This window comes from Canis lupus, chromosome 1 (assembly GCF_011100685.1).
Source record: "Canis lupus familiaris isolate Mischka breed German Shepherd chromosome 1, alternate assembly UU_Cfam_GSD_1.0, whole genome shotgun sequence".
Lineage (NCBI taxonomy): Eukaryota > Metazoa > Chordata > Mammalia > Carnivora > Canidae > Canis > Canis lupus.
In genome coordinates, this window is record NC_049222.1 from 89,817,974 (window position 1) to 90,075,104 (window position 257,131).

The following is a 257,131-nucleotide window of genomic DNA, read 5'->3' on the forward strand; positions in this document are numbered from 1 at the left end:
GATTGGGAATGACTCTGTCCCTTACTAGCTTCTGATCTTGGGCAAATCGCTTAACCTCTCTGAGCCTCAGTTTTTCTGGTCACAACATAGGCATAATGTTGTTACTTAATGTTTGTAACTAACTAATTAATTAATATTTGTAAAGGGCTCAGAACAGGCCCTAGTACAAGGTGTCATTGTTTGTTAAATAAAATACACACGATGCAATATAAAGAAAGAGTTTGGCTTTTTGGAGAGGTAAGAAGACACAGGGAAAGCCTAGAGGAGAATTTGCCATGATGATATTACATCTGTTATAGAAATCAAGCAAGGTGGGACGCCTAGGTGGCTCACTGGTTCAGCCAGTTAAGAATCCGACTCTTGATTTCAGCGTAGGTCATGATCTCAGGGTCATGAGATCAAGCCCCACATTGTCTCTGTGCTGGGTGGGGAGCCTGCTTAAGATTCTCTCTCTCCTTCTCCTTCCACTCCTCACTCCACTTCCCCCACCCCAAACTCTCTACAGAAAAAAAAAAAAAGTCAATGGAGGAATTTTATGAAAGTGAAAAAAAAAAATTGAGTGACAAAGAGATGCAGAAAAAGAGGAAGGCCAAGAGAGGTCATAGGTGTGGAAAGAAGGAAGCTTTTTAGAGTGCCTTTTAGTCAGAAGGGGAGAGTTGGGGAGAGACATCCAACTACATGGAATTAAAGTAGCGAGAAGCCAGGCATTCATCTAGTGATCTGTGATCTGTGAATGCATCTCAGAGCAGATACATTTTAAAAATTGGCATCTGACTAAATTAGTGAATAACATATTCACAGTGAATTGTTAAAAGGCTGTTGAGGAAATTTGGAGTCATTTCTAACCATCTGAGAATGGATGGCATGGGGCATAATGCTGGCCTAACCTTTATAATTAGATACCAAATACTAAGTTAAATGCAGCATGACCTGCTGTAAGGTGGGAGGTTTTATGATTCCATTCCCCCCAACCCCCCAAGAAGGTTTCCTTGATTGCAATTCTGAAAATTTGATATACTCTCATTATATTTCATTTGCGTTTATGTGAAAATCAGAATATTTTTGCTCTAAAGGAAAGTGTGTGTCACAGACATTTAGAACTCAGAGGATCCAAATGAAAGGCTGGTACGCAGCAGACTCAAGATTCTGGTGTTAAAAAATTGTCTACAAATCACCCATTTACTCCCAGTTTGAAAGGAGTCACAGAATTGTTCTCTTAGCACTTCTTGATCTAAATGTTTGCTTATGGATCCCAGTGCAGTAAATAAACTTAGAATTTTGAAAGTCAAAAACCGCATATTACAAAAAACTTTCTTCTCTTTGGATCTTTTTTCATAGCCTATATAATAACGTCGCACTGAAGAACTTCATCTTATATGCTTAAAGGCATTGATATTTTCAGGGAAAAGTCACCTAACCAGCTCTGAAAAATCACTAAGCTAACAGAGGCAGCCAAAACCAGAAAAAGGAAAACTATCAGGAAGAGACTGAATTCAGTCCTTAGATGTTTTACTATTAAGTTGCAAACTGCAAACCAGCAGTGTTCCATAGGAACATATGTGACCCTCACATGTGAGCCATATGTGTAATTTAAATTTTCTTTAACGCAAGGCACATTGTAAGGAGGGAAAACTAAACAGGTGAAATTAATTGTAATATATCTTTGCCTAATATCAAAACTATCATTTTACCATGTAATATAACAATCACTAACAGGATATTTTGCATTATTTTTCTCCACACTGTCTACACCCGATGTGCATTTTGCACACTCAGTGCATCTCAGTTCAGACTAACCATCACTTCCAACAGTTAATAGCCACATTAGACAGCAGTGTAGCTCTGAACCAAAAATATCTCGCTTTCCTATTTTTAAAGGGCAAGTTGCCAGACAGAGGCAGTATTCAGAGAGTGCTCCGTGAGAGCAAAACTTGGAGCAAACCAGTAACTTGAAAGAAACACGTACTTTCCCACTCTAGTGAACATTGGGACTTTTCTGGTTTTTCTGGAGCTGGAGCTGGGGCTGGGCCCGGTAGCGGACTGCCCGGTCTGAAACTGAAATGGACAGGGTTGCAGTCTTGAATCACAGGAAAGAGGCGTGCAGTGTTTTCCCAGAGAAAAGCATGTATCCTCTAGCTGCAAACAGACAAAATTGAAGGGGCGTCGGGGGTGGGGGGTGGGGGATAACTTATAATGCTTTTCCTGGGCTGGTTCATGATATTTGCCTGAGGTGCCCCAGGAAGGATGAGGGACACAGCTTTTGCACAAGTGGGTCTGTATCCACTTTTTGGTTTGTTTGGTTTTCAAATCTGCCTTCCCCCCGGCGCGGTGTGGACCGCCGTTAAGGCCCAAGCGCGGAGAAGGCAGGGCTGGTGTCCGCCCCCGCGCCCGCCCGCGCCCCGCGCCCCGCGCCCCGCACCCCGCGCGCGGACCCCGCTCCTGCCCGCAGGCGCCCCTGCCCGCAGGCACCGGCCGCCTCGCTGGGCTCCGCGCAGACGGGGTTTCCGGCCTGGCTCAGGGGTCGCGGGGCCGCCCGCCCGCGCTCGCGGTGGGGGCGGGGGGGCGCCGGAGGTCAGGGCCGGGCCGCAGCGCGCCGTCCGTCGGGGCATCCGGAGGCCAGTTCCGCGGCGTGTCCACACCCTCGCGGGCCCGCCGCTGCCTGGGGCCGGGCCGGCCGCCGCTCCGGGGCTGCGCCCTCCCCCGCGGGGACTGCGGCGCCCAAGGTGGAAATGCGGAAGTTTGCAGCGCCGCCTGACAGATGAGGCTCGCGTCCCGCCAGGCGAGCGCTGCAGCGGCCCCGCGGCGCCCCGCGCCCCCGCCGCCCGCGCCCCGCGCCCCCGGAGGCCGCCGAGCCGCGCGCGGGCCATGGCCACGCTCCCGGGCGCAGAGCGGCGCGCCTTCGCGCTCAAGCTCAACAGGTAAGACGCGCCCCGCGGCGCCGCAGCAGCGGGCCCCCCCCCCCCCCCGCCCCGGGACGGCGCTGCAGGGGCGCACCCGAGGACCCCCGCCCCCGCCCCCGCCCCCGAGCTGCCGCGCGCCGGCCTCCGCCCGCTGCGCCTCCCCGGCACCGTCCCAGCCGCCAGCCCCGCCGGGTGTCCCGGGCCACCAGCGTCCCCGCCCCGCGCACGCCCCGGGGTCTGACAGGTGCAGGGCGCAGGGCGCAGGGCGCACGGGGGCCGCGCGGGGCTCGCCGCGGGCTTGCGTATAGCCCGCGCCTTCCCTGGAGACGCTGCTGGGACCTGGGGCCGGTGGAGAAGTGGTGGAAAGGAGACTTTGTGCTTCCAGGCAGCCGCTTCAGGACTTGGGCTGTTCCCAGCAGGGCGCTTTCTTTTCTCCCTGTCGTTTTATTTTTATTTCTCCCTCCCCCCTACCAGAAGAAGTTTGGCTCCTGTGGACATCGCTATTTTTATTCCCTGGTCCAAAGGAGCCGTGAAGTGGAAAAAGTGATTTTTTTTAAGACTCTCCGTTTAAATAAACAAAAAAAGGAAAAACAAAACAAAACAAAACAAGGAATGGCCTGTGGCTGGCATTTTTACATTTATAGCGCTCAGGCCGGGGACCAGGAGAGTCCACTTCGCCATCCAGTTCCTAATCAAAATCGCACACACTAAACGTAGGTGCGTTTGCTGCTCAAAGTTCTCACCGGAGGTGCTTTAGCTGCAGTTTTTCCTCCGCTGGAAACTGCTGACAAGTATTGGGGGGGCGGGGGGGGGGGGCATTCTTGTCCTGCCCTGAGAAATCTAGACTGGTTAAAAGATAATATGAAACTGGCCCTGAAGGATCAACTTAGTATCCTAACTGCCCTCACTGCTCTAGGACTTGTGATTTTTCTTTTAGCTGAGCCTGCGAAAGGGTAGTTGCACAGTATGTTTTGCAGGTGGATAGCGTGTGGAGAGGTCTGAGCCATAAGGAGCTGGGAATAATCAGGCGGTAAGGACTTCCAGAAGGCCCACTGGGCCTTCTTGCTGTCTAATGTTCACCTGCTGTGTAGTTGTGGACAAACAATTTCTCTTACCTTACTATTTCTTCACCCTTAAAATGAATTTGTTAATGTGTACTGTGTATTAATGTTGGAGTACCAGAAGTACTATAGTTAAAAGGTATGAAGTCTGTCAGGAATCTCCCTAGGGGAATTTCTCTCTCTTTTTTTTTTTTTTTTTCTGGTGCAAGCCAGAAGGGGCAATTAATTCATTTGGGGAGCATGGGAATCAAACGGACGTTAGCAATGGGTGTACCACGTACCATTGCTGTAGCTCCTTGGTCCCTGTGAATTTTAGGTCAGGAAGTGTGGCTGGGGCACAAAGATGTGGGAGACTGTGGGGTTTGGCAGAGTTCACCTGGGAGGAGCAGCAGGCCCTGTGCTAATCCTACAGGCACTCTTGAAAGCAGTGGTGGGGTCGGTGTGGCCTGGCAGTTAAGAATAAAGGCCCTGGCTGGACTCAGACCTGCTTGCAGATTGGCCACCTCTGCTACAAACTGTGTGACACTGGGCCTGTTATTTAACCTTTCTAGACTTTGGTTTCTTTGCTTGTCAAGTGGGATAATCATAGGACCTACTTCTTAGGACCTTTGGGAAGAGTGAGTGAAATTACGTGTACACAGTGCTTGTCGTGCCTGGCTCAGAGTAAATGTTAAACGTTAGCTGCCATCAGCTTCATCACTGTCTTTATTATCATTTTTCAGAGGCCAAGGCAGAAGGGTAGGAGAGGAAGCGGAAGTTGCAGAGCACTTTGGGCTGGGTATGACGATGCCAGTGGCAGGTTGGAGCTGCTTGGGGTGGACGGTCACCCTCCTATGTCTTCCATCCCTGTACTGAAATCACCAGACACACCCAGGGGAACTGAATGTGTGATACAATCTGAACAAAAAGAGCCCCATTCAAGCTAAGTATAAACGGTTCCCTAATCCTCAGGCAAGAATAAGGATTGGATGTTCCTATTTGGGGGGTTCTCTTTTCCCCTTTGAACCATTTGTGTCTTAGGTGGAAGAGTTATACTAAGGAGCTTAGCAGAAATTGTTCAAAGGAGTGGATTAGTAAGGATATACCTCGTATTTTTTTAAGATTTTATTTATTTATTTGAGAGAAAGTGAGAGTGAAAGCGAGAGAGATCTCAGAGGGAGAGGGAGAAGCAGCCTCCCCACTGAGCAGGGAGCCAGACGTGGGTCTCACATCTGGGATCATAACCTGAGCTGAAGGCAGGCGCTTAACCGACTGAGCCACCCAGGCACCCCAGGACATACTTAGTATTAATATCATATTAAAGCTTACCATTTATTGATCACCTACTGTGTCCCAGACACTGTGATACGTTTAATAGATTATACCACTGAATCCTTACAAAAATTCTAGAAGACTCACATGAAATCTCATATAGAAGGAAAATGAAGCTTAGAGATGTAGTTTGCACACAGACGTGCAATTTGTTCAAGGCCCCACAGGCAGTGGTGGCAGAGATTACAAACCATTCCAAAGACTCTGCTCTTAATTGGGTGTGTGCTATGTTGATGCATGAACCTTAATAAATTTCTTTAAAAGCAAGCAGAGAATTACCTTTTTAAAAAAACATTGTCATCTCAGTAGCAGCACTGGCAAACTTTTCTGCGTTCTGATTGGTGTTTAAACCACCAGTGTGACGTTTTGCAATTTGGCAGTTGGAAAAGAAAATGTTTTCCCTTGCCAGCCTACCCACTGTTGAAATATGGCCATCAGGACATTTAGCATGGGTTCCTAAGTCTTCTTATTCTTCCGCCTATCTACTCAGAATGATACGAACTACCCCTTGAAGATGTTTGTGGGGGTAAAATCAATGGGCTTCTTCCAGCAGAAATGTTCAAACCTGATATATTAAATTTTTTATTTGTAAAGAGGTCAGTTCCGCCCACACCAACCTCAAGAAGGAGTGAGCAGAGGAACTCATAGTGGGAAAAGAATGTCCCCCACTGTTCCCAAATTCTGTGGCTTCCTGCAAGCAACATTGCTCAGTTTAGGGGCAGGGCCAAAGCAGAACAGAAACCTGGGAATACCCACCAGGGCCCATCCCCCTCGACTGCACTGGCTCTCCCATGCTCTGATGAAACCTAAATTCTTATAAGTTGGAAATCCATATGTTGGAAGAGTCCCATCCTGCAGGACTTTTGTTTGTTTTGTTTTGAACACAAAGTATAATTGTATGATGTAATCGTATGATTTAGGGTTAAATGTTTCTCTGGAACCCACCTCTCAGGGAGATACAGGAGGAAAGATCCACCACTGAGGTTTTCTGAGCTGGAGAAGTAAAATTTCATTTTGTGTCACGTACATACACCTTCGTTTCAGTGTAATTGTCTCTGACTTCCTGTGCACCAAAGAAGCATGAGACTGAGTTAGGAAATTCATGATAATGTTTGCTTTTGGGATTTCAGACATCGCTGCTTTACATGTCATAATACAGCCCTTGTACGAGCACCAAATCTTGTCAACTGCCTTTCTTACTGGCATTTAGTGCTTTTATACATTATAAAAATTATTACTAATATTTGGAAAATTCATTTAGTGAAATCTTGGTTTCTTTCAAACACAGAAAAGATAGAGAATTTGGCCCAATAGATAGAGAATTTGGTACATATAAATGTAAAATAAGGAGTCTGGGTAAAGAGAGCAAAAGTCAGAAGGCAGAAAAGACATAAATAATCTTTATATATCTACATTGCTTTGTTGCAGAAAAGGGACAAAATGTTAAGCAAAATAATCATCATTACAGAGTGATTTTATGGAAGATAAAAACAAGGAGCTAACAAAACAGATTATATCCAAGAATCCCAATAATTTTGGGCAGAAGCACAGAACCAGATGAAGGTACAGAGATTTTCCTGAGAAGTATATGCTGTTTTGTCTATGAAGATGATGCAGGCATAGAAATTTATGTGTAAATGTGTGTCTGCCATGAAACAGTGCTGTTCTTTAGTGGTGATGACAGAGAGGGATGTTGGTGCTTTCTGGAATTGCTTCATTTGTAGGACATGTTTTAGACCAAGGGCCAATAGATGGGGCTTTAGGAGACTCAGGAGTTTGTTCTTTCACATTCTAAATAATTTTCTTCCAAATTCTTGGGACAGCTCCACTTGAACTTTGGGCATTAAGTGCAATTGAAAGAACCTTCTGGGGGCACCTGGGTGGCTCAGTGGTTGAGCATCTGCCTTTGGCTCAGGGCGTGATACCGGGGTCCTGGGATTGAGTCCTGCATCGGGCTCCCCGTAGGGAGCCTGCTTCTCCTTCTGCCTGTGTCTCTGCCTCTCTCTGTGTGTCTCTCATGAATAAATAAATAAAATCTTCAAAAAAAAAAAAAAAGAAAGAAAGAAAGAAAGAAATAAGAAAGAAAGACGCCTCCACCAGGGTGAAATTTTCTTCATTTGGTGTTCTCTGAGCTCTGATAGGTCACAGGTATGTGTGGACCTAACGCTCACTTCTATATGGAAGATAGATGCGTGATTGCATCATGTGGTTACCGTGGAAAGAAAATATAATTGCATCATGTGGTTACCTGGGGAGAGAAGTAGAGCTTAAGGGACTGGGTCTCCCATCTCAGCTCCCCAGACGGAGCTAGTGATGGAATGGGGTGATGTTTCAAGCACCCCATCTTTCCATCCTCTTTAATAGGGACCTGGAAGAGGCAGGGATGCGATGCTCAGACTTTTTGCTGAAGAAGACAAAGAAACAGGAGCACTTAGTTCTTTTCAGTGGCAGATGATCAGGTGCTTATTCATGTTTTGGTCAATTGAAAAGAGTTAAAGCAACAAACTGTACTATCCTGGTTCCCATAAGGGTCTAGTCTAATTTATTAGCGATCAGCAGCCACAAAGGTTCTCTAGGGTCTAGGGAAATGCAAGAAGTTATTTGGTTGAGGTAAGTGTAGTCCCTCTGCTTCTGGAGTTCGCACTGTAGTGCAACAACTGTTGACAACTGGCTATATGGACAACTTGGGGACAGAGAATAAAAGCAGCCTGTTATCTCTGAAAGTATATATGAAGGCATCTGCATGCAGGGGTTTGGTGAGATCAAGCCAATTGGTAAAGTTGGCACAGAGTGTTGTGTCCCACTGCATTCAGATCAAATGCAGGACTAGAAAGGCAGAATTGGTGGTAGCAGAAACAGTTTCCCCTGCCCTCTCTTCCTTTCATCCATGTTCAACATGAGAAATAGGAAACAAGCAAAAACGTCGACCACACAAAAATTACAGCTGTTCACATTTGTGTGTATATCCTTCCATTTTTACAGAAATAAGATTGTGTTGGGCATGCTACTTTAGGATTTGTTTATTTCATTTATTATTTTTAAGATTTTCTTTATTTATTCATGAGAGAGAGAGAGAAGCAGAGACATTGAGGGAGAAGCAGGCTCCCTGTGGGGAGCCCGATGCAGGACTCGATGTCAGGACCCTGGGATCACACCCTGAGCTGAAAGCAGACACTCAACCACTGAGCCATCCAGGTACCCCTAGGATTTGTTTTCATTTTAAAATATCATGAACAGGGCAGCCCTGGTGGCTCAGCGGTTTAGCGCCGCCTGCAGCCTGGGGCGTGATCCTGGAGACCCTGGATCAAGTCCCACGTCAGGCTCCCTGCATGGAGCCTGCTTCTCCCTCTGCCTGTGTCTCTGCCCCGCCCCCCCGTCTCTATGAATAAATAAATAAAATCTTTAAAAAATAAAATAAAATATCGCGAACAACTCTCCATGTCAATCAACGTAGATCTATATTATAACTCACATAAGACTGTAAAATTGCACTGATTGCATAGACAATGATTTACTGAATCCATTTTCTATTATTGTGCCTCAAGATAGTGTCCAGTTTTTCACAGTAATGTACAGAGGTTGATGGGGGTCTTATACGTACATCTTGACTAATTAGTGCAAATGCTGCCTTAAAAATTTCTAGGGTGGTGTTGCCTGGTCAATGGAAAGAAACATGTTGCAAGCTTTTGATACATGTGGCCAAATTGCTCGCAGAAAAGTTACACCTATTTATGCTTCCACCAACTACCCTAAGAGTGGTCATTTCCTCACATTGACACCCCCGCTGGGCTTTATCATTCTTTTAAATCTTTATTTGCAAGCTTGACCCCTGCTCTTAAATGTCTCTTACCTCTTCCTGTTTAGCTTCTCTGCCAGGTCCCTGCATGACCTCTGAAGTCATGCTTCAGAGATTAAAACAGTCATAGATTTCTCTTTTTTTCCTTTGCCTAACATCTAACTAAAGATGGTGGTAAACTCTGTCTTAGGCAAATGCTCTCTGCCTTTGTTCATTGAATAGGTGGGTTAATGATAAAAGTAGATTGTTCTGGCAACTGAGTTCTTTCTTGATTCTCTTTTAGACTCCAGTTGTCACACTTTCACTCCCTTTTTTCTTTAACAATCTAATATATCTGTCCTTTGCATAAACTCTTGCTCTTTTAAGTGAAATGGCATGGAGGGAATCAGAATCTCTCTATCACAAAACAAGACCCAGATGATGCAATTTCCTGCGTTTTTCCCTTGGACCCAGATATAGATAGACTGGACTTCTTTCACACTTTTTTGGGTTCCTCATGTTCTAGGATTGGCTTTATGTTTACACACCATGTTAGTGTCACTTTGCTCAGAAACATCCAGGGCTTCACAAGTGCCTCTCCTTATCATTCAGAGGATAAAATGTGTTGTTCTATATAAAAGGCCAAAAATAAAAATAGCAAACAGGTTACCTGATGGTATTTCTTGGAAGTAGATTAAGAAATGCAGAACTGGGACACCTGGGTAGTTCAGTTGTTGAATGTCTGCCTTCAGCTCTGGTCATGATCCCAGGGTTCTGGGATAGAGTCCTGTATCGGGTTCCCTGCTCCATGGGGAGTTTGCTTTTCCCTCTCCCTCTGCCTGCCATTTCCCCTGCTTGTGTGCTTTCTCTCTCTTTGTGAAATAAATAAATAAAATCTTTAAAAAAAAAAGAAAGAAAAAAGAAATGCAGTACTGTAATCAATTTCTTTCTCCCAACTCTTAACTTTCTGGTGTGTGGATGAGTTAGGAAGCTGGCAAATCCTAGGCTCATAAGTTTGAGAGTGTATTCCTGCATGCACTCCAGCTAATGAGGGTGCCTCTGTTCTAAGCACTGCACCAGGTCCTGGAAATACAAAGACAAGAAGTCGTGGCGTTGCCTGCAAGGAGCAAGGACATGAACCCAAAATTATGGACTGGGAAAGAAGGGACCCTTCCTTTGCCTCCTAGCCCTGCCTTTTGGGGCATTGTGCCTTTAAAGTGGTCATTTTGACACTGTGCTCCTTATTCTAAGGATCACAACAGTATCTAGAACATTCTTAGAGATCTTTTAGGATTGTTCTCAGAGTTGGAGTATATTTAAAAAAAATAAGCTCAGTGGCATGAAATCTTTTTCCCTTGAGGGAGAATCTGCTTTTTCTCTTACTTGGAAAGTTTCAAAAATATAATAAATACAGATAGGTAGTAACGTGGCAGGTCCCTGAGGGTCTAAAACAGAATGAACAAATGTGAACATTGGGTCACTTTCTTTTTTTTAAAGTAGGCTCCACAGGGGCCTTTATCTCACAACCCTGAGATCATGACCTGAGCTGAGACCAGGAGTCGATGCTTAACCAACTGAGTCACCCAGGCATCCCAACATTTGCTCACTTTTGTGTTAGATATTTCTAAATGAAAAAAAAAATTACAGATAAATTTGAAGTCCCCATATTCTGCTCTCCCATCCTTTTCTTTCTCTTCCTCTTTCAGAGGCCAGCACTACCACCAAGTTGTACTTTTAATGTATGTGTGTACATATCCATAAATGATATATTGTATGGTTTCTGGAATGAGACAAAGTCATTAGCATTTAATCAAGCCTCTTAAATGCATGGCATTTCTTTTGTGAAATTACGAAAAAAACAACAACAGGTATTTAAATGTGCACAATCTGGTCATGCTTTTTAAATCATTCCTTATATTATGGTCACATTACTCATTTCCTGGAAAAGCCAGGAAATTTTTTAAAAAATTCTTTTTTTGTCTCTATCAAATGAATGTACCCATGATTTGCATTTGACCTGAGATAAGAAGTTGATAACATGTTTATTTTTAAATAATGTGTTTTAAAAAATTTTTTTAATTTTTTAAAACTTATTTGAGGGAGAGAGAGAGCAAGCATGCATGGGATTAAGGGCAGAGGGAGAAGAAGAGGGAGAAGGAGACTCCCCACTGGTCAGGGAGCCTGACATGGGGCTCCATCCCAGAACCCCGAGATCATGACCTGAGCTGAAGGCAGACACTTCATCAACTGAGCCACCTAGGTGCCCCAGTAATATGATTTTTAAAGCATAGAATAAAGATTCTGTCTTTTGCCTGGACATTTGATTAGAGAAAGTATGTAGATTAACCAAAGAGGGTATAGTGTTTGCTAAAAAGTATGTGGTTCTTCTGGCATTGGTGTAACTGAGTGGTCAGGCTGCATTATCCCCTGTTTGAACAGGGAGATGTAATCCTCTGATGCACCATACCTCATGTGAGAAAAAGTGAGAGGAATGGCCACAGATAGCAGGGCTGTCTTCCAGGTCTCTGCTTTGCCTTGCTGGGACACAGGGCAGCGCTCCGCAGACAGCAAACGCCTTCGGTGGTGGAAGTGTTTGAGTTGTCTGGATTCGGTTCTTGGTTCTGTACTTGAGCTCTCACCAAGAAGATAACCCCTGGGGTTCTGGGTCACTTGGGAATCCAGAGCTGCGTCAGGGGCCCACTAAAAATGTACCTCATCCTGCCGTTTCACATAAATGTTGTTTCAAGACAGTGGTGGCCATCTGTTCTCTGTGGGAACAAGGTTGTCACCTCCCTGTTGATATTCTCACTGGCTTGCTTCACCTACTGGTATTGTACTCTTTCGTTCCAAAACACTGCCCGTTCTCACGAGATCCCTTTAGAAGGGATATCCAACTTACCTGCTGTATACTGCTCCCTATTTAATAACTTTATTCAACTCACAAGAGGTGTTTTTTTTTTAATATCCTATAACTTTCTGTGGGCATTATGAGAGGAGAAAAAATAACAACCAGTATTTGCCCCCCGGAATTCAACTGGAGTGGGGAGGTTGACATAAGAGAACACAGGAGATGGAGTTTGTGTGGCTGGGTGACGGTCAGGACAGGAATGTTGACAGAACTTGGGGTGGGGTAGGGGGAGTTCCACAAGCCCTGGAGGGGTTTAGCCAGACCCTGAGGGACAAGGAGGTTAGTGACAGGTGAAACTGGTATAATAGGAAGAATAACTAGCAGTGTGGAGAATGGGTGGGGTGGGGGAGTTCTGTGAGATGGATAAGGAGGGGGCTGCAGTCATCCTCATTGTGCAGTGATAAGAGCTGGGATTAGGCTGGGGTCATGAGAAGAGAATGAAAGAGGACTGTGTCCACAGATACTTCAAAGAGAATCAACAGGACTTGAGAAGCACATAAATATTCATTTGCTTGTATCAGGAACATTGGTTGTAGCCTACTGTGCACCTGGCGGTGTTCTAAATGTCAAGGATAGAGCCGTGAGCAAGACAGACAAAGTTGTTGTTTTAAAAAAGTCATTTTTCGGGGTGCCTGGGTGGTACAGTTGGTTAAGTGACTGACTCTTGATTTTGGCTTGGGTTGTGATCTCAGGGTCATGAGATCGATCCTTGAGTCCAGCTCCATGCTCAGCTCAGAGTCTGCTTGAGATTCTGTTTCCCTCTCCTTCTGCCTTTCCCTCTGCTCATGGGCTTGTGCTCTCTACATAAAATAAATAAAATCTTTTTTTTTAAATATATTTTTTAAATTTTTATTTATTTATGATAGTCACACACACAGAGAGAGAGAGAGGCAGAGACACAGGCAGAGGGAGAAGCAGGCTCCATGCACTGGGAGCCTGATGTGGGATTCGATCCCGGGTCTCCAGGATCGCGCCCTGGGCCAAAGGCAGGCGCCAAACTGCTGCGCCACCCAGGGATCCCTAAATAAAATCTTTAATTAAAAAAAAAAAGAAGTCATTTTCCAGTGGAAAGATAACAGAGTAAACCAGGAAATAAACAAGGAAATGTCAGGTAAAATAAGTGCTATGTAGAAAATGTAAAAAGGTCATATAGAGAGTGTGGATACTTGGAAAGAATGGTCAGGAAGGCATCCCTGAGTGGGTGAATACCTGAGGCCGGGACCAGACAGGGGAGGAAGTGGACGAGGAACAGCCTGTTAAGGTGAATCACAAGTTTAGTTGGGGGCATATTAAGTCGAAGATGCATATTAGAAATTCCTACATAGTAGGAAATTGAGTAGTAGTAGGAATTTCCTACTATGTTGTTTTATTTAGGAATCTGAGACTCAGGAGAGAGGTCAAAGTTGGATCTATTTAAATTTGCGAGTCATTATCATGATATTTTTCAAAATGGAAGAAAATACTAAAATTACCTTGATAAGATTTTGACAGCCACAAAGCTGTATGTCTGGTATGAAATCACTCTTACTGAAAAATGCGTATGTATATATCTCCCTGTTGAGATAATAGATCAATACACATAATAAGGAGGGGACCAGAAGGACCTATGCCAACCTATTATCAGCGTCATACCTGGTAGTTGTATTCCTGATGATTTTTGTTTACTTACATGTGAAGCGTGTGCATGTATGCATGTATATTTTCCAAATTTTCTTCGAATTTTTATAAAGGGGAAAGGTGAGATTTATAAAAGAGATAATACCAAGATTTATATTCTGGGGAAATTGGGTAAAGATGGTGCCAATGAGTGATTATGAAAACTTGGAATTAGAGTAAGTTTTGAAAGAATGATTTGGTACTTCTCTTGGAGAGCGTTTAAGAGAACATAGTAGACTGCACCATGATGTAGAGCTAGCTCTTCCCTGTGAGAGGATTTTCTTTTTCACCTTATTGAAGGTGATGTGGTCACTTTGAGGTGAAGCTTTAAAGTATTAATGAGACACACACACACAGAGAGAGAGAGAGAGAGAGAGAGAGGCAGAGAAACAGGCAGAGGGAGAAGCAGGCTTCCTGCAGGGAGCCTGATGCAGGACTTGATCCCAGGATCACGACCCGAGCCAAAGGCAGATGCTCAACCACTGAACCACCCAGGTGCCCCCGAGGTGAAGCTTTAATGGCCAGCCTGGCCTTTGCCATGCCACCTTTCCCCTATTCTGCACAATCAGCAATGTTCTAGACTGGTCTGTTCTCCTGCGTCCTGGAGCAGAAGCAATTAGGGCAAGGCCAAACTTGCTCTCTGGAGGTCTTTATTTTTATAAGCCACTAAGATATTTGGATTATTTGTTATCACGGCATCACCAAGCCTACTCTGATTGATACAGATAAGCATGAACTATACAACATTTCTATTGGGTAGCTTGAGGTATGGCCTTGGAGCTTGAATGATAGGTCAGGATGAAACATATTAATTAGGAAGTCATCAGTGAAAGTGGTAAAGTATGGTGGGAAGAGGAAAATAATGGGACTGGGGCATGAGCCACTTGCCCTCTGGTAGAAGAGGGAAAAGCTACAAAAAGAGAGGAAGAAGAATTTGGCCCAGAGATGGCAGATAGGCTAGTGCTAGAAAAGCGAGCTAACCGGGCAATTAAAAAGGTCAGAGGACAAAGAAAGAGCCATTGGATTTTTTCCTTGCTGGTGGTCAGTGTAAACGTCTGAAACAGCAGTTTTAGCAGAGCTGTGGGGAAGGAAGTCAGATTTCATAGGGTTAGAGGGGGAGTCAGTGCAGAGGAAATGGAGGAAGCTGGTAGAGACCACTCCTTTAAAAAGTTTGGATGCGGCAGAAGAGAAAGTGGGACAATGGTAACCAGAAGATTCTAACGAAGCTTTGACTTTTACATAGGCTCAACACGCAATGCCGGGCAGAGCATGCTCTCACCTGAGAGGGAAAGGGCATATAGGTTTTGTTCCCATAAAATAAGTCTTACATGTGGAGAAAAATGCTCAGAAGACATGATACTGTCTGATATATAACCAATTTTTGCTTGGTGCCAGCATTGAGACCCTTAACAATAAATAAAATATTCTGTTTGTGTATTTTCCTCCTGGGAAATTCTGAAACTCTCTCTGGATGCTGTTGTGCATGGTCTTTCAGAACCGATCATCCTTTCTATTTTATTATCTTTATGTTTATCTTTAGGTGTTTGAAGTGCAGAAATTATAGGAAGGAGAACCAGCATCAGTTCTATTTTGCTACTCAACAAAAACCATTCTGTTGTGGGTAGAATTGTGTCTCTCCGCAAAGATTCCTAATCCCTGGTACCTACAGATGTCATCTTATTTTGGAAAGAGCGTCTTTGCAGATGTAAATTAAGATGAGGTCGTGTTGGATTAAAGTGGGCCCTAAATCTAATTAGCGGCATTCTTATAAGAAGAGCCACGGAAGCCATAGACACACACCGAGAAGAGGCCACATGAAGACAGAGGCAGAGATTGTGGAGTTATGCCACCACAAGCCAGGGAACACGGTCTGCCAGCAACCACCAAAGGTAAAAAGGCAAGGAAGAGTTCTTCCCTAGAGTCGTCTGAGCTGGAGCGTGGTCCTGCTGACACCTTGATCTTGGACTTCTGGCTTCCAGAACAGTGAGAGAATAAATATCACTGGGTCTATGGTAATGCTTATGGCAGCCTAGGAAACTAATACACTATCCCAAAGTTTACTGACTTAAAGCAACAGCAGTTTATTATTTCTTGTGATTCTGTGGGTTGCTAATTCGAGTTGGGCTCAGTGGGGCAACTCTTCTGGTCTTGCTGTGGTCATTCATGTGGCTGCCATCATCTGATGGCTTGACTGAAACAGAATGTCTACAGTAGCCTCACTCACAAGTTCAGGGCCTTGGAGCTGCCATCCCTCTTCACATGGCCCCTTATCCTACAGGAGTCTAGCTCAGTATTCCTTCTGTGGGCAAGGGAACTTTCAAAGAGGAAGAAGGGGAAATCCACAAGGCTCCTTGAGGCTTAATTTAGAACATATACATCATTCCCTCACCACATTTGTTGGTTAAAACAAGTCAGAAGGCAACTGAGCTTTAATGGGTAAGAAAGTAGACTCAATCTCTTGATGAGAGGAGCTGCAGAACATGTGGCCATGTTAATCTCATATAGAACCGAAGAAAGAAGTAATCATTTTCCATTTTAAGCTTCATGGATTTAAGCAAAAGGCCTGGTCATTCCATGCTCAGATCACAATACCCATTTTACTGGCAGGGAAACTGAGAACAAATTAAATCAACTCCTTCAAAGTTACCAATGAGTCATGCTTTGTGAGACGCTTTTTTGGCCCATGGAAGTCAGCTTTATATGTCTGGAAGAACTAATCACAGTCCTGCCTGGAGGCAGGTGAATGAACTTAATAACTTCTTGGGTTTCTCTTAAATCCCATAATTGCATTGATGGAGCTGAGATTGCAGAGCTCTCTGGTCCAGAGATGAAGCATCAGTGTGAGGATATCATGGAGACAAGATGCTTGGAAATTCTTATGTGTCATTCAAAGAGCAGGAGTTGAGGCTAAATCAAATGACCAGAAAAAGGGTCAGCAAGCTCTTTATTCTCAAGAGTTCCCATATGGGCTTAGAGATTTGGTCCAGTGTTACATCCTGGGCTGGGAAGAATTAAAGTGAGTAGGAGAAGAGAATACAGCAAGGAGGCGGGAAGACCAGCCTGCCAGGAAAATTCGTGACATGGGCTGTGTCAGGAGGATCACCCTTCTATCAGCTGGGATTGCTTTTAGCTGCTGCAGAGAACAGACAACCATGATAAACAGTGGCTTAAACAGATGAGGAATTTATTTTTCTTACATAACAAGAATTGCAGTGGTTGGCAATCCAGATGTGGTGGGACAGCACAAGATGCCACTGGAGACCCAGGTTCCTTATGTCTTTGTGTTCCATCATCCTTAGTGTGTGGCTCTCATTCTCATGGTCAGAAGATGGCTCCTGAAACTTTATGCACTGGAAGAACATTAAAGACAGAAATAAGAGGGAAGGCAAAAGAGGCATTTTGGCTAACTTGCTTCCCTTTAAGGAACTTTCCCGGAAACTAGAACTGAACATGTGTTATATATCATATTTGGTCAGATTACTTACAAGGGAGATTGGGTAAATATGGTTTTTACTAGCACAGTGCATTGACACTTCCAACAAAACCTGGATTGAGTGAGAAGGAGGGGGCTAATGGCTATTGAAGGACAACTAGTGGTCTCTGCCATAGCCCCCCCCAAATTGCTGTGGGCATGAATTAGTGACAGAACTTGCACTGTAGCATCCTGCCACCTCTAACCCATTAATACTTGTATCAGATTCAGGCTTATCGAATTCCAGGATCCTAATGAGGAGGGATGGTCCAGGCCTAATGATCCAGGCCTAAAGTGGAGGGTTATCTGGGTTTATAGGAATCAGGGTAAAAGAGCTGTCATAACAAATAATCCCAAAATCTCAGTGGAATAACCCAACAGAAATCCATTTTATGTTCATGCCACAGACTGGTACAGGTCAGATGGCTGTCCTCTAAGCACTGGCTCTGGGACCCAGGCAGCTTCGGCCCTATGGCTTTGCCACCTTGTGACTTTTAGGCTACTCTGGCATCATTGTGCCAGTGGCCAAGAAGAAGAGACTGAAAGATATTGTAACCAGTCATTAAATACCTCAACTCAAGGGATCCCTGGGTGGCGCAGCGGTTTGGCGCCTGCCTTTGGCCCAGGGCGCGATCCTGGAGACCCGGGATCGAATCCCACGTCGGGCTCCCGGTGCATGGAACCTGCTTCTCCCTCTGCCTGTGTCTCTGCCTCTCTCTCTCTCTCTCTCTGTGACTATCATGAATGGATAAAAATTAAAAAAAAATTATAAAAAAAAAAATACCTCAACTCAAAAGTGGTACACATCACTTCTGCTCACATTACGTGGTGAGAACTATTTACAAGGTCCACTAATAGGCAAGGAGGACTGGTGAATCTGGTTCTTGTTTGGCAGTCACTTTCTAGCAACATCTCCTCCCTGTGAAAGGGGAGCATGAATCTTTGGGGGTCAGTTAGCCATCTGTCTCACAGGGTCCCAGTCACAACAGAGGGACCATTAACCAAATGTCAATGAACAAATGGGTAGGCCTTGTTTGCTCTGCTGTTGGTAAAACCATGTGGTCTAAGTCACAGAGATGTGAATGTGGAGACTACCAGGGAAGCAATATCCAAATGTGTATGGTGGAAGCACATTCTAGATTCTAGATGGAGATACAAAGAATGCAAGGCGTATATATCCTTTAAGGCAGGGTGGCTGATAGTAGAAAAAAACCAATTTAAAATCTCATTGAAATCAAGGACTAGAAATACCATGTGCAAGTGAATCTTTTCTAGAAGCCTCACAGATGGATAAGAAGCCATGTTGCTCAGCCATTTTTTCCCCCTAAGCATTTAAAAAGCATTTGAGGAAAAACCAGAAGATTAAGATATTTTTAAACAGCTTTTGAGTGATGAGATGAGAAAATTTTATTTGACAGGAAACAAGAGGTTATCTATGAGAGAGAAGCATTCTAAAACATTCACTCCCACTTGAGGGGGTAACTGTGTGCTGGTCCCACCTCCCCTCTGTGATAGAATTTTTTTTAAAGGATTTTATTTATTCATGGGGGGGGAGAGAGAGAGAGAGAGAGAGAGAGAGAGAGAGAGAGAGAGAGAGGCAGAGGGAGGAACAGACCCCATGTAGGGAGCCTGACGTGGGACTCGATCCCGGGTCTCCGGGATCAGGCCCTGGGCTGAAGGCGGTGCTAAACCGCTGAGCCACCTGGGCTGCCCTGTGACAGAATTTTGATGAGAGGCTGAGTCACCTGGCTTTTTGTGACTGGTTTACTTTAAGTCTGAGGAATCATTTGTTCTATTTGCCTTTTAATCATTTTAATAATCTGTGAGATCAGTCTTGTCATTCGAGTTATCATTTGTAGTAATAAACAACTCATAAAGCCCTCACTGCAGGGAGAAGAGAGCATAGACCTTATAGTCAGAATTTTGGAGAGGCAAACAAGTCCGATTCCTGTCCCACTCCACTGACTCTCGGTGGGAGCATCTTTTTCAAGTTCTTTAATTCTCGTGTCTTAATTTTTTCCATCTGTAAAACAGTTTAATACCAATGTCACTAGATCAAATATGATGTAGTATCTATGAAAATTCTACGTAAATCAAAGAGCAGTACATATATATTAATGAAACATTTGTAAAACGGGAATGAATGCCACATTTCTGTGACTAGTCAAAGTGTCATATGTAATTCACCTGGCACCAAGTCTCCCACTAGGAAGGTTCTCAGAAAAGAAAACCAAAAGTAAGTACAGACAAAGTATAAAACACTGAACATGAGGGATAGAGATATATTAAAAACAGCCACAAGAGCAAAATAAAGTAAGGTTTCAACCCATTTACAAAACCTGTGCCCCAGAACACAGACACACAGACACATACACATTGTACACACTTCACCCAAAAGGAAAGAGATGAAAAGGCCAAGGGGAAATTTGGATCTTAAATTTCCCCCATGACCTCGCATTTTCTGAATACTGAAAGAGGTGATAGACACACACTGTTGCCTTTTCCAAAAAGTAACTTCTATGGAAAATCGTGGTAGTTCTGCAAGTCTGTAAAGGGAACTTGGTAGAGCCACTTAGGTAATGCATGTCATGTGATCACCAGGAATGTTTATACGAGAGATGGGGAAGAAATGTGGGAAAGCTCAGCCATTCAGAAGAAGTGGTTCGTCCTGAAGACTAGAAGCTATAGTTGTAGATTGGAGACTACAGACCTGTTTCCTAGACTTTCCTTAGGTGAAAAATGGCTTCTTATTGCAAAGCTATGTGTGTAAATTATAGATAAAGCAGACATGCATGTGAAGGAAATATTTTTATTTTTATTTTTTTAAAAGATTTTATTTATTTATTCATAGAGCCAGAGAGAGAGAGAGAGAGGCAGAGACACAGGCAGAGGGAGAAGCAGGCTCCATGCAGGGAGCCTGACGTGGGACTTGATCCAGGGTCTCCAGGGCAGTCCCAGTGGCACAATGGTTTAGCGCCGCCTGCAGCCCAGGGCGTGATCCTGGAGACCTGGGATTGAGTCCCGCATCGGGCTCCCTGCATGGAGCCTGCTTCTCCCTCTGCCTGTGTTTCTGCCTCTCTCTCTCTGTCTCTATGAATAAATAAATAAAATCTTTAAAAAGGAAATATTTTTAAAATAAAAATTATTTCTAGGGGAGCCTGGGTGGTTCAGTTGGTTAAGCGTCTTACTCTTAATTTTGGCTCAGGTCATGATCTCAGGGTGGTGAGATGGAGCCCAGTGTTGGGCTCCATGGTGGGTGTGGAACCTGCTTAAAAATTCTCTCTTTCCTTCTCCCTCTCCCTCTGTCCCCTCCTCACTTGCTCTCTCTCTCTCAAAAAAATAAAAATAAAAATAAATAAAAATAATAATTTCTACTTCTTTGACCAACAAAAGTTTATCACTTTTAACAGCTTGATATATATGTATTTTTCAGACACATGCACTACATGCATGTTTTCTACAAAATTGAAAGCAGGTTTATAGACTGTTTTGTAACCTGCTTTTTAATTTAAAAATAAATCATGGACAACTTTTCCTGTCAATAAATATTCTTGCATGACATTTCTAAATGAATGCATAACATTTCATTGTGAGGATGGATTGTAATTTTTTTGTTTTCATCTTGAATGATCCTTCAGGATGAATGCTGGAAATTGAACCACAGACTCAAAGGTTATCCACTGATTTTTGTAGCTGCCCAATTGTCTTTCTGGAAGGTTTTGTGTAACATCTGTCTCTAGAATGAAATTTTAAAATACTTGAAAAATATGGCATCTCTGAACTTTGCCTTAATTCTTGGGGGATGGGGGGTGGGGTGAAGTATGAAAAGATGGTTTGTGTTCAAATAGGTACAAGCAGATAAGGTCAGTCTCTTATAGATATCTTCAAGAAAAAAATCAACCTCAAAAGATTGAACTGAAATCATTATGGTGATTGAGCTGATGAATCCAAAGATAAATTTGGTTTGGACAAATAATATTAATTCATGAAGTTTCCTTATGGCCATAGGTTTAAAGTGCTTTTCCAGATAATCTCTTTTTTGAGGCTATCCTCATATTAATTATGAACACTTCCAGCTGTACCAAGTATCTATAAACTAGCCCTCTTAAGGCAGTTAAATGTATATTTTCTTGAAGAGAGTCAAATTATACAGAAGTATGAGATCACCTAAGAAAAGCAATTATGTACAACTTCTTTTTTATTGCCAGAGTTATATACTATTTACATTTAAATCTGACATTTAGGGGTGCCTGGGTGGCTTGTTCAGTTAAGCAGTATCTGCCTTCAGCTCAGGTCTTGATCTCAGGGTCCTGGGATCAAGCCCCATATTGGGTTCCCTGCAGGGAGCCTGCTTCTCCCTCTCCCCCTTTGCCCCTCCCCCTGCTTGTGCTCTTTCCCATTCTCAAATAAATAAAATCTTTTAAAAAAAATCTGACATTTAATTCTCTATTATATCTCCTTATTAATTCATTAACTCACTAATTCGTTAATTAATTTATCCATTCATTCATATGACAAACTTAAGAAATAGATAACAAATAACATAGATCAATATATACTATAATGTCGAGTGGTATATAATGTTGAGTGGTATTGAGTGCTGTGAAGAAAATAACGCAGGGTGAGGGCTATGAAGATGCCAAGTCATTTTTGGAGTGAACATAAATATTTGAATTATAACAGGGCTCCCAGTATCCATTTTACCACTTCCTAACCAGCTTTCAGCAAGTCACTTAGCTTCCCTGGGTCTCAATTTCTTTATCTATTAAAAGATAATACTCTATTTCCTAGGGTTGTTATGGGGATTAAATGAGATGTGGAAGTTGCTGTTATCATATAGGTGTTTGAGAAATATTATTCCTTATTTCTCCTGTCTTTTGGGGAAGTGAAAATGATTTGGTATAAATAACCAAATTCTCACGTGAGATAAAGAAGCTAGCAACTACTTTATTCCATATTTAAGGAAGGAGTGGGTAGAAATTTTTTAAAAAGTGTTTTGTTTTCTCTGAGCAAAATCAAATTCCAGCCTCTTCTCAGTAGAGAAGGGCAATGTGAACCTTCACATCATTAGATCTCTAAAATCCCTTTCAGGGCTAACAGCATTTTATTCTTTGATAAATTCTTCCCCTACTCCAACCACTTAAAAGGATGAGTGCTGGTCACCAACCTCTCCTTGAGAAGAATTTGGGTCCCAAGCCTATCAAAAACGATTGCAAAATAAAAAAAAAAAATGATTGCAACACAACTATGACTTTTTAAAAAAAATTCTGTTTTACTGATGAGTAGAAAGATCAACTGTATAATTTGTCTTCATTGACAGGGGAAACCTAATTTAAACTGGGAGAAACGGAAACCAGTGGTATGTTTCTTCTTGTCCTGCCAGAAGGAAAGAGAGACACCCTAATAATTAGTTTAAAACATTAATTCTTGCACTTATTGACACCTGCTATGTCCTTCACATGCATATAATTATATATTATTATATGTTGATATGTATATAATTCACATACATATATCTTATATTATTAAGTTATAGTGTTATAATTATATGATGCTCATAATAGCGTAAAAGGTGAAGGGTGTTCTTTTTATCCCAAGGTGTGGATTTGGAAATTGAGTCTGGGTTAGGTTATGCAGTTGTGAGTGGTAAAGCAGTGGTGGAAACCTAGGTGTAGCTAAGGCCAAAGCTGTGCTGTGAAGCGCTTGCTGCTTATTACCAGCCAACTCGCTGGCCGAAATGAATTTTCACCATGGCCTTGCTGTGGAATTTGTTGAGATTGTTTTTCCATATGCCGTAATATGTTTAGTTTTGTCTCAGATGGGCAAGCAGATTAACTTTTAAGAGAGATGGACCATCTCCACTCTAAACACAACTAGATGTAGCCTTCCAGCAGCTGAAAATCCTGTAGTGGTATCCCTTCATCAGAGTGCAAATACCCTTTTATGGGGTTGGTTTTTAATCTATTAGCGTGGGCCAACACTGACTCGATTTTTCTCTGGAATTAGCTATGAACAAGGATGCATTTTCTTTTTTTTCTTCAAAGATTTTATGTATTTATTTGACAGAGAAAGAGAGTAAGCAGAGTGGCAGGCAGAGGGAGAGGGAGAAGCAGATTCCCCGATGAGCAGGGAGCCCAATGTGGGACTTGATCCCAGCACCCTGAGATCATGACCTCAGCTGAAGGCAGATGCTTAACCAACTGAGCCACCCAGGTGCCCCAAAGATGCATTTTCAAACTCAAAAATCTAACTTCTTTTGCCCTCACCACATACATTATCAAAACTAGAAACAATCTGCTAAAAACACAGCCTAGCCTTCAGGGACTTAATCAACTCAGTGATATAATGTGTGAAACTTGACTGTCAGAGGAAGAGGAAAGAATGTTTGAGATGTTGGAAGGTGACCTCTCTGTGTTTGGTGTAACAAGTGCATTTCTATTCACATCTGGCTCCTTCAAACCAATGCATGCTCCCACCCCTGAGTGCTGCTGACTCGGTCCTGCAAACCCACCATGGGGTCACTGCTATGTTCCTTCTTTGGGAAGACATCATAGTGTGGAGACAGAGATGCTGCTCTGGTAGTCAGTCTTGGGTTCTAGTCTCTGCTACCAAAGAGATTTGAATTTTATTTTTATTTTTTAAAAATATCTATTTATTTATTTATGATAGACATAGAGAGAGAGAGAGAGAGAGAGAGAGAGAGAGAGAGAGAGAGAGAGGCAGAGACACAGGAGAAGGGAGGAGCAGGCTCCATGCCGGGAGCCTGACGTGGTACTTGATCCTGGGACTCCAGGATCACGCCCTGGGCCAAAGGCAGGCGCTAAACTGCTGAGACACCCAGGGATCCTCTGAATTTTAGATACAAAAAAGAAAGATCCGACTGGCCCCCAGACAGTTTGGTATCTACTGGCTGACATGTTTTGTTTAATGTCAGGATTTTCAGGGAGCCCCAGTTTGGACAACTGCTGTGTTTCCAACTGAACAGCTATGTTCTTCCTTCTTCCCTGCCCTCCCCCTGAGGCCTCAGGTGGCTCCAGATGAAATGGAGTGTGCATGTGTTAGCGGGGATGGAGTTACTCTCTCTATCTCATTGCCCAAATCCACTGACTCAGACACCCACTGTGTTTCCCACTCCACCCTGTGGAAGAATATGTCAATGAAAGGGACCCTTCAACTCACAATCCCTGTTTCTCACAATGCCATCATCCATCCTCAACGACAATCTGGAGTACCCACTACAAAATCTTGTCAACTTGGTCTTTAATAATGGCTTTCACAGTTTTCTCACCACAGCCCATGAAAGGAAATAAACTTTAGAGGCACCTGGGTGGCTCAGTGATTGAGAATCTGCCTTTGGCTCAGTGAGTGATCCCAGGGTCCTGGGATCGAGTTCTAAATCAGGCTCCCTGCAGGGAGCCTGCTTCTCCCTCTGCCTGTGTCTCTGCCTCTCTCTGTGTCTCTCATGAATGGATAAATAATATCTTAAAAAAAAAGGAAATAAACTTTACGTTACAATCTAGTGTTCTCTCTCACACATACACAGATACACACGCACACAAACAGGCTTGAAGAAACCATGTTTAACTTGTGCTACACGTTTTCTATTCTTTTCTGTTATGTTGTATTTTTTTCAAATGCTGAGCCTGACCCACTAACTTGATCTCAGATCAAACTTTGGTTAAGTCAGACTCTGCCTTTTATACGCACAGAGTGCTCTACTCCTTCTTCCTAGCATTTATCATAGTCTATAACCCTAAATTTGTGTGATTGTTTATTGTCCTCCCGCCCCTAGTAGACTGGAAGCTTCAAGAGAGTAGGTTTTGCCCACCTTGGAATCTTTAGAGTCTAGCACAACAACTAGCATGTAGTAAGATGTTTAATAAATATTCATCAGAGAATTATTAAACTAATTAATGTGGCTAGCCTTCCCCAGGTCTGCATGGTTATTTTCTAGAATTCCATCACAATTCTGAAGTCTAACAAATATTTGTACCCAGCTGTGGGAGTTTGCAGCTCAGAATTGTTGCAGGCACTCCCCCACTGTGTTTTCTTTCCAGGCTGCCTACAGCTGATCATGACAGGTGAGCCAGTGCCTTTTGAAGGAGGCAGGCCACTGCCTCACCAGGTTGTTGAGGGCAGGTCCCTCCCTCCATGGGAGCTAAAGAAAGGACTCTCCCCGGGAAAAGGCAGACCTCTGGAAGTTATGGGACACCTGGATTTTCTGTTTGTTGGCCACTTGTTTTGCCCTTGTCAGGTGAATTTATCATTCTGGCTCACTGCCTTGCGGCTACTTTGCTGGTTGTCCCTGACCCCTGAGGCATCACTCAGACAGCTATAGACTGTCTTCAGCTAACAGCATGGGTTATTTAGCCTTGCAGAATATTTCCTTTTTTTTTTTTTTTTTTTTTTTTTTAATAAGCAGCTCTTAAAGAATTCACAATACATCTCCAATGTTGAAATCATTAGGCATCTTGAAAAACTGAAGACACTGAAGGGTTCTCTCAGAGCACTCCAATGAGGCTGACTCCTACCCTTCTCCCTGCCATAGACTGGCTCCCTTTGCTGTATGGCTGAGAATAAAGGAAGAAGTTAAGAGTGTGAAGCATCTGGGGCACCTGGGTGGCTCAGTGGTTGAGCGTCTGCCTTTGGCTCAGGGTGTGATCCTGGGGTCCCAGGATCAAGTCCCACATTGGGTTCCCACAGAGAGCCTGCTTCTCCTCTGCCTGTGTCTCTGCCTCTCTCTCTCTGTGTCTCATAAATAAATAAATAAAATATTTTAAAAAAAGAATGTAAGGAAGCATCTACTCTGTGTGAGGTATCAGATATTTTCCCAAATATCTATTATCCTCACACAATTCTAGGTCATCGGCAGAATAGGGATGCCATCCAAGATCTGTTGGGCCGGTTGCAAGACATCAAGATGTAGATGCTAAAATTTTAAACTCATTAGACCAAATAATATGGGACTTTGAGATAATTGTTCAGACAATATAGGCAAACCAGCAGTGGAAAAGGACAACCCCCAAATAATCCCGAATGATCTACTTTTTGTCTGACAGAGGTGGGAGAGGCACAAGAAATAGTTGTCAGGTGTCCAACATAGGGCTGATTTCTTTGTGGTAGAAGGATTGACAAATCCATGTTTGGAACCTTTAGAATATACCTATAAAATGATCCCATTTTATAAGTGGCCTTGCTGTTGAATCCAGAGATTGAGGGCATGTAATTCACAGGTTATTTACCAGTTTTAAAGTAAGACTTTCAACGAATCCAAGGAAGTTGGATAAAAGCAGGTGGCACAGAAAAAAATGAAATTTTTGAGATTTTTCTCTTTGAGTGTTGAATTTAGCCTGGCTGGCTGGCTGGCTGGCTTGCTTGCTTGCTTTTTTCTTCTTTCTTTCTTGTTCTTTAGAGAGGGAGAAGGGGCAAAGGCAGACAGGGAGAGAGGGAGAATCCCAAACAGGCTCCATGCCTAGCAGGTAGTCTGAAACGGGGCTCATATTTCCAGTTTAAGTTCTCTTGATAGTATTATCATTTATAAGTAAACCAAATATTTCTAATTCCATTTATAAGTAAACCAAAATATTTCTAATTCCTCTCCATTGTCTCTATATAAATTATAATAAAAGTTCTTTTCTAGTCTTTAAATTAAAAAAAAAAAGGAAGTGAAGTTAAGTAAATCAGCTGTACAGACTTTGTGTTAAAACCTCAATGTCTTCAACAAAGGAAGTTTGTATTTGGTACAGTGCAGATTCTGGTAATCTGGTGGGGGGTGAAGCACCTCGTCTGAGGCGCCTCTTTTGTGGAACGCCAACACTGAGGTGTTACGTGCATCCGTGCTCAGGCTCTAACTTGGGCTTGTGTCCCTGGGGCCTCAGAGGGACAGTTGTTTGGTTATATTTCCCCAAACTCTCCTTGGTATGCGTATTTTCTTATTATTTATTAAGATATTATTTTATCTTATTTTATTTTAAGATTTTATTCATTTGTTGGCGGGGGGGGTGGGGTGGTGGTGGTTGGAGGGAGAGAGAGAGAGAGGAGGGATAAGCATGCTGAGTACGGAGCCCAATACAGAGCTTGGTCTCACAACCAGAGCCAAAATCAGCAATCAGGCATTTAACCTACTGAGCCACTCAGGCGCCTCTGTACGCACCTTTTAAATAAAACATTAGCGGGATCCCTGTGTGGCGCAGCGGTTTAGCGCCTGCCTTTGGCCCAGGGCGCGATCCTGGAGACCCAGGATCGAATCCCACGTCAGGCTCCCGGTGTATGGAGCCTGCTTCTCCCTCTGCCTGTGTCTCTGCCTCTCTCTCTCTCACTGTTTGCCTATCATAAATAAAAAAAAAAAAAAAAAAAAATTAAAAAAAAAATAAATAAAACATTAGCATTGCCCTGTTCTTTGGTCTCTAGCATTGAACTTTCTATCATCATAAGGCTTGGCTCATTACCAGATGGATTTGGTCAATGTCACATTTCTTCCTTTTAAAGAAACACCATTCACCTAGATAAAGACTTCTCTCTCTCTCTTCTTCTTTTTTTTTTTTAAGATTTTATTTATTCATGAGAGACACAGAGACAGAGAGAGAGGCAGAGACACAGGCAGAGGGAGAAGCAGGCTCCATGCAGGGAGCCCAATGTGGGACTCGATCCCAGGTCTCCAGGATCAGGCCCTGGGCTGAAGGCGGCACTAAACTGCTGAGCCACCCGGGCTGCCCTCTCTCTCTCTTCTTTTAAATGATTCAATTATCAGGGCCTGAAAAAAATTGGGACTGAAGTGATGTTGCCTTTAGACCCCTTCCACCTTCCTATTCCCCTCCCTTCTTGGCTCTATTCATGTCCAGCATGTTCTGGGGTTGTCATCCAGACATGGTCTCCAAGGATTATACCTGTACCAGATCCATCCTTCTACATGAATTGGTTTGGGCTGGTCAGGACTCAGTGTGTCAGTACTCATAGTACTGAGAGTCAGTACACATTTTTACTGAGATAATGTTACTAAATGCAGGGTTGCTTTCCAAGGAAGCGGAACTAGTGCTGGAAAAGAGGGACTTTCCACAAATACACAAATATAATAACCTTCACAGATGAACGTTTGTGGCCTAACATCGCTACCTGATTCTGGGTGCCAGGGTTAGGTGCGGGAAACACCAAATGCAGACTGGGGAGAAAGATTATACGTAGCAGAGAGGTTACACTCTCTTGGGTTGAACTCTATGCCCCATCTTCTCACTTCTCTCTTTATGCCTGGTTGTCTTTGTAACTGCTGTTTCTGCTGTAAACACTTCTCTTTACCTGAGAGCTCACAGGATAGGGTGAGGGTAGTATGGGCAAAGGACCACTGGGAAGTTGCCCAGGGTCTTGGGCCAATGCCAAGGGAAGGCAAGCTTCCAAGTCCAGGGATACCCCAACAGCATGACTTTTAGGGGACAGAACTTCCTTCACCAGAGTGTTCACATCATCCCCAATTTGCCCTGGTGAATTCTCCTCTCTGACAGTGGACTCTCTAGGGTCTCCACCCAGCACTTGGCCGGCCTCTGACCACAGCTTGTTCTTTCCAAAGGTAAATGAAAGAGAAAAGTCAGTGATGTTTTATACACTGTCAGCTCCAATCTGACAGCCTCAATAAATTTTCCTTAAAAATGTTTCATGTCTAATATCAGACCTTTCCTTTCTGTTTCCGGTTGCTCAGAGTATGTCTCACGTCTGCCACGCTAATTCTGGCCTTTCAGAGAATATGCTTTTACTTTTAACTACAGCATCAAGACAATTCGTAGCCCCCTGAAGACTCTATAAATTTGCCCTTGGCCCAAGTCCCTCTCCCTTATTTCAGATCATAGGAATAATAAGGAGGAGCCACATCTTGGGACTGTCGGAACTTCTGACAGGATTCTGCACACTTAAGGATCTTTTAAGTTGTCGTATGTCCCGGACAAGCATTTGCCATATCTTGAGGAGCATGTGGGACTTGAGATGTGAGGGCAAGAGAGGGCTGAGTTGTTTATTATTAAACTGACAGGAAACAGGCCAGGCTCATTTGCTGCTGCTTTCAGCCGGGCAAAAGAGGATAAATTAATTGCTTTATAGAAATTCCTTTCTGCATTCTTTAGGAAAAAAAATTTTCCATGTAAGCTAAATGATCAAACTGAGCAGTTTTGGGCTTGACAGCTTTGACAATGTTCCTTGGAGGAATGAAACAATTAAAGCAACTTATTTCCTCTGAGAAAAGGCCATTTATAATCATCTATTTACTCCGCACAGAATATTCACAGTAGACTCATCTCAAGACCCTCAAATCCCATATAATACTGGGTTTTTCATCACTGGGATTCTCCCCGCCACCCCCCTCCGCCTTTTTTTTTTTTTCCTTTAATGCTTCCTCATGTATTAGGCAGAAGATGTATTCACCTGGAGCCAGTCCTGATCTCTTTCCCCTCAATCCCAAAGTTATCGCAGTGCTACCATTTGGGAATAAACAACATTTAAAGGGCCCAAAGGGGGAAGAAAACCAATTAAAAAAAAACTAACTGAGGATAGTTGGCTACAAGATTTGGCAGGATGTGTATAATTCCAGGGAGGAGTTTCACGAAGGATGGAGAAGGTCAGCAGTGTCTGATGCAAAGAAAGGTCAAGTTAGAACAGGACAGGAAAGAAGTCAGTGGCTGCCCAGCAAAAGGTCATGAGTGGCTGTTTCAAGGACAGCTTCTGCAGAGGGGCGAGGTGGGAGCCTGAGGCCATTGGGTTAGGCCATGTGAGGGAGCAGAGAAGAAGTAGAGACTGGATGGTCAGGGGAAGGGGAGAGAGGAGCTTGAGAATGAAGGTTTTCTTTTCAGATGGATCTGAATGGAGCAAGTTTCTAGGAAGAAGCAAGGTGTCAGGGAATGGAGGGTGCTAGCTGGTCATTTCAGGTGGAAAGAGCTGGAATACAAACTTGAATGAAATTTCTGTCCTGGGGACCTTTCCTGCCTTTCCCATTACACATCCTGGAAAAAAAAATTGGTGCATTAACAGATTTTGGATTTCGAAGGGCTTCACTTTTATCATGCTTGAGATTTGCTCCTCTGTGAAACGTGAAGAGGCAAAACTGTACACCAAAAAAAGAAAATGATATTTGATGAAAAACTCACTCTTCAGTAAATGGCTCTTAAATCTTTGGTCCGGTGCTCATATGAGTATTTGAATGGCATTTGGAATACGTTCCAAGGTACTTACCCCTGGAAGGATTCGTGGTATTGGAGCTGAGTTCAAAGTCTCAAAAACGAGCCAAAACCTGTTCCTTTCAGTAGTCAGGGTTAAGTTTAATATCCTTCTTCGAGAAGCTTTCACACACTAAACTTGCCATGGCTAAGCTGCTGGAAAAAAAGGAAATGCCAGAGGTTTAACTCCTATAGCAACTTTTATGCAAGTTACATAACCTTTCTTGCCCTCAGTTTCTTAATTTGTAAAGCAGAGGTAATAATACCTACTCCATGGGGTTGTGACGATTCAATGGGCCAATTAAAACAGCCCCTTTCTGACAGTAAGCTGTTAGTAAGCTTACTAGTAAGTGTGAGCTTACATGCTTACTTGTAGTAATAGTAGTTATAGCAGTGGGCTTTCCCAGCTTCTACCTCTGTTAACAGTGGATTCTTTTAAGGATGCACCACAAGGTACGGAGGACGGGAGCCTGCATAGCCAGCACAATGAGTTTGCAGATCCAAGGGCAATTCTTTTCTCTTTCTCTCTCTCTCTTTCCCTTGCCAACATTTACACACTGCAGATTTCACATAAAAATCCACATTTCCAGTAGCACTAGGCATGTATAGCTGCATGGCAGTGATGGTCTGTCTGGAGCTAAATAGGCCCTCACGTCGGCACAAGGGTCTGGGATCCCAGGTTTGCCAAGGTTGCTGCCAATCCCTGCTACTGGTAGACGTGGGCCCAGGACCTCAATGTAAGGCTGTGCAGGTTGCTCACTGTACAAGGCACCGAGCTAATGGGGCCATATGGGGGCAATTCTGACAGCCTGATAGATTTGGGATTCAGGCTCTTCTTTTCTTCTTTTCTCTCTCTGCTCCCCGTTCCTCATCTCCTATCCCTGTTGACATCTTTCCATCTCATGGTTTCTTCTCACTAGTAGCTTCTACTGCTTTGCAACGTCTGTCCACTGCCTCCTGTCTGTGTGTTTCCACACCTCTGTCCACTCCACCATGCTTGACAGGATCAGCTAATTTGCCTAAGGTCATACAGTTAGCAGGTGATGAAGATGGATTTGAACCAAGCTTATCCTTTGCTGGAAAATGATTACTGTGTAAGTGAGCAGAAGGACATTGAAGATAATTTATTAGATTGGCTTATTTAAAAAAATCCTAGATTTCCTTGCTTAAAATAGGACAGGTTTGGGATGCTAGGGTGACTCAGTGGTGGAGGAGGTGCCTTTGGCTCAGGGCATGATCCTGGGGTCCTGGGACCGAGTCCTACATCAGGTCTGCTTCTCCCTCTGCCTGTGTCTCTGCCTCTCTATGTCTCTCATGAATAAATTAATAAGATCTTTTTAAAAAATGAGGACAGGCTTTATTGTTAACTTTTATTCAGACCCAACATGCATTTAGACTAACTTGTTATTTCCTGGTCTAAGGAAAATAACAAGAAATGGGCTCAGTTGAGCTAAGTTGATCCTAGGGTGTCCGAAGGCACGAAGTGCTTTTTACTATGCTTGGGACTAGAGTGTGATTCCAAAATGCATTTGTCTGAGACTAGCCCTGAAAACCCTACTTTACCTTCCTTACTTTCCATCCCTCCTGGGAAAGGACTCAACCCCCATTCCCACCACTACTTTTTAGGATTCACTATCTTCCTCAGTCCCCTAGACCCCCGTGGGATGGTCTGGGCTTCACTTCCTCAGTGTTCCCGTACGAGGTCAGCGGAAACAGGTTAAACTGAATAGTGACCTGACACCATGGCAGATTTGGTGTATATATTATTCTCTCAAGTGACTCATCATTCAGCCCACTGAAGCACTTCCTTTATGCTTTAGGGTGGTGGGAATTACAAGCACAGGTCAGAGATTTTTGCCACCTTTAAATCATAACATGTACATTTCTGCCAATTGTGCTTACTTAATGCAACTTTCAGTAAGAACAAAGATCGCAGTGTCCTTTCTTGGGCATTGAGGGAACTGGGTTCTCATCTCCTCTTTGCCACTTGCAAGGCTTGGTAGTTTTAGGCAGTGGTTCAGCCTTACAGGGTGCTGTTGACTTGTGTTGCCCACTGCTTAGGCAGGGAGGCTCTGGACAGGGAAGGTGAGCCTTCATAAGGTTCTAAAATTAAGTGGAAATGAAGTACTCGCATACCTGGGGACGTGTTCACTGCCTTCTTGTGGGGAGGATCTCATGCTTGACCCAAAGAGATTTTGTGGAAGAGCCGTGTGTGTGTGTTGGCTTTCCGGCCTGGATGTGTGACTGCTGTATTTCAGAAATCAGCTTTAGACTTTTTGTTTCCAAAGTCTCATTCATGTTAATGACCACGTATCAATTTCACCATAGCATGTGTTGCGCATGGTCCCCTGGTTCAAAAGCACTTGAACACCCTCAGGGATCTTAACTCCACACTCCTGCATTGAGAAAAGAGGGTGCAGCCAACATTTGAATTGGGGTCAAATGCAGGTTTTTATAAAAGACAAAATACTCAAGAACAGGAGAAAGTTAGAGCTATATGTCATTCCCTTGTTGAGGGTGAGAAGTAAAGCTATTTTCCTCGTGTATTTAATATTTGGGGACTGCATAGGAGAGTTTAATAGGAACTACAATTTCATCAGTAAGATATTCTTTTTTTTTTTTAAAGATTTTGTTTATTTATTTGAGAGACACAGAGAGAGTGAGAGAAAGAGAGAGAGAGAGAACACAAGCGGGGCAAGGGGCAGAGGGAGAAGCAGACTCCCCACTGAGCAGGGAGCCCGATGTGGGACTCGATCCTGGAACTCCCAGATCAAGACCTAAGCCGAAGGCAGACGTTCAACTGACTGAGCCACCCAGGCGTCCAGTAAGACACGTTCTTAACAGAACAGCCAGACTCAGGGCAGAATCCACAAACCCTCAGTAGCCATACGGGTGGCTGGAGAAGAATGTCATCAGCAAGATCTCACTGGGAGATATAATCCCATTCCACAATTTGTTATGGATTAAGATTTCTGAACAAAACCATCCTTCTAACCCCGTATGGACTCTGCAGAAAATATGAGGCCAGAAAATGAATAATTCCTAACTCTATTTGGTTACTGGCTAGTATGCTGGTTTAGCTGAGTGCCTGCCTTCTGCAACAGAGCCTGCAATTACTCCGCCTTGACATCACAGTTCATCCTACTTATGAGAGCAATATTGCCTTTTTTTTTTCCTATAAAATATCCTTCTCTTCCATCTTTCCGCCTTTCTCTTTTCTCTTTGCTTTTGTAATATGAAGTGCCTTGAACTTGTATATGTGGTGTTGAGGAAGAGAAGATTTACGTAGGGAATGGGGGAACCTTGACCATACTGCCTTACAGATAAAGCATTCCTCTGCTGGGGCAAATGGGAAATTACCAACAGAACCACTTACACATTCTTTTCCTAGTTCCATCCCAGTAAGTACCAAGTACATATTATCACCTGAGATTCTGAGGTTGGTTTCATGGTGAGCTGGGATTCTCAGTCACATTTCCCATTGGCTTTGAGTTCCTAAGGCAGCTGTTGCTTCTTCTCAGTGTGTGTATTGGTGGATTGCACTTGAACCCCTGGGGTTTAAAAATGCAGATTCTGGCCACATCCAGATCAATGGAACAGAATCTCTGGAGGTGGGGCCCAGAGGTCTCCACTGCTGACCAGCTCCCAAACTCACTTTTATGTGTGCTGAAGTCTGAGGTTCGCTACTGGAAGGAAAAGGATTTTAAGACAGAGATTGCAAAGGAGGTGTTCAGAGGTTGGTAAAGTTACTATTATTGTTATGGAATTAACTTGGATATTAGGAGGTTTCATATCAAAGTCTTCTAAAACAGAGGAAAAGAAAGGAACACCACCTCAATGCATAAAAGGAAAGACTGTCATGTATGTGCCCAATTATAAGCATTTCACATGGGGCCACCTGGGTGGCTCAGTGGTTGAGTGTCTGCCTTTGGCTCAGGTCGTGATCCTGGGGTCCTGGGATCAAGTCTTGCATTGGGCTCCCCTCAGGGAGCCTGCTTCTCTCTCTGCCTGTGTTTCTGCCTCTCTATGTGTCTCTCATGAATAAATAAATAAAATCTTAAAAAAAAAAGGATTTTGCATAATTTCCTAGGAATCTAAAAAGAATGTCTTCAGGTCATCCTTATTGTTATTTTGACACTCTTTGGACTGTTTCAATTTTAAGAAGGGTAATAAGGAAGAAATAATAAATTAATAGAGAAATAAATTTCTTTGTATACAATCTTCACATTTTCCATGACTCTTGAAATGTTATATGATGTTACCCTTCATGTGCTTTACTCTTATCATTTTTCAGTAATAGGAATAATTTATATCCTTTAGTATAAATTTTGCTATACTTTATATACAATACATTTTTATTCTAATACTGCACATGAGGGAAAATCCTGCATAAGATACCTCTTCACATACACACAAACACTCCACCAATTGAATGAGCTGTTGTTTTTAGCCAGTATTCTGGACTTTAAATAACTTTTTGGTTATAACTCATGTTTCAATTTCACCAAAGCAGATACCATAATATCCATCATCTTGAATAACTTCTTAGTGCACAGAGTATATTCTAATTTATTAGGAAGGGATTTAAGGGATTTTTATTTCTGCATATATCACACTAACTTGATAAACACTTTATTTATTTATTTATTTAGAGAGAGAGAGCACCAGTGGGGGGTGGAGCATAGGGGGAGGGAGAGAGAATCTTAAGCAGGCTCCATGCTCAGCATGGAGCCCCATGCAGGGCTTGATCCCAGAACACTGAGATCATGATCTGAGCCAAAATCAAGAGCCAGCAGCTTAACCAACCTACCCACCCAGGCACCCCAACATGACGAACACATTAGTAAGGGATGAGCAAAGGAACTTATTTTATTAGTGGATAGAAATGTTATTAAGGATACAGCATCAGGATTTTTATGGCAAGTAGTGGATGGAAAGCAAGAATGAGGCTCTCTCTGAGGTCAGCAGGAAAGACTATTTACAAAAGAGATAAAGGACATGGTCGCTTCCTGACAAATGTTGGCAGACGACTGGGCATCGCTTCTGGAACAGGTTGAGAGCTGCAGCTGAGCGAGTGTGAATGTGCCGCACCCCCGCCCCCCTTACCCCAGGCAAGGAAGACATCTGGGAGGAGAGCCGGGGCCCATTACCTAGGTCAGACTCTCTAGTTCAGAACTAGTTCACTCAGTTCTTCTCTGCTTCAATTCCCTTTTCTGGAAAATGGGGATATTACTTATCCCGTAGGAGAGCTGTAGGAGGATGAGTTTGGCTTTACAAAATGTATATAATACTTGGAACTTACAAAGACATAAATTTCAGAAACCTTGGGGAGATCTCCTTTGCTCTGTGAGTGGCTAAATGCATTTGCGGTGGTGGGGTCTGGTCACATTTTCCTTTTGAACAGTTTTCTCGGATTTTGGCCATCTCCTGCCCTCCTAGGAAGGCACAAAAAGATTCTCTTGCCTCAGATACCCATAGTCATGAAACAGCAGGACCAGGAGCTGAAAGATCACTGGATAGTGCAATGCTTGGTGCAGAATAAGGAAGCTTGAGACAAAATACAAGAGCTCAAGCATCTGCACATTTGCATATAAGCTTCTCTTATGGGCAGGGACCTTTGCTTTCTTCACTGTAGAACCTTGAAAAGGTGGGTCCTCAATAATTGTTGAAAGAATAAATCAAGGTCAGATTTCTGGGCTAATGTCTCTTCTTGCCTCTGCAGTGAGCTAACATCTCCTTCTATTCTTCCTAAGAGATCCTCTTCATTGTACAACTTGCCTAATTTGCTCTTTCTCCAAAACATTCCCCCTTGAAGTCTCCAGTCCTCCCCCTCTCTCACTAAAGAGCTCTTTCCTAAAGTAAACAACAGTTAGCCATTAATAGCTTCATAACTTAAGAACAATGCGGTTTCTCTGGTTTAACAAGCATTGTTCTCATCCTTCAATCTAAAATAAATTTGAGGGGCACCTGGTGGCTTAGTGGGTTATGTGTCCAACTCTTGGTTCTGGCTCAGGTCATGATCTCAGGGTCATGGGATTGAGTCCCTCGTTGAGCTCTGCCTTCAGCCCAGAGTCTGCTTGAGATTCTCTCTCTCCCTCTGCACCCCCTCCATGCATGCACTCTCTTTCCTTCTCTCAAATAAATAAATAATAAAAATCTTAAAAATATACGTAAAATTAAATCAATTTTGAGAAAAAAATGGAGATAGTCTGGGACTGGGGGACTTGGTTGTCTGGGGGGTGCATTTATTTGTATAAAGTGGCATATTTTGGTTAAATCTGACTAATAAGTATAAACACTGGTAAATGAATGTCTGTTAGAATCTTGGTTTTTAAATTAACTGGGGAGGCAGGGTTAGTTAGGCTAAGGGAGGGTGGTCAGATGGCCAAATCCGAAGTCCGAGGGGTGGATGAGTGCAAAGCAAGGTGGAGCTGGAAATTTTTCAGCTCACAACGGACGCGTGGAACTCACAACAGACGTGTGGTTCTCAGGCTTGAGAGTCCATCAGAATCACTTGGAGGGCTTGTTAAAACACAGATGGCTGGTCCCTACCAGTTCAGGATTCAGTGAATCTGGAGTAGGGCCCAAGTTTTTGCTTTTCTAACAAATTCCCAGAGGATATTGATGTCACTGGTCTGGGGACCACACTTTGAGAACAGCTGCAATAATTGGGAAGATACAGCCAAACTTACTGGCCTCTACTTGGTACATTTGTTCACTACCAGCTGAGACTGGGTTCAAGAGCACACAAAAACTTTCTCAGTCACCTCAGTAAATTCCACAATTTAAGGAAGGAAACTGGCAAGAAAGAAGAGTTAAAATTATCCCATTTCACATTATAGTAACAGGCTTTTTTGTACTTCACAGCTGCAGTCACCTTGGGCAGTAGAGGCCACAAGTCTCTCGGAGTCTTACTGAAGGCACTTCACTAAGACACAGACATTCTGGTAATTCACAGCCTCGGCCAGCATATATGAGAACAGATAGCCCCATTGCATATGGCTTTGGATGAAAAAAAAAAAAAAAAAAAAAAAAAAGCATGTGGGCTCTAAATGGCCAAGGAACTGGCCAAACCCAGGACAAATAATTTAAAGAAATCACAACCAGATTGGAGAAATGAGATGCTTTTAATTTTTTTTTAATTTATTTTTTATTGGTGTTCAATTTACTAACATACAGAATAACACCCAGTGCCCGTCACCCATTCACTCCCACCCCCCGCCCTCCTCCCCTTCCACCACCCCCAGTTCGTTTCCCAGAGTTAGCAGTCTCCACGTTCTGTCTCCCTTTCTGATATTTCCCACACATCTCTTTTAATTAATAGCACCCAACAATGTTTGTTGAATTCAGTGGAATCTAGGTGGATCAGGAGGTGGGTACAAGGGCTCATATAGTATGCTGAGAACACAGTTTTATTTAGAAATTCCAGATGAAGAAACAAATAATAAAAGAGCCCTCAAGAGACTCTCAAGATGTTCAAGCTTGTTCCTGTGTCTCAAGAAGAATTTGTGTTATTTAGAACATCGTAGGTTAAGAATGTGTGTGTGTGTGTGTGTGTGTGCATGTACATACACAATTTCTGTCACAAAATTATGGCAACCACTGCACAAATTATATGGAAACAGAAAAGGGAATAGAAAGAAAAGACCATTTTTATCTCTCTAACATAATCATGAATAGCAGTGGTTTTCCTTCTATGCTTTTTTAAACTGTGTACTTGGATTTAAATACATTTTTTTAAGCTTATATAATCATAGTAACTAAGAGCATGGATGGTCTCTGGAGTCAGATAGCCTTGGTTTCAAATCCTGACTACAGATGATACCTGCCTTGAGTTTTTCATTTGTTGAATGGGGGAAGACAAAGTCCATTGGTAGTGTTGCTGTGGGAATTCAGTGAAATGGTCCATGTCCAGTGCTCAGCACAGAACCAGGCCTAATGCAAGCACTTGATACAAGTTGGTATAATTTTCTGTTCTCACCAAAAAGCTGTGTCAGCCTTCCACCATCCTAATAATTGGGAACATTATCAATGTCTAGAGGCATGGCTATTTTTATTTACTGAGTCTGGTAGGATTTCATTCCACGAATTCTTCCATGGTTCAGACTTGGCTTTGAAGATCTTTGACCAGCTTGTTGAGAGCCCTTATTACTTGGGTTTTCCTCAGAAATTAGAGTCATCAAAGAGCAGTCCAAGCCAAAACATACCGATGACCATTGGGCTTGGAGAGTTGGGTTCATTTGCTCTTTAGCAAGGCTCTGTGGCTTTCCAAGATGCAGACACTGACTACACCATTGCAGGCATTGCTTACAGCCATGTAGATGATAGGTTGCTAGGGAGACAGGTGAGAAACCATGGGTGGAGAGAAGCAGATCTCTTAGCCCTATTGGAAAAACAATCCTAGGGCACTTGGGTGGCTCAGTTGGTTAAGCATCTGCCTTCTGATTAGTTTGTGATCTTGGGATCCTGGGATGTAGCTCTGCCTTGGACTTGTGCCCAATGGGGATTCTGCTTCTCCCTCTCCCTCTGTCCCTCCCCTTACTCATGTTCTCTACCCACCCCCTGAATGAGTAAATAAAATCTTTTAAAAAAAAAAAAAAGAAGAAGAAAGTAGAACAACCCTAAATGAAAGCTTAGCCAAACTTACATCTGCAACCTGGACCTCTTATTTCTGCCCCAGACCTGCTTATCCCATTGCCAGCTTGACTTCCATGGGAATCCTCTTGAGACCACAAACCCAGAATTTCTAAACCAAATCTTCAGGCTGACAGAAGGTAACCACACTGTTCTGAGTTTTACAGTTGCCTTGTAAATGAAGGGATTAATTTTGTTAGATAGCAGCTTCCTGCCCACAAAAGCAGGAAAAGAACTTATCAATGAAGGCCTTGGTTTTGTTTATCAGATAAACAGATCTTGACTTTATTATGATAGGTATAGGTACAATAAGCAGAATAGCCAGTTCATTAACTCTCTTAAATTTGATGCAACCATGTTGTACATTGTCTTATGTTGCTAAAGTGCTAATTGATAAAATACTACAAAGAACAAATACACAAATCCTTTGGACCAGAAATTCTACTTCTTGGACTTTATTCTACAGGTATATTTATAAATGTATGAATTAGTATATGTGCAATTTACTGAACATTATTTGTGCTGGCAAAAAGTTGGAAGCCGAATGTATATTGGTGCAGCCACTATGGAAAACAGTGTAGAGATTCCTCAAAAAACATTTTGAATTTTTTTCCATTTGCAATATAATAGATGGATCTTGAGGGTATTTTATGAAGTGAAATAAGTCAGAGAAAGACAAAGATTGTATCATCTCACTTATATGTGGAATCGAAGACAGAACAAAAAAACTGAGCTCATAGATGTGGAGAATAGATCGGGATTGCCAGAGGTGGTAGGTGGGGATGGGCAAAATGGTTAAATGGGGTCAATAGGTACAAATTTTCAGTTAAACAATAAACAAGTCACAGGGATGTAATGTATAATATGGTGAGTTTAGTTAACAATGCTGTATTGCATATTTGAAAGTTGCTGAGAGAATAGATCTTAAAAGTGCTTTTTTTTTTTTTTAAGATTTTTATTTATTTATTCATGAGAGACACAGAGAGAGAGTGAGAGAGAAGGGCAGAGACACAGGCAGAGGGAGAAGCAGATTCCATTCAGGGAACCCGAAGTGGGACTCGATCCCGGGACTCCAAGATCAGGCCCTGGGCTGAAGGCAGCGCTAAACCACTGAGCCACCCGGGATGCCCTTAAAAAGGCTCATTATAAAAGTCTGTAACTATGTATGGTGGCGGATATTAATTAGGTGTATTGTAGTGGTCATTTTGCAATATTTACAAATATTTATGTTTTGTACCTGAAACTAACATAATTTTATATGTCAATTATACTTCAATAAAAAGTTGGAAATAATAAAAATATGTAGAAGAAAAATATGTAAAAGAAAAAACATTTTCTTACATAAAAAAGACTGAAAGAATTCTTATATACTTATCTATTAGGTGAAAAGAGCAAAATGCAGATCACTAGTGAATGAATAAGCAGATTGCAGTATATTCATACAATGTAATACTCTTTCATTTAAAGAAAAAGAACAACTATTGGTACACATTACTGTACAGATGAATCTCAAATATTATGTTCCCACTTGGGTACACTATTGGAGGACAGGATATAAATATGCATTTGCATCTATACTGTATAGGTACAGTAATATACAGAGGAAACTATTATGTGGATTGTCTATGGGGAGAGAACTTGCATAACTGGAAGACAAAACTAAGAGGGAGACATTTTGTAATGTTCTTTTTTATACTTTTTATATTTAAAAGTACAAAAAATAGGGAGCCCCAGTGGCTCAGCGGTTTAGTGCTGCCTTCAGCCCGGGGTGTGATCCTGGAGACCCAGGATCGAGTTCCATGTTGGGCTCCCTGCATGGAGCCTGCTTCTCCCACTGCCTGTGTCTCTGCCTCTCTCTCTCTGTGTCTCTCTTGAATAAATAAATAAAATCTTAAAAAAAAGTATAAAAAATATTGCATACTTAAAAACAGAATAGTTTATAACTATGTCTTGATATTATATATAATTTGTCCCTCTTTTTTCCTTTTTGGTTTGTAACTAGTTTTTTAGAATTCATTTGTTTAGCCTATGTGTATAAACATAAAGATGTTTAATATTAGTCCATCTGCAAAAATAAGCAAATATTTAGAAGGCTACTATGTTTCTGTTGACTCCTAGTATAATTCTACTGTGGTGTGAGACTACCTGTTCTATCTGATTTCTGAACTTTGAAATTTGTTGAGATTTGCTTTGTGGTCCAGTATATGGTCACTTTTGGTAAATGGCACAAGGAGAATGTGTATTCTGTCATGAGGTGTAGATTTTTTATATAAGTCAATTAGATCAAGTTTGTTTATCATCTTCAAATCTTATATATCTCTGATTTTTTAATTTACACATTCTATCACTTACTAAAAGAAGTATGCTAAAGTCTTTCACTATACTTGTGAATTTGATTTCTCCTCTTCTGCAGTTCTTGCTTTATATGTTTTAAACCTTTATTACTTGGTGCATACACATTTAAGATTACTATCTCTTTCTGATAAATTGACCTTTGATCTTTTAGAAAATGTCGTCTTTACCTTTTGTCATGATTGATTGATTATTTATTTATTTATTTATTTGATCAATTTTTAAAAAAGATTTTATTTATTCATGAGAGACACACAGAGAGAGGCAGAAACATAGGCAGAGGGAGAAACACGCTCCCTATGGGGAGCGTGACATGGGACTCAATCCCAGGACCCAGGGATCACCACCCGAGCTGAAAGCAGATGCTTAACTACTGAGCCACCCAGGCACCCATACTTCTTGCTTTAAAGTTCCTTTTGCCATATTACTATAGCCATGCCAGCTCTTTGGCTATTTTTGCCTAACTTTTTCCATCACTTTGTATGCAGTTTATCTAGGCATTTACCCAAGACAAATAAAAGAATATGTCCATAAAAAGGCTTGCACATGAATGTTAATAGCAGCTTTATTTGTAATAGCCAAAAACTGGAGAAAACTCAAATGTCCATTAATAGGTGAATGGATAAGCAAATGATGGTATTTCCGTGTAAGTAAATAGTCCTCTGTAATTAAAGGAAATGAACTATTGATACATGCTACAACATAGACAGATCTCAAAATAATTTTGCTTGTGAAAGAAGCCAGAAAAAAGAGAACTATTGCAAATTAGTGGTTACCAGGGAACAAGGGTTGAGGGAAAGAGAGTAAGAAGTGGCATGGGGAAGCTTTGCGATTGCAGAGATGGTTTCATGGGTGTACACTTGTGTCAAACTTATAAATCATCCACTTTGAATATGTGCAGTATATTGCACATCAGCTATACCTCAATAAATCTGTTTTTAAAAAAGTAAAGTATATGATGTCTCTTGTAAGTAAGTAGCATATAGTTTTTTATGTAATCTGATGATCTTTGTCTTGTAATTGGTGAGTTTACTCTAAGTATATTTAATGTGATCACTGACATAGTTGAGTTTGTTTTTTTCCTTGCATTCTTTCCTTCCTAAGACTCAGATAACTTACCTCGAACATGATGATAAAAACCATTCTACCTATTGCCCTAGTCATTTTGAGGAATGAGATCATTATATGTAAAAGTCTCAGTAAGTTATAAGTCATTACAGTTTTCAGGGTTTTTTTCCCCTGGTTTTCATAAATGAGCAAGCTGAATCCTAGATAAAATTCTAAAGTAGAAGCCCCTTTTCAACAGACAGGTTTATACTTAGGCAGATTGCCTGACATTTTTTTTTCCTTTTGAACCCCTTCACTCATTTCTCCCATGCCTCTTGGCAATCACTAATCTGTTGCCTGTATCTGTGAGCTTGTTTCTGCTTTTGTTGTAGATTCTATAATAAGAGATACCAATATTTGTCTTTCTCTGTCAGACTTATTTCACTTAGCATAATGCCCTCCAGGTCCATACATGTTGTTGCAAATGAAAAAGATTTCATCCTTTTTTTTTCTTTTTAATATTTTATTTATTTATTTGAGGGGGGTGGTAGGGACAGAGGGAAAGGAAGAGAGAGAATCCTAATCAGACTCTCTGCTTAGCATGGAGCCCAAGATGGGGCTCAATCCCATGGCCCCAAGATCACAACCTGAGCCAAAATCAAGAGTCAGATGCCCAACTGACTGAGCTACCCAGGTGCCTCAGGATTTTATTCTTTTTTAAACCCAAGTAATACTCCATAGTATATGTATATACAATTTATTTATCCATTCATGCATTTATGGACACAGGCTATTTCCATGTCTTGGCTATTGTAAATAATGCTGCAGTGAACACAAGGATCCCTATATCTTTTTGAGTTAGTGTTTTTGTTTTCTTTGGATAAAACCCAGATGTGGACTTGCTAGATCATATGGTAGTTTTATTTTTAATGTTTTTTGAGGAACTTCCATCCTATTTTCCATAGTGGCTGTACCAATTTACATTCCCACCAACAGTGCATGAGGGTTGCCTCTTCCCACATCCTCACTGACCCTTATTATTTCTTGCTTTTTGATGCTAGCCATTCTGACAGGTGTAAGGTGATAGCTCCTTGTGGTTTTGATTTATATTTCCCTGATGATTAATGATGTTGAGCATTTTTTTCATGTACCCTCTTTGGAGAGGACATCTCCTTTGGAAAGATGTATATCTTCTTTGGAAAACTGTCATTTCAGGTCTTCTGCCCATTTTTTAATCAGATTGGCTTTTTGCTGTTGAGTTGTATGAATTTTTAAATATATTTTCAATATTAGTGCCTTGTCAGATATTGATTTGCAAATATTTTCTTCTATTCAATAGATTGCCTTTTCATTTTCTTGATGGTTTCCTTTGCCGTACAGAAAATTTCTATTTTATTTATTTATTTATTTATTTATTTATTTATTTATTTATTTATTTATGTATGTATGTATGTATGTGAGAGATTTTATTTTATTTTTATTTTTTAAAAGATTTTATTTATTTATTCATGAGAATACACAGAGAGGAGAGAGAGAGGCAGAGACACAGACAGAGAGAGAAGCAGGCACCATGCAGAGAGCCTGACGTGGGACTCGATCCCGGATCTCTAGGATCACACCCTGAGCTATAGGCGGCGCTAAACCACTGAGCTACCCGGGCTGCCTGAAAATTTTTATTTTAATGTAGTCCCATGTATTTGGTTTTTGATTTTGTTGCCTTGCTTTTGATGCTAGATTAGGAAAAACATTGCTAAGACCTATTTCAAGGAGCTTACTGACTATATTTTCTTCTAAAAGTTTTATGGCTTCAGGTCTTACATTCATGTTTTTATTTGAGTTTAAATACATATTTCTACTGTGGTTCCCTTCCCCCCCTATTTTTCAACTTGTCTCTTATTTCCAGAGAGATTACAACAATACATAATTAATAGAACTCTAATATTAATTAGTACTTTTACCATTTCACAGACAATGCAGGACCTTTAGAATATATGAACTCCATTTATCCTTTCTACTTTTTGTGTTATCATTGACATAGATTTTAATGCTATGTTTATTTTAGTTTTTAATTTTTTAAAGATTTAAAATTTCTTTTTAAAGTGATCTCTACACCCAACATGGGTCTTGAACTTATAACCCTGAGGTCAAGAATTGCATGCTCCACCAACTGAGCCAGCTGGGTGCCCCAATGCTATGTATATTTTAAATCCACATTATTATCATTATTTTGTACTATCATTGTCACTTAGATTTGCTCAAATATTTATCCTTTTGATGTACTTCTTTGCTTTCAGTACTTCTGTGCTTCCATCTGGGCTTGCTTTCCTTCAGTCTGAAGAGTTCTCTTTACTCTTTCTTTTAGTCTAGCTCTGCTGGTAATAAATTCTCTCAGTTTTTGTTTATCTGTGAGGTCTTTATTTATCCTTTATTAAGAAGGATATTTTCACCAGGTAGAATATTCTAGACTGGTAGTTGTTTTCTTCCAGCACTTTAAAGATATCACTGCGTTGATTTTGGGATTTCACTTTTTCCGTTCAGAAGTCAATGAATGATCAGTCCTACTATTACACGTTGAAGGCAATTTGTCTTTTCCCCTGATTGTTTCAAGAACATTTAGAATTTCTCCTTGATTCTCAGCAGTTTTATTATGATGTGGTTAGGTTCAATTTTCTCTGTATTGATTTTGTGGTGCCTTATGAATCTGTCTTTGGTGCTGCTTTCAACAATTCTTTTTTTTAAAGATTTATTTATTTATTTATTCATGAGAGATACAGAGAGAGAGAAAGAGAGAGGCAGAGACACAGGCAGAGGGAGAAGCAGGCTCCATGCAGAGAGCCCGATGCAGAACTCGATCCCAGGATTCCAAGACCTCAATCTCAGTGGCTGAGCATCTACCTTTGGCCCAGGTCATGATCTCAGGGTCCTGGATTGGAACCCTACATCGGGCTCCCTGGTCCGTGGGGAGTCTTCCTCTCCCTCTGTTCCTCCCCCTGCTCCTACTCTCTCTTTTTCAGGTAAATAATAATAATAATAATAAAATCTTGGGCAGCCTGAGTGGGTCAGCAGTTTAGTGCCTGCCTTCGGCTCAGGGAATAATCCTGGAGACCTTGGATCGAGTCCCACATCGGGCTCCCTGCATGGAGCTTGCTTCTCCCTCTGCCTGTGTCTCTGCCCTCTCTCTCTGTGTCTCTCATGAATAAATAAATAAAATCTTAAAAAAAAATCTTTAAAAAATTACTCAGTACTTCTAGGTGTTCTTTTAGGTGATTATGCTGCCTCATCAGTAGGAGATGATCATGTCAGGAGAGAAACTCACTTATATGGTGTTTATCTGATGATATTTACAGGCTGGGGGACTGTGACACCTTAGTGAGACCCTAAAGGCATTGGCTAGTTCTCCTCTAGGTTCCTTGTGGGGACCCTCAAACACTTTACTCATCGAATAAATATTTTTCCTATTCAGAGCAATTTTCCAAGTGAAAGGAATTTGGGACTCCCCTGGGAGGAAGAAACATAAGTTCCACAGCTTGTTAGTAAGTGGCAAACTTCTCTTTGTAGTCATGTTTCCACCTGTTGAATCATCTTTATAAAAATTGTATGTTTAGGGCATGTCCTTTTACGAGAAGAGATGGAAAATATGAGAAATTTTGAAACCTGAAATATCTATTATGAAGCCCCAGGTGATGAACTCTGAGGAATTTACTCCAAACTGCATGGCTCAAAATGTGGATGTATATGTTGGCATGGAGTTATATACACATATGATAATAATATTATATATATTGCATTATACACATAATGTATATATAACATTTGCTTTGGCTATTGATTTTTACAGTCTTTTTTTTTTTAATTTTTATTTATTTATGATAGTCACAGAGAGAGAGAGAGAGAGAGGCAGAGACACAGGCAGAGGGAGAAGCAGGCTCCATGCACCAGGAGCCTGATGTGGGATTCGATCCCGGGTCTCCAGGATCGCGCCCTGGGCCAAAGGTAGGCGCCAAACCGCTGCGCCACCCAGGGATCCCTTTACAGTCTTTTAAATTTAAAAGTGCTCTTTTTAAAAGATAATTTATTTATTCATGAGAGGCACAGACATAGGCAGAGGGAGAAGCAGGCTACCTACAGAGAGCCTGATGCGGGACTCAATCCCAGGACCTGGGATCATGACCTGAGCTGAAGGCAGACACTCAGCCACTGAGCCACCCAGGTGCTTCTATCATGTTCATGTCACCAGAGCATGCATCTCTTGATCTTGTGGTCATTCATGACTTCCAGCCCCACACTGGGTATAGAGATTACTCAAAAAAACCCCAAAAAACAAACAAAAAATAAAAATATAAAGGTGCACTTTACTAAAAGTATCTGAGGATACATCTCAGGAAAAGCCTTAGATTCTTTTTTTTTTTTTAAGATTTTATTTATTTATCTGAGAGAGAGAGAGAGAGAAAGCAGAGAGGAGAAGAGGGAGAAGGACTAGCAGACTCCAAGGCCAGCGGAGCATGGAACCCAACATGGGGCTTGATCCCATGACCCCGAGATCATGACCTGAGATGAAACCAGGAGTCAGAGGCCAAGTCAACTGATCTACCCAGGCGCTCCACCTTAGATCGTTTTAATGTGGTCAACTCCAGGAACTACTCACTCTTGAGCCAGCTGTGTTTCCAGACTTTATCCTTGCCATGCACTGTGATCCAACCCTGGCTTATTTACATCATTCAGAGATGGTTTTTCTAAATACAGTAAATTTAAAAATCTTTATTATTGCTGTTATACTGCACTGCCCTAACCTTATACTTCAGGAAGTTTGGGGAATAACACTCATTGCTTACTTGGTGCAAATCATTTCTGGTCCTGAACAATTGTTATTTTGCAAGGTTTGATTACACCATGTGCCTATGGCCATATATGTGTATGTGCCATCCATGAATGTCTATAATTAGTATTTATTACTAGCCACGTACTTTACACTCATATTTGTTGAGTGGTCTGTTAGTTACTAAGTCAGTTGTTAGTTACTAAGAGTACATTACATGTTTGCTTTTCTTTATCCCACCAATAGTGAACGATTTCACGATTGTTTAAAACGTGTCACATTCAGGAAAGCCCTAAGCCCTTTTAAATACTTATTAACATGGTTTTTTCTTGAATCAGTTTTAAAATTCTTCCAACCATTTTGGCTGCTGGCCATCCAGCATATAGTGAAAGAATTTTCTTTTAGGGATGAAAGCCAGAAAGAAGCCTTCTGGGGCTATGTAGTTTCCTGGCACAGCTGCTGGTGTAGATCATGGTGCTAACAGTTCCACTTGGAGATTCTTGAGCATCTTTGCCAGTTCCAGCTGGAAAGGTATCCAAGGAATCAGATAGTCCAGCCCTTTCATTTCACACGTAATGAAACTAAGACTCAGCCTGGTTAACTAATATACTTGAACTCAAACAGCTGGCAAATGGCTACATTTATTGTAAAGAAATGGGGCAGCCTGATAGTTAAAATACTTGAAGTAGGAGCACAGAAACCTAATGTTTAGATGTCATGAGATGGTGAAATCAAACAAACAAAATGCTGTTTTCCATCAGGTCTGTTCCGTCTTCTTCTTTTTTTTTCTTTTTTTCCCAAAGTGTGGTTAGAAAGTCCTCTTTTATAGGAGGGGAGGGGCAGAGGTGGGGGGAGAGAGAGAGAGAGAGAGAGAGAGAGAGGGACAGAGGGAATTTTAAGCAGGCTCCATGCGCAGTGCAGAGCCCAATACGGGGCTCAATCTCATGACCCTGAGATCATGACCTGGGCCGAAATCAGAAGTTGGATGTTTAACCAACTTAGCCACCCAGGCACCCTGGTTCAACAGTCCTTTTGTTTCAGAAGCCTCCTAAGCATTCCTAAGCTCAATTACCAACTCCCTCCTCTTTGCTCACAAGGCATGATCACATTTTTTATTATAATATTTATCATGTTGTATTAAAATCATTTATTCCATTATCCATCTGTCTTCCTCTCCCTCACCCACTGGCCTTTGCCTCCAGAAGGGGCAACAATATTGCCTTGGACTTTAATCTCTAGCACTTGCCAGAGAGTCTGGCACTTCTGTGCCCTTGATGTTTTATAAATGAATGAATGAACTAATACTCTCTCATAGTCTTGCACTATTAGCAAATCTTTACTGACATAAAAATCCCCTGGAGTTTCTGGCTAAACATGCAGTTTTCCAGGCCATGTCATAAGAGATGCTGTTTCAGGATGGGGGTAGGGTCTAGGAATCTAGATTTTATTAAGCAGTTGATAATTTGATGTATATGATCCATAGGCCACACTTATTAGCAGCATAAGCTGCATCATTAGTTCCACTGGTACTTAGTCCCAACTGTATCACAATTATCTGTCCATCTGAATAAAAAAAGAGCTTTGCTACCTATCCCCTTGTATTCTGACTCCTGAGTAGGAGTACCAACACTTTATTTTTTAAGATCTATTCATTCATTCATGAGAGACGGAGAGAGAGAGAGAGAAAGAGGCAGGCAGACAGAGAAGCAGACTCCAACCAGGAGCCCGATGCAGGACTCGATCCCGGTCCTGGGATCATGACCTGAGCCAAAGGCAACCACCCAACTGCCGAGCCACCCAGGCATCCCAAGTACCAATGCTTTAAACAAATCCCAGGGCTCCCTCCCAGTTTGATTTGTAGAAATAAAGAAAATAATATTTTAGGGGCACTTGAGTGGCTCAGTGATTGAATGTCTGCCTTTTTGGCTCACATAGTGATCCCGGGGTCCTGGGATCCAGTCCCGCATCAGGCTCCCCACAGGGAGCCTGCTTCTCCCTCTACCTATGTCTCTGCCTCTCTCTCTCTGTCTCTCTCTCTCTCTCTCTCTGTCTCTCATGAATAAATAAGTAAAATCTTAAAAAAAAAGAAAATATTTTAAAACATTTTGAGTTACTAGAAGAGTGGCTTAGCTCATCAAGGAAATATCATCATAATATAAATCTAGCATCATGAAAGTTATCTTAGACATGTTGAATTTGGTCTGAGACTCAAATACAGAGGAAATAAGAGCCATATGCAATCACTACCTGTGTGGACACCAAGTCTGTATGACCCCTTCCCTGGGCTGAATTCTCCCATCTGTGTAGACAGGCTTTCCCCTTCACTATGGTCAATGTAGAGATGAAGAGGGTTGATTTTGACTCTGGGGTGCTAGGTGCTCTTGAGAATGAAGTTCCCTATCACTAACTTAATAGCTGAAATTCACAGAATTTAAATTATTCTCAAGAAGTGCACCTGTGCCTGCGTGCTACTTTATATGTATACACTTTTTTTTTGAATGATGAACTTAGGCAACTTTACATCAGAAAGAGCTGAATGAGGTAGTTATTAAGCTACTTTATATAACTACTGAGAGGATTTCTGATCCTTGTGGTGTATTTACACATATACTGTTAGTCATTTCTATTCAGCTCCTTACATTACTTTTCACTTGTAACTTTTTGGTATGTACCTTTCCATGGGTGAACCTAATTCATATATTTATTTTAAGTGGGAAAATCCTATTTCACCTATTTGCTGTTATTTACTGGGGGCTCTCCCTCACATTAAGTGCTATGGTTATTTTCAATTATTCACCACCATACACAGAGTTCTTATACTCATTTCTGCTCAAATTATATGTTTGTATGAATCCCATAGGGCATATTCTCCAAAGCTAAATGATTACATTACAAAGTAATGATAGTTTTATAGTTCTTGTTGTGTATTACAGTGTTGCTTTCCAGAGGCACTGAACCAATATACCACCCTGTGGGGTCCCACCGGGGTGTGGGGCATGCCGATTTTCTCACAGTTTGACCAACATGTGATTTTGTCATTCTAGCTTATTTTTGCTGGTTTAATATGTGTGTAGGACATCTCCAGAGAGACTTAATTTTGACTTTCTTTAAACAATATAAGTTCTTTTCCTTATGGGACAGTTCGCTATTTTCGTTTTAGGGACAAAGAATTCATCTCCATATTTGACGGTTTTGAAAGGATGTGTTTAATTGCATTCCATAGAAGTGATCCTGTAGGCATAGGAAATAGGATCAGGCTCGACTGTCAGGGAAGAGGATCAGTTGTATGGCTCCGAATTAGGAAACTGATGTGGAGAATTGCAACAGAAATCCCGCCTGACCCCATTTAAGGAAAGATTGAAGAGCAGGAACATTCTGATTGCATGCTGAAAAAAATATTGGGGTTTTGGCACAGGACAACAGATTTTGCTTCAAAATGAAAGCAAGCATCTGTCCCTGCTTCCTTTCTTTGACTCTCTTACTATACCACTCCTTTCTTGAACCTTTTTAGGTATTCCCATTTCAGGTAGATGCCTCTGGTCTATGGCAGGAAGAGCTTCAGAATGACCAGGAGACTAAATCATGTGGAGAAGACCTGAGGGCAGAAGTCTCAGGAGCAGTGAGTCATATCTGTCAGAAGGCATCCAGGTCATAGCGAAGGATCTTTGCTTGGTTGTCTTTTCCCTCCATGTCTATGGTCATCTCCCTAAGTAAGCAGATAAGTGATGACCATGCTGTGTTGGGTTCCTTTGGTGCCAAACACAAGATACAGTGTGTTCATGCAAGATGGGCCTTTGGATATGGACAGTGGTCTAATCTGTTGGTTTTTAAAAATTGATGATTGTTCAACTTGTAATGAAAATCAGCCTATTGAGTACTTGAAAGCAAATTCTGAAACTTTTTCTCCATTCCTGGCTGTTCCATTAAATTAAGTAATTTTTGCCTTCACTCTTGTGTCTTTAGGATACTTATACACATCTGTATTTATATCTGTATCTATATCAGCTTTATTTAGAAATAATTCACATACCACACAGTTAACCCATTTTTAACATGTGCAGGTCGCTAATTCTTAATATATTCATAGAATTGTGCTTCCATCATCACAATCAATTTTAAAACATTTTCATCACCCCCCCCAAAAAAAAACCCTCCTCCCATTAGCAGTCACTCCTCATTTGCCTCCAAGGCCCAGTGCTAGGCAACTACTCATCTACATTCTGTCTCTATAAATTTTCTTATTCTGGAAATTTCATATAAGGACTAATAAAATATGTGGTCTTTGGGTTTAACTCCTTTCAATTCACATGATGTTTTTGAGGTGCATCCATGTTGTCATTTATAGCATTACTTCTTTTTTATTGCTCAATAATATTCCATTGCATGATGGGCCACATTTTGCTTATCCATGCAGCAGTTGATAGACATTTGGGTTGTTTCCACTTTTCTATTATGAATAATGCTGCTATAAACATTCATGTATAAATTTTTATATGAAGGTATGTTTTCATCTCTCTCAGATATACACCTAGGAGTGGAATTGCTGGGATATATATGGGAACACCATGTTTAACTTTTTGAGGAATTACCAGACTATTTTTCATTTTTTTTCTTTTTTCTTTAATTTTTTTTAAATTTATTTATGATAATAACATCACAGAGAGAGAGAGAGAGAGAGAGGCAGAGACAGAGGCAGAGGGAGAAGCAGGCTCCATGCACCGGGAGCCCGACATGGGATTCGATCCCAGGTCTCCAGGATCGCGCCCTGGGTCAAAGGCAGGCGCTAAACCACTGCGCCACCCAGGGATCCCACTAGACTATTTTTCAAAGCGCTTGCACAATTTTACATTCTGGCTAATAATGCGTGATGCTCCAGTTTCTCTATCCTCACCAATACCTGTTATTGCCCATCCTTTCTGCTATAGCCATCCTAGTCATTGTGCAGTGGCAGCTCATGCAGTTGCATTTCCCCAGTGGATAATAGAATACTTCTTATCCTGGTATGTTCTTAGACTTAAAAAAATTAAACAAGGACAATATCTCAGGAAATTCAGGAATACAGGTAGTATGGCCTGCTTTCACTTCCTGGGGTGTTTCACACTCCACTGCATTGTCATGTAGGGGCAGTATCCCTGGCATAAATGTGCTCCAGCCATTTTCTTCCATCCTTTTATCCATTCATCATTCAGAATCATGGGAAGGAGAGATCATTGTCCTGTGTTGGGTTATGTGCCCGCCCCCTTTACTTTGTAATTATGCCTAGACAATGTACAGCATGAGTGTATGACTCTTGGAAGAACATTAGGGTGCTCTCAGATTGGGAGGACCTGAGCAGACTTTCTGCTTCTCTAGAAGTGCCACATTGCCACATTTGGGAGCCAAGCAGACCATGTCAGAAACCTTATCATGAAGGTAATGAATAATTATGCCTTAGTACACATTATAATGGAGAAAATATAATGAGCTTTATTTATAATACTCAAATATTATACTTTAAAATTATAATTAAAAATTTATATAGCCCTTTGTTGGATGCACAGCATGTTTCAAATATATTATCTCATTTGATCTTCAATAAATGTCTGTTAGTGTCTAGTTATACTATATAGCGGTCTCACTGTGCTTTAAATACATTTTTGTGAATTAGCCTAAGAATCTTCCCACCAACAAATGAGATCAAAAGAGAAATGTGACATGAGAAAATGTATTCTGAGCTTCAAACAAATGACTAACACATGAGTACCTCAAAGTCAATCTGCTTGTAAGCCAGGGTTTCCCTGTTCAACAGCTCATGACAGTAGGTGTGAGTAGACAATGGAGAACAACTTTCACGTAACTGGTTTCCAGCTACCAATGATGTTGGCTGAGGGGACAATGGCTCTGTGATACGGATGACTCGAAGGCTCACTCTATCGGGAGCAGTTTGGAAAAAGTACAGTCCTTGGAATTTTAAGTAGCATCTAAGGTGCCTGCAAGGAGGTGGAAGTGTTCATAGAATAGTTCTCTAGAGTGTTTTATCATAGCGGGCAGCTGGCCAGAAGAGTTCAACTGCTTAAAATGAGAATGGCTGGATCAAAATGGCAGCATGGAGGATATCTGGATCAAAGAACAGATCTCCTCATGCAGAAACAATGTCTCTGAATGGCTTGGGAAGAAGGATCCAAGTGCCCTGACTCTTTCCTTGGGCCTCAAACTCTTCCTCTGCGTCATACATTTACCCTTCCAGCAGGCATGGTTGGTTGTAGGTGTCTGGGCCTTTACGAGCTTTTCAAGAGTATATACTATCAGACAAAAGCTACAATGTTCATTCATAGGCCACGGAGGACATATTTGTTCTGCCAATTACCCAGCCAGGGCATGAGTTTTATAACATGATACCAAAGATTGTATCTATAATTGTGATGATTTGTTAAAAATAACCACTTCATTTAGATGTTTGTGTTTTACCCAAGGTATTCTTCAGCGGAAATAAGGAAACAGTTCACTCTCCCGCCAAACCTTGGCCAGTACCATCGACAGAGCATAAGTACCTCTGGCTTCCCCTCTCTTCAACTAGTAAGTATGAGTTACAGGTCTGCTTAGAGAATGGTCAAGGGCAGAAATGCACAGCATACGCTTTTGCTTCCCAATTTTCCTTAGCTTTTCCACTGCCACCTTACACCTCCAACCACCACTTCCTAATGCCATGCCTGCCTGTGACACCAGACTATTTCTTCTCTTCCTCCTTCAATGTGATCTTAGAATGAAGTGTGGCCCCCTCCAGGGCTGTGGTTCTAAAGTCTCAGGCTTTAGTGGGCAAACAGGCTACTTGATTTTACCCAAATTAGGATTCATATTTTGGGGGAGGGAGAGTGGCCTGGAACCTTACTATCGTTTGTAATAGGCTTTTACTGGGAAAAATATATCCCCAATCTGAAAAGCCAAGTTAGAAACCTTCATTTTTAAAAAATTGTTTTCTTGGAAGTATAATTCAGATACAATAAATTCACTCATTTTACATGTACAGTTTGGTGAATTTGGCCAATTTCTAGTCATTTAACTTCTGCTCAATCAAGGTATGGAACAATCTCTTCATCCAGCCTACAATCCAAGGCAATCACTGCTCCACTTCTGTCACAATTTTGCCTTACCTGGAACTTCATATAATTGGAATCACAGGGCAGACCTTCATTTTTGAAACACACTCCCCTTTGAAGTGGAACATAGTTTATATTTTTATATTAACACCGGCCATTGGGTGCACATTATGTGTTATAGTATTTGAGGACTGAATGCCAGACATATGTCAGGTGGAATAAACCTGACTTAAATGAGATGATTTGTAAAACCAGAAGTGAGTATTCACTTCCTTTGTGGAGCCTGCAGCCCTTGCTGTACTCACTTCCTCACACAAAGCACAGCGGTGCTTTCTTGCTTGTTCTAGTGGTTATCTTGGGGAGGTTAGGTTATTTTTTTTTTTTTCATTTCTCACTTATTACTTCAAAACCACTTCTGCTCTTCGAAGTTTGGTAACCTTCCACTTGGCTTCCTGTTGCCGCCATCTTGCCTCCTGTAACAATTTACACGCCGCGTAACTGTGTATCTTTTCAAGGTATGTTTACTGGAGTGATGTGTGGTTGTTTCAGTAGGATAATTTTGTGTGTTGGGTCATTGATAAAATAGTAGTAGTAAAAAATGTGTAGCACCTTTTACTGCACAAGGTAATGACATTTCTTAAACAAAACAAAATAAAACCCATTTATGACTTCAGTGGCTTGCTAGACTGCCCTTTTTGTTTGTACTTTTACTGTCTCAAAATTGCAGATTATATATAAAAGCACATTAAATGCCTAATATCTGTGCTTTCAGATACACTAGATAACCTTTAGACTAAGAGATATTAGCTATGTTTTTTTTGTTTAATTTGGTGCTGATCTATATTTCATTGAAAACCAAGGGGGGAAAAAACTTAAAAAAAAATTCCTGACTCAAATTGTATTCCAAACGATGCAAAATTCAGTTAAAAAGTGAGCAGATATATATTCATATTTCAAAAAAGTTAAGGAGGTGGGGTTTGGTGTCTTGCTTGTTGGTAAATTAAGACTGTAGCTTCCTGCAGTTGCTGTCTTGAGAAACAGTGTGGACATCATTTAATTAAGAGGCTTTAAGGAAGTTTAGCGAGCAAACTTTAACCCTTCTCTACACACCAGCTTTGACTTTTATGCTGCAGCTGTAAATTTTTTAAAGTCACAAAGAAAAAAAAAATTGCTTACTATCTACAGCTGTTCTTTTGGCTGTTTTGCCACCTCATCGGTAGGTTTTCACAAAAGTGATCATTTTGATGCATTTCTTCATTTGCTAGGTAGTCAAGTTAACATGGGGCTTAACTACCCATCTTGTAACAGAAGGTATCAGAGAAGTAGCAAAAATAAGCAACTGCGTTTAGCTCTTAAAGAATCATGTGTTCCTACGTGTCATAATTTATTCCTGGTTCTATTTGCCAATGAATAGCCTTTAAAATATATGACTCTTAGTATTCTGGGTTAGCTCCTGAATCTCTCTTCCCAGATCCCGAGTCCAATTTCAGCACATCCTGCTGCCCCTGTTCCTTCTTGTTAACTGCATGAGGAACAGGAGGCATGAGGGAGGCGTGAGGGAGCCAGGATGCCTGATTTTAATTCCCCCTTTGAAAACACACAGCCTGCCTAGGAAACCACGCTAACGTTTACTTGGTACTGGGCGGTAATGTCACAGTGAAGTAGCTGTTCTTTCCTCTGAGTCATCAACCTGAATAAAGGTTCCTCCAACAGACATCATCAACTTAATGGTGATTCCCCTTTACCTTAAAAAAAAAAAAAAAAAAGAAGTTCATTTCATAGGAAGATAATGGGACATTTCAGCAAGATTCATTCCCGCCAAGGCAGAGAAGCAGCTTATCATCTAAAGATCTTCAAGCTAAAGTAGCTTTAAAAAAAAACAACAACAAAAAAACACAACTTCTCTTAAATGCTCTAAGCTCTTAAATGCTTAAAGCTCTAGGCTGTTCATTGTATTATTTTGGACAATTGAAAAGTAAGACCAAGTGCATTTTGACCTTTGTTTCCCTTACCTTTATACGCTGTCTTTATATGCTATCCATTGCAACAACCCCACATGCTGATACAAATGGCTGTTTAATTTTTACAAGTATTTAATGGTGCCAAGTTATTTAAAATCCCATCAGTAGGGCGCTTGGGTGGCTCAGTTGGTTGAGCACCTGACTTTTGGTTTTGGTTTAGGGAATGATCTCAGGGTTGTGAGATTGAGTCCCTCATTGAGTTCCAGGCTCAGCTCTGGGTCTGTTTAAGATTCTCTCCCTTTGCCCCTCCCCCTACTCACACGTGCACTCTCTCCCTCTCTCTCAAATAAATAAATAAAAATCTAAAAAAACAAAACAAAACAAAATAATCAATTATGTTTGCTGTTTTGCAAGAGGTAAGAAGTTGACCACAATGGGGATCCCTGGGTGGCGCAGCGGTTTAGCGCCTGCCTTTGGCCCAGGGCGCGATCCTGGAGACCCGGGATCGAATCCCATGTCGGGCTCCCGGTGCATGGAGCCTGCTTCTCCCTCTGCCTATGTCTCTGCCTCTCTCTCTCTCTCTGTGACTATCATAAATAAATAAAAATTTAAAAAAAAAAAAAAAAAAAAAAAAAAGAAGTTGACCACAAGCCTAAGTGGACCTCATTTTGCTTGAAGTTAACATGCCTGCTTCATGAATTTGTGTATATGAATAGAATTTTTGTGTTGCAAAAAGTTGCACTGTATCATAAAATTTACTTTTCGTTTATAATAAATCATTAAAAATAATCACATATTTTTTTTACATATTTTTTTCTACAAAAACTCATCAGAAGGATCTGGGGTGAAGCATTACTGCCACTGATTAGGTATATAACCTGGAGCAAGTTAACCTCTGTGAAGGCTTCAGCTTTTTCATTTGCAATGTTGGTGTAACAGTGCTCCCCTCACTAGGGTTTAATAGAATGGTATCATAGATGTTGTGTAATCAGTGGCAAGTGGCACAGTCCACATGTTTGGCACTGTTGTCCATGTACTGGAGACACTGTGGGAGTTTAAAGGGTGGCCAGAGTGGTTTCAGCAATGAAAGGCCTTGTGGTCTACTTGAGGGGACAGATGATACAGTGGGTCTATATCATCTTTAAGCATGGTTGGTGTTCAAGAGGTGGTAAAAGCTTTCTGGGGGGAGGCTGAGAAGACTTAAAGGACGGTTCTTAGCCCTGGCTGCACATTAGAATCATCCAGGACCTTTAGAAATATCTGTGGCTAGGCTAACCAGAGAACAATTAAATCAGAATCTCTAAGGGTTGGAGCCTAGGTATCAGTGTGTTATAGTTCCCTGGGATTCTAGCATGTGATCCAGATTGAGGATTGTTTAGAGACCCTAGAAGTATTCCAAATAGAGAGAAAAAACATGAAAAAAGGTAGTTTCTTTTATTGTCTTGGTTGCTCTGAATTTCAGAAAATGTGGTAGGCAAGGACCACTTGTTAACCCTATGGATATATCCTTATGTAAATATAGTGGCTTCTGTTGTAAATCTGATCAATCAAATGAGAGGAAGGGTGTGTTTGGGGTGTGTGTGTGTGGTTTTATTGGATTTTTGTTTTTTAACTCTACTTGTAAATGTTAGCTGTGATGTATGTATGTTTTCAAAGAGGTAAAATAATTTTAGGTGTTGCATTCTTGAATATGAAGAGGACTGACCATTTTGAGTTGGCTTTTTTAGACCTGGTGATATGATGGTAGACTTGCTCTGGGTCTCTTTGACACTCCTGTCAGAGTCTTTTGTGACAAGCGCCAAAGAGCATGGCCTTGTGTGTAGACTAACCTGTTTGTAGCATTGCCCATTGGCTTTGGCATCCTCCATTGTCACAGCCACATGGACAGGTTGATCAGACACCCTCTAATGCCAACCATCTAAACAGGCAAATGACTGTATATTTGATGTCTTCATTAAAATGAAAGAGTAAAATACTAAAACTATTTTCTGATTATTCAAAGTTGAAGGGAGAGTGAAATACAAGAGAAGAAAAGGTTGGGATTTCTATCCTAGGGTAGAAAGGAGAATTTGAGACACCATATGTGGTTAATAACCTTAACCTACATTTTCATAGAGGGAAAAATTCTGTTTTTAAAAATGAGAATAGAAAAGTTTTGAAGTGGAATGGAATGGATCAGCTGGAATGTAACAGTTCTTGCTGAAGCAAAGGTTGTAAAAGGCCACATCCTAAACACCATGGTTACATGACATGTTTGTGTGTAACATTTATGTAAAAAATAAAAAGTCTCATGCCTTAGAAGGTGTTTTTTTAATAATATGTTTAAGCTTCTGTGCAATAAAGCAGCCTTTTTATTTTACTACCAAGGATGACCTAAATGTTAGATAACTTGATCAATATGGTTCTTTAAAATTTTTCTGATGCTGTTCATCTTTTGTGCTTCATCTTTCAAGGAGTTGGGCTGTCCTTCGGTTTTATTGATTTCCCTTGAGGGGATATGATGGAAATGAAGATCTCAATATAGTTTTCATGCAGATTCACAGTGGAACATAAAATGACAGGGTGGCAGCCTGTGTGCAGAGCAGGAGTTTCATTACTACCATTGAAAAGCAGGGAAATTAGAGTATCTTGGTAAAAATAGATTGATGCCCATAATGGCATGTCAACATCTTCTACTCATTGGTACCAGTAGAAGATTGCCATTGGTAGAAGCAGGGAAGCATCGTTTAATCTAAGCCATGAATTACTTTTAAATCACTGAAGCAGAACCTTACTGTCTTCAGTTCTGTTTACTTAAATATAGTAGAGGGCTGAGAGGATTGTCTTGAGTATTCCCTCCTTCCTTCCATCCTTCCTTTCTTTCATCTTTCCAGAAATATGTATTGGGCTTCACTCTGTGCCAGGCATTGCTTTAAGAGGTGAGGATATGATAATGAATACAACGAAGGGTCTAGCCTCATGGAACCTACATCTATAAGGGGAGACATAGACAAATAAGTGAATGTAGACTGTATCAAGGGGAATTAAGCACCTTGAAGAATAGAGGAGAAAAAGAGGATAGAGGGTGACATAGAAGATGAGCTATTTGGGTGTCTATTGGAAAGGAGACACTTGGGGAAGAATTCTGCATGAACTTGACAGGTATCTGAAGGAAGAGTATTCTAGGAGGAAGGAGCAGCAAGTGCAAAGTCCCCAAGATAAGAGTATGTGGTATGCTCCAGCGACAGCAAGGAAGTGGAGTATGAGCTGAGCAGAGGGTGCAGTTGCAGAGGAGATGATCAAAGGAAAGCACGGCTGGGTCCTAGGCCTCAGAGACCACAGAAGAACTTTGGCTCTTACTCTGATTAAGATGGGAAGTCTCAGGAAGCATTGAGCCAGAAGCCAGGCATGATCTGACTTTTTTTATAAAGGTGGCTTACAGAGTTATTTTTATAAGGATCACTCTGGTTGCTATGTGGAGAGTAGACTGGGGTGGGGAGGGCATTACAAAGTTGTCACAATAACTCTGGAATAGAGTTACAAATGTGTCTTCAGGTATAGAGTGATGCCAGTAGAGAAGGTGAGAAGGTTGGATGCTGAATATATTTCAGAAGTAAAGTGGGTAAGATTTTCCGATGAACAATATGTAAGGCATAAGAGAAAGAGGGAAAGCAACATTAACTCTGAAGTTTTTGCCCTGGGCAGCTGGCAGAATGGAATTGCCACTCCCGAGATGCCAAGACTTAGGGGATATGGAGAGAAAGATTGGCAGGAAAAGTAAGAATTCGTTTTGAATTTGTTGGGTCTGAGAGTCCTATTAGAGCACCAGATGGTGATGTTTGGGTGTACTTGGAAAAGTCAACCTGGATTTCGGGGTAAAGATATACATTTGTAATTTTTAAAAATGGTATTTAAAGCCCTGGGAGTGGATGAGCTCATATGAGAGTGAATGCAGATTGAGAAGTAAAGACATTTTAGGACTGAATCCTGGTGCACTGTATCCAGCGTAGGAGGAAAACCTAGAAAAAGTGATGTTCCAAAGGTAGAATGACCAACCATTCCAATTTGTTCTGTATGGAGGGGTTTCCTGGTACATGGACTTTCAGAGACTGGGTCTCCCTCCATCTGAATGAAGTGTTGCAAGAAAGAGGGAGTGATTAACTGTATCCAGTACTGTAGCTAAACCAGGACTGAGCAGTGACCATTGAATATGGCAACAAGGAGGTGTTGGGTGACTGACAAGACATTTCTCACAAACAGCCAAGTAGATTCCATAAGGGTGAACACACGTGAGGTTACAAGGCCAGTACACCTGGAGATGTCATTCCTCTCCCCAAGCCTCACATAGAGCAGAGTGAAGCATACTACACCCCCCACCCCATGCTATATAACGAAGGACCCTTGGGATTGCCTGTGTGATTTGGATCAAGTCAACCTCTCTGTTTTTCAGCATCCTTATTTTTTTTTGAAGATTTTATTTATTCATGAGAGACACAGAGAGAGACACACAGAGAGAGGCAGAGACACAGGCAGAGGGAGAAGCAGACTCCCTGCAGGGAGCCTAATATGGGGCTCGATCCCAGTACCCTGGGATCATGACCCGAGCCAAAGGCAGACGCTCAACCACTGAGCCAACCAGGTGTCCTTCAGCATCCTTATTTGTGAAATATCCAGATTTGCTATTTGAATCTGCTATCAGTCAGTGTGCTCTCTGAATACTACACTGTGCTAGGAGTGACATAGATTCATTTTAATCAGATATGGTTCTGGTGCTGTAGGAACTGTCAGTTTCAGAACAAATTGCATCCAATTCATGTCAGCAGAACTAGCCTTTGATGTGCGTTAGGGGACAAGGAAAAGCTCAAACTCCCTTAATTAAAAAATGGATATCTGGCTGTGAATAATTGAAGCACTTAGGGTGTTTATAATCTTTTTGTGTAATTTCTAGTCTTCTGTTGATGAGGCCTCTGGAAAAAGTAGCCAAAAAGGAAGACTGTGCAAGTGTTCACTAAGGAAGTGTTGGAAGTTGCTTTGGGGCAGTGACTGTGTCTCCCACCTAGTGCTAGTCCACCGTAGGAACTCAGGGGGTATTTGTTGAATGAATGGAAGTAGATGGATTAGTCCAGGTTTGGTCAGAGCAGTGGAACCAGGAAGAGATGCATTTGCACAGATATTTAGGAGCTGATTGTAGAGAAATGGCTTACCCATTGATGGTGGCCAGCTAAGTAGGTCCACAGAACAATCAGGAAGGCAAGATCCCAAGCAAGCCAGAACTCCATAGACAGGAGTTCAAGCCTGGAGTCCTTCAACTGATTAAGACAGCATCCACCTGAGTAAGTCAGGCCACTTAGGGGAGTCTCCTTTAGCGTGACTTAAAGTCAACTGATTAGGTAGGGGACTTTAATTATATTAGTAATATCCCTTCAACAGCAGCACCTAAGTGTTTGATTGTGTCAGTAGAAGGTGTATGTATGCTTCAAAATGACTGTAGGAAGAGAAAAATCATGTAGCCCACTCAGACTAGAAACATACTAGGAAGTAAATATGGGGAATATAGTTCAGCCTAGGTGACTTGACAATCAGGATAGATAAAACCTAATTTAGGATCATTTGTAGTCTTAAGTGTTTTTGTTGTCTTTTAAGTTTTTTTCTGTTCATTTGTTTCTATTTTGGTTATTTGGAGTTTTTTCTTCTATTACTTTAACAAGTGATGGTGGCAGTGTGGTAATTCATGGGATAAGGGCACCTTCTTGGAATTACTTTGGATTATACCATTTAATCTAGTCTTGGGTCTTCACCGATTAGTAGGCCATATGTACAGCTCAACAGCAGAGAAAACAAAATAGTTAATTTTTGTGTTTGGCTTTTGAGTTACCGAGAGCTCCAGTCCTGCCTTAAGGATGGATATTAGACCATCCCCCTCAACCCTGTGCTCAGACTTCAGCCCCCAACAAAATAAAATACCGCGGCAATTCTCTTCAATAATTATTTCTTCCCTTTGCTTATCAGTAGATCAGTATAGTGTATGTGTTTGTGGGTATGTGTTGATTACCTCATAATAAAACCTCTTCTTGAGATTAAGACTTGAGAGAGTTTAGAAAAGAGATATCTCTTTTGGTTCCTAGTTATTATCTGAATTTGCAAGAGGAACAACCTCCTCGGAGGCCCTGGTAACAGTCCTTGGGGTCTCCACCCACTTGCCAAAAGCAAGCCTAGTTTACATCACTTTAGGAATGGACAGTTTCCTCTGATTCAGCCTAGAGAGAGTAGGGGACACTAGCCAAATGCCAGCCTTGTCTGTCGTGCTGGAACCACACTCAATAGTTCTATCATATGGTTGGTGTTTAGAGTCTACTCAGTCCTGAAATATATGCTGACCTCGAGAGTTTGACTTTATGATCAATCTTGGGTATCGATTGTACTTGACACATTGCCCCACGATTAGTGCACAGTGAGGATACTGTGTCCTATATCATGGCTCCCCTCCTCAAAGATAGCATTATTTACTTATGAGAGTGTGGCAAGCTTCACCATCTCATGGATGACTAGAGATCTGGGGAGAGATGCTTGAAAGGAGATACCTGTACTCTTCTGTATCCCTGCCCCCTCAGCTCAGTGACTGGCATTCAGCAGACACTCAGCACATCGTTGCCAGAGGAGGGAGTCATCTATCCTCATCACCCAGGTCCTTGGACCAGCTTTTCCTGTAGGTGACAGGTGGTGCTGTCAGCTAGGTTTGTCATCATTTGTAGCTTTGGATTTCAGGGTCATGACAAGTAGAATACATTGGCTGGACTTACTAGAGATCCATGCTAGTGTCGCAATGCTTCAAGCTGTGTTTCAACATAATTTTTAAGTATTTATTGAAAGTGCCTTGGCATGAGGAATTGATATTCTTTATAATAAATGTACAGTTGTTATTACTTTGATAAATTAATTACTTTATGTTATTACTGTGAGCAACTGGCCTCATGAGAAACACAGAGTGGAACTTGTGGGTAGTGGTCATTGCAGTTTTCACTCACTTCCAAACACACTGCCTTGTGTTTTAATTATTTCTGGAAGTACAGATTCCCTAAAATACCTGCAAGAGAAAGCACAACTATTGTGGTTAAGAACATGAGCCTGCCTAGGTGTGAATTCCAGAGGGCTTACTTCATGTGGGCAAATGATCAAATCTCTAGCCTTCAGTGTCCTCATCTATAAAATGAGGATAATGAGAGTGTGGATCTTATAGGCTCTAGTGAGGATTACATGACATAATGTATATAATGACCTAACCAGTTTCTTGGCACAAAGTAAGTGCTCAATAATTATTAGCTTAATGGGTATTGACTTGTCAATAATAAGATTGGGTAGGCAAAATATGCAGTTTCCTTTCCTTTTTTTTTTTGTTTGAAGTTGCTATTTATTTATTCATGAGAGACACACAGAGAGAGGCAGAGACATAGGCAGAGGGAGAAGCAGGCTTCCTGTGGGGAGCCCGATGCAGAACTCGATCCCAGGGCTCTGGATCACGCCCTGAGTCAAAGGCAGATGCTCAACCACTCAGCCACCCAGGCACCCCAAAAATGTAGTTTTCTATTTCAGTTCTTGACTCTGAACTCTCTGTACTGGGTTATGGTAAGAGATGGGAAAATCCACTTTCTCCTTTGAAGTTAGTTGGTCTTATGCAGGTCTGCATAGATAGTGCCTGTCATTTACTCTGGCAGAGGCCAGTGAGGTCCTTTTGCAAACTCTGTCCCCGCTCTGGATGCTGCACAGGCTGGTATCCGGCTGGTCCACCCCTTCATTTTGAGAGGCACCCTATAAGGACAAGACATTATGTCAGCTAGCCACCTTCAAGAATCTCGGAGAAGAAGGAGGGCCCATGTTGACTCGGTTCTTGGCTTTTTGGCTTTGTCCTTGGGCCCCAGGGCATCACTCCCATCTCCACCACTAGCAGGGATGGCGAGGGTGGGAGGAGGCAGGGCAAGCCACACCTACCTTCTCTGATTTTGTGTCCTTTGCCTCATAAGCAGCGGCACTTTGCTCCTGTCCAGCCAGGAGCCCTCACATCTAGTCTGGTGTATGGTTTCAGGGCGGTGAAAAACCGGTTTTGTTAGCATTTCCCTTGGGTCTGGCCTTGTTTCACATGAGGCGGTACAAGTCAGGAATCTGAAGTGCTTGTTTTATTGGTCCATGGTCAGGGGAGGGAGAGGGAGCAGAGAACAGTACCTCCTTGGGCTGCTGATTCCAAATAGCCTGCCCTAAATGAGCCCCACAGAGCTGCTGGTATTCTCATTATTCTACAACTCCACTCGATCTGAATCTTTTGCTTCCTAAAGGCGACGGTTCCTGTTTTGGGATTTCACAGACAAGAAAAGAATATTTGCTTAATTGCCAACCTTTTATTTTATCCACCATAGAAAATTCTATTTCAAATTATCATCAACTTCTGTTATTTCATTTGTTCTCCCCCTTCCCCACTGTGTATAGTTGAAAAGCAAAACAAAACAATCCTTTAAAAGGGGAGTATAGGGGCATCTGGGTGGTTCAGTTGGTTTTTAAGCATCTGCCTTCAGCTCAGGTCATGATCCCAGGATTCTGGGATGGAGCCCCACATTGGACTCCCTGCTCATCAGGGAGTCTGCTTCTCCCTCTGCCCTCCCCCTTCTTCTGCTCTCTTTCTTACATAAATAAATAAATCTAAAAAAAATATAAAAGGGCATATGTAAACTCAGCCAATTGCCCTTAGTTTACTCATTTAACTACAGTCCAGTGAAAATGTCTTCCTGACCAGCACGGGTGAGTCCAGAAGCATCTGGAAGTCAGTGACATCAAGTCTGGCTCACTGGGGGCTGTGACTATGAAGTGCTTTCAAGAACCAACATATAGGGTAAGTCAGGCCAAAGGAAACCTGGTGCCTGAATGCTTAAACCGAAGGAGCGCTGAGTTTGCCTGGATTTCTGGAATGTTGCCTCCATGCGCCGCTTCGCTGTATTTGGGTAAACAGGGCCTCAGAGAGCTTTTACAGGAGAAATGATCAAATTCAGTGAAGCCTCGTGATCTCATTTTGGATCTCCTCAGGATTCCTCATCAAGATGCAATTAAGCAGCGAAAAAATTCTGCCTTGGGGTGTGATTTGGGTGCCTGACCGTGTTCCGACTTGCCGCGCTGTCTCTTCCCCTTTCCGGATCGCTGCTTCTGGGGTTGACAGGCCCTCCGACACAGCTCCCCGGGCTGGGCCCTGGAGCCCAGGGCTGGCCGAGGGGAAGGGCGGGCCGGGGACACGCCGACCGCCCGCCGCCTTGGCGCTTTCCCTGGAAACCTTGTGGGGACCTCCTCCTCTCCCTTCTCTTTCTCTCTCCAGCCTCAGTTTTATGACCCGGTGGAGCCAGTAGACTTTGAAGGGCTTCTGATGACACACCTGAACAGCCTGGACGTGGAGCTCGCCCAGGAGCTGGGAGACTTCACCGAGGACGACTTAGATGTGGTGTTCACGCCAAAGGAATGTCGCACCTTGCAGCCCTCCTTGCCGGAGGAAGGGTAAATGGTTTTCCTAACACGTAGACGTGAGTGTGACGTCATGGCTGTTATTGGCAAGGAGGGGGGGTTCCTGAATTTTGGACTTCTTTTGAAACTGAAGGTACTCGGATTGGTGAAGGTGGGCAGGGTGATCCCATGGTCCTGTCGCCTGTGGGAGTTTCTAAAATGGTCTGACCAGTGGCTTTGAAGAGGCATGTGGGATTAAGCCAGTTAAAGGGATGAGGTGGGACGATATGGAATCCTCAAGGAGAGGTGCCCATGGAGGCCCGAGAGCCTGGACTCCCTGCGTGTCAGCTCAGTGCCCACAGGTGACTCCTGTGAGCTCACAGGCCTCAGTTTCTCCATTTGTAAAAATGTCAAGTTTTTCACTAATAACCCATGAAATGATTCAGAAACCTTTTAACTGTTTCCACGTAAGACTGGATCAGGTCACAAACAAGTCCAACCCACATTTATTGAGTGTCTACTATGTGCTGGGAACTGCCATGAATAGAGCAGTAGGGCAAAGTTCCTTCCTCTGAAGAATATTTTGCCAAGTGAGGAAACAGCGGGAAAGCTCTGTGGAGTGAATATGTGAATAGCTGTTTAGAGCTTGAGTTTCTACGGTGGGTTAGTCTATGTGTTTCTAGTCTATGTGTTAGCTCTTGGTAGCAAACAATGGAATTACTTCTTGATGAAACTCTTGTTACTTCCATGGCATAAAAAGCAATGCCTCTTTAGAAGTTGAGGATGAACTTTTATTTGTATTTATTTATTTATTTATTTATTTATTTATTTATTTATTTATTTAAAGTTTTTGTTTGTTTGTTTTTGTTTTTAGATTTTATATATTTATTCATGAGAGACACAGAGAGAGAGGCAGAGACACAGGCAGAGGGAGAAGCATGCTCCATGCAGGGAGCCTGATGTGGGACTCGATCCTGGAACACCAGCATCACACCCTGGGCCAAAGGCAGGCGCTAAACCGCTGAGCCACCCAGGGATCCCTTGCATTTATTTTAAAAACAAAATTAAGATTCACATCTCTCCTGGATATTTTCAACCTTGTCATCTTCCCCCAAAAAAGTCCCCAGTAGGAGATCATGAAACAGCCCCTGTCCCACTACTGTGGGATATATTCTAGTCTGGATTTGGATATTCATCCGTCATGATTTAAGAATGTTGGGTGACAGTGATATGGTAGTATCATGAGTCTTGGCTCTCCTGTTTTGATAGTTCTTATTCACATAGGAGAGCTTGTCATGGGCTCAGCTCAGACGTTTCAGAAATACTCACTCCTCAGAAAACACACAGTGGGAAATATTCCTCCCATTGTCAGCCTATTTATTCAAGCATACCTTTAATATAGACAAGGTCTCTTTTTTTCACCTTTGACAAAGAATCATTTCATATTATTTCTTTGTCTGAAATTAATGGTTACTCATTTAATTATTTTCAAATGAGGTCAGACTCTTGGAAGATCCTGTTTAAAATACTTAAATTTAGAGATAGGATTTTTTGAACTTTGATTAAAGAGGCAGGTTTTTTTTTTTTCTTAGCATCAGTAATGTAGTATAATATTACCTTGTGATCAGAATTGCTAGCTCAGACTGTCTGATGACTTTAAAACAAGCTCTGCTATTTCAATCACTGCCAAAAAGTCTGCCATTTTAATCAAAACCCAGGAAGGCATCATCGTCCTCACCAGAGTAAACAACAGGTGATTCCCATTGACCCAGAACTTTATGCTGAGCTCTGATAGTGTGGTAAATGAAAGCCTGCATTCCACAGGTGAAAGGCCTGGGTTTAAGTCCCTGCTTTTCCATGTGCTGGGTGACTTTGAGCAAGATCCTTCTCATCTTGTTCTTCTGCAAAATGAGAATCATAGTGTATGCCCACGCCCTTGGGGGCTGATTGAAAATTAACTGAATTTTTTTTTTTAAAGGGAGGGTTAACTGAATTAATATGCATAAAGTGGTTACATCAGTAACTCGTGCATAATAAGTGGATTGGAAGTATGAACTAGCCTACATGGGTCTTACTATGTGCCAGACACTCTTCTAAATACTTCCATGATGACTAGTTAATCCTTTCTGAAGGAGGCACTCCTCTATTAGTAGAACTCTAAGATGAGGACCCTGAGGCATAGAAAGGTAGCCTGAGGCCACGTAGCTAATAAGGGATGGGGCTAGGATTTGGGCAGTCATATTTAGTATGTAGTATTTAGACCCATCCGTCTCTAATACCAAAAAATTTGGAAAACCAGAAAATAGCTTTGCTACTATGTGGCATTATTTCTGATTTAAGACTCTGAAACATTTGGAGAGTATCTCCCATGGCACACTTTTATGCAGGTATGACAAGGACTGCCCGATTTGATAATCACTGACCAAACCCGGTGTCAACTTCCCAAAGCCTAAGACAATGGTTCTTCTTCATGGCTTTCCAAAAGGGAAACATGCATGTCCTAACAAGGTTACACAGGAGCAAAAAATATGCCCAAATTATCCCTGTGAGAAATCGGTATTTATACTTATTTTTCTTATTACGTATATGATTACAGCTAGTTCTACCTGTCTGGTGTTGGAATGCCCTGAAGGGATAGGTATAGTTTAACGTGATTCTCTATAATAAAGAAAACCCACAAAGCATCAAATGCCAACATGCTTGTCTCTTCAAAGTAAAAATGCTATTGCCTGAGGAATACTTCAGACACTTGATGAATGGGTAGGAATGCCCCTGGCGTTCCCACCTGATATGGATTTGAAATCATGCTGCTCTCCTTGGTTATGATAAGGGAGTGTTGTGTTGTTTTTATCCAGTAATAACATGATTTTATCTCATTTTCCACCTCATTAGGGTTGAACTGGACCCTCATGTCAGGGACTGTGTTCAGACCTATATTCGGGAATGGCTAATCGTGAACCAAAAGTAAGTTCACTTTTCTTTTCTCTTTACCTGTATACTTATATTGTTAACTTTTACAATTGTTTCTTCATTAAATTTTTCAAGTGCAGTTTTAGGTAGGTTTACAGGAAAATTGAATAGAAAATACTGGGGGTTCTCGTATGCTGCCCCTCAACGGTTCCCCTTATTGTTAACATGTTGGGACTTGGGGAATTTTTGGTTTGGTTTGGTTTGGTTTGGCTTGGCTTGGCTTGGGTTTTGGTTTGTTTGTCGCACATGTGCCCACATGACTGTTAGCAATAAATTTTAGCAAGGAGGTGAATTTGCAAATACGGAATTCATGAATAATGAATGTGAGTTGACTTGATCTTGCCTCCTATTCAAACCCCTGCTAAGGCTCTGTACCACCTACTGTATCAAAGGTAAACTCTGTCTGCTTGTCTTTGAAGGACTTTAATAACCTGCCCCCACTGTATGTATTAAAGCGTATTTTACTTACCTCCCAGATCCACTTCTTTTCTGCCAGGTCTGGCACCTCTTCCTCACCATTTCCTCCACCTAAACCAGCTTAGTCCTACCTCACACCTTGGCCCTGGCTGTTGTCCTCTGGGTATGCCCTCCCCTCCTTCACCTGTCTGTCAAATCCTGCCTATGGATCCAAGGCCAGGACAAATTTCCTTTTTTCTTTAGGCAGTCTTCTCTGACTGATTCATTCTTTCTTGGGTAGATCTTACGTAAGTGTGATATATTTGTTAGAATTGATGAGACTACCTTGTTATTAACTAAAGTCCATAGGTTACATTAGGGCTTATCTTTTGTGTCTTATGTCCTACAACTTTGACAAATGTATAATGCCATGTATCTGCCATTGCAGAATCATATAGAATAGTTTCACTGCCCTAAAAATCTCCTATGCTCCCCACATTCATTGCTCCCTGGCAACCAATTACCTTCCCACTGACTCCATAGTTTTGCCTTGTTTCTTCATGTCTTTTTGCAGCTTGAGAGCTCATTTCTTTTTTCCCCTGATATTTCCCCTCTGTGGATTTACCAAAGTTCATTTATTCATGGAGAAAGTTACATTTTAAGTATAAAGAATAGGGCCTTTTTGGTTTATTTCCACTCAGATGAATTCTTTGGGAGTTGAGGGGGACAATAAATGAATTGAAACTTGGCCTCAGATTCATACACACACAAAAATCCTCAACCTGTATATGTGTATGTGTTGGGGAGCATGGTGGGGAGTGTCTGCACTGGGGACATATCCTCATTAGAAAAAACATCAGAAAGCCTTTACCAAGACAGAAACAGTTTGAAATTCTGCTCTCCTCACCTCTCTTATACTCCAGTAAGAATTACTGTTCCGTGGGATAAACAGTGGAAGATTTAGGGGGTTGAGTTTTATCCAGTTCCTGGAAGTGTGCCAATGAATTTGTGCTGATGTTTTTTGGAGGAATGTCAGTAGGCATACTATTTTCAATAGCTGAGCAGGAGAAAGCACGCTTGCAAAAAGTAATTAAGGGAAAGTTAGATGTTAATCCATCATGTGTTCTAATTTCCAACATGAATGGAAAATGAAGCTTGCCAGGCAGTCAAGGAAGATTATGCTATGCTGGTAATAAATAAAAAAATTCTGAACAAGTTGTTCTCAAGCTTTTAAATGTTATAATAAGAGATACTTTCTGGATATTAAGATTCTAAAAAAGTCTGAGAAGGAACAATAAATAGAAAGGTCCATTTTACTGCATTTGGTTTTTATTTGCTACTTGGGACACTGTATTTTTTCATTCCTCATGGCAATTCCCACTGGAACATTCTTTTTTCCATTTTGCACAAACTTAAAAGAAACAAGGACTCTTTCAGAATACTCATTTTAGAAATTTTAGAGGTTATAGAGAAATAACAGGAGAAAAAAATCACTCAATTTCACTATAGACAGATAAGTGCCATTAACATTTGATACATAGCCTTCAAATCATATTCATTTGTATATGTATTTGTATAAAAACTAGATAATATTATAATACTATTTTGTAGTGTGATGCTCTTTTGGTCTCTACAGTAAGTAGTGATTATCTCTATTTGCTATTACATATTCTTCCTCAACCCAATTTTTAAAGGTTGCATGATATATTTACATCAGAGTTCATTTAACCAATTTTAATATTTACATGATTCCCTGTTTTTCAGTGTTATATACCCCAATACAGTGATACCCTGTGTACATCTATGGGTTTTTTTTCCTTCAGAATAAATCCTCAGAAGAGGAATTTCTCTGTCTAGGAGAAATGCACAAATGTAAGGATTTAGGAATAATATATCAGAAAGATTATCAACAATATGTGTATGAATCCTCAAGAATATTAGATGTTATCTTTTAATAAATTTCCAATTTCACTTGTAAAGAGACTTTTATTTGCATTTTTAAATTATGACGTTGGGCATGCTTTTCCATTTATTAGTTGGCCCACTTGTCATTTTTCCTTCAAGTTCTGCTTATTCATGAAACTTGTGCACCTCTATTAATATATTGGGCTTGTTTATCTCTAGGACTATCTTTATTTGGTAGAGATATTGATGCTTTGTCTAGCATTTATTACAAATTCCTAACACAGGATGTTCCTTGTCTTTCAAAATCACTTATAATTTTTTAACATTCAGAATTATTTATGTAATCAAATCTGTATTCATAATTTTCTATTATGATTTCTATTTTGCTGCCATGCTTAAAATGTAATTCACAAACCTGATATTATTTACTGGGGATTTTGGACTAAATGTTAATCCAGACCATTAGCCACTTGATTGTTGTTCTGTTTCCTTATGTGTCCCTCTTTGTTTTTATCTCTTCTGTAGGAACAGTGATTGTCCATATATTTATTTTATGCAAATGTTTGTGTCATCCCCTCTTTCCCCAATAAAACAAAGTGATACCTGCTTTAATTTTATCTTTGGCAGCATACTGGGGATGGAAATTGCCATTTGTCCTGTTCTCCACACACTTGAATAATGGGCCAGTTCCTTTCCCAGAAATTAGGTGGAAGAATTCAACTCTGATACTGATCATCAGTTTCTGGAAGCTTTGACTAGTGTTTTAGAGAGGAAGCGCCTTTTTCTAACCTGCTCTTTGATTCTTTGGTACTCTGAATCTGAAACTCTGAACATGAAAATACATTCCTAGCACACACTCCTCCCAGAGATCATTCTGCCCCCTTATGCACCTGTAATATTTCGTTTGTGGGGAGAATCCAGTACCAGACCCCTTTATCTCAAAGCCTGCATACATTTTCAGCTCAGTTGTTTTATCTGAGTTGTTTCTTAATCATTGCTGGATGATGGTAGAAAGAGAAAGGCAAGGGAGGTGGGATTTCTGCTGGTGTGAAGCAGTGCAACCAGGTGGAACCTGGCAGTGGCTCCATTCATAAGCCACTACAATGAGGAAAGAGCATTCAGGATTCTGGCTTATGGAGACCTTGACTGCTCAGGTCCTGGCAGGGGGGAAAGTACAAAGTGTCTGCCTTCCTTTGAGTTCCCCTTTGGGGAGATAAAGCATGGCATGTCATTTTGCCAACTCCATCTGATCCACAGAGATTCTGTCCAGATTCAGGTATTAAGTTGTCTGCTCATTTTTTGGACTTTCCATTATTTTCTGCATCTTCATGAGCAGTGTAGTGGGAAGGTGGAGGAGAACACTTATAGGCATTGCTGACCAGTTGTTGCTTAGTGATTAATTAGCTCTCCTTTGAATTTGTTATTTTATGTGACAAATAATACACACTTATTTTGAAAGAAATCAAGTAATGTAGAAGTGTATTAAATAAGAGGCAGTCTCTTGCCTCACTCCTTACTTGCTCCCTGCCCTTCTCTTCAACCCACTCTTAGTCACGGAGGTCATCACTATGTAGACTTCCAGAGCTTCCTTTCATACCCTCACAAATATATATACATATAGATATGTATATACATTTGCATTTTACAGAAATAGTATGTAATTATACCTGTGTAAATATGTATATGTCTTGCATACACACACACACACACACACACACACACACACAAAATATACTTTTTTCAGTAATATCTTTGACATTTTTCCATGTCAGAGATCACCCTCCCTGCCTGGTATTCCAGGGGCAAAGGAATGTATCATTAAGTTACCAAATTTTTCTCTATTGATGGACATTGAAATTGTCTCCATTTTTCACTATTATAAATAATACCACAATAGACATCTGTGCACACTTGTCCTGACACGTGTGTGTGAGGATTTCTGAGGGTAGCAATAGAGTCAGTGCATATGACACATCCTCATAAGTACTACCAAATTTTTCTTCAGGAAAGCTGTATTGATTGATTCCATTACCAACTGGGTATGAGACTGCCCTGTCCTCCACCCACCCTCACCCCCCCGCCACATATCCTTGGCAGTGCTGGATATAATATAATTAAATATATATATATTTATATATATAATTAAATATATATTTATAAATAAATATAATTAAAATAAAATAGAAATGCCTGAAATTGTATTTTTGTTATTGTAAACTGGAAGCTATTTTATCTACTTTCTTAATATTGTTTCCACCACTGAGTTCTTCTTCCCTTATCTATCCTAAAATCCCAGTTAACTATATCCTTATCGTACCACCTGACTTCCTTCTCCTGAATATTAACCCAAGTGAAATGAAAACCTATATTCACATAAACATCTATATGCAAATATTTATAGCAGTTTTGTTTGTGATTGTCAAAAATTAGGAACAACCAGATTGTATGCAATGGGGCAATGGATAACCAGACTGTGGTACGTCCATACAATGGAATGCTATTCAGCGGTAAAATAGAACAAATTACTCATGCATAGAGCAATATAGATGACTCTCCATTGCATATGCAATGTGAAAGAAGCCAGACAAAAAAGATGATGCATGATTCCATTTGCATGTTATTCTGGAAAAGACAGAGCCATAGGGACAGAAAAAAGATTATTGGTTGCCGGGATCTGAGGGTAGGGAAAGGAATTGACTGCAGAAAGTCATCAGAGAAACTTCTGAGGGTGCTGGAACTGTTCTAAGTCCTGATTGTAGTGGTGGTTACACAACTGTACCCATCTGCCACAACTCACTGAACTGTCATCTAAAAAGGGTGAATTGTAATTGTGACCTAAAATTCATGGATAGAAATCTGAGATAGTTTCTGGCATTCATTAATTACTCATTAATTGAAAATCTGTTGCTTTGCTATGGTTTTTATGTTATTTCACAGAATGGTGATTTCTCTGGAGCTGGAGTAAATGGATTCAAGTCTTGGGTCTACCACTTAGGTGCTGTGTGACCTAAGGCAAACTGCTTTTTTGTGCCTCAATGTCCTAATCAGGAAAACAGGAATTAGAATAGTGTCTACCTCATAAATTATGTTATGTGCAATGAATAAGTTAACATATGTAAAGTACCATGATTTCTTGGCATATGATAATAGGTTATTGATATTGATGTATTACAGATTTTGGCTCAGTTGTCCCTACCCACTTGACAAATAATTTCAATAAGACCCATTAGTAAGATAATATATGCAAAGGGAAAAAAACAAGGGATAACTCTGTTGTTGAAGATTTCATTTAATGATCCAGGGTAGATTTCACCTCATAAGCACTATAATTTCTATATTCTTGAAATAAAGATAAGATTTGGAAAATCAGGAGGTTTACTCCTTTAGGGCTTATCTAGTTCCAATTAAACCTGTCCAAAATACTCCTTTCAAGTGAAATAAAATCTGAAGACTTCAGGAAAAGTGCTTATATTAGCATGTCAAAGGAGTGAACCCCAAACTCTATCCCATATATTTTAATGCACTGTTGGTGGGGGAAACTACTTTCCTCTGGAAGACCATACTTAATGAAGCCATTTCACCTTCTATGGACATGTCTGTCATCCATAACCATGCAGTCAAACACTGATTTAGTTGGCTCTTTTATTCCTCAATTATCTCCTTGCTGATATTACATTTCTCTGTAATATCTAAGGATAGACTTTTATGTCCTTGCTATCTGTGATAATGGCTTTGAATCCCACTTAGGGGGCAGGGGAGTAGATAAATGGCCACTTGTGTTCCCTCCCACGCTCATAATTCTATAGAGCATTTGCCACTCAAGTTCTATAATTGAGGCTTTTAAATCAGACAAAGAATGCTGTCTGTGAAGGATAGAGGAAAGTTCTAGAATTTCTTTTTCACTTAATAAGAAAAATTCAACTACACAGAAACACAAAGTACTTGATCTCCTTTTGGGGGAAATACATTTTCCTACTGGAAATGTTTGTGATACTTAGACTGGAAGATGTCTTGAATGGATGCCATTCTATCTTTCATGTCTATACCATAAAATATGGTGTCATAGCTCTAAAAATAACAGCACTTTTCTCTCCATGACTTTTGGAAATGACCCTTGATCTAATGCTATGTTGGTGCCACGGCTGCATGTTCATCACCTCTCATTTCCAAATATTTGGTAATCTTGTATGGATTGATGTTTGCGGGCATCTTTTGGGTCACATTAAATACTTAAGCATTATTTCCTCTGCCATTTTCTCTAAATGAACTAAGAGTGATTCACTTAAGTTGTGTTTGGTGTCTTGGTGGGAAGTCAAACTCTTAAGTAATTAAACTTGTTTATATGCTATTTATTCTTGGTGTATTATCCGCAGTGACAGTGAAACATTTCATGAGTGTTATGAGCAACATCATAAAAGCCCTTAGACTTTGTCTTTCACCCTGGGTGATTAAGGTAATTCTGAAGGAAGGTCGTGCTCAAGGAGAGCTAGGACATCAAGGAATGGGGTATCATCTGTTTTATTACTCCATATTTTACTCCCAGTGAACTGGTAAACAATTAAAATTCAAACACATCGGTGCATATAATTCAGTTACTCCCAAAACACCATAAAAATGTCTCCCTGATCAATAATTGCTTATTATGACATGCATTTGTCGTGCTGGCTGTCAAGATGTTTAGCTATTTGCTTTCTAAAAGTACAGAAAGCAAGCAAGGCTCATCAGCCTGTGCAGTTACAGAGAGCAATCCAGGTGTGGAAATCCCTGAGCTACACCTGAGCGGTTACACACACACTCCCATCCCCACACATCCACACCCCTGAAGCCCAAAGGCCAGGGCTTTCACGAAGCCTTCCCTGACCTGGCCAGAGGAAACTGCTCCCTTCCGTGGATTTTCAAATCATGCTGTTTGTATTTCTCTTAGAAGCTCTTGTCATACTCTACACTGCTTTATATATATTTTTAAAGATTTTATTTATTTATTTGAGGGAGAGAGAGAGAGCACAAGAGAGAGCAAGAGCAGGGGGAAGGGCAGGTGGAGAGGGAGAAGTAGATTTCCTGCTGAGCGGGGAGCCTGACATGGGGCTCGATCCCAGGACCACGAGATCCTGACCTGAGCCAAAGGCAGATGCTTAAATGACTGAACCACCCAGGCGCCCCTCAACATTGCATTCTGATTATGTGTCTGAATGTTTATCTCCCCTGCTAAATAGGTGATATTTTTCACTAGACTATGACTTCACTGAGGACAGGGACTCCTTTAAAGCTAGGATTTTTGTATATTCCTTTTTGCATTCTCTTTGGTGCCTATTCTCAGGAGATCCTTTACAAACGTGTTGAATAGGAGAATGAACAAAACTTTAACACCAAATATCCACATCATGTTCCTTTAAGAAAAGCGTTCTCAGATCTATCAGACTCCACAGCGTATTTCTGTGTAATGAATATTTTGTAATGCCACCTTTGTCACCCATGAACTTTCTCATTTTTAGAAGTCCATAAAATGTCCCAACTGTTATATAAAGGAGAAATAAACATAATACATAAAAGAGCATATATGTAAAGATGCAAATACTTGGATATAACTCCGCCAAAGAACATAATGAAATAGCTGTTTGCAGCTGCCAGAATAATGCTATGAGTCTCACACCTACAAAAGCAGACTGCAACAGGTGTGTTGTGTGGGTGACTGGGATAACACAAGTAGCATTGCTTTTAGTAATGTGATTTTCCAAAATGGGGAAAAACTCTTGGTAGAGGTCTAATCAGCACAGAGTTTAATTTCCCCTACATTTATATAGTTGCTGTTTTGCTGGAAAATTCAGTGCAAAAATACTTTGCACTTATTTGTAAGATGGCATGGGGCTTAGCTCACGTATTTACAGACTGGTTTTTTACCTCCAGGAATGTTTGGCAGGACATTTGATAGGTATGTTGAATGGTTTTTTTGTTTTTGTTTTTGTTTGTTTTTTTGGTAAAGATTTTGTTTATTCATGAGAGACACAAAGAGAGAAGCAAAGACATAGACAGAAGACTCTCTCCTTGTGGGGAGTCTGATGCGGGACTTGATCCTAGGACCCCGGGATCATGACCTGAGCTGAAGGCAGATGTTCAACCACTGAGCCACTCAGGTGCCCCATGTATTGGATGTTCTAATAGATGTCTTAGGATGGTTCTTCATTGCTGGGATGCCCCATGCATTTCAGGATGTGAAATATAATAGCACATCCCAGTCATTGAGACACTCAAAAATGACAGCATTAATTACCATCATTGAGAGCCACTGGTAGTAAGTCATCAGAAAATAGGATTCCCAAAATCCAGTCCAAACTACGGTTTTAGCAGCACAACTGGGAAATGAAACCCACTAAGAATTCCTGAAAGGGATGGAATGGAATGGAACAAGTTTAATGAGGACAACAAACTCACTAGGGTGTTTATTGGCCTTTTGGGAGAATTCTACAAGTGAAATCCTAAAGTGAGCACTTTTCTAAGCTTTACTTTTGCTTTTGGTAAGAAAGTAAATTACCTATGTGAAAATTATATAGTTCAGAAATAAAGATGTTAGGAGACTTTAAATTCAGCATATCTACAAAATATGGTTATCTAGATTATAACACTTGCATTGGTGTTGCATCTAATGGTATTGTCATTGACACTCATAATAATAACTATTATTTATTGAGCTGGTATGTGGTTATCTTGTTTGAGATGGTCTAGAAGCTGAGCCTGAGATAGGGATTCGGGTCCACATGATTTTTGAGGGTGTTCTCTTTAGGAAAAGCCCATAAGAAAATGAGAGAAGCAAAAGGAGTCAACTCAGGATAAGGGCACAGAGAAATTCCTGGCCAATATACAGGGTACTCTGGAGGGATCACACTACAAAGCTTTCCCATCATCCAACTTCGAGGCAAGCGGTGCCCTATACCAGTCAGGCATTGGTTACAATCATCAAGCCCAAGTGGGAAGTTAGAGGGCTGGCAAGTAGAGCAAATCACTCAGATGTCTCTGGACATGACAGCTCCTGTGCACATAGCAGCTACAGAATGGATGCTGTAATAGGGCCCACTAACAGACTTTATTACGATGCCAGACACCCCATATACTATTTTCCTTTTATTTGGAAACAATCTCAAATATACAGAAAACTTGCAAGTAAAACACAAAGATCTTTTTCCCCTCCCCCAAACCACTTGAGAGTAAGTTGCCAACCTAAATCTCCATTACCCCTGAACACTTCGGTGTGTAATTTCTACAAACAAGGACATTCTCCGTCGTAATTAGCATACAGCCATCACATTAAGGAAATTCACATTGATACATTATTACCATCTAATCCTCAGACCCTATTCAGCTTTCACCAAATGTCCCAAGAATGCCCTTTAGAGGAAAAGGATCTAGTTGAAAGGCATGCATTGCGTTTAGATGTCACTAAAGATGGCTTTCGTGTAATTTACTCTGGAACAGTTCCTGGGTGTTTCCTTGACTTTCATGACTGACCTTGAGATTACAGGGCAGTTTTTTTTTAGACATAATAATCCCTCCATTTGGATTAGGTGATTGTAAAATGCCCAATTCCTCTTTATTTTTTTTAAAGATTTATTTATTTATTTATTCATGAGAGAGAGAGAGAGAGAGAGAGAGAGAGAGAGGCAGAGACGCAGGCAGGGGGAGAAGCAGGCTCCATGCCGGGAGCCTGACGTAGGACTCGATCCCAGGACTCCAGGATCACGCCCTGGGCCAAAGGCAGGCACTAAACCGCTGAGCCACCCAGGGGTCCCCCCCAATTTCTCTTTAAACTTTCAGTTTATTTGTATCAATATTGAATCAGAGGTTCCTATTTTATTCAGTAAGTTTGAATCCAGTTCTGTGGTTCATTTTGATGCTCAGATTGTCCTCACTTTGACTAGTGTGAACCCTTTGAATTGGCCCTCGTATCTTTTTTACATACCCCTAAGCAGCCTCTGATCACATCCTTGCTATTTGCCACAAGATATTACAAGCTGATCTTACAGCTTTCTTTTCCTCATCCCTGGAATCAGACATTTCTCCAAGCAGCTCTGACCCTTTTTAAGTGGAAAGTGGTACTTAAAAGCCAAGCTGTAGGTGTTGGGTGTGCTTACTGCTATTAAGGTGTCACTCCTCCTGTGTCTTCACATCACAGTGGTAGGGAGTGTGTGCGTGTGTGTGTGTGTGTGTGTGTGTGTGGTGTGCACTGAAAACCACGAGTTGATGTTGATACCTGCAATTGCAACATGACATCAGAGTATTCATTCTTGTTTTCTTCCTTTCCATATTTTTCTCAGTGAAAAACCTGATTCTTATTGTCCTATTACATTTACTTACGTGATTAATCCTCTGATGTGTACCTACTGCCAGCACCACCCCCCTTCCCCACACAGTCGCCTTCTTCCTCATATTCTGGCTCTGACACCCGGCAACAGGCTTGCCCCTCCTGGGTAGATGCCCTCTTAGGCCTGCACCTATACTGAGTGCCAGGCCACTCCTGCACAGAGACACCTTAGCAGGCTGCTCCTCCCAGTGCCTTCCTTGTTCGACCCAGAATGTCTCATCCATTGTCACATGCCAGGCTATGGTCACCCTCCTCACACCCTCTGGATTCTGATTCTCCATGCCAAGCCACCCTTTCATATGTACTCCCTCCTCACCCTTTTTGGCCTTCAACTTCCCATTCTGGGTTTCCTCACTTACTCCCCACCCTGAGGCATGGAAGATTACCTTGTTCTGATGTTTTTAGTGCCAAATTGTATGGGAGGGATAGGAAGGAAAGGGAAGTGGAGAAAGGAGAAGAAGACGTATTATGTGCTGTTTTCCAGTCATCACACAGACCTTCAAAATGAGCAGTGTTCCTCCCCATTTCACATCTGAGGAAACCGTAGCTCTGAGAGATTAGGTCACTTGCCTAGGGTCTCACAGCCAGTATGTAAGAAGACAGCATCTGGACAGAACCCAGGTCCCAAACTCTAGAGCCAAATTCTATCTACTCCACACTGCTTCTGAAGACTTTGGTCTTTAAAATATGTTTGGTCTTAGGGCACCTGGGTTGATCAGTCAGTTGAGCATCTGACTGTTGATTTCAGCTCAGGTCATGATCTCAGGGTTCTGGGATCGAGCCCTGAGTCAGAGTTCCCGTTCAGTGGGAAGTCAACTTGTCTTCCTCTTCCTCTGACCCTCCCCCAGCTTGCTCACACACACACTCTCTCTCTCAAATAAATCAACCTTTTTTTTTTTTTTTTTTTTTAAATATGTTGGTCTTTGGATGGTTCCCAAATATATAATAATAGTGCTTGGAGAAAAGGAATGCAGTTCCCTTAAGAAGCAATAGGTTGAGTTCATTTTAAGAATAGTTCTTCTACTACTTGGCCCACTTCCCTATCTCTTGTCTGTGAAGAGGCTCAACAGGAGCATGGCTTTGTTCAACTCAGTTGCCTGGGTGGAGTAATGAGGCTGGGGTTTCTGGTGGCCAGTGGCACTCTGCCAGCAGTCTCACTACCTACCCGGTGGTGGTTTCTGCCTTCCGTGGCTGGCACTTCTAAAATGAGTCATCTTTACATACTTGCCAGCCCTTGTGGTCTCCCTCGGCCAGCTCTGCCCCTGCTACCACAAGGGAGCTTTGTGACTTTCCGAGACTTCAAGATGGGGAAGTAGATGCTAAATTGAGAATGAGGAAGGGGAGAAAAGTTTGCTCTGGTTTCAAACACACAACCATGGAATACGTCAGTCTTAATGTTTTCCATCCCCCAAATTCTGAGGGCTGGTGCATATACGGAGTTAGAATATAATATATTGCGAAATGAACTTTTAACACTATTCCGTGACTCATTTTTTAAATGCCTGTTTGTCAGTGTCTTTGGAGTTAAATAACTCCAGAAAGCATTCTAGCAAAATGGAGGACAAAAAAGAAAGCATCTATTTGCCTAAAATAGCAAAAGAGCAATAGCCAAGCATATTTGACTTTTCCCAGATTTAAGTATCTTCGGAAGAAAGTTGATTTGAAGGTTTCCAGATGCAGTGTATGACCTTTTTATCATAAAATCTTAAAGTTGGGCAAATATCCCAGAATTCACCTATTGTTTATGTCTCACCAACGAAGAAACAGAGGGACTGAGAGAAGTGATTAAGGATGATGGGGGCAGGTACATAGCTGTAATTGTGTGTGCGTGTGTGTGTGTTGTTCACTTATCAGGGAACACTTGGAAGTAAGTGCACTTTATGAAACAAAAAAATAAAACCAAGGCAGATATAGTTCTGGTTGCCAGGGCACACAAGGGCTTAAGTTAGGCTGCTTCCAGATTTTTATTTCTGTGGCCTGAGCAGGTGGCTTTGTGGGGAGACATGTGACATTGAACCTTTGGCATCAGTACCCTTTGGAGTGTATAAGTCCCAAGAAAGGCAAAGGGCAGATACCAAAGTGTGAAATTTGTGTCTTAATTCACTGTTTGCATTTGATTTCAGATAATTTATTAATTTTTAAAGTGGGGGAGGGGTAAAGGAGTGGGGGAAGATAATCTTAAGCAGGCTCCATGCCTAGCATAGAACCTGACTCAGGGCATGATTTCACGACCCTGAGATCATGACCTGAGCCAAAATCAAGAGTTGGATGCTTAAACAACTGAGCCACCCAGGCACCCTTAGAATTAATTTTTATTAGTTAATTCATTTGGGAACTTTTCCCTTTAAAATTGGATTCTTCAGGAAAAACAGCCACAGATTCAGTGTGTTGTAATTATGAGAGTAATCTTAGGACACAACTCACTATTTATTACTATTTTGAGTTGGGTACTTTTTCCTAAGAATATTATATCACATATAGCTTTTTCTTTGAACCCTTAGATAAAGTCCAAAAAAGCCATTTTATGCACTTGCAAAGCTTCTCATCCAGCACACACATGCATGTTGCTGGGTAAGTTTATAATGATGAGAATCACTTTTAAATAGCTAACAGGTTGATGAAATCCTGTGTGAGGTTCTCAAAAATCTCTTTTCATAGAAAATAAATATTCTAATATAAAATAAACTTTGCTCACACATGTATCTGCTCTTCTTAGCACTGCACACTTAGAGCAACTGGAACCAAAATAATTTTCTTAAATATTTTAAGTAGTTATTAATTACTTTTGGGAAATTATTTGAAGGAGTCCCCCAAAATACTTTTTGCTAATTGATGTTTATGAACAATATGATATTTTAAATTTCATTTGTTTTGTTGGTGTTTAGGAATTCCAAGCCAGAATCATTCTGCATATTTCTCTTGAAATCTTTTCTAAATGTTTACTCTTATTTCCTTATTTCAGAGTATACTATACTCATTTACTTATTTTCTTTCAGTTCCCCAATTTGGCCTGCTGTTCACCCAGCCCTGTCAATACAGGTTTGGGTCAGGGCAGTACAGATGGCCAAGAGACACTGAAGATGACCATTTATAGTAGACATTGACTTGAATTAGTCACCAAGCCCATCTTGCCCCTCTCCTAGGGCTATTTCTTATCTCCTTTTACTCAAATTGCTTCTCTTTAGAGCACAATAAAATCTAAGAACAGAGCCTGTTCTCCCTGGGTCATCTCCTTTTTTTCTTTAATTAACTTAATCAACTAAAATTTATTGAATACCAGCTCTGTGCATAACCCAACACTTCACCCCTCCCAAAGAGTTATAAACTCTGTATTTGGATCATTGCTAGTTGCTCTCCCACATTTCCTGCTTTATCTGTCTGCCATTTGATCTGCCTAATAAATCCTAACTCATTTCATATCCTTTTACCTACTTGCTCAGGGGTTTTTCTAATAGTGTGAGAAATCAAACCAAATGAGCGCATGCTTGTGCAGTTGACTTTGCAGCCTGTTTTCCAAGAAGACTTTGAGTCATAAAAACAGGGAATAGGCACATTGGTTTCTACAGTTATTATCTGAGAGCTTCTATCTGTTGCCTTTTTTCACGATGGTCTAATTTCCTTCTCCGGGGACAGTGCTGGCCATTATATTTTAAACCCTTTTCATAGCTACACATTTCTGAAACCCCATTTTAATGGTGTGCGCAGAGTGGAGATTGAGACCATTAGCAGAGATTTTCGGCATGCCCATCATTTATTTCTATTTTTTCTTAACCGTGTCCTGCCTTTTTAATTCATTGTTAAGAACACTGATGGGGACATTCAATGTTTTCCTCTATTTTTATCTTCAAACGATCTTTATTTGCTGCTCTGCACATTGCTAGATTTATTCCAGCCTCTTAACACTAGGGTCATAGTTTAGCGTCAGCTTGGAGCCAAATGCCCCGCAGCTGAAATGACCACACCTCCGAAGTGGCATTTTCCCAGACCGTTCCTACCTTTGATAATGAGCCAGCAAGGAGGCAAGTCTGTATCTCATTACAGCAGAGCCTTGTATTAGGCCTGGTGCATAATTAGATGGGAGGAATTACAATCGGTTCTCTCTTTGCGAGATCTTTCAGCACCATGTCTACTCTCAAACATTACTTTTATTTTTAATCTAATGCGCTTGTACCTCTCTTCTCTCTTTCTCTTGCTCCAAATGATGTAATAACAACCAAAAAAGAAACCAAGGAAGTTCGGAGATTTGCGGCTTTAAAAAGACTGGATCCCGAAGAGATTTTCACAAGACACTTCAGAAACAGACGTTTGAGTCAGAGTCCTTGGAGGGCCATGAACCAAGCACACAGGTATTTTCTATCAACAAACATGGTTACCAGGTTACTGGGCTGCTCTGCCCAGGGCATGCTGTCGGTGTTTTAACTAGAGAAAGGGCTAGACTCAGAGAATGTCAGAGTAGCAGGAGCTCTACCATTTGAGTCAGTGGTGCTTTTTCTTTTTTCTCCTCAAACCTGTTTGTAGCTACAGAAATTGGTGTTCAAATGAAAACCCACAAGTTCAATAATGAAAATAGGTAGAAGTAGAAGGGGGTTGCTCATTGGGCCCATCCACGTAACAATTCCTGAGACCCGGTGGTGTCTCTAAGGGCAGTTGCAGAGTGGGGGAAAGTCCACACTGAGGCCAGACTGCCCAGGTTTTCTTCCTTATTTTGCTCTATACTGACTCTGTGGCCCCCGGCAGGATAATTAACCTTTCTGGGCTTGTTTCAGTTTCCTCCATTGGAAAACAAGGAGGATAATAAAGACATCTCATCTTATTATAATTTTTTTCTTTTATTCTCTCATTCCATTAAATTCTTTTGAGTTCGTTTAAAAAATGTGTATGTGTAAGTTTTATCATCTGTACATGGCATGTCAGGATGGGAAAGGAAAAATTAGGAAATATTTACATTAAAAAGGAGTGTTGGGTATGGAGACTCACTGGTGTAAAGGAAGTAGTGCCTTAGGGGGTCTCCTCTCCTGCCATCTTGGTCAACTGTTCTGTGGTCTTGGAGAAGCCAATTTTTAAGGTTTATTTATTTTAGAGAGAGAAAGCATGTGCACATGAGTGAGGGACGAGCAGATAGAGAGGGAGGGGAAGAGAATCTCAAGCAGACTCCCCACTGAGTGCAGAGATGGATGTGGGGCTTGATCTCATGACCCTGAGATCATGACTGGAGCTGAAACCAAAAGTTGGATGCTTAACCAACTGAGCCACCCAGGCGCCTGAAGGGAAGCTGTCTTAGTCAGTTCAGGCTGAACAATAGAGTACAATAGATTGGGGTCGTTAAAACACTAGACATTTATTTCTCACAGTTCAGAGGTGGGGAAGTCCAAGATCAAGGTGTCAGCTCATTTGGTTCCTGGTAAGCATCTTCTTCCTGGTTTTGCAGACACTTTCTTGCTGTGTACCACCACACAGGGGAGACTGAGGGAGAACAAAGGCTCTCATGTCTCTCATAAGGGCACTAATTCTACTTGTGAAGGCCTCATCTTCATGACCTGATCACCTCCCAAAAGCCCTACCTCCCAATAGCCCATTGGGCATTAGGATGTCAACATAGGAATTTTTCAAACATTCAAGTCCATAAAACTAATAACGATGACAACAAATAGGAACTACCACATGGGGTTGTTAGAGCATTAAATGAGTTAATCTTGTGTAAAGCATTTAGGTCAATGCCAGCTCTCAGTGTCCATAGGTGCTAAGTAAAATCAGTCACAAAAGAACAAAAATTGTATAATTCCATGTATGTGAGCTACCTGGAGTAGTCCGATTCCTAGAGACAGAATGTAGAATATGGTTGCCAGGGGCTTCAGGGAGTGGGAGGAATGGAAATGATCTTTTAACAGGTACAGAGTTACAGTATAGATAAGTTCAGATTCAAAGAGTTGTGGGTAGTAGTGTGCACAACAGTGTGAATGTACTTCACACTGCTGCATTGTACTCTAAAAAAATGATTACGATGGTAAACTTTATGTTAATGTATATTTTATCACAATTGCAAAATCTTTTAGAAAGCCAGTGCTCTGTTCCAACTTGTCCATTTTGTAGTTGGGAAAAATAAAACAAAGGGGAAGAGACTTGTCTAAGTTTTATAGGGCATCTTCTGACCTGGTAGCATTTTCAGCTTTCAGGTGCTTTCATTCTAATCATCTCTCCATGCTGAATGGTGAATGAGTAGAGACTTTTAATATAATACCTATTTTTCAAACCACATGGTCTCTAGAGCCATGTTGACTACTTAATATGAGCTTAATGTAGGAATCAGCCATCAGTTCTGATGCTGAATATGGTGGGCTTCCTGTAGCATGGGGTATCTACTTTGTGGGAGATGTTTAAGAGATTTCTCATTGGTAATTTTGACTAAATTCAGTTTTTATTTTATATCTTTCCTTATCTTGGTCAGACAGAAGCCACAGCAGTTATCTCAACAAAAGAAATTTTTTTAAAATTATTTTTTAAAGATTTTATTTATTTATTTATTCATGAGAGAGAGAGAGAGAGAGAGAGAGAGAGAGGCAGAGACACAGGCAGAGGGAGAAGCAGGCTCCATGCAGGGAGCCTGACTTGGGACCCGATCCTGGGCCTCCAGGATCAGGCCCTGGGCTGAAGGTGGCGCTAAACCGCTGAGCCACCCAGGTTGCCCAACAAAAGAAATTTAATGTAGAGATTGGTTAAACAATTTTGGAGGACTCAGAGAATGAAATGGGAAAATTGAAGTCCTATAGAAATTGTACGAGCAGGAACCCGCACACCATCCTGGGGCAGCGGCTCTAAAACTAGAGCTTCACTGCAATCGCCTGGAGGGCTTGTTCCAACTCAGATTGCTAGGTACCACCCAGAGTCTCTGATTCATTAGGCTGGAGTGGCACTTGATAATTTGCATTTATAATTAGCATTTCCCAGGAGATGCTGATGCTACTGGTCCCGAGACCATATTCAAGAACCATGGGTCTGGTTGGAAGAGTATTAGAGTTATCAGAACCTAGAAGCTCTAAAGAGTGGCCTTGGAGCTGGGACTCAAATCTCTGGGGATCTCAGAGGAAAGATCCTACAGGATCTGAGAGTCTGGATTCTGACCTCTTAGGAGGTGGGACTGTCTGGCTGGTGCTGGTACCTCCAAGGAGGTAAGATAAGGATGGTTCTGGAAGCGCCCAAAGAAGCTGGGCTCTAGAACCAATTGCCACTACCAAGGTAGGAGGAGCTTCAACAAAGAGGGAGGAGCCAGTCCCCTTTCCCTTCTCCAGCTACCCAATCTCTTTAGAGCACCCATTACTGGCAGAACCCAAAAGAAGGAGGTGGCAAAGCAGAAATGTGACTTGCTAAATGCCAGGCCCAGCATCACAGAGTATAAAATTTGGAGCTGAGAGACAGTAGGTCAATGACCATCACCTCCATAAAGCACACCCATTTCAGCATACTCAGTGCTCAGTTAAGTCATCGGCTGTGTTGTGGAGCCAAGTTACACAAAAGTTGTATGTTTTTAAGTGTTAGACTAATACTCATGCAGGGATGCTCAGACAGTGAGACAATCGGCAACATCTTCCCATGTCACTCCCATTCTTGGCACCTTCTGTGTGGAATGGAAAGGCCAAGTGCCTGAATTTACATAAGTTCAATACATATATATGATGCAACTCCATGGTACACACATATATATTCCATAAAAATTAGATCACATTATACATAATACTGGATGCCTTCTTTTTTCATATTAATAATACACTGTGAGGTGATCACCTTTCTCTTCCAGTGAATACATGTTTACTTGGGTTTTCTTTAAATGGCTGCATAACATTCCATTGGATGGACGTTCCAAGATCTTTTAGTGCTGTCTCTTTGGGGAGACATTTAGAGGGCAGCCCCGGTGGCTCAGTGGTTTAGCGCCTGCCTTCAGTCCAAGGTGTGATCCCAGAGACCCGGGATCAAGTCCCACATTAGGCTCCCTGCATAGAGCCTGCTTCTCCCTCTGCCTGTGTCTCTGCCTCTCTCTGTCTGTCTCTCTCTCTGTGTGTCTCTATGAATAAATAAATAAAAATCTTTATTAAAAAAAAAGACATTTAGATAGTTTCTATTATTTTGTTACTACAATGTTCCAGAGATGCTCTTGTCTTCACAATCCTTGCTCACTTGTCCGGTTATACCCTTAGGATAAATTCTGGAGATTATATATATATTTACATACACATATATATGTGTATATCTTGACATCCTTTCAAAGTAACTTGGTAAATTCGTTCTCCCAAGGCTTTCATAATTTCTAAGCTAAAAAAGTATCAATAATTAAAGTGCTTGGGATGCCTGGGTGGCTCAGCAGTTGAGTGCCTGCCTTCGGCTGGGGGTGTGATCCTGGAGACCCAGGATCGAGTCCCACATTGGGCTCCCTTCATGGAGCCTACTTTTCCCTCTGCCTGTGTCTCTGTCTCTCATGAACAAATAAATAAAATCTTTAAAAAAATTAAAGTGCTAATTTAAATTATTGTTAGCACATTCAGTCAGGTAAAGTTTATGATCTAGCAGAGTACCTTTTATAAGGTAGATGAATGTCACAGAAAATATATATTATAGAGAAATTGTATAATAGCATGTCCATTTGCTAGAACTTTAGGATAACATTTTACCATTAATTTTGTAGATGTTTATAATAGTTCATCTATATTCTTATGACATATTGATAGTGATTGTATAGTCTTTACCAAGTCTTTGGTTGGGTTTGCCATTCCCCATTACTGACACATTGCTAATGAAATAAAGCATCTGCTTTATTGAAAAAACTCTTTTTTTTCAAACACACTGCAGCTAACAGTGGACACTACTTGAATAGCAAATGCTTTTCTGCTTTTTGTTCTGGTGGTTATTCCTATAACTGTTACTAAAGTCCCATAGAAGTGTATTCCCACTCCCACATTGCTGTCTTTGGAAGGATAAGATGCAGCTGGGAACTTATATGAGGTTTAATTTGGAAGGCTCCTTTCAGATCATCTTATTTTCCAGTTTCAAAAACTAGCTTCTGAAATTGAGATCAGGATGAGGTCCCTAAATAGTCCAGTCCAGACTCCTCTCTGTTACACTTATTCCAGTTCTGTTCTCATGAGTATGAGACATGAGCGAGGTTCACAAGAGACTTGACTTCTAATCTCCAGAAAAGAACATGCCCCAAACTAATAGAAACACAGTACTCTTTTCTTTTCTTTTCCTTCCTTCCTTTCTTTCTTTTTCGGATTTTATTTATTTATTCAACAGAGAGAGAGAGAGCACACAAGCAGGGGGAATAGCAGAGGGAGAGGGAGAAGCAGGCTCTCTGCTGAGCAGGGAGCCCAATGCAGGGCTCGATCCCAGGACCCCAGGATCATGACCTGAGCCAAAGGCAAACACTTTACCAACTGAGGCACCCAGGTGCCCCCACAGCACTGTTTTTAAACCTTTCCTAAGGACCAGTTTATCTACATCTGATGAGCAATTACCTGCTTCCAGGTGGGAAGGAGATATTTAATTTTAGGATACTCAGGGCCAGGAAGCCAAAGATGTGGTTTTTGTCAAACCCGTAGCTTGCTCAGAAGCAGCTTGAGGCCTGATTCTGTAATCCCACTTGGGAGCAGGGCAGATACACCCCAGATTCTTTTGTTCTTATTTTAGAGCCACGATCCCTCTCACAACATGGGTGTCTTCTTGCAGGTGCGCCCCCGCCACTTAAACGTGCTCTGTGACGTGTCTGGGAAAGGCCCCCTCACTGCCTGTGGCTTCGACCTCCGCAGCCTGCAGCCTGATCAGCGGCTGGAAAACCTCCTGCAGCAAGTGAGTGCTGAGGACTTCGAGAAGCAGAATGAAGAGGCCCGGAGGACCAATCGGCAGGCCGAGCTCTTTGCCCTGTACCCATCAGTGGATGAGGTGGGTGCAACCATCTCCATGCTGGAGAATCTCAGTGAGGAAAACAAAGAGTCTCCAGGAAAATATTATTGTTTGTCATTCCTGTATAGCACTATCAGGATGCTTAATGGTATGATTTCTGGGCCATTCTTTTCCCTAAGATAAGCCTATGGAATCACAATGCAAGTTATTGATCAGTCCTCCAAAAGAGATTCCAACAATAACCAGGATTTTCACTGCTCTTTACAAAACACTTTCACTGTTTTTGTCTCATTCAATCCTCAGAACATTTCAAGGGTCTACGTGTAGTGATCTTAGTGAGTCAAACCATTCAGTTCTTTGGGGGTATATTTGCAGTTAATCTACCAAGACATGTGTTCCTTAAACTTTGATATTCTCAAGTGCTAAGATCTTTTTTGGAGATAATCTCTGTGAACAACCTGAGGAGAAACGTTCTTTGAAAACGTTCTAGTCTAAAATGATCATAGCAGGGCACCTGGGTGGCTCAGTGGTTGAGTGTCTGCCTTTAGTTCAGGTTGTGGTCCCAGGGTCCTGGGATCAAGTCCCACATAAAGCTCCCTGCAGGAGCCTGCTTCTTCCTCTGCCTGTGTCTCTGCCTCTCTCTCTGTGTGTCTCTCATGAATAAATAAATAAAATCTTTAAAAATAATAATCAATCAATAGAATGATCATAGCTATGGTCTTAATGCATAAACTTTAGGATCCTGATCGTTCACGTCATTATATATCGGAGCTAACAAAGATCAATTTGATAATTTTGGTTTGCCTTGTATTTACTCCTTGGGGCACTTCAGATGGGATGAATAGTGATCATTATTCCAGCCCCTGTAGGCTCCTCATACTTGATATGAGGCTCTGTGTCTTTCCTCTGTATGTCAGAATGTTTCTGCTTCTGGTTCTTGCCAGAACTGGCTATGGCAATATCTCTGCTGTCCAAATTTTATCAAAAGTTCAGTTGTAAGATGCACAATTTGGGGGGCATTTTTGCATAAAACATAAGCCATCCATCCATGCCTCTAAATGTTTGACATTTAATTTTTGGATCAAGCAAGAAGACCGCTAGGGAGCCTGCTTCTTAAACCTGGTGGAGCCCCCTGGACATTGTTTTTGCTGACTCGGCCCTTAGATGAGGACAAAAAGTACAGTATGGAAGCTGCAGTCATGAGATGTGACGTCATGTCCAGTCTGCAAATATTATCAAGGACACAGACCTACTCCTCATCCAGCACCTGCCTCAGTGAGGATCCAGAGGGAAATTGTCTCTCAAGTCTTAGGATAGAGAAGAATTTGATTCACTGGGGAAATGGAAACTCTTAGGAGACTGTGCGCATCTTGTAATCAGCTCTCCTAAAGTCTTTACTTAGGGTCAAATTCCCATTTGCTGCTTTTTTTTTTCTTTCTATTTTCTGCTTCTAAATCTAGTGGCTAACTTATTGGGATTTACTTCAGCTTTCTTTCTTTCTTATCTTTATATTCCAACTACGTTGGTTTCCTCATCTATTTATTTCATTTGTAGTGGCCTCAAATCCTTTTCTGAATGAGGCAGATTAAAAATAACTACGAATAATGTGGGCAGCGTTGTATCACCTCCATTCTTCAGATTGCAGAGTAAGAGTCAGGGAGGTTAAGTAACCTCTCAGGCAAATTAAAGTACAGAATGGGGATCCTAACCCATTAACCCCAAACTTTATGTTTGCCCCTACTTAGGTATCTACATATGACTACCTGGTATAAGAGCACACATAATTGAAATCCAAAGATGATATGAATGAACTATCACACTAAATATCATAACTCTTCAGTTTCCATATAAAACTTTAAGGGTTTTTTTTTTTTTTTACCATCTTTGTCAAGAAATATTATATCTGCCAGATTTGACTTCTGCTTGTATTCCTTTTCCTCTCAGCTCCGTAGTGGAGGTGCCAGTATGTAAGAAAGTGTCCCAAAGTGGACACCAGGAGAGACCAAACAATGAAAGGATGAGAAGGGTATGTCTAGTGAGATATCAGCCTTCATGGGATTAAGTGGGAGGGTGTCCAGTCTCCCACTGATTGCAAGAATGAATCACAGATTCTGTAGAAGAACTTTTTTTTATGGTCTCTGAAACAATGCAGAAACTTGCTTAGGATTGAAAGTTATAATCTAGCAGAGGTCCTAAGAGGCCCTCTTTATTGGGTGAAGAGGAGTGCTTTGTATTTAGTGTACCAATTATTTGTAAATTAGTATGTCGAAAATTCTGGGAGGCCCCCATACCAGCCTTTAATATTTTGAAGTTCATACACACAGAGATTGCATTTGTCCTTGTAATTTGAACTTTCTCCAAAGATAGTCCTGTGGAAGAGGGGTAAATTTCTGGCTACCATGAACTAATCACACACACTGATTTTTTTTTTTTTTTTTTTTTGTGAAACACCTTAACAAAACTATTTCTTATTACCATGACTTTATTTCCTGGTGAAGAGGATGAGAAAAGAGGTGAACTATTATATTTAAATTATGACTAATAATTTGACTATCTACAAGAGAGATAAAAGTAGAACACAACCCCCAGGCCTTTAGGAGGGGAGTTCTTGACTTGTCCTGATTCACTCTTGGTTCTGCAAAAGGCATCCTATGGGTTGGTCCCTAAGAAGGTGCCACTATCCTCTGAATCGCAGAAGAGTTTGCATTCAGACTGCCTAGGCTGCAAGTAACATAACTCAACTAAAAACCAATTAAGAAAAAAAAGTAGTATGGGTGTGGGGGATATTTATCAGCTCACATAATGCAATCACAGGTAGACAGATGTAGAGTTGGCCTCAGTGTGTTGGGTCAACTGATAGAAGACATCTCTCATACTGTCCTCCTCTTTCGCTTACTCTCTCCCTCCCTTTCTGTCTCTGTCCCTCTTTAAATATCTATATGTATATTTAGAGATATATACAAAAATATATATACATATCTGTATATGCACACATTTATGTATGCACATATATATTATATACAGAAATGTAAATATATACATACATATACATAATATATTTATATGTACATAATATATATGTATTTATAATATTTATTTTTATATATACATACATACACACACACTCAGGAAGATAAAACAACGGACATCTACTTCAGGCAAGATAGGCCATGTTCAGGGTGGTATGGCCACAGACTAGATATCCACTTCGAACTTCGTATTTGCTCTTCTCCTTCTCTGGGAACTAGTTCCAATTTCAGATAACTATAAAGGCTTAAAAAATGCATATAGATTAGAAGAGACTTAGTAAATGCATCAATATCTAAACCTCATTTGGATCATGATTTAACAAACTAACTGCAAAAAAGAATTGAGATAGTTGGGGAAATTTGGAATGAACTAAATATTTAGTGACAATAAGAAATTGCTGCTAATTAAAAAAAAATCAATGGCATTACAGCTGTGCAGTTTTATTTTTATTTTATTTATTTATGTTTTAAATATTTTATTTATTTATTTGAGAGAGGAGGAGAGAATAAATGAGGAAGGGGCAGAGGGAGAAGCAGACTCCCCCCTGAGCAGGGAGCCCGATATGGGACTCAATCCCAGGACACCAGGATCATGACCTGAGCCAAAGGCAGACACTCAACCGACTAAGCCACCCAGGTGCCCCGACAGCTGTGCGTTTTTGGAAGTCTTTATCTTATAGAGATCTGTACTGAAATATGTACAGATGAAGTTCTATGATGTCTGAGGCTTTGCTGCCAAGTAATCCACTATTGAGTAGGGGGAGGTAGTAAGTGGGAGTATGGGTGAAGCCAGATTGCCCATGAGTTAAACATATTGAAACTTACATGATGGGTAAAGATGGTTCATTCCATTATTCTCTCTACTTTTGAGTGTGTTTCCATTTTCTAAATGAAAAGCTTTTAACAAAGAACCTTGAAAGTTCGAATCTAGACCAGAGAGGTAGCCTTAGAAACCCATGAATGTATGTTGGGGCTCTTCTCCAATGAGGGAGGGTGCTTCCCTTCTCCATGCACCTGCTCTGATCACCCTGCAAGTGCCAGTTTGCTCGAGTTGAGCTCAGTGTGGGCATCAAGCAGTGCCTCCTCTGAAACAAGCTCAGCGGCCAGGATGGCCCGCTGATAAACACAGGATTGGACCTTAAAGAATAGAGTTTTGAGTAGAAGTGAGTTCACCACTTTGTTTCATGAATCTGGGTGCAGATTTACTGAGGAGGTGATTCTACTGCTATTTCAAAAGATGTTACTTTGCTATGGGAGGCTCCCATCACTTATGGCCCAGGAAAATACAATTAGACATGACTCTATTCTTTGGACTCTTGTGAGCTGTAGATAGTCAACTGCAAGAGCAGAGATTAAAGTTTTCAGGGCTTTGCATTATTATCTTTGCATACATAAATATAATGAAGATACTTTGATAATTCAGATTTGAATGTTAAAAGTTACCTTAGGGCCTTGGTATATTTCTCTTTAAGTCTTGAGTTCCAATGTGGTAAAATAGAGTCCCAAATGTGGTCAAACAAACAAACCAACCAACCAAAAAACTGTATAATTGCATTTGTCATTACTAATTTGTCATTACTAAGTTTCCTGTATTTAGAACTTCAGCAAGCTCTAGCTGGATATGTGTGTGTAGAACCTATACATCAACCTCAAATCTCTATCACCTGTTTAAGAACACAGTGACCTGAGAAAGATACTATATTTTAAATATTGATGGTTTACATACAGCCTGATGCGAGCCATTCTGAATCAGACTCCAAGTCTGAAACTCACCATTTACTAGTAAAACCTTGGCAGGAGAAGTATTCTGAATATGTACTTAGAGCAGGCCAAAAAAAAAAAAAAAAAAAAAGCCAACAATACCAACAATAGGTATAAGATTTTGCAATGCCATCTGGTGGATGTTACTCAGCCATATTCATGTTCACATTTCCTTCCTTCCTCCCTCTGTCTCTTTGTCTTAAATGCCTAGCATTTGGAAAGGAGAAATTGTTTGCCGTCAATGTTGACTTCAAAACTTGGGGTTGAATAATAAACTCTCTTATAAAAGTCTTTAAAAGTGTTATCCCACTATTGGAAATGAATGCAGGGTGAGTGCTGGACAGCAGCCTTCCCTTCCCTGGACTCTCTCCAACTGGAACCCCTCCTGGAAGTTCACTCATGATTTCTTTACCGATCATAGGAGGATGCGGTGGAAATACGTCCGGTACCAGAATGTCCTAAGGAACATCTGGGCAACAGAATACTGGTCAAGGTGCTGACTCTGAAGTAAGTACCGGCGAATGTACTAACCACTACACAGAGGTTTATCTCGCCTTTTACGTATAAGCTGCATCTCCGTGGACAGAGCTTGAACGGGGAGGGTCCTCCAGTGCTCTTGCAACAGTGTGAGGCTGTGACGTAGTGGGAAGAACGGAGTTTGGAGTCAGCTAGACCCAGATTCTATTCCTGCCCAGCCTTTGACAGTCGCTCCTCTGTCCCAGGGAAGGCACACCCCGAAGTGAGTCATGTAAGGTAACCGAGTGAAACAGCCTACAGTAACCAAAGGAACAGGGAAAGCTGGGCAGCAAAAAAACCCCTGAAAACCAGTGAATGGTATACTGGAGTCCTCTCTAATTCCTCAGAGCTGAACCTAGCAGAGATGAACCAGCTCTGTGTTCAGTGACCTCACGTCCGTATCTTGAGACTGGCCGTGGTGGAATATTTACAACATAGAATTCAGACGATGCTACAAATTAGAGCTGCTGCTTCTTTTTTTTTTTTTTTTTTTCCTAGAGACTTGTTTGTTATTTATTGAAGCACAACATTAAATGCAACTAAAACCCAGTCTCAGTGCTGGGGGACAGCAGAGGACCAGAGAGCAGTGTGGACTGTAGCAAGATATTTTACCCACTGCTGGCGAGGGCAGTTCTTGCCATCCAAGGACACAGGCCCATTTTTGCCAACTGTCTATTTTGGTTTTGTTTTTGCTTTTTCAAGAGGAGCTGTAAATTCAGATTTCTTTCTTTCTTTCTTTCTTTCTTTCTTTCTTTCTTTCTTTCTTTCTTTCTTTCTTTCTTTCTTTCTTTCTTTCTTTCCTTCCTTCCTTCCTTCCTTCCTTCCTTCCTTCCTTCCTTCCTTCCTTCCTCCTTTCTTTTTAAATTCAGACTTCTGAATAATCTCCTGACTTCTTAAATACCTTCTCATTTCCTTTTTACAAATTATACAACAGCTTATCATCTGCAGTCTGGATTCATCTTGTGGGCCAACTGTTTGCCCCATGTTCTTTAAAGCAGTTATCTCCAAATCTTTTTGATTGTTTACATTCAGAGTAGAAGTCCCATGTCCACTGTATATGTGTATTAGTTTTGTACATGCATATTAATATATACATTATTGAATGTACATAAATAAGAAATTTAAAAATATGAACTAAATAAAGGAAAATAAATTAGAGTAACTTCTTCCAGCATACTAACAAGTTGTCCTGCATATCCATTCGGGTGGTGTTTACATGCCTCTTGTGCAGACTGTTACTTCAGAGAATTCTGCCAACTTCAAATCACAGACTCTTTTGAAAATATTAAGTTGTAAATGCTCTATCTGGGCCACAGTGTATAAGCATGGCATTTTTTTTCATCCATTAGGGGGTGATCCATCTCTTGAAGTCAATTCATGGACTCCTTAAGCAACACCTGGTTTGCAATTAGGGCATCTGGATTCTGGATTCAAGGCTGTATTTCAACCCTGGGAGCTTCTCTGGGAGTTTGAATTCTTACTTATAAATGAAACTGTTAACACCAGATGGTCTCCAAGTTTCTACTTGTCATAAACTTCTGTGATTCTAATGCATAGCTTCCCCAGATCCTCTCCTGAGAACCCAGGGAGACAGAGCTGCTCCTCTCTTCCCCCATGGGGGGTGGGGGGGTGGGGGGGCTCCCTTGATGTTATAGCCCTCCCCCTAGCCAGCTCTACTAATAGGGGGAGGGAAGTGAGGGCCTTTTGTCTTGTGCACAGAGATGAACAGCTCATAAACAGCTCTCTGTCGAGTCAGGGCTACAGAAAGGCAGCCTCTAGCCCGTGCAAGCCAGCCTGGAAGTGGGAGCCTGCTAGTTCTTGAGCAGGGGGCTGAGTGGAAGTGGCTGCTGGTCTCCTCTGCACTGCTCAGGAAGTCTGCCCCATTGTCTGAGGCACTCACTCACCCCCACAGGATGCACATCAGGCCCCTTATAAGTGCAGTGACTATGCTTTTTGGGATTGGAGGAATTCTCCCTTATGATGTCACTTTGCCACCAAGCCTTCTAGATCTTTCCAATAAGTAAACAGCAGCAGTCCTCACAGGTGGGAAAACGTGGCCACTAAGAGACATGTATTAATGAAAAAACAAATAGACCCATTTGGATTTCTCTTGGTGAAAATTGTCAGTTTTCTGGTGATGTTTTTCCCAATTGCCAAAGCAGAAATCAGATAGAATTGAGGTGTTTGCTGAGGGTGCTTGGCCCACTCAAGAGTCTTAAATAGCATCTGTATCAGCAGCATACACCTGCAAGAGGAGAGATGGACCAAAGAGGTTGTCCCGGCTAAAACTACTCTGAATAAACCAGATTTTTGAAAAAGCAAGCCAGCAAGCAAGTTCTTATAGGTAAACTTACAATGTCAAAATAGGAATAGTAAACATGGTAATGCTAAAGACCTCATTTCCCCACTGACACAGACATGCAGAATTTTATTTGTACTACTATAGATTTTATGATCTGTTGAGACCTCTGTCACTGTTTTGCTTTTTGAGAAACATGTAAAACTCAAGCATATAGAATCAGGCTGGTGTCCAATCTGCAGATGTTTGGAGCACCTAGAAGAAAAGAGGATGGCAACAAAGTATTTTCCTCCTTTGCATTTTATGTGGGGAAATATTTTAATGTAAGATTTACTACTGTCTTATGCAAAGTAACCTCAGCTCAGAGGGGTCTCCTTGGTGGGGAAACTAGTGTGCTTTATTCAAGTTTACCCAGGGAGTTTGTTTTAAATGCAAATTTGGGGACACCTTGCACCACCATTTCCCCCAAGAGATTCTGGCTCACTAGATCTCAGGGGAGGGACAAAGAAACCTGCATTTTGATAAACTCCTCTTTTGCCTCAAAATGCTAGTTTCTGGGGACTATACTTAGAGATACACCGATAGGAAAAAAACTCAGGTTCTGTGATCAGAAAAGGCTGGGCTCTGAACCCCAAACATGTCGGTGCCTCATCTTGTGGCCTTTGGCAAATTACTTAATCTCCCTGCACCTCAAAAACAATGGGTAATATTTGCATCACATTATTGTTGTGAAGTTAAAGGAGTCAACACGTGTCAAATGGTTAACGCAACCCAATTGTAGGTATGTGACAAATGTCAATTCTCCTTTTCTTTCTCTGAGCCAGGGAGTACTTATCACTCAGTACCCACCTAAGTAGATCACAGCAATACTCAGACCTTGGAATGCACAATTAAATATGGGTTGACCATACCAGGCAACAGCTGGCGAGCATAGGTACAAGATAGCCCACAATCGATGTGCTCTCACCTAATGATAGAATAATCATAGAAATCCTTTCCATGTGTGCTTGTGATAAAATCTGTACCATAAAGTTTACCATCATCACCACTGTTAAGTGTACAGCTCAGTGGCATTAAATATATCCTCACTGCTGTGCAGCCATAGATACCCATTTCCAGATCTCTTTCCTTCCACCACTGGAACTTTGTCCTCATTAAACAATAATTCCTATCCACATTCCCCCAGCCCCTGGACATCACCATCACTTTTTGTCTAAATACCTTATAGAAGCAGATTTTACAAGATGTGTCTTTTGTGACTGGCTTGTCTCACCTAGCACAATGCCTTCAGGGGTCGTGTTGGAGCATGAGTCAGAATGTCCTTCCTTTTTCAGGCTGAATAATAGTCCATCACATGCATATGCCATGTTTGGTTTATCCATTCAGCCCTTGAAGGACATTGGAGGTAATGCTGATTCTTGATGCTGTTCTTATGGTGTGTTCGTACTCACTGTCCTACACAATCCTTACGACATCTCTGGGGAATGGGAAGGGAAGAGCATCCCTTCCTCATTTTACAGATAAATAAGCAAAACTGGGAAAGTCAAATACCTGATTAGGATCCCAGATGAGCTGGTGGTGGGAGGAAGAACGGAAGCTAGGTATGTCTGACCCAGTGCCTGTGAGTCTGCCATCATTCCCATCTGCCTTATCCCCACAGGTGCCATTTGGCTAACTAACCCTTTTGTCTGTGCTTCCCTCCATCCAATATTCTTCTTAAAAATCCTCTTTTTAGGGGTACCTGTGTGGCACAGTCGGTTGAGCATCCGACTTGATTTTGGCTGAGGTCATGATTTCAGGGTTCATGAGTTTGAACCCTGTGTTGGGCTCTGTGCTCAGCGCAGAGTCTGCTTGAGTTTCTCTCTCCCTCTGCCTCCCAGCTCATTCTTTCTCTCTCTCTCTCTCTCTCTCAAATAAGTCATTAAAAAAGGTCCTCTTTTTAGACAGTTACCCAGTGACAAGGCCATCCTCTTACACATGCCTTGAAACAAAATTTGGTCTAATTGATATGACTTCTGAGGTGCTGGTGGTCCAGAGCCTGGTTACTCAGCTAGCAGGAGCCAGGATCATGGGTTGTTAGCCTGAGAAACTTGGAATGTGCACGTCTGTACTTCATGTATATCCTATAACATGTGGAAGCATTGTGCTTTGGGTATGCAGTGTCTTCAAACCCACCATGTTGAGGGGAATGGGCCATTTGGGCTGATATGTTTCTAGCTCTCACTGGGTCCCCACAGCTCAGTGTTTATTGGCAGTGCTCTGTTCCCTGGCCCAGCAACCCAGCAGCTCCCCGGACAATGGAATCAGGAAAGGTCAGACATCCACCCATATAAATGATCCCACTATAAATCTAAGCAAAAGCAATAGAACTGGTTTTGTTTTTGTTTTACTCTCTGAAAAGCCTTGTGCCTTAGAGTTGAATAATAGGGACTTCTACCCTAGCAGTACAGGGTAAACGGCTAACAAAGACTTCACCTAAGGCAGAGGCTTTCCCATCAGAAAACACCACATCTACAGAGGATAAGTGTTGGATCACACCATGGGGACCATCCTGCCCTCTCTCCCTTGCAGTGCCAGCAATGAGTGTTTTTCTTTTAGGAAAATGTACCACCCACCACAGCTTCCAATGACTGAGAATTCTCCATGAACCTCTCATCTCTCTCCACTAATATCCCAGTATGATTCTCATCTGTGTGGAGTTATCCAAACATTTCTGGGAATGATGTGCATTTTTAACCAATATGTATAGCACAGCAATTTCAGCAAATTCATAATTATCTGACTTAACACCTGATTTTTTCTTTCTCTCTCTGACAGGTTTGAGATTGAAATTGAGCCTCTGTTTGCCAGCATCGCCCTCTATGATGTTAAAGAAAGGAAAAAGGTAAGGAAGTAGAGAACACCCCATCCCTGGGGGGACATTTACTGCTCATGATTTTGCGGGGTTCGTGTTTTCAAATTCTGACATCTCTGCAGCAAAATGCATCAGATTTGAAAGCAAATGACTTTTTTAAAAAAAGATTTTATTTATTTATTTATTCATGAGAGATAGAGAGAGAGAAAGAGGCAGAGACACGGGCAGAGGGAGGAGTAGGCTCCATGCAGGGAGCCCGATGTGGGACTCGATTCTGGGTCTCCAGGATCAGGCCCCGGACTGAAGGCAGTGCCAAACCACTGAGCCACTTGGGCTGCCCATCAAATGACCTTTGATACATCCAATTCTATTGCCTTTGCAGTTTTTGCAGGAGTGATCTGGCAATGTTAGTCATTTATGTTCTTTGAAGAATCTTAGAGGGAAGGCCTGGTGGAAGTGGTGGCCTGTTTGGGATTGAGAGAGAAAAAAAATAGCAACGTATGGGATGACATGTATTTAAATTTAAATACATTTTTAACAAACTCGGATATATATGTAATGTTGCCTCAGTTTGGGAGTTTTTGTGCTGTGAGGTGCTCTTCTTGTGAATGGAAGGCATTTTGTGTGGTAGAAGTATTAATTTGCCAGAGGGTGAAGACCTCACCAACCATGATGTGCTTTTAATGAAAAAGATTTTGGTACCTAAGCCTCTTCTCCATGAGTGGTTTTTTTTTTTTCAAAGATTTTATTTATATATTCATGAGAGACACACACAGAGAGAGGCAGAGACATAGGCAGAGGGAGAAGCAGGCTCCCTGTGGGAAGCCCGATGTAGGGCTCCATCCCAGGACCCCGGGACATGACTTGAGCCAAGGGCAGATGCTCAACCACTGAGCCATCCAGGTGCCCCGAGAATCTGCATTTTAACAGGTTCCCAGGTGATACTGAAGCTGCCAGTCAGGGCACCACATTCTGAGAACTTCTGGTTTAAAAAAGAAGTTTCTCTCTTTGTTTCTTAAGCAATCTGAGAGGGGGCAGGGGTGGTGGCTCACTAGGGGTCTGCTGCTCTGTCTTTATAGAACCCTCACTGGCAGCGGCTCCACCATCTTCAGTATGGCCCTCCCAGAGCCACTTGTTACTGCCACTGTAGCTCCCCAAAAGGGGAAAAGATGGGTCTGGGAGGCCTGGAAGTATTTCATTTGTTTGTTGAAATATAGGGAACATACACTCTTACACTAGTTTCGGGTATGCAACATAGGGATCTGACAGTTCTATACATTCTACAACGCTCACCACTCTACGCCAAGTTAACAGCTGTTGGGCACAACACCTGCACCACAGTTCATTGGAAAGAATCTAGTCACATGCTCATTCCACCCGCAAAGGAGGCTGGCGGATGTAGTTTCTGCTGGGCAGCCACTTCTCAGCTACAGCTCTTAGTTCAGCTACAACATCTTGCTCTTCTTTGCTGTGGGGCCGGGCACATCATTGGTGTTCAGGGATAATGAATGGGTTAATAAAAATGTAAATATTTTGAGGAGCACCTCTCAAACAGCTCCAAAATATCTAGACACTGTGACAAAAATGTGTATCAGATTTTTCCTAACACCACTATTTGGAAACCACATCTATGATGACACTCCTTTGGCAACATTTTTTTGTGGGTTTTTTTTTTTTTTTTTAACTCTTTAAACATGTTGAGGCCCTGAGAACCGCAGGTGTGACTTATTTTTTGCCTTGCTCCTTGTTTACAGATCTCAGAAAATTTTCACTGTGACCTGAACTCAGACCAGTTCAAAGGATTTCTGCGAGCTCACACACCCTCTGTGGATCCATCCAGTCAGGCAAGATCTGCCGTATTCTCGGTCACCTATCCGTCCTCAGACATCTACCTAGTAGTCAAGGTAATGAAACACAATCTGGTTTGTCCATTCTGCATTCGGGTGCTCTCCTTGTTATTCCCGGAGCATGTTTGAGGTGAAAGAGATGTCAGGACGTATATCCACACATTTTCTCAGAGATTCACTTTGTTTCCTTTTCAACTGGCCCCTTTTCCTTTCCCCACAAATCCTGTGTGGGATGCTAGAACATTTATGGGTTTTGGAGTCATACAGTCTTGGCTTTGGATCCTGGCTTTGAAACTTTGTAGCTATAGGACTTTGGGTGATTCCCTAAGTTGAGACTTAGTTCCGTTGTGTGCAAAGTGAGGGTTAGAACACTGCCCTCAATGGGCGGTTGTGATAGCAGAATAAAGACTGGCACATTATAGGCTTTACTCCTGACCAAGCTCTGCCTCTTACCCTCAGCTCTCCAGCTCTGGGAGGCTGCTGGGGAGGAGATCTTGGATAGGGTTTCCTAATTCTATTCATGGTCTTCTAGACACCAGTGGGGAAATGTTCCTAAGTCCAGGCTCTGACAATTTAAGGTATGGACTGTGGCTTCCAAATTTCACTCTCCCTTTTTATCACCACATGTTTTGTTAAAAAAAAAAAAAATCCAGGTGTTTTCATTTCCTGTACACCCAGAGTTCCAGGTTTGGAACATTTTCAGTTTAGCTCAGTATTTCACTTCCATAATCTCACTGATTCCCCTGCAATCCTGCGAGAGCAGCCATTAGATACCAAAGAATTTAAGTGACATAGAGGCCAGTTGGCAAGTGGCAGGAGTCTTTGCCTTCTACCTTTCAGATTCTGAAAGGTTACTGTTGCTTGAGGAGGATCTATTTAAGCTTTTCAAAACTACTGAAGTTAAAATTCTGTTGCTGAAAAAAGACACATCCGTTGTTGTCAAATTGAACCTGTTTTCTTTTTTCTGCAGTATCACTTAGATGTACAAGAAAGTTAGTGTCAAGCCCACCTTTGGAGCTTCAGAGTTCTCTCAGCCTGGGAACCCAAGGATGCTGACACTAGCTCCTTAGAGCCAAGTTTTACTTCAGGCTCTACTTCTTAGTAAATGACTTTAGTTTCCTTAATCTACCACAGTCCATCAAGTATCAGCGGCTACCTACAGGTTACTGTTACTAAATATATTCCAAAATTCTCAAATGTACAGATGCATTCATTTGGCAGTAACAGGCCTTCTGTCAGATGTCTGGATATAATTAAGACGTTTAAAGCTCAGGAAGACAGTCCCTGGCTTCTCACTTCTCTTCCTTTATTGTAATGGCATCATTGTTGCTTCTTTCTCTCTTAAATATTATAGTAAATGGTGTGTTGTATTGAGCACAGCCGAGCAGGTGCCATTCAGAAAAAGGAGCTCTTATTTTTATTCCCAGGCTGAACACCAGGATCTTAAGTATATTTTAGCTAGAGTTTCCTAGTTTAGTACTGTATACACTATTGCTTGAAAGGATTATCCAGGCTTAAAGGTTTTGGGTTCCCAGTTGAGGAATGGAGAATAAGGATGAAATTTAAGACTTTAAAAACAAACATGTGAGGCACTAAACCAGCCCCTCCTGAATAGGACAGAGAGCAGCCTCCTCATCGGATGAAAATTCTCTGCTAATTCCCCATGCATCCTTTTCCTCTGCCTGCCATGGTTACAAGGACACCTGGGTTGTTGATTTTTTTTTTTTTATACATAAACATGAGGCACCATACAGTGGGCCCTCCTCACAGCCTGCAGCCCTTCTCAGAAAGTACCTGGAGTTACCCTTGTCCAGCTGGGGAAGGGAATAGTGTCTGCTGGTCTGGTCAGATCTGGGGTCTCCCACTTTCAGATGCTAGACACCCCTCTCCTGTGGGCTCCACATTGTATAGTACCAGCACTCGAAGCCATGGCATTCCCATTGCTGCTTCAGGATCTTCATTAAGATCTTTATCTCTGTTCTAAGTTCATTTTAAAGACCACACTTTTATCTGTCAACTACATGGCAAAGCTAACTTCTTCTCCTTTGCTCTACAAGCTCCTGATTAAGAGCTTCGGTAGAATAGGAACCGGGTGTATCTTGTTCACCCCCCTGGCCCCCGCCACGACCTCCCCAGCAGCTACCACCTACAGGGTGCTCAGCCAGTGTTTTCTGAGTGAATGAACATGTGAATGATTGCTGACTGACAGCCTGTAGCTCACCTGTTAGGTATCTATATTCTCACCCTGGGACTTCAGTGGGAGTCAACCTTGTCTTCATGCTGTGGCGATGAGAAGGGATTTTCAACTTCTTTTATGAGGAGAGAGAGACTTCCTGCTTGCAGTCTCCCTGACGCAGGTGCCCACTGAGCGGCTCATGCCACTTCCTCTGAACGCCACTTAACAATCTCCATTGCTAGGGTGTTTTCTAGTGTGAACACTGGGCCTCCCTAGAATGTGTGCCTAATGGAATATGTTAACCCAGATTTCATTCTTCTCTTCGACCTTCGGGATAAGCTACATTTCCTTGGAGCAGAGAGCTGGGAAATTTCAAATCTCTCCTTTTCTTTCTAATAAACAGGGTGGCCACGTTTATGGCCTGCCAGATCCTTTACCTGAAGCAAAATGGAAGAAGATACTTGACAGGAGTGGCATTAATTCATATTTCCAGCCAGTTAGCAAAGTGAAAAGCTGCTCCATTCTAGTACTTTGCATTTCTGTCCATGTCTGTTAAATCCAGAGAAGTGGCCCTAATAGGAACTACAAAGGAGACAATTATAGATAATTTATTCTGTTCATTTATTCATTTTGTGGAAGATTTTAGTTCCCAACCTGACTTTTATGGAGGGCATATCTCTTTTTTACATTGTAAGCAATAATAAAGAAAATGAGCTTTTCACTTCTTACAATATGTCTCATGGGTTCTGTTTTATAAAATAACTTTTATTGCATTTTTTTATTGTAGGCATAAGACATGTTTATGGTTTAAAAATAGAGAATACATTTAAGCAATGGGAAGAAGATAAAAATAGCACATAATCTCACCATACAAAGATAACTATTATTAACATTTGCTGTGTATCTACTGTCATCCTTTGGATATGCCTTTATGATTTTTTTTTTATAAAACTGTGTAATACTTCTTTATGCTAATTTTTCAGCTGATTTTTTTTAGTCAAAAACTATAGAGCATGAACATCCTCCCATCATCAGCTATTGTCATAAAATGTCATTTTGATGGTTGCATTGATGCCATTATATGGATATAATTCATGAGTGTTATTTATTTATTTATTGTTTGTTTATTGTTGGCAGATTGAGAAAGTCCTTCAGCAGGGAGAGATTGGAGACTGTGCAGAACCCTACATGGTCATCAAAGAAGGTGATGGTGGAAAGGTATGGTATTTTGGCTATCACTAAATGGTGACATCTTAGAATAAACAGGTATTTTTCGGGAGTATCACAAAATAGTGAAATAGTGTCCATAATATGTCCCCATATGGGACAATAATAAATTGTGTCTTAAAAAGTGAGAAAAGGAAACTGGAGGCACCTGGATGGCTCAGTGCCGGAGCATCTGCCTTTGGCTCAGGGTGTGATTCCAGGGTCCTGGGATCGAGTCCTGCATCAGGCTCCCCACAGGAAGCCTGCTTCTCCCTCTGCCCATGTCTCTGCCACTCTCTCTGTGTTTCTCATGATAAATAAATAAATAATCTTTTAAAAAAATGAAAGAAAGGGAAACTGGCCATTGATGATAATTTTTTAAAGAAATAAATTTGTGAATTCAATAGTGTCTAAGAAAACTTGGCTGACACACATAATCCACATTCTGTTGTCGTGGTACTAAGGCTTTGACCCAGGTTGGGATGGCCACACAAACCTCATGAAATTAAATACTGCCAGAGCTCTGCTGTGCTTCCTCAGCAATACTAGCCAATTTCCAAATATCCTTTCTGGTGTGGAGATTTGGGAATTGGCTGAGACTTCCATACATCATAAATTCATTAGGACAATATGGGTCCTAAGGCTGTGATAAGGGCATATTTTCTCAGCACCTATTTACAAAGGTTTCCAATGTGACTTTTAAAACATGGCCTTTCTGGAAGAAGACTTGGCTAATCAGCATCCTGCTCCAGACTCATAAATTTCAAATAAGATTTACTGGACTCACAACACTTATTTTTTAAAAACCTACCTTCTCTTTGGAACTTAGAAAGAATACCCTGGAAGTGTTGTCAACCTAAGAAGGAAGTAGTTAGCAACCTTTATAGATTTTTCTGAAGTTTCCCAAGGCAACTTTTGAAAAACAGGCTCTCTTGAAAGCTTGGTAGATAATATATAAAAATTTTCATTCCAAAATTTTGTTGTGCAAATCCAAGTCTTGTAACTAGCCCCTAAAAGCACTCGTCGGTTAGCTGGTATAACAAGTGTTGGACATTTTGGGGGTGGGGCGGTGAAGGTATATTTAATAATTGAATGTTGACTTTCTTTAAGTTTAAAGAAAACATTTCTGATCTATATTCTCTTATCAGCTAGACTTCTAGCCTGCATTGTATCATTTTCCTGCCCATTCACTCTTTTGAATTAATAGGAAAGGGATTTTGGAGATGGCTGTCATATTGATGGCAGAAACTGTTGCCTTGGTGCTGGCACCATATTGTTTGTTTCTGCTTGTCTCTTTCTACTTTCCTCTAGAGTAAAGAAAAGATCGAAAAACTAAAACTTCAAGCTGAATCCTTCTGCCAGCGTTTGGGGAAATACCGAATGCCTTTTGCCTGGGCTCCCATAAACTTATCAAGTTTTTTCAATTTCTCCACCCTGGACAGGGAGGTAACCGATGTGGAATCCATGGTTGGTAAGATTTTCAACTGCAGTGGGAAGGGGAGGGGTCCCCAGTGTACTGACTCTGAGGTCAGCTGCTTGTTAATGGGGGCTCAGGGTACAGTAAGGTGTGGAGAGTGGGAAGGAAGGAGAGAAATATGAAACACTATTATGACTGACTTACAAATGTTTGATTGGACAGTGATCCCCAAAACAATTACTGTGAATATTTGTGGAGCTTAAATCGCCTCTTACAGTAAAACCTTTGGTTTACAGTAAGAATTTTCTCAATACTTTGACATTTTAAAAAGTTAATTTTCAATAGCTACCTCTTTTCCAAAGTAAAATCTTTGAAATAACAAAGTATAAGTATCTATAGTGGGTTAAACAGTGACACCATGCTTGGCTCCTAAACATAAGAAAAGCCACTGTCTCAGGAAAGCTTCAAAGGGCAAAACTCAGGTTTTTCAGCAAAATTAGTAGAAAATTATTATTATTATTATTATTATTTTTTGCTAAGTGCAATGCAAAAGTGGATGCCAGAAGAATAGTTGGTTACTGTTCCAATTTATTTAGTCTATTTCTCCTTTTCATCATCACACTCTGCATCTGAGTCATTAATTTCCTGAACCGTTGCGGTATGGAAATGTTCAAGAGGGTTCAGAGTTCTCAAGTTGACCCATCCCACTTGAGTATCTCATGTCCTCAGTGTCTTTGTGTCCAGCAAATATGTGAGGCTGTTCATGTTTCTCCTGCATTCCTAGGCCCTGCCTTTTCTGAAATGCCATTTTTCATGGGGGCCTGGAGGGAAGGGAATTTTGTCATTGCCGCTGCTTTTTTGGAATTATTGTTGTGTAATTACTGGTCAGAACTGCTGGGTTATTTCCGATTTACCAATAACAAATCGTATTTTAGTGCATCCTGACCTTCACCTGCAATGTGTGACTTTTTTTTTTTTCTAATGCTAACTTCTATGTAGACACGGGTAGCTTTATTTGAAAAGAATTATGCACAGATTTCAGAGTGCACCATAAACTAGATAATTCAGGTATAGAGTAATCTCCAGGTCAAGGATAAGTTAACCTGACTATTGAAGCTGCTTCTTAAGAAGCAACCAGAAAATGCAGTGCATTATACTGCTGCAGTATGGCAAGTTTAGGCGGGCAGTAGTAGCCAAAAGAAGTTCCAGTTCAGCGTCATGGCAAGAATTAAGGATAAGAGGTTATTCAAAGAGTGAGCTTGGCAACATTAGCATTCTAAACAATTTGACCGTTCAGCATGGAATCTGATTTTTGCAGTACAAAAGCCTGAAGTTCCCTTCCTCAATTCCAGAAGGGGATAACAAATAACTAAGCAGAGAATTGGGGACCCAGCCCAGGTGTGAGTGTGACTCAGGGTTCTAATCCCTATGGGACAAGGTCAACCAGGGAACCCAGTTCTGCCCCCTGCTGCATACAGAGAGAGCACAAAAATGCTCAGATTCAGAATGTACCCAGGCTAACAACCCCCCCCAGCATGTTTGGGTCACAGTCCCAAATGCTTTCAGGGGCATTTGAATGCATGGCTCTCCCCGTAGAATGCAATGTAAAAAAAAACAAAAGCAAATGCTTTTGGTTAAATAAAACTTATCTGCAGACCCAGGTCTGGCTGCAATGCAGGATCCTGCTGGGTGGCCTTCCCCAATCTCCATGTAGGAGGGAGATTGTGGCTCTTCATGGTCAGAGGAGGACTAGGGGCTCCAACAGGAGGACTGGGAAAGGTCAGGCCAGTGGAGGGAAATTTTCATTCAAAACAAGGATGGGCATGTTCAGTGTTCTCATTTCGTGATGTTAAACTTCTCTTTTATGTACCCTGAAACGAGGAGAACATTGTGTGTCAACTACGCTTCAAACGATACATTTTTTAAAACCTGTCTTTTATATGATAAAGTGCATGACTGCTGTGTATTCAAACAGAAAGACATGCTTTCGAATGATGATTGTCTTCCTTACAGGGAAAAGCTCTGTGGGTGAGCGGAGAACTTTGTCCCAGTCTAGAAGACTTTCTGAAAGAGCCCTGTCCTTGGAAGACAATGGGGTCGGGTCCAACTTCAAGCCCACGACCATTGCCGTGAACAACTTTTTCAAGCAGGTATGTCTTCCCATTCCAGCATGTCTGAATTTCTCCCCTGAATGGCATGAGTGTTGGAGCCCAAAGGGGAAGTGTATATAGTGATGAAGGGAGCAAGTGGGGATGCCCGGGTGGCTCAGCAGTTTAGCGCCTGCCTTTGGCCCAGGGCCTGATCCTGGAGTCCTGGGATCGAGTCCCACGTTGGGCTCCTGGCATGGAGCCTGCTTCTCCCTCCTCCTGTGTCTCTGCCTCGCTCTCTCTATGTCTATCATGAATAAATAAATAAATAAATAAATCTTAAAAAAAAAAAAAGAAGGGTGCAAGTTAGTTAACCTCACCAATCCTCAATTTCATTACCTGCAAAACAGTAACAATGGTGCTTGCTTTGTTAGGGCAGTTGGGAGTGTTAGATGGCATGAGGTGTGTAAAGCTCTTCTCATAGTGACTGGGGTATACAGGTGCTAAATGAGTGTTGGCTCATTTCTTGACAAAAGGATCCATTCCCACTAATGCAGACTCTCCTATTTGAGCTCTCATTGTCAGTTCATTGATTGGGCTATTAAAACCATCTGGCCTGAAATATCTCTTTCTCTCTGGTCTCGGGGTTTCCTGGCCCAGCTATTGTCCTTCTCACCCCTATTCTTTCTGTAGGCTTTCCACATTTCTGCCATATTTACTTGCTCATAGAGGGTGACCATTGCAAATTATGCTCTTAGTTCAATAGACATTGAGGTTATTTAAAAATCAGAGAACTTCTTAGAGTAATCGACTTCATAGAGACGAAAAGTAGGCTGATGGTTGCCAGAGGCTGGGGCAAGAGCAGAATGAGGAGTTGCTGTTTAATAGATAAAGAGTTTTAGTCTGGGATGATGAAAGAGTTCTGACTGTACATTTAACAACTGTAAATGTTGTACACTCAGAAAAAGTTAAGATGGTACTGTTCGTATTATGTATATTTTACTACAAACAAACAAATTTGACTTAGACTTGGTTTGACTCTGCCTTGGAAGATTCTCCATAGCTCAAGCAGTCTTCCTGAAGCACTTCAAGGGCTTGTGTTAATAATCCCAAATGCAAAAGTGAATGCTGGGGGTTGGAGGTGTGCCATGCCACATAATAGAAGTAGCATGAGACTAAAAGGGTTTCTATTTGGAATATAACCCTTCCTATTATATTACCTTGGGGCTGGGTCAAAGTACTTAACTGACTTCTCATCTGTACTTGGGAATAAAACCTACCTACCCACCTACCTACCTTCCTTCCTGGGCTATTGGATTAGAGCTCTTGCCTTTGAATCCTGGGCAGAGTACCTGTCCCTTGTAGGCACTTGGAGAGTAGTATTTCTGTTTAGCCTTCTTAATCAAGACAAATGTGAAGAGAGCAGCTCGGATGGCTCAGCGGTTTAGGGCTGCCTTCAGCCCAGGGTGTGATCCTGGAGACCCGGGATTGAGTCCCACATCAGGCTCACTGCATGGAGCCTGCTTCTCCCTCTGCCTGTGTCTGTGCCTCTCTCTCTCTCTGTGTCTCTCATGAATAAATAAATAAAATCTTAAAAAAAAAAAACTGATGAGATCCCATTGTGAAATATATATTTTACCATCAGATTAAAAAAAAAAAAGACAAATGTGAAGAAAATAAGGTTAGAAAAAAGATGGAAAGATGCTTTCTCTGTCTTTAAATCTTTGAAGAATGAAGTAACCTTATTCTGTATTGTTCCAGAGCATAAAACAAGCATTAGGGGATTTAAGTTACAGGAGGAAAATCTTTTGGCCTAGATAGTCAATGGTCAAACAGCCTTCCATAGAAGGATTGTTGAGAGGCTGGAGGACAGTAAGTTGAGAGTGGCAGAGAAGGAATTATTTTTCTTACAAAAGTCATCTTTATTTTATTATACTCTAATTCAGTAATCTGATCTAATTGCAGATTTATGGTCAGTCTTTTGTTTCTTGTTTATGCAATGTCCCTAGAAGCAAATTTTTAATTGTCTGGCTTAGCCTGTGACAGACCAAATGGACAAATCAACCCATAGAATGGCAGCATTTTATCGAACACTTAGACCCAGAAGCACTCTTCTGAATGCCTTCAGTATTAAGTAAACTCGTGTGTTCTTTTAAGCAATCCTTTGAGGGAGGCTCCATTATTATCCCATTTTTCCAACAAAGAAATAAGCATAGGGAATGCAAAGTCATGATATAGAAGAACTAAATAACATAATTGATGAGGCATGTCAAGTTGATACACTGAAATCTCTACCCTGAAAAGAATGGATGCATTTTCTTTTTAATCATCCATGGAGCAGTCTTTATTTTAATTAGTTAATTAATTAATGACTTTCCTTACAAGTGTACTACTTAATCCCTATCACCCATTTCACCCATCCCCTACCTACCACTCCTCTGGTAGCCATAGTGTGTTCTCTAAAGTGAAGAATCTGTTTCTTGGGCAGCCCGGGTGGCTCAGCGGTTTAGCCCAGCCTTCCGCACAGGGTGTGATCTTGGAAACCTGGGTCGAGTCCCATGTCAGGTTCCCTGCATGGAGCCTGCTTCTCCCTCTGCCTGTGTCTCTGCCTCTCTCTCTCTCTCTCTCTCTCTCTGTCTCTGTCTCTCATGGATAAATAAATAAAATCTTTAAAAAAAATCTGTTGCTTGTTTTGCCTCTTTTTCTCCCTCTTTGTTCATTTGTCTTGTGTCTTAAATTCCACATGTGACTAAAATCATACGGTGTTTGTCTTTCTCTAACTGACTTATTTTGCCTGGCATTATATCCACTAGTTCCATCCATGTCATTGCAAAAAGTAAGATTTCATTCTTTCTGGTGGCTGAGTAGTATTCCATAGTATAGATACCACATCTTCTTTATCCATTCATTGGGAGACATTTGAACTACTTCCATAATTTGGGTGTTGTGAATAATGCTGTTATAAATGTAGGAGTGCATGGATCTCTTTAAATTACTGCTTTTGTAATTTGGGGGTAAGCACTCAGTAGTTTGATTACTGGGTCATAGGGTAGTTCTATTTTTTAACTTTTTGAGGAAACTCCGTACACAGTGGCTGCACCAGTTTGCATTCCCACCAACAATGCATGAAGGTTCTTTTTTCCCCACATCCTTGTCAACACTTGTTGTTTCTTGTGTTTTTGATTTTAGCCATTCTGACCAGTGTAAAGTGATATCTCATTGTGGCTTTGATTTGCATTTCCCTGATGATGAGTGATATTGAACATCTTTGCTTGTGTCCATTGGTCAAATGGATGTCTTCTTTGGAAAAATGGCTATTCATGTCTTCTGCCCATTTTTTAATTAGACTATTCGTTTTTTGAGTGTCAAATTTTATAAATTCTTTATGTATTTTGGATACTAACCCTTTATCAAATATGTCACTTGCAAAGATCTCCCATTCTGTATAGATTGTCTTTTAGTTTTGTTGAGTGTTTCCTTCACTGTGCAGAGGCTTTTCATTTTGATGTAGTCCCAATAGTTTGCTGTTGTTTCTTTTACCTCAGTAGGCATATCTAGAAAGATTTTGCTATGGCCAGTCAATGTCAGTGAAATTTACTGCCTGTGCTTTCTTCAAAAATTTTTATGGTTTCAACTCTCACATTTAGATCTTTGTCCATTGAGTTTATTTTTATGTATGGTGTAAGGAAGTGATCCATTTTCATTCTTTTGCATGTACCTGTCCAGTTTTCCCAACACCTATTTGTTGAAGAGACTTTTTCCCATTGGATATTCTTTCTTCCTTTGTTGAAGATTAGCCCTATAATTGTGGGTTTATTTCTGGGTTTTCTGTTCTATTCCATTGATATATGTGTCTAGGAAGGAATATTTGACAAGAGGTTGAACTAAATTATTTCAGCATTGGCCATAATCCTAATTTCTATGAAAAGTGTGTTAGAATAAAACTTAAAGATCAAAATCTTCCTGGAAGTTATTGGCCCTACCCCAGGAGCCAGTGATGCATCTGTGATAACCTCGACTTTGCTTTTTTTAGGAGGGGGATCGCCTTAGTGATGAAGACTTATTCAAGTTTTTGGCTGACTACAAAAGATCTTCATCCTTACAGAGAAGAGTCAAGTCAATTCCAGGTGTGGATGGCTTGTCTTTTCCTCTCTAGCTGTGCCAAAGCCGTTTATGAGTAGACACATTATTTGTCTAATGCTACAGTTTATAAAATAATGTTTGCTAAGTGAAATGTGGGGTTTTGCGTTAGGAGTTAGAGTCTGAATTGGTCTACCTTTTTTGGAAAATCTATTAATATTTCTATCAAAGGAACATCATGCTTTAGAACCGGTTTCTCAGATAATCAGATAATTGTTTGAACAGAGGAGCCTCTTTTATCAAATAAAATTATTGTATGGAACCCCGTATAAAAAGAAAAATGAAAGTGAGATACTTTGGTAGAAGTTGAGGGCATCTTCCTTACTATCAGCTATAGGTCTTGAGGCACTTCTGCAGTACCTGGAGTACCAGGGAACCCAGTTTGAAAATGACTAATAGTTACTTAACCATATGCTATTATTGTGTGGTATTTTCAGAAGGAAGTTTAAAGATCCATTTCTATTCATTGTACAACTCCTTGCTTTTTAACTTCTAGAAATTAAATCCCAAAAGTTCTCATAACATAATTTTTCTCCAACTATAGGAAACTAGCTGGGAATTCCAAAACTCTTACATTCCCACTAATTATTCTATCATAAAAGAAATATAGTACAACAGTCTTTCTTGATTCCCATGTAACGTGATAGCATCTTTACTGAAATAGTCGTGTTTTCGCTCTTTAGGCTTGCTCAGACTGGAAATTTCTCCAGCTCCAGAGGTCATCAATTGCTGTCTGACTCCCGAAATGCTGCCAGTGAAACCTTTTCCTGAAAACCGGACACGTCCACACAAAGAGATTTTGGAATTTCCAGTCCGGGAGGTCTATGTCCCTCATACTGTGTATAGGTGAGAAACTAAGGCTCACAAGAAACCATGGAACTCACACTTAGAATTTTGTTTGGAGAACGCTCTCATTATCCTTCAACCAATCTTATGTCCTAAGTTTTGGGGGAAATGAAATAGGATGTTTATGTAACAATTATGGGTAATTGTTAGATCAGTTTCTAAAAATGGTTTATCTAATTTTATTTAACTTGAGCATGTTACTGTAGTCATAGCTGGTATTTGAGATTATAGTGGACATATTCCTTCCAGAAATGAAATAATCTTCCTAGTCATTACCTTGGTTTTCCTATGTGCAGAAGGGAGTATTAGGGAAAGAATAACATGATTTAAAATGTTCTTATCATCTAAAAGAAAGATTTTTAGCCCAAGACTAGCTCTGTCCAATAACATTTATAGCAGTGGTAGAAATCTTTATTATGCTTGTTGCCCAGTACAGGAGCCACTAACCAAATGCAGCTGTTCAGCATTTAAATTGTGGTTAGAGCAATGGAAGAATGGAAACTGTGATTTTATTTAACTTTTATTGATTTTACTTTAAAATCAAATAGCTGCAAATGGCTGGTGACGACCATATTGGGCAGCTTAGAGCTAGACAGTAAAGTCCTAAGAGGTTAGGTTGCCTTGGTTTCTTGGAGGCCGTTGCAGGGGGCTCTGAAGGAGCTTGTCCACACAAAGGCATTGCTGCTTGCATATTTTAGTTTTTATTTTGAGAAGATTTTTTACTTTTATTTATTTAAAATTTTAATTTCTTTATTAGAGAGAGAGCAAGAGCATGAGAAGGGTAGAGGGGGAAGGGGAGAACCAGACTCCCTGCTGAGCAGGGAACCCAATGCAGGACTCCATCCCTGGACCCCAGGATCATGACCTGAGCTGAAGGCAGATCTTTAACCAACTGAGTCACCCAGGTGCCCCTAGAGAAGATTTTTTAAATTGCAGAAGAATGTTATAACAAGTACCTTTTCTCCACCATCCAGAAATGACATTTGTTGTTTCTTGTATTTTAGATATGTGCACACATACATTCTTACTGGTTACCTTAAAGTCTCCTTTATCCCCGACCTGCAATCACAGACAGATTTCCACCTTGCTTCCCAAACACTGCTGTTATTATGAACTTGGATGGTTCTTTTCTTCTATTTTCTCTGGTTTCACATACACACATTAACACAGAATGGTATTATTTTTATATTCATTTAAAATGTACACAAATAGCTCTACACTCTAGTTACACTGCACTTTTCATACAACAGTATAATTTTTCTTTTTTGGTTATTATTGTGGATTCGTGGATTTTATTGTTTTGATGGGTTGTATTCCGTTATAATCATTATCCTACATAATTACCCAGATTTTCACAAATTTAACCAAGGGGAAGTCCTTAACAGCTTGTGTTTTGGAAATACTAATATAGGTTCAGATAGCAGTCACTTTTTAAAAAAATATTTATTTATTCATTCATTCATTCATTCATGATAGGCAGAGAGAGAGAGAGAGAGAGAGAGAGAGAGAGAGGCAGAGACACAGGCAGAGGGAGAAGTAGGCCGGGAGCCCGATGCAGGACTTGATCCTGGGACTCCAGGATTGAGCCCTGGGCCAAAGGCAGGCACCAAACCGCTGAGCCACCCAGGGATCCCCCAACAGCAGTCACTTTTTAATTGCTGTATAGTATTCCATTGTGTGAGGAGGCCATATTTTGTTTATCTGTTTCTTATTTTTCTATTGATAGACATTTATGTCTTTTTCCAGTTCAGGGAACTTACAGACACTGCAGTGAGAATCTTTGTCTTTGCCTCTTTGTGCACATGTGGGAGAGTCTCCTTAAGCAACGTGCCTAAAAGTTGAGGGGTGACAAGTGATACACATTTTCAGTTTTATTTCGTACTGCCCTTCCCCCCCAAATTGCACCAACTTGCAATCCTTCCAGCAGTATAAGTTAGCTCATTACCCCCCAGATCCTCACTCAGACTTCCCAGTAGGATGTGTGCAAATGTGGGACTGAAATGCAATGAATTTCTGAACTCACCCAGTTCCTACCGCCACATCTCCAGATGCACAAAATTGAGACCCAGGGAGGGTAAGTGGATAGCTCGTTGAAGTCAGACATTACAGGGACAAATACAAACAAGCATCCACTCAACTTAGAAACAGACCTTTCTATCAGTACTGTTATCTCCCCATTCTGAAGCCTCTCTTGATTATCTTTTCTCATTCCTTAAATATAAACTCAGCTCCACTCCCCCTTCCTAGATAAGTAAGAATTTCTGGGGTAGTGGTTTCAGCTCCCCATTCCCAAGAGGGAGATGAAGGCACGAAAATGTTTGCTTGGGGATGCTCTGTTTGTATCTTTTTAGACACCCGATCCTATAATTGGAAAAAGAAATGCTTGTGGCATTGGAATAAACTTGCATCAAATGAATTCTGTAGTCGTTCAACTTCTCCTCAGCATTTAATTACCCAGGGGAGGCATTTACAACTCTTTCTACTCCTGGCTGCAAACATTAGCCCTTAATTACATCACAGCAGGACTCAGAATGCATTAGTGCACCAGATAATTGGGAGATGTAGGAGTTCTAACAAGGACAAGTCTGGACAGACTCCTCTGAACCTGACTTGGCATCGTGTGAACAGGACCCACAGGTGCACAGTGATTGTTCTTTAGTTCTGCTGGACACTCTAGCCATGCCAAGTCCAGCCCATTAGGAACCAGGTCTCTAGTCCCCCTTCAGTGCCTTCTCTTGGCTCCTAGGCCACCATACTTTATAGCTTGTGTGAGGAAGGAGCCTAACCATGAAATTGGCTTTGAACCTCACTATGGGAAAGCATCAAGGAATTTGTAGGGCTTCTGGTCTAAATCTCTTATGTTCTTATTAAATGTTTAGTATTTCTGGAGCAGTCCTCACATGCTTTTGAGTGGTTCTGATTAGGTTGGTCTTCACAGCAACCCAGCCCTGGATGAATCTTGTCCCTCCAGTCCCATTTCACAAAACAGAAATGGCAGACTTGAGTCAGATCTGAACCGCGGGTTAGATGGGTGAGCTGACTGTTGGCCTTTGCTGACCTAGTCTGCTCATCTCTGTCCAAATTCCCATCCCCTTTGTGCCTTCTCATCTCCTTGTGCTTCAAGAGACCTGTAACATTGTGGCTTTTCTATCCCCTTCCCCTCCCATCAAAGTCTCTTTCCAAGCAAAGATCCCTAAACCTCTTTCCATTATGGTATGAATGGTGGGTCTGCCCTGAAGTCCTCTCTTGTCCCACAAATTCTTATCATTTCAGCAGGGACAGTGGTTCCTTTTTCTTTTAGAAAAGTTTTCCCTTGACTTAGTTGAATTCTGGGCATCATGCTATGGGTTTGGCACACAGGTGACCTTCCCTGTTCACGTGGCTGTGGTCTCTGATCCTGGTCACAGCCGCATCCCATTTCCAAAATCAAGGAAATGAAAATTAAAATTTACAGAGCTGGTAAATTCAGGCATAATTCCTTGTTTTATAGAGGGTCCATCTCATGAATTCAAACTATGGCCTGACTTGTAGAAATTTGATCTACCTGGGACTTGTGAAGGGATACATCTAGTGGTCCAGCAAGGACCACTTGCAGGACGCTTGCAGGATTTGAATTTCAAATTTATGTCATTTTCACCTGGGCTGCAAATCTCCCTTGGTGGAAGGGGCCCTTACCTGGGTCTAACAGCAGATGTTTTCTGGACTTGAATGGGAGTGGTGGCCAGAGCCACACATTAAAGGATTCTGATATGGGTGAGGCTTCAGTTTACCACCGTGTGGGTAGAACCCAGTAGAACTTATTTTTATGTCTCTAAAGGAGCATCTGTCACAGAGTCTCAAATAAAATGGGGTTAGGGTAGGCTGACATTGACTTCCTCTAGAGCCCTTTGGGCTTCTATCCAGAGCCACAGTCATTTAATAATCGTACTTCTGAATTGTATTTCTGACATGGCACTTAAATCCATATCTAGTAGGTCTGTGGCAGAGAGTATTACTTCCAGTTCTTTCTTTTGTGGTGAATTCTTCCTTAATTTTGTCCAGTGCAGAATGGCTTTTCAGAGTGTGCCTCAGCCATTTCTTCCAGGCTGCTTGTAGTGTGCAACCCCTTTCCATGGTAGGCGAGAATTTTGAGTCAGGAATGTGTGACGTATCACATGGGCTTTTGAAATCTTGACACAAACTGAGGTCATGCCTTTGAGGCCACTAGGACTGCTGAATCAAACTTCTGGCTCCTTTTTTTTTTTTTTTTTTAAAGATTTTATTTATTTATTCATGAGAGACAGAGAGAGGCAGAGACAGGCAGAGGAAGTAGTAGGATCTATGCCGGGAGCCCGACCTGGGACTCGATTCTGGGTTGCCAGGATCACACCCTGGGCTGAAGGTGGCGCTAAACCACTGAGCCACCTGGGCTGCCCTGGCTCTTTCTTTCTCTTGGGCTTCACCAGCCTGTGGACCACTCTTCTTGTGATGATGTGAGATGATGAAATCTGACATTGATTTCCTGTCCTCAATCCCCTCATTCCTCCCACCTCTTCAGGTACCCTCAGAGTCACCACCTTGGACCAAAAGGAGCAGCGTTCACACTGTACTCTCTGCGGCATCCACCTTGGTGCCTATGCTCTATTCAGAGTGCTTTAAGGAATAATCTAGATCAGTTATAGGAGTACCACACTGGGCTCCAGAAATATCCGCATGAGCCATCGCGGGGCAGTCACTTGGAAGAGACACACGTTCTGAGGGAATAGGCCAACTTCTAGAGCAAGAAGTGCTATTCCCAGGAATGCCAACGTCTCCCAAACTAGGAGCTTTGGCCATTTGTGTTGCCATGTGCAACCCCAAGGGGTAGAGGCCTGATGATAGACAAGCACTCTCTGACACAGACCCAGCCCAGACCCAGCCCATACCCTTTGCAAAGTCACAAGCAGGACAGTGATTCTGAAAGTAGAGCAGAACAGCTGGGAAAATGAGGTTGATCCACAGGATTATCCGCATCTGACTTTGGCGCTCCTTTCTCCATGGCCAGATTAAGAACACACTAGTTGTCAGCCCAGTGGCATGTTTGAGGCCACTCCTGGCTTATTTCCCAGGGCCCCCCACCCCACCCGCAGCTGGTGTTGGGGACACCAGCTGCTGCCTTCCGGCGGGGGCAGGAGGGGAACAGCGGGGCTGCCGCCGGGGCCCAGCCTGACCTTTCAGGGCACCTGGTCCTGCGGCTTCCACGGGGGTGTGTGTGGAGATCACAGGCGCTGAGGTTGTAATGAGCTTGTTAACCTCCTTGCCGTCCCTTTAGCTGGTGATTATATCAGAGAAAGGCGCAGAAAGTGCGTTTTCATCTCTTATCCCAGCCCTCCAAAGGCTCTGAGGCCTTTTTATCCAATTAGCCGACTTGCTGTGGAGGACTGTGCTTGCTGAGAACAAGTATATCAGTTAGAACATGATTTCTTTGATGGATAATGAGCTGTTTTCAGGCCTCCTCCTATTTAGCAGAATGTTCTCAGACCAGCAGTCTGCATTCCCCAAAGCTCGCCTGATGTCTGCTTTAACAGGGAGGTGCCTCCCATATCACGGGGGGAGCAGGATGTTGAAAACTGCCGTCAGAGCTGCATCCCACAGAGGTAAAGAGAATGGGACAGGACCAGTGTGCGAGCTAATCCTGAATGGGTGTCTGAAAGCTAAAATTTAGTGAATAGGATTTATAAGAGAAGGAATGAACCAGAGATAATTCTGGATGAGGTGGTTAGGAAGGAGCCCGGGCTTGGAGAGTAGAAGGTGTCCTTGAGAGAGACTTTTATTTGGTCCAAGAAAATGGACTCCTAATCTGAGCTTAGCTGGCTGTATATCCAGACTGGATCTTTTCAGTGCTGTGTGCTGGGGTCTGGGGGTATCTCAGAGTCGGCTGTGGAGAATTAGAAAAAGGTGCAAATATCCAGCCCCACCTGGAGACCCTGCTACAGAGGGCCAAGCAACTCTATCCACCTGACTTGGGAATTGATCCCAGCTTATGTTGGATTATCAGGTGAGATGAGTTTGGCAAAGACCAAGTCCTGGGGTAGGAAATTGCTCCACATGAGGACAGTGTTTTTTATAGCGCAATATGCTCAGATGCCGTTAATACTCCCAACATCATTGCTAATGAACAACTGGTGGTTTCTGATGTGATTGGCCTTGGTGTAAATCACCATCAAACAGTACCTTCCTTATATAACTATCAAAATGATAACTCCCCATTCTTTTTGTGTCTTGAGTTGTTTGGATTTATCTTGGAACACATAATCTATTCTGATGGCTCTAAATTATTAAAGTACAAAAATGCAAAGTGAAAATTCTCTCTCCCTCTCCTGACTTCTAGTTATCCAATACCTTCCTTGGGGACAAGCTTTTAAATATGTGTGTGTGTGGGTATCTGTGTGTGTGTGTGTGTGTGTGTGTGTGTGTGTATACACATTTATATTTACATATTATATATAATATATGCATATATAAAATATAAATGTATATATAAATATATATATGATCTTATTCGCTTACTTATTCTACAAATATTGAGTGCCTCCAGTGTTCCAGGCCCTTTTCTAAACACTAGAGAAATAACTAGTGAACAAAATAGATGAAAATCATGTAAATTCCACAGTTCAATCCTATTCTGACCCTTGGAAACAACCATTTTTATCAAAGTGTATCCTTCCAGAGATAAATGATGTCTGTACAAGCCAATATAGCCCTGGTATTTGTCCTTTCACAATGCAAGTATAGCAAAATCTCCACACTGTTCTGCATCTTGATTTCTCATTGAATATTGGATTTTGGAGAGCACTTGTATATGAATACAAAAAATTGCCTCCTCTTTTACAGCGGCGCTGAATCTCATTTAGAAGTATCATGATTTACTTAACCCATGACAATGAGCTTCTAAGGTGTTACCAGTCTTTTGTAACAAATGATGTTACACTGAAAAAGAAATCTCACATAACTTTTCACACCTGTGCAAGCATATTTATTGGCGAAATTTCTCCTATTCATCCTTTAAAGAGATGTTGAAAGAACTCTGCCTTACAGGCAGCCCTAAAACCCAGGCCTTGGTTTTACTAGCCTTAGCAAGCAGTTGCTTGTGGAATACAAACATTATTATAAACAAGCATTTTATTTAGAACAACAGTGCAAGACAGGCAAAAGCAAAGTGAATCCCTGGTGCCTGAATCATCCAAATACTTAAGTCCCCGTATGTGACATCGCTGTGGCAAGTTGGTCTCAGTAATAAACGCAGAACACAATCCCACTCTTCTGATGCCTTGCTCCAAAACTCAGTTGTCCTCCTCCTTTTCAGAATGAAAGAGATCTGGAGGGGAGCCAGCGACCTAAGGTGACTTAGCAACAATCAATCGCAGCTTTTGCCAAGCCAGCCTTCGAGTTCAACATTCGACCACTTGAGGGCACAATTTGCTCACTTTCTAGGTGCCCACACAGCCAGTTACTTTTTTTCCATTACAAAGCAGATAGAGTCATGATTTATTAAAGGAAAACACACACTTTATCTTTTTGCCCTTGAAGCGCAGGACGGAGAGAAACTGAGAAGTATTCCAATGTCCCGAGAGACTGCTACTGTCATTTGGGGGGGGGGGGGAGGCAAAGACATATTCTGACCGGTCAAGTTCTTTCATTCAGGAAATCATGATCTTAGAAACCTGGCACATTTTGGAGCCCCATGTTGTGCATCTGAAACTAATGCCACGTTGCATGGCAACAGTACTCAAAAAATTGTTTGAAGAAAGGATGAGGGGCGGTGAGGAAATGTCATGGAGGAGGTCGTGTGTGCGGTGATGGCCCCGATTGCACAGTCCCACAGTCGTCCACCATGCGTGAGGGTGACCGTCGTCAGGAAGGATCCCGCTCTGTCCACTGAATGGTGGTGTCATTCTTCCCTCGGGTCCTTTATCCAGCACCCAGCAGGCAGGTTCATGCAGCATCCTGTTTGGACACGAGCAGGGAGCATAAGGTTGATGAAGCAGAAGCACCAGGGAAACGGCGCTGAAAATAAAGCAGCTCTGGGCCTGCATTTGATTATGATGGTGAACAGTGAGCCTGGGTTAGAAGGAGCCTCCTAAAAATCAGAACACGCTCTTTCTTTGATTTTGAGACTTCGGTTTTTAAAAAATTATTATTTTCAAATTGGTTATTTGAAGTGCTTTGCCTTCTGACGAGCTATCCTTTAGGGGTATTGTTTCCTTTTGCTTCCCTTGCCATGCAGTGGAAAACAGCTTCTTTCCTTTTTAGCTTTCTCCTGCTCAGTTCTGACCTCCTCATGTGCTTTATAGATGATCCGGAGTGAGAATTCCCCTGCTCTTCCCGCGACAGGTTTGGCCATCTCTAAAGCAGGTGTGTGTGTGTGTGTGGGGGGGGGGGGGGTTGTTTTTTAAGATTTTATTTATTTATTCATGAGAGAGACACAGAGAGAGAGGCAGAGGCTTAGGCAGAGGGAGAAGCAGGCTCCCTGCGGGGAGCCCAATGTGGGACTCGATCCCAGGACCCTGGGATCACGCCCTGGACTGATGAAGGCAGACACTCAATCACTGAGCCAACTGGGTGTCCCTAAAGCACAGATGTTTTAACAGCTCCCACTCATGATAGAGGTCCTGTGGCTTCAAGGCCTCAGACCCGGTGCCCCTGACCCTTCTCAACAGAAGTCACAATGCCCTGGGTCCAAATGTTAGATCTTCCCAGGGGACAGAGTGGGGTAGGGGTTGGGGCAGGGCAGGCTAGCCCCCCCAGCACACAGTAAAATAGACTTTACTATTTTAAATTTTGCTGCTGTAAATTCAACTACCAATAGCTCAGTAGTAGGAAAGGACTCAGTTTTACCGGGTCAGAAGGTAATTTCTAAAAATGATCATCAGTCAGAATTCATGTATCTTTTATAATTAAAAGATGGATTTCCTTTATCTGCAGGCCTAAATGCCAAAATGGTCATAAAACTAAAAATGTGTCAGTTCTACCTCATTTGCTTTAGGTTCTTTGTTTGACAGCCTAAAAAGGTAAACTGCCCAGTGGGGAGGGGCACCTGGGTGGCTCAGTTGGTTAAGCATCTGCCTTGGGCTCAGGTCATGATCCTGGAGTCCTGGGATCAAGTCCCGCATAGGGCTCCCTGCTCAGCAGAGAGCCTGCTGCTGCGCATTCTCTCTCTCTCTCTCTCTCTCTCTCTCTCTCCCTCTCTCCCTCTCCTTCTGCTGCTCCCCCTGCTTTTGTGCGTGCTCTCTCTCTGCCAAATAAAGATTTTTGAAAAATAAAAGGTAAACTGAGATCCACACAGCAGTGTAGAAATAGAAACATTGTAGTTTAATAAGGATAATGGTCGAAGAATTCAACTTCCTGGCTCCTTTGAATTATTTTATTATTTTATTTTTTTAAAGATTTTATTTGTTTATTCATGAGAAACACAGAGAGAGAAAGAGAGGGGCAGAGACACAGGCAGAGGGAGAAGCAGGCTCCATGCAGGAAGCCCGACGTGGGACTCGATCCCGGGTCTCCAGGATCAGGCCCTGGGCCAAAGGCGGGCGCCAAACCACCGGGCCAACAGGACTGCCCATCCTTTGAAAGATTTGAAAGAGATTTCAATGTCGAAGGTTAAAAATCCCACACTGAGGGCAGCCCAGGTGGCTCAGCAGTTTAGTGCTGCCTTCAGCCCAGGGATCGAGTCCCACGTCGGGCTCCCTGCATGGAGCCTGCTCTTTCTCTACCTCTCTCTCTCTCTCTGTGTGTGTGTCTCTCATGAATAAATAAATAAATAATCTTAAAAAAAATCCTACACTGAGCAATAAAAACATCTCGAAGCTCATTTCTCAACTTTTCTTAGAGTTTCAGGTTTTAAAACCACACCTGTGGTTCCTTTGCCCCTCACCACTTTCTTCATGGGGGTGACATTAGTGGTGTTTTCTCTCCTATTAAAGTCCCAAGACCAGTGCAGCAGCTCCTCTGAGATCCTGCCTTAGATTCACAGATAGGACGTGGGCTAGTTCCTTCGTGTTATTCATAGATTTGCATTGTTGCCACGTCAGGCTGCTAGTTCACGCCCTGCCAGAGTGACACACACAGATGGGCCCTTATTCCATTTCACCTTTGAGAAAATTGAAAAAGAGAGAGGGAGAGAGAGAGAAATGCAAAAGCCTTAGCTCACCCCAAGTTCAGAATTGTGTTCTCTCTGTTCCTCCTTGCACTACTGGTCTTTGCTTATCCTGATGGAACAACTTTTTGCTTCACCACCGTTGAGCTGGGTGCCGCCAAAGTGCACACCATCCAGGACCCTTGGATGCTCCTATAATTCTCTTGTAACCTCAATGGGATCTTCCCAGGGAGGAGAGGAAGAGGGAAAGATGGTGATTCACTTTCCTGCGATGGGCTTTCTCTCACCGTCCTCGCCAGCCTCCCCACACGTGAAGGCGTAGATTGATGGCTGCTTTCTCTTTTGTAAAAAACAAACTTCAAATTAATGGTCTGTCCTTACTTGGTGAAAAAGCAAACCGAGAACACTTAGGATCCCCAGCCTCTTCCTGCAATAATATTTTGAAACCAATGAAATTTTGTTGAGATTAAACATAAAAAGCAGCTTTAAAAAAATATTTATTCATAAGAGACACACAGAGATAGGCAGAGACCTAGAGAGAGAAGCAGGCTCCCTGCGGGGAGCCCAATGTGGGACTCAATCTCCAGGCTCTGGGATCACAACCTGAGGCAAAGGCAGATGCTCATCCACTGAGCCACCCAGGCGTCCCTGTCTGCAGTTCCTTTAACTGCCATGAAGCTGTCATTGAAACATTGTAAACTTTGTTTACATCATGTAAAATATTTTGATAGTCCCATTATTTCCTTCTCTGTTTTCTTTCCCTGGTCCTGGAATTCAGGCCAGTCTCCATTTAATGAGTTAGATTCTGTGAGGATGAAGCAGACCCTGGGGGTTTATAGGATCTACTCAGTAGGCAGAGCCACATTCACTGAATTGGTATTGATAAAGTGGAATAGGAAGGGAGCTTGTGAAGGGTAGAGAGCTGTCCTTGTTATGTCCAGGGTCTCTTTACTCATCGGGACAGGATGGTGGCAGTGGTCAATGCTTTCCAGTAGAGCTGCTCTGACAGAAGTTCCTGGCCAGCTCTCTAGCCACAGCAAGTGTTGGGTAAACCCTCTATTTTTTGCACTGTAGCTATGTAGAACTTTCCCGCTGAGGATCAGGATTTGCCCAGAAATATAGCATTTACCTAATACATGATTCTATAGACATATCAGCACCTCCCAGCAGTTCCTGTGCTTGTTGGGTGGATATTGGGTGTGTGACCGTTTGCAGAGGACATGGCGAAAGACACCTGCAGCCGAAAGGATGCCTGATGAACCCCAGTGCAGGCTCTGACCAGAGGCTGCTGGGTGACTCTAGGTGCACAGCTCTGAAAGTGACACCTCCAAAGTTGCTGAGGCACTAGGCAATAGGCCTGAGAGCCTAAGCGCTCCTCTGAGGTAGGTGATGTTTCCAGGAACTGTGGTAGGTGATGTGAGCAAGAATCACTGTCTTGCTGAGCACGACCCCACTGTGACAGCCTTATGGGGGCCAGGGCGCACAGGCTGCTTCTTTCATGGGGTCTTTAATGTCTTTGCCCAGAGTTGTGTTGGAGCTAACCCAAACCCTGGCCTGAACATCCATGTCCCTGGCCAGCAGCCAAGGATGTGTTAACCCTGTGCATCTCTAGGGCAAGGAGAATCAGAGCCCATGACAGTGACAGTTACTCAGCCTTCCGAGTTGTCTGGGGATGAGCACAGCCTCCACAGACTTGTCACATTGGTGAGAGCATGGAGAGTGAGAACTCGTCCCTGTACTCCCTCCACACCGTCTGTCCTTTGAAAAACCTTGCACATCTAGCAGGAGTTGCCCCTTTGAATAATGTTGATGCATTCACCTGTCCAGTATTTTAGGGCCTCTATCCATGCCAGGTGTTATGCTCAGCGTTGAAAGAGACCAAGAGTGATCCATCTCTTTGGAAGCACAGCTCAGTCTCTTAAGAGAGACCAGAATCACTTAGAGGTGAGCCCATCTGCTGAGAGACATGCAGGTAGCTTTGTCGTGCAACCACCTCGAGATCTTTGCAAGTTCTCCCACCCCCAAAACATAGACGAGCCTTCTCTCTCCCCAAGGCAGGCATATGTTTATAGAGGGAGTTGGGGGCATCTGGACAATTCGTGTCTTAGTGGATGCACTCCCAATTACACTATTTGCTTCCCCAACCTAAACTGAAGCATCTGACAGTATTGAAACCATCAGGAATGATGCAGCAAGCATTTTAACGAACAGTATTTACTTATTTATTGGCTGGTTTGTTTGTTTGTTTGTTTTGAATAGGTAGGGCTAGTTCCTTCGTGTTATTAAAGTCTTAACTTTGTGTTAATAAAGTCTCTGCCCCAAAGGAAAAAAAAAAAGAGTCAGTTTCAGCAACAGCAGAGATTGGAAATTTTCTGGTATGTGTATGTTTTTGTCAGCTGGCAGATTTGTTTTAGGAAACTATTTGCAAAGCCTGGAAAAAATGTGCTCCCTCTGTTCCTTAAAAGAGCTTATAGGTTGGTTCATGTTCCTTATCCATGTGACAATTCTGTGTGGTGGTCTTTAAAAAAATGCAGCCCAGTCCAGATTTTGGCATTGACACAGTTTGTTTGTTTGTTTGTTTGTTTGTTTATTTATTTATTTATTTATTTATTTATTTGACGCAGTGTCTTTAAACTCAAATTTTAAGTCTTTCAGAAAGCACCAAATATTATTGAAACATTCGTTCTGTTTTTACTTGGGGAAGATTTCATTAAAAATTTGCTGTTTCAGGATCCCTGGGTGGGGCAGCGGTTTGGCGCCTGCCTTTGGCCCAGGGTGCGATCCTGGAGACCCGGGATCGAATCCCACGTCGGGCTCCCGGTGCATGGAGCCTGCTTCTCCCTCTGCCTGTGTCTCTGCCTCTCTCTCTGTGTGACTATCATAAAAACAAATAAAACAAAATCTTTAAAAGAAAAATTGCCGTTTCACAGGAGAAGGAAGGACATGTGCAGCTAGTACTTCTTAGCAGTCTTCTTACATTTTCTCTAACCTGTCACAGCCTCTTGAGGAGACATTAATTAATTTGGGTAATGGAATCAGAGCTAGAACCAAAGAAAAATTACTTATATTTTTAGAAATTCTCAAGTTCTATATTTCATTGGAGATTGGACTGATGCCAAAGAGGCTATTTTGATACTGAGAACATGATGGTATAGGTTGCCATTATATTATATTATATTATATTATATTATATATTATATATTATATTATATATATTATATATTATATTATATATTATATTATATTAATTATATTATATTATATTAATTATATTATATTATATTATATATATTATATTATATTATATTATATTATATTATATTATATTATATTATATTCCTTAGGCCAGGAGAATAACTCTGAGATCCAGTTAAGAGACAGAAATTCTATAAGGTGGGGATCCCTGGGTGGCTCAGCAGTTTAGCACCTGCCTTCCGGCCCAGGGCGTGGTCCTGGAGTCCCGGGTTTGAGTCCCATGTCAGGCTCCCTGCATGGAGCCTACTTCTCCCTCTGCCTGTGTCTCTGCCTCTCTCTCTCTCTGTCTCTCATGAATAAATAAATAAAATCTTTAAAAAAAATTCTCTAAGGTAAATCATTTTCTAAAGGAATCACAAGTTTAAATATCAGCAAATACGAATACCTGACACGTGCTTTTTAAAAATATATATGCTCATGTTAGTTATCTGTTGCTGTGTAACAAAAACTTTACAGCATAAAACAACAGTTGTTATCTCCCAGGCTATGTGGTAGCCAGGGCTGTGATCACCGTAAGGGTCAACTAGGGGAGGATTCATTTCTAAGCTCACTCATGGGGTTGTTGACAGGATTCAGTTCCTCTTGGATTATATAGTCTTTCATTGATGACTAGCTGATGGCAAGAGTCCTTTGTAAATTTTTTGTTGTATTTGTCTCTCCAGAGGGCAGCTCACAACATGGCAGTTGGCTTTTTCAGAATAAGCTAGTGTGTGTGTGTGTGTGTGTGTGTGTGTGTGTGTGTGTAAGCAAGATAGAAGCCAGAGTCTTTATGTAAACCTCCAGAGTGACATCCTGTCACTTCTACTGTATTCTGTGGGTTAGAAAGTAGTCCCCAAGGAGAAAAAATGAATGGGAAATATCAGAAAGGGAGACAGAACATGAGAGACTCCTAACTCTGGGAAACGAACTAGGGGTGGTGGAAGGGGAGGTGGGCGGGGGGTGGGGGTGCCTGGGTGACGGGCACTGAGGGGGGCACTTGATGGGATGAGCACTGGGTGTTATTCTATATGTTGGCAAATTGAACAACAATAAAAAATAAGAAAGAAGGAAGGAAGGAAAGAAGGAAAGAAGGAAAGAAAGGAAAGAAAGGAAAGAGAAAGTCCCCAAGTCCAGCCTACACACAAGGGGAAGGTATTTCACAGAGTTGGAATACCAAGAGGCAGGGATTACTGGGAGTCATGTTGGAAGCTGCTACCACAGTTCCAACCAAACCACAAAAGTTGGGGCGCTCCAGTTGTGTGAATTTGAAAGAATATGGGAAAGTGGGAATGAGTAGGATGGAGGGTTGATGAACTCCGTGGATGCTGAGGACAAAGCTTGCTAAGGAGAATCTTCCAGTTGACCTGGCATGTTTCTGGGACAACTGCAATACATTCCTCCCTAATAGAAAAATAATATCTTTTTTTTTAAAGATTTATTTATTTATTTATTTATTTATTTGAGGGGAGTAGAGGCAGAGGGAGAGAATCTTTAAGCAGACTCCCCGCTGAGCATGGAGCCCACAGCAGGGCTCAATCTCACAAACCATGAATGATCATGACCTGAGCGGAAACCAAGAACAGGATGCTTAACTGACTGAGCCACCCAGGCACCCTGAAAGATAACTGTTTCTTGACAGATCCTCAAAGGTGAGAAGAGTCTCCACACATACCCCTCAACAACCCACAACTCCAAAAAACAAGCCTGCAATATAGGAGTGAAAACAACTTTTTACAGTAAAAAAGAGAGCTCAAAGAAATAGGATTTTAAAGTTTCAAGTCAGGTTGGAGAGAAATTTACTCTTTTCCTACAGTAGTCTGTTTTCCCCAGCAGGTCTCAAATGCTCATGTATTTGTGATTCTTTTTCAATGGAAATCTGATCCAGATAAGATGTAAGATTGTAAACATCCCAACTTTCCCTTTAGGTCTTGTGCTGTTGAAAACTAGTAGACCTTTCTTAAACAAGTGAGTGGGTTTTAAGGAGAGCTTACGTGCATTGATGTGTGTGTTTTTTTTATTTTTATTTTTTATCATAGTCACACAGAGAGAGAGAGAGAGAGTGGCAGAGACACAGGCAGAGGGAAAAGCAGGCTCCATGCACTGGGAGCCTGACGTGAGATTCGATCCTGGGTCTCCAGGATCGCGCCCTGGGCCAAAGGCAGGCACCAAACCGCTGCGCCACCCGGGGATCCCCATTGACGTGTTTCTAAAAGGTGGCATTGTCTTTGCCCCAGCTTGAGGGCCTGCTTTATTTAACAGGAGTGCTGGGTTTCTAGACTCTCAGTAAAGACGAATTTTTATCTCTCATAAAAAGAAGGGACAGGATTGATGTAAGAGAAAAGTGCTCTGCAAACATAGGAGCTGTATTTAGTTCACATTCAAAATAACGTTCTATGTAAAGACACCGTATGTGGCATTCAAACTGTAGTTCATCAGTTGAGAAAGCACGGACATTCAGCCCCCACCAAATCTTTATTTATTTATTTATTTACCATTCATATAACTTTATTTTTTTATAAATTTATTTTTTATTGGTGTTCAATTTGCCAATATATAGAATAACACCCAGTGCTCATCCCGTCAAGTGCCCACCTCAGTGCCCATCACCCAGTCACCCCCACCCCCCGCCCACCTCCCCTTCCACACCCCTAGTTCGTTTCCCAGAGTTACCACCAAATCTTTAAAAGTGGTATATAAGAGTTTACTGTTGTTTTGCTTTCTTTTTTTCTCTCATTTAATTTCTGGTTTTGAGCACTTTTCTTTTTTTTAATGTAACAGGACTGTGTGAGGGAGAATATTGGGTCATTGATTGCAGTGTTTCTGAACAGTTTGGTAACATTTTGTCTCTGGCTTCTTAACTACTGTTTGCTGATTGTGGGGATGGCGGGTAGGGATCCCCAAAGTTCAGAATACAGTACCAGCATTTATATGAAACACTGCAGCCAAGCCTGCGAGGCACAGAGGTTACTGAGAGGCAAGCTGCTGCTGTGGTAGTTTCCCCAGTGCCTCCTAATCTTGCTCCATTTCCCAGGGTGCCCTAGGACAGTCACAGGCATTTTCTTTTGCTCTGATTTCTGAAGCTGGGACATAATCTTCAGCCTACACACAAGGGTTTCTCTTTGCACTTTTTGTGGATTCCTTTGTGAATTTGCGCTTTGCTTTAACCTAAGAATTGGAAACGGGAACGAACACAAATAATGGCAGGAGCACAGAATGACAAGGCTAGGCATGGAAAATGCCTTATTTATATGCATTTATTTATAAACCTCATTCTAAAAATTATCAGGGGTAGCTTAGGAGACTATATAATAAGTATAAAATTTGAGTGAAAGGAAAATAAGGGGAAAGAAATCAATATAAATCTGGGTAAGGTTAATACCAGAATATATCTTCATGTCCTTGACAGTTCTTTAAAAAGTTAGCTGCACATGTGACCTTGAGCTTTCTACCAGCCACACAGGGGAAAAAAACAAAAAACAAGGGAAACACAGTGAACCCTAGGATTCATCTATCTGCAAAATTAAAAACAAATCAGTTCTCCTGAATCGGTGCTGCTCAAACTTGAATGTGCATTTGAATCACCTGGGATGTCGTTAAAATGCAGGTTCTGATTCAGCGGGGCTGTGATGCAGCCTAACGGGCTCTCAGGTGGTACTGGTGCTGACACTGCCTCTCCCCGGGCATCCTTTGAGTAGCAAAGCCTTAGCTCACTCATAAGCATGTATTCACAGAGCATGCTCCCATTTAAAATACTAGGTTTGCAGGTTTCCTCAGTAATTCTAGAATATATCAAATATTGTGCTCTAAGATTTCTAACTTCAGTTTGTTCTTGATGTATTTAAAACATTAAGACCTCTAATACTGAGGGACAGTACGCACTCTCATCTTTGGAGTTAACTACGTTATTTCAAGCCTTTTTTAAAAAAAAAATCATACAGTTTGTTTGGGCGAACGTCCTTTTGCCCTTGTAAATAATATAATAAAGGATCACATAGTAAAGTTCTGGTGAGTCTGTGGACCAAAGAGACATTTACTGTTGGTCTTAGAGTTAGCAATGGTTATGTGCCCTGGGTCTAACCTCAGGGCACCTGGTCTGAATTCCATCTGCCATTTGCTAGCTAGTTACCTTGGGCAAGTTATACATCCTCTCTATGCCTCTGTTTTATCATCTGCCAAATGAAGGTAATCAAATGAAGGTAATCATACTATCTGTCTTAGGTGCCTAGAACAGTGCCTGCACACAGTAAGAAATAATGTTAGCCATTTTTTAAAAAAAGATTGATTTTTTTCAAAGATCTTACTTATCTATTCATGAGAGAGAGGGACAGAGACGCAGGCAGAGGGAGAAGCAGGTAGAGGGAGAAGCAGGCTCCCTGCAGGGAGCCTGACGTGGGACTCAATCCCAGGACTCCAGGATCACGCTCTAGGTTGAACGCAGGCGCTAAACTGCTGAGCCATCCAGGGATCTCCTGATTGATTTTAAAGAGAGAGAAAGCACATGCACAGGTGAGAGGGGCAGAGGGAGAATCCCAAGCAGACTCTCCACTGAGCACGGAGCCCAACACATGGCTCAGTCCCATGACTCTGAGATCATGACGTGAGTGGAAATCAAGAGTCAGAAGCTCAACCAACTAAGCCACCCATATGCCCCGATAATGTTAGCTATTTTTATTATTACATTTAAAAAATATTTTTCTGGCAGCGAAATGTGAATAATAAATAAAACCACCTCCTCAGCAGCTTACCTGGCATAAGTAACCTTAAAAGAATGTACCTAGACTTGCGAGTTTCTTTGGAATGCCTGATAAAAGACACAACTTTCAGATCACTGGTATTAATGGGTATTTGAATTTCATTCTCTTAGAATCAAAGTCAGTTGCTAACAATGTATTCAAAGCAGTTAGAGCCACCAACCTTTTCCCATAGTTTTCAAATGAGGGCATCACATTCATGCAGTTGGTTGTGCTGCATTTCCATGTCCAAAAACAGTTCATCCATTCTTTGGCTCTGTCTTTGCAGAAAGGGCTAGAAAGAAAGAGTTTTTAAACCCAAGAAAAGGGCAGCCCTGGTGGTGCAGTGGTTTAGCACTGCCTGCAGCTGAGGTCGTGATCCTGGAGTCCCGGGATCGAGTCCCGCATCAGACTCCCCACATGGAGCCTGCTTCTCCCTCTGCCTCTCTCTCTCTCTCTCTCTCTCTGAATAAATAAATAAAAAAATAAAATAAACCCAAGAAAAGAAAAAGGAATACTTTGAAGTTACCAGAATAGGCTGAGCATGTTTGTTTAGAAAACTGGGGAGCTTTTTATATAGAAAACTGTTTCAATATGTTGTAGCAGGAGAGCCAGGTACTAATTGACTAGCCAATCTACTTCAATTCAGACTGTGTTGCTAGTGGTCTGCTGTTAAGCCAACACTTGTGTCTCAAGCTTTAGGAACACCAATGAGAGAGCAAAACTGATTTCACTGGTGTTTTATTCTCCTAGCCCATATCCATAGCTAAGATCCTTTTAGGATCTCCCTAAACCTGAAGCACTTGACCAGATGTCATTTCAAACATTTTGAGATGCACCTACTTCTCTATTTGCTATATATACTTTATATATAGATATATATAACAGTCTGCAAAGTGGGGGAAATTTTTTTTTCCTGTTGGTTAAACTCAGTAGAGTTGCCATTGATGAACTAACAAAATGTCAGATGTGGTAAGCATGTAATTTAAATTCATGGGGCACCTGGCTGGCTCAGTCAGAAGAGCATGTGACTCTTGATTTCGGGGTCCTGAGTTCAAACTTCATGTTGAGTGTAGAGATTTCTTAAATAAACTTTTAAAAAATAAAATCATGGGGCGTCTAGGTGGCTCAGTCGGTTAAACATCTGCCTTCAGCTAAGCTCATGATCCCAGAGTCCTGGGATCCAGTCTCGCATCAGGCTCGCTGCTTGGTGGGGAGCCTGCATCTCCCTCTGCCTGCCGCTCCCACTGCTTGTGCACGCATTCTCTCTCTCTCTCGTGCCTTCTCTCTCTCTCAAATACATAAAGCTCTTTAAAAAGTAAAATCATTAATTGTGATATTGAAGTTTGATTTTCATATGTTGGAGCTAATAACGGAGGCCCTCAGACATTTTTTGTGACATCTTAAGATGTTCCTAGGTCTTAGGCTCTGTGCCTGTCATCCTGAGGGTAAAGTGGCCTTGCTCACAAGCCAGCCCCAACTCTTGGCAGGAAACCTGATGTCTGCACTCTTGGAAGGAGACGGATGCGTCCAGACACAGAGAAAGAGAGAAAGTGAGAGGGAGCTAAAAAAGAGGCAGACACACACAGAGAGATTGAAGACAGACAATGAAAGGTGGGGAGGGAAACCGGAAAGAGAGAGAATAAAAGATTAGGTTTTTGGCTTCATGACATAACTGAGTGATTCTCCAGCCATTCCTTCAGGAGCACAAAAGTGACACAATTTTTTTTTCTTCCAAACATAGTTTAGATTGCCATTCATAACAATGGAAGACACATAAACATTAGTATCACAAAGAATTAATCAGCACTGCCACTCTTCTTAACCAGGTTTTTCACAGGAAAAATAACTCCAACTTGATTCTTGCCGTTGTAGCTTATTTTCCAATCTGTCAAAATCACAGTCAACTAAGATTATCAATAACTATCCACTCACCATGATGATCTCCGCCACCTTTGTCAGAGAAAGCTCACCTGGCTTGAAGAATGCAGCATCCTCCATCTTCACCTCCAACAACTTTAGCTTCTTGTTAAATCTCTCCCTTTGCTTCATGCCGGCAACCAGCCAGTGCTGGAGCTCATCAACCAGCTGATAGAGGCCTTCATTCCTCTTGCCGACCTGCCCGGTTCTCTTCTCCAGGCTCTGCTTTCTCTCCTGCTGGCTCACTTGTGTTAGCAGCTCTGCTAGAGAGCTGTTCAAAGTGCCCAGTTGTTTAAACAGGTGTCCAATGTTGTCTTCGCTGCTTCTTGAGCTGCTCTCCACACTGGAGAAGCTCATAGGACAGAGCACGGATGTCATCTTGGGAATAAATGACAGGGCAGGTTCTTCTCTCTGGTTTCTCGCACCAGATAGACAACAGGCTAAATCAAGCAAGAGCCAAACTGGTGTTCTTTGCATTGTGGCTTTGTAAGATTTCTAGGTCCCCTGCATCAACCTGTATTCAGCAGAGGAAACAGAAGACAGTCCCAAGACAGTAAGGAGCTGAGAGAGTATAGCCACCAGTTCCATCTAAGAATGACCAGATTCCACAAGTTAGCTTCTGACTTCCTGGGGCTGCTCACTTACGGCAGTTCAAAAATCAGTAGAAACGCTGTTGGGGAGTCAGTGGAAAAAATTTGAAGTTTCCAAAAATAATTTTTAATCAAGAGAAGCCATCTGAAGTGGGTCTGGAAAGAAAATTGTTGATGAATACCACATGTTCTGTTAAGCATTGTGATGCATGGGACTGAGGAGAGCCATTCTTGTCTGCGTTTGGGAAAAACGAGATTGTACTAGATGCCGTGCATATATGCTGGACCTGCACTTAACTAGGGGAGCTTTCAAAATCGTTCAGCCACAACCAGGGATTTCTATCTTGCTTATGAGCTACCTTCTCAAGAATCATTAGATGACATAATTCTTAGGTTTTTTCTCTAGCTAACATGAGGCATGTAATTTATCATGTGTAAAACATATGAGCCCATTTATCAGTTTCCTGATAATCACTCTTACCTGGTTTAGGCTCTGCGAACTACTGAGAATGCAGGTAGATCTTCCCTCTCAAGAGATGACGTTCTTTTTTTAAAAAAAATTATTTATTTATTCATGAGAGACACACAGAGAGAGAGGCAGAGACACAGGCAGAGGGAGAAACAGGCTCCATGCAGGGAGCCTGACATGGGACTCGATCCCAGGTCTCCAGGATCATGCCCTGGGCTGAAGGCAGCGCTAAACCGCTGAGCCACCAGGGCTGCCCAAGAGATAACATTCTTATTTTCATATATTCATTCTCTTTAAAAGCATGCATATTTAATAAAACACACTACCTAGCATTGTTGCAAGAAGAGATATAACTATCCTTGGGAGTTCACCTTCCTTAAAAAAAATGTTTTGATAAAGCCATTTAACCTTCCCTGGAGTCAATCTCCAGGTTTACAAAAAGATGGATGTTGAGCTAAATTCTCTTGAAGTTTCCTTCCAGCTGTGTGTCCTGTAGAAAGCATGTTCAGTATAGACCAGGACATTGAGAGCCCATGGTGATGATGTTTGAGCACAAGGGTTTGCTTGTGCAATGTGCAAAATTATGGAGCAAGTGTTGGGGTAGGGTGGGTCAGGTAGGCAGCGCCCCTGTACTGGGACACGGGAGAAGAGTGTAGGGACAGCTCACTTGCTTATACAAGTCTGGTGGGGCTACTAACATTGTGATTTACACAGACCCTTTCATCCAGCTGCTTCAAAGCATTTTTACAAACTGGCTCATTATTTCTTTAATCATAGCATAAAGAAAGTTAGATAGTTTTTTCAATTAATTTAAAGATGAAGAAATTGAACTTTATAGAACCTAAGGAAATTTTCCCAAAGTATACCACATTGCAGTGGAGCGAAATAAAGTGTTCATCACAGCTTAATAATTGAGAAAAGGGAAATAACCCAAATGCTTATTTTTGGAGACTAGTGTAAATTATGGCAAATTCATGACAGGGAATATGATATAGCCATTAAGATAGTGTTCACTGGGAAAACAGTCATAATTGAACAACATTAAATGATACAAAAACAAGATAAAGCTTTGTATACACAGTAAGATGAAACTGTTTAATGTATAGAGGAAATAAAGACAGAGGGAAATAGGCTAGTCTGAACTGTGATGTTTCTCAATGGAGTAGGATATTGAGTAGTTGATATTTTATTCTTTTTTTAAAAAAAGATTTTATTTATTCATGAGAGACACAAAGAGAGAGGCAGAGACATAGGCGGAGGGAGAAGCAGGCTCCATGCAGGAAGCCCGATGTGGGACTTGATCCTGGGACTCTGGGATCAAGCCCTGAGCCAAAGGCAGACGCTCAACCACTGAGCCACCCAGGCATCCCTCGATATTTTATTCTTTATACTTTTCTGTACTTTTCAACTCTTCATGATTGAAAAATGGTTATATATCATTGTCATAATCATATTGCTTTCATAAGCATGATTATAAAAAGAGAGAGAGGAGTTTGTATATGAGGGACAGTGGAGTTGACCAACTCTATATGTTGATAAGAAAGATCTCTTTGACACTAGGACATTGAGCCCAAACCCAGGAGATGGGAAGGGACTGGTCATTTAGAGAACTAGGAGAAGCTTTTCCAGGTAAGGGGAACAGCAGTTACAAAAGACCTGTCATAAGAATCAGTTTAGAATGTTCTAGGCCTTGATAAAAGGGCCAGTGTGGGAAAGTAATGAGCAATAGGGTTAGGGAAATTGCCAGGGGCCTGCTCATATAAGGCTCATGATGAGTAGTTTGGGAAACCCTCGTCGGGGCCTGCCACAATCTGTTACACTTTTGGAAGGTCTTCCAACGGATATATAAGAAATAGATTGTGAGGAGTGAGTGTAGAAGTCAAGAGATGAATTGAAAACACTGCAATTGTGAGACATGAGGGCTGGTTTGGAGTGGAACATGTAGGTTGTGGTGTGTATCTGACCCTGCTGTGTGCAGGAAATCATTATCACCACAGCCATCATTAATAAATTCTTACTCATTAATAATACTCACCATAGCCCTGCAAGGTAGGCATGACTTTTAGCCCCACTGGGGCTTTGGAAAAGCTAAATAACTTGCCCAAAGCCAGCTCTCTGGTTCCAGAGCCAACACCCTTAACCAGTCTTAACATGACCACTCAATAAACATTCGCTCTGAGGATGAGAGCAGTGGCAGCAAAGATGAGGAAGCATGAGCAGAGAGAGGTCTGTACCCTCACTGGCACACCCACACCCAACTTTGAACTGCCTTCCATCCTCATTACTACATCCATGTCCATTCCTAACAGCCTCATGGTTGGACTTCCTCACTTTAAGAAAGCAAGATCTGGAAGGTGCCACTGACACAGCCACTTGCGAGGTTCAGAACAGCACTGGACTTGATCCGATGCCTGCTCCGTGGCAAACTCACAGAGGGTGAACCATCCCTTTATCTCCCAGGGCCTCCATTGTCTCATGTTCAAAAACTGGGGCCGGGCTTGGTATCTCCCAGCTCTCACCCCCTAGAATTCGATGCTTATCCCTTCATTCTATCATGGCCTGCCATCTCCTCTTTGGAGGAAGCCATAATAATATGTTACTGACTTTTGAAGCTTGTTGAGTATTATGCCTATTATCTGAATTTAAATCATTTCCTTATGATGACATTCTTGCCTTGCATTTATGTTCTTTTGCACTTAAATATAGGAAGCAGTCGATGCAGTTGACCATTTACAGCCAGTTGTGATCCTGAGATCACAAGAGATTAACAAGAGGACAGGTTGGTAGCTAGAAAGAGCTGGAAACGGAGCCCAGCAGGCAGGTGGAAGTGTGTGTGCTAGTTGCTGCCAGGCTAGGGCATCAGTAGGACAGTGCCAGAGGCAGAGAGTAGCCTAGAGATGTCATGATATATGGCAATTCTGATCTGTCCCCAGCACTGTGTCCCCCCCATTCTGCCTCCAGTAAGTCCCCCAACATAGACAGTCTGGGGTAAAGTAAGACATTGGAATGCTATTTATTTGCATCTTTGGCCTTTGAACCTGCACAAAGTTATCAGCTCCTGTGTATTCCTGGTAATTCCAAGCAGCGTTTTCTCTCCTTGGATGCCTGAGAGCCTTCACTCCTTACCCTGCATCCTATTTCAGCAGGGAATCCATTCGCATTTTTCCCTCCCTTGATATGGGTTGTTCCTCCGACCGCAGATAAGTTTATTTCAATGTTTTCCCAAGTGATTTCTCAGAACATTACACACGTGAAATACACCATGAAAGAACAGATTAACGAAATGAGTTCTGAGGTCGAAACGTTTAGGGAAAGGAGCGACCTCTTTCCCCCTCGAAGCGATTCAGGGCGCACATTAACCTGCGTATCTTGGCCTCCCCCAGCCTCTCCTGGCAGCCTTTGTTAGCCCACCCCTCTTCTTCCCCACAGACTTGTTACCCTTTTGCAAAGACCTGGGCTTTTGCGGAGGAGCTGAGGCAGCGCTGGTTTGGGCTGGGCTTTCAGGGATCCGCAGGGTAATGGAATGCGCCCTGCTCCAGACCTGGCCTAAGATGAAAGGGGTTATGACGCTCCGTGAGATCAGCATCTTGGCTTTTTATAGTGATAAGTTGCATGAAGTATATTACAGAACAGTATTCCAAACTCTGAAATTTTTATTAGAGCTCGGCTGGACTGTGATTTAAAAAAATTATTTTAAGAGCCAGCTCGCCATGCCAGCCCCTCACATTGGCTCAGCTCTGAGGGGTACCCCCATTCCAGAACACTCAGAAAGCTTTTTACTTCTCTTACTTGAGCAGACCAGGGGCTCTGAGGATCAGTGCATCTGTTTCCTGGTAGTTCAGGAAGCTCTCCCTTAAACATTAATTTTGTCACATGGCTTGCTCTTTATTTATGTGTCTGGTACCAAATCATTGACTGGGAGCTGTCAGCCTGGTCCATCAGGAGTGGGTTCACTCAGCCCATCCACTTGGTCTTGTCTGAAGTGCTGGTCATTAGTATCGTCCCTGGTGATATTGTTGTAGCAAGGAGAGCCATGGGGTAATTCTGGGCCTTTATGCAGACACTGATCCAAAATTACCATTTTCTTTCTTTCTTTCTTTCTTTTCTTTCTTTTTTTTTTTAAGATTATTTATTTATATATTTGATAGAGAAAGAGAGAGAGCATGTGCGCAAGCAGGGGGAACAGGAGAGGGAGAGGGAGAAGCAAACTCTCCACTGAGCCTGACACAGAGCTTGATCCCAAGACCCTGAGATCATGAGCTGAGTTGAAGGCAGACACTTAACCAACTGAGCCACCCAGGCACTCCCAAAATGACCATTTTTCACCCACATGTGATGGCAGGATCGATCTGGTTATTACAACAAAGGGATTAGTTAGAGTTGCAAGAGCAGAGTCAATGCCAGCTTAGTCCTTCCCTTCCAACTACCGCAGACCTCATAAATTAAACAGGTAAAGATTTTTCATCTTCTGCCTTATACTTGAGCATTGACTTCACCCTTGTCCAGTGGAGCATACTTTACATTTGAATATGGACCCAGGGAGTGGCATTGACTCTATCCCAAAGATGGGAAATCTACTGGGGATCATTGTACGGATCTTTGCTGTGCAAATTCACATGTGTGAATAAGTTGGTCCTCAAATGTGGGTGATTAGGAGCCCCCTCATGGGACATTTGGCAATTTCTGGGGACATTTTTGATTATGGCTGAGTAGGGGGAGGTCCTACTAAATGCCTAGTGTGTAGAGGCCAGCACTGGTGCCAAATGTCTTACAAGGCACAGGACAGTCCCACAACATGGAATGGTCCCTCCCAAATGTCAGCAGTGGTGCGGTTGAGAAGCCCTTGTATTGATTAAGAGTCAAGTCTTTGTCAAGTATTATGAGAACCTACACATTCACCAAAGGAAAATCTGGTCACCTGGTCCCTCTTGTCCACTCCTTTTCTGGTGTCTGAGTCACACGAAGGTTGTTTTGTCATCTCGGAAGCCTTTGGGACAGGAATGTGTCTCTGGGGAGAATGTGTTACCTAGGAGTTAGAAGAGTGGACCACATGTGAGGAGGACAAGACATTTGCCCAAAAAAGGGGACACTAACTAATTGAATCAGCCCTTGTGTCCTGCTGATACTTGTCTGTTAATAAGACCCAGAAAGCGAGGCAGACTTGTCACTGAGAGATGTCATGAGTAACGCAGTATGACAAAGTCGTTGTCACCTCAGTGGGGGTCTTAGGAGAGGGCATACAGCTCAGTAGTTGAGAGCACAGCTCCAGAGCCAGACTTCCTGACTTCAACTCCCAACTGACATTTCCTACCCTTGTGATTTGGGGTAAGTTATGCAACATCTCTGTATCTCACTTTTATCTTTGTGACATGGGAAGTAGTACTTACTTATGGGATAATTGTGAGAATTTAACAGTATAAGTTAATAAATAAGAAGTATTTCAGGGGCATCTGGGTGGCTCAGATGGTTGAGCATCTGCCTTATCTGCCTTTTACTCAGGTCATGATCTCCAGATCCTGGGATCAAGCCCAACATTGGTCTCCCTGCTCAGTGGGGAGTCTGCTTCTGCTCTCTCCCTACCCCCTCTGCCCTGCCTCTTCCCCTCACTCGAGCTCTTTCTCTCTTAAATAAATAAATTCTTTAAAGAAGAAGAAGTATTTGGAATATCACCTGACTCAGGATAAGTGCTATATGAATGTCAATATCATTGTTTCTTTGAGTCGGGAATGTGAAACTGACATGTTGACAATACTAATTACAGCACTAATATTAATTTCTTTATTAGCTGCAAGCCTGGCCTATGAATGAACTGAAAAAAATATATACACACATTTGTTCCTTTATTCAACAAATATTTATTAGCATCTACTGTGTCCCAGGCACTATTCCAACTGCTGGTGATTCATCAGTGGATCAAACATTAGATAGAAATCTCTGCCTTGGGATCCCTGGGTGGCTCAGTGGTTGAGTGCCTGCCTTCGGCCCAGGGCGTGATCCTGGAGTCCCGGGATCAAGTCCCACGTTAGGCTCCCTGCATGGAGCCTGCTTCTCCCTCTGCCTATGTCTCTGCCCCTCTCTCTCTGTGTCTATCATGAATAAATAAATAAAATCTTTAGAAAAAAAATCTCTGCCTTCCCAGAGCTTACCTTTTAGTGGAATATGCTAGTAAAGGGATCCCTGGGTGGCGCAGCGGTTTAGCGCCTGCCTTTGGCCCAGGGCGTGATCCTGGAGACCTGGGATCGAATCCCACATCGGGCTCCCAGTGCATGGAGCCTGCATCTCCCTCTGCCTGTGTCTCTGCCTCTCTCTCTCTCTCTCTCTTTGTGTGTGTGACTATCATAAATAAATAAAAATTTTAAAAAAAGGAATATGCTAGTAAAACTGCAAATAGAAAAACATAAAAAATTATAGTTAGCCTAGTACCTGTCCATAGCTGTTAGATAAATGGATGCATTTTTCATATTGTTGTTGTGTTATTGTCAGATAGTTTATTGGGCTGGAGGTTTGAACTGTCATCTTAGATAGGAAAAGACTAAACCTATCCAGAATGCCATGCCAAAAAGAAATTGAAACTACTTCATACAGACTAGAAATGGAAAAAGAGAAAGAAAAGATAAGAAGTTAGGTCCATCACTTGTGATCCTGAATTGTATTCAAAATGAGCTCAGGAGTGCCTGGCTGGCTCAGCCCATAGAGCGTGTGACTTTTGATCTCAGGGTTATGATTTTGAGCCCATGGGTATAGAGATTACTTCAAAATGAAATCTTTTAAAAAAATAAATAATAAAAAATGAAATAAAAGGAGCTGAAGCTTTTTTTGCTTTCTTATCTTTGTATCAGACATACTACCTCTCGGCAGTTTTCCATATTTGAAGGCAATGAAACTTCCTCAGCTGCAGCAGACACATCTCGCTCCGTAGCAAGGAAGAGCACAATGTTGGTTATTATCAGTTGGCTGCAGCTGAAGAGGAAGAATCAAGAAAACCTCACTCCTCCAAAAATAATTCACGTCTGAAAGGAGAAACTCCTTCAGAACAATTATCTCACAAATGTGGGCTTTAGCATTCACAGAAGAATGTGGCAAAGATAAACTTCAGACTTTATTCACTGGTTCTTTATCTTTTGTTTTCCAGAAATCTTCTCTACGTCTACCCACAGAGGCTGAACTTCACTAACAAACTAGCATCTGCGCGGAACATTACAATAAAGATCCAGTTTATGTGTGGAGAGGATGCTAGCAACGCTATGCCGGTAAAGAGAGAAACACAAATGTGCTGAGCTCACACCAGGGTGGGCTGAACTTCCTTTGTCAGTTCACACAGACAAAATCTGAGGCCCATCAGCATACACCGTCCTCCTCTTCAGGCCAACATGTCTTAACATGTGCAAAGGCCTTTGTGGCTGGTCCTATATTGGTCCCTGTGTGCTGATGGGGACCCAGGGTCAACCTAAATTTTTAAGTCTCTTCCTTAACTTATTCCCTATTCATCTGTGAAATTTGGAAACGCAGACCATTTCAGAGCACTGAAAAATATTATGAAATCTACCCACACCACCCTAAGTGCAGGAGAGCTAGAGAGACAGGCCTACTATGTCAGCCTCTCTCCTTCTGGGGGCAGGGGTTGGGGCACAGCAATGCACTCCGCCCAAGCCCCAGGCCACATCTGGAGGCACATGTAAAGTACTGCCTAGTAATGATACACACACACACACACACACACACACGTCGTCTCAACACCTTTTGGGAATGGATCATCATCCTGAGGCAAAATGTAAATCAAAGAACAAATATATAATACAGTGCTCTCCAAGGCACCCCAAAGGCCAGAATTTGTATTATAACTATCTGCTACTAAATGAGATGGGCAGTTAGATATTATCATTTTCCCTAAGTCCTAGAATTCAGTTAATATACCTTTCTATTGAAAGTATTTTTTTTTTCCAGTGTTTCCATTCTTCAGATATCTACTTTTTAAAAAACCATCCTCCTATTGACCCACTCATCTTCCCAAGGCAAGGTATCCTCTTGTGACAGTGATAGGCAAGAAGTCCCCAAGGAAGGCTCCCCTGGTTCTCTCTGCCCTGGTCCCTAGTAAGGCTCTCAGAGCTGGCAGGTACAGCTGTGCAGAAGCTTCTAGTAGGGGACAGGTGAGGACCAACCCCAGCCCATTTTCTACTCCCCAAGCCCTTGGTACCTTGTCATGAGCATTGTTCCATCTAGTAGAAAGCTCTTGTTTTCTTTGCCCAAAGGTGAGTCAGATCATGTGCCTTTAGGGCTGAGTTAGGCCAGAGGAGGTGTCTTTTTCCAAATAGCACAGACATGTGGACAAGCCAGCAAAGGTCCAGATCACTCAAGCAACCAGGTCCATGTCTTTGGAGGGAAAAGAGCCTGGACCAGCGTCACTGAGAGCAAAACTAGGTGGCTTTGCCTTGGAGTATAGACTTCTAGATAGTGAGGCAGAGTGGAGAGGGCACTGATTTTCCAGTCTCACAATCCTGTGGCTCTTGATCACTCATACAGCTCCTCAGGGTCTCAGTTTACCCTTTACAGCCAGTTCTTCTGTACCTGTATGCCCTTGGGTCAGTTGTAAACCTAGCACCCTCAGTTTACAAAATGCAGCTTTGTGAGACCAGAATACCCATCAGGCTGATAGGAGTTGGTCTGATGTACCCAAATATCACTGCTAATTTGGTTCTTTCCATATTGGTGCGCAGGTCATCTTTGGAAAATCCAACGGCCCTGAATTTCTGCAGGAAGTATACACAGCTATTACATACCATAATAAGTAAGTGCATTTCAGAGTTCTAAACATATGCCATGATTGTGTCATTATCTCCTGGCTTTTCTGAATCCTTTTTTTGTGATTTCTCCTAACAGTTTTTATAATTCAGAGACTAAGTGACAAAGGAAATATATGCTAGTTCTATGATTCTGGGTTGGAGATGCACATTTTTTAAAAAAAGATTTTATTTCTTTATTCATGAGAGACACAGAGAGAGAGGTAGAGACATAGGCAGCAGGAGAAGCAGGCTCCCCATAGGAAGCTCAATGCAGAATTCGATCCCAGGACTCTGGGATCACACCCTGAGCTGAAGGCAGATGCTCAACCACTGAGTCACCCAGGTATCCCAAAATGATTTTTTTTTTTTTTTTTTTTTTGCCATTAACTAAGACCGGGAAAAGAACATGTCTTTAAGAACCAAATATGGCTTTGACTCTTCTGGAGACTTCTGTTGTATATGATACAGAAAAGTTTTATGGGATTAAATAAAGAAGTAAATTTCCTAACTTGCTTTGAGATACTGCAAGGGTCCAGAAACAAAATCCTTTCTTTCCTTTCTCTGTCTCCTTGTCTTCTAAATATTACCCTACACCTGCCCCATTATCTGCTTTAAAAACATTTTAGTTGCCCCAAAGAGAAATGGAACAGGCCTTATTCTATGGGTAAACTGAGTCACAGAATAACTAAAACCACTGTTCACACTTTACAGGTAGGGGAGGGAAATCTTTACAGGGTCAAATAGACTCAGGTTTGATCCTGGCTTGATAACCTTGGCCCTGTTAAGTATTTCTCTGAACTCCCTTTCCTGCATTGAGATGAGGATGAATAATGTATGCGAAGCCCTTAGTAAAGTATCTGGGATCTTGTAATTCAGTAAATCAGGTTCCTTTTCCTGCCTGCCTGCATTCATTTGCTAATCCAGATCCCTTTGATGAGTGCCAGACATGTACCAGTCCCTGTTCTTGGGGTGGAGACAGAAAAAGGAGGTCACAGTGAGACTTGGAGCCTCATCTTCTTTTCATTTTTTTAAAAAGATTTTATTTACTCATGAGAGACACAGAGAGGCAGAGACATAGGCAGAGGGAGAAGCAGGCTCCATGAGGGGAGCCTGATAAGGGACTCATCTTCTTTTCAAACTAAGTTGAACTTTTCCGTTGTGTGCAGATTTTTTTTTTTTTCCCTAACAAAGCCTTTAGTTGGGGAGCATATCTGGTGGTATAAGGTTGGTCGCAAGGATCTTCTGCGTGGGAGCAGAATGATGTCAAATGAAAAGCAAAACCCCAAGCTGGCAAATTCTGAGGAGCAAAGGGTCTGTGGTGTTACAATTTATAGTCAGAGAAGTCATTGCTCTTGTTGAAAGTTATTCGTGTATAATGTGCTTTTGAAACAGGTCTCCTGACTTCTATGAAGAAGTGAAAATCAAGCTCCCTGCTAAGCTCACAGTAAATCACCACCTCCTGTTCACCTTCTATCATATCAGTTGTCAGCAGAAGCAAGGAGCCTCAGTGGAAAGTCTCCTGGGATATTCGGTGAGTCATTCTCAACTTGCCAATTCACACTGCAGTGGTTGGACTCCAAGGTCCCTGCAGGGATAAACAACTCAGTCCTATTCACTTGCTTTTTTTTTTTTTCCTGTCAGAAGTAGCAATATGTGCCAAACCAGACTCTAGCAAAAAGCAGAAATGGCTTGACTTAGCAGATGACAAATTTCTGGAACGGAAAGCTATGGGTGATAGATATTGGAAGAATGCTCATTTATTTAAAATATATATATGTGTGTGTGTGTGTGTGTGTGTGTGTGTGTGTGTGTATACACTCCACATGTAAGACCAGCTCTTTTTCCCCTAAGGGGAAGAAAGTTATTTCTTTAAAAAATATAAAAGGTAAAATAAACATTGATGTTGTCCAGACACTTACAAACATTGGCTGTAAAGAAAAATGCTACTACTTTGGCTCTGGAAGCAGTAAATCATCGATATTACTATCTTAGGAGCACTCAGGGAATTTAAAATGCAAAGAACTTGACAGAAATTACTGCCAAAAGGAGGCCTGGTCAATATCTAATCATCATTTAGTTGCATTTGATTATTGTGAGCTAGATAAATGGCCAGAATTATATGCTGTAATAAATACCACTTTATTCTTTACATCATCTGTTTCAGTGGCTGCCAATTCTCTTAAATGAACGTCTTCAAACTGGATCCTACTGTCTCCCAGTTGCCTTGGAAAAGCTGCCACCCAACTATTCCATGCATTCTGCAGAGGTAACCAGAGAGCTAGGTGGTAGCCGTTTCCTGTCCAGCCGTGGTCTGGACCATCTTCCCAGATCCACTTCTTATGCCCTTAAACATGACTGAGGATCCTTAGCATATTTGGGGAGCAATCATCTGTCAGCACATTGCATCTTCCTTTTTTTAAGGATGTATTTATTTGAGAGAGAAAGTGGGGGACAGGGAGGGGCAGGGGATTAAGGAGAAAGAGAAACTCAAACAGACTGCGCTCCACCCAGAGCACAATGCCAGGCTGGATCTCATGACCCTGAGATCATGACCCGAGCCAAAACCCAGAGTCCAGCACTCAGTGGACTGCACCACCCAGGTGCCCATCACGTTGAATGTTCTGAGAACACATTGCTCTGATAGGAGGGGAGGAATAATGATCATGAAACCCCGTTCGTTTAGGCATCACCAACTCTGAATATTTGGTAAATGCGACTTGTACCCAAGGAAGCATTACCTGGCGTTATCCACAACAGAGGGATGCACAGAATTATGCATTGTGAACGAGGAGGCAAATAGAGTCCACTTGAGTTAACAACTGCTCTCAGCACTGATCCCTTCAAAAGGTTCCTGCATGGTATGCCTGGGTGGCTAGGGTGCCTTTGGCTCGGGTCATGATCCCAGGGTTCTGGGATTGAGCCCCATGTCCGACTCCCTGCTCCTGATGAAATAAGGAGTCTGTTTCTCCCTCTCCCACTGCCACTCTTCTGTTGGTGCTTGTGCTCTCTCTCTCTCTAATATAAATTTAAAAATCTTTAAAATAAGATAAAAGGTTCCCACACTGACTTCCATTGGTTTGTCCTCTGGGCCTTTTTTTTTTTTTTTTAAGATTTTATTTATTTATTCATGAGAGACACAGAGAGAGATGCAGAGAAATAGAGAAGCAGGCTCCTCGCAGGGAGCCCAGTGCAAGACTCGATCCCAGGACCCTGAAATTATGACCTGAGCCAAAGGCAGAAGATCAACCACCAAGGCACCCAGGCATCCCTGGGCCAGTTGTTGCTATCTGCATTTGGCTACCTTTATTCCTTTAAAGATGCCAATGTCGGGAGTTCTCTTCCCTGTTTCCTCTGCTGCCTCTTGCGCACCCACTTTGCTGTTACCTACCCACTGAAGGGAGCCCCGTGGACTCTCCACTGGTCACTACAAAGCACCGTATCTGCACCAGCCCTCATGCTTCTCAGTCAGCTTGGCACAGGGTTGCATCAATAAGTATCATTTTGAAGCAAATCCCAGATATCGTATCATTTCATTTATGAATATTTTTAAATTATGTTAAAAGATAAAGGCTCTTTTTTTTTAACCAATACCATTGTCATACCTTAAAAATTAATAGTTCCCTTATTTTCAAATATCCAATCAGTGATCAAATTTTCAATTATTTCATCAATGTCATTTTTTCTATAGTTGTTTGTTTGAATCAGGACCCAAGTAAGGTTCACATATTGCTGTTAGTTGACAGGTCTTTTAAGACTTTTTATCCATGGCACCCCCCACCTTTATCTCTTTTGTTTTCCTTGCAATTTTCATGTTGAAGAATCTCCCAGGAATTTGGATTTTTGTTTCAACTTTTAGAGTCAGCTGTCTTCCCCACTCTGACTACACATCCTGTCATCCCCAGGCTATTCGGTTATTCTCATTTTTGCTTTTTTCTCCCTGGAGAGAGAAACTTCCTTCGCTCTGGACTACAGGTGCATGCCTGGTTTCCCATCAAAACCACTCTCCTCAAAACCACCTAAGAGCCACCTAAGTATGTTCACAGATGTTCCCTGATGGTTCTTTATGATTTGGATGATTTGGAAATGCGACCCCATCCTGAAGCCCTGAAAACCACCTTTTCATCATCAAGCTGCCCATTCTAATTCCCTAGAATACCCAATTATTTTCTTACTGCTGGAAGACGAACCTGGGTTTTTTGGAGACAAATACATCTGGTACAAAATCCAGATGCTTCCACTCCCTCGTTAGGAGAACCTGAATGAATTGCTTACCCTCTGAGTCTCAGTAATGAAACTGAGCCCATACCTGCCTATAAGACTGCTGTGGACGTGAAATGAGATAAGTTGTAGCAAGCAACAAACTTGATGCTTACTTTCCTTATATTAAAGTTCCTTTTTCCTTCTTGCCCTGTGCTACCTTTATAGACATACCCTCAGCTTCACCCGCACTGTCCAGTATAGTCACCACTAGCCACATGTGGTTACTAAAAGTGGCTAGTTCAATCTGAGATGTGCTGAAAGTATAAAACACAACCCTCCTATCAAAGATTTAGTAGGGAAAAAATAGGGTAAAATATATCCTGTATTTTTTTTGATATTGATTACATGTTTTATCGATTGTCTTTAGGCTCTCTCTGTTGGGCGAAATGAAACATAGTATTAAAAGTATTAATCTATGTTCCTTTTTAATTTTTGAAATGTGACTACCAGTAGATTTCAAGTGACATACTGGCTCACATAATATTTCTAGCAGACAGCGCTACTTTAGATTATAGGAGATAAACACCAATGAGCCCAGGAGTCAGGTGAACAATGTAATGGGTGGTGGGTCCTGGTGGAATGTGTTCACCATGGAGACTGTGTGCCCCTTGAGGGTCACAGCTGCTCTCTGCCCCACAGATGGATGCCACCCTGGGATGAAGGCCCATGTCTTCGTATCATTCAGTTCTCAAGGGAGGTTAGAACAAGCTTTTGGGGCACCTTGGTGGCTAAGTCGGTTAAGTGTCTTAACTCTTGATTTCAGCTCAGGTCATGATCTCAGGGTCATGAGATTGAGCTCTACATTGGACTCCATGCTCAGTAAGGAGTCTGCTTGAGGTTCTCTTTCTCTCTCTCCCTCTTCCCCTCTTCCCACTCACTCTGTCTTAAATAAATTTAAAAATCTTAGGGAAAAAAGGAAAGTAAGCTTTCATGGGAAATTTCTTGACTTTCAAATGTTGGCAACTAATTCAAAATGTTTCCAACATTGGTCCAAACAGAACCTGTCTGTAGGCTGGATCCACTGTGGGCTCCAGCTTGTGACTCTTAGATACTTCCAGCAGTCCACACCCCATGCACACATCCTACTCTTGCAAGTACAACATGTTTCCTTCCACTAGAATGCAAGAGACACCCACACTCATGCAGCTGTGTCAGGCTAGGCTGTTCTCAGTGCTGTGTGATGATGTCTCTAGAAAATGACTGTTCTGATGGAAATGTAAGGCAAGAAATGGTCCCCAAGGACTGCAGGACCGTTGATATATATATATATGGTATAAAAGAGTCATTTTGAGTAATTAATGTAGGAGCCTAGCGGGACTGCTCTTTGGAAACATTTTGTTAAAAGCAAAGTAACTACAGGTACTTGAAAGCATTAAAATTTCATGTCTCAGAAGATATTCTACACTTTGTCTTGACATTCCTGATTAATGTGGAAATTGCTGCAATATGACTTTATTCTGATCCTTAGAATCCAGGATTATCAGTGCTGGATGGGAGCTTAAGACTGATCACTCACTTCAGACCCCTCTGTTCAGTGTAAGAAAATGAGAGTTAATTCGAACTGTCAGAGTAACAATAACCAGTTCCATGAAGAACCGAACCTGGGGATAGGACTCCTAACTCCCAGGCCAGTTGTATCAGGCTTCCAGGGAGGGTTCTGTTTGTGTAACCCTGACACTGACCCTCCAGCTGCTTCGCTCTGCTTGTCAGTAATCGGAACAGGGGATTGAATTTTGCTAATCTTTTAATTTTCTTTTTCTTTCTTAACACAGAAAGTCCCTTTACAGAATCCTCCCATTAAGTGGGCTGAAGGACACAAGGGAGTATTTAATATTGAAGTGCAAGCTGTTTCTTCTGTTCACACCCAGGTAAGGGAACTTCAAAGTCCTCTTCAAATCAGAGCCAGAGGCTCATAAGGAAGACGGTGCAGCAGAGCAGCCTCTATGGACAGTCCAGTAAAAGATCAGTGACAGTCTTTGTGCAGGGATTAAACAAACAAAATCACCTTTTAGTTCTCTGTAGAGGCTACAGGCCTGTTCAGGTTTTATTTGTCATTTAAATGGAGAGACCTCATAAAAATGGCTAGCACCTAGATGAAGGAACACTTTTTTTTCCTTCCAGTTCTCTCTCCCTCCTTCCCTCCCTCCCTCCCTCCCTCCCTCCCTCCTTCCCTCCCTCCTTCCCTCCCTCCCTCCTGCCCTCCCTTCTTTCCTTCCTTCCTTCCTTCCTTCCTTCCTTCCTTCCTTCCTTCCTTCCTTCCTTCCTTCCTTCCTTCTTTTTCATTCTTTCCTTTTCTTACTGCCATCTGCACTTTATGCTTGCTCAGACCCCTTTCTGGCAGTGAGTTTCACCTGGTGTGCTTGCCTCTGCCCACACACCAGGTCAGAGCCGAATTTTATTTTCTTCGGGTAATGGTTGTCAAGTGACTCTGTTTCGTGCCCCATCACCCTATGGAGGAGTTTGGAACCTCAGCCTGAGACAGCTGGATCCTCCAGCTCCCTTCGGGTCTGGGTGACCAGACAAGAGACTCTGTCCAGGAAGGAAGAAGGGCTGTCTGTGTTCATGCCTCCACTGGGCAGCGTGGACGAGGTCAGCCCCATGAGGCCCATCTCTCCGTCTCCCCAGGACAACCACCTGGAGAAGTTCTTCACCCTCTGCCACTCCCTGGAGAGCCAGGTGACCTTCCCCATCCGTGTGCTGGACCAGAAGATCAGCGAGACTTCTCTGGAGCACGAGCTGAAGCTCAGTCTCATCTGCCTCAATTCCTCCCGCTTGGAGCCCCTTGTCCTCTTCCTGCACCTGGTGCTGGACAAGCTCTTCCAGCTGTCCGTGCAGCCCATGCTCATCGCCGGACAGACAGGTGGGAGGCCTGCAGGGCTTGCGAGGAGTCAGGGCGGGTGGGCTGCGCTTTGTACTACATGTGATCTTCCAGAAATCCTGAGAACAGGGGACAATGGGATCTTCCTTTCTATTGCTGATGTGAGTCCAAGGGAAGCCAGGTCCAGTGATTATTTTTTTGTTGTTGAGACTCCCTGGGAGTTTTTAAAAAAAAACCCAAAAACCTATTATTATAGGATGCTTCAAGTTATAGTTTTTTTGTTTTGTTTTGTTTTGTTTAAAGATTTTATTTATTTATGTGACAAAGTGAGAGAGCACAAGCAGAGGAGTGGCAGGCAGAGGGAACAGGGAGCCTGATGTGGGGCTCAATCAATCCCAGTGGGATCATGACCTGAGCCAAAGGCCATGGCTTCACCAACTGAGCCACCCAGGTGCCCCCCAAGTTATACTTATATGTATTGAATGATTAGACGCAATCTTTCAAATTCCATTTCTGGCAATTGGTGGACTTACTCTACTTCTGAGATATTTTGTTTGCTTGGCCAATGAGGAAATACAATGTTGGGAGGAAGTAAAACAGCTCATATTCCATGGAAGGAAAGGAAATTTCTAAATTGAAATTCAGTGTGATCACTTTTTTTTAATTGAAATATAATACACATACTTTAAAATTCACTAAAGCATATACAATCCATTGGCTTTTAGCTCATTCACATTGTGCAACTAGCACTGGTATCCAATTCCAGAAGGTTTTCTTTAACCCCAAATGAAACCCTGTGCCCGTTAGGATCCACTCCCCATTCACCCTTGCCCCCAGCCCCTGGCAGCCGCTCATCAACTTTCTGTCTTACAATGTATTTTAAATGCTTGCTTTGAACAAATTAACTCTAAATACAGTGTGTCAGATGTCCCTGGAGACAATGTCATGTAATAGCTGGGTGCAGTGGTTCTCTGCCTCCTGCAGTTTGACCCTGTTTTCGGCTGGGCTTATGTCATTTTGTGCCCTCCCATCCAGCAGATGTCTTTTGGGTACCACTCATGCTCCCAGTACTCTGCTAAGCTTTGTGGGCTCTGCAGTAATAGTCTAGAATATATGGGACCTTGGAAGACTTAAATCATAGCAAAGAGCAGCAACACAGGACCATCCTCAAACACAGCTAAATGTTGGGGGCGGGGCTGGTAAAAACATCCATCTGGGAGGATGAAGGAGGCCTTCCAGGAAGAAGCCAGTATTTGAGATGGGTTTGAAGGTGGCATGGGAAAAAAAGAGGCCAACATGGGGATTTTAAGATGCACAGGGCAAAAGCAGAAAACCAGAGTGTCTGGTTTAGAACAAAGTGGTTCCAAAAACAGTGTCAAAAGACACTTTCCTGGGAGTGTCAGAAAAGAAGCAAATAACACGGCTGGGCTGTGGCATGTGAGTGAGTTGGTGGGGAGGGAATGATGAGCTCATGGTCTGCCACACATGCTGGAGACCTTTCAGAGCCGGGATGAACAGGACCTCTGCTCACTGTGCCCTGGGATCTTCTCTCAAGGCTCCACAGATAGGGTATCCTATGCTGTAGGCCCGCATTGCGTAGGGGCAGCTGCTAGATGCCTGCAGAGGGGCAAGCTTGCATGCTCCCCAGATCCCTTTCCGTGCCCTCGCCCTCACATATTTGTTCCAGCTGTTTAACAGAGACCTGGACATTAGGCAAAGTGTTCATTCCTATGCTTTGAGCTGCTGCCTTGTAGCAAGTTGCCACCTGCCATGCGGAGAGAGAAGGCCGAAGAGATGGAAGCACGTGGTATAGAAGTATTCATTCAGAACCTACCTGTCAGGCACTGGGGAGACCAGGAGGTGGAGAAGTGTCCTTCATCCTGGAAGGCTGGAGGCCTGCTCTGAGAGACAGAGCTCACCGCCAGGAACAGCCCAGGAACTATGTGTCTTGGTGTCACCGAAGCCCTGTGCTGAGTGGTGTCAGAGGCTTCCTGGGGGTAGGGGGATGGTGCCCAGCAGTGAAGGGCTGGTGGGATTTTGCCGGTGGCAGCTTGGAGGGCTTTCCAGGTGAGGGCAACAGCGTGAGCAAAAGTGCAGAGCTAAGACAGAGCAGACATGTGATGGGGACAGAACGACAGCTGCCTCATTTTAAAGGAAGTTGAGTTTGAGCAGAAAAGGGTCCGAGGTTGAGTAGCGAAGGTGGAGCCATGCTCTGGAGGGCTTGGAGCTCCCGAACAAGACCGTCCACAGTAAATCAGCAGTTTTGTGCGGGCCCACTGTGGAGAAGGGTGTGAGACATCTGCATTTGTAGATGAATCTGTACCCGGAGAATCTTCAGGGGGCAACAGCGCATCTCAAACCGGGGTGGGCACGCATGAGAATCACCTGCATGTCTTGTTAAATGCAGATCCTGACTCAGTAGGTCTGCGGTGAAGCCTGAGAGTCTGTGTGTCCAACACACTCCCAGGAGACAGTGCTCATGGCAGGGCCGGTCCCACTGAGCAGCACCAGGTCACAGCCAGGTGGAGAAGGGCGGGGAGGATGTCTAGATGGGCTGGTGTCTTTGCCGTGAAGAGCTCCAGTGCTGGCCACAGGGGGCCGATGAAGGAGGCAAGGTGAGGTCATCTGCAGTAAGCAGACCAGGGGTGGAGGGGTTGTCCCCAACACAACTCGCCCTGCCCCAGCCATCGTGGTGAGCAGCCCGGTTCCTCTGGCCAGCGGTGAGGACTCCCAGACACTGCCTCAGAGAACATTCTAGTTTGGGTTCATTCACGACCAGGTGTGAGGCCACTCATTTTCCTCTTGGTTCTTTAGCCAACTTCTCCCAGTTTGCCTTTGAGTCCGTGGTGGCCATTGCCAACAGTCTGCACAACAGCAAGGACCTGGCCAAGGACCAGCACGGCAGGAACTGCCTCCTGGCCTCCTATGTGCACTATGTCTTCCGCCTGCCTGAGCCGCCGAGGGACCCGCCCAAGTCAGGTAGGGTCTCCCCTCAGCCTGGGCACCTGGCAGGCAGGCCCTGTCCCATTCCACCCCTTCCTCATCCCCACCCCCTGCCCATAACTCAAAATATAATAGCCCACAATGAAATTTTATACTTAAATTATTATTCAGTTAAAACTGATTTATTAATTTTTAATTTATTTATGGATCATTTACCCAAAACCTATGTGAATGCTGAAATTAAAAGTTTATTTCTAGATTCACCCCCCCTCCCTGCTTGCTTTCTCCCTGCCTCCCTCCCTCTTTTTTTTTTTTTTTTTAAGATTTATTTATTTATTTTAGAGAGACAGGGCTTATGAGCATGGGGAATGGCAGAGGGACAGGAAAAGAATCTCAAGCCTACTCCCCACTCCAACTCCGTCACCTGAGCTGAAATCAATAGTTGGACATTTAACTGACTCAGCCATCCAAGGACCCCTCCCTCCCTCTTTTTATACTCTAAGCATTTATTTTTTTTTTCTGCCTGGGCTATATCCCTTCCCTGGTCTTTACCCAGTGCGTAATTTCTGATTCAGGCAGGGATCTTTATTTTCAAAGATGACAACGGGTGTGTAGGATGCTAGGCTAATAATGACAAGGAAAACGATAAATATCTGATAGTGGTGGTGAGCACTGGTTCCTAAAGTTTTCATTATGAAAAGCTAAATCCCTTTCCTCATTTCCCCCCAAACTAAACTTTTGAAATAATGACCATGTATTTCTCCACTCTTCCCAATTATGTACAGAGGTAATCCTTGCAGGATGTAAAAAGTAGCATCAACAAGTTTACAAAATTCCAGGTCCCAGCAAAGAAACTTGCCATTTTTATTAATCCATTAAGCCTCAAGACAAGTTAACCTGTCATTTCAATTGAGTTTTTAAAGGTACTGGTATTATCTCATAGACTTGCATAATCACTTCGGGAGACATGTACGTACTTAAAAGTGAAAAACGATATGTAGTATATACTTACCCTCATGAGGTGCAGATGAGTCTTTGGATTCTTGGATGTCTGAAGATCTTGCATGACTTACAAAATTGTCTGAATTTAAATATTAATAAATTTACAAGTCCCCATTCCCAGCTTGCCTTGAGCAAGCAGAAGCTCTGGCAACCCTTGGGGGCTGTTTCCCCATGGCAATAATAGGGTGAAGTTCAATAGCAGTGCCTACCTTTGGATGAGGCAGGAGTTTCCAGTTTATCCCAGTCCTCACCACTCCCTGCTGCCTCATGCTCTATCTACTTACCCCCTTCTGCCCCCCCCCAAGCATTTGATAATAAGACCCTAATTCCAAGATCTAAGCAAGTGGGTTTGCATCCCCCTCTCCACCCTGTCCTCTCTGCAGTTCCCTTTCAAGTACAGTAAGTGACTCTGATCCCCTTCTGTTAACATGTCTGTACCTGGTGGGGTGCAGGTGGCCCCGTGGCCCTCCCTGACCCTCGCTACCACACATATGGACGCACGTCTGCTGCTGCCGTGAGTTCAAAGCTGATGCAGGCCCGGGTGATGAGCAGTAGTAACCCAGACCTTGCGGGGACACACTGTGCCGCAGATGAAGAAGTGAAGAACATCATGTCTTCAAAGGTACTGAAGGGGGATGCCTGGGTAGCTCAGCGGTTGAGCATCTGCTTTTGGCTCAGGTCATGATCCCGGGATCCTGGGATCGAGTCCTGCATCGGGCTCCCTACAGGAAGCCTGCTTCCCCCTCTGCCTATGTCTCTGTGTCTTCCATGGATAAATAAAATGCTTAAAAAAAAAAAAAAAAAGGTACGGAAGGTGTCAAAGCCTGGAAAGTGACACGAGCTTTTATATTTTTAACTAAAACTTTGGAGAGATAACACAAAATCGACCACTACCAGGGCCACTGCTCTGCTGGTCACATGTTCTAATGCCTCAGCTTTAGAAATGATGGAGACCATTCTGAAAAGAGACCAGACAGGCATCTGAAGATCTGCTCAGTTAGTTGAAGTTTTTGGAGTTAGTAGGAAGTTTTTACAGCACAGCTGATTTAGCCACATGGAGGCAATGAAGTCTCTTTTCAAGAAAAACCATGTAACTTTAACTTTTTTGTTGTTGCATAGAATGGTTGTTTTGTATTTTGTCTCATTTCCTGTTTTTAATGTCTGCCCTTTACATTCGTTAACATCCATAGATTATCTTATATAATAATTCCAAAGAGCAAAGCCAGGGTTTATAAACAAAAAATGAGGTCCTGAGAGGATTGATGACTTGGACTATATATAGTTTTCCTTTGATGAATTCTTTGCTTCTTCTTGATGTTATTTTTTGTTAACTGTTGTAGACTTCCAGAATTATCGTGACTATAGTACAGAAGCTTTCTGCATACTAACCTCCTTGCTGTTAACATTTTACATTAGAATAGTATGTGTGTCACAATTAATGATCAATTAATATTGATCTGTGACTATTATTAACTGAATTTCATATTTTAATTGTATTTTCTCAGTTTTTTTCCCAATGTATGTCCTTTTTCTCTTCCGGGGTCCTACCCAGGGTACCACATTTATATTTTTTAGTCAGATCTCCTTAGTCTCCTCTTCATTGTGACAATTTTGTAGACATCTCTTGTCTTGACACTTTTTGAGGAATCCTGGTCAGATACTTTATAGAATGTGTCCCATTTGCAAATATTTTTCAAACTTGTGGTATACCCACACACACCATAAAATTCACCCTTCTTAGTGAATAATTCGGTGTTGTTTGTTTTTCCACAAAGCCACCACAGATTCTTTGTCTGAATTTTCTTTCCAATTATCTGTGGCTTCTGTGGCTAAACTTTTAGAGGGATATACTTTCCCCTGATTACAATAAATCAAACCCTCTAGGTTTCAACATAATTCCTCTTACAAAATGTACCCACTTGAGACAGTATGTTGTGAAAAAAAAGGAATCTAGAGACCGAGGTTGGGTCTGGACTCTACCACCACCCAGCTGTGTGGTCATGGGTGAGTCCACTCCTGCCCTGGGTCTCATTTTCCTCATCTCTGTAGAGTTGCTGAACCCTGGATGAACTTAAGGATCATCAATAGATCCACAACTAGGGATTCTGACAATCTAGAGTGTGCACCACATGAAACTTCCTATCTCACACTTTTTGACTTACAGAATCGACCCAGGGCTGTGCCGGAGCTGGCTTCTACCAGTTTCTGAGAACTGATTATTCAAATTTTCTAGAATTTTCGGAGCCGGTTGTTAGATAACATTAAAAATGAAATTATATAAAATAATGCATAAATTATATTAATTAAAAAATAAAATACGGTATGGTATCTTCAGTTGTATCTTAACTGGACATTGGTGCAAAACCTAGTGAAACCTGAATCTGTGGTTTAGTTGCTAGTAATGAGCCAGTGTTAATTTCTTGGTTTTGACAAATGTACCAGAGTTACATAAGATATGACATCAAGAGGAACAGGGTGAAAAAGGGGCTGCGAGACCTCTATACCACCTTTGCAACTTGTTCATAAGTCCAAAATTATTCCACTTTAAAAAGGTAGTGGAACACCATCCTCACTGTTTTACTACATTTTACTCTTATCTGTTTTCTGAGGTTACTACATTTTCCTCACTGTTTTACTACATTTTCCTCTTATCTGTTTTCTGAGGTTATTTGTTATCTGTATGGTGGAAATACTACGTAATGATTTGCTAGTGCACATCTCTTCCCAACACTGTGTTCAGTGACGTCATGTGAACTTGAAATCTGCTGTGATAAAAGTATTTAAGGTACAGAAAGAAATAGGCAAATGCTGCAAATTGGCTCCTCCCCCCAAGAGCTGGTTGTTAGACATTTGCCAACACATCATGATCCAACCTCCTAAGGTAAGGTTCCTTTAAGCATTAGCATTTTCTGATTGAACAGGTGACAAGTGGCCTCCCGTTATCATTGGCAGCCTTGGTTGTTACGGTTTCCTTTAATTAAAGTGAAAATATTAAATTTCTATGTGGATTGGGTTAAGAATTTTCTACTTGTTTTGTGGCAGGGGGAGAACGTTTGTCCAGAGTCGTTTTTGACAATTTTTAACATGTTTAGGAGGCTGTACCATCCGAGCCCACAGAGAGGCACTGTTCCCACACACTTTTTATGCTCCCCCAATAAAATCAGAATGTCAAAGGGACTTCAGCACCCCCTGTTCCTAACTAGGTTTTAACTATGAGTTGCCCTGCACACTAAACTACTAACAGTGATTATCTCAGGAGCAAGTAGAATGAGGTGTGACTTGACATTCTTTGCTTCATTTTGTATTTATTTATGGCAATTGTTTTATCTTTGTAGCCAGAAAAAAAAATAAACTATGTTAAAAATGAATTCTGAGGTTGTGAGTTCCAGACCACTGGCTCATCCTTTCATTGAACCATGGTCAGTGGACAGATGAGTCATGGTTTGTGTATTTCAGACTGCTGATCGCAACTGCAACCGGATGTCTTATTATTGCTCGGGCAATAATGATGTTCCCAGTTCCACGGCAGCCCCAAGGCCAGCCAGCAAGAAGGTACTGAGTGGGGCAGTTGTGAGGATAATTTACCCATGTCCTCTCACTGTGATTGATAATAGACTCCATCAAAGTGCTCTTCTGCATCATTCCCACTCTCACGCATGTGCGCGCACACACACACAGGTGCACGCACGCATTTTTTGTAGCTACGTTCCTTGTCATCTATTTTTTGACCAATTGGTTCCTATTCACTAAGGGTTCTCCAACTTACCGTGCATCAGAAGCACCAGCAGGACTTGGTACTGATTGCTGGACCCTACCCGCCAATGCCCCCCACTCCCCCACCCCCGCCTAGGAATTTCTGATTCAATAGTTCTGAAGTGGGGGCCTGAGAATCTGCATTTCTTACAAATTCCCAGGTGATGCTCATCCAGGGACCACAGTCTGAGAACCACCACGTTAGGTTCTTTCTCAGTAGGAGGTGAGCTGGGGACAGTTACTCCTCAACAGAAGGGAATGGCAATAATTAGGTGTCATTTATTTCAATACTGTATCAAGTGACATGAAAGGCTTTCCTCAAAATTCTTTCTAATCAGCTTTACTTATGAGTTCAGAGACTTTACAAGCTGTTTGCCAGAGCATCTGATAATAACAAAAATTCTCCAGTCACAGTCGCGGGCCTGTGTGGTCTAAGGGGTGGGGGTGGGGGTGGGGGTGTCTTTTTTCTCTGCGGGGCACCCAAGAGTTGCTGCATTAGAGTAGTTACTGAAATGAAGGTCTTGAGTGTCTCTCAAGACCCTTATTAAAATGTAAATATGCTGATTGGAAGGATAACACGGGAAGCCATTTGCAACAGCTGACACCACAGGAATGTTTATTAAACATGCCAGGAGGGAATGAGCCTCAGCTCAGCAATCTTTGCACCAAGTGAGGGAAAGATCAAGCGTTGGGTGGTGGTGGTGGGGTTACGGCTGCCAGGGCCTGAGGGTGCAGACTTGTCAATAATCCGGGCCCCATATGTCTGGGGCTCAGAGGTACCAGGAGTTAATTTTCAAAGTGAAAGGAGATATGGCTAGGTGCTGAAAGTAATTTTTCACTTAACTCTAAAACTTAGCTTTGGGCTCTGCAGGGACTGGTTGCATGTACCATTTGTCCTTCTTTTTAAAAGCCATGGTTTGCCCACAGCCTGGCTTCCTTCAGGCAAGCGAGCGTGCGGTTTTGCTGTTGCCTTGATTTGACTCTGTCCCTGGTCACCTCAATGACTAGAAGAGAATCATTTCACTTTGGAGGGAAGTTTAGACACTATGTTTCTTCAATAGCTCAGCAAAAAGGATTTAGCTGTTTGGCTATCTTCTCTAACCTCGGGAGCAAGGTGTTCTAGTAATAATGTTGCCTGGTAAGCAACATAAATTACTTTAAGAAGCAGCTTATCCTCGTCTAATCTCTTCTTGCCATAAGACTCTGGCAGGCAAACTGACCTATTTTCCAGAGGTTACCTTTGAAGCTAGCGGAGCGAGTCTTTCCTAAAGGGGCAAGACCCAGGCATAGCCGACTTACATCATGTGCTTGCTTAGACCACCTGCTAGATTAACATTCTGCCTCCTGCCGCTCCCAGGCGGGTGAGCCTCATGGACGTCTCCGAGCAGCAGACAAATGCGTTTCTGTGTATTAAGATTATAAAGGTTTGACTCACCCAGTAGAATGAGGGGGAAACTCCTGACATGCTGAAGCACTTAAGCATTTTACATTCATCACCGTTAACTGGCTGAGGATATAGATAGTTAGAATCCCCAGAGATCTGCACATGGATTTTTCCATTTGTGTCCTCTTAGTATAGCTTAGTGACTCTCAAATGTTAATGTACGTAAGATGGTAAATTGAGTTGCACCCACATTATGCAGGGCAGGTACCATAAAAGTGTGTCAGGGCAGTCTTTGCTATAATCAATTTTTTTCAGGGGTTGAATTTGAAACTTAACTGCCATATATGCTTAGGGTGTGGTATTAGGCTGTTCAAATCGTTTTAGCTCTCTTACCCCCAGAAGGATAAACAGTTAATTCATCTGTATTGATTGTAGGTTTTATGGTCATCAGATTAATGAAATCCCCAGAAAATACCCAGACATCATCTTTGCTGGTAGTTAAAGTCACCACCCATCCCACTTTGCCCAGGACCAAGGGCTCCCTGGGATGCAGGACTTTTCTGTTTTCAGACCGAGACGGTCTCGGGAAAACTGAGATAATTTGGTTGCCCTACCTCTAGTCTTGAGCTCCTTCCCCAGCAAAACTGTTGTCAAGAGTCTGATGTAGCCAGATAAACCAGGGAATGTAAAATGTACCAAAGATGCAGAAGTCACCATCTGCTACATTTGCTATCGAGGACTTGGGTACATTGAAGGGAAGGGTAGACATAAAGCAGAGCTGAGGAACTTTCTAGCATCTGACCCTGGGACACAGGGAGTTGAGAGGTTGTGAGTTCAGGCTGCTACCACCATCTCACTCAGAGGATCTACTCAGAACCCCAACCCATCACGTTTCCCACAGTGCCACAATGGGATTGTGAAAACTAGAATCGTCCTCTCTGGAAGGCAGCTTAGATATCACCTAGACAGCAGTTCTCTAATTGAGGTCCCTGGACCAGCAGCACCAGCAACACCTGAGAACTTGTTAGAAATGCAAATTCTCAGGCCCTGCCCCAGATCTACCAAATCCAAACCCAAAACTCTGAGAGTGGACCCAACAGTCTTATGTGTCTTACCATTCCCTTTAGGGGATTCTGATGCACGTTCCAGTTTGACCACCATGGTTACCCTCCATTTTATGGATGAGAACATTGAGGGCAAAGAGAGGAATGGCTTGCCCGTGGTCATGCAGAAGGTTTGCAGCAGAGCCTAAGGGGAAAGTAACAGTCCCAGGTCTGACTGCTACCCAGGAATGCAGAGTCACTCCCAGGCTGAGGCCATTCCTTCAGACCTACCTCTCTTACCTGATACCATCACTCACCAACTCCTACCCACCTAGAAGGTCCTCCATCTCAAGTAGCTTCAGCATTGACTTTGCCATCCGCTGGTGGTCTGGGGCACCTGGGATGGCCATGTTAGTGACTAACAGTTGGTACAAGAGAGAAGAGATGTTGGTGTAGAAAGCACCTGTCATCTCAGACTGGCTTCTGTCATTGTCCAGCATTTCCACGAGGAGCTCGCCCTGCAGATGGTGGTCAGCACCGGGATAGTGAGAGAAACCGTCTTCAAGTACGCCTGGTTCTTCTTTGACCTTCTGGTGAGATTCTTGTGTGTTCGTGTCTGTGCGCGGCCGGGCATGAGGCATGTTACAGGAAGGCAGTGAGGTTGCCCCCACCATTTGCCCCTTAGGCACTGATGCTTTATCCTCCAAGTCGCTCCCCCTGAAAACCTCAGGTGGTTCCTTAAAATCTACCTCTGCCCAACTTCTAAGAGTTCTTGTTGATGCCCACTGGAGAACACACCTCCAGCCTCTTGCTTCTCCTCATCTGTCTTCTCTGCTCCCTACCTGGTTGATCGACCATCCTCTCTCGGGCGCCTCTTGCAATAACTTCCTCTTTTGCTTGCCTGCATCTGTTTCTGTGCCGGTCTGTCCACTCTGATGGGGCTGCCAATTCTTCAAACACATGTCATTCTCCTCTTGAAAACCCTTCAGTACTTTCCAGTGTTCTGCAAATAAAGCACACACTTTATCATGGCCTACAGAGCACTTGTATGATCCTGTTTCCTTCTAGCTCTCATCTGAGCTCCTACTAGCTTGCCCCCTCTTTCAGCCACATTGTTCCCATTTTGGTTCTTTGGAGGTATTGTGGCCTTTCCAGCCTCAAAGGCTTTCTCAGATTCTCTCTCTCCTCCCTGCCCCCCATCCCCTACACACACACACACACACACACACACACACACACACACACACACATATTTTGGGTTTGAGCTTATTATATGTTACCACCTCTGAGAAGGCTTTCAGAGCAGCTTACACTACAGTATGTCTTCCTCTCTATTATTCTCCTTTTGAACACCCTGTTTACCTCAATTCCAGCAGTTATCACAATTTAGAATTGTTTTTCTGTATTGCTTATTTAATTTCTAGGATTTGTCTATCTTCTTTATGATACTATCTGTAGCCCTAGCATGCTACTTGGTATCAGACAAGCACCAACTGATATTAATTGGGGAAGAAAGAAAAATGAAACTTGTTAATCTGTTTCCCCTGTAACTTCTATCACATGTCTATCAGAAGAGCAAAAGGCACAGCCATATTCCTTCATTTTAGAATGAAGACAGTAGTACTAATACCTGTTTTGTAATTGATCGCTGAAGTGAAAAGATTTTTACCATAAAGCAACTAAAAGTATCCATTTTATCAATGCTGATAAATGGAGATAAGTTTTGACGTGATGTTAAATGAAAAAGCTATAAAAGTATAGGCACCAACTGTAGTTAACCCATGAACAATGTGGGGGTGAGAAGCACCAACCCATGCCCCTGCATGGCTGAAAATTCGCATGTAACTTTTGACTCCCCAAAAACATAACAACTAATAGCCTACTATTGACCAGAAGCCTTGCTGATAACCTAACAGTCAATTAATACATATATTGTATGTTTTGTGTATTATATACTGTATTCATGTGATAATGTTAAGAAATCATAAGGAAGACAAAATACATTTACAGGGCTATACTGTACTTATCCAAAAAATCCGCATGTAAGTGAACCCACACAGTTCAAACCCATATTGCTCAAGACTCAACTGTACATAAAAATGTACATATGAACAATCCCAGGGATTAGGATTAGGAGGGGATTAGGATTTAGTGATAGAGTCAGCTTTATATTCACTGGGTTCTTTCTACTGTGACATTAAGTGAATAGTTTTTTTAAACTTTTATTGAGTACCCATTTTTTTTAAAGATTTTTTTTTTTTAATTTGAGAGAGAGCATGAGTAGGGAGAGGGCAATGTGGGCTCAATCCCAAAGGCTTAACCCACTGAGCCACCCAGAAGCCCCATAATTTTTTAAGAGAGAGGTGGTAAGATTTACCCCATGAGCTCTAGTTTGTCTATTTAAGTTCAAACCTAAGGACAAGGGAACACTACTGAACAATAGGATACAGACAACAGACAGGACACCTGGGTGGCTCAGTGCCTTGGGCTCAGGTCATTATCCCGGGGTTCTGGGATCGAGTCCCATATTGGGCTACCCACAGGGAGCCTGCTTTTCCCTCTGCCTGTATCTCTGCCTCTCTCTCTGTGTCTCTCATGAACAAATAAAACCTTAAAAAAGCAAACAGGATACAGACAATGGAGGCCCAAAGGAAACAAAATAAAAGTCATGCAGGGGAGGAAATGGAAAGTGATGTGCAGTTGGGTTAAAAATAAGTCATGGGGATCCCTGGGTGGCTCAGCAGTTTAGCACCTGCCTTTGGCCCAGGGCACGATCCTGGAGTCCCAGGATTGAGTACCACGTCAGACTCCTGGCATGGAGCCTGCTTCTCCCTCTGCCTGTGTCTCTGCCTCTCTCTCTCTCTCTCTCTCTGTGTCTATCATAAATAAACAAACAAATAAATAAATAAATAATAAATAAATAAATAAATCTTTAAAAAATAAAATAAGTCAGGCCCATGCCACAAAAACATCCAGGATTCCAATTTTTTAGCATCTCACCTAGTCCCAACCCCTAGCTTGAGAAAGCTCAGTTTCAAATTCTTGCAACAGCATCAGCAATGGGGGCATGGGGGTTGCTTAGTAAAATTAGGGCCAATTCTTAAAACCCTTCCTGGAACTACTGAATGCAGTAAGGAAGGATGGAAGCCAGTGGTGTACATTAACCTGTCTTCCTGGGTGACTTCGGAGCTTACTAGAGATCCACTAGTTCATGCCATCCCTGCCCTGCAAGGCCTCAGCAGGGCTAAGGGTCTTCATACCTGGTTAGCACCAGGATTTTCCATTCTAAAAGCCAGGCTTATCTAGGTGAGTGGCCGCAGCCTATGAGTCTTGGAGCAACAGTGTTAGGAGTGAGACATTGACCTCTGTGCTTCTGGCAGCAAATGGACTGGTCTTAAAACTCTCTTGAGGCATGAGTGAGAAGTATTAATACCAACACTCCATGCCCTGTCCATCCTTCTATTTACTTATCCCACTTGCTGTCAAGTTTCTTCATAAAGAGGATTCACTTGGGTCCTAATCCACCTATGGACAATTCATACAAATAATCTTCATATTGCAATTGCATGTTGCAATTGAGTTCACCTGTCATATTGCCAATGAAATGTCAAGAAGCAAAAACTAAATTTGATATTGTAGAATCTCAGTGAACAGAGTCCCAGAGGAAAGCAGGATCCCAATTCAAAAATGCTTTATGTCATTTATTCATGTGCGTGCACATATATGTCCACATTCACTTCACCTAATCATTCTTAGGTACTATTCAGTAGTTATATAAGTACAATTGTTAGACCAGAGAACCAATCCCCTAGAACGGTGGCTCTCAAACTTGGCTATGTGAAAGTTCCAGTAGCAGCTCTAAGGGCTCAGTCCTTGGAAACTCAGTAGTAAAGACCTGTGTGCGATAAATACCCTGAAGACTTATCCTCACTGCACACACAGGACACCAAAGCTAAGTAGGGTTTGCCCAGCCCTCCCACCACTGAGGACCAGAGCCTCACGACTCTAGTCCAGCTTCTGTTCCTTTGCCATTTTGCTTCTCCTTGGAAGCTCAAAGTTACAAAACATTCCCTTAGCCTAACCAATTAACAATATGCAAAACTTTTATATTCAGAAGCCAACTTTAATGCACCATTGCGCATTCCCAGCCAGAATGAACCCAGCCTTTGGAGGCCTGAGCGGCTCCGCCTGACATCCTAGAGCTCTAGGCAAGTTTGTATTCTCTGCAGGCATCACAATGGCTCTGTCCTTCATATGGTCCCAGGAACAGCTGGCATCCCTGAGGAAGGAAAAACAATGACATCCAAAACATACTGTGCATCTTGCTGTGTATGCACTGGGCACCATTTTCAGCTTTATCTCACTTAATCCTTAAGCAGCCTTGAGGCCAGAGTTTTCTATCATTCCAGTACATAGATGGGGTTGGAGGAAGTGTGGTGACTATAAGGAGGACTCTTCAGGTCTGACAAAGGCTTTGTCTGCTTTACTGCCCTTAACTACAGGGAGCTAAGAACCATGAAAAAGGTGAAAATCACTTTTGATCTTGCACATTTATTTACTGGGACTCAGTGGCTCTGGGAGAGGAAGCAAAAGCTAAAGCTGATAGCTCACCTTCCCTCCAGGAGTCCTTGATGGTAAACAGATGAGGTAGTTGGAAGGAAAGCTTCTGCTGATCTGAGCATATGGAAAGGGTTGGTCAACAGGCAGATCTTCCAAGACACGGGGTCCCCAGGGCTCTGCATGTTGTAACCTAACTATGTTAGGGTCCTGGCAGGACACCGTTGGCATCACTCAGAAGGTTTGATAGGAAAGCATTCATCAAAGGGACGGCGGTGCCAGGGTGTGAGCACATGGGGTTGGTGAGGCCCAGGGAGGAGCCTTTATCTATCCATTCCAGCTCTAAAAGGGCAAAGGTAGGGGACCTATTGTAACTGGGACTTAGAGAAAGCAGAGGCAGAGCAGAGGATCCCCTAACAAGAGCTAGAGTTCTATAGAAATGTCACCACTGCCAGAGGCTCATGGTGGCCCAGAGGAGGACAGAGGAGTGAACAAAATACCAGGACCTCTGTGTCCTCTCCCTCACTGATCCCCTGCTGGTGCCTCCCATTGGCCAACTCCAAGCAGAAGCCCAAGGACAAGGAGGCCTGAGAGATATGGTCCTTAGAGATCAGCTTCCCAAGGTTCAGAGATTGACATGGAATGCCAAGAAGTGGATCTCGGTGCTGGGGTGGAGGTAGGTGGAGATTATTAGCACCAGCCAGAACTTTGCAAAGGAAACTGATCCCAGACTCAGGGTACATAGTCCTCCACGCATCACTTGTGCATTTGCCTTACAGATGCTCAGGAAGTTATTTAAAAACCAAAACAGTTTTCTTCCCCCCAAGAAGCTTGCAGAGAAAGAAAGGACAGCTTCCTTAGACTTAGCCAACAACCTGGGCCATTTAACACCCTTCAAGTGTGTTAATGCCCGGGCGCTAATGAACAACTACTTTGGCATCAGAGCTGTTGAATGCAGGCCTTGGGCCAATTTCACGCTTGCTAATGAATAAATCCCTGTGCTTCTAGAAACTGCTGAGCCAGGCTTCAGGGACCCACAGGTAAATAGGTGGCCCAATTTACTCAGAAAATGAAGTCTTGCACCAAGGGGTTCTTTAGAAGTACCCCTTCTGTGAATGGATCATGAAGGCCACTAGTGGGGGGTATTTTTGTGCCTTACCCCACCTACAAATAATAGACCAAGCATCCTCTGGTATTTATTTCTACTGGATGTTCTTCTCTGAGGAGCCGAAGGACACAGTAGCTGGCAAGTAACTTACAATCTGGAAAGAGGGCATGAGTTAGAAGTACGGTATTGTGAGAATTATTTATTTGGTTGTAGGTTGGCCAAGCTCAACAGGCAGAAGCCGGATATAACAGTGAGTTCTAAAAGTCTGGGGCTAGGGTGAGTTAGCCAGAAGAAAATCAAGATTGGGGCAGCTGAAAACAAAGAGGCCTTGTCTTTCCAGGTCCTTTGTTGGGAACATAGTGAGAGGGATACTTTTGTCAGACAGAAATGGAGTCCAGTCCCCATCTCTCACCCTGACCCTCCCTCCCACCAAGTACATGAGACTCTATGGGGTACAGACTCATCTGTGTGTCCTGAACCAGGCAGGACTCTACAGTGAAGAGAGTCTATGGTCCTTATGCTGGGCTTAGGATTTTATGTTCTTAAGGTCCTCCCTGAGCTGCCCGTGGTATTATCGGAAAATAAAAAACACATAAAGCCTGTCTGTTAGTCTCTTCTTATTTTACATTCTCTCTATTTCTTATCTCTGCTTGTCTCAATGCTAATGAAAATTGCTGGCCTGCATTCTTACAACCAGAAATCTGTTGGTAGTACATTAAAGTTCTCCCCTAAAGAGACTTCAGTTCACATCATAGGAGTGGAGAGCATTTTCCCCATATAACTGTCTTTGTGTACCCTTCTTCTAGCCCTGACCTAAGGCATCATCTTCAGGCAAAAGTGGGCAGTTAACTGCTAGGGCCATTTCTTTTTGCAGTGACTCTCTGACTAGCTTAGGCATATTCACAAAAATGACCTCAGAGGATAGGCATCTGAGGATAAGAACTCCCGGTTTTGCCCATCAGTGTTCCCTGATAGCTCTAAGTGATTTCTAACAAGGACGAGACACAACCTCAGATGGTATCAAAGGGGTTGTATTATCCACGAGTCTCCTGGCCTCAAGAAGAGGCCCAAAAAACAAAACATGATCTCGATTTGAAATTGTGGTAGGCATTGAGCTGGTGTCATATATTGTCGTGTATTTTTTTAATGTATATTTTTAAATATATAAATATACATATTTTAAGGCAATAGATAAAACAAGTGAGTCTTACTGAATTCAAAACATAACTCCTCCTAGAGGCAATGTTCCAAATACTGGTTAAGTTTCCACCTAGCATAATTTAGAATTGTTTCTGGAAAACTATGTTCCCTGTTGCAACTTGAAACTCAAGAGGAACATTTCCTCCCCCCGCCCCCCTTCTCCTTTATTGTAGTTTTGAGGACAGAAGTGACTTCAGTTCACATCAAGAACAGTATCATAAACAGCTCCCTTTGTGTCATGTGTTGAGGGCCATCATCAAGTGATGCCTGAGTGGCTACGGGAACACCATCTAGGTCTGCCTTCTCATGGGTGGTTGAGGGAAGGGAGCCTTCCAACACTGTAGCCAAAGAACTAAGCTCCCTGGCTTTGTGAGCAGCAAGAAGGAAGCCCCCTGGCTTGGGGTCAAGAAGAGGACATCCTTCCCACCTGCCACCATGGTAACCCTCAATGGGGCAGGAGCATTTTTTTGGTCCAGAGTCCTCTTGGACAACCGCCAGAGCAGATAAAGTGTTAGAAAATCCACTGCTAATGAGCTTTTCTCCAAATCTTTCACCCTTTTCCCCAGTGTACCAGCAGGTCACCGATTTCTGTGTTGACATCTCCCCCACTCCCCCGTAGGTGAAAAGCATGGCACAGTACGTACACAACATGGACAAACGGGACAATTTTCGGAGGACTCGTTTTTCCGACCGTTTCAAAGATGACATAACTACTATTGTTAATGTGGTCACCTCGGAGACTGCAGCCCTTTTAGTGAAACCTCAGAAGGTAACTGGGCCTTTATATGCTTTATTTTCTAAATCTTTTACCTTTTTCTGTTATTTCCATAAGCAGACAAAAATAAGCATCATCTTAAGGTAGTAATTGAGATGTAACTAGCTAGACGTGACAACTTAGTGCAGTTATTGCACTGGGTGGGACCCTGGGGTGGGGCTGGGGCTTGTCAATAAAGATACGGAGGGGAAGTATTCTCTTCTTAGAAAATACATCTTGAAGTGTTACAGGGTAAAGGGCATGATTTTTGCAGCCTGCTCTCGGAGTCAAGAACTCGGAAACAAAATTGCTATATATAGAGAGAATGATAAAGCTAATGTACCAAAATGTGAAGTATTGATAACTCTGGTTAAAGGGCATGTAGGAGTTCTTTACATTGTTCTTGCACCGTTTCTATGCTTGAAATTATTTCAAAATAAAAAGTTGAAAAATGAATAAAATGAAGTCAAATTTAGAAGGCAGATATAATATTTGAGGCAGCGGTGGTCATCATTGATACCTTTATCATTACTGAGAATTTGTATAGTACCAAGTGCTCAGGAGATTTCCATCTGGTTATTTCTCGTGGCAAACTTTCTCGGTGCAGCAGGCATGGAAAAAGGACGCACAGTGAGACTGATAGATTTTCCAAAAGCCATGCAGCTAGCAACAAAGCCAGGACTGAAGATTCCCAGCCCAGAATATTCAGACAGTTACGTAAACTCCCCAGGAGTGTCCCCTGTGCAGGATACCAGAGCAGGCCGGCTTACCACTCAGAGGTACTGTGGAAACTTCTCTGTCAGGTCTCTAGCCATCCCAGGGACTGTTCAGCTTGGCCTGGATTTGCAAACTGCACATCAAAACAAAAGGAAAATATTTTTCCGATCATATTTTCAATAGAGGCAGAGAAAATTGATTTATCATTCCTAGAATGAAGGACATAAATAGGAAAGAATGAATTCCCAGTTGCTCTGAGGTGCTGTAAAATCTCTTCATAAATACGAGCCCCAAGAAGTAACCAAGACAAAAGCTCTTGCCTCAATTCATGCAAGAGTTCACTGTACCATGTGTAACTCTGACCTCTCTTAGGCTGGGAATGCTGCCTAATTGGAGGACAAAAAAATTCTTAGGTAAAGAACCAATTCTTCTATCTTGATTAGATTTTCTCAACAATCCTTATAAATTAACAATCTGTCTCACTGAAGAAAGCAGATACATTTCAAGTTAGTTTTGCCAAAACAACAGTTACTAGTAACAAATAAGTTATGGTGGAACCATCGAATAAATACAAGATAACCGGGGGGGAGGAGCAAGATGGCGGAAGAGTAGGGTCCCCAAATCACCTGTCTCCACCAAACTACCTAGAAAACCTTCAAATTATCCTGAAAATCTATGAATTCGGCCTGAGATTTAAAGAGAGACCAGCTGGAATGCTACAGTGAGAAGAGTTCGCGCTTCTATCAAGGTAGGAAGACGGGGAAAAGGAAGTAAAAGAAACAAAGGCCTCCAAGGGGGAGGGGCCCCGCGAGGAGCCGGGCTGAGGCCGGGGCGAGTGTCCCCAGGACAGGAGAGCCCCGTCCCGGAGGAGCAGGAGCTGCACCGACCTTCCCGGGCGGAAAGGGGCTCGCGGGGAGTTGGAGCAGGACCCAGGAGGGCGGGGATGCCCTCGGGCTCCCGGGGACAGTAACAGCAACTGCGCGCCCAGGAGAGTGCGCCGAGCTCCCTAAGGGCTGCAGCGCGCACGGCGGGACCCGGCGGGACCCGGAGCAGCTCGGGGGGCTCGGGCGGCGGCTCCGCGGAGGGGGCTGCGCGGCCCCGGGAGCAGCTCGGAGGGGCTCGGGCGGAGGAAGAGGCTCCGTGCGGAGGGGGCTGCGCGGTTCCAGGAGCAGCTCGGAGGGGCTCGGGCGGCGGCTCCGCGGAGGGGGCTGCGCGGCCCGGGAGCGCGAATCCACCAGCGCAGGCTCCGGAGCACAGGGCGCCGGGACACAGCCCAGGATCCCGCCTCCCCCGGGACAGGCAGAGGCCGGGAGGGCCCAGGACAGCGAGGACGCTCCTGCCCCAGCTGAGCAGATCAGCGGCCCCGCCCCGGAGCCTCCAGGCCCTGCAGACGGAGTTCCTGCCGGAGCTGAATCCAGGTTTCCAGAGCTGCCCCGCCACTGGGGCTGTTCCTCCTGCGGCCTCACGGGGTAAACAACCCCCACTGAGCCCTGCACCAGGCAGGGGCACAGCAGCTCCCCCAACTGCTAACACCTGAAAATCAGCACAACAGGCCCCTCCCCCAGAACACCAGCTAGACGGACAACTTCCAGGAGAAGCCAAGGGACTTAAAGTACACAGAATCAGAAGATACTCCCCGGTGGTTCTTTTTTTGTTTGTTTGTTTTTGTTTTTGTTTTTGTTTTTGTTTTGTTTTGCTTTTTGATTTGTTTCCTTCCCCCACCCCCTTTTTTTTCTCCTTTCTTTTTCTTTCTCTTTTTCTTCTTTTTTTTTTCTTTTTCGTTTTTTTTTTCTTTTTCTTCCCTTTTTTTTCTCTTTCTCTTTTCTTTCCTTCTCTCTCTCCTCTCTTTTTCTCTTTTTCCCAATACAACTTGCTTTTGGCCACTCTGCACTGAGCAAAATGACTAGAAGGAAAACCTCACCTCAAAAGAAAGAATCAGAAACAGTCGTCTCTCCCACAGAGTTACAAAATCTGGATTACAATTCAATGTCAGAAAGCCAATTCAGAAGCACTATTATACAGCTACTGGTGGCTCTAGAAAAAAGTATAAAGGACTCAAGAGACTTCATGACTGCAGAATTTAGAGCTAATCAGGCAGAAATTAAAAATCAATTGAATGAGATGCAATCCAAACTAGAAGTCCTAACGACGAGGGTTAACGAGGTGGAAGAACGAGTGAGTGACATAGAAGACAAGTTGATAGCAAAGAGGGAAACTGAGGAAAAAAGAGACAAACAATTAAAAGACCATGAAGATAGATTAAGGGAAATAAACGACAGCCTGAGGAAGAAAAACCTACGTTTAATTGGGGTTCCCGAGGGCGCCGAAAGGGACAGAGGGCCAGAATATGTATTTGAACAAATTCTAGCTGAAAACTTTCCTAATCTGGGAAGGGAAACAGGCATTCAGATCCAGGAAATAGAGAGATCCCCCCCTAAAATCAATAAAAACCGTTCAACACCTCGACATTTAATTGTGAAGCTTGCAAATTCCAAAGATAAGGAGAAGATCCTTAAAGCAGCAAGAGACAAGAAATCCCTGACTTTTATGGGGAGGAGTATTAGGGTAACAGCAGACCTCTCCACAGAGACCTGGCAGGCCAGAAAGGGCTGGCAGGATATATTCAGGGTCCTAAACGAGAAGAACATGCAACCAAGAATACTTTATCCAGCAAGGCTCTCATTCAAAATGGAAGGAGAGATAAAGAGCTTCCAAGACAGGCAGCAACTAAAAGAATATGTGACCTCCAAACCAGCTCTGCAAGAAATTTTAAGGGGGCCTCTTAAAATTCCCCTTTAAGAAGAAGTTCAGTGGAACAGTCCACAAAAACAAAGACTGAATAGATATCATGATGACACTAAACTCATATCTCTCAATAGTAACTCTGAATGTGAACGGGCTTAATGACCCCATCAAAAGGCGCAGGGTTTCAGACTGGATAAAAAAGCAGGACCCATCTATTTGCTGTCTACAAGAGACTCATTTTAGACAGAAGGACACCTACAGCCTGAAAATAAAAGGTTGGAGAACCATTTACCATTCGAATGGTCCTCAAAAGAAAGCAGGGGTAGCCATCCTTATATCAGATAAACTAAAATTTACCCCAAAGACTGTAGTGAGAGATGAAGAGGGACACTATATCATACTTAAAGGATCTATTCAACAAGAGGACTTAACAATCCTCAATATATATGCTCCGAATGTGGGAGCTGCCAAATATATAAATCAATTATTAACCAAAGTGAAGAAATACTTAGATAATAATACACTTATACTTGGTGACTTCAATCTAGCTCTTTCTATACTCGATAGGTCTTCTAAGCAAAACATCTCCAAAGAAACGAGAGCTTTAAATGATACACTGGACCAGATGGATTTCACAGATATCTACAGAACTTTACATCCAAACTCAACTGAATACACATTCTTCTCAAGTGCACATGGAACTTTCTCCAGAATAGACCACATATTGGGTCACAAATCGGGTCTGAACCGATACCAAAAGATTGGGATTGTCCCCTGCATATTCTCGGACCATAATGCCTTGAAATTAGAACTAAATCACAACAAGAAGTTTGGAAGGACCTCAAACACATGGAGGTTAAGGACCATCCTGCTAAAAGATGAAAGGGTCAACCAGGAAATTAAGGAAGAATTAAAAAGATTCATGGAAACTAATGAGAATGAAGATACAACCGTTCAAAATCTTTGGGATGCAGCAAAAGCAGTCCTAAGGGGGAAATACATCGCAATACAAGCATCCATTCAAAAACTGGAAAGAACTCAAATACAAAAGCTAACCTTACACATAAAGGAGCTAGAGAAAAAACAGCAAATAGATCCTACACCCAAGAGAAGAAGGGAGTTAATAAAGATTCGAGCAGAACTCAACGAAATCGAGACCAGAAGAACTGTGGAACAGATCACCAGAACCAGGAGTTGGTTCTTTGAAAGAATTAATAAGATAGATAAACCATTAGCCAGCCTTATTAAAAAGAAGAGAGAGAAGACTCAAATTAATAAAATCATGAATGAGAAAGGAGAGATCACTACCAACACCAAGGAAATACAAACGATTTTAAAAACATATTATGAACAGCTATACGCCAATAAATTAGGCAATCTAGAAGAAATGGACGCATTCCTGGAAAGCCACAAACTACCAAAACTGGAACAGGAAGAAATAGAAAACCTGAACAGGCCAATAACCAGGGAGGAAATTGAAGCAGTCATCAAAAACCTCCCAAGACACAAGAGTCCAGGGCCAGATGGCTTCCCAGGAGAATTTTATCAAACGTTTAAAGAAGAAATCATACCTATTCTCCTAAAGCTGTTTGGAAAGATAGAAAGAGATGGAGTACTTCCAAATTCGTTCTATGAAGCCAGCATCACCTTAATTCCAAAGCCAGACAAAGACCCCGCCAAAAAGGAGAATTACAGACCAATATCCCTGATGAACATGGATGCAAAAATTCTCAACAAGATACTGGCCAATAGGATCCAACAGTACATTAAGAAAATTATTCACCATGACCAAGTAGGATTTATCCCTGGGACACAAGGCTGGTTCAACACCCGTAAAACAATCAATGTGATTCATCATATCAGCAAGAGAAAAACCAAGAACCATATGATCCTCTCATTGGATGCAGAGAAAGCATTTGACAAAATACAGCATCCATTCCTGATCAAAACTCTTCAGAGTGTAGGGATAGAGGGAACATTCCTCGACATCTTAAAAGCCATCTATGAAAAGCCCACAGCAAATATCATTCTCAATGGGGAAGCACTGGGAGCCTTTCCCCTAAGATCAGGAACAAGACAGGGATGTCCACTCTCACCACTGCTATTCAACATAGTACTGGAAGTCCTAGCCTCAGCAATCAGACAACAAAAAGACATTAAAGGCATTCAAATTGGCAAAGAAGAAGTCAAACTCTCTCTCTTCGCCGATGACATGATACTCTACATAGAAAACCCAAAAGTCTCCACCCCAAGATTGCTAGAACTCATACAGCAATTCGGTAGCGTGGCAGGATACAAAATCAATGCCCAGAAGTCAGTGGCATTTCTATACACTAACAATGAGACTGAAGAAAGAGAAATTAAGGAGTCAATCCCATTCACAATTGCACCCAAAAGCATAAGATACCTAGGAATAAACCTCACCAAAGATGTAAAGGATCTATACCCTCAAAACTATAGAACACTTCTGAAAGAAATTGAGGAAGACACAAAGAGATGGAAAAATATTCCATGCTCATGGATTGGCAGAATTAATATTGTGAAAATGTCAATGTTACCCAGGGCAATATACACGTTTAATGCAATCCCTATCAAAATACCATGGACTTTCTTCAGAGAGTTAGAACAAATTATTTTAAGATTTGTGTGGAATCAGAAAAGACCCCGAATAGCCAGGGGAATTTTAAAAAAGAAAACCATATCTGGGGGCATCACAATGCCAGATTTCAGGTTGTACTACAAAGCTGTGGTCATCAAGACAGTGTGGTACTGGCACAAAAACAGACACATAGATCAGTGGAACAGAATAGAGAATCCAGAAGTGGACCCTGAACTTTATGGGCAACTAATATTCGATAAAGGAGGAAAGACTATCCATTGGAAGAAAGACAGTCTCTTCAATAAATGGTGCTGGGAAAATTGGACATCCACATGCAGAAGAATGAAACTAGACCACTCTCTTTCACCACACACAAAGATAAACTCAAAATGGATGAAAGATCTAAATGTGAGACAAGATTCCATCAAAATCCTAGAGAAGAACACAGGCAACACCCTTTTTGAACTCGGCCATAGTAACTTCTTTCAAGATACATCCACAAAGGCAAAAGAAACAAAAGCAAAAATGAACTATTGGGACTTCATCAAGATAAGAAGCTTTTGCACAGCAAAGGATACAGTCAACAAAACTCAAAGACAACCTACAGAATGGGAGAAGATATTTGCAAATGACATATCAGATAAAGGGCTAGTTTCCAAGATCTATAAAGAACTTATTAAACTCAACACCAAAGAAACAAACAATCCAATCATGAAATGGGCAAAAGACATGAACAGAAATCTCACAGAGGAAGACATAGACATGGCCAACATGCATATGAGAAAATGCTCTGCATCACTTGCCATCAGGGAAATACAAATCAAAACTACAATGAGATACCACCTCACACCAGTGAGAATGGGGAAAATTAACAAGGCAGGAAACAACAAATGTTGGAGAGGATGCGGAGAAAAGGGAACCCTCTTACACTGTTGGTGGGAATGTGAACTGGTGCAGCCACTCTGGAAAACGGTGTGGAGGTTCCTAAAGGAGTTAAAAATAGACCTGCCCTACGACCCAGCAATTGCACTGTTGGGGATTTACCCCAAAGATACAAATGCAATGAAACGCCGGGACACCTGCACCCCGATGTTTCTAGCAGCAATGGCCACTATAGCCAAACTGTGGAAGGAGCCTCGGTGTCCAACGAAAGATGAATGGATAAAGAAGATGTGGTTTATGTATACAATGGAATATTACTCAGCTATTAGAAATGACAAATACCCACCATTTGCTTCAACGTGGATGGAACTGGAGGGTATTATGCTGAGTGAAGTAAGTCAGTCGGAGAAGGACAAACATTATATGTTCTCATTCATTTGGGGAATATAAATAATAGTGAAAGGGAAAATAAGGGAAGGGAGAAGAAATGTGTGGGAAATATCAGAAAGGGAGACAGAACGTAAAGACTGCTAACTCTGGGAAACGAACTAGGGGTGGTAGAAGGGGAGGAGGGCGGGGGGTGGGAGTGAATGGGTGACGGGCACTGGGTATTATTCTGTACGTTAGTAAACTGAACACCAATAAAAAAAAAATAAAAAAAAAAAAAAAAAAAAAAAAAAAAAAAAAAAAAATAAATACAAGATAACCATTAAAAACAGATTTTGAAGAAATGCTAAAAAGGTAGGAAGATGTTCATTGTATAACAATGAATGAAAAAATTCAAGGCCCAATATTGTGTATAGAGAACGAGCTCAATTATATACATATAAATATGCATGTAGGGAGGGGAAAAAAAAAGACAGAGGACATGTACCTAAATATGCATCGTAAATGAAGAATTGCTTGGTTGAACCTAACACTCCTGGCACCTGCTAAGGGCTGACTTATATTTGCTGCAACTTTGCAGCTTCACCAGCTTTGCCCAGTGTCTTCCCTGGGGTAGTGGCTGAAATAACAGGACCTGTCTGTTCCCGCTTTCCCACCAGGGACCTGGTGGTTCACGATCAGGGTTTTCTGCAAACTATTGGTTTGTTTTTAAGGAAACTGAACAGGCAGAGAAGATGAACATAAGCCTGGCTTTCTTCTTGTATGACCTCCTCTCACTCATGGATCGGGGCTTCGTATTTAACCTCATCAAACATTACTGTAACCAGGTGAGTGTCCCACAGACAATCGCTGTGCTGTTCTGGTTCCTTCTCCAGTGTCATGCTCATTGCCATGGCATGCTGCCATACATACCCATGGCCAAGTTAGCTTGACTCCTGTACGTTCTGGGCTTGGTGAGCATTTATTTTATGTCATTTGTTTCCTGCTGTGGGCACCGCTAGACACACTGGTTCACACGGATTCCTGGAGAGTTTGCCAGCCCAGCCCAGAAGGGTCAGCAAGTAAATGTGGGACAATTGGAAGGATCTTCTGAGTGATCTTCTTCATTGGAACATTTAACAAAAACCATGTGATGGTAGTGTTCAGTCACACACTGGGTCTAGAACTCAAAGTATGAGGTCTCTTTTCACATACTAGGGTAGTTAATTACAATGTGATTGTAGAATTCTGGCTTTCAGGAACCCCGATGAAGTCAGCCAGAGAGACTGAACCTCACTGAGCAGAAAGCAAGTATTTACAATGTAAGAGTGTCTTAGCAGTACCACCACCTCCTCAGATTTTTAAGTCGGATTCTGCTCTTCTTCACCATCTTCTTTCAGCTGTTCCAGCAGTAGTAATATCAGTAGTGTTTGGTTGCTACTGTTGCTTCTCCTTTCCTTGCATATTCTTCCTTTGGCACCACTACCACTGTCACTACCACTGTCACCACTACCCACCAGCACTGTCACCACCTCCAACTGCCCTTACCACCCAGACCCTCCACCATCACCAGCACTGTCACCACATCTGGCTTCTTCCTGTGAACCAGGCACTGTGCTGAACATTTTATAGAAATAGTATCTTTAATCCTTGCAAGGTGTCGTCTACCTTTGGCAAATGATAAAGTTGAGGTTTTAAAGAGTCATGGAACTTGTCTAGGTTGGAAAGAGCTACATCTACCCAACTCCAGGGTACAATGGATTCATTCCTCTGTTCTATCAGGCCTGGCTCTCTGTGGTTCTTCTCTTAGTGACCCTAAGTCATTCATTCAACTTGTCTGGGTCTCATTGCCTCATTTGTAGAATAAAAGGATTTCTTGGGATCCCTGGGTGGCTTAGCATTTTGGCACCTGCCTTTGGCCCAGGGCGTGATCCTGGAGACCCGGGATCGAGTCCCACATCGGGATCCCTGCATGGAGCCTGCTTCTCCCTCTGCCTCTGCCTCTCTCTCTTTCTCTGTGTGTCTCCTATGAATAAAAAAAAATCTTAAAAAAAAAAAAAAAAAAAGGATTTCTCCCTGTCCCCCTCAAAAGACCATGACTTTTCTAGAGGAACTCCTGATAAGGAAACGGACCTGTAAAAAGAGAAGCCTGGGGACATCTGGGTGACTCCATTGGTAAAGCATCTGGCTTCAGCTCAGGTTGTGATCCCAGGGTTCTGGGATCAAGCTCTGCATCCGGCTCCCTGCTTAGTGGGGAGTCTGTTTCTCCCTCTACCTCTGCTCTTCTCCTGCTCCATGCTCTCTTACTTTCTCTTTCTCTTGCTCTCTTTCAAATAAGTAAATCTTTAAAAAAGAGAGAGAGAATCCTAAGGAAACATGAGAATTCCCAGAACACCAATATCTTGCATGCCCTGACCTCCTGCCCCTGAGTGGATCTTCTGTTTCAGATTCCACCAGAATGAAGAGGTGGAGGACTATGTCATTCCTCTTTGCCATTCCGCTCAGGTTGTTTAGGATAATAGGACATCAGATGAATTGCAAACATGAGTTAATAAGTTTTCCAAAATAGGTCATTGGATGAATTGTGATCATAAGTTAATCCATTTTTCAAAACTTAAATTTGGATATATAGAAAGGAGATACTAAACACCACAATAGCCCAAGGCTAGCTACTTTTAAAGAAAAAAATTACTCATGACACTTCCTCAGGGCCATAGAGATAGGTGTGGGGACCGTTGCAATGGGATTTCACGGTACAGGAGATTGGGCTCAGCTATAAATATAAGGAAAAATGAGAACTTACAGCCAGGGAGCAAGAGTGGGGGTAATTAGTGGATGAAAAATGAGTAAGCAGAAGCATCAGAAGTGAGGATTCTGGCTAAACCAACCTACCAGGGATTCTTGCTGGAGACAGGCCAGGGGGACCAGAAACCACCTGGAAAGTGGTGAGGAACTAGGGATGAGGAATTGGTCAGATATCAAGGTGGTCCGAGATCGAGGCTGGAGAGGACTGGCTAAACAGATTTAGCAGGATCCTTGCTAAGAACGAGCTCTCAAGGACATGCCCAAGGGTGGGCCTGTTTGAAAAACAGCTCAGAGGAGCCTGACTCACATTTGGTGAAGGAGAGAATCTTCATCACTCATGGACACTCTTCATTACCAAAAGGCAAACAAGGCAGTCCAAAGGAGATGTCCGCCTGCCCCACAGAGGCACTTTATAATTTTCTCTTTTGCTTTCCTTTCTTCTCTCTCTCTCTCTGTTTTCAGTCTTTTCCTTTTCTTTTAAGTTAGGCTGTGTTTCTGATTTACCCTCTCTTTCTTCCTTTTTTCCGTGTCAGCTTCTGGAGAGCCTCAGACTTGGAATTTGGAGACCTGTGTTCTAATTCCAGTGATGCCATTAAACTAGTCTGTGATTTGGGCAGTTTAACATTTGCATCAGTAGCTCTTTCATCTGCAAAAAGCCAGAGCTGAGTTAGATTTATTCAGGCTTTAACATTTTGATTCTATGGTCTGCTTGCAGTGACGTCTGTGGATATTGTTTAGCATAATTAGTGTAGCGCTCAGGCCTGAAGTGGTAACTGACTGTAGTCAGTGGTGATTCCATTCATTAATCCCAGCTATCTAGAGACAGTATGAACATCATACTTGAGCCAAGTTATAGTCTTCCAAAATCCTTGGATTTTATCATTTTGCATACCCTCATTCAAACACCCTATCTTGTTTTCTGCTTTATGACAAAGAGTATGATTTTAGCCTTTTTTAAATAGTCACTCACAATAGACAAAAAACCTAGCTTTTCTTTCTTTCTTTTTTTTTTTTTGAGGAAAATGCTTGTTTCCACTGAGTTTATTACTAATATAAAAAATGTTAAAAAGAAAAAAAATTCATTCTCAAATTTCCAACGACTCTCATCCTTCCCTCTTGCCCACACAACTCCTGACCCATTTCCTCAGGGTTACTGCAAAACTGAACCTGTTTGCGGCCATTTTCACAGAAAACAACCAGTACCAGGGATGTAGGGAAGAAGGTTAGATGAAGGCGACAGTTCCATCCAGGTTCCACCCAAGGGTAGGCCAGGTGGAAATTCACAGAATTCAGACAAAAGGGCTGGTAGCCTCACAATGACGTACTCTAACTAAAGTGGTCTGGAGAGGAGATAGGATAGCCCATAAGAGACTTTAGAGGACATCTCATGGGCTTGGTCAAACCCCGAAAAACCGACACCAGGAGGATGGGGAAACCAGGGAGGCAGTCTTGCAGAAAGTTTCACAATTCTCTCATGTTGGGAGGTGTGGAGAGTCTAGAGGGCATCAAGAGCCTCATTCATGTTGGCAGAAAAACTTACTCTAGTGTTGGGAAGTCACAATGATGCCTTGGACACTGAAAAAGGCTATGTATGAGGGGATGCACAGTTTCACAAAGCATAGTGATCACAGACCAGAGCGGTGGGGATCATGCTACTGACGCAAGATCTACAAAATCCAAAAGCAGGGAGAGTGGCCTTTCAGGGAGTAACTCTGCCCAGTCATCTGTACTTCACCCCAAACTGGTGAGTTTCACAAAGCAACTGGCAATTTTAGGGGTAGGGTTTGTCACATAAAAAGGACTTAAAACAAGCAGCTAGAAGGTAATGGTAGGAAACTGCTCCAGGGCTCTTAGGAACTGAGAGCAGTACCGAGAGCTGGGTGGGCAGATGCATAAGAAACAGCACCAAAGATACTTCCTGTTCAGCAGTCAATAGGTGAAGGGGAAGAGGATCCAGGAGGCAGTTGAAGAGAGCAAAGGTGGGGTCCTGAAGGCGAGTCTCTGGAGGCTGGATCAGAAGAAAGGCCATACGCTGGGCACCAGTGATGAAACACAACTCTGGACCCCAAATTGGGGAGGTGGCAGATGGGGGTGGGTGTCACTGACTGAGGGTGCTGGGTGGAACAGCCTCACAGTAGCCGTCACAGGGCCACAGGGAAGTATATGGCCGCTAGGTCAGAGGGCTCCTTCCAGCCTGGATGGGAAGGCAGAGTCTCACAGAGGAGGTCCATTGATGCCTGGGTGGTAGAAGGCACAGAGGTCCTCATATCGACAGTGGCCCTTTTTGGCAAAGTGTCGGCAGACAGGGCAGTTGGATTTGTCTTCCATAACTTGGGGGCCATCCTTTGGCGGGCAGGTATTTTTGATAAGAGACCAACTTTTGAGCCTTCGGGGATTTCACAAAGAGCAGGTCTCCAGGATCACAAGGCAGCGCTAAACCACTGAGCCACCCGGGCTGCCCTAGATGTCACTTTTAATGTGCCACTTAATTAATACCCATCCCTTGAGTAGTGACACTGAGACCACTACCCTGGGTCCTGACCTTTGCGGAGGATGTTTCCAGAACCGCATCTTACTCATTTCTAGCCATCACCAGAAATATTTTTTGAAATTTCTGTCTTTGGGACACCTGGATGGCTCAGTGGTTGGGCATCTGCCTTTGGCTCAGGGCATGATCCCGGATTCCTGGGATCGAGTCCCAGGTCGGGCTCCTTGCATGGAGCCTGCTTCTTCTCCTTCGTGCCTGTGTCTCTGCCTCTCTTTCTGTGTCTTTCATGAATAAATACAATCTTTTTTTTTTTTTTTTAATTTCTGTCTTTAATGAAATCTCAAGGGACCTATTTAAGACCTATACTGTGGCCTTCTTTCAGGCACAAATATCTTTTGCTTTTGCGTTCTGACTGGTTTGATCCCAAACCAGTCAGAATATAGGCCTTTAATTAGAAACTCTTGGTGAGTGACCATTAAGTGAGGGACACGAGATTGAGTTCTAATCAGTTGAGTTTGCTGGTGGCTCCATTTGTCCAAAGTCAGTGGCCATCAAGACACATGGACAAAGAGCACAGGTTCTGGTAACTGTTCCTACACAAAAGTTTACACATGTTTTATTTTTTACATAATACATAACGGTATTCATTTGTGTTAAGTTAAAGTCTAACTACGGATTGATTAATCCTATTAGGCAGAATGACCCACAACACAATGGCTTCTCCAAAAATGGCCCAAAATATGCTGCTGATTTAAATTATGTCATTTATAAAACTGCTCTCAAAATGCATAAAGAGGAGGCATGTCTGTTCACAAGGATGAGATGCTTGGTTTCCCTCGCTGGGGCACGAGGGTGTTTATGATGATATATCAAGAGGCTCAAGGTCCGTCATAGTCCTCCTTTCCCTACTTTGCCTTGAAAGAAGCTGCCTCTGAGTCATAGCCCATAAAGTCTGGGTCTTCATTGTCACCTTACCTGAGGGAAGCAAATGATCTCTTTTATTTTGTTATTGTTGCTAGTTTTTCATTGCTTATTACACAGTTGGTTTGTTTTTGCTTAATTTTTTTAATTGAAGTAAAATTAATTACAATATTAATTTCAAGTATACAACATAATGATTCAATAATTCTGTACATTATTAGTGCTCACCACAACAAGTATAGTCTCCACTATACAATGTTACTGCAGCATCATTGACTGTTTTCCTCATGCTGTACTTTGCATGGTTTGGTTGTTTGAGGAAAGACTTTTCCTCATAACTCTTCCAGCTTTCTCTTTCTTTCTCCTCCCCTTCCTCTCGTCTTACTTTGGGGCAAACTCAGCAACTTTTTTGCAGGGAATACATACTTTCCTCAGTAATAAGATGCCTTTATCTAGGGAACTGGTCTGAGCACTCCCCATCTGAAGTCTTTAATTAGAAACTACAAAAGAACAGTTGTGGTGTTAGAATCACCCAGTCATATTCCATTAGTTTTGTGTGGCCCCATATGGGGTCAGCTCCGTTCATTTAGCTTCTCAGACACAGTGGCGTTTTTGTGAAATTAATGATATTATGTTACACTGAAGACATACCCCCAGAATATTTGCAACACAGGTTTGCCACAGGGTGATAGATTTGACAAGGGTGGGGGTTGGGTCAAGAATCCACCTTTTGGACTGCTGTTAGGCTAGAATTATTAAAGGGAACAGTAATGTGTGAAAACCCATTGGGCCTCCCTGTAATATAGAGCTTTCCATCCATTGCACTGTCCCATTAATTTTTATTAAATTGTTTGTCTTAATCTGGAGAGAGTAGATTTTTGTATCTGCCAACTTCAACTCCATTTGTTTTATAATAAACACATCTTTCCTGTTTTCATTTTTCTTCCCAGCTGTCAGCCAAGCTCAACAACCTTCCAACGCTCATTTCCATGAGGCTGGAGTTTCTGAGAATCCTCTGCAGCCATGAGCATTACCTCAATCTGAACCTCTTCTTTATGAATGCTGATACTGCTCCAGCATCCCCCTGCCCCTCCATCTCCTCCCAGGTGATCAGCTACTGAAAGAATTCCTCAAGCTATTTCATTTAATTAGTTTAGTCTTTTATTACTATAAAGGTTGATCTTATTAATTAAAAGGAAAATCAAGATATTCACATTGGATCAGTTGGTCCAGATACACACAAGTATGGTACCAAAGTTGCACTAACTGATCATTTACAAGCTACAGGATTGGTTTCTTCCTAGGCTCAAGGGTCCCACCTGAGGCCAGGAAGAGCAAGGAGTCCATATGCATTATGAAAATTTAGAAATTCATAGGAAAGTCACATAGCTTCCTTTGGCATCAGTCATCTTCCCATGTTAGGTGGAAAGTGAGCATCTTCTTTGCTCACTCCTTTTCCTGAACCCTAGAACTATAAAATTTCTGAAATTGTGTATTCCTTTATATTAATTCCAAAATGATCTACTAGTGATTTTTAACACCTGTATTATGTCTTTGAGCTGTCCTAGAACTTTCTAATGATACTGTTATAAAATGGATTTGGGTGTAAGACGAGTCCATCTTGAATTATACTACAGATAATTTAGTTCTTGAAGCACTAAAAAGACCTTGTCATAAACTAATCCACAGTCTCTTTTATAGAGAATGTATTTCTAATGAGTCTTGTTCTTTATCTGCCACAAAAAAATAATGCTTATATAGTGTTTAGAAACAAGGCTCTGACTGACATAGCCAATCTTTTTTTGTAGCAATTTCTCACAGGTTAGGGTCAGCGGGACCCAGATTCTACTGGATGTTAAGAGGTATTATACAAATACAGAATTCCAGAGTCAAATAAGTTTTGAAAACCCTGTGTTAACAGGTTTGCTTGCAGTAAGCCACCCAAGAATCTCTAATTGGTTAGTGTAAATTGTAAATACCCAAAGGGTGGAGGAGAAAAGTATTTAATAAGCATTGATTCCCAAAGTTATTTAACTATTGGAAACCTGTTTTTTTCTTCCATAGATTTCTCAAGAGATAGTGCCCTCTAGAAAAACTTGAAGGAAATGCTGTTTTACAATCACATTCCATTTATAGGTGACAAATCAGAGGCTCAGGGCAGCCCAGCAAGATTAGTTTCTATTTTTGTTGGAGATCCCTTGATACTAACACAAAAGTGAAGGTTTGTCTTACCAATTAAAAAAAAAAAGAAAACTCAGCCATTTATGTCAGGTGACATGAGGCAGTTGTCAGCCACATGACCATCTCAGTGTGAATTGGGGAGGATCTGGTTTACAGCAGCAGTTCCAAATGTGCTAATTTTGCCCTGGGTCCTCTGCCACAGTTCCCTTCTGACTGCCCCAGGGAATTAGCAAACCCAGGGCAAGGCCCAGCCCCACCCAGCTGTAAAGGATTTCCAAAGTCACTTTAGATTCCTTTAGTGCAATACGATGTATATCCCCAAGATAACACAGGAAATGTCTAGGACTGGTAAGTCTGACACTTCCTGCCTGATACCACTGCTGGTTCCAGCCAGTTGAATTCAGGCAGTGTGTGCAAGCCATACTCGGAAGTGTAGCCGAGCAAACTGGGGCCTCTAGTAAGGGAGGCAGCTTGTAGGAGAGGAATTGCCAGCTCAAAGCCACAGCAAGGGACACAGTCCCCGATTCTCTATCCACATGATATCCTTGGACTTTAATCTTGGCTTCTGAACTGGGGTGGGGGAGTATCAGTCATTTTGTGAGAGACCCCGGGGGCTTTATTTTCATCTTTCCCAATTGACAGTTCTCGGTCTGTTGTAAAAGGAAATCAGAGTGACCACTGGAAGCAGGGCCCCCACCTGGGGAATATCACTGGGAAGTGCTTACAAAGCCTCCCCCCTGGAAGCACCATGCCCTCCATAGACACTGGCCAATGTGATTTTAATTCCAGTTCTTGTTACTCATGGAACTGCTCCTTGCATTTCTTTCTGTTGTAATTTAAATTCAATTAATTAACATATAATGTTAATTATTTGTGTTCAATTATTTGTATTAATTTCATTCAGTTAATTAACACATAATGTTAATTATCTGTACATAATGTTACTGGTTTCAGAGGTAGCGTTCAGTGATTCATCAGTGTTATATCACACCCAGTGCTCATAACATCACGTGCCCTCCTTCACGTCCATCATCCCATTACCCCAGCCCCCTAGCCTCTCAGCCCCCTCAGCCCCCCAGCCTCCCAGCCCCCTCAGCCCCTCACCCCAAACCCTCAGTTTGTTTCCTATGATTAAGAGTCTCTTATGGTTTGCATTTCTATAGAATTCTAGCTCCTGCTCCAGTTTCCAGGACCAGAAGATTGCCAGCATGTTTGATCTGACTCCCGAGTACCGTCAGCAGCACTTCCTCACTGGACTTCTCTTTACTGAACTGGCTGCTGCCCTGGATGCTGAAGGAGAAGGGTATGTTGCTGGCATGTAAATTGGAATACAAAGCAAAAAGCCCACAAAAAACAAAAGGGTTTCGCAATCCAGCCTCTCTTACTTGGTGAAAAACTCTACCATTCACCAGTTCTGAAGAGTGGAAGCATCCGTATGTTGAGAAAAAGGTGCTGATAGGAACGTGGAAAGGCATGAGGGACAGAGAGAAACTATAAACTGGCTTTTTCCAGCCACTTATTCATTGAAAGAAATGAATTTCAATTTCAGCAGGCTTCCCAGGGATGCTTTGATTAGTGAACTTAGGAACAAAGCCATTTATAAATTCTGCCCCAGGTGATCCGTGTATACACAGAGGCAGCAGCAAGATGCCACTTGGCTTAATGTTGACAAAGGAAGCCAAACTGATGGGAAGGCAGTCACCCAGTGTCTAGATTAGGTTTCTTGCAGAGAGACCTTCCTAGGCTAAAAGAGACGCCCCAGGTCCAGGACTTAGAAATCCTCTCACCTTTTATAAGCCTGGGCATGTGGTAGTATCCAGTCTCGAAGTCCAGGGACAGGGATGGAGCTGGACCACCCCTTCTTCTTTCCTTCTCTCTCTCTGTTCCTGAGCCATAGGATTAGAAAACCACCATCTGCCCAATTAGATGGAAGGAGACAATGCGTTCCAAATTATACATCACATTCAACAGTTACCAAATGGCTACCATGGGGCAGACATCTATCAGAGATATATCAGTGCACAGAACAAAGTTCCCTGCCCCCAAAGAACTCACCATTCAGAGACTCACATCCAAAGATCATTAGGATTGGAAGATAATCAGACTCAGCCCTTTCGGTGTTCAGGTTAGGCACAAAGGATTGAAGGAGCTTGCCCAAAGTCACTTAGCAGAACCACATCTAGAGCCAGGGTCTCCTGAGTCCTTTTCCAGGGTGTTCTCTCCCTGGAAAACTTCTTCCTACAACTCCTCTCATCTTACCTTGTCTGCTCAAGAAGCTTCTGGAATAAAGTATCTGATTAGTGACAGTGATGCTATATGTTACAGATATTTGTCTAATTGGAAGTTTTCAAGTTTTCTCTTAAGTGCTTGTAATTTAGTGAAGGAAACAATGACCAGAGCACCTTTGGCTTATGTGAACTGCACTCACAAACATATCCTAAGCACTTTGTCCATACTGCTGTCGGCCAGATGAATGTCTGTCTCTGCCTCCTGGGAGGTCAGTGTGGAAACCAAATGTTCTTCAATCTAAATTCTGCCTCTTTCTAGAAATCCATGTCCTGAGGGCATCCTTAGAGAGCTTCAATCTCATCTTCTCTCAAACCTAACTGCACTCCTCTCAATTTTCTCAGTAGAACTTTCTACCTGATAACTAACATAAATTTCCATAGCAACACAAAGTGCCCTGATCCATATGGTGTTAAGAATGAGGTTGGAGCACAAAAAAAGTCACCTTCAGGGACAAACACACACACATACACACACACACACACACATGCACACGCTTTTGCTTAATTGTACTTTGCTAGCACTGATCCACATGATTTCTGAAAGTACTCGTATTTACATTAGCAGAAGTTTCTAATTTCCATTTCCCTTCTAGTGAGATATCAAGGGAAACCGGCCTGCCATCTATTTTGATTCCTCATGAAATTGTTGCTGTTATTTTACTAGCAACAGAGTAGAGTATGTTCAGAGGTCATCGAGCAATTATGTTCAGGCAGGTGGGTACATTCTTCAAACACACACACATATACACACAGCACCTTTTCTACCCCCTAGAGGGTAGCTAATTAAGAGTGTCTCTCCTTTGGCAACACAATAATCCCTGATTTCTGGGTTGTCAGTTACTCCCCTGGAAATTCATTAGAAATACTGTCACATACTTATTAGTGACTTTACCATGTGGGCTAAAACCTCAGAAAAATCTCTTTAATAGTACTTCCTCTTCATCAGTACTTCATTTTGCTGCCAAGACAATTAAGAGACTCACCAACACCTGCCCATATGAAGGGCAAGGGCCAGTGGGACATGTCTCAGTATTTGGAATTCTGAAAGGAGCCATGGCTCCAGTTTCTAATCGGTCTCCTTGGAACACCCTCCCCCTTAACTGGCGGTGCCCACGAGTGTCCACAGATCATCAAATCCACAGTGTTTTGCAAGCATGTGAAAATTAGCATCTTTGTGTTATGCTACCAAATGTTTAAATAATTAATTCTAATCCTTCATATGCTCTTCCAAAAAATAAAGGGACACAACACTTTCCAAATCATTCTATGAGGTTGTTATCTATTATCCTGATACCAAAAACAGACAAAAGAAATCACAAGAAAAGTGCACACTAATATGACTATAGACCAAAATATCCTCAACAAAATACTAGAAAATTGAATTTAACAACATATAAAAAGGATTATACACTGTAGCAAGATTGGTTTAACATCTGAAAATCAATTAATAAAACACACTACATGCATAGAATAAAGGATGAAACCCATTCAGTCATCTCAATAGATGAAGAAAAAGATTTTGACAAAATCTAATACCCTTTCTTGAAAAGCACTCAACAAATCCTATAGGAATATAAGAGCATTTCCTCAACCTGATAAAGGGCATCTATGAAAAACCCACAGCTAACCTCATACTTATTAGTGGAAGACTGATTGCTTTCCTTCTTTCTCTTTCTTTTTTTTTTTTTTTTTCTTTTTTGATTGCTTTCCTTCTAAGGCCAGGAACAAGATTAAGAATATCCACTCTCGTTACTTCTGTTTTATTCGTTGTTGTACTAGAAGCCCTATCCAGAGCAAGTAGGCAAGAAAATGAGATAAAGACACCCATATTGGGAAGGAAGAAGTAAAACTATCTCTGTTCACAAATGACATGATTTATTTATAGAAAATCCTGTGGAACCCACTAAAAACCTATTAAAGTTAATAAATGTGTTCAGCAAGGTTGTAAGATATGAGATTGATATACAAAAATCTATTATATTTCCATATACTTGTGACAAACAATGTGGAATGAAATTAAGAAAACTTCTCCATTTAAAATAGCTCCAAAAAATAACAAAAATCTTAGGACTAGATTTTTTTAAACAAAAGAAGTATAAGTTTTTGTACACCAAAAACTATAAAACACTTTGGAAGGAAATAGAGCTAAACAAGTGGAGACTCTTGACATATTCTTGGATCAGAAGACTTAATATTGTTAAGATGGCAATACTCCCCAAAAAGCCCTACAAGTTCAGTGCACCACCTCTCAAAATTCCAGCTGGCTTCTTTGCAGATATTGCTAAGCTGATCCTGAGTCATATGAAAATTCAAGATAGCCAAAGATAGCCAAAACAGTCTTGAAAAAAAAAAATACAATTGGAGGACTCACATTTCCTGATTTCAAAACCTACTACAAAGCAATAGTAGTGCTTCTGCCATAAAGACAGACATATCGATCAATGCAATTGAATTAGGAGTCTGAAAATATATCCTCACATTTATAGTCAATTGACTTTTGGCAAGGGTGCCAAAACCATTCAAGGGGGAAAAAGTAGTGTTTTTAACAGATGGTGCTAGCACAACTGGGTATCCACATGCAAAAGAATGAAGTTAGGTCCCCATCTCACACCATATGCACAAGTTAACTCAAAATGGTCAAAGACCTCAATGTAAGTGCTGAAACTATAAGACTCTTAGATGAAATCATGCAGATGATCTTCATGAAATAGGATTAGGCAATGACTTCTTAGACCTGACACCAGAAAGGCAAAATAAAAGAAAAAAATAGCTGAGTTAGACTTCTTGAAAGTGAGAACATGTGTGCTATATAGGACACTATCAAGAAAATGAAAAGAGAGTGCACAGAATGGGAGAAAGTATCTGCATATCATAGATCTAATAGGGGATTTGTGCCTATTATTTTTTAAAGATTTAGTTTTTTATTTTATAAAGATAGAATGTGTGTGTGCACATAGTGGGAGGGGTAGAAGGAGAGGGACAGAGGGAATCCCAAGCAGACTCCCCCACTGAGCATGGAGCCCGACATCCAGCTTGATCTCATGACTTATGAGATCATGACCTGAGCCAAAATCATGAGTTGGAGGTTTAAATGACTGAGCCACCCAGGCGCCCCTCTCTTTATATAATTTTTAAATCTCACAACTCAATAACAAAAAGACAAATAACTCCCATTTTTTAAAAGGCAAGAATCAGCACCAAAGAAGAGATGACCAATAAGCACAGAAAAAAAAAAATCAACATCATTAACCATCAGGAAAATAAATGCATATCAAAACCAGACAAATTCCCCTTCTCTCTTAGTTCTTTCAGGCAACTGTAATGAAAATACCATAGCCCAGGTGGCTTATAAACAACAGACATTTATTTATCACAGTTCTAGAGTCTGGGAAGCCCAAGATCCAAGGTGCTGGTAGATTAAGTGTCTGATGAGGACCCATTTCCAATTCATAGATGGCCATCTTCTTGCTGTATTCTTACATGGCAGAAGGGCAGGGGGGCAAGGGAACTCTCTAGGGTCTTTTATAAGGGCATTAGTCCCATGCATGAGGATTCCACTCTCATGACTTCATCGCCTCCCAAAGGCCTTTCTTCCTAATACCATCACACTAGGATTACATTTAAACATATGAATTTTAGAAGGACACAAACATTCAGTCCATGGCACCTTCATACCCACTAGGATGGCTGTAATAAAAAGATAAATATTAACTAGTGTTGACAGAGAGAAAATGGAAACTTTTCAGGTGTGGGGGTGATGTAAAATGGTGTAGCCACAGTTGGAAACAGTTTGGTGGTGGATGCATGGTGGTGATTAAGCATCTCACTGCAGTTCAGGGCATGATCTCAGGGTCCTGGGATCAAGCCCTGAGTCAAGCTCTACACTCTCTCTTTCTCCCTCTCCTTCTGCCCCTCCCCCTGCTCGTGCTTTCTCTCTCTCAAATAAATAAATCTTAAAAAAAAAAAGGAAAGGAAATAAAACAGTTTGGTGGTTCCTCTAAAGGTCAAACATAGAGTTACCATAAAATCCAGTAATTCTACTCTGAGGTATGAAGTAAACTCCGTATCCAAGAGAAGTAAGCTTATGTCCACACAGAAACTTTTACACAAATATTCAAAGCAACATTGATAATTCATAATAGTGAAAATAATCCAAATGTCCATCAGTTGATGAATGAGTAATTAAAATGTGATCTGGAGTTCCTGGGTGGCTCAGTCTGTTAAGCGTCCGACTCTTGATTTCACCTCAGGTCATGATCTCAGGGTCCTGAGATCAAGCCCCATGTTGGGCTCTGCGCTGAGCATGGAACCTGCCTGGGATTCTCTCTCTCTCCCTCTGCCCCTCTCCCCCACCTCACAACCTCTCTCTCTCTTTCTAAAAATAAAATATCTAAAAATAAATAAATAAAAATAAAATATCTGTCCACACAATGGAATATTACTCAACAATAAAAAAGAACAAAGTACTGAATGTTACAATATGATGGACTTTTGAAACATCATAACAGCAGACCCAGGACCAGAACACAAGCAATCTGTTTCTGGATTCTAGATACTTCTACCCTCTTTTGCTTGGTTTTCACATGTTACCCCAATGTTCAGGAGTGTTCTGACTCCTCCTTATTTAAGAGCATTTTGGTCAATCTCCCTTCACCATAACATCTAACTTTCTGTGTTGTATCGATAGGATCAGCAAAGTGCAAAGGAAGGCGATTAGTGCCATCCATAGCCTTCTGAGCTCTCACGACCTGGACCCACGCTGTGTCAAACCAGAAGTGAAGGTCAAAATCGCTGCCCTCTACCTGCCTTTGGTTGGTATCATTTTGGATGCTTTGCCACAACTCTATGACTTTACAGGTAACGATGCCTCTGTGTCCTTTGGATCGGTGGGGGCCCCTGCCAGATGCTCTACTGGCATGAAGTTTCTGTTATTAGCTCTAATGCTGATATGTTTGTGTGAGCGGTTTTCCACAGCAGTGGTCTCCAGACCTTTTTCACATAGATTCCAATGAGTTTTTGGGTTTGGGAAGGTTTGGGGTTTTTTTTGTTTTGTTTTTTTTCTTTTTTTTTAGGTTTGGGGTTTTTTTTTTTTTTTTTGGAGGGGTCCCAATAAGGTTTTCATTTGTTTTTTAAAGGACTATAGTCATATAGTATGTTTTTCATTTAGAAATTATTCATTATTCATTCACTCATCTGCTGATGTATGATGAACTTTGTAGACCGTATATCACAAAAGATGAAATATTAACAGAATTACTCCCTGGGGAGATCACCATTCTAAGGCATTGAAATAAAGGTGTTTCCTTCTCTTTTCTCTTATGAATGGCTTAGGAAAGAAGCAGACTCAAATGATCCTAAACAATTTTTTCAATGTAAAAAAAGTATCATGGTGTGGGGACACCTGGGTGGCTCAGCGGTTGAGCTTCTGCCTTCGACACAGGACGTGGTCCAGGGTCTGGGGATTGTGTCCCACATCAGGCTCCCCCTGAGGAGCCTGCTTCTCCCTCTGCCTATGTTTCTCTCTCTGTGTGTCTCTCATGAATAATAAATAAATTTTAAAAATATATATCATGATGATGTGGCACCTGGGTGGCTCAATTGGTTAAGCATCCAACTCTTGATCTTGGCTCAGATCATGATCTCAGGGTCGTGAGATGGAGCCCTGAGTCGGGCTCTGTGCTGAGCATGGGGCCTACCTGGGATTCTCTCTCTCCCTCTCCTTCTGCCCCTCCCAACTTGAACTCACTCTCTCTCAAAAAAAAACCCAAACAAACAAACAAACAAACAAAAAACAACCAAAAACATACGGCGTCTTCAAACTTAGGAAATTCTACCAGGGCAGAGGAATTTTGCTTTTGGCCCTAAGAGGCTGATTTTGGGGTTGGAAGTCAGTATCTCTCATTTTTCAGCAAGAGGAAAGGATAAGTTGTCTTAATGGAGTTTGTGTACCTCCTGAGTTTATTCACATATTACAATGTGGATTAGAGCCTTGGACAGATCTTGATGCCTGTGGGGTGGAAGTATTTGCAAAATTTTACTAAATATTCTCTCCCCAACAACACAACCTAGCCACCGCCAAGATCGCTAACAACTAAAACAAATCTAGTGATGATGAGTTGGAAAGTCCGATCCCCCACCAATCCCTATAGGGGGAATGTAGATGAACAGAAAATGGGTAAGGGATGTACAGAAGCAAGCATGGCCCGGGGGGTGAGCATTCTCTGGTAGTGCCTGACTGGAGCCCAGATTGAGAACAGAGCTGTCTTCAAGATTTTTTTTTAAAGATTTTATTTATTTATTCATGAGAGACACACAGAGAGAGGCAGAGACACAGACAGAGGGAGAAGCAGGCTCCCTGCAGGGAGCCTGATGTGGGACTCGATCCCAGGACCCCGGGATCACGACCCGAGCTGAAGGCAGATGCTCAACCACTTAGTCACCCAGGTGCCCCAAGAATGTAATCCAGAGCACAGCAGACGACCTGCAGACCATTTCCAGAATTTTGCTGAAAGTTTCTAGAAAGTTTCATTTAAATACCTATGACTCATTTGTTCCCAAAACGGGGAACCACTTTAGCACACATTCTCCTAAATTTCCTTGTTGATGAGGATTTTCCACATCAGTCACTTTGGATTAGAGCTTCTCTTCTCAGTACTTGGCCTCCGAGCCTTTTAAATCTCAGTGGTTTCTCAATGTATGACATTGACCTTTATAGTCATGATGTACCTGACAAGTGGAAAAACAGTGAAAGTATTCTATTATTTGAGGTGATATAGCGCATCTATTACATATGGAATCCTTTGATACACTAAGAAGAATATAGTTTCTAATTTTTTATTTTTTTTAAGATTTTATGTATTCATGAGAGACATAGAAAAAGAGGCAGACATAGCCAGAGGAAAAAGCAGGCTCCCTGCAGGGAGCCCGATGCGGGACTTGATCCCAGGACCCTGGGATCACGACCTGAGCCAAAGGCAGATGCCCAACCACTGACCCACTGCAGTGCCACAGAGTATTTTTTTTTAAAAGATACAGCTGAATTCAAATTCCAGCCCATTTATTGCTACATGTGACGTTTGAAAAATTCTTCAGCCTTTCAATGCCTTCCCTCCCCTTTCCTCAACTGTAAAAATGTGGTAACAATGACTACATCTTAGGGTTGAGATAAGGATGAAATGAGAGATCTTCTACAAAGGCATTTTATGTGGCAACTGTTTATATTCCTCTGTCTTTTATAATCATGACCCTGTGCATATTTAGGAGAAGTAAGAATGCATCCTCAAATTAATCCTAATAATGTTATCAGATCTTACATAATTGCCACATGCTATTCACTTTACCATTGTTTAAAAACTCTGTTGTCTTTAAATGCAAATAGTGAGCTATTATTTTTAAAAACAGTTCTAAAATTATTTGAGTTCTGCTTTCAGAATTTTAGCAGAAGGAAATACCGTTTGCAATCTGATTTTTCTGAAAAACTGAAGATCTAAATACAATGTTGACAAGCATGACAAGATATGAGTTGTTTTTTTTTTTTTTTTAAAGATTTTATTTATTTATTCATGAGAGACACAGAGAGGCAGAGACATAGGCAGAGGGAGAAGCAGGGTCCCTGCGGGGAGCCTGATGCGGGACTTGATCCCAGGACTCCAGGATCATGACCTGAGCCAAAGGCAGACACTCAACCACTGAGCCACCCAGACATCCCGAGATACGAGTTTTTAATGAATCCATCAGTAGCAAGTGATACACTTTGCTAAGAAAGTGCTTAAGCAAAAACTTTGTGTGTGATTAGTAGTATTCTAAAAAACCAACCTTTTAAGTTACAGGTCCTTTTTTTGTTTGCACACATCTAGACCTACATATAAACATAGGTATGTCTATGTTATATAGAGAAAATAAAGTAACATTCATTTCAGACATTTAAAATTCAATACATTATTGACAAATTCATGACATTAGCTTGTTATTTTATAAAGAACCAATTAGTTCTGTAATTATGGGTTCCTTTCTATATGGCCATTATTTAAAATATATGAATAGAGTAAAAAATATTATATTACACACTTTATAAAAGTTAGTGAAATTAATATTAATATTAAATATTTAAAAAGTTATTTAATATTATATTTCAGGAAAGTGTTATGAAAGCTTTGAAAATTTTATTTTTACAATTTGAAAAACCAATTTCTAGCTGAATCTTTTGCTGTGCATTTTGTCTCATTTTTTAAGCCTGCCTGCTTTTTCCTAGAGATGATGGTAGGAGTTTAGCAATAATGCTAGACATCAGGTTTTAGTTTTTGTTTTTAAGATTTATTTACTTATTTGAAAGAGAGAGAGAGAGAGTCAGGAGGAGGGACTGAGGGAGAAAAAGAGAATTTCAAGCCCGCTCCCTGCTGAGCACAGAACCTGATGCAGGGCTTGATTTCAAGCCCCTGAGATCATGATCTGAGCTGAAATCAAGAGTCAGACGCTTAGCTGACTGAGCCACCCAGGCACCCCACTAAACATCAGGCTTTAAATTACTGTGCTGACTTTAGTGACTAACGAGTATCAAGTCCCTTCATAGGTATTGGGTTGGAGATATAGGGAAATGCTGTTTTTGGCTTCATATCAGCAAAGATTTTTTTTTAAAGACTTTTAAAGAGCAGCTTTAGGGGGCGCCTGGGTGGATCAGCAGTTGAGCATCTGCCTTTGGCTCAGGTCATGATCCTGGGGTCTTGGGATCAAGTTCCGCATCAGGCTCCCCACAGGGAGCCTTCTTCTCCCTCTACCTATGCCTCTGCCTCTCTCTCTCTCTCTCTCTCTCTATGTCTCTCATGAATAAATAAAATCTAAAAAATAAAAATAAAAAAATAAAGAGCAGCTTTATGTTCACAACAAAATCGAACAGAATGTATAGAGATTTCCCAGATGCTCCTTGCCCCCACATATACACAGCACCCCATGTTGTCAGCACTAGAGGCGCACACTGGTTACAGTTGATGAACCTATAGGAACACATCATTATCACCCAAAGTCCAAGGTTTATATTAGGGTTCACTCCTGGGATGGTAAATTCTATGGGTTTGGACAAATATATAATGATATGGATCCATCATTATGGTATCCAGAGTCGTGTCTCTACCCTAAAATTCCTCTGTGCTTTGCCTGGCCATCCCTCTCTCCCTCAACCCTCCACAACCACCGAACTTTTTACTGTATTTTGTAGTTTTGCTTTTTCCAGAATGTCACGGAGTTGGAATCATATACTATGTAGCTTTTTCAGATTGATTTCTTTTACTTAGCCTACATTTAAGGTTCCTCCATGTCTTTTCCATGGCTTGACAGCTCATTTCTTTTTAGTGCTGAATCATATCCATTGTCTGGATGTACTACAGTTTATCCATTCATCTACTGAAGGATAATCTTGCTTGCTTCCACATTTTGGCCATTAGAAATGAGCAGTTTTTTATGTGGGCATAAATTTTCAATTCCTTACATACCAAGAAGCACTATTGCTGGATTGTATGGTGAGGCCAATGATGCTTTCATTACAGTTGCAGATGCTCGTAGTGGAAAAAATCGTGCCAATGGCTCAGATGAAGAACAAGAAGGGACCAGTGCAATTAACCAGAATGTGGCGCTGGCCATAGCTGGAAATAATTTTAATTTGAAGACAAGTGGAGCAATGCTTTCTTCCTTGGTATGTTGGTGCACCCTTCTCTGGTTTATATTTTGTCTTGTCGCATCTTCTGATGGGCTTGTTCTTCGATCTACCTACCAGAACCCAGAGTTGTATAAAGGCAGGCTGTGCAATTCCTGCCTCTTTGCTCCATCCTGAAAGGCATCAGCATGATGCTAGCAGTTGAGAAGGGAGATGGCCCAGATGAGGTAGCACAGGGACAGACAGTTCTGGCTGCAAAGGTAGATCAAATCCAGGCAGTCTCAATGGTGCCTGAGTTCAAGAACACCAGAAAGAGGTGAACTTGGGATATCTGAGGTCAGCACTCAGAAGATCAAACCAAGCCTCCCTCAGGTGGGAGGCTCGAGCTGTGTTGATTCTGTGTGTGTCATTCACACTATGTTTGCCTCCAAAGAGATGATTGAAGGGCCCAGTTGCTTGGGGTGAGTACTTCTTAGGCAAAAGGCTTCAGCTTTTCCAAGTCCCCAGGAAGCCTAAGCAGAGTTATACAGTCCTGTCATTTTGCCCAGACTGAGCTTAAAAGAGTGAATCTTCCAGGAATACAGTGTCTGATGCTCTTGAGGTGAGAACTCTGTTCCCAGATGAGCTCTGACTCTTCCTTTGGCAGACAGTGACAGCACCGCATCGCCCAGCATTATTTAACTTTGCATTTCAGTGTAGGGGGTATAACTACTGAGAACTCCACTCAATTCTCTCCTGGAATCTAGACCCAAGTACCATCTCTGCTGGGTGGCTTTCCTCTTTTCCCCCCAGCACCTAGCAAGCCCCCACCCTCAGGACCCCCCTGGACCCCGGAAGGGCTGGCAGACAGGGCTGTAAGAAAGAGAAAAGATATTTGAGCAGTGACATCATTAATCATCCTGCAGTTTGAGAAATATTGTATTTTATGACCTCCTCCACCATTGAAACATGTAAAGTTAGCTGCCCAAGGCACTGTATGCCTTTGACATTGTTATTTGGCCCAAAGGGCACATGCTCAGATGCCCAAAGTTCACCATTGGGGGGATCCTCCCTGGGAAGTTATTGCTAAGGTTTTCCTATCTTCTTGTCACCATACTCAGAAAAACTGAACTAATTTCATAAGCCCTATCATTTCCATCCCAACCCAACATTTCCCTCGCATACTCACAAGTAGGCGATTTCACATTCCATTGGGTATTAGCTACGCTGCATGAACCAAGGGTGCAGCCACATATTGTTCTTTGTCCTGATTTGATGAGTAAAAGAAAGTACGGTCAGCCCTCAAAAACAAACACTTGGGACAGAGGTATTAGAACAAATAGCCTGAGCCCCCACACCTGACCCCCAGGAAAGCATAAATTGTGATTGAAGCCCCAGCATGGAGGACCCCGCTAAATTAGGGATTGGATTAATTTACTGAACACTTCATGGCCCTTGTACTAGACTTCGGACTGTGACAAAAAAGCTAACTCTTGAGCAGGTAAGATATTTCTGGAGCCTAGCTAGTCCTGTTCTTTGCTCTGAGTTCAACCCTCTGGTGTCCAGCTGGAAGGAGAAATACTTGGAATCTTAGCAGCTTAGAAGCCCCATTGCAGCCATTGAAACTGGGGGCCTGGCCTGGTCAAGGCAGGACAGGCCACCAGACCACACTGCTCCAGAGCCAGAGTGCCCACAGTACATGGCCGAGAGCCTGGCCCAGACACTGCCCAACACAAACCCCTTGGCTGAGGACCTCAGCTCGGGGAACACAGGTACCTGTGCCAGGAAAGGCCTAGTTCCTGGAAACAGTTCCCCAGCTAGGGAAGAAGTGTAATGCCTGTATTCTAAGAGCTTAGCATCCCCTAAGCTTTTGGGGTTCCCATGGCTCTACTCCTTCCCTGGCGTCCATCTCGCCATCTGCCTCTTTGCAGCCCTACAAGCAGTACAACCTGCTGAATGCCGACATGACCCGCAACCTCATGATCTGCTTCCTCTGGATCATGAAAAACGCTGACCAGAGCCTCATCAGGAAGTGGATCGCCGACCTGCCATCCATGCAACTCAACAGGATCTTAGATCTCCTTTTCATCTGTGTCTCATGCTTCGAGTACAAAGTGAGTGCGAGGTGGCTCAGCCTTACACCAGCCCTTAGCTCTCCAGTTCAGGTTGATCTTGCTGCTGCTCCCATTTGCTTGGGAATGGAGGCATTATTCGTTTTTCTTACTTCTGTATTGAAATCCGTAACCTATTTGCATTCTAGAGCATTCTAGAAATGGTCATTTCTCAGGGGAAAGATCTCTACCTTCTGCAGAGAGAGCCCCATTCTCATTCACAGTATTTCAGCCGTAGGATCCCCAAACAGCATCTTCGTGTGGCACATGTCCACACTGGTGGCTGTTCCCCACTGAGTATTGTGTTTTGAGGATTCTCCCCATGGACAGAGATCTCACCACACTAAACATCCTTCTGCCTCTGTCCTGTCCAGGGAAAGCAGAGTTCTGACAAAGTCAGTACCCAAGTCCTGCAGAAGTCAAGGGATGTCAAGGCCAGGCTGGAAGAGGCTTTGCTCCGCGGGGAAGGTGCCAGGGGGGAGATGATGCGGCGCTGCCGGGCTCCAGGTGTGATGGCTTTGTCCTTCTGTGCTCTCTGTCAGCAAGTTTTACACCCCTTGTGAAGCAACATGTCCTCACAGCACGAGTACACATACCATCGCTTTCTTAAGATGTTAGGAGAATAGAGACAAGCAGGTTCTAGGATTCTGTGCATGAAGCATGGAACGTTCCCTGTGTGCTTGCAAGGGAAAGCTACTGTCTTGAGATCACAGGAACCCTGGAAATGTCCCCCAGTGCATCTTCCATTGAAAACTTGTCAAATGTACAGGTCTCACCCTGTGAGGGATGTGAGTCACAGGGTAAATGGAATGTGGGTTCCTCAAGGTTGAAGCCTCTCCACAGGGTATTGGCCTTGTCTTTGTGGAGCACACACGAGACGCTGGATAATTCTGGTTCCAAAAGTCATCTCCCCAAATCATTCAGGGCATTTTTAGAATACAACTGATTTCTCGCCGGTGGCGTCAGAGTGTTTCGGGCCTCCTGGGACCCTGCCAGGAATGATCTCAAAAAGGCTGAACTCACTGCTGTAGAACAGAGTGAAGTGCTCAGACACGCTCAGTCTAGTCACTGTGCTTAAAGTCAGAGTGACTGCTCGTCCTATGCGATGGGACACATGGCTGGGAACTTGAAAGGAGCTCAGCATTTTCAGTGGGGGGTGGGGGTGGGCACCCTCAGTTAACACCCACACACTCCTCTTCAGTAATTCACTGAGAACCCCAGTTTCATCAGAACTCTCTACTCATGACACATGGGCTCCGCAAGGCTCCAGAAAGGCAATGGTCCTAAAGCTGTGGGCTGTCAGTCAAAGAGCAGGTGGCCGGGGCTGGGTGCTGGGCTGAGTCACATCTCCCACTGCCCTCCGATATGGGCCCTAATTAGCCGGAGACACGGCGCTGAGTCCACTCCACTGAGCTTGTTACGGAACTTCTGGTTATCTTAGAGGGCTTCATGCTAATCAAATTCCTCTCATGCATTTCTTAACTCCTAGGGAATGACCGATTTCCAGGCCTCAGTGAAAATTTGAGATGGAGGAAGGAGCAGACACATTGGCGGCAAGCTAATGAGAAGCAAGATAAGTGAGTCACTCAGCAACTTTGTGCCACTTTTACCGAAAGTTCAAAACTCTTTTTTTCCCAGGCTACTTGTGTTACTGAAACAACTACATCCTTCTAAGGGTAAGAAAACGAAACATCATTATCTGTGTAAATTCGCTTCATCCAGGGACTCAGGATAATCAGAGGTATAAGGAGTTATGATTTACAGCTCTTGAAACTTTATCACATTGATAAGCATTTAAAGAAAACCAATATTTAGCAATCTCAGATTGCTTGACCAAAGCTGCTGGTGGGGACAGGACAGGGCACCCAAGACCATATAGTTCAAGTTCATATTTCCCTTCTAGACACATGTACAAAGTGTGTAGTCAGAGATATTTATGTCAGTTATTACTCATTTTAAAAAGAACGGAAATGTTCTAAGTGCTCAAGAATAGGAAACTATGTAAGGAAATGTTAGGTTGGTATTAAAATTTCATGACGTGGGGCATGCTTAGGAAATGATGTTAAATGAGCAAAAGCAGGATAGACACTTGATTTTGGAGTAGAATCTTAAGTCTCTAACTACATAAGGGAAATACTTTTTAAGACTAGTAGGAAATTTACCAAATTATTATCAGTGGTTTTCCTTGGATGGTTCTCTTTAGATGTTGAAGTAGTCGATGTTTTCTTCTTTATACTTTGCTGTGTTTCCTACAATGGGTATGTGTATTATTCTCTATATACACACACATATACACACATATATACATATAAGCACGTATCTATACATACCCATAACGAATGCTATTATCAGCAAAAAAATATTAAAAAATGAAAGAAAAAATCCTGCTGCTTGGTTTGCAAGATATGAGATATATTTGTGTAAGAATTTGAATATATAAGGACATGAGACTAAACATGTTGAACAGACCGCTCCTGTCTGCTGTTCCTCTTCACAGCAGATAGCTCCATGAATCTCAGGGTCCACTGAGCAAAACAGTATATGGTCACAGACACTGCCCCACACCTGACAAGGATGGAGTTAGCATATCTCCATGGGGTAGGAAACACCCATCCCAAGGGTAGAGCAGACTTGGAAACTGTTTCATGAGTAAATACAGTTACTGTCTCTGCTGTCACCACAAGAATGCATCATTCTAGTCAACTTATGGGACCTTTGAGAGTCAAATTTATTTTAAAACGTTAAGGAGACAAATATATTTTTATTATAGATGTTACTGAGAAAGCCCAGTTATTACTCTTACTAGTCATATCCATTCTATTTTATTCTTGCTCTGAGTTCCCTGAACTAGTGTTTAAGATATTTGGCACTAAGAATCCGTAAATTCTAGTTCAGGCAACAAGCCCTCTATTTTCCCCAAAAACAGAATGAAAGAAATGTGCATGTAATTATGTGCTACAGAACAGCTTAGGGGTTAGAGGCCATTTACTCTCTGAGTTGGGGAGAAGAGCCTAACCAGATGTGTTTGGCCTGGGCTGTGTAAATTGATGTTTTGGAAACTGAGAAACCTTCCCCTTTTGCTTGCAGAAATAACACCACACTGAGCCTTTCTGTGCGGGGCTTCCCTGTACTCCCCATTCAGCTCCCAGCCCTGAGCTACATCGTGGGCTGCTCATTGTAGGGCTAGAAATCCACCTTTGCAGATTGTCAAGGGTGATGTGGGGTTTTCTGTTTTATTTTTCAAAAGAAACCATGGTAAAATTATAACTCCTCCATTTAGCTATTTGGAAAACTTTTGTAATTAAATAGTGGCATCCTCCACCTTTTTCTCTCAGATCATTTTTCAATGATTTTGGCTCTGTTTCTTTGTAGAGCAATAATTTTCAATCAGGCTATCCATTAGAATCACCAGGGGAGCTTTTAAAGCTCCCAGTGCTCATTAATGTACCCCAGGCCAATTAATTCAGAACTTCTAGCACTAGGACCCAGAAATCAGTATTTGGTAAAACTCCCTAGGCTATGCCGTTGTGCAGTTAGTCCAGTTTTAGAACCAGTGTGTTATGGGACTGGCTGGTGGGCTTTCCAAAAACTAAGATTAGTGGCAGTCATAGTTGCATGAAAATACAAATGTACTTAATACCACTGAACCACCTTGGTGGCTCAGTTGGTTAAGCACCTGATGCCTTTGGCTCAGGTCAGGATCCTGGAGTGCTCAGATTGAGCCCTGAGTCAGGCTTCCTGCTCAGCGGGGGGAGTCTGCTTCTCCCTCTCTCTCTGCCCCTCCCCCGTTCCTGTTCTCTCTCTCTCTCTCAAATAAATAAATAAAATCTTTATTAAAAATAGTTAATATGGGAAATTTTATATGTATGTTACCACAACTGGAAAACTTTGAAAACAAAAATGAAAACCAGATAGAGATCTGCATTGTCCAATACAGTAGCCACATTGGTACTATAAGTAAAACATATCGGCCAGATTTTGACGATTTAGCACCAGTGAAGGAATCTATAAGATCTCATGAGTAATCTTTATAATGATTATACATTGACAGCTTTTTTTTCTATATTGGGTTAAATAAAAGTCTTTCATTTAATATCACCTGTTTCTTTTTGCTTGCTTAAGTGTGGCTACTACAAAATAGAAAATGGTATTTGTGTTCCTTATTATGTTTTTGTTGCACAGCACTGCTCAAAATCTCAATCTACCAATACTTTTTTTAAAAATAGCTTTTATATTTCACTTTTCTTTTTTTTATATATTTCACTTCTCTTACACAAATATTACCACTTGCAGAATGAGAAGCAGTGTAGAGCACCTTGGCACCAGAGAGCCTGTTCTACGCTTGAAAACATTTAAAACACAAGGAAATACTCATTCTGAGCCCTCGGTAGTGTATAAGCGGTAGCAGGGTTCCCACTGTTGGGTGAAGGGGAATTAAGAACAGCTTAAGTGGTGATCTGGGCTTATATATAAGCAGTGGCAGGGCTCCCACTGTTGGGTGAAGGGGAATTAAGGACAGGCCTCTGGGGCATCTTGGGAAATGAATTCTTCACACTTCTTGTCTATGGCCCTACCATCCTGAACGGCCCCAATCTTGTCTGAATTCTTCACACTTCCCTTTTCTGGCCACTAAATAAATAAATAAATACATACATACATACATACATACATACATACATACATACATTTATTTATTTATTTATTTAGATTTATTTATTTACTCAGAGAGAGAGAGAGAAAGGCAGAGACACAGGCAGAGGGAGATGCAGGCTCCATGCAGGAAGCCCGATGTGGGACTCGATTCCGGGTCTCCAGGATCACACCCCAGGCTGCAGGAGACGCCAAACCGCTACGCCACCGGGGCTGCCCCTGGCCACTAAATTTAGATGATACAAAATATCCCTTTCCAGTTTCACTTAGGTTTTATGAGAAACCGTGAACTAGTGCCTGAAACGTTCTGGTTACTCAAAATGGAAACCTCATTGAGAAGTAGCACTAGGCAATATCCCATTCCCTCCCATTCCCTAGTGGGTGATAACCTCAATATCCAGCAGCAAGACATTAGATGACCTGCCCTGCAAGAATGTGACTTTGCTGTCCACTGGAAGAAAAAAAAAAAAAAACAAAAGGTCCACACTTGACTGGGCAGCCTCTGGGTGGTCTTTGGGAAGTCAAGAGATTGACTCTACCCTGCCCCAGTTAAGAGGCACCACCCTTTCCTAATCCAGCAGTAGTGTTGTTTGCCAAATTCAGATCCCACCCGCCCTCCCCTTGGCCTGTGGCAGAGGCTTCCCTTGACTCAGATCTAGAGATGGTTCTCACACATGAAATACAGGAATGGCCCAAGGCTTCACACAGCAATCGGATTGGCTAGCCTCATTGCAAGCAGCAACCAATAATTGCTTTTCTGCCCATTTTGTTATTTCTGTAACTGTCATCATTATTCATCATAGTGGGGCTGCAGATGACCTGGAGACTTGACCTGGAAAATCTTTTTAACCAGACTCTAATCTTGGAAAGATTGCCCTGCAATCTTTTGTTACCTGTGGCCAGCTCTTTGTTCTTACCTCAGGATTGGCTATTCAGAATGTTTCTTTACACCTTGATGCACAGATTGCCATCGTTGGAATATGGCCAGGTTTGATATGCTCTTTAATTTAACTTCTTTTTTTTTTTTTCTTAGAACAAAGGCAGAGTTAGATCAAGAAGCCTTGATCAGTGGCAACCTGGCTACAGAAGCAAATTTAATCATTCTGGATATGCAAGAGAACATTATCCAGGTGAGGACAACATATACCTGATCTGTTCAACATGAATATGTTTACTAGAGGAGTTTAATAAGGAATTCTTTATAGATAATCATGAAAGTGGTAAATGTGATTCCTAAATGCCCTTTTTTTTTTTTTTTTTTTTTACTATTTACAATAGTGTTCACCTTACAAATTCCAGAGATACTGAACATTCTTCTGACTTCTTTGACTTACTCCTCACTTAGGTTCTTGACAAGCTGACCCTCATAGTTAAATCTGCCACGTGTGTATCAATTTTATAACATAGATGGTGGGCTTATGGTTGATTATCTAGAATAGGGATGGTAGCTAGGATTTTTGTTTTGTTTTTCGCTTTTTGACAAGTCAACTCCAGTTGAATTATGGTGATGTCTAGTATGGGAGCTAAGATTTTGACTGGACCAGGTTTTTTAAAAAAAAAAAGTGCTAAGTCTGAATAATGAGGTCTACTTTGGACATAGATTGGTGAAGGAAAGTCACTTGTACCATGAATTTGCCATCCCCGCTGCAGAAAAGTATGGAACCACTGTGAGCTTTGCAGTAATACCACTTACCATGCTAATTTTATCTCCTAAATGAATGTTTCCAAAATTCCCAGGAAGTCTAGGTGATCATGGATTTTTGGCTAACCTGAGCAATGTATCCCTCCATGTTAACAGCAAGAAATCACTGATTCGGGTAGATCCAGTGTTGCTCGGAGCTAGGAAAAGAGATATTGTTGAAACACAGGGAAACCTTAGTTATCCTACTTTTGAGCAGTCTAACATCAAAGTCATTATTATAGAAAAATAAAGACAAGAAGTATGTGGTATCTTTGAGATCTTAAATTCTTGGCATTATACTGATTGTATCTCTATCCTTCACTGCTTTGGCTGCCATATACCTAATAGTCCTCAAAATGTTCCCCCCCCCCCCAAAGAAATGGCACTTGTTTGTCATTATCTTTGGTGGTATTAGTCTTGCTGTTTTATTTAGAAACATTGCTGCTACCAAGCAGCCCCTTTTGTACTGGGAGATCCATAGTTGTGTTTTGAAGCCCACAAAGAAAGCCATGTCTTCTATACAAAGAAAGAACATTCCAAGAGCTGTTAATTGGGATGGAGGGAGGTGTGCATTATAACTGAATTTAGCAGCCCAGAATTGGGCATAAATCCCAAAGCATCTGGGATCTTTTGGAAATAGGTCTTTAGCTGTCATGGTAATAGATAATGCGTGTGGTGGCTTCCCAAACCCTTAAGATCTTAGGCTAAAGAGATGGAACCTAAGCACCACTGCGCTAATTGTCAAGAGTGCCTACTTATGTCTTCACCCCTCAGCCCCCTGGCACTGCACAGGGATTCAGTGATACTCTTCTTCCATTCCCCCCAGGCAAGCTCGGCTCTGGACTGTAAAGACAGCCTGCTGGGAGGTGTTCTAAAGGTCCTGGTAAATTCTCTGAGCTGTGATCAGAGCACCACCTACCTGACTCACTGCTTTGCAACCCTCCGGGCTCTCATTGCCAAGGTAAATATAGGATGCTTGTCTTCATACTCCTGATTAAGAGCTGACAGTCTCATCTGGCTTCACACTTCTCCCTTCGGGTAGGCCAAAAACCCACATAGCATGGGATTAGGGGACATCAGGGTGAAGGTTCTAAGTCTCCCTAGGAATAAAGCAGATGCCCTGATTTTTTGAGAAGTTATCGTTGAAAGGAACAATGATGACTCTCACACTTGGAAGGTGGCCACAACTATAGAGATTTGACATTGCCACTCACTGGGACATGAGAGCAGAAACAACTGAGCACCCTTACCTTTCACTCTTTTAAATAGCGCATCTAGGTGAGATTCATGTCCTAAACATGACACCCCTTAGTATGTCTTGCCAAGTGTCATGTCATAAAATGACAGAAGATTTAGAAGTAAATTTCTCATAGCCTGAAGAATATAGACTTTCCTTACAAAAAATGGTCTAATGTGGTTTATTTTCTCCCCCTTGATTGGAAAAATCTCAGTTGGCACTTTTTTAATGGAATCTTTTACATTTTTTTAAGGTTTATTTATTTATTTAAGCAACCACTACACCCAGCATGGGGCTCAAATTCACAACCTCGAGATCAAGAGTTGCTTGCTTCTCCTATGGAGCCAACCAGGAGCCCCAGGATTTTTTTTACATTTGGAAAGTAGAATTCTTCTACTCTCCCCTATCAGGATGATTTTCTCTTTGTTAGTTGCCAGAAATTTCCAGGGGACTCAGTAAACTCAGGATAATCCTTTCAGGGATATGACTTTGTCTGTAAATGCAGCCTGGCTAACAATGCAGTGAATTCTGCAGGCCGAATCTTTGTTGTGTGGTTCATAATTATATCTGAAGTCGACTCCGTTGCTTCAATTCATCTTCTGACTCAAGGAGCTCATTATCTTTATGGAGCAATGCATGAACTCTTCTGGGCTTTCTGCTTCTCCCAGCAGACATGGCCTATTTCAATAGGCATCGAGTCCAGAGAAAATCTGAAAGTGCCAAGTGATGCCTAATGGCCTCTGTGTCTCTCCTAGTTCGGGGATCTGCTGTTTGAGGAGGAGGTGGAACAGTGTGCAGACCTGTGCCAACGAGTCTTACACCACTGCAGCAGCAGCATGGATGTCACCCGGAGCCAAGCCTGTGCCACCCTCTATCTCCTTATGCGGTTCAGCTTTGGAGCTACCAGTGTAAGAGCTCAGATGGCTGGGTGACCTAGAATCAGGAGAGAAAGTCAGTGCAAAACATTGGTGGAAGAAAGTTTGTAGGATTGCAATTTCCTTCTGTCCCATGTGAAGGAGACAGTTGACTAGATAGGTAGATAGCAGCTTTTGAATTTGCAACCAGAAGTGAATATAAAGACTGATGAATACAGTGGTTTCCATCTGTGTGTTTCAATAACAAGGGAATGCATATATGTAGATTAAAAGTTGTCATCTGTAGGGAAAAATACAGCAGGCAGGTTAAGAGTTCAGAAGCTTTTGTCTTGTTTCCAAATTCTGGTTGACTGTGGACGAGAATTTGAATGATTAGTATCATCTGCACTGGAGTTTTAATCGAAGCTTTGCAGCCCTTGGAATTCAACTTTATTGCAGAAGAACAAACCTTTGCTTTAGTTTATCTAGATTTTTAGTTTACTTAGATTTGTCTAGATTTTAGTTTATCTAGAGTATTTATATCTATGGTCACATTAACAAGCATGCTCAAGTGCTCTTAAAAGATAAATTGGCCCATGGAAAAAAGGCAGGGTCCTCATAATATGTTAGGCATAACTATTTAAAATACTTAGGACATTTTCTCGGGGGCCCCTTGGATAAATCTTTCTCCCTAGAGCTAGAAGGGAAGGAGAAATAGAAAGTTACTGCCTGCCCAGAGTCCAGAATCAGAAAGCGTGGCCAGGGTGATGCTGTTCCTTTTTACAGTTTAAGTCAAGTCCCAAGAAGAGGAATCTTGGCACAAAAGGATACATCTTTGAGACCCAGCTTTGTAGGAACCTTCCAGCCTTGCAACATGGAGGCCATCCAGTCCTCAATGAAAATTTAAAGGGAGCTGACAGATTTATGTCAGAGCAATATCCATTTAAGCCATTTAAACAATGATGTGAGTCTTGTGCAAAGTATACCTCGCATTTCATTGAGAAAAAAAAGGAAATGATTGAGACAGAGTCAAAGAAACATTGGGGAGTTCCTGGTGTCTGGCTCCACTGCCTTCCATTATCCTCTAGCCAAGTGCCTCTTACTTGCTCCATCTTTTCTTCTTTATGACATAGAACTTTGCAAGAGTAAAGATGCAAGTAACCATGTCTCTGGCATCACTGGTGGGCAAGGCACCAGACTTTAACGAGGAGTACCTGAGAAGATCCTTGAGGACGATCTTGGCCTACGCAGAAGAGGACACTGCCATGCAGGCCACTCCTTTCCCTACCCAGGTAAACCAAAGAGTGTGCTTTATCTCACATACCAGTTTGAGGTCAGCCAGTTATATATAAACTGGTATATATATACGTGTGTGTATGTTGTATAATTACATAACACATAGAATTATTTAACAGTTATATCTTATGCATAAAATATTTAAATGTTAAAATATTTAAATGTTATGTATGCATGAGTATTTAATATATAGCACATTATATATAATATATATTATAAATATTATATATATTATATATTTCATATATATAATGGATAGATATGAAATGTGAGCTAAAGTCCTAAGCTGCCATCTATTTGGTATAAAATACCCTAATGTTCCAGAGTACAGGTGAGAGCTCTTTGCAAACAGCTAAAAGCAGTTCAAATTAATTAACTTTTTAAAAAAATTTATTGATTTATTTGAGAGAGAGAGAGAGAGAGAGCACAGAGGGAGAAGTAGACTCCCTACTGAGCAGAGAGCCTAACACAGGGCTCAATCCCAGGACCCTGGGATCATGACCTGAGCCGAAGGCAGACACTTAACTGATGGAGCCACCCAGGTGCCCTTCAAGTTAAACAAAAGGAAGAAAGATACTATAAGGATTCAGGGCTAATTCATGGATCCCAACAGCCAGCTCACATCCAGGCCTCCAAAACACACGGACTTGCAAAGATGTAGGCCACACAGGATCTATCTAGACTCCCCTCCGACTGCGAGCTCTGTTCCCATAGAGCATCCCATCCATAGCTATCCCTCACCCTTCCAGTGCAGCCCTAGCTTGTTACCATGGATGACAAAGCCAGGAATGCTTAGAGGTGTACCCTTTCTTGCAGGTGGAGGAACTTCTCTGCAATCTGAATAGCATCTTATATGACACAGTGAAAATGAGAGAATTTCAAGAAGATCCTGAGATGCTTATGGATCTCATGTACAGGTAAACTTTTTAGATTTTATTTATTTATTCATGAGAGACATACAGAGAGAGGCAGAGGGAGAAGCAGGCTCCCCACAGGGAGCCTGATGCGGGACTCGATCCCAGGAACCTGGGATCATGACCTGAACCAAAGGCAGACATTCAGCCACTGAGCCACCAGGTCCAGCACACCCTCTGTATGGAGTGAAAACAACCAGACTGATAAATGTTTGCTTCCTCTCTCATTTTCTAGACATGTAGGGAGACACTCTTAGGGCGGGGAGGAGGACGGGAATTCTTGGGGGAAGAAAGTGGCCATACATGATAGAAAAACAGTGTCATGAACCAACTGTCCTTGAACCTTTCTCAATCTGTCCTCAGAATTGCCAAGAGCTACCAGACTTCTCCTGATCTGCGGCTGACCTGGCTCCAGAACATGGCAGAGAAACACACCAAGAAGAAATGCTACACAGAGGCTGCCATGTGCCTGGTGCACGCAGCTGCCTTAGTGGCCGAATATCTGAGCATGCTGGAGGACCACAGCTACTTGCCTGTGGGCAGCGTCAGCTTTCAGGTGAGGCACAAGCTCAGCTTTTCCTCTAGAGGAGTGGTTCTCAACCGGGGGCAGTCTGGCCTCCCAACCCAGAAGGCGTTTGACAGTGGAGACATTTCTGGTTGTTACAACTGGGGGTCGGGGGGATTGACATCTGACACGTAGAAGCCAAGGATGCTGCTGAATATTCTACAATGCATATCAGCTCCCACCACAAAGAATTATCTGGCCTCAAATGTCAGTAGTGCCAAGGTTGAAAGAAATCTGCCTTAGCTTATTATATCTGCCTCTTCTAATTGCTTTACCATATTCATTTTTTTAAACTATTTACAATAAATGTAGAGTTGATGGGCACTCTAGACATTCCCAAACACTTGGATCCATGATTGCATTTGACCCATCCCCACCAACCAGTGAAATAGGCAGACAGGCAAGGTATTATCACTCCTCCTTTACAGATAACAAAACTGAGAGAGTAGCCTTTCTAAGGTCACTTAAACTCTTTCTCAGACTTGTAGTTGGCGCAGTACACCGACAACTGCATAAGTATTTTCCAAACACTAGAGAAATCATCTCCCGCAGGACCCATTCCTTTGATCGCATGCCTCAATTCTGTAGCATCCCACACTTCAGTCCCAAATCAAGGAAGAACCACATTGACTTGAGAAAGAGAAAAGGGAGCTGAACCACTGCTTTCTTAGGATGAGCTGAATATGACCCACAGTTAGCAAAAGGAAATAAATGGTCTCCTGGGTCTGAACATTAACTCAGGCTAGGATGCTTAGTGGCCACTTGGACAGCTTTTTGCTGAATAGTGTAATACAGTCTTTAGAGAAAATAAAAGTTTTATGAGTCCATTTTTAAGAGAGATATAATCTGCAGAAATGACTATCCTTGAAACCATGGACAATACAGAGCCGTTTGCAAGCCAGACTCACAGTCACTTACAAGTGTTTATCCTTGTTTGAATCTACATGACTGATTTTATAAAAAGCTTCTTTTCTGTATTCTTCAACACCATTTTGTGATGGCTGTGTGAGCTAGAGGGAGAGGACAATCTAAGTAGCTTCCCCAAGCTTTAGGAAGAAGTCACTGGAACCATTGCTGGGGGGCTGGGAGTTTCTGAGTTCCTAGAACTCTGTTCACCTGGGTACCTGTTTGCTTCTCCTCATTAACCCCTTCTTTCTTATGGCTTTCAGTAACAATAAGTGTTATTCTAACATTTCGTCCTCAGCAAATATCTTCTATTCTCAATTCAGAAATGTGTGTTATAGAGGCCAAAAATGAAATTCTTATCCAAAAAGCATAAAAAAAAAACCACATCTGATTTTCATTTGCCTAAAAGCGAAGACAGTTACAAAAGTCATTTTAGATGTACCTGCTTCTTTCATCACATTTATTTTGTCTGTTTGATATTGTCAAGGATAAATATTTTAAGTGCTACTCTTTTAATTTCCAGAAAATCTTTAGGTTTTTTTTTACTTAATGTTGAATCAGATCATCCTCTTTCCATGCTTCATTAACTGAACTATTTATCATTCTTTTATGCCTTTTTCACAGCTACTATTTTCTATTTGATATTTATCACTTAAGTATTAATGGCATTTTGTTATTGACTTTCATGTTTGGTAAGCTAGAGAATTCCAATTTCGCCTAGAATTCAGTCGATTTGCCTATGATAAGCCATGCCAAGGCATGATGGAATAGTTATTCTGGAACCAACAGAAAAACCCTACATTGTCCCTACAGGGGGGCAGTTAGCTCTATTTTTCTTCTATTTATTGAGCACTTACTGTGTCCTTGTGAACTTTACATTCTAGCCAGGGAGAATGACATCAACTAACAATTCCTTATTCAATTATAATTATGAATGCTGTAAGAAAGAGGTACAAGGTACCATGAGTGTTTATAATCTGACCTAGCCTGGGGGTCATGGGAAGCTCAGAAGGACCAGAAAGGGGAAGGGAAAGGCAGAAGGAATTGTGAACTATAAGGTCTTCATGATGCACAGAACATAGTGAGGTAGGTATTGTTCTCAGCTATAGAAGAGAAGCCAAATTATGTTGTTGCTTTTGAACCAGTTCTTTTCTCTCCAATGAGATGTACCAAATCTTTTTGGAATTGTATGCTTTTAAGTGACAGAACACCAAACCTACACAGACCTAACATGGAAATGGAATTTATGAGCTTGCATGAGCACAGAGCAGCACCTACCAAACTGGAAGGAGGGGCCCAAACCACATCATCAGACCTCAGGATTATCACCACTTCCTGTCTCTGCTTTCCCTTTCATGGGCTTCACATGCTCACTGAGAAGTATTTAGGTCTATGCCTTTCCAGGCTCAAGACTAGGAGGAGAGAGAGATGGCTCATCACTAGCAGTTGCAGAGAAAAATCTCAATGCATCTTATTGGTTCTGACGGCCATATGCTCATCCCTGAGCCAATCATAATGGCCAGAGAAATGGACTGCTCTGGTTGGCTGGGCCAGAGTGGAGGTCCACACCTGGAGTTTCCCAGGAGGCTTTCTTCTGCAGAAGGACAAAGGACTTCTGGACTGCGTTAGCCACAGATGTCCAGAGTTGATTTCTTAAATGCTTTGTGCTCTAGTTTTCAACCTTCTTCTGCTCCAATAAAATTGAATTTTTGGAGAAGAATTATAAACTGGAGATAAATAAATCTGTGCAAGGAAAATAAACCTTGAGCCCACTAAATTCCAAGGCACTGAGATCGTTGACATTCTATGCCCCAGACTCCAGTGTTTATTCCACGAATGTAGATATGGATACAATCTCAGATACTGCTGTTACTTTTACCTCCCTGATTCTGAAGCCAAGAAAGTTTGCCAGAATCCTTCTCCCCTGGTTACAGCTAATAAGGCACCATTACTTCAGATACTTCAGCTCTGTCCCTCGACCTTAGAAAATTGCATACAATCCTAATAGTACTCATTTCTGGAGTTATTAGATTCTTTCAACTGAATCATTTGGACCTTCTGTTACTTCCAATTTGGAAACATCATAATAGCAAGACTAGGTTTGAAAAAAAAAAAAAAAGCTGGCCACAAGAGATTCCGAGAGCCTCCTATATTGCTACATTATAGTCTTGAATGTGAAGATGGAGGACTGTGACAGCTGTCTTCCCTGATTGCTAGAGTTGATTCACTCAGTCTTCCTAGTCAGGCCAGGAGGCAGTGATTTTACCTCACAAGCCAACTCTGGTCAATTGGTAGTGGCCATCTGGAGTGCTAAGCTGAAAGAATGTTTAGACTACATTGATCCTTGAACAACACGGGGGTCTCCCCACATAATCAAAAATCCACAGGTAACTTTGACTTTGCCCAAAACTTAACTACTAATGGCCTAGCATTGAGCAGACACCCTACTGGTAACATAAACAGTCGATAAACATGTATTTTGTATGTTATGTGTGTAATATATTGTATTTTTACAGTAATACCTAACTTCTCCTTAATACTTCTGGTATTTCTAAACTCTACAGTTCGTAAATTTTTTCAAATTGTTACAAATCTTAAAAAATCTTTCCAATGTATTTTTTTAAATGCATAGAAATGGACCTGTGCACTTCAAACCCATGATGCTCAAAGGTCAACTGTATATCTCAACTTCAAGGGAAATGGTGCTACACTTGGTTAGTTATACCTGTTATGAGTATAGGAGTAGGAAGGACTGACGTGTGTGCTACCTGTTTGCAATCTCTAAGCTGGGAAGATGTCCCATTACTTTTATTTTCTATATGAATTTCTTCCACAGCTGTGTGCCAAGTTGAAAAAAAAAAGATTCTTAACATGTCTAGAGTATGAGAGTCACTGCAAGGGCCAGAGCTGGGGTGATTGAAAAGGTGCCTAAGGGGCAAAATTTTAAGAAGCACTCACTTTTAGGGTCATGCAAGTTCAGTCATCCTTAGAAGGAGCCTGAGACTGAATGCCTCCCTACATGTTTCATCCTTGGTTTCTCACTTGGTTAACCCTAGCCCGGGCCCTGGTTACTGTACTCTCTGCTGCAGACTTTAAACTCTATGGTTTGTGTAAAGGAAAAGCTTATAAAAAGAACAAAATAGGAGACAACATTAAAAACAGTTGCATTGGGATCCCTGGGTGGTTCAGTGGTTTGGCTCCTGCCTTCGGTCCAGGGTGTCATCCTGGAGACCCAGGATCAAGTCGGGCTCCCTGCATGGAGTCTGCTTCTCCCTCCCTGTGTCTCTGCCTCTCTCTCTCTCTCTCTCTCTCTCTCTCTCTATGTCTCTCATGAATAAATAAATAAAATCTTTATTTTTTTTAAAGATTTTTATTTATTTATTTATTCATAGAGCCAGAGAGAGAGAGAGGCAGAGACACAGGCAGAGGGAGAAGCAGGCATCATACAGAGAGCCTGACGTGGGACTCATCCAGGGTCTCCAGGATCACGCTCTGGGCTGCAGGCGGCGCTAAACCGCTGCGCCACCGGGGCTGCCCAATAAATAAAATATTTAAAAACAAACAAAAACAGTTGCATTGCCATCAACATGGCCACCACAAGGACATTCTCATAGGTTCTTATCATATAAGATGGCTGTTCACCTGAACATCAGAGCAGTAGTAGCACATTTCAAAGGTTCACTGGGTGTTGAAACAAGGGGTCTAGTTATGTCTTAATTGGTCTTTGCCTTTTAAAAACCATGATCACTGCTGGACATCCCATAGGGTCGTTTCATGACAGTAATCCAGGTGTTGTTACACCGAGGAAGTGTCTTTTATGTGTGCCCTAAAGGTCAAAAGGAAAAGAAAATTGTAAGTTTTGAAGACCAGTTGCTCAATGTGTCCTTTCAAAATGAACAGAAGCCAGAGCTGCTTTCTAGGTGGAATTACAGATATTGTATCATCACAGGCCCTGTCCTCACAGGGTCTTTGAATGTGGCTGCCTCAGGTCCACATCTTGGGTTCTTATGGTACATTTTGTCAGTCTGGTTCCCCTGTTCTCTGGGCTTACACTGAGGTCTCTTTCAGAATATTTCTTCCAACGTGTTGGAGGAGTCTGCAGTCTCTGATGACACTTTGTCACCTGATGAGGACGGCGTGTGTTCAGGCCGGTACTTCACCGAGAGCGGCCTCGTGGGCCTCCTGGAGCACGCAGCTGAACTCTTCAGCACGGTCAGTGCTCACGGGGATTCTGGGGCCTCCACATGGGCTGAAATCCCAGCATCATGGATGCCAGTCTTACCCCGAGGCAGGCGCACCCTGTGCTGGGGTGTGCAGAGCAGGGGGTGGCCCCCAATGACTTTGATGTATACACATTAGATCACTTCTGAAGGGAGCTGAGAAAGCCTTTCATCACTGCAATATTCTGGTTTTCACGGCTGGGCAGCAGTTACACTGTATTATTTCCATTTAAAAAGGTAGAAAAAGGCTTGCCCAGGGTTACATCACAAATGATGAGGCATGTTCTCACTCTCTCATTTTCTGTCTCTTGGAGAAAAATAGCAGGGCGGAGCCACTGGGAGGAGAGGGAAGGAGTAGATTCACCTTTCTGACAACTGGGTAATACTCAGGATTATCACAAACAGCTCAGAGAACTATGGGAGCCCAAATCCCTGAGACTCCCCTCATTCACCTAGCCTGGGTCTATGCACTCCTTTTTTTTTTTTTTTTAAGACTTTATTCATTCATTAGAGACACAGAGAGAGAGGCAGAGACATAGGCAGAGGGAGAAGCAAGCTCCCTGTGGGGAGCCTGACATGGGCCTCCATCCCAGCACCCCGGGATCACAACCTGAGCCAAAGGCAGACACTCAACCACTGAGCCACCCAGGCATCCCTGGGTCTACACCCTCCTAATAAGAGAAAAAAACATAAGTAGATGAAGTCAGTGAGATTCAGGACAGTGGAGAAAGCGTCTTGCCTATTTTCATGTTAATAATCCCTCTCCTCCCCGCCCCCCAGTAAATATCTAATACTTCACTATATTTAGCTGATCCAATTTTATATTCATCCTTATATTTTTTCTCTTTTCTACTTTTCATTTCGAGGTTTCCTACCCTACAACCTCTGTGTCTTAACTATCTTTTTTGTTTTAGCTATCTTTTCTTTTTTCTGCTTTCCATTTTGGGATTCTGAGAAAGTGCAATATACTTCTATTTTTCCTAAAATTCCAGAAAATGGATTGGTTAGAATCCTACCAATTCACTAAGGTGCAAAATTTTAAGACATGTGTCCTCCTTTCAGACATGTGTCAAACATCTGGCTTACAGGGTGACTGCTGATGACATTGAAATATGCCAAAGCTGTCTTCCTGAATGGTTCCTAGTCCCTGCTGCCAGTCTCCTGTCTGTTTTTATTCCTTGGGAAACACTTTTGCCCACTTAACGTCATCATATAGTACCATTCAGCGTGCGTCTAGTTTAGTTTGAGTGGTCCAGCCATCCCAGAGAAGCTCAGACATCTCTCCTTCTCTGTAAAATATTGTGGTGCCAATTATTAATCCATTCTCCAGCACATAATGAACTCTGGATGCTCTTCTTAACTTTCCACTGGACTAAATTCTTGTTGATTTTCTTCTCTTTCCAAGGGAGGATTGTACGAGACAGTTAACGAGGTCTACAAGCTGGTCGTTCCCATCCTGGAAGCACACAGAGACTTCCGGAAGCTGACATCCACACATGACAAGCTACAGAAGGCTTTTGACAGCATCATTAGCAAGGTAGCTGGGGATCCTGGCCAGCAGGTCCTGTTACCTGGCAGCAGGTGGCCCTGTCCCAGAGATAGTTAGTCCTGCTTCCTCTCTAGCAAGTGATTTGCCTTGAGCACATCATTGCTGTAGCTCTCCCTTACCAAATGGAGAGGAGCTAGAAATAGGCAGAGGACCAGAGTTCAGACAATTCTGAAAGAACGGATCTTGAATGATGGTAAAACCAGGAAATGTGAGAATTTTTAAAATTCACTTCAAAGAAGTCCTAGAAATCTTTCATGGCATTTCTTTATTATTATTTCCAAAGTTTCTTCCATAACCATTAAATTTTTTTAAAGGCAAGATTTTAGTTTATATTAGTCATAGGAACAAAATGCTTTGTAACAATAAGAGAAGCCTGCCCTTTCTAAGCCGATAGATCCTCAACGAATGACCTAACTAAAGAGAAATTGTCTTATTTTGCTCACCAGGGTCATAAGAGAATGTTTGGGACTTACTTCCGAGTTGGTTTCTATGGATCCAAATTTGGGGATTTAGATGAACAGGAATTTGTTTACAAAGAGCCTGCTATCACCAAGCTTCCTGAGATCTCTCACAGACTAGAGGTAAGAAAAGTGCTTGACACTTTATACTTCACAAAAGCAAGGTAGAGTGGATCATTGCCTACCCCCAAAAAAGTGATGGATTCTTCATTGATCTGTATAAAAAATTTCCCACCTTGCATTTATAATATGAAGGCATTAGGATAAGATCATAAGGTAAAGCAGGATTTGGAGAGTTTTTCCCTAAGATTCTGTGTTTGCTCATCAAAGTTTGTGAATTTATATGATGAGTATTTATTTTCAAGTCTTCCCAAAAGTCGGTCAATGTCATGTGCTTTCCTATCACTCTCAAAATGTTAATAATAGTTTTTCAGCTTTAGGATTATTACCTTGACTTTTAATGTAGCCAAATTACGGAGTTATCCTGAGAAAGTGTTAGGGCCATCCTTTTGGTATCACCAGACGACACATCCCACTTCTGACACAGAGATGCCCACAATAGCCACACCATGAGCCGTAGCACAGTGAGCTCTTCCTTATGAGCTGATCCAAGGAGCCCCCATCTGTGGATTATCAGAGTCAGTGTCCCATCTCCTTTACTGGAAGCCCCAATTCCAACCTGCTGTCTACATTTGATCCATAATGTCGCAGACATGTTCTCAAAGGAAAGGCTAGAAAAAAAAGAAAATTACATAGAGAAAAGTGAGAAAGCAGACATGGAAAGGTCCAAGCCCTAAAAATGTAGAAGGAAAGTCAAGGGGTGCCCTACAAACAAAATCCCCTCGAGCTGAGTAACTGGGGTTTCTGAAGTGCTGACACTTAACTCAAGATTGATTCCTTATGCCTTCTTGCTAGTGCTTCAAACTTATGCTTTTCTGTGGCTATCACACTTAAAACACTTGAGTTGCCAAATTGTTCTTTATGCTATCCGTCCATGGAAAATAAGACAAGAGACTTTAATCCCTACATGACTCAAAGAGGCCTTGGCCCAGAGTGGTTGAGCAACTTGCCAAAGTCACTCAGCTCATGAGAAGGAAGAATGGCAATTGACCCCAGGCCACTTGGTTCCCTAATATGTTTCTCCAAAGTAGAACTAGAAATGTATGCTTTGTCTTCTTGTGAAATGTGGTTTGTCACATTCTGGGAAGCCTAGTGGCCTGCAAGTTCCTAGGGTACAAAAGGCAAGAAGTAAGTAGTGCCATTCCCCTGGAGCTGCTTCAGGAAATACGAAGACATTGGTTGAATTAGAGTCAAGCACACTTGTTTTAGGGAAGCATATACCATGCAGTGCTGCACTTCCTCAGATTTTTATTTATGTCTCCAGAAATGCTAACTTGCCCCATTAGCTCAGAGGGACTTCCAATAATCAATGAACAAATTCTTCCTTATGCTTGTTCCAAACTTATTCCACTTCTGAGATGCAGAGTTGCATTATATTAAAATAGTCTTTATAATCTGTTGGTTCTTCTTGCCTAGGGATTTTATGGCCAGTGTTTTGGTGAGGAATTTGTGGAAGTGATAAAAGACTCTACTCCTGTGGACAAAACCAAGTTGGATCCTAACAAGGTATGGGGAAATTTGCAAAAGAGTCGATTCCTTTGTTCTATCCCCCAAATCATAAAATGACCTCCTCTCTCTGGGCTCTCAAAGTTATTTAAATGTACCCAAACTTTTTTTGTATAGGGCTCAACATGGTTAGATCTTAAAGAAACCATATTCAAAGGCAGGAACCCTAAGAGCTACCATTTATTAAACACCAGCTGTGTGCCTGGGACTGCATCAGGCCCCTTGTGTACCTCATTTCATTTCATCCTCCAGCCTTTTGAACTAGGTGTGGTCGTTCCTATTTTACAGATGAGACAATGGAGGTGCTTTGTCAAGCAACTTTCCAGGATCATGCAAATGTCAAGGCCAGCACTCAAGTTCAGGATCTGTCACTCTCAAACCCATCCTCTTGATCACCATTCTTTATTGCCTTTCTTTGCAAACTTTTCACAACTTCAAACATACTGAAACGAGGCAAGCTTCTCACTGCCAGCACTTTGAGGCACCGGGCTTTAGGCTGCAGGAATTTCTTCCAGTCCTGTGCAGGGCCCACCCAGTGACGTTGAGGGAATGAGGGAAAGGACTTGGACTGCAGCGCCCTCCCTTGTCACTTGGGAGGGTGTATTCTGTCCCATCCGCAGCTGGGTGTGCCGCATCCAGTTAGGACATTCACCACCCCCACCCTGAGACCACGTCACCCTCCACAAGTTACAGGCTCTGGCCCCCACAGCATTGCCCTCTCTTCCACACCACCAGCATTGGGCCACCCGCGCTTCGGACTAAATGGTTACTAATTTGGGGGTTCCCACAGCAGCCCTCAGGTTAGGGAATTCACTAGAATGATTCACAAACCTCAGGCACGTGCCTTATGACAATTGCAGTTTTATGATAAAGGGTACACACAAGGCAGCAAGGTCTGGGAAGGACCCCAGCACTTCCATGTACCCTCTTCTGGAATCCAGGGACATCTCCCCTGCCCAACCCAGCAGGTCTACAAGTGCACCTGTCAGGAGTCCTGGGGTCTAGGGTTTAATGTCCAGGCATGATTGCTTATCTCGCAAGCCACATTACTGGACTCAAGTCTCCAGCCCCTGCCTCCCCTCCCTCGCAGAGGCCAAAGTCAGCCCAGAGTCCCAACCCTCTAATCACTGTGACTGGTCTTCTGGTGACCAGCCCCCATTCTGGGACCCACCAAGCTAGAGTCACCTCGTTAGAATAACAAAGGCCCTCCCATCCCTCAGGAAATGCCAAGGGTCTGGAAGCTGTGTGCCAGCAAGTGCAAATACTCGATATGTTCCTTATTGTATCAAAGGGTGCTGGCTTCCTGCTCAGCCTGCCCGTCGGAGACAGAGGCCTTCATGCGGCTGTCTAAGCTGCTGGGAATAATGCGAGCTCAAGGTATTGATTAAATGCTGGCGGACAGGGGAGCGTTTGCCATCTGGCAGGAATGGAAAGCTAAGAGGCCAAACTGTTCCCTCAGTTCTGTCCTCCAGGATCCTAAGGAGATGACGCAAGTAGGGAGGAATTGACCAAATTTAAGAGTTTGTTTTTCTGCATATTTCAGAAGATTTGCTCACTTCACACACCTTCCCTGGGCCAGGCCTAAACTAGTAAGTGTGGTAAGAGCCGAGCTAGGCTTTGACAGAAGTGTTGCAGATCCCTGGAAGATAAATGTGCACAGCACCTGCTGCGTAGTCACCATTGACGTCCCTGACACATGGTGTGCTTTTCACCTCCTTCCAAATGCCCAGTGCAGGTGGTGAGAGTTTTAAATGAGAAGCTGAACTCAGAATTACAGCCAGATTTCATCACACTAAGTAACGATTTACAGGCCGAGGTCACCGACATCCCCCCATCCCTTTCAGGGGGTGGGTGCTGCAGAGTCAAAGGTCACTGTCATTCTTTTTTTTTTTTTTTTTTTAAGATTTTATGTATTTATTCATGAGAGACACAGAGAGAGGCAGAGACATAGGCAGAGGGAGAAGCAGGTTCCCTGCAGGGAGCCCAATTGGACTTGATCTCAGGATCGAGGATCATGCCCTGAGCCAAAGGCAGACACTCAACCACTGAGCCACCCAGGGGTCCTGTATTCTTTTTTTTTTTTTTTTTTTTTAAGAGGCTTGCTTTCTTACTAAGTGCGCCCTTCTTCATTTTCTTTTTTTTGTGTGTGTATGTACATGCATGTGCATTTTTAAATGCGGTACATGGAGGGCAGCCCGAGTGGCTCAGCGGTTTAGCGCCACCTTTAGCCCAGGGCGTGATCCTGGAGACCCAGGATCGAGTCCCACATCGGGCTCCCTGCATGGAGCCTGCTTCTCCCTCTGCCTCTCTCTCTGTGTCTCTCCTGAATAAATAAATAAAATCTTTAAAAAAAAATTAAATGAGGTACATGGAGTGAAATTCACCTTTCTGGTGTTTAGTTCCCTGAGTTTTGACAAACACATCTAACCACCACCACGAAGGAAAGTTCTATCACCCCCTGATATTTCCCCCTGCCTCTCCCCATCTGTATTGACCCCCTGACCACCTCTGACCAGCAATGATCTACTGTCTCTATAGTTGTGCCTTTTCCAGAATGTCATGTAAATTGAATCCTACAATAATAAGCGCAGTCACACAGCCCTGAGAGTGTGGCTGCTGTCCCTCCACACAGCGCATTTGAGACCCATCCATGTTGTAGTAGTTGTCCTGCTAAGTTGTGTTCTGTGGTGTGGCTGTACCACCGTTCAGTTACCCATTCCCACTGGAAGGACGTTGGGGTTGTTTCCGGTTCTTGTCTACGATGAACTCTCCTGCTGTAGACATTGTGTATGGGTTGTGGTACGTACAGTTTTCATCTCTCTTGGATACGCCTATCATTTGGGGCTGCTGGGTCGTATGGTCAGTGTCATGTACCTGAGTGAGAAACTGTTACCCTACTTCAGAAGGGGCTGTACGAGTTTGCATTCCCACCCTTGGAATCTGAAAGTTCCAGCTTCTTTCCATCCCTGGCGGGGCCCAGTCTTGTCACTTGTCTCCAGTTTGGCCATCCTACTAAGTGTGTAGGGGTCATGGTTTTTCCAGAAAGGAAAGATTGTCTGTTCTGAATGGCAGTTGGCGAACTTCCATACCAAATTTCAGTTGGACCAGTTAGGGCAGTTTAGAGGGGCAGCTTGGAGACCTGACTTCACACGGGCACGTTGCCCTGTCCTTCTCACACCCTGTCTCTCCCTAGGGGTGCAGAGCAGGGATAGCTGACGTCTGGCCTGACGTTCTCAGCTTCTGTGGCTTCGGGGTGCGCACAGGGGTGGTGCAGCTGTGCTGTGTCCCAGCAAGCCTCCCCAGTGTATCCAGACGAGCTCATCTCCTCCTTCCCTCACCCTCTTCCCCTCAGGCCTACATACAGATCACTTTCGTGGAACCCTACTTTGATGAGTATGAGATGAAAGACAGGGTAACCTACTTTGAGAAGAATTTCAATCTGCGGAGGTTCATGTACACCACCCCCTTCACCTCTGGAGGGGCGGCCCCGGGGAGACCTGCATGAGCAGTACCGGCGGAACACCATCCTGACCACCATGCACGCCTTCCCCTACATCAAGACCAGGATCAGCGTCATCCAGAAGGAAGAGGTAATGGCATCTGAAGCCAACGGGCTCCGGGCTGAGGTCACTGCTGAATGCATGAGTCTCCCTCCCAGGACGACACATACACACACACACACACACACACACACACACACACACAGACACCTCCTCCATGCTCCTTCATGGCAGACTGGAGTGAGAACCCAAAAAAAGGACACACTTGAAATATATTGTGGTGGTTATACTGTGATCCTCATGGCTCCAGGGAATCCCATTTAGACAGCTGCACATTTTATAGCGTCATTTTATATTTAAATATTTTATGTTTTGAAGTAATATCTTTAACTTAAATATAATGGCACAATTACAGTATTTAATACATATATTTTCATGATATGTTTATATGAAATCGATATTTAAATTTTAAATGGTTGATATTGAATTTTTAGATGTTTAGAAGCAAATATGTGATTCAGTCAGAGTTGTGTTATGAATTATGAGAGACCAGGAACAGCAAGAGAGAAAGCCCTTGAAAAGAGGGGCCTCATGTAAAATAGACAGAGAGACCAGGTGAGTTCTAGTCCCAGATTCTTCCTGCAACATTGCCTGAGACACTTATTTTCATTCAGCTTCCCCATCTCTACACTGAGAGCAAGGACTCCTCTCTCTTCTCTGGTTCTGTGTACAGTAGAAGACTTTGAATCCGTTTTAATAGGGCTGAACAAGAAAGTATCTCAGAACTAGACATAGTATAAATACTTTATTTTACTTTATTTATTTTTAAAGATTTTATTTATTTATTCATGAGAGACAGACAGTGGCAGAGACACAGGCAGAGAGAGAAGCAGGTTCCCTGCAGAGAGACTGATACAGTACTCGATCCTAGGACTCCTGGGATCACAACCTGAGCCAAAGGCGGACATTCAACCACTGAACCACCCAGGTGCTCCACTTTATTTTACTTTAGAATACATCTGTGTACATTTATTTGTCATTCAATTTATATAGGGCCCCAGCCTTCCCTGTGATTTGGGGTTGGCGGATCACAATTCAGCATTGTCTTTCTAGTATAAGCCCCACCCATAACACCCTGTTCATAATTTTCAATTTTCATCTCTATAAAGCAGAGGAGAAGCTTAAAGATACTTGCTAACAATATGAGGGCAGAGTCCTTCCAGATTTTTATGATTTGCTTGCCCCTAGCCCTTTACAGTTGTCTTGGGCACACCTAACATGGCAGGAATCTTTATGGCAGCTCACTTTCATGACGTTTTGCTGGCATTCAGCGTGGTTTTTGTAGAAACAGTACTGTTTCTTTCCACACCCACAGTTCATCAGCTTGTGCATTATTTAATTAGATTAGGTCATTTAAAATAACAACTATAACAGGCATCATCAGGTTGGTGAACGGATGTCTCATGGGGCAGGAGCAGAAGTGGTTGAGCTCACTGCCCACCGGCTAGGGTGTTCAGCAACCACATCAGAGAGCAAGCTTCAGAGAGGTGAGAGAAGTCCTGAATGAGTGGCTCAGTTAAGAGGAGGTTGGTTTAGAACGCATCCATTATATTTCTTATTGTTTTGGCCTTCTGAATACTAGGACAGGAAGGCATAGCACCAAAATAAACTCATGGTCCCAGTAAGAATCCTCACAGCATTTCTTTTATTTTTATTTTTTTAAGATTTTATTTCTTTATTCATGAAAGACACACAGAGAGAGAGAGAGAGAGAGAGAGGGCAAAGGGAGAAGTAGGCTCTGTGTGGGGAACCTGATGTGGGACTCAATCCCAGGACCCCAGGATCACAACCTGAGCCAAAGGCAGACACTCAGTCACTGAGCCACCCAGCGTTCCAAGAATCCTTGCAGCTTTTCTTGGCCTTTTTTCATTCCCTGAGAACCTCACTGCGTTAGATGGCCAGGGCTGTTGTAACAAAGGACACGAACTGCATGGCTTAAACAGCAGAAATGTGTTGTCTCACGGTTTTGGAGGCCAAGGGCCAAATCAAGATGGTGGCAGGGTTGGTTCCTTCCAAGGGTTATGGGGGAATGGATGTGTTCTGGGCCTCCCTCCTTGGCTTGTAGATGATGGTCTTCACCGCATATCTTCACATCCTCTCCCTCTACCTATGTCTCTGTGTCCAAATGTCCTCTTCTTCTAGGGACATCCACGTAGAGGGCCTATCCTAGTGACCTCTCTTTAACTTGATTACCTCTATAAAGACCCTATCTCAAATAAGGTCACATTCTGAGGTCCTGGGAATTAGGGCTTCACTATATGAAGTTGAGGCGTAGGGGCATAACTCCACCTGCAACATTCAGGAAGGACCCTACCCCAAACCCGCAGAACTTGACAACTAGCAGCTTGACCCTTAAGAGAATTCTGTTAACTAGGAAATCACCTTCAGTGTGAGTCTGAGAAGGTACAAATGATGCCAAAATCATGTTTTAAGGTGGGGACAAAACTTTGAGTGCTGTGCTTCTAATACTTTTTCCAAGTCAAGTAACTTGTTCAATAATTGGAAAGGAAACTTGACAGTGTAGAAAGAACACATGGATTTTGAATGTAGACATCATGGTGATCAAATTCCAAGCTCCCTGCTTACTACCTTGTGTCATTTGGTGGCACTTCCTTAACCTTACCAATTCATCCCTGGGTAAGGTGGAGAGAAGACAGAGGTGGTTTGAAGGACTAAATTAGAAATGTATGCAAAGTTCCTGGAATACAGTAAGTGTTTGAGAAATGTTAGGCCTTTCCTTCCTCTTAACCCATCCAGATTATTTGAAATACTCTGAAAGGCTCTTTACCTGCTTCTTCAAATCCAGGTGTGTGATAGTTCCAGATTTGTCTGTGGCTTACAAGACCAGACAATGACTTCCCTACTCTTATGTCTTATGTTCAGTTTGTTTTGACACCAATTGAAGTTGCCATTGAAGATATGAAGAAGAAGACCTTGCAGCTAGCGGTCGCCATTAACCAGGAGCCTCCTGATGCCAAGATGCTTCAGATGGTCCTTCAGGGCTCCGTCGGAGCTACTGTAAATCAGGTGAGCACAACCAGCTGGTGGCAACTCCTCTGGTTCTTGTTATTTTGGTTTTCATTATATATCGACATCCTCCTTTCTCGAGGTTGAGGAGAAGCCTGGTCCACACATAAATGGTATCCCTAACTTAGACCCAACACTTATGAGATTTAGAAGACTTGGGGAGACCTCTTCTGCTTCATGTAACAACCCATGGTAGAAAAGTCCCAGACATGAGTAAACCATGTCTGAGGAGGACAGTTTTCACAGAGAGATCTTCACTTGGAAGCCAGACTTGGCAGCATGTTCCAGATCTGGGGGCCTGTTACAGAGGACTTAGTAATGCCTAATTTAGGCAGAGTCATTGCAGAGCTGGAGACCAATCTAAGAATGTCTGTAGGAGAGATGGGAAAGGGTCTAGAACATGCAGCCCCTGGGTCAGTCACCCTGATGAACCCAGCATGCCAGGGGTCTTGCCAGCCAGGAGTAACCAGGGACCAGGCTTCTTGGGCTACTTCACACCAAGCTGGATATTGTCAAACCCCTTACAATCCTCACTCCCAAACTCAGCATGTAACTAAACCAGTCTCAGATGCAGGGAAGTACTAGCTTCATACTTTCTGTCCAGTGGGTATCCTTAATTTCAGAGCCATTTTTGTCCTTGTCTACACCTCCACTCAAAAACCCAGTGAGAACTGTGGCTTATTCCTCAGCACAGCTGGACTTGCCTGCAAAAATTGTGTCCAGATAATATCAGGGAAGTAGAAATAGCAGAGGAGAAATGACTATTACATTTCCAAGATAAAAGAAAATATTGGGAAGTTTTCACTGTAAGTCCCAATCCTTTAATGAAAAGGAAGACTTTATAAGCCCACAACCCTGGACTACATATACACTATGCATATGTCTGACGCAAGGCAGCAGTTACACAAAATGGCGCCCACCACTGGGGCAACTAAACAAGTGAATATATGAATAGACAAATCAAGACAATCCCCATTTTTAGAAAAGCAACTCAAAGCACATACCCTGTGATGCAATAGTATTACCTTTACATACAAAGGAGAGCCTATTATTAGTATAGCCTTTGATTAAGAAAATACATTTGGGGGCACCTGGTTGGCTCAGTTGGTTAAACGACTGCCTTTGGCTCAGGTCATGATCTTGGGGTCCTGGGATCAAGTCCCACATTGAGCTCCCTGCTCAGTGGGGAGTCCACTTCTCCTTCTCCCTCTGCCCCTCCCCTACCCACACCTGCTCACACGCACTCTCTCTCTCTCAAATAAATAAATAAAATCTTTAAAAAAAAACAGAAAATACATTTATACTTCTGAGTATTCTCCTAAATGTTCAGACTCCTAAGAAATCAAAGTTGCCTAAGAAGTTCAGGACCTTCCTTGATTTTTTTTTTTTTTTTTTTTGCTTGTTTTTTGTTTTTTGTTTTGGTCACACCACCTACGGAATTAAGTGTTCAAACTCAGAAGTCAATCCAAGATTTTTTTCCCCCCAAGTAATTTAATTTTCTTTCCAATTTCATATTGTTCTGTTCCTTTCTTCACCAGGGACCACTGGAAGTAGCCCAAGTGTTCTTGGCCGAAATTCCAGCTGACCCAAAGCTCTATCGACATCACAACAAGCTGAGATTATGCTTTAAGGAATTCATAATGCGGTAAGAAGGAATGTGGCTGGGAAGGAAGTAGTGCAATGGTTCTCAAAGTGTGGCCCCCCAGGCCAGCAGCTGCAGCATCACCTGAGAACTTGCTAGAAAGGCAAATTCTTGGGCACCAACCAGAGCTACTGAATCAGAATCTCCAGATGTGGGACCCAGCAGTCTGGGTTTTAACAAGCCCTCTAGGGATTCTGATGCACACTCAGGGCTGAGAACCACAGCTGCAGTGTGCCAGTGTGCTGCGTGTGCCAGTAAATAACCGACATTTAAACTATAAAGTGCTTTCATGTTTATTGTCTCATGTGTGCCTCACACATCAGACAGGTATTATCACCAGCCTCGCTTTGGAAAAGGGGGAACAGAGGTTTGGAGATAGGAAATGATTTTGCCTAAGGTCACACAGCTAGTTAGTAGGAGAGCGGAATTCAAATCCAGATCTTGTTGAACCACATAGCCCATACTTCCATCTGCTGATCGTCTACAATGACTACTTTCAAGTCTGAGAGGGTGTTGGCATTGGCTTCATAAGTTTTAATATCACACAATAGCTTATTTTTCGAATCTTAAGACTAGACCCTGCCTCAAATGTGGTGAAAGGCAATTCTAAAGTTGGGATTTTCAGAAAGTATCGTGTCTCTGGTGGCCCTGTTGTCAGACATGCTTCTGTGGGGTGGCATCAAGAGTGGCCTGTTCGGGCAGCATTGGAGTGGGTCTTTGCGCAAGGTCTTGCAAGCTATTGCGGTACAGACGGTTACCGTGGGGTCTCCTGTGGCCCTAAAATGAATGATTATGAAGGATATGGTGACTTTTCACCCACAGGAGGTAATGACATCAGGAAAATGTGTACCAGACTTTCTTTTTAACCTCAGAGAAGCATTATCAAGTCTAGGAATAAACTCCCTTGGCAGATGGGGGATAAAGGAGGCTAAAAGTACAGGCTTGCTCAATTCACTGAAAACTCAGCAGCATGCCAGTGTCGGGTAGGATGAGACCTACTCCTCCTCCATAGGCTCCGGTGAGGGGTTTGCACACTTGCTGTGTGTGGAGGAGACACACTCAGTCCATGGGCGTGTACTTGTGCACATACATGGCACACACACACACACAGATTATATTTATTAATATTTTAGTATTTGAATTGCTTCTTGTATTTGAGAGCAATTCTTACACAGAAGCTGCATTTTCTTTAGGCGATAGTGCATTTTTACAGGACAAAAAAACTAGAAAAATATTGGGGGAATTTTTAAAAATCCATTTCCTCTTCACACATCTTCACTTCAAATTATTTAGGGGGAACACCTGGGTGACTTAGTCGGTTAAGCGTCCAATTCTTGATTTCTGCTCAGGTCGTGATCTCAGGGTCCTGGGATTGAGACCCATGGCAGGCTCCCTGCTCAGGGGGGGAGCCTGCTTATGGTTCTCTCTCTCCCTCTCCCCCTTCCTCACATGCTCTCTCTAAAATAAAATAAATCTTTAAAAAATAAATAAAATAAGTTATGGTCGAAGGCCCCTGAGGCTGGTAGTGTCCCTGGCCTCTCTGGAATGTTTAAGGAGACAGATCACAACCTGGATATGATCAGTTGTGGGAATACAGGACCCCTGTGTGCACAGCTAAGTACCGACACGGAAATCCAGGGTTGCAGGGTTCAGAAAGGGACAGTGCCTTAGAGGCTGGAGGGCCGGGGGAGCCTCTGGAAACATCACTTAAACTTCATCTCAAATATTTAGGTAGAACAAAGTGGGTGATCAGAAGAGGGAGCCGTGGCCGGTAAAGCAACCAACTGCCCAAACTCCAGGGGTACCTCTGGGCTCTTTGGAGTCAGCAAGAGCTGCACGTTCCCGGGAGCCTGCCAGGACAGGAGGACGGAGGAACGACAGCAGTAGGGAAGATGGGGCTCTGAACAGAACTGAACCATAGAGCAGTCTTGTTAAGAGGAGACGTGATTTTGTTTCCTGGTCTGTAAATCCTACCCTCAGGACAGCCATGGACGAGGAGACCTTCCCCTCCCCACCCCACCCCCCCCAATTGCTTAATAGCTTCTCCAGTCCCCTTAGCAAGTTATAGCCTTTTAATGAGCAGAGTAAATATCGTGTCACACTGTTTGCACCGTGTCTTTCCTCCCTGCTCTCTGCTTCCGACAGCAGAGGTGATGCAAGAGTGGAAAATATGGAGGTTGAAGAGCTCTTAGGTTTTCCCTGGAGTGAGCTCCCGGGGCAGTGGCTTGATAAGCCCAGATCTGCAAACAGAAGTGAGCTTTCCGATGCCTCTTTGCTGAGAGCAGGAGTGTACACTTGCCAGTGGGCTGCAGCAACGTCCTGCCACCGGGCAGTGGCCTCTGACCCAGCTGTCATGGCACTGGCCTGGCCACAGAGGCCCCAGCACAGAGGACTGGCCACAGACAGCCCGATGACAGAGGACCCAGCCACAGAGGACCGGCCACAGAGACACCTGCCACAGGGCCTGGCCCGCCACAGCTGCTGCTCATCCAGCCAGTCCTGCAGCCCCTCAGCCAGCTGTCAGGTGGGGACCTGGATCCCCTCCTGCCTTTTCCTGTGATAAGACAAAAACACTTCAGGGCTTCGGAAGCCAAGATGGTGAGATACACCATTCTGCTTCCTTCCTCTGCTGCCACCCCTCCCCCCACCCCCTCCAAAGGACTCAAGCCTTTTTAGACAATGCAACCAGAGCCAATCTGAGTTTTTAATTTTCTCCTTAACGTTTCTGCCTCAGCTCAGGCTGGTGTAACCAAATACCACATACTGAGCGGCTCAGAACAACAGCCATTTATTTCTCCGGGTGTTGGAGGCTGGGAAGGCCGAGATGAGGGTGCTGGCAGGCTGGGCACCTGTCGTGGGCTCTCTCGCTGGCAGGGCCACCTTCTCCCTGTAGCCTCACATGGTGGAGGAAAGAAGAAAGCTCTCTGACAAGGGCACTAATCCTATCATGGGGTCCCATCCCTAAGGGCATCTACACCAGGATTCTTCCCACAGGCCTTCCCTCCAAATACCATCACATGGGGTGTTAGGAGTTTAGGGGGCAGGTGTAGGACACAGACATTCCGTCCATCGCATCCTCTGAACTCTCATCCTTACATAGACTAAGTGATCTCTACATTGATTTTTATACTTCGATAAAAGGTCACATCCTCAACAGCACTAGTTGTAAGTTGTTTATAGAAGTGGTTTCAGCCCCACTCAGACAGGCTTCTCATGTACCTATGGTCACCGAGTCAGAAAACCGGGCTGTGGGGTGATTGGCGTTTTTGTTTTTGTTTTTGTTTTTTTTAAAGATTTTATTTATCTATTCATGAGACACACAGAGAGAGGCAGAGGCACAGGCAGAGGGAGAAGCAGGCTTCCACAGGGAGCCTGATACGGAACTTGATCCCCAGATCACGACCTGAGCTGAAGACAGATGCTCAACTACTGAGCCACCCAGGTGCCCCGGGTGGTGGTGTTTTTAAGCTGCAGTTAGGGTCCGTGAAGAGGAAGGAGCGAGAATTCACCCAATTGGCCAAAGGAAAACCAACTGTGTATAGTGTAGGTAGAAACCCTATACACAGGAGGTAGGAAGAGATTTGAATATTTGAAAACAAAGCCTTAAACATCAGGAGGGGTTGTGCTGAAGCAGATCGGTGGGGGGACATAGGAATGACTTGTCACTTTTCTAGGGTCACAGAGACCTCATCAGTGGGCCAAGGATGCTGGAAAACTGAGAGCCCGGGCTTTTCCCTCCCTCCTGGTTCCTATAATGATTCTAAACAACAACAACAACAACAAAATCCATTTTGGTTATAGTGTGAGCTTATCTTTCTCTCTTAGCTCCCCCGTCCCCCAACTCTCATGAGCGAGCTCATGGCCATCAGGGCTCATTCATGCTCTCTCACACCCCAGGGTTGCTGGGGCTGGTACTGAAGAGAAGATTACATAAGCCTGTGAACCCCAGGACTCTGTGACTCTTCAGGACAGAAGTCCAGTGCCTGTAAGAGGTTAAGGCCGCAAGTGTAATGTGCATCAAGCACTGGTCTGATCTGGTGAACCTGGATTCTAGTGTTTTCCTTAGGTCCTCAGAATCTGCTTCCAGGTGTCAGATGTGAGGCTGGACACCCTCCAAAGCCCGGAGCCCCAATCTAGCCACCCCCCTTCCCACATCTGGCTTTTTAGGAGGAGGGGAAGGGCCACTGTACCTTCCATGAGACCAGCAGCCACACAGACCCACCCAGGGGAGGTAGAGGTGGCTCCAAGGGGACAGCAGCAAGAACCTGCCCCTGGTCTGCCCCAAGGTGCATTCCCTGCCCCCACAGCCCTGTGTCCTACAGCAGTGGGGGGCACACAGGATGGTGCTTTTCGTTAGGCCATCACCCCTACTTCACTCCACGAAAAGCCAGCAACGAGGACCGTGAAGCCCTCTGTGGTGGCGGCTCGGCTCGATCCTCACACACCTGACACCGCTTCATCCCCATAAACCCCTTTATAGATGAAGGAAATGGGGCTGAAGGTTATAGTTAGCCCAAGGTCACTGGTGAATAAGAGGTGGAAACCAAGATTTAAAGTCTTCACCTGGGACAGGTGGCCGTTGGGTCTGGGGTCTGGGGTCTGGGGTCCCGCAGAGGCCGGCCAGGGACGGAGCAATTCAGGGGCTGAGTGGGACGAGACCCCCGGGGAGGTGGGCCTGGCCGAGCCCCGGCGCTCTCACACCTGCCCCAGCTCTGCCGGAGCAGAGGCCACCTGCTTCCCACCCCCCCTCCACCCCCCGCAATGCCCTGTCCCCACATCATCCTTCCCAGCCGTAAAGGGCCTGGAGCACAGTCCTGGGGGCAGGAGGAGGCCAGTCCTCAGCTTCTCCTGTATCCCTGTCAGATGCTCCCCATTCCAGCAGTTCCGCTTCTTTACTGGCCCTGAATGGAGGCTTGCTCAAGAGGTACTGGGAAGCAGCTGAGAAAGGCCAAGTCCTACCAACTGGGGCTCCAGACAGAGTTCTTTCAACTTGAGACCAAGGACATATGCCTGGATTCTAGCTGCTAAGGCCAGTGTCTTCCCAGGTGGAATATGTGGTGTTGCAGGTTAGAAGCGTGGGCTCCCCCGAGCCAGGTTGCCTGGGTTCAATTACCCACCGTGCCTTAACTCGCTGTGTGACCTTGGGCAAGTTACCTGGCCTCAGTTTCTCCATCTTTAAAATGGGAACTATAATCATAACTATGTCTCAGATCTAGTGTCAGGATATGATGCCTTAATACACAGAGCTTAGAATAGGCCTTGGCACATACAAGTGATCGATAAATGTAACATCATTTGGCACATACTAAGTGAGGCAGATAGAGACCTGAGCAATTGGGGGAAATAGAAACTTAACCATCTGATTTAAATATAGACATGGCCCACCCATCATCTGGGTGCCTCTGTAAGGTTCATGCCAGGAGACACAGTGGGGCTGAGGAGACATGAGCCGAGGAGCGGCAGGACTCTGGATTTGCACCTGACCCTGCTGTTCCTGCAGGTGTGTGACACAGGACAGGCTTTCCATCTCTGCATCCTTTGCTAACTGGGAAAAACAAGGGGGGCACCTGGGTGGCTCAATCTATCAGGTGTCTGCCTTCGGCTCAGGTCATGATCCCGAGGTCTTGGGACCGAGCCTCAGGTTGGGCTCCCTGCTCAGCAGGGAGTCTGCTTCTCCCTCTCTCTCTGCTCCTCCTCACCACTCATGCACATTCTCTCTCTGTGTGTGTCTCTCATAAATAAATAAAATATATTTTTTTTAAATTGTGAAAAACAAGGGACAGGAATATAAACTCTAATATTTCATGGTTCTCATATTGAACGAATTACTTCTTTACTCAGACTGGGTCCATGAAGAACCATACCCGTAAGAACAATAAGAATTCTTACTCAAAGTTTCTAAGCATTGTGTATGTTTTCACTCATTCAGTCCTTACAAGAATTACGAGGTGAGCTATTATGACCTCCATATCACAGGTAAAGAAACTAAGGCACGAGAAAGTTCAATCCCTTGCCTAATGTCACAAAGCTGATGTGCAGCAAAGCAGGATTTAGAATTGAATGCTCAGGCTCCGGAATCTATACTCGTAACTCTGATGCCATGCTGTTCTCTTTAGGAACTACATTCAGTTGCTCGTAACAGGGAATGGAAGGAAGATGGCTTAAATAAGATAGGAACTTATTTTGCTCTTATTTAAAAGAAGATCAAAGGTAGTCATCCCAGAACTATGTTATCAGTGACCCTGGCTCTTTCCATTCCTTTGCTCTGCCGCCCCGATTATGGTGCATCCATCCTCACCGTCGCAAGATGGCTGCTAGGGCTCTAGCCATCGTGACCACATCCTCAGAAAGTATCAGGAGTAGAGATGAGGAAAGAGCAAAAGCCTTACCCCCTTTGAAGAGCTTTCCTGGTGACTTCGTTTTGTATCTCATCAGCCATCGCTGTTAAGGGAGGCTAGGAAATGGAACTTCCCAGGTAGGCTCACCGACTGGAGTTCTGTTACCAGAAAAGAGAGAGAATGGACTGAGGAAGGAACTAGGAGTTGTTTGCCTTCCCAAGGGCTGATGTGAGGGCTGTGCTAATGGAGCATCATGGAGGAGGGAGGCCGACAGAGACAGAGTTGGGGTTCTGACAACCCTCCTGCAGAAAAGACACCGAACTCCTTACAGAGATCTCAGCCCCTGGAAGAGACTGTCTGCACATGCCAGGAGCCACATTCTGGAGCGAAAATGTCCTTCCTTTCAGTCTGGTTTCTGTAGGATTCTGAGTGCTGGAAACCTCCAGGCACATCTGCTATAAGAAAATGCTTGTGTTCAGTGACCTTATCAACAAAGGCAGAAACAAAAAAAAAGGTGAACTTCTAGAATGGTGGTACCCCTGAGTGAGAGCAGCCCAGTCCGTATTTGTGGACCTAATGAAAATGGTACAGATAAGGCCATTTAAACAATTATTTGCACCATAGTTCTATGATGATGTGTAGATTTCCCAAGAGAAATGGCCAACCTTGAGAACGTAGATTTAGGGCATGGCTCGCTCTTTTTTGTTTTGTTTTGTTTTGTTTTAAGATTTTATTTACTTATTTGACAGAGAGAAAGAACACAAACAGGAGGAGGAGCAGAGGGAGAGGAAGAAGCAGACAACCTGCTGAGCAGGGATTGGGGCTCAATCCCAGGACCCCGGGATCATGACCTGAGCTGAAGGCAGATGCTTAACCAACTGAGCCACCCGGGCGCCCTTAGTGATTATATTTTTATTCCTAGAAGTTCCATTTGGTTCTTTCCTGAAATTTCCTGGTCTCTTTTTTTCAGACTCTCCAATTTTTTTAATCATGAATTTTATGGTGGTTTTTTTTTAATTAAGATTTTATTTATTTATTTGTGAGAGACACACAGAGAGAAAGAGGCAGAGACACAGGCAGAGGGAGAAGCAGGCTCCATGCAGGGAGCCCGACGTGGGACTCGATCCCGGGTCTCTAGGATCACGCCCTGGGCTGAAGGCGGTGCTAAACCGCTGAGCCACCGGGGCTGCCCTATACGTTTTTTTAATTACACTTCTGTGTTAACTTTGGTCTTTTTGTTATCCTGCCATCTCAGATTCGTACTGAGCTATTTCTTCTGCTGGTTGCGTCTGTTGGCCCTCCTCCCTCAGGATAATCAGTTTCCTCATATGCTTTGTGACATTTTATTGTGAGCTCATCTTTGGCAAGGGACACTCTTCCTGTGGGTGGCCCCTGAGCCCCGACTGAGGAAGCGTTTCTTCAGAGCAACTTCACCTTCATTTCCCTCTGTACTGTAGGGATTCCAGTTATCTTGGTTGCTTTTAAAGTACGTTTCTCACCTTGGAGCGCTTACCACACAGGAGTATAAATTTGTGACTCACACCCACATGTGGTGCAAACCTAGAATTTCAATTCCTTAGGGTGACTTTCTTTCCCACTGACAGCCCCTAAGTCTTCGCAAGCTTTCGCCTTACCTCTCTGGACAAGTGGCAGTATTTGTCTAGATCTCCTTTCATGAATGAGGCAGCCTTTCAAGCCCCCAAAAATCTTTGCAGGCGACATATCCAGAGCCCCGCTTTGCCACTGGCCAAGGCTCCATTTCCTGTCCCGTGTGAGCACCCAGCACACGGTCCTCTCCCAGGCTCCAGGACCTGTGTGCAGTCTTGACCTGTGGCAGCTGCCATGGCCTCAGCTCCTGCCATTACTCTGATTATGACTTTTCTCGTCCTTTCTGGCACCTGGGGCTTCCCTTTATCTTACAACAAATTTTCTGCTATGCTTTCCCTCCAGGTGTATATAGCAGGAGAGGGGTGGGGGCTGAGTGGCACCTGTTCAGTCGGCCACGTGACCCTAAATCACAGTGAGTTTCTTGTGAGCATAACAATGTCCTTGAGTTTGACTCCTGGACTCACCACTTCCGCACAGTGTTATCTTGGTCAAGTGACCTAACATTTCTGAGCTTCAAGGACAAAATGGAGATAAATACAGACTTTCCAGATTTGCTGGGAAAATGAACCAGATGGCATGTGGAAAACTCTTTGTAATAGTGCCTAGCGTATGGCAGCTCAGGACATGAAGATCTCTGGGTCATTTTCAAAAACAGAAATTCCTGGGTGTTACTCCTTAGAGATTCTGATTCATTAAATCTGAGATATGGTGCAGAAGACTGAATTTGGAAAGGCTCCACCGGCAATCCAGATAGAGCCACCAAGTTTGTAGACACTCTTGGAGGTACTCAAGATGCTCGATAGCATCTAGGCACTTCAAACTCCTGTGAAATAAAACTCATCTCTCCCCTCTCCCCCCCCCCCCCCCCACACACACACACAACCCTGATGTTTGCGTCTCAGGTGCGGTGAGGCCGTGGAGAAAAACAAGCGTCTCATCACCGCGGACCAGAGGGAGTATCAGCAGGAGCTCCGAAAGAACTACAACAAGCTGAAAGAGAACCTCAGGCCAATGATCGAGCGGAAGATTCCAGAACTCTACAAGCCAATATTCAGAGTTGAGAGTCAAAAGAGGTAAGTTCAGGGCCGAGGCCTCTTCCTGGGACATGAAGGACAGCAGTGAGGTCCCGGTGGTCAGGGCGCTCTGCTGCTCTCGGGGGCTGGGAGTGCACCTGCGGTCAGAGAAGATGCCAGAGCCCTGATCTGTCCTGCTTCCACCCTGACTACTTCTGCTCCTTCTTTCTTCTCCTTGACCTCCCTGGGACCCCTTCATGGTGGCCTTCTTTTTTTTTTTTTTTTTAAGATTTTATTTATTTATTCATAAGAGACTCAGAGAGAGAGGCAGAGGGAGAAGCAGGCTACCTATGGGAAGCCCGATGTGGGGCTCGATCCCAGGACCTTGGGATCACTCCCTGAGCCGAAGGCAGACACTCAAGTGTCCCTCCTGTTGGCCTTCTTCCCATGGTCTTCCCAGGACCCCCTTCCTCCTGTGTTTTTCCTGGTTTGCTGTGAAGGGATCTCAGGACCTTTGCTCATGCATGAACTTCCTGAGTTCCCCCCAATCCTTGTCTTTTTCCATGGGTGATTCCCCCCACCTGCATTCCCTCTCTTTAAAAGGCTACTTGATATTTCTTACCTGTTTTCTCCCCCCTCTCTTTCTCCTTTGTCATTTCAGAGACTCCTTCCACAGATCTAGTTTCAGGAAATGTGAAACCCAGTTGTCACAAGGCAGCTAAGAAAAGCTGTCCTCTCACCTGGAGACTGAGGCTCTATGACCCTGGAGAAGTACTGGCTGGTACTTAAAACACAGGACATTGGCTGCACAGGACGGACTACATGCTCCCTGAGCAACCAGCTCTTTGGAAGCTTTGGAATCCCAGTGACCGTGGGATTTACACCAAAATGGGGTCTGATCAGATTTGGGCCTTACTGGGGGTTGGGGATAGAGGAGGGTGGTTAAATACAGGAGCCTGTGTATTTATCAAAGCACGGTTTTTCACAATACTGTACAAAGCAAAGCATCAACCGCATCTCCTGCTGAGTGGTTGGTCGCTGTCTATGGGGGTGAGACGACTTCCTCGGGCCAGATTTGGATTTACAGGAAAAACCCAAATTGCCCATGGGAAGATGGATAAACTGTCTGCTGTCCTATTCAGAGCGAACCTCACTCATTCCGTTTATGGGAAAGGAGGGTGAGCTAGCAGGAGTGCAAAATGCGTTCAATAAATCTGTGAGGGGGGCCTCACTCAAAATCTAAAAATCATAATGATGATTGGAAACTTGGACATAGATGAGTTATTTGTGGACTCATTTGTTACCTTTTTGGTAACGGTGGACTAACTTTGTATAGTTATTTTTGCTTCCTTGTTACTATATGTTAAGTTAATTTAACACGTGTTTATAGAGAAGCAGGCTGCACTCACTGATGAAGGAGATGCATGGTACTTCGCTACATTCACTCAAATTCATTCCGACCTCCATAATGCTTTGCATCTTTTCCTTCTGCTCCTCCTCGCTCACTCTGCTTCTCCTCCTGCCGGGGACCAAGTTTACTTTTATAAAAGGATAATAGCACTGCTTTCATTTCAGAACATCATGCCGTCTGTCAGCTTGTGCGTATTGGCTACAGAGCAGATTCAGCTTCAACTTCTTCTGACAATGTACTTTAGGAGACAGAGGAACAAAATTATTGCTTGAGGATTAAATTATATATTTTTATTATGCCTTGTTGACCTTGGCTGGTACTAAAAATGTAATCTGAATCGCAAGCAAAAATGCTTCCCTTTGCCACTTGTGGTTTTTTATTTTGACAACTTGTAACTCTTGCAAAGCACTTCAGAGAAGAGGAATGCATAGTCATGGGCCTCCCGACAGTGCTACCCTGGGTCGCACCGCTTATGCAATATTTAATCTGATGTTCATAAAAGATAATTTAATTTGGAGAATTCAGAACTTTTTTGGGTGCTTATACCATCAGGTATGCATGAATTTATATTCTGAAAGTGGTCTTTTTTTTTTATCATCACTAAAGCTTACTCATTTACATGGTACATTTTTTGGCTCTCAGGCATTTGGGGGCAGGACTCTTTCTAAAGTGTATTAGACACTTACTGGCTTTCCTAAATGAGTACATATGATGTACTTTAATTCCAGATGCTGTTCAGTGTCTTCTATGTGGGAGGTACTGGGTGAGATGGAGATCAAGTCACATTGTCCCTATCCTCCGAAGCCCACCAGCTCAGTGAGGAAAAGCATCTCTACAGGTAGCCACAATACAGAGAAGACTAGAATAGGCCCTCCAGAGCATAACCTTTCATGAGCAATTCAAGGTGGGGCATCACTACCAGTATTGATTATATTTTTGCCCTCAACCAGTAAGTGTTAGGTTACCTAACAACTTAGGTACCGTAAGTTACCTACGGCTGACTTCTAACTCCAAGAGCCCTCTTACTCCTAATGACCTAAGATATTCCTGATTAAATGTCCCCTGCTTTTTTTTTTTTAATTTTATTTATTATTCATGGGAGACACAGAGAGAAAGAGGCAGAGATACAAGGCAGAGTGAGAACCAGGCTCCCTGTAGGAAGTGTGATGCGGGACTCGATCCCAGGACCCCAGGATCATGCCCTGATCCAAAGGCAGATGCTCAACCAGTGAGCCACCCAGGTGCCCCCAAATGTCCCCTGCTTTTAGATACCTGTTGTCACTTTTTTTTTTTTAACTCTCTCTTGTACCACAGTGGGTGCTGCTTGCTTCACGAGTTTGGGGACCATGTTAACTGCTACATCCTACCCTCCAACCCAGTGCTGAACACATGGAGGACTCTTGATAAGTGTTTGCTGGATGGCTAAATAAATGAATGAGTATGAGTGGACCTGCTCCTGGAACAGCACTTCCCCTTAGAAATGCGATGCAGCCCACATAAATAATTTTACATTTTCTAGTAGCAGCAGCAGTAAAAAAAAATCATACGAAGAAATGGGTAGAATTAATTTTAACAATACATTTTAGTTAACCTGCTATATAAAAACATTATCATTTTAACACATCAATATAAAAAGTATTAGCGAGATATTTTACAACCTCTTTTTATACCATCTTCAGTGTCTGTATGTATGTATTTTACACATACAGATTGTAATCTCAGTTAAGACCAGTCACATTTCTGGTGCTCGATAGCCACATGCGGCTAGTGGCTACGATATTGGACAGTGCAATTCTCGAAGCTTCCAGCTTTTGCAACTTGATGCCTCTGAGGTGTGGGCTCTGAAGATAGTGGGAATAATGTCTGGAGAGAGAACGACAGAATTCTGAGTGAGAGCCCGTGGGTTTCCCGTAAGAGGTGAAGAGGAATGCATAGTCATGGGCCTCCCGACTGGGGGTTTGGACTGGCCAGCCTTGGCTTGGGTTCTCATATCTTCCTGAGCTAATCCTGGCTCTTTTCTCAGTTTGGAATTGGGGGTTTGGACTGGCCAGCCTTGGCTTGGGTTCTCATATCTTTCTGAGCTAATCCTGGCTCTTTTCTCAGTTCCAGAGAGTTTAGCTGTTCCTCACGTAACGGTTATAAATATAGTAGTGTCATTGCTGTACTTCTATAAGTAATGGCAGAAACTAAGACCCCGGACACAGGTCCTCTTAACCCTTAAACATGGGGTTAAGAAAGAAGCATTTTTGGGACACCTGGGTGATTCAGCTGTTGAGCATCTACCTTCCGTTCAGGTCGTGATCCTGAGGTCCTAGGATCGAGTCCTGCATCAGGCTCACTGCAGAGAGCCTGCTTCTCCTTCTGCCTATCCCTCTCTCTGTGTGTGTCTCATGAATAAATAAATAAATCTAAAAAAAAAAAAAAAAGAAGGAAGCACTTTAAACATTCCTTAAAAAAAAAAAAATCATTCCTAAAGGAGGTAAAGCAAATGAAGCCTTTTGTTTTTCTAAAAATTAGAGAAACCTGATATACCACGATAGCATCTTGATTTTACTTTGGAAAACCCTTCTGCACAAGGGTTTTGGAGGAATTGGCTGATTAGCCTCATGCTGCCTCTCCTTCATCAAGGTCAAGGATGCAACTATCACTATCTCTTAAGGCTCTCCAGGAAGGGGCAACTGGCTGGCTCAGTAGGTGGAGCACGTGACTCTTGATCTCAGGGTTGTGGGTAAGAGCCCCACCCCTATGTTGGATATAGAGATTGTTTAATAATAAAATCTTTAAAAAGGAAAAAAAAAAAAGAAGGTGCAGGAAAATGAGGCATGCTGCACAGACCTGATTGGGTTGTCAAACCACACACTGTCTTCAACTCTCTAATTCTATTCCATAAGGAGTCCTTTCCATGACAATTAGATTGGTTTTTGGTTTTAAAATGGAAAACTTTAAGAACTGTTGTAGATAATTGTGGTCGCAAGTATGTTTTCAAAAACAGGGAGCCTTTGTTTTGCCTTAAATGTATTTTTACATGCTGGTTACCTTAGATGTTGTAAAGCTACTATTAAGTATCATTTTGCAAGCAAAGCAAAACACCACAAAGGTTCTAATACATCCCAGAATGCTGGGTACGTACGTCCCCAGTATCCAGTGTATCGCTCTTTTGGAGTGAAAGCAGTGCTTCCCAGTCTTTTTCACACGGTGGGTTTAAATGTTACCTGTTGAGGCATAACAAATAGCCCACAAACTCTTTAGCTTCAAACAGCAATAAACAATCCTCGCCCAGTTACTGTGGATTTGAAATTCAAGAGTAGCTTACCTGGGCAGTCCGATTTGAGATGTCGTGTGAGGTTGTAGTTGAGATATTGGCCAGAGCTGCTGTCATCTGAAGGCTGGACTGAAGCTGGTGGATTTTGTTCCAAGGTGGCTCATTCCCAACATAGGAAAGTTGGTGCTGGTCATTGTTGGGAGGCTTTATCAAGTTCAGGGGACCTGTCCCCACACTGCTGGAGTGCCCTCCTGACATGACTGCTGACTCCCCAGGGGGAGGGATACAAGGGAAGTAAGATGAGAGTGGCAATGTCCTTTATGACCTAGCCTCCAAAGCCAGACTCCCTTACATCTGCCATATTCTATGCTTTATTTTTTTTTAAGATTTTATTTATTTATTCATAAGAGACACAGAGAGAGATAAAGAGGCAGAGACACAGGCAGAGGGAGAAGCAGGCTCCACGCAGGGAGCCCAATGCGGGACTTGATCCCGGGTCTCCGGGATCAGGCCCCGGGCTGAAGTCAGCGCTAAACCGCTGAGCCACCGGGGCTGCCCACTTTATTTTTTTAAAGATTTTATTTATTTATTTGAGAGAGAGAGAAAAAAAAAGTAGGGGGAGGGGCAGAGAGAGAAGATTCCCCATTGAGACTCAACCCCTGGACCCCGGATCATGACCTGAGCCAAAGGTAGACAACCGACTGAGCCCCCCAGGCACCCTGCCGTATTCTGTGGAAGCGGCACCAGAAGCAAGCCACCAGATTCTGCCCCCATTCAGAGGGAGAACTATTAGGCTGTACATTTTGAATAGAGGAATGTTAAAGAACTTTTGGACATATTTTAAAATCACCATAATGGAGTATATTAAAATTCTGTATTTGTTGTCTCACTGAGATTAATGGATAAAGCTACTTGCTGCTAAAGATTTCTAGCCCCAGAGCTCTGGCTGCCCTGAGTCCCTCCCAGTGAGCTGGACCAGTCCATCTCTAGGAATACCTGTAACCCAGTTCCTGGGTGCACCATGGCATACCACTTGAGAAAACTTAGCCTAAAAGTAGTTCTCAGTTGGCAGCCTTTTGTGAGGGACAGAAAACCAAACTCAACTGGTGGAGTTTATTGGCTGATGTAACAGGACAACCCAGAGGTATCCTTGGTTCAGATGGAGCTTGATTCAGGACCTACATGCTGTGTCCTGGGTCCACTTTTTATCACTGATTCCTCTTGGTTGGCTCTATTTTCAGGCTTTCAGCAGCTCATCCCTCAGGATGGGAGTCCATCAGGCCATCCTGAGTCTCACAACCTCATATGTTCCAGAATTCTCAGGGAAATCTCTTGGGTTTATTCTAATTGGAGTGGCTTATGCTAACCAACGTTCTCCCGTCACACTAGAAATGGAGTCAAACCACATGGCTAGTGAGAAAGGACTCAAGGACTGGGAAGAGGGACACCTGGGTGGCTCAATGGTTGAGCATCTGCCTTTAGCTCAGGTCATGATCCCACAGTCCTGGGATCGAGTCCCTCATTGGGCTCCCCACAGAGAGGCTGCTTCTCCCTATGTCTCTGCCTCTCTCTCTCTGTCTATTGTGAATAAATAAATAAAATCTTTAAAGAAAAAAATAAAACTGGGCAGAAGGGGAAAGGAAGCAAAGCAAACCATGGAAGGCTCACTACCAAACATTTTGCTTTAAGGCAAGAAGAGCTTGTGTGGAGGTCAGGATGACAGTTTCTATCATGTTCACAATCCGGGTAGTGGTTCACTACCCGGGGGATAGTCCTCCCACTGACCTGGGAGGACTATCCCCCAGCAGGGAGATGAAGACGATATGCAGTATAAGAAGGAGAACCTAGGGCTTAGCATATCCTGAAGAAAAGTGGGGACTGGGATAGACAGGAGTGAGATGTGTCACTGTTCCAGTCATTCATCCTCTGGGGTGTCTTGCCAAAAATGGTGCACATGATCAGGAATGGGAACTATAGAGCTGAGAGTGGGGAGGACCACTGATTGGAGAGTGAGGGGCATGGAAATGGAGTAACAGTAAATTTGAGTGGAGAACGTCAAGCATCAAAATTATGTCCTTCACTCATCCTTGTATCCCCAGAATCTGGCCCATAATAGATACTCAATGGATGTTTGTAAACACCAAAATAATGAATGAGGATGACCACCAGTGATGATTTCTTCCAGCTATTCCTTTTTTATCTCTGAGCTAAAACCAGTATTGAAAGGAGGACAGTCGGTTAGGGTAAATTGGCCCCAGAGGAATGGCTTTCCATTCACTCTTGACTATTAATGCATGGGCAAGGATTAAGAGGATTTCCTCCCCTTTCTGATGGCATCCTTTGACTCAACCTAAACTTTATTCTTAATGATCTTAAACCTAGGGATGCCTGGGTGGCTCAGTGGTTGAGCATCTGCCTTCAGCTCAGGTCGTGATCCTGGGGTCCTGGGATCGAGTCCCGCATCGGGCTCCCCGCAGGGAGCCTGCTTCTCCCTCTGCCTGTGTCTCTGTCTCTCTCTCTGTGCCTCTCATGAATAAGTAAATAAAATCTTTAAAATAATAAAATAATAATAAAAGTCCACATGACTGCCACAGGTCTCTGGACCAAAAATCAGAAGTCCTGGTTTCTTACTCCTTCCCTTTCTAGTCCTGCAACTCTGACCAATTCACTACACCTCTCAGCTTCAGGATTTTTTTAACTGTAAAATAGGGGTAAGCATTGCTTTGTCTTCTTCGTACCTGCTCAGGAAATCCAGTGAGATAATGAATGCCCGGGACCTGTTTCGGAAACTCAGAAGGGCTGCCCCTAATCTAAGGAAGCACTGTTTGTATCCACCACCTTCAGAAAGTTTGGTCGGTGCCCACACCGGCCGCACCCCCCAACTGGCAGCAATCATCAGAAGCAGGCCAAAGGTGGAGGCAAGACAGGGCCCTGATTTACCAGAAAATAAACACCCAGTCTATTCAGCTTGAGGTGCCAATTTATAGCAAAGACCAACAGCCGGGGCCTTCAGGGTCAAGGAAAGCAAGCAAATCAGTGGAACGAAGAGGCTGCAGGCGGCGCCTGGAAACCCAATCCGACCTGGCTTCTCTCCCCTCAAGTGCAGCATGTTTCCAGTGCATTCCTCTGGAGGGTAAATACACGCATTCCAGCGGCCCACCTGTGTGTCCCCAGCCTGTAGGTGCTCCCGGCGGTATCAAAGCACGCCGACTCCCACCTGAAACAAAGCTACGGGCCATCATAAGGAACAAAGAGAAGATGATGGACATACAATAATAAGCTGACGATGCGGGTTCAGAAGCCTGGGGCTGGTCTGCAGCTTTGCAGGCTTCACTCAATCGGCTCCAACTTTGCAGCCAGGCCTCCAAAGTCTCTCGATGCACATTAAGCCAGAAGTTTCTTAAAAGGATTGCGTGGAACCCAACAATTGATTAAGAAACTCAATGGCCCTGATCCACTGACAATTGAGCAAAGGGCACCCCAGCGAGCGCAGCAATTTAAATGGGCCTTAGAGAAATCCAGAACTACCCTGGGATTTAGTGCGCAGGTGCATGGGGGGGGGGGGGGGTTTCGGGAGTTTTGGGGGAGGTTTTTTTGGTTTTGCTTTAGGAGCAGAAAACTGTTTCAGCCTGTCTCACAGTGAGTAGCTGGAATTGAGAAAGGAAGGTGTTCCACAGCATCAACTGATGGGCTTGGGCAGGATCCTGAGTCTTTTTTCTCGGGAGCTGTGAAGCTGCAGGAAAAGGAGTCCCAGTGGGAATCAGGTAAGGCAATGCTATGATAAATGGGCACAGTCCTAAAGTCTTCCTGGGCCCCCTCCAACTAGAGGAACCCAGAAAGCTCGATGCCCTTTCAGAAAAGGTAAAAGAAAGTGGGGGTGGGGGGAGCAGGGGCGTCATCCAGTGAAGTCTCTGGAGCAGAACACCCCACCTGGACCACGCTCGGGGTTCACCTGCCCAAACTCTGACCCTCATGGCAAACCCACAGCATCGAGAGGCCAAGTGGGACAGCGTTTCTCCGGACAAGGAAGTAAAACCCAGACTCTGGCCTCAGAGAACATCCCCACTCCAGTGGGGACTCACGTGTGCACCCAGCTGGAGTGGAAGTTTGAAAGTGTCTGCACCCGCATTGCACCTGAGCTCCAGCTGGAACCCAGCCACAGGCTCACCCCGCACTGTGCACTTGCTTCTTGAAACTTTCTTTCCTGTCCCACCCACCCCTCACTTACCTCTCACTCTAGCTTTACCTGTGTACCAGACTGTCTCTGCTGCCACCCCCACTTGATTGGAAGTTCTGCACAGCTGGGAGCTATCCTTTTAATGGTGAAGCAATTGACTGAAGATCGAGAAGCTCTTATCCAAGTGGACACTAGCCATCCTGGGTAGTGAAGAGAATCCTGTTCACAGTCCACGCGGTGATCCTTGTCATGCAAACTAGACATTGGAGAAATTAAACTCTCCTTCAATGAAACGAGGCCAAGTTTATCGTTTTGCAAAGAGCTGGTCAAAGTCATGTTATTAGAGGACATAGCATTTCTTCAAATAACACTGTTGTTGCCAGGTGATACAGAAGCTCACGGTTGAAGTTGCTTGTTCTTTATGTAATGAATGAAAAACACCTACCACAGTGCTTACTGGAAGGAACCTCCACTGGGATCTGATCACCCACCAGTCTTCTCCACCTTCTGGGCTAACCTTGTTTTCTGAGCTAACAAAGCTTGGCACAGGAAAGCCCAAGGCACCAGCAGAGGCTGTAAACATTGGAGTTTGTAAGAAGGTACCAAGAAAGAGTCAAGGAGGGATACTCTATACTGGGATGAAGAGATGGGGTAATAATGCCAGACTGAGGGTGGGAATGAAGGAATGGAAGGGGTAAGATGGAGAGAGGGGTGGGGGACACTGAGGAGAGAAGTCACAAGATGGGGCTATCCCTGTGGGGATGCCTCCCTGTCAGAGCTTAAGTCTGCCATCTTCCTGGAGAGTGACAGAAGCAAGTAAGATGGGATCATACTTTCTGGTCCTTTTTCACTCAGCTGTTTCATGAGGTTAATTATATTTTAGTAAAAGAATGTGTTCTCCTAAATCTCCATTGTAGGGGAGGTGTTGCCACATGAGGATAGGTGAGCCAGCCAGCAAGGACCAAGACCCACCACTCCCCATAGGCAAGGAATGATAAAAAGAAATCTGATCCCTAAAAAGAAACCTTCTTCCCCTTCTGCTTCAATCAGAGGTAGCAAGAAATGCCCTCATGTGACTAAAAAGAAGGGGCTCTTCTCCTCTTGGGCCAACTTATATCCCCAGAGGCCCAGACATGGTGCTGTACATAACTGTTGGCACTCACAAATAGCTGATAAATAAAGACAAGCATTTCTGTCAGGTTATGTGGCCCACCTTACCCACTGCCCCTTGTGGAGAACCTGCCCTGCTCACAGCCTCTGGAAGGGGCAGTTGTCTCTTCTAAAGGGCCAGGTACGTGCTGCTCCTCACATACCATGGCTGACAGGAAACCAGTATGTTGCTGATAGCCAAACATTGCTTCAGGCCCCAAGTTTCTCTCCTTTCCACTCTCCTGAGGTGTAGTTATTTTCATTTCTGTGAGATTTTGGACTCTTGACCATAGATCCCTCTTTTTTATGACGTAGCTTGAGTGGGTTTCTGCTTCTGAGCACCCAACACACTCTATCAGGATCTGGTTTCTTGTGGGAAGGTGAAAGGCAAGAAAGATTTTCCTCTTTATCCTCTTGAATCAGGATAGCCTCTGGTCCCCAGAATACAGAGAGGTGACATGGTGGGAGTTCTGACCTAGATATTCAGATGCTGGCCAGCTCCCTTTTTCATCCTCTTGGAGCTCTGACCCATTGTAAGAAGGGGTCTGGCTACAAGGGCTGGCTACATAATGTGCAAGACCCAGTGTAAAATGAAAATGCAAGGTCCCTTGTTTAAAAAAGTAGTCAGTTTCAAGATGGTGGCAACAGAGCATTAATCCCAGCAGGGGCCCCTCTGGCTGTGGAACTCTGTGCACATGCTGCGTACCTGTGAAGCTGGCCCTGTTGACCACCCTGATGGTGGGACCTCATGGAAATACAGAGATCCTGGCTTAGTCCTCGCCAATTGCAGCCATCCCAGCCAAGGTGCCTGACCTGGGAAGCCATCTGGGATTTCCAGCTCCAGTCGAAGCTCCTGAGGGGAGCATGAGTGTACAAGGGACTCCAGGTAAGACCAGCAGAAGAACCACTCAGCTGAACCCAACCCAGTTTGCAGAACCATGAGCAGATACACGTTCTTCATGGAAAGCTCACTAAAGCTCTCATGGCAGATGCCATGTACCAAGGGCCACGTGCTTGGGATGGTTTGTTAGAGAGTCACTGGTGACTGAACCAGGAGGAAAGAGCATTCGTTCATGGTGAGAGGAAACCTGCTGGTGCTCTGTGTGTGCTGGCTCATCTGCCCGTCACGCAACCTGGCTGTCATTCCTGTTTACAGGAGAAGCAGTAGCAGTTCCACATGTGAAGGAGGGACAGTCAGTAAGTGGCAGCAGCAGAATTTGAATTTGAACCTGAACCTGAGTGATTCCAAGACCCGTATAATGTTCCTGCAATGGAACAAAGAAAGAGCCAGGAAAGGTACATGGACCTTGGGGACCGTTGGGTCGGGACTGGTTCCATCATTTCCATGTTTCCTCACAAATCCTAGAGTCAAAATGTCAGATGGGAAGTGATCACCATATGACATACCCCTGATGGGGCACACATGTCACAACCCAGCTCAGTCAGCTTCTAGCATCATTCCTGTGCTCCTGAAAGTGGTCTACAGAGAGGCTTGCTCTGGTTTCCTGAGAGGGGTAATAGTAAGAACACTGCCTGTGATCAGCTAGGGTTAGTCACCACTGATTTATGCGCCTATTATCCCCGGAGGAACCTCAGGCCCCTGTGGTCACCCGGGAATGGTGTGGGGATGTGTCCAGGCACACATTATGAGGTCTGTTCATTTCAGCAGTAGATGTAGCCAGAGTTCACGGGGAAGCTGAAATAGCTGTCCCTATGTGATGGCATCTAATAAGGGGAAAAAAGCCTTTCTATTTATGTTATTCACGGTTTTGAATTTTCTTTGCTGAGCCTTCTCGAGTGTCATCAAGGGGTGAGTGTGTAGGCAGGTGCCCGTCTGTCTGCCTGCCTGCCTGTCTGTCTGCCTGTGGGTGGTGAACTCATCACACTAGGTCAGCCACGAGATCAAGCTTAAGTGCGAACTCAGCCTTAAGCAAAAGAATGAGATTCCCTAGCACGGAGGAGGTGCTGGGTGGGAAAGCAGTGTGGACCAGTGTTGACAAGCACAGATCTGGAATCAGGGATCCTGAGGCCGAGTGCCGAGTTCTGCTTCTCTCTCATCAGTCCTTGCAATGGTCTGAGCGTCTGCGTGCCCCCCCCCCCAAATTCCTACGTGGAGTTCTAACCCCCAACTTGGTGGTACTTGGAGGCAGAGCCTTGAAGAGGTAATCAGGTCATGAGGGGGAGCCCTCAGGAATGAGATTCACGTCCCCTGCCTTGTCCCCTGTGTCCTTTCTCTGAAAAGGGTGTGATTTGTCTTCTCTCCCCTTTCCTGGTTTTGTGCCCTCTTGTTACCCATCCCCCTTTCTCTCTCTCTGTCCCTACATCCCTTCTCCTTCTTCTCCTGAGTTGGAGATGAGCACTGGGGAGGGAGGAGGAGCGTGCAGGGCAGAGGGGCGTTGGTGTCAGGGAGAGGTGATAGCTCAGGGAAGCTATCTAGGCTCTTCTACCTCTGAGGATCTCATTTTTCCAGGACTTGTAACATTAGGGGAAACCTCAGCAATCATCAGTCCAAACCCCTCATTTATGGGTAAGGAAACAACCCATGGCGAGGAGCTTTCATGGCCAGGGTTGGCCACGCCTGGGCAAGAACCCAGGGCTCCTGGATTCCCACCCAAAAGATGAGGAGGCCAAAGTTTCTGTCTCAACCAGGATGTCCTGACTTCCCAGAGCACCTCGCCTTCTTCCTTGCTCAGCTGCAGCCAATATAAAATCGTACCAAGATTTTGGCCGTGATGGATTCCCATCCATATACCAAGAGGCTTATCTCTCATGACACCAATAGAAATACTATTAATAAATAATAGCTGTTGCCCCCTTTTTTTTGAGACCTTACTAAGTACTGTCCTAAACACCAACTTACTTGTTTTCTTTTTCTTTTTGTATTAAAATTTTTACATGGGCAGCATTGAAATAAATGTCTGACTCCCGAGCCAAAGTGAACAACAACAACAACAACAAAGTCTGACTCCCGCCAGTGTGGGACGCAGGGCCAGGTCTACCCTGGCTCCCCAAATTGGCCTCTGGGTCTGTCTCTGAAAAACATAGATAACGACATTGCCCAGGCACCCAGGGACTGGAAGGATCTGAGGATGACAGGGAAAGTGACCGCGCAGGACAGGTCAGACTGAGGTGGCACCTTCCTCCCTGCCCTGCTCATTGATGCCCTCCAGGGACCATCCAAGGAGGAAAGAAGCAGGAAAACATTAAGCACAGCAGAAGTAGTACTTTTGTTGGGGTCATCAACATTACTAGACAGATGAGATACTGCTCTTGAGCCAGAGAATTCTCTGGAACCATTGAAGAGATCCTGCTCCTGGGCCCTGGCCAGTCTGTGGGCTGCAGTGCGGGCGGCTGTCACATCATGACATCATAGATGATGTCAACAGTGGTTGACGAACTACACAGGAAGATGTGTCAATAAAAGCTCGTTTGATGACAAAACCAAAACAGTACAGCACAGGTATCAGGCCGAGGGTCTGCATGAGTGCCCCTGAATCTCCTGAAGCCTGGGTGGCTCAGAAGGGACCCAGCCATTTCCACAGGTCCTCGAGATTGTGGGTGCTGATGAGTTTAGAGTCAGGCAGCCGTGGCAAGAAACAGGCTGGATGGCCTAAGCCATAAAGAATGTGGCTGAGACCCAGAGGGGGCTTCAGGGCCACCAAAGCCAACGTGGGAGCTAGGAGCAAGTCACAGGAGGAGACCCTTGAGCCCCAACTAAGTCAGAAAAAGCCACCGTTTTGCCAAGCACAGGCACCAACAGTGCGATCAGCCGGATACCCAGAGACATTGCTAAAAACATCAACACCAATTATCTTAGCTCAGGCTGCCACCGTAGGCTGGCGGCTCACCCCGCAGACATCTACTTTCTCACAGTTCTGGAGGCCGGGAAGTCTAAGATCAAGGTGTCAGCCAATTAGGTTTCTCTTCACAATTTGTAGAGGACCAGCTTCTCACCGTGGGCTCACCTGGCCTTCCCTTGGTGTGTGCGTGCAGAGAGAGAGAGAGAGAGATTTCTTTTTATAAGACAACTAATCCCATGATTAGTGGGATCCCCCTCCCACCCTGGTGACCTCATCTCAATCTAATTACCCCCCCAAAGGCCCTATCTCCAAATACCATCACAGTGGGGGGTTAGGGCGTTAACAGAGGAATCTGGAGGCACAAACACCCGGTTCCTAAACACCAACCTGATCACAGGTGGGCGAATCTACAGCTTGTTTGTTCTCTCCTGTTGCCACCGGTCACCCACCTGCCCCTGAGACACAACAAGACACCATCTGGAAAGTAGGGCAGGAACCAATACGAGATTAGCCATTTACCTTGAAATGAAAATAAGAACAAAACAACTCTTAAAACCAAAACTTCTTTCCTGTCTAAAGAGACTAAGATACAGTTAATGGCTAATGCGGTGGAAGCTGACGAGGGAGATTTGGTCAGGTGTAGAAAGCAAACCACATTTGCTCTGCACACTGAAAGTAATTTGATATATTTGGACCCCGTTATATGAAGGGGAAAAATTGCTCGTAAGGTTACTGCACTAAACATCCTTTACACCTTCAAGGTATCTCATTTCCGCCTGTTTTGCATATGCATGCTTCTTGTAAAGAGCTGCAACGCATGTCATTCATGTAATTTTACATGGTCCTATTTGGATTTTTTGTTTTGTTTTTTAAGATATTATTTATTTGACAGAGAGTGAGTGAGAGAGAGCAGAGGGAGAAGCAGACTCCCCACTGAGCAGAGAGCCAGATGTGGGGCTCAAACCCAGGATTCCAGGATCATGACCTGAGCCCAGGGCAGATGCTTAGGGCTCTATGCATACCACTGAGCCACCCACGTGCCCTATCTGATGCTATCTGTAAAATTCACGAAAAATCACTTTTCCATGCTGCTATGTGGTCTTCCTAATTATCGGTGTTCATGGACACATAAACTGATCGTTAAAACTCCTGCAGTTGCAAATAACATAAAGCCAACCCCAAAGAGCTTAAGGAAGATAGGAATTTAATGGGGTTAATACTGGGATTGCTCACTGAACTGCAAAAACCGGGCAGCCTTAGAGATCTAAGCATTAGAGGCCAGGCACTCATGTCACCAGAGTTCTTCACTACTAAGTCTCCTTCCAGATGTCACATGATGGGAGCCATGACACCTGCAAATGTGGGGGTCAATCATACAACTCTCCAGCCAAAAGGGAAGAAGAAGTCTTGTTGAAAGAAAATTCTAAGAGAAAGCCTTTGAGGTGGGTTGGCTCATGTGTCCATCCTGGACCAATCACTGTGATGAAAAAGAAGGGATAAGGTAGCCCTTTCTGAGTTGGTTTTCTACTTCTTCAATGGGGGAGGAGAGAGAGTGGAATCTTTTAATACTTCTATTAAGGTACTTCTTCAAGGGTATAGTGGGGCACCCGGGTGGCTCAGTGGTTGAGTGTCTCCCTTCAGCTCAGGGCGTGATCCTGGGGTCCTGGGATCGAGTCCCATATCAGGCTCCCCGCAGGGAGCCTGCTTCTCCCTCTGCCTGTGTCTCTGCCTCTCTCTGTATCTCTCATGAATAAATAAGTAAAACCTTAAAAAAAAAAAGGTACAGTATCTGCAACACATACTTGATTTAAATAGCCTATTTAACACGTAGACTATGAATATTTTGCTATGTGAAGTTATTTGCATGGAGACCTCCTCGCCTTTGAGATTTTTCACTTGCAAGAGAAGGGAATTCGTGTTTATTGATCATCTCTGTGCGGGATGCTTGGCTGCAGCAGGTACATTTCCATCAGCCACAAAGGCTAACGGACCTAGAAGGCTCACTTAAGGTGGTTCAGCTGCTAAGTGGCATTGACTGGAAAAACTGCATCTTGATTAAGATCAGAGGGTCAAAAAAAAAAAAAAAGATCAGAGGGTCAATACAAATTGCAAAGGACTGTGTTTTCTAAAAGTATATAAGAAAGCTACATAGGAAAAAAATAATATCAGATTTTGTGGGGACTATAGCTGAAGGAGAAGAGAAACATTCAAATGGGTTCCCATTTCCCTACTTAGAGCAGCTCCTTTCTTCTCAGACTAACAGCCTGGGGTCTTTCTGACCTTTGGCTCTCCCTCAAGGAAGTTCAGGACAGCCTTGTTTTCAGAAGCTGACACTGTATCCTCCTGTCTCTACTTGCAAGAAAATAACCGGGCTTCCAACAAACGTAATTGGGGTTAGTGGTGATTTATTATACACCGAGTTCTCCAGATGGCCCTTCGTATGGAGATTATTTTTCCTGAACACAGAAAAATATGAAATTTCCCCCCATTCATCAGGTTATAACAGGTCCACAATCCACTCCGTCAAAACCGGAACCAAAAACTTTGAGAGAGTTCCCTTAAGACGGAGAGAAATACAAGAAAAAAAAAAAAAAAAAAAAAAACAGAAAACAAAAAAAAACCACATTCCATCTGGTAAATAATTGCTGGGGTTGCATTCCTGTGCGTTCAGGCACGAGCTAACTTCTGTACAGCACAAAGCTGTGAAAATGTCTAGACCTAATGGGGCAATAGGAGATAAAATCTACTTGGATCTATCATATCCTCAAACTACAGCCTCCTGGGTGCTGGTGCATCCTCGACTCCCAGCTCCTCCACAATCAGATGAGCTAGACATAAAATTACTCCAAGATGCCTGAGAAAGCTCACCCTGGAGTACAAAAGGTTGGATGGACACATGCGGCCAATATTCTACTAAGAGTGAAGAGGAGTGTTTGCCAAGGTCACTTTCAGGTGACCGTGGTTGCAGAGCACAGTCAAATGTGGTTCTAAATTAGCGGTTTTCTTCCCAAAACGCAGGTTGGAAAATGTATCTGGAAGCTATCTCAGTCTTGCGATGGGATGCTGGAAATGGGAAACGTGTCCAGCAGGAAACAGGCTGGTACCAGCTACCAAAAGGATTTAAAGGGCAGGAGTTAATACAGAGCACATTAATTTCAGCTGGCGAATCGACACTATGATTTTCATTCGGGAAGAAGTCTTTTAGTCAAAGGTGCTACCCACGGAACACACTTCGTCAGAAGCTCCCTGCCTCTGGAAGCATAGGCAGGGGAGCCACGGGCTAGAGATCTTCGTGTAAGGGTGAGTGGTGGGGGGCGATCCAAGAATTGGGGGAGCTGGGTTCAAGTGAGAGTTCATAGATGTGAAGGCCTTTTAGAGGTCAGGTGGTTAAATTGTTCAAAATGTTAAGGCATCAGGAAGTGGATCGGACAGCGAATGGCTGGACAGACACACCCCACCTAAAGGCATTCAAACTCAATATTATTGAAAAAAAAAAAGAAAAAAAAGCTGCTTCGCTGGCCAAATAAAACATCTCTGCAGGATTTGGCTGTGGATCAAGAGGACCGTTTGCCACTCCTGAACTAAAAAAGATCCATAACCTTTCTTTGACTTCTTGGTTCTGCGATGTTCTATGTGGAAATAATGCACTTTATTTATTAAGAGCCAAACATTTGTGTTAACCTTTGCAAAAGGAGAGGACAGGCTGCCGAGAAGTGCAGAATGTGGTCCCCATCCTCCTCTAAGAACTCACAAATATCTTTAAACAAGATGACATGTGTTCCTACAAAGGCACTGACAGTGCCAGGTGAAACTGTATAAGGGCCTGTAGCCACTCAGAGGAAGCAGCCCTAACTTTATCTAGGTTGGTCCACAAGGAGTGACCGAAGAGGCAATTTGGACTTCTAAGAATAAACACCGAGATAAACGGAGAGTGGATTTGTCAGTTGGTGAGAAGAGCAAAACAAAACAAAACACCAAAGGTAGGGGATGGGTAGAGGGAGGTCCCTGGATCCTGGCGAGAGTCCTCCTAACTTCTTCCCCAGAGCCTGACACTGGCTTCCGGTCACCCATTCTGCTCTGATCCTAAGTCCTGCTCCTCCCCAGCCTCTAAGTCTCCCTCACCAGGGACCGAAGGCTTTCTCTGGGGCCCCCGTTCCCCTGGCTGGGCCCCACCGCCTGCCATCAGAGCTTAGGGCCTCCTAGCCGTTGCCTGCTGCACACCCGGCCCCACTGCCTGTTGCAGATGAATATACAGGCCACCACTCGGCCACCACTAGGGACAATGACACCTGATGCTAAACCACCCAGGCAAACGAGTTCAATTTTCAAGTCAAGAGGGTACTTCTCAGAACTTGATGATCAGATGTGGGCACGCAGAAACCCATTTCAGAATTTGAATTGGTCTTTGGAACTAGTTGGTATTTGTAGCATGTGCTTGGTGGCGTATTAAATGTCAACGGCCACTAACAGTGACTCATCGCTCACAAGGTGTCAGAATCTGTGCTGAGCTCAGTACGTGCATCCCTCACTTGCCTCCTCGCAACCCTTGAGATGGGGTCCGTCATCATCCCCTGTGCAGTGATGAGTAAACTGGGCCCCAAGTCATGCCATCCGTGAGGGCACAGGTTCAAGTGACGGCTTCTGTCTCCGGAAACTGCCACCATTAACCATGACACCCTACTTCATGTCAGTGTGCCACTCCTGTGGATGTGCAAGCACACACTCCACCGCCAGGGGCATCTGCAGGCCCCCACTCCCCAAACAAAGCACCCATCTCATGTGGAACTTTCTATCACCTGCTTTTCTAATGGTGTGAAATTCTCACCACATTACATCACGTGGGGCTTTTACAAAACAACCACCACTGAAGCCCCAGCCCCTAGAGATTCAACTTTAATTGGTTTGGGCTTGAATCAGACATTGGTGTCATATAAGACCCCCCCCCCCCCACCAATGATCCTGATGCACCAGAAGGCTTGAGAACAGAGGTGGCCCTGGCTGGGGACTGTTTTCTGTGACTATGAGCTGGCTACGGCATCTGTGAGGGCCTTAGTTTTCTGGCCTATAAAATGGGAGTTCCAGAAGTATGTACTTCATGGGGCTGCTAGGAGGCCTAGGTTAGAAGGGAAAAGTGGCACACAGTGATGGTTAAGTCCCTGGTCCTCCCTGGAGAGCCTCATTGATCCATAATGACACTGATACTTGTAGTTTCTTGTGCAAATGCACCATGGGTTGCAAAAAACAATGCATTCTCCCTGCTTTTCACTCAGACCTCCTGACTCCTGGTGGGGGGGGGGGTATTGGGGGCTGGGCAGCCACTTCTGGCAACTTGCTAGCTTTTTCAGAGATGTAGAGATACGTGCCATTCAGAGTCAGACAGCTAACATACAGGTGTGAAGTCACCGGGGTAATGCCATCAGGAGTGCTGAGATCAAAAGTGAATTGGAAAAGAGATGCCCCACGAAGAGCCCTCCAGTTTATTAAAAACAACAACAGCTGCTCCTGATAATATGGTGCTGGCCGAAGAGGCTCCACGTGTGGACGCTGTAGGCAGGGGGCAGTTTGCACGCCCAGGGTCTGTGCTTTAGTTTTCTTTACCCAGGCAGGTCAGTGGCTCCTCGCTGCTTCTGCACAGGGGAGTGGAGAGAAGCCACTGCCCTTCCATTGGAAGCCAAGGGTTCCAGGGACCCCGGGCCATGACAGTGAAGGCACCTGCAGACCACAGCCCACTGGTTAGAAGCAGACAGGCAGCTAGTGGTTCCAAGTTCCCGCCCGACAGACCAGACAGCACCAGCTCCCAGCCCAGCTCTGCCCCAGCCTGGCTGTGCTCCGTGCTCCTCTAGCTCTGCTAAGTCACTGCTCTGAGTCACTTTCCTTGTGTTTAAAATGTGGATGAGGGCAGCGTGGGTGGCCAGTGGTTTAGCGCTGCCTTCAGCCTGGGGCCTGATCCTGGAGACCTGGGATTGAGTCCCGCGTCAGGCTCGCTGAGTGGAGCCTGCTTCCCCCTCTGCCTGTGTCTCTGCCTCTCTCTCTCTCGAATAAATAAATAATTTTTTTAAAAAATGTGGATGAGGTTATCCCCCCTTTGAGGCTGTAGAGTGCTCGGTGCTGAGCCCGCACTCAGCACTCCAGATCTGGCTGCTTTGCCTGGTTTGCTTTTCCTCCCCAAAGTAAGAGGAGGCTCACGTGCCACCTCTCCCATGCCCCGGAAAAGCAGTTCAGCTGAAGCTCCACAGTTCCTTCCAATCCATTACCTCATCCCTCCTTTGGACCTACAGTCACAAGCATTGAGAATCAAGCTTTAAAGAGATCATGAAAGGTGAGATAAAGGGTATAAGTTACAAAAAAATAAATAAAGGCAGGGGATCTATTTCTGGTCCCTTCTCAGGGAGTATGGCTTGCAGAGTAGGGCACAGACAGGTGACAAAGGATTCCTCCCCTATTTCTGGCCTGTGACAGTCCCCAGGAGCGCTATGTAGCACCCAAGTCAGACAACACAACAGAAAAGAATGATGTGCTTGAGCCCTAGAGAAGGACTTTCTGGATTTTTCTGGGGATGGCTATGGTCAATGTCTCTGAGGATAAGAATCCAGCACGGAGTTCATCCCACCTTGACATCTTGCCACGGAGAAGTCAAGAAAACAAAAGTCAGGCCTCATGAGACAGACATGTGACAGTGGTTTGGCTCATGACAGACTTTCAAGAGGCCCTGAAGGCTGGACTGGTCCCAGGTCAACTTTGTCCTTGGGCCTTAGGAACCAAAATCCATTAACCCAATTTTCAACTGGCAGATGGATTTCCCCCTCCCCACTCTTAGTCCCTGTGCTTTGGATGAAACGGACTATATCGCTGTCCTCAGGGAGTAGGTGTGGTATTCAGGCCTGGCCAATCAGAGCATCATATTCCTCTGACCCAGTGGTAGGTTTCCATAATCCCAAAAAGATCTCTCATGCTCATTTGTAGTCATAAGAGGACTTCAGCTGAGGAGCTGGAGGAGATTCCCACGTTCCCTCTGGCTGGGTCTGCCTGCAGTACCTGCGACAGGTACCATCAAAGAATTCAAGAACAAAGCAGGAACTACCAAAGGGAGAACCAAGAGATGGAGAAATACTGTGTCCTCTGGTCATAGCGGTCACTGGTTCAGACTCTGATCAAGCTGAACCTGAAGCCAGTGCTTCCCCTGGACTCCTTAGTTACATGAACCAAGATGCTCCCTTTGGTCTTAAGTCAGTTTGACTTGGGATTTTTCCATCTCTTGCAATGGAAAGGCTCTCAACTGACTCCAAAAATTATTGGCCAGACTCTAATGACCGAAGTTGAAATCTTTATTTGTTGGATATTGGGTTTATTTATTGATTGGACATTAGTTGGCTATATTAAGATAGGAAGGCCCTTCTTCAGATCTGTTATAATCATAAAATTGTTTTACACATGACCGTAGAGCCATTTTACCAATGAGGATTCAGCCCTGCAAAGGTAAGTTGCTTACCCAGGACGCATAGCAGAATCTGAACAAGTCCTAGACTCCAGGTAACCCTTCCTTGCCACCTTATCATTTTCATCCAGCCTAGGCCTCCCCTCCCCAGGCTGTCTTCTCTGGGTTTCTTCTGTGGCCCAGCCTGATTTCATATTCATCTTGCAAGGAAACTGAGCAGCATGGCCCCAATTCCCCAGGTACCTGGTTGTGTTAAATAACAAAAAGTCAACTGGGTACATTTGAAGATCTCATTGGCTTTATTAAACTTTCCATGAGTCAGGCAACATCCCATCTAGCAAATAGAAAGGAGCTCTCTTGAACTGTAGGAAGGGGGAAGTTTTTAAAAGCTGAGAGGGAGTGGGGATAAGAGGAAAATTTTTTGGCGATAAATGCATTGTTTTAGGCAATGGGAAATGGAAAGGGCCTCTCAGGAAATTTCTAGTGCTGACCAGGAGATGCCACGGTAGCTCCTTATAGGTTACATCCCCCAAGAAAGTTGAAACTACACTTAGGCTAGGTCTCAAATCCTGGTTTGCTTACGCGTGCCCTTGACCTAAGTGACTCCACTTGGGGGTTGTGGTTTTCTCGTTAACAGAACTGACTAGTTAATCTGCTCCATGAATCTCCATAAATATGGGGCACATTGGGGCACCGTTCCTGGCTCACTTGTGTGCATTTGGTTGAGGCAGGCTGGTGCCTCCCAGGTAGCCACTGGTTTCCTGTGCCTTGGCTGGCCAGTCCTGCTGAAGGAGGAAGAAAAGAAGCAAGCCAAAATCTTCATTTACCCTCAGATTATTTTATTTACCTGGAGAGACAAAAAGCTGGTCTTGAGCCCTGTTTCTGCCTCTGACAAGTCACTTGACCTTGGGTATAGACGCTCATCACCGCTTCCTCAGTGGTAAGGGCAATTACGGTGACATCTTTCCCACCCCGTTCCCAGGACTGTTGGGAGAAGCATGGGTCGACATACATGATGAATGCTGCACACATACTCTGCAGAGTCAAGTGCCAGGAATGAC

The 257,131-nt window shown here is 42.9% G+C and overlaps 1 protein-coding gene across 1 annotated transcript; it reads left to right on the forward strand.

Annotated features, from left to right (window-relative positions):
* Nucleotides 1-2,830: 2,830 nt before the first annotated feature.
* On the forward strand, nucleotides 2,831-237,696 carry DOCK8 (dedicator of cytokinesis 8). Its single transcript, XM_038527147.1, is given in 49 exon segments — nucleotides 2,831-2,918; nucleotides 53,578-53,680; nucleotides 65,494-65,669; nucleotides 68,508-68,579; nucleotides 83,462-83,585; nucleotides 88,954-89,166; nucleotides 94,339-94,424; nucleotides 99,550-99,616; nucleotides 101,341-101,490; nucleotides 104,747-104,827; nucleotides 106,127-106,286; nucleotides 108,246-108,382; nucleotides 112,353-112,446; nucleotides 113,143-113,305; nucleotides 141,495-141,612; nucleotides 143,077-143,147; nucleotides 144,535-144,673; nucleotides 145,307-145,408; nucleotides 149,175-149,270; nucleotides 150,028-150,262; nucleotides 153,035-153,199; nucleotides 154,618-154,787; nucleotides 157,622-157,717; nucleotides 160,843-160,938; nucleotides 167,830-167,979; nucleotides 176,008-176,121; nucleotides 182,438-182,593; nucleotides 184,832-184,971; nucleotides 190,644-190,813; nucleotides 195,496-195,641; nucleotides 197,513-197,695; nucleotides 198,067-198,199; nucleotides 199,182-199,269; nucleotides 203,376-203,472; nucleotides 204,850-204,984; nucleotides 206,016-206,168; nucleotides 207,248-207,406; nucleotides 208,227-208,327; nucleotides 208,688-208,880; nucleotides 213,864-214,007; nucleotides 215,421-215,552; nucleotides 216,011-216,145; nucleotides 217,559-217,648; nucleotides 221,001-221,120; nucleotides 221,122-221,238; nucleotides 224,092-224,235; nucleotides 225,774-225,880; nucleotides 234,726-234,896; nucleotides 235,498-237,696. Coding segments are annotated over 49 exon segments (6,306 nt in total). The 5' UTR covers nucleotides 2,831-2,865; the 3' UTR covers nucleotides 235,559-237,696.
* Nucleotides 237,697-257,131: the final 19,435 nt, after the last annotated feature.